This window comes from Astatotilapia calliptera, chromosome 13, assembly GCF_964374335.1.
Source record: "Astatotilapia calliptera chromosome 13, fAstCal68.1, whole genome shotgun sequence".
NCBI lineage: Eukaryota > Metazoa > Chordata > Actinopteri > Cichliformes > Cichlidae > Astatotilapia > Astatotilapia calliptera.
In genome coordinates, this window is record NC_137434.1 from 15,766,083 (window position 1) to 16,054,440 (window position 288,358).

At 40.8% G+C, this 288,358-nt stretch overlaps 14 protein-coding genes across 23 annotated transcripts in view; 8 read left to right on the forward strand and 6 right to left on the reverse strand.

The window, feature by feature from the left end:
• Positions 1-1,560: 1,560 nt before the first annotated feature.
• On the forward strand, positions 1,561-86,091 carry slit1a (slit homolog 1a (Drosophila)). Of its 4 annotated transcripts, none has more exons than XM_026189268.2 (37): positions 1,561-2,199; positions 12,934-13,005; positions 15,229-15,300; positions 16,762-16,833; positions 48,789-48,860; positions 49,673-49,744; positions 50,735-50,806; positions 51,590-51,753; positions 55,544-55,691; positions 59,744-59,815; positions 62,562-62,633; positions 62,721-62,792; positions 63,051-63,194; positions 64,146-64,309; positions 65,331-65,354; positions 68,268-68,412; positions 68,566-68,640; positions 68,742-68,885; positions 68,969-69,112; positions 72,933-73,099; positions 73,795-73,927; positions 75,459-75,527; positions 76,158-76,229; positions 76,335-76,406; positions 79,895-79,966; positions 81,259-81,422; positions 81,523-81,647; positions 81,751-81,848; positions 81,929-82,068; positions 82,209-82,302; positions 82,395-82,532; positions 82,635-82,863; positions 82,965-83,095; positions 83,194-83,387; positions 84,457-84,745; positions 84,832-85,043; positions 85,141-86,091. In XM_026189268.2, exons 1-37 carry the CDS (start codon positions 1,991-1,993, stop codon positions 85,377-85,379), a joined length of 4,647 nt encoding a protein of 1,548 aa, XP_026045053.1. In that variant the 5' UTR covers positions 1,561-1,990; the 3' UTR covers positions 85,380-86,091. The 4 variants fall into 4 exon arrangements, with proteins under 4 accessions (XP_026045053.1, XP_026045055.1, XP_026045054.1 ...); XM_026189270.2 differs by having other exon boundaries at positions 83,194-83,348; XM_026189269.2 differs by lacking the exon at positions 65,331-65,354.
• Positions 86,092-91,671: 5,580 nt separating this feature from the next.
• On the reverse strand, positions 91,672-115,292 carry LOC113034803 (ligand-dependent corepressor). 3 transcript variants are annotated; one of them, XM_026189858.2, is made up of 7 exons: positions 115,157-115,292; positions 106,758-106,823; positions 105,314-105,393; positions 104,884-105,016; positions 104,176-104,496; positions 103,958-104,054; positions 91,672-96,388 (listed from the first exon to the last, which is right to left on the reverse strand). In XM_026189858.2, exons 1-7 carry the CDS (start codon positions 115,251-115,253, stop codon positions 91,819-91,821), a joined length of 5,364 nt encoding a protein of 1,787 aa, XP_026045643.2. In that variant the 5' UTR covers positions 115,254-115,292; the 3' UTR covers positions 91,672-91,818. The 3 variants fall into 3 exon arrangements, with proteins under 3 accessions (XP_026045643.2, XP_026045644.2, XP_026045645.1); XM_026189859.2 differs by having other exon boundaries at positions 115,161-115,255; XM_026189860.2 differs by lacking the exon at positions 91,672-96,388 and adding an exon at positions 101,392-102,577.
• Positions 115,293-119,392: 4,100 nt separating this feature from the next.
• Positions 119,393-124,279, forward strand: morn4 (MORN repeat containing 4). The gene is made up of 5 exons (XM_026190129.2): positions 119,393-119,643; positions 120,600-120,673; positions 122,579-122,693; positions 122,783-122,892; positions 122,988-124,279. Exons 1-5 carry the CDS (start codon positions 119,471-119,473, stop codon positions 123,134-123,136), a joined length of 621 nt encoding a protein of 206 aa, XP_026045914.1. The 5' UTR covers positions 119,393-119,470; the 3' UTR covers positions 123,137-124,279.
• Positions 124,280-126,183: 1,904 nt separating this feature from the next.
• Positions 126,184-129,347, reverse strand: ankrd2 (ankyrin repeat domain 2 (stretch responsive muscle)). Its single transcript, XM_080287878.1, has 8 exons — positions 129,167-129,347; positions 128,560-128,702; positions 128,357-128,464; positions 128,173-128,271; positions 127,909-128,007; positions 127,694-127,792; positions 127,501-127,599; positions 126,184-126,833 (listed from the first exon to the last, which is right to left on the reverse strand). Exons 1-8 carry the CDS (start codon positions 129,234-129,236, stop codon positions 126,708-126,710), a joined length of 843 nt encoding a protein of 280 aa, XP_080144004.1. The 5' UTR covers positions 129,237-129,347; the 3' UTR covers positions 126,184-126,707.
• Positions 129,348-130,248: 901 nt separating this feature from the next.
• st3gal7 (ST3 beta-galactoside alpha-2,3-sialyltransferase 7) lies at positions 130,249-132,785 on the forward strand. The gene is made up of 8 exons (XM_026190181.2): positions 130,249-130,395; positions 130,622-130,787; positions 130,894-131,020; positions 131,109-131,446; positions 131,549-131,735; positions 131,875-132,015; positions 132,165-132,317; positions 132,406-132,785. The coding sequence occupies exons 2-8, from the start codon at positions 130,639-130,641 to the stop codon at positions 132,490-132,492; spliced, it is 1,182 nt and encodes a 393-aa protein (XP_026045966.2). The 5' UTR covers positions 130,249-130,395; positions 130,622-130,638; the 3' UTR covers positions 132,493-132,785.
• A 17-nt stretch (positions 132,786-132,802) lies between these two features.
• Positions 132,803-140,673, reverse strand: hps1 (HPS1 biogenesis of lysosomal organelles complex 3 subunit 1). Of its 2 annotated transcripts, none has more exons than XM_026191021.2 (18): positions 140,504-140,673; positions 138,592-138,783; positions 138,354-138,485; positions 137,787-137,929; positions 137,600-137,708; positions 137,325-137,485; positions 137,069-137,171; positions 136,894-136,978; positions 136,653-136,708; positions 136,404-136,571; positions 135,962-136,132; positions 135,682-135,758; positions 135,456-135,593; positions 135,243-135,308; positions 134,896-135,040; positions 133,737-133,850; positions 133,552-133,634; positions 132,803-133,477 (listed from the first exon to the last, which is right to left on the reverse strand). In XM_026191021.2, exons 2-18 carry the CDS (start codon positions 138,706-138,708, stop codon positions 133,315-133,317), a joined length of 2,031 nt encoding a protein of 676 aa, XP_026046806.2. In that variant the 5' UTR covers positions 138,709-138,783; positions 140,504-140,673; the 3' UTR covers positions 132,803-133,314. The 2 variants fall into 2 exon arrangements, with proteins under 2 accessions (XP_026046806.2, XP_080144377.1); XM_080288251.1 differs by lacking the exon at positions 140,504-140,673 and adding an exon at positions 138,872-138,969.
• Positions 140,674-146,837: 6,164 nt separating this feature from the next.
• Positions 146,838-197,699, reverse strand: hpse2 (heparanase 2). Its single transcript, XM_026189375.2, has 12 exons — positions 197,268-197,699; positions 195,443-195,597; positions 194,200-194,361; positions 170,958-171,131; positions 169,803-169,974; positions 162,864-162,911; positions 156,706-156,799; positions 155,783-155,889; positions 155,522-155,636; positions 152,335-152,480; positions 150,066-150,212; positions 146,838-147,934 (listed from the first exon to the last, which is right to left on the reverse strand). Exons 1-12 carry the CDS (start codon positions 197,651-197,653, stop codon positions 147,772-147,774), a joined length of 1,869 nt encoding a protein of 622 aa, XP_026045160.1. The 5' UTR covers positions 197,654-197,699; the 3' UTR covers positions 146,838-147,771.
• Positions 197,700-201,640: 3,941 nt separating this feature from the next.
• On the forward strand, positions 201,641-217,750 carry cnnm1 (cyclin and CBS domain divalent metal cation transport mediator 1). 2 transcript variants are annotated; one of them, XM_026189373.2, is made up of 10 exons: positions 201,652-203,124; positions 207,586-207,729; positions 208,836-208,976; positions 209,091-209,260; positions 209,470-209,569; positions 211,051-211,196; positions 211,669-211,912; positions 214,156-214,260; positions 215,143-215,244; positions 215,625-217,750. In XM_026189373.2, the coding sequence occupies exons 1-10, from the start codon at positions 201,678-201,680 to the stop codon at positions 215,702-215,704; spliced, it is 2,679 nt and encodes an 892-aa protein (XP_026045158.1). In that variant the 5' UTR covers positions 201,652-201,677; the 3' UTR covers positions 215,705-217,750. The 2 variants fall into 2 exon arrangements, with proteins under 2 accessions (XP_080143677.1, XP_026045158.1); XM_080287551.1 differs by lacking the exon at positions 215,143-215,244 and having other exon boundaries at positions 201,641-203,124.
• Positions 217,751-217,838: 88 nt separating this feature from the next.
• On the reverse strand, positions 217,839-222,915 carry got1 (glutamic-oxaloacetic transaminase 1, soluble). The gene is made up of 9 exons (XM_026189376.2): positions 222,674-222,915; positions 221,137-221,318; positions 220,929-221,052; positions 220,527-220,639; positions 220,330-220,434; positions 220,013-220,163; positions 219,487-219,652; positions 219,236-219,378; positions 217,839-219,041 (listed from the first exon to the last, which is right to left on the reverse strand). Exons 1-9 carry the CDS (start codon positions 222,780-222,782, stop codon positions 218,902-218,904), a joined length of 1,233 nt encoding a protein of 410 aa, XP_026045161.1. The 5' UTR covers positions 222,783-222,915; the 3' UTR covers positions 217,839-218,901.
• An 8,944-nt stretch (positions 222,916-231,859) lies between these two features.
• nkx2.3 (NK2 homeobox 3) lies at positions 231,860-234,290 on the forward strand. Its single transcript, XM_026189377.2, has 2 exons — positions 231,860-232,562; positions 233,327-234,290. The coding sequence occupies exons 1-2, from the start codon at positions 232,172-232,174 to the stop codon at positions 233,968-233,970; spliced, it is 1,035 nt and encodes a 344-aa protein (XP_026045162.1). The 5' UTR covers positions 231,860-232,171; the 3' UTR covers positions 233,971-234,290.
• A 3,172-nt stretch (positions 234,291-237,462) lies between these two features.
• nkx3.3 (NK3 homeobox 3) lies at positions 237,463-239,968 on the forward strand. The gene is made up of 2 exons (XM_026190393.2): positions 237,463-238,024; positions 238,652-239,968. The coding sequence occupies exons 1-2, from the start codon at positions 237,781-237,783 to the stop codon at positions 239,185-239,187; spliced, it is 780 nt and encodes a 259-aa protein (XP_026046178.1). The 5' UTR covers positions 237,463-237,780; the 3' UTR covers positions 239,188-239,968.
• Positions 239,969-258,326: 18,358 nt separating this feature from the next.
• Positions 258,327-264,335, reverse strand: slc25a28 (solute carrier family 25 member 28). Its single transcript, XM_026190320.1, has 4 exons — positions 263,797-264,335; positions 261,351-261,579; positions 260,507-260,563; positions 258,327-260,102 (listed from the first exon to the last, which is right to left on the reverse strand). Exons 1-4 carry the CDS (start codon positions 264,139-264,141, stop codon positions 259,552-259,554), a joined length of 1,182 nt encoding a protein of 393 aa, XP_026046105.1. The 5' UTR covers positions 264,142-264,335; the 3' UTR covers positions 258,327-259,551.
• A 4,298-nt stretch (positions 264,336-268,633) lies between these two features.
• On the forward strand, positions 268,634-281,933 carry pyroxd2 (pyridine nucleotide-disulphide oxidoreductase domain 2). The gene is made up of 16 exons (XM_026190756.2): positions 268,634-268,800; positions 269,135-269,154; positions 269,245-269,338; positions 273,609-273,682; positions 273,790-273,945; positions 274,102-274,255; positions 274,368-274,429; positions 274,507-274,604; positions 274,703-274,844; positions 274,935-275,069; positions 275,149-275,221; positions 278,109-278,262; positions 278,915-279,066; positions 280,580-280,686; positions 281,063-281,183; positions 281,383-281,933. The coding sequence occupies exons 1-16, from the start codon at positions 268,677-268,679 to the stop codon at positions 281,451-281,453; spliced, it is 1,737 nt and encodes a 578-aa protein (XP_026046541.1). The 5' UTR covers positions 268,634-268,676; the 3' UTR covers positions 281,454-281,933.
• Positions 281,934-284,774: 2,841 nt separating this feature from the next.
• The window catches only part of LOC113035387 (uncharacterized), a 7,692-nt gene continuing 4,108 nt past the window's right edge, over positions 284,775-288,358 (forward strand). For all 3 annotated transcript variants that reach the window (XM_080288194.1, XM_026190928.2, XM_026190929.2), the window contains exons 1-2: positions 284,775-285,011; positions 288,349-288,358. The exon at positions 288,349-288,358 is cut by the window's right edge and continues 61 nt beyond it. In XM_080288194.1, coding sequence (XP_080144320.1) covers positions 284,954-285,011; positions 288,349-288,358 — 68 coding nt within the window. In that variant the 5' untranslated portion in view covers positions 284,775-284,953. The remainder of the gene's footprint in view (positions 285,012-288,348) is intronic.

Here is a 288,358-nt window from a genome sequence, read left to right on the forward strand (position 1 = left end):
TCCAAGAGTACATGGATGACTCATCCAGGAGGTTGGAAAAGAACCCAGAACAGCATTAAAGAACGGCAGGGTTCACATGTCTCAGTTAAGGTCAGAGTTCATGATTCAACAATAAGAAAGAGACTGGGCAAAAATGGCATCCATAGGAGAGTTCAAGGAGAAAACCACTGGTGACCAAAAAAAGGCTTGTCTCACATTTTCCAAAAAAGTGTGATGATCTGGGGCTGTTTTGCTACCTCAGGACCTGGAAGACTTGCTGTAGTAAATGGAACCATGATTTCTGCTTTCTACCAAAACAACCTGAAGGAGAATGTTCAGCCATCTGTTTCTGACCTTAAGCAGAAGCGCATTTGGGTTTTGCAGCAGGGCAATGATCCAAAACACATCACCAAGTCCACCTCTGAATGGGTTAAGAAAAACAAAATGAAGACTTTGGATTGGCCAAGTCAAAGTCCTGACCTGAATCCGATTGAAATGCCGTGGCGCAACCTTAAAATGTTTTTGATGATCTGAAACATCTACGTGCAATAAACATGCAAAAAACTAGGACATCGGGAAGGGGGCAAACACTTTCTTACACACACTGTATGCCACATATCGGGTTTTTTTAACGTATTTTTTTCTATTTTAAATACATATATTTTTTTTTAGCTTTGAGTCCAGTGTATGATCCTGGCATTGGGAGACAGATTGTGTGCCAGTTGCTCTGACAAATTTAAAAAACAGAGCAGGTAAGATTGGGATTCTAGTGGTTTGCCTTTGCATTTGCATATATTAGATTATATTCTTTGTTCCCGTGGCTATGCTGTGCTTAAAGTATAGTGTTTGATTTACTTTTTATGGCGGTGGTCTGCCTCCCCTGCAGATTCATGATCTGTGGAGGCAGACTGAATATATGTGTTTTGTTTCTTTTATTCCAGTTCCCTGCTGCTGCTGCTGCTGCTGCTTCTGTCTGTGTGGCCACGCTTGATGTACATGTTAAGACCCACACTAACTGATTATTTATTCTGGCTTTTTGCCTCCCCGGACCGAGGTGTTGATTCCTCTCTTCCCTACTGGATACACACACGCACGCACGCATGCACGCACACACACAGACCACTGTCTCCCCACAGCCTCTCCCTTCAGGCAGGGGTTATGCAGTGTCATGCAGGTTAGGTCTCTCTCTCTCTCTAGGGGTTCGCCTGGAGGCAAACCTGAGAGAAAAGAAGGAGTGGAGTGAGTGAGAAATGAAAAAGAAAGATACTTGGTGTAGATTTGTATTGTGAATAGAGTCAAGGGAATGAAAAGGGGATCTCAGGAATGAGAGTGAGTTCAGGCAGGGTTCTGGAGGGGGTGTTGCATGGGGAGGGAGAGGAGTGGGTGAGGAGAGGAGGGGTAGGGGTGGAGTCGGGGGCTCTGCTATTTGTAGATCCTTGTGATGGATGACTAGTGTGTGTGTGTGTGTGTGTGTGTGTGTGTGTGTGTGTGTGTGTGTGTGTGTGTGTGTGTGTAAGAGAGAGAGAGACTGGCATTTTTTTCTTTCCTCTCTTTGCCTATTCCCTCTCTCTTCAGGCGAGCAGAGCAGAGCGGGACTGAGTGAGCGGAGGACAGAGACGCAGACGTGTGCAGACCAGAGCACACCAACTCCACAAAGACAAGAGAGAGGAGAAGAGTTTGCAAGGAGAACATAAGAAACAACTGCTTATTTTTCTTTTCTTTTCTTTTCTTTTTTCTCTTTTACATCTGCAAACTGTGGTGGATATCAAACCAGCATCAAAAGAATTCTACAAGAAGAAAAAAGGATTTGTATGGCTTTACAGCAGAGAGGAAAATATTAGCATTTCTCACGTGTAAATTTTTTTTTTGTTCATATTCATCAAATATATGAATTTATTCTAGTGGACTTGTAAGGTGTAACAAGACTCTTGGAAGCAGACGTAGAGAGGGGAAGGTGGACACACAGAAGTAAGGGCTTGTTAAAGAAGAGCAGGTTGTCGTTCTGGTGAATATGGCCATTAGAGAAAGCTGGTTTGAGGCAGGCATGGGCAGGTTGGCCAGGCAGCCACTCTGGATGTGGGTGGCAATGCTCTCTGCCCTGATAGTGGGCAATGCCAGTGGCTGCCCAGCCCTGTGTACCTGCAGCGGAACCACAGTAGACTGCCATGGACTGGGTCTCAAAACCATGCCAAGGAATATCCCCCGCAACACTGAAAGACTGTGAGTACGATCTCTGCTTTAGTTACTTCTCTGTGTGGGCGCATGAGTGTGTGTTTTTATAAAAGAAGCTTTAATATCTTCGTTTCTTACTGGTTCCCCTCTATTTCCTTGATACATTGTAGTAGTGCACACGACTTTGCTTAGACTGAAACAGAACAATAGCCCTGCCTGTAAAGCTGCGTGTATGTGTGTGCATGTGTGTGTGTGTGTGTGTGTATGTCAGAGAGAGACTGTGTGTCACTCAGGCAGTCAGTCACTAACTGGCATTCCAGTCAGGTATAAATAGGCATGAGGGACTGGCAAGACCAGAGGCAGATGTGTGCCTTTCACATGTGTCCATAATTTACTTATTTGTTTACACTTGCAGCATGTAGCTTCATTTTTTCCCTCAAGTTTGAAGCTAAAATACATTTAAATCCCCTTTTCTCTTCACTTTTTTCATATAAATGTAGAGTTTAAAAAGTAAAGTCTGACTTGAACTTTAAGAACAAGGTTTGACATCCAGTCTGCGGCACACTGTGTCGCTTTGCCTCTTTTCTTACCTCTATTGCAGTTTTGACTTTTTCTGCCTCTCCCCGTTCTCCCGTCTCCCCTTCTCCAGCTCCTCAACGCGCACTCCGCAAATTGTTAAATCATGGAGAAAATTAAGCAAATCAGCTACTTAGGCGAGTCTTGCACTAGTATCACGTAGCTGTCGTGTCAAACGGTGGGAGGATGGGAGACGGTGGGAGAGATGAGGCGGATGCTGGCTCGCAGAGTGGAGTTTCTCTGTCTTTTCTGACATTCTTCTGAAATATTCATCGGCAAATCAGAAGTGAGGAGTGCAAGGGGAAATAGATTGTTCTATTTCAGCTTTTAGAATATCAGTGCTGAATAAAACATGCTGTGGGAACAGAGGAGAGAAAGCCTGTGTCAGAGGCAGCGTTGGCATAGTGGGAGCCGGCTGCATATTTTATGGTTTTCATATTTAATTTCTAAGAACACCTTTTTTTCCCCCCCTGCTTCACGCTCTGCATGTTACCAGGTTGCATTTGTACATATGCTGGTTTAACAGTGAAGCGGAGAGGAAACATGGTTATTTTGTGGTTTCCTTTTACATGAACGGCCATTCACACTGGAACGAGCCCCTGCCCCTCTGCTCAAGAGTATTTTTGTGTTAAAAGTTGTTTGTTCATTCATAGGTCATGTACAGCAGCACATTTTATCGCCGTAGCATCTCACTCAAGACGTTGCATTTTAAACACAACGTACTTAAAGGTCATGTGTAACTTATTCCTGCGTTGTTGCCTCCCCCCCTGGTTACGTGTGTGCATGTATAAGCTGTGTGTCTAGGTCATGTTGAGCGGTTCTGCTTAACAATAGAGACAATCCTCTGAGGGTTGTTGTAAAGGGTGATTCATCAAGGTGATTGCACAAATCAGCACCAGCCCCACATGATGGTCCCATGTGCATAGCGAGATTTATGTGTATGTATTGGGAAAATGTGTGTTTATCTGAATGAACTTGTGCAGCCACTGCTGGGGTCAAGAATGAGTAATGACTTTGTCAAGTTTATGTAACTGTCCCAGAGGTTTGTTGCCCTCGTCTGTACCAAACGATGCTAACGGACACTTTCTTTTCATCAATTTGAATCATAAAGATTTTAATTGTGTGATGCTCCAGTATATATAACTGCTGAACTTTAATACAAGGGAACGCAGTATTAGTGTTAGGAGGCTAACTGAAAAGGCTAACGTCATACAAAAATCTGCACTTTACCTTGTAAGGCTGGTTTTGTGCTGCATTTGTGTGAATGGGTGTACTTGCTCTCATGTATACAATACTTTAGTGTGTGTTTGTGTGTATGTGTTAGAGGAGGAGGGGGTTGCTTTTGGGAGAAAGTGTTTGTGCGTGTGTATGTAGGCTGTTGAGACAGACAGCAGAATCCCATTTGCACTTGTCACTGTGGGTTTGGATCAGGTCTGACCCCTGCGCTCCTCAGACCGAAGCCTGTAATGAGACTGTGAGCTCCACGTGTTAAAATTACACCCTGGCGTGTATGGGCCGCTGGCCGCTCCCTCCCCCCTCTGCTTTCTCTCTGCATCCATCCTCTCTCGCTGTCTATTTCTTTGCCTCTCCTCCCCTTCTCTCTTGGCCTTTTATCAGGCAACACTGAGAGAAAATCTCCATCTGTAATGCTGATTAAATTGGCTCGCGCACAGTAAAGGATCTTAGTTAAGCTTTTTGTTTGACAGGTATGAAATTAAACTCTTCTCTCTCCTTGTTTTGTCTTCTTAACAGCCCCGCTCTTTAGTTCGAGTGCGTGTCCCATCTGTGAATGAGTTGATTTGGAAAAGGGGAGGAGTTGTGTGTGTTTTTGCGAGTGTGTGTGTGTGTGTGTGTGTGTGTAACTGCAAAACGTCTGTGCACTGATTATGTATTTTCTGTGCCAGAAGATACCTTGTACTGAGATGCGGGGGCATGTTGGAGCCCCTCCAGAGTAGAGGAGTTGGAGGCTGCACACCATATGCGTGTGTTTGTGTGTCTGTTGTGCAAGCCTGGATAAATCTGATGTTCGCTTTAGTTTGTGCATAAACCACAGCATGTGCTTCCATGTGTGTATGTTGCACACAAGCAGAGAATAAGCGATAGCCAGATGAAAACACATGAGGATTAGTAGTGGTTAAAGATGAGCAGCCCGGTCGCTTTGATAACCACATCTATGCATTTTGGGGTTGGAGGTGGTAGGCGTGTGTGCCTGTGCCAGGGAATGCCTGTAGTGTTTCTGGCATCACCACATAGCTGGTACAACTGACAGCTCACTGGCCACCTGATCCATAATTTACCCTGACAAGACTGAACACAGCCTGCCTACTACCTGCCAACACTGGCTGTGTGACTAAAGTGGAGAGCGCAAGATGGAAAAAGACAAAGAAATGGGGGTGAAGGGTGGAGCTGGGGGGTTGGATTGAAAGCACGATAAGAAGCCAAGGCTGGCACAGTAACTAAAGTGGTAATCACTAATGAAAGGATTACTACACCAGAGCAGTTAAGAGAGATGTAATTCAACCACAAAGCTAATGAATGAATAAACTAGATTATGTTATTTACTATACAGGGCAGAATAGGTCTAGCCCTGAGGCAGAATGAATTTCATTCAGGTCTTTTTTACAGTCTAATATATCCATCCTCATAGCTGGTAATCCCATGAGGAGTGATAATGCCTGGAATGAAGATCATTCAGAGAATGTTTATGCACAGCAGAGCATTGTGAAATTACAGGCCTGGGACTCTGTCATTTCAATTTACTGCCTGTGTAACACAGCTGTGGTCTTTCCTCTCGTACTGAACACTGAGGTGGATGTCCTCTCTCTCTCTCTCTCTCTGTCTTGCTCTCTTCATAGCTGCCTTTTGAGCGAGGATTTTGTGAGCTGTAATGTAAATGAGGTTTTGCAAGCTATAGTTCCACTGTGCTCTTTCAGTTTTTGTTCTAATAAACAATAAGTCACCTTTTTACATTTTGCATACATGTGTAGAAAGTGTGAGTACGATGACTGACTCGCAAGCCTCAAAGCCACCAGCTGTGTTACTATACACACCGCAGGCCCACCGGCCCACTCTTCTAATGAGTACAGCTACTCTGTGGAAGTGTTTAATTGAGCCCGCGAGAGCTCGGAAATGACCCTATCGATATAACTTGAGTGCACGTGTCTATCAGGAAAACACACCAAAACCAAGGCATGCACTTTTTCACGAGCCTAACATATACAGTGTACATTACTGATTGCTCTGCATGGCTGTCTACAACGGCTGGTTTCTCAGAAGACCTTGAAAATCAAATTTGGAAAATCCACCTAGATCACCTTTCATCTCTCAGAAGACCATCTTCCCTTTTAACCCTACTGACTAGCCAGTAAGAAGCAGGAAAGTGGAGGGGCGGGTGATGTCTGTTCGTGTGTAAAACACGCATCAGTGAACACTCTGCTGATATTGTGGATATGCCTTCATAATCCACATTTCACGCTGCTCGAGACACTTCTGTTTGAGAGAAGTCTTGTGAGCAAATTATGGACAGTGTTCCACATGAGCTTGACATCTGCACTGGTCTGCACGCTAATTAGATCAATATGGCACAGGACCGCAACATTAGAGCTCGGATATTTATCAAGTTGTTCATTTTATAATTCTCAATAAATAATGCATCTATTAAAAATAAATAAAAAAATGAATCCACACCTTTAGAACTCATATTTTAAGATTAAATATGACACTAAGTTATTTAGAGCTTCAACTCACCGCTGTTTCTTTCTCATTTTATTTGTTATTCCATTTTATTGTCTATCAAATATCAGAGAACTGAAGAAAAATCCTCACATTTGCACAGCTGCAAGCCGTCAGCTTTTGGTAACTGTCTGAAACGAGTAAACGATCAAAATGATGATAGATTTTCTTTTGAAAATATTTAAAATGGCCCTGTTTTTGCAGTGGGGGTTATCCGTTTGTTGATAGGCTAACCTCTGCAAAGAGCTGGAGGAATGCTGATATCAGTGTGCTCTGCGGGGGTGAGAGTCATACGTATGGCAAGTCTTTATTCTTCGAGGCCATCAGATTTAAACACATATGCTGCGTCCATCAAATTACCAGTCAGTGCACATCTGTGAGCCAAACATCTTGTCAGTCTTCTGTTTGGAACAAATGAAACATAATAGATGTGGCTGTGCAGCTGTTTCATCCATAGTTTCTAGTCAAAGTACACATTCGTGTAGCTTAAAAGCCTTCATACGGCATGCAAAGCCACAATAGAACCTCAGAATCTGTCACTGAACAAACTACGGTTACAGTACAAACCATGAAAGACCCTTCAGTCTCTGCTTCTACTACAGCCCCGTGTGTGTTCCTTTTCCAGCCTGTGGCCGTAACACACATTGGAACAGATGTTTAATTGATTCAATTCAGCATGAGAAAGTGCCGTAAGTTATCTATGTTTGATCAGAAGCTTGATCAGACCTGGTCTTTTCCCAGGCTCCTTAATTCCATCTCCCAGTCTTTCTCTCCATCTGTAAAATTTTTGCGTAGAGCAGCAACTGCTCTGAACGCCCACCCCCCCCCAAAAAACAAAAAAAAAACATCATAGTATCTTCTTGCCAGGAGTATTGTTGTTGTCTGAAGGCCCAGAAAAGAGAAGCAAAAGTCAAATGTTTGGGTTTGGGTCCTTGACTTTTACCTGTAGCAAGACAGGATGCAGGAGACTGTACTGTGGTCAAGGCTATGAGAAGGAGCTGTGTGTGTGTTTCTGTGTGTGTATGACGGCAATGCATGTGTGAGATACGCTTGATGTTTAACTTTCCTATCAGTAATCTTGCTCCTGGGGCCTGACTGAGCAGAATGAAAACTGTAAATAGCCCTTGAGGAGCCCAGGAGCCAGGAAAACACACTCAGACGGTCTTTACGCGCTGACTGCACACACAGGCAGACTTACACGATTACTCACACACACACACACACACACACACACCAAAAATGTACAGTTAAAGGCCTTAACTGCTTGTCTGAAAGCCACATTTCAATAGAGGGAATGTTTTGAGTTGAGCAGAAATCTGACCTCTTACTGTGGACAGAAGTGTTCCAGTTGGGTTTAAGAGTGTATTATTTTGGTCATGGTGGTCTTTCTTCCTTTCCTTCTCATTCTCACAGTCTTTCAGTATGAGACTGTTGTGTGCTCAGTCAACTGGTTACGTACCCCGTTTGACCATCTAGTATGTAGGTCACTTTCTTCTTGTAGTCTTCCAGCCATTTAGGCCTCATTTCTCCACTGACATTTCCCAGACAGCCCGTCAGCTCTTCACAGCTCCCATGGCTAACGGCAACCCTCTGCCACACTGCTTCACACCGTCGGTTTTCGACAGCTAACAACGCCGTCAGAGTAGTTTTCTCCTTTTTCTGTCTCACAGTGACTGTCTTTCTTCCCCTGCTGTCTCCACCTGCGTGTTTTACGGCTGTCAAGCCCATATGCTGCCAAGTCTGCGGGAGGAGGAATGCTTTGCTTCTTCACAGCTTCTCAACCTGTTCATTCATTAGGATGTGTGCTCAGCGGTCTGGTCAAAGAGCATCATCAGTGTGTGATTGTGGTTAATGAGCATTCACATTTTAGGCTGTGGGACGTCAAGCTTGTGTTCATCAGATTGTTTCCACAAGAGGAGTTTGGACAGTGCTATGCCACCAATCCTCAATCAGCTGGCTTCTGTCCTCCCTGCCAGGCTAAAGCTGTCCAGGACAAATGGTCCTGTGGCGCTTACAGCAGCGATACAGAATGACTGCAGTTTACATTTGCGGAAATACTTTTGCTAGCCTGCTGCATAATTTTTTGCAGCCTGTTAGTAAAATTTGTGCCTGTAAATATACAACTGTTAAAATGAACCAGCTTCCTCAGACTCTCCTCAGTAAAACCAGGAATGGGACTGAGATTATTATAGTGAACTGAACCGTATTAACAACTAATAGTAGGTGTGAAAAAAGGAAAAACAAATAAAATTATGTAGTTTGAAAAAAACGTAATTAAAATAATAAAAAATAAATAAAGTTTTAATTCAAATAAAAAAATGTGAATGAAAAACCTTCAATTTGGTCAAATTTTTCCTCACAACATGCTTGTCAAGGCTTGATTTAATTTTTTTTTTACTTGGATGTCTGCTGGATGTCTGTGTTAATATTACAATATTTTTTTCTGAATTTAAAAAAAATCCCCACAATATGACTAAAACTAACACTGAAATTGATGAAAACTAAAACAAAATGAGCCGAAGTGTGGCAGTTGGGATTGTCAAACTCAATACCGACTCACAGGAAAATATTAGATACTATTTTTAAAAGGATTGGAGAAAAAAAAATAAGACAAAGCGTCTTATTTTTTTGTCATAAAAACTAAGGGGCTTTTTAAAAAAAAAAAAAATTGAAACAATAAAAACAATAACATCAATGACAACAATATTTCTAAGCTGCCTGATAAAAAAAAATTAAGATTCTCTTAGGTGGTGAAAAAAAGAGAGACTATTTTTAGGCTCTGTGAGGTAGTGCTGGTTTTTCTGGTGACATAAATAATTGTGTTATCTAGCTAAATGAACAGTCTATTAACAATACAGATGGGCAGAACTCATTTGTAAGCTAGCCTCCACATAGTTGCTAGCTGCTAGCTTAATGACGACAGATGGCTAATGTGGCTAATCAGATAATTGCTAATAGTTTAACAGGTAGCATTAACATGGGTACTGGCTAGATTAACATTTATAATAACTTTTAAAAACACGAGAATGTTGTTGGCATGACCTCTGACCTCTTGAAATTTGTCAAAGTGTCAAAGTCATGTGAACAGGTGTTATTGGCAGGAGGGGCTGTGTGCCTGCCATTCTGCAGTACTGTGTGAAGTTGTGTGTCAGCTGGAGGAGGCAAACAAGGCGCTGCTGGTATTAACACTGCTGCAAATGATCGTCTTATCCTTTTCAGTAGTGATTTGTATCTGAGTATTTTTTTTTTAACAACTCTAGTAGCAGTAATATGGTTTCTGAATGGAATGATTAACAAAACCTGTGAGATGTGGGAACTCTAAATTGAGTTGTTTGCCTTATCCTGCTTTGTTTTAAGTAACTGTCTCATCATAATGACTCATTTGCTAGCCAGTGGTTCTATGTTTGTTTTTGATTTGAAAAGTTTCTGGCACAAATCGATTCTGCTGCTGAAAATCTCTGCAGCCAACAGTAGTTTCTCCTGTGACCATTTAGTTGTGATTTGGCTCTGATCTGAACACAATTGCCTGTCCCAGTGGTGCTGTTCATATACACGTCAGTGGGAGTGGTTCAATGCATTCTTTGGTCTCATATATTGAAATTGTAGTTGTATATGTGTGTAAGAAAAAGAGCACATGTGGATCAATCTGTGTGAAAACTTCAGTGAGCCACTGTGCTTGCTTATTCTCTGACTTGGAGTATCATTTCACATAATGTGGTTCAATTTGAAACAGGTCAGAAAAAGGCTCAGAAGAGGGACCCCAGCAGCTGGCAGATATAAACGTAATGAGTTTTTCAGCATTGTAGCAGTGTTTCAAGCTTCTTTGAATTTATAGAGATACAGGGCAATGGAGCATAGCTGCCACATGTCCACCCCAGGGAAGGTGCACCAGGAAATACTCTCAGGCATCAATCTGCTTGGGACAGAAGATGAAGACGGATTAGATTGTGATGTCATAAATCCGGTTTCTCCTCAGGAAGTGTGTCAGCATTGGGAATTCTTACAGAATTTCCAGAGGGTGGAATGGATTTGACTGAGACTGGGAAGTGGAAATCTTTTTACTATAGGAGCTCAGTCTGATACCTAATAATTTTCAGCCTCTAAAGTAATACTGCGGTACTGTAATGTGAAATCCCGCACAAAGTCAGTATCAGAAAACATCTGTATATGGAGGGAGTTAATATGCCTTTGCTGCAGTGCCAAAAGCCATTGCTTAGCTCTCTTTGATTGGAAAACAAAGGAAACAGCAATGACTGATACTGTAGCTAATAAACAGCAGACTTTTGCTTGAACTGGCACTAAATCTGACTTTGGCATACTGTGCCATTATTTAGATGTGGAATAAACACAGAGACAAGCAATGCTGAATCCAGAGGCATGGCTTAATCACGTGTGCAGGGCGTATTCTGCAATCTTTTTGTAGATCTGAACAATGTGACCGTTTGTATACCGCTGTTCTTTATGTGTTTTTCTTTCTTTTACATACCATAGCTACTCCCTCCTTAAACAGAAATGGATGGGAATGCCAGAATTCTTTACATCAACCGGACATCCAAAAATCAGCCACACACACTGCCCAGTACATATATTTTTGAAATTCATGCTTAGGACAATGCAAGAAATATGCAATCTTACAGCTCAGTGTGGCACTGGACTGTCAAGGATTGTGTCAATACGGCATCAATAAGTCATCTGTCCTTGAAGAAGATGAGCTAAGGTGGAAAGATTAATGTCGGGACAACTTTAAAAGACCTGACTGTCATTGGAGCAATTTCAAGGACTTTGTAAAAAATTGCTTGATGTTTTCAAAATGTCAATCATAAAGGTCAGCCTATGTCATAAACAGTATGAATCCATGGATTTATCCTGACTAAACACTATAGCCTGGTGGTGGCATTTGAGCATTGCCTAAATGTCACTGCTTTGCTGAACAGGTGTGTCCTTTAAGATGGCTCTTCCTGCGGGATACTGCAGCATTTGAAGATGTTTCCAGAAAGAGTTAATTTAGTGCAGCCACCCAATATCAAACAATATAAAAAGATTTTGAAATGGTGTTGTATAACAGCTTACATGCAGATATTTGACAGGCTTCTGTTTATATAACAAAACAAAACATCATTGCTAAACGGAAAAAGCATTTGTTTTCCATATATTTGTTCTGTCACCCCTCTCTTTAATAACCCCCAAATCTTTGTCTCTTAGTCTTTCTTTTTTAATGTTGTCAGGGTTTCATCAGCGATGACCACCCTGAAGATAAGACACTGGAAATCCAAAAAGGCATGTGTGTGGGTGTATGCGCGTATCCTCGTAAGCACCTGTAATGAGCTCCACATGTGTGTGTATCAGAGCCCAGGCTAACGAAGCCCAGTCCATTATTTATTTTCCTGTGGTCCTGTCGCTTCGCTTGTCGATGCACCTGTGTATACACGCACACACATCCACCATCTGTCTATAATGACCGTTCTCGTTCGTACCGCATAGCACTACGGTCCCTCGAGTGGTCATTAGACGAGAGAGCGAGAGAGTTGCTGAGGAAGGGAGAGCAGTGGTTTCGGTGTAGATTTGGAACTAGTTTTTTGGTTTTACTTTGCGAAGGAGTGCCTGGGGGTCAGTGTAGGGTGGACACATAATGCTCAGAAAGTTAATAGAACACACAAAGTGTGTGTTTTGATTACTCTCAGTGCCTTCGAGGCTTATATGATTTGCTTTGCCTGCTTTGTTTTTCCCTCTGTCAGGAGAATACAATCTACTATTGAGGTTTAAAGTAAATCTTACATTTACACAAACCAGAGGTCAACAAATCCACCAAACAACCTTGGGTGTCGGAGTCAAGTTCATCTGGTTAGGACTTGAAAACAAACCTAAAATTCAAATCACTTCTTCAATTACTTGATTTCCTGTTTATTTGCAGCAATGGCCAGCTCCCAGCAGGGAACTGCTCCCATTATACCCAAAGCACTTAGCTTTCTGGCCTTGTGGCCCTACCCAAATCCCCTGTGCTGGCTCCTGCTAATCCCCACCGATTGTAGAAGGACATGGCAGACAGAGAGGGAAGGGGTGGGGGGCGGTGTTTGGTTGGAGGAGGCTGGAACAGAAAGACAAACAGGCAGCTCAAATGTGGCTTTAAAGGACGTCTTAATATCTCCCAGTAGAGTTGGAACTTAGCTTGAACTTCCTTTTAGCACCTTGAGCCTCCTTGATTTCCAACAAAAAAACACTAGCTTTTAAAGAAGTTCTCAACATTTATTATACCAGGATTATGTTTTAGCAAAAAACTAAGTGCACTGTGTGTGTGTGTGTGTGTGTGTGTGTGTGTGTGTGTGTGTGTGTGTCACTTTTGTCAGAAGTGTGCAGTTGTTTTAATCCCTCAAGTGTGACAGCCTCTATGCTGCTATGCGCTCATTAAGCTGTTATTGAATAGTTTCAGAGGTAAAATGTAATTATTAATTTTTGTTTGCATCCTTCTCTTTGCAGGGAGCTGAATGGGAATAACCTCACACGAATCACTAAGAGTGACTTTGCTGGACTGAAGTACCTCAGAGTTTTGTAAGTACTCACCTTCTGTTTATGGGCAGTAATGAATTGTTTGTACAGTAGGAGTATCTGTGGAGCATGTTGGTGGCTGAGTTTATCTAGCCATGCATATCTGAATTGTATCTACCCTAGCAGTTTGCAGCTATACTGACTTTCTGCTGATATTAGCATAAACCCACTGAAGTGGCAATGCATTCATCAAGAGTCCTACTCCAAAGTACATTAAGCTCCTGAGTGACTGCAACCACTGATGTAATGGCCTTCTCTTTCACTGTATTCTGCCTGTTGTAGTTGCACTTTACCGTCCCTTAGACACACACATGCTCACTTGCCCTCTGTTCCCTCACATCAGCATGTAATGTGCACACAAGCGCCAGTTCTAAATGGGCTCTCAACACAGCTAACACATTCAGGTGAAGTCATCAATTCCCTCTCCTGTGAAATTAAACAGCACTTGTGACTTCGGGTAATAAAGTAGTTATAAAAGTTTCTCTGTGTGTATGTGCACACAAACTGGTGAGCACTGCTATAGGTGTTAAAAACGCTGCTAAAGGGGAAGCGCTGTAGACCCGAACATGTTTTAAATGTAACATGATCTCAGCATAATTCCTATTACCCTGCAAAGTCTGACTGTTTTCAATCCTCATGGTTACTCACCCATCCCCCCTGCCCATTTTTTCCCTCCTGGTCCCAACGTTTCTCGTCCCTTGTTGTCTTCCTAAGCATGCCCCTTTTTCTGCACCACCTCCTACCCTCATGTGGAGGTTAAATGCCTTCGTGTCGACAGCTTGCTTCTAGCAAGTAAGAAGGAAACAACTTGCAGGGCTACCAAAAACAGAACTTCCCTTGCTGTTAAGCTTGTGATCCACTCTCACTGCCACAGTAAGGCACATATACATACACACACAGACACACACACACAAACACACAGGATTTCCTTCCATATACATGAAGTATGATAAACAAAATGCTGGTACAATGAAAGTTGTAAACTAAAAAACAAGTATCTACATATGTTGGCTTTTTGGGGCAACAGCAGGTTGACCTCTGATCCTGCCCTCAGAAGGAGCAAGAACAGGAGCAGAGGTTTATCTTTACACTGAGCTGCCATCTCTTCTGTCAGTCTAAAATCAACACAGCTGATTTACATCCACCTATCCGAGTGCTTGGCTCTTCAAAATCTGCAGTGTGTCTCTGTTCTGTGATGAAATGCGTACTGAGTAATAAAGGAACAATCAACAAAAAGTAGATAGCAAAAGAGATCAGAGAAATTTAAGGTTATGTTGCCTTAAAAAAAAGAAAAAAAAAGTTTTCTCAATTCAAAAGTACTCATCACAGTTTTTTCCGCTTCCATCTAAATTCATGAGAAAGAGATCTGAGATGAATTGCACGTTTCTCTCCATGTTTATGGAGTGTGAAAAGTGATTAGCATTTATATTCGATGGGGAGGAAGCCCAGATTGCTGAGTTGCAGTGCGCCATGGCCTCACAGGAGACATGAGAGGTTACCTTCAACACAGAACAGTTGTGTATGTAATGAAGGAGAGCGCTTGTTGCTTCTAAAGCTGCTGGACACTTTTCTCTCCTTCCTGATTTTGTGTTATTGTAACACTCCAAAACTATCTAAGCCCCTTTTTTGTGTCTTAGCTTTGGCATTGTACTTGAGGAAGGGATGTGTTGCAACTTGTGTGCATGGATTCTGTGTTTGTGTGCATCCATGTTTGCTTGTTTATGTCTAATAGCCTTGATGTGGTGCCTAAAAACTCTGATATGGTACAGCTATGCTGTTTCACAGGCGCACGCACACACACGCACATCCCACTTTCCCTTGATTCAGTCAGATGTCAAAAACTTGGAGCTCACCTCACACTTTCTGACCCCCTGCCTACTTTTCGTCTCTTCTCCACCCAGCTACTACACTCAGTGGACCACACTAGAGCACCAGACACACACTTTCTGAACCACCTTGGAAACTTTCCTGGCTGCTATCCCTCCTCCTTTTGCCAAGATTCCCAGTGCCCCTCAGTCCACACCACTGCCCTCTGTGTGTTTGTGTGTATGTGGAAGAGAAGTGTTGAATATACTGCACCCTACTTGAATATATAAATACTGTACATACTGCAAAATCCCTTGCCCCCTAAACCCTAAAACCAAGCCCATTACACAATTCTAAAGCCAGAGTGACCCCCTACAGACGTTGACGTGACGTAACTTCTCGTTCCCTTCTTTTCTGCAGGCAGCTGGTGGAGAATCAGATTACTGTGATTGAGCGTGGGGCCTTTGATGACATGAAGGAGCTGGAAAGACTGTGAGTATGACCAATGGTTGTCTTTAGATAGCCTGAACACACTTAAACTTGAAATGAAAATCCCACCCTTATTCTCATGTGTTTTCACTCTCTGTATTTGTTGGGGGTAATGAGACTAACAGGAATGATACATAAAATCTTGCGAAATCAAGTGTGTGGCACTATCTTGGCCTTTCATTGTGGTTGGATGGTGCTAAGAGGGTACGGTGTGGGCTGCGAGTATTTTTATTAGCTCTGCCTGACAGGAATGCCCTCAGTGGGATATGTGGGCTTAAAAGGCCTCCCCCACCGCAGACCCTGGCTCATCTGGACAGCACCAGGACTCCTTGACAGCTTGTAAACTCGCCGGGAAAACACACAGACAAACGCAATCAACCACTCCTTAACCCGCTCATTAGTAAATCAATAGTGCTAGCCACATGGAAACCTGCACAGCAGATGACTTTATGGACCACGCCGTAATGCAGACATAGTGGTTAACTTATAAAAGACTTTCCCCTGATCTGAAACCCACATTAACAGTCTGTGTTACCAAACTTGAGACCACGCACAGCTTGCCTTTCCTCCTCCTCCTCCATATTCAACAGATCCCAAACATTGGGTAGACATTTCCATGTGCCAGACCAATGTGGAAATTGAGTGGCTCGTTTCTTTAATGTTTAAAAGCCACTAACCCACCAGCAGGTACAGTTCAGTGTGAACGAAGCAGCAGCAGACCATTAATGTCCATTATGCACTAAATCTCCCTCTCAGCTGGCCGAACACTCTTCTCAGTGTATACAGTGTGTGGCACAAGTCCTAACATCTGTCTGAATTTGTCTGAAGGCATGGCAGTGGCCTCACATTTGCAGCGTCTCTGTGCCACAGTCCTCTCATTCGCTCCCATGGGCCTCAAATGGGCCATTCAAAAAGGAGAGAGTTGTGGTTTTCAACAGATTAGCAACAGTCTGTTCTCCATTGACTTAATTGTTGTATTTGCATAAAGCCTGCCAGTCTTAGATGTTAGCTGTTTGACGTGGAGTCTCTTGCCAACCACCACTCCTCTCAGTGTGTCCTTGGGCTTGAATAAGCTCATCCATTCCTCTTAATTTTATTTAGAAACATCTTTTTTCCAATAGATCGTCCCGAATAAAATGTTTTAGTGTTCCTATAACTGAATGGATATGATTCACTTTTAAAAAAATTGAAATGTTGCTATTTTGTTGTTCTGGGAAAGTCAACAGAATGCTATTTTGCAAGGCAAAACAAAGTAATTTAACTGTGTAGCGATAATTTACGGCACTGTCTCTGACCAGTTGGATATTTATGTGACATGCAGAGCACACTGAAACACAATAGCCTGTGGCTAAGCCGATTCTACGGCAGCTAGAAGAAATTATTCACAGCCTACACATTCAAGGACACACATGCATAGACACACACGCACAATCACTGGTTGATCATACGTTTTCCTTGCTGCAGGCGGCTGAACCGTAATCAACTGCAGCAGCTTCCTGAGTTGCTGTTTCAGAAGAACCCTGGCCTGTCTCGACTGTAAGTACATTCGCTTTTTTATTAATTTACCTCTTCCTCTCTGTCAGCGCACACTATGCAAACCACCAAAGATGGCTCAGTTAGGCAGGTCTGGTGAATTCTGGCTTTGGTTTGATTAGGTATAAACACAATTAAAGTACAAATATATTTCAGTTGCACTTGGTGAAATACACATCAGAACTCTTTCTTGTTGACCGTAAGGCAAAATGAACTGGGTGAGAAGAATGGACATCTAAACTAGTTGGCTTCATATCTACATTAATGGATTTGTAAGCAGTAATAACTTGCACATTAATTTGCAATTTGTTTGTGACGCAGTTTTGAAATTCCTAATCCGGAAGAACGGTCTTTTGTGGGTCAGCTTCTGCAGCTCACAGCACAGATCCTGCTCTTTTAAATGGCAAAGATAACTTAGCATTCCAAATTAAAGTCACTATGCCGACAATGCTTGCTGCCACAAGTGTAACAGCTCTTTTGCACATATGGAAAAATTCGTGGTTGTACTTTGGCTGTCTCATTGTGTGGGTTTGTCTGAAAAATAACATAAAAGTGTCTGAATGACAGAATGGCACCAGTTTAAGAGCTGGATGAAGCCAGCAATGTTACGTATCCCGTGTCTGAAAAGGGCTTCAGACTGTCTGCAAGAGGATCCAGGGGTGACAGAGATTTGATCAGACTGGAGCTAAGGGACAAATTAGACTGTGAACCTAAGTCCAGGTGAAAGGATGGCTTTGTTACTTAATGAGATTGTTTTATGTCATGCGAGTCCACCAGCATGCTCCACCTTCATCATATGAATGGTGAAGGTGGAGCACACTTTCGTTTGCTTCATGTTAAGACCGGTCCCATTCAGTCACACACCCACACATCCTTCCACTTATGCACCTCATGCAGCGAGACGATCCCACAGTAATGCTTAACTTTTATTCCCATCTACAAAGAGGCTCTATGTTTCTTTTTCTTTCTTTGGTATAATCAGTGTCCCTGTTGCTAACTGATCATTGGAGCCCCTATTATTCGCGTTCAGATTACCTGGAGCATCTGGGAATAATGAAACAGTGGGACATGGAAAAGCCATTTCCCTTCCTTCTATACTCATAGTGATACTACTAACCCATGATCCTAGCCTTAGCCCTCCATCTGTTTATCTTGCGTTTGATGTTTAACACCATCTTGAATCTATCTGTCGCTTCCTTGCAACTATTTCCCCACGTCACCTATCATTATGCCCAAACCAGCCGCTGGGAATTTAAGGCCTCCTCTTTTGGTACAAGGCTGGTTGTCTTGTTGTTTGCTCACACTGAGCAGCACTGAGTTGTGTGTCTAGTAGACTAAGAGCAGACCAAGGCTTCTCAGACCAGCGGATGGCCTTGAACCAGTGTGATTGGTCCATCTGGAGCAGCTGGCGTAGCCAGCAGCCAAATGATTGTGCTAACACATCCAGTCTAACTTCATGGTCATTATTCTAAACCTATCACTGGGTTCTCAGCCATGTTCTGGAGAGTGAGACTTTGTTTAACATTGCTTAATCGATTCGCTATGTGTCTGTGTATACACTCATTTGTTCTTTATCCTTGGTTAGACAGAAGAGAACAGTAATTGACCTTGAGGCTTTTCAGGTGTGAAAGTGCCTGGCATTTTTTAACAGTTAAAACAAATCCAAGGCCAAGGAATCAGCAATAATTCAATCTTTATGGTGCCAGTGCTTGACTGACAGATACTACTTTGTGAAAGACTTGTAGTCCTTGTTAAAAAAAATTTGGGCTAGTAGCGTGGGATCAGGAGCAGCAGTAGAAGACAAAGATATTTTTTTCCTAAGGTGTTTCTCAACTCCTGAGCAGTGTTCCCGACCACACCATGGGTTCTGGTTGCAGTCGGATGCGGTTGGGTTACAGCCTCGTCTCGCTCCCGCCAGCAGCTTTTAATGGACTTAAAAGGTCCTCATCTCCCAGAGGAAGACTTTCACTGCTATGTCATGTGTGCATTTATGTGTGTGTCTGAGGACGACAGAGAAAGAGAGGGAGAGAGCTCAATAGACAAAGAGAGTCTGTGGTTGCGTATGTATTTGTGTGCGAGTCTTTGCACTTGCTCAAAGAGCTCACTGGGGCTTGTTAGGGTCTGCCTTTATGATCCCAACAAAAGAGGTTAATGTGAAAGCCCGCTGCCCTCAGGTGTAGCACAAACCCAGATGGTTTCTCTTCTCTTGGAAGCAGGATTAATTGCTCCCCTTCTGCTTTTTTATACTTTTACGCTCTTGCTGTCTTTTTTGCTCTACTCTTTTTTTTATTATTCTCTTTGCTCATTCTAGAGTGAGGGTTTTAAGGAAAGCTTGTATAACAAAGTGGCCGTTTGTCTTAGACACCCTGCTGAGAGGACAAACAGAACGAAGGGCAAAAGGGGGTAGAGGAGCGAGGGATAGCAGATGAGATTGTCGCTCTCATTAAACTTTAGAGGAAAAGCTACCGGGTTAATAAAAGGGTGTTGGTTAAATGAGCAGTGTAGTGTTGTTTTGTGGGAAGTTTTTAAACACTTGATCCCATGGAGTCATTACGTTAACGGGGTAATGAGTTTGCTCTACAAAGGGAAGATGAATTAATCCAAGTGCTCTTGCTAGAACACATTTTTAAAGAGCTCTAGTAAAGTCTACCGTAAAAGAAAGAAATATTTAGCATTTAGAAATAACTGAATTTTATCTTGTGCTTGAGCGTCAAAGCTAATAGGTTTAAGGTGTATAATGTGTCTTGGTTCATTTAAAAAACAGAAAACTGCACAGGTGGATTTTCAAGAGCTACGTACTTTCTCTTGTGAGAGCCAAACTCTTTATACAGAGCCCTGCTACACTGCCTCCTATCTTTTGCCATGCCTCAGAGATCCTGGAGACACTGATGCATGGGGGAAATAGGAAAGATAATTGGAATTGATTAGAGATGATTAGGGAGAGACGGAGTTAGTTAAAGCTTCCTGTGATGGATGACCCCGACAAGAAGGCATGGGAACAGTGGCTCGGAGGTGAGAGGCGCTGCGCAGAACATCACTGAACAATAACAGTGAAAATAGAGTTGCATTCATCACTGTTAACGACCTGTTGCCCCCCTCTCACCACCCTTGACTACTCCTTATCCCACTTCCACTGCGCTTCAGATCTGTAATCTACTCATCCATGTTTGTAATTAGTGTGCTTTCGCAGTGGGAGAGCAGGAGGAAGGAAGGACCGCAGGATGGAGGGAAAAAAGTGGCATAGGTGAGTAGAGTCGGGGGCGTGTAGAGCAATTGGTCTGATAGCTGGCCCCAGGGAATAGCATCTGGTTTAGGCTGACGATGGGTGACTGGGGGAGGAGGAGACAAAAGGGTATTTTGAGGTTTTTGAGCAAGCGTATTTGCTTGGGACAGCAACACAGGTTTGTTTAGAGGGGGTGTCGCGTTCGATAATGACCAACTTTTTGTATTATGTTGTGGGTTAAGGAGATAATCAGGGAAGGTTTTCTCTTGTATAACTCCCCAGGAAAGATGAGGGAGGTGGGGGGATGTGGGAAGGGTGTGGTAGTACCTGCACTACAGGGGAGCTGAGGAAACCCTGGCAAAGGTTTGAAAAGGGGGTGTGTCTCATCCGTCTTTAAGAAGCTTTTTTACATCCTTCAATTTAACGTTAATGCCTGGCAACGGGTACTCTAATATACACAAACACCAAACGCACACACACACACATTCACTGAGACACACAGGCAAATGTGCACACACAAGAGAAAGAAAACTGAGGGAAAATGTAAATAACACTAATTAGACACAAACACTCAGAGAATAACACTATAATTAGATCTCTGTGTGTGGATGGTATGCATACACAAGGGATTACGTCCTTTCTGTGGCTCTGACTGTAGATAAAAGAGCCGCTTCAGATATGTGTTGATGCAAAGCTGCTTCTTCTGTGTTTGTGTTGGAGAGATGCTGTGTTTTGTGTTTGTTGATTGCTTGATGCTTAGGGAACAGTAGCTCAGAGTGAAAATAAAGAATTATTTAGGGTAGGAAATCTTGAATAAAGTGCACTATCATTAAGCCTATAAATCATCTCTCTGTCACAGTTTTCCCACTTGTTTTGACTTTGTTACCATTCAGCACATATACACTATTTTCCCCTTTTCATTTGCTTCAGATTGATTGGCTTGTAAACTTGCTCCAGTGTTCCAAGACTTCTTGTGCCATAAAGCAAGCAAATTAACTCTTTTGACTTTTGACTTTTTGTGTATGACTGCGTGAAAGACTGAGTTGAATGTGTGTGGGGGGGGGTTTCTCTCCTCGTGACCGTTTGTGTTTGTATAATACTGTGCTGTGTAGGCGTCTTTGCATGCATGCATGCATGTGTGTGTGCATCTGGCAGGCTGTTAATGCTTCAAGCTGGTCTTGTTGTTTCCTTCTCTTTGTCTCTTCTGATGAATGACCTGCCTCAGTGTGCTAGGACTCTCTCTCTTCCTTAGAGGACTGTTTGGGCTCCCGCTTGGCAGCAGTCCCCATGGCAACTCATCTTCATCAGAAGGTTTCTGTGCCATCAGTGGTAGACATCCTGATTTCTTGACTGTGGTTTGTCTGACACTAAGTAAATAATGACAGCACAGACTTCAGTGAAGCTAGCTTCAGACTTCACACTGTGTATCCATTTCGAAACTTCCGTCTAGTACATTGTATACACTATGAAGTTACTTGCACAGTATGTGAATTGTGACAGTATTGTCATTATGGTAGTATGTTTTTATTGAACACACTTAACAAAACTGATTGTAATGTTTGACTATTGTAGCTTCAGCCACACGTTTTATGTGCATCTTGGCCAGCCTCTGACTATGCATGCTATTGAGATCTTCTATGGTGAAAATGACAGTTTAATTTGGACATCCAACTTTTTTTTAAATCTGCTGCTATTGGCTGTTTTGCTAGCATTTGCATCTCTCACTCAATTGCCCAAATGGTCTTTGGGTTTTCTGACAGTGTTTCAAAGCTTGTCTTTGGACATTGGTTCCTTTTTCACTTCATTTTAAGTCCAGTACAGGATGTTATGGCTCATTCAAGCATAGAAAACTTATATCAAGAGACAAGCCAGGGATCCACCATGCAAAACCATCTGAAAAGCATCTGATTGTCAAGGGCTTCATTTTGAACATGAAAACAAAAATCGCACACCTCAGTATTAATGCATCAGTGTGAGAGCATCTTGACAGAGAACAGAACAAAAGGCAGCCAACCTCCAAAGAAGAGTTTTCAATGTCCTTCAAAAAGCCTGGAGAACTATTCCTGGAGAATACTTAAATAAATTAAAAGAAAGCTTGCCCAGTAGAGTTCAGGCTGTGTTGAACAACCCAGCAAATCTGATGAAGATCCTCATCACTTTCTTTAAAACTGCCAGAAAGAGCATTGACCTTGGCAAAGGAAATGCTCTCCAAGGATCCTTTGAGCACTAATAACAAAAGACACATTTTTTCATTATTCCTGGAAGAACTCACCTCCTCAACAAAAACCATCAGAGGTGTTTATCTATATTTATTTTCCTAATTTGAGTGACGCTGGGTGAAATTTTAACTTTAGTGCACGGGTGACATTTATTTATTTATTTTTTAATTAAGCAGTTTGAAATACCTGACTTGGCGACCAAACTGGCCAGACCTTAACTTTTTGCCCCCGTCCCTCTTCCTGCCCCTGTCCTTGTCAGATGGTAAAAGTGGCTTTTATGGCTTGTCACTGTTTTCTTTACGAGTCGGACCGTGTGTGAGAGAGAAATGCAGACCAAACCATGTGAGGAGAGCGGAAGCCAAAAGGGGGTAATTTAGAAACCACTCTGCCATCTGAAATATTCACAACCACAGCACAAGGGGAATGAGAAAGAATGAAAAAGAGGACAAAAAACAGACAGAAGAAAGACAAAGTTAAAGAACAGAGAGAGAGATGGTCAGAGGTGCAAAGGAGAGCAGCAAAGATGTAGCAAAAGCAGGAGAGAAACAGCGGTGTTTATATTTACTAACGATTTTGTGTCCTTCCTCATGAATAATTGAACAGATGGATTGAGGCTTGTTAAATATTCACACTCAAGCACTGGGACATCAGTGGTCTGTGTGTGTGTGTGTATGTCCACTGTCTGGTACACGCTGTTCTACATACACACTCATACCATCTCTGATGCTCTAAATATTCATACAAGCAAACATGTGCGCGCGCACACACACACACACACACACACACACACACACACACACACACACACACACACACACACACACACACACACACATTTACACACATGGGCAAGTTCTTCAGTGGTGACCGTCCAGTCACACACATGCACGTTCTTATGCGTTTGTGATTGCGTGTGCACGCACATCTTCACACTGGGGACTAGGCTGGTCATTATGAATTGATACGGCATGAATAAGACATCACAGTGTGGTCTAGATCCGTCATGAGTATACACACACGGGGATTTCACTCGCAGAGCTGCAGAAAGAGGCCTCCTCCTCCTCCTCTCTGTGCCGTTGCCGGCAGTTTGCCTCTGTGACGGCTGGCTTCGCCTGGTCCAGATTGGAACTGACGCACAGAGGAGAAAAGGCTACCCTCATGCACACACAAACACACATATATGCACTTACTCCCTGGAATCTTAGAGCAGGGGTTTGAGGAAGTCTGCTGTCCCGTTCCAGGAATAACAACCAATGCAGTGCTGGTTGGGTTGTCCTGCTTGCGGTCATGTTGCTTAGTAGTCATGTGTGTGCAAAATTGGCTCATACAGTCAAGCAGTATGGAGTATGAATGTATCTATCAGAATGAGAAATCCAGCTCATTCATCACAGCAGTAATAGAGTGCAATCTCCCTGCAGAGAGTGTTTCCCTCACTCAGTGCATCTGTCCACCTCGTTACGGTTCATTTCAAGATCTGGGGTTTCGATCAACACTATCAGCTCTGGATCATCATGTGGAAGTGTCGTGTGTGAAGTTCTTAGCAGGAAGACTTGAGTATTTGTGTGTAATCTCTAGTTATGAGCTGTTAGGGTCTGGATGCGAGAGTCTGGTGCTCAGTGTTGGACGTATCCCAAGCAGACCCAAACACCGCCTCTGATCCCATGGGTGGGGAGGGGTGAAGGCGTACGAAAACCCTTCCTTACATCCTGCAAAGCAGGAAGAAGCATGGAGCTACCCACACATGTGCATGTTTAGCTTGCGCACACACACACACTGTGGAAACCCACACGCGTACAGTAAATGATTAGTCCAGCCCCATCCTGTGGCCTCAGGCTCAGTCTCTGATTCTGTGATTTTGAAAAGCAGAAACAAACAAACTGCAGGGCAAATTATGCCTTCACACACATACACACCCTCAAATAGAGACACACACAATCACACAAATGCCACTGCACACATACTTTGCCCACCTCCTGCCGATTTGCTGCTGTAGCAACCAATGCTCTGTGGGGCTTGGACTTGGGCTGTTTACCTTTTCTGAGTAAGCGGAAGACACAGAGAAAGAAAGAAGGATTTGGAAGGTGAAATAGTTCAAACAGCGCCTCATATTTTATGATCCAGTTGCTTGGAAAAAGGGTGGTATAATAGATGGAAAGAGATTTTTGGATTTTTAGTTTTGTATGCATATATAATTATAGGCTTTGGACACATCCCTTTATCCTGTGGAAGGAGAGACTTGGTTGAACTCCTTCGTATGCCCTGTGGCTATATTTCTCTGTGTTTGTGAATTGTGGGATCTGTCACTGTGGTGAGCAGGTCCATTCTCAGGGGTTTTATACTTAGCACACACTCTTTTGTTCTTGAGATGCTACAGGCTAATGAGCTGCTGCTGTTGCTACTCCATAAAGAGTATTTCCCTGCATGAAGATGGCTATTTGTGTGCTTTAGGCTTAATGAGGCTAATATGGTGCTAATGGTGATGGATGTAAGCATGAAGCAACAGGTTTTCTGGATTGAATTTGATTAAATTCGATTGAGTCTGATTGGCAGTTGTGCACTTATAGGAAAATCAATACAACCTTCAGATTTATACAGCCTTCATGTTATTAACCAGTTACATCAGGGTCGTTTCTCAAGAAATGTAATGCACTGTACATTATTCATTAATAACTAAAAGCAATGGTGAAAACCAGCTTAAAGAGACTTCATGTTGCCGCTGTGATTTTAATGTGATTCTACTGTAGAAGTAGATGCAGGTATAAACAGAGGTTACAGTGCTACAAGCGTTAATGCTCGTCATTGCCTTTGTTACCTGTTGAAGAACAGGCTCTGGCTGCTGTACTGGGGTCAGCATACACTCAGCTTTAACCTAATTCTGGATTCTTTGCTAGTTTTGTCCTTTCTGTGCAGATGCTTGCAAAAAAAAAAATCAATGTTCTGTTAGCATTGTAATACAGTTACTATCCTGGAGGCAGTCTGCATGCTCTCTATCTTATCCTCTTATTGTTTACTGCGATAAAAAAGAAGTAATGTTTATATTGCCATCATTTTCCTCATCCCTTCACATTAACTGAAAGCAGCGTTTTAAATTGCAAGTGTGCAGGAAGAAAAATACATTTTTGATACATATTTTTTTACTTTCCATCCGCCCAACATGCAGATAATTGAAGAACCTTTGGAATCCCAAGCAATGATGTAATTGTAACTGTAATGTGATTATTGAACTTTACTTTAATGAGTTACAAAGTAATCTATTATACACAACACTGATAAGCATGAACAAAAACAAAATTGACTTGTTTACTTTTGTTTATTATATTTAGAAGGACTCATCTGTTTCATAAGTAAAATCCAACCAGAGCTTTCTGTCGTGTGCCTCTGTACTCTGTACTTTCTCCTCAGCCATTCTGCTTTCTCACTGAACAAAAGACACTTGTCTGCTAGGTACACAGACTGCCTACATTCCATTAAAAAGACATATTGAGCAGTGCAGAGCTGGTGAGCATTGCAAGCAGGAAAATATGAATTCCAGTACAAATGCATATCTGTTTCCAATAGTGGCTCCCTCTCACAGTTCTCTCCTGTTGGTATCGCAGCATGAAGCCGTGATCTCATTAGCCTTGCAGTGCATATGTATGCCTATTGTGGATGTATAAATATGTATATATTTGTGAGAAACAGTATGATATTTTGTGCAGTGGGTGTCTTTCCGTCTTACCTTTCTCTAGTTTAACAAGAAATCGTTGGGGGATGGAATTGATTCCCCTTCCCTGCTGTTTCAGCCAGGAAAATACATGCACATGCACAAACCTGCCCCGCCCAATCAAAGCTTCCAGAAGTGAGTGTTATATCTGAGATGCAGACAGACCTGCGTGTGTTTATTTGTTGTGTAGCCACACCAATTTTACACCTAAGAGGGTGGAGGGAGGAGAAATGCACTGAGTATTGATTGAAGGGGAAAGAGTCACACAGAGATGGAAGTCCCATTTGAAAAGCAGGGAGGATGAAAGAAAGAAGAACAGTGAAGGAGAAAGCACTGTATATATATGCGTTTATATTTTCTTATATTTGATTCATTATTTCTGGAACTCGGAAAGTTGATTGTATTCCAGAGAGAACTTTAAATTGTTTTGGGTTTTTTTGCGGTAGTTTAAAATCCCTTACTCTCAGATCAAGTCCGGTGCAGCAATTGAATCAAGCATAAAGATGGAGAATGCGGTGAGTTGAAAGGGGGTAAAATGAGTTAGAGGGCAATAGAAGGACCTGAAAGTGACGGACAGTGCCTGGGAAGCAATAAATAGTGTGGGGATAGAGTAAGTGGGGTTGGCAGATAATGTGAGAGAAAGAAAAAAAGGCACAGAGAAGAAAGATTGGCCTCATCTGTAGACTTTGAAAGGATTCTCATCTTTTCTCATCTATATGGCTGTGCTGGGAGACAGAGAGCGAGAGGGAACTAAGGGCACCTGCAGTCGAGCATTAGCCAAAAGCCCCATTATCACTTCAAAGCTGGACTTTGCTGAAGGAGGGCTGAGTGACATCAGGGCCCTACAGAGGATGAAACGGTGCACAGAGATAGGAGCAGAAGGCCGCCTTCTCTGTCAGCTTTTTCTTCAATCATCTCCCTGCCCCTTTTGCTGTATCTAACTTCCTCTCTGTCATCTACCATGTCCTAACTTCCTTATCGCTTTCCTTTCCTCTTCCCCTTATTTCCTCCCCCCTGTTATTTCTTCCCACAGTCTTATCTGTATCTTTAACACCTGGCTGCTTGGATGGCAAGCCCTATAAGAGATCTCTTTCTCTCTTCCATTTCCCCTCCTGGCTGCATTTCTCCATCTTCTCTGGCTTATACAAGGCCCGGGAATGGGAGCCCTGATGAGCCCCAGGTTGTGGTAATGAGCTTGCAGCTTTCATGTAGGGATAAAGCCGATGACTGGAGGGGGTGTTGTTGGTACTGGTGTTAGTGAAGTGGATATTACCTCCACGGGATTGTGGCTTGTAGGGTAAAAGAGTAGTGAATCAACTCCAGCCAAGTGTAGACCTGGAGATTCAAACAGTTCCCACGGAGTCAAGACTGTCCAAAGCCAGGCACAGATATAAACACACCACTGTCAAAGAAGGCAGCAAGCCAGGAAAGGCTGTGTAAGTTACAACATTCCAGTATTCCAGTAGTCCAATACATTATTCGAGAGACCTTTACTGATATTTACAGGCCAGAGATGTTCAGATGCCTCATGCAGGACAAAGGCTTAGGCCTGACAGTGGCAAACACACAAATCCTGGAACATTTTCTATTACTGCTCCTTGCTTGATTTCTGAGTGTGTCAACATTTCACGTCTAGAGAAACAAAATTGTGACAAAAGGATAAGTCTGAAGTCTGAAGTTCTTTGATTTGACTTTGCCCAGACGCAACATCACAAGTCCTTAAATCCTTAATGTGCAGCCCTTTAAATCCTTTCAAAATCAATTGTGTGTATGTCTGTGTGTGTGTCAGAGAGAGAGAAAGAGACTGAGCAGTTATGTTTCTATTAATCCGTAATGCCTAGCCACAGGCCATTACCACTCCTTCCCTGTGATACCTTCATTAGGCCCATAGGATGGCCTTACTTCTCTTTTGTAGATTAAGCCTATTTCCTGTCTTCAGCTAGTCATAGTTGCTCTGTATTAAAGTTGCAATTGATAATTGTTTTTATTATTTCTTTATTTAATATGTAGCATGTTGTTCTGTCCTTCAGGAAACAGTAAAGTGTTTCCAGGTCCAATATCCAATTTATAATGGTTTAAAAACAGAGAAAGGAAGCGTTTTTTTAGTTAGTATGAATCAAACATTGTTACTGTGAGAGAGCAGAGGAGCTGTGCCCTGGTTCCACTTCATAAAGATGTTGTAAAAGAGAGAGGATCATTGAAGGTTAACAAAGAGCTTTCACATAAACAAGCTAACAAACTGGCAGCCAAAAGTCCTCTGCACATCCTAAACACTCATTTTACTCCATTTGTTTCCCGTCTGTCATTGCTGGCATGGCTCACTTAAGACTTTTTTAACCATTCATCCAGTAAATTGAAATATCTTTCATTGAAAATGTGTTTCTTTTGGGTTTGTTGATTGATTAAACTGAAATATCAATCCGATGACTGAAAGAGACCTCTTTCAGGAGAAATTTTACTTCCTGAAACTTTGGCTGGAGGTAACGGCAGAAACCCAGTCAAGCACTGATATACGATAAATTACACAGTGAAATCATTACAGCTTTGCGGCCTGCTTTCTGAATTGGTTTAAATCTTTCTCATTCCTTTGGCTTTTTATAGTATAGCTCTAAATAGTTTCTATGGAGACTGGATAGGCAGAGCGTTCCTGTGCTGCAATTTGCCCCCTCGGCAGTCTCACCTTTATTCACCTTCACCTATGTTTCTGAATATAGAAAGCTGGAAAACAGCAGCACATCTGTGCTAGCACCCTCGCTGCTCAAAGGGCTGAAAAACACAGAGAACTGATAAAAAGGTTTATTTACATGGGTAAAGTTAGAATTTTGGAATGTCAGTCAGTTAAAGGACTCTGAGATTTATTATTAGAGTCTAACTGTTATCAGTCCTTCAAAAACACTGTACATATAAAATGGACTTAACGGCAATGGTGTCATCCACTGTGGTTTCTTCCGTTCTGTTTAGTCTTTTGGAAACACTCTCAAGTGCAGTCTCACTTTTGGTTTTAATTTTTAGCCTCAGAGGATGCTGCTGGTCCTAAGTTACCACATGTAAAATAACAAAAATGTTTTTAATGTTTGAAATCAACGCAAGAGTCAGTGATGCACCGTTTCATTTTTTTAGCTTTAGGCCCAGTGTCTCCTCATATTGTGGGTGAATATTGAGCAAAGGTTTGCGTACCAACAAAAGTAAGAGATAGTTGTGAGAGTGAGTTGAGCAGAGTTGAAGGAAGATGTCCAGTGGGGTTAGAGAAGCACTGCCTTGTTTCCCAGGCAGGCACCCTCTTTGTGACATGGTTAAAGATGTGTCCTAACACCATTCCCATCACCCCTAGTCGCCTCCTCTCCCCACCTTGGCTCCCATCCCTCAATCCCACCCTCAGCCCCCGGAGAATAGCTTGCCCTTTGCTCACGCCATTCCGTCTCCTTGGTGCTCATTGTTCCCTGGTTGCTAGGCAATAGCTGGGGCCTCATTTTGTCACCTTGGATACAGGGGGGAGCCTGGGTATTCGTTATAGGGTCAGGGCTGACAGAGGTGACGTGAAGGTGTGTGCGTCTGTGCGCGACTACGTATGCACACGTTGTTGGCCATCAAAGTTTGTGTGTGGGTTCATGTGTGTTTGTGTGTGTGGGTGTGTTTGGTTAAGGGTCAGGCGTGACAGCGCAGATACAATAGGGTGGGGTGTGACCAATCCCTCCTTCACTATTTATTAGCCTATTCAATCACCCACTCCCCTGCTCAGAGCCAGGCTGGGCCAGGAGGCAACCAAGCTGTCCGTCAACAGCAAGGGGGAGGGGCAGCAAGTGGATCCCAGAAAACATAATTAATGTGTAAAACAAGAGCTGCTGCATTGCTCTAAAAGGGAAATTAAGGAAACAAGCAGCCACGGCGACTGCAATTAGGTAGCGCTGAATAGGCCGCTGTCTTTGAGTTGTCAGTACTGCTTCAGGCACTCAAACCTGCTCTCTCTTTCATCTCTCACCCTCTTCCACTCTCTTTCCCCCTCTCTCAGTCTTCCCTCTCTTCTAAACAATGTGTTTCTCCCATTCTGTAAAACACACAAGGAGTGGGAGAGCCTTTTTGTCAGTCGGCCTCCTGAGTGTCGATCCTCAATCGTTGAGCTAGCCGTGGCCGGCTGTCCTTGGAGAGCCCTGGAGTGGCTTTCACGAAGGTCCACTAAACACACACACATGCAAACCTATATTATTGTTGCCGGAGCTTTAGGACTCATCACGAGAGCACGAGTGGTGAAATGAGCAAATCAGGGAGGTGCTTTTTTTTTTTTAAATGAACCCTTATTTAAATTATTCAGCTTTCTACATTTTTATCTTTATAGCGTGTATGACCTCGGAACTAATGGCAAACCTGTTCTTGAATTCATTAGAAAATATCATTAGAAAATCCTAAGCATTTAGATCATCAATCAACAAGTGTTTGGCTCTCAAATTTAGCTTCATTGTGGATGACTCACTCTCCATGTTCCATGTCTGTGAGTCATCTGTGTTTTATTTAACTTTTAGCACTTGCTACAGGCAAGCATTTCCTTTTTTTGTTCGTCTTTTGCATTCCCTTTATCTTTTGCTTTTGCATGAAATTGGATCAGAGCTGTCTGTTGGCAAGAATGTGAGTAGCGACAAACTAGCACCCAGAATGGATTTTGCAATGCACTGCAGAAAAGGTCTGTGGTTGCTGTGCAGAAAAAAAGTATTCCCTCTGGAATCTGTTTTTCTCCTGCTGCGTCTGCATGTGTGTGTTCCAAAACCAACCATGAAGCTAAAATCGTTGCAAATTACTAGCTAAATCGCTGCATTGTGTTCTCGACACTCATAATGAGTCAGAAGGAATGCAATGTCTTCACCTGAGCTGTAACTGATAGCAGGTATAAAGAGGATCTCACATGTCCATGCAGAAAAAATCGAAAGAAAAAGCCTGGCAGTGGAGAGGGCATACCTGCACTGCGAGGCAGGGTGTGTCTGGTCTCTCAGGGTTCACCGCTCCGACTAAACCACAGTGGTAATGCAGCGGAAAATGACTCCAGAACCTGGCATATAAACTTAGGATCACTGTGATATTGAGAGAGTCGCTCGTGCTTTTTCCAAGCCTCGTACAGTTTCCGGAAGACTCATTAAGGAATCATTAAGTGAGGGAGCTGAAAGGTTCATATTCATGAAATTCATCAAAACAAGTTAGTGAAAGCAGCCAATGCATTTATTTAGTCGGCCAGCTGAATTCATCCAATGGGCTGCATTGATGTAGTGTTGACCCCGAACCACAGCGTGCACTGTTGTCAGTATGGCTTTGTTGGTAGTGCGGTGACCTTTCTTTGTGCCCATGTTTGGGCCAGTAACCTTGCTTTGTGTTGCTGTGTGTATCAGGGTGTAGTGTGACTCCCCTTATCCATAAATCACTGTCAGATTCCAATGGTACGAAGCAAAGCCTTCATCTGAAGCTTGGATAATAGGGTTGTTGTGTGTCTGTGTGTGTGAGTGAGTGTGTGTGTGTGTTTGCGTACCCAGACATTCATGTGTGTGAAGCCTGTTGCCCTTCATTTACCAATCAATGCCATGCAGGGTTTATGAAAATTCAGTGAGTGTGAGATGAGCTTTTTTCTTCAGATGAATATTGCACGAAACGCAGCACTGGGTGACAAAACACTCCATCGATTTTAAAGAAGGAAGGAGGCAGTGATTGAGGGAGGGGGGGTGGAGAGACAAGGGTGAGGGAATGAGGTTGATCGCTGGTGCGTGATGGAATAAACTGCAGATTTTCTGTCGCCTCGTGTGCATGTGTGACTGTGTGTGTACGTCCCACACAGGGGTCTAATAAATAAATTATGTCTGAAATCAGAGCAGCTCTCCCTAGACCATCTCCACTTCATGAGAAGTGCTTGTTTACAACTCCACACAGACACAAATACACAATCTCATGCTACATACTGCTCGGCTACTGGAAGGGACCAATATACTGTTGCTCTCTCCAGGAACACGTCTGTCCTGTGAGCCTCTAAGTGTGTGTTCCCGCTCTCAGGCCTTCATCGCATTACTTTCTGAATTCCTTCCATGTTGAGGGTGAAGGGATGGGAAGCATTACTGGGCAGGCCAAAGCAAACACACACACACACACACACACACACACACACACAAACATGCATATAAACACCTACCTTATGAGACGGACTGGAGAGCATTAGTGAGCTCAACAAAGCAAACACGGTGATAAAAGAAGGATTTGGGCAAATTCTGATGAGAGGAAGCGGTGGGGCAGGGAGAGGATTTACCCCCAGTATTCTGCAGGCCGGGGCACGACAGAAGCCCTGAGTTTTGTAACCAAACAGTGTGTGGCACTGACTCATAGTTCCTGTGTTTGCTCTGCGGGATGTCCTAACATATCATTACTTCTCTTAGGAAAAGCAACCTTCTCAAGAGAGACGGCTGCCTACCTTCCAGACAAAACCTGACCTTTAACTTTCTCCCAGCAGTAAATGAACCGATGCTTTTCTAGATGAACTGCGAGTGTAAACGAGAGATGGTGTTGGAGTGCTCGTGGGTGTGAAGGAGAGGGCAGTCGATGCACAGATGATTCCCATGGTTTTATTGTTTTTGGGAGATTTTCATACATTCCCATTTCTAAGCAACTGAAGCAAAGGTCAAAATGGAGGAAGGAAGACGAGAACAACAGACTAGAATGAGATGGAGGGAGAGAGATGTGTTGATGGTAGGGGATACAGCTCTGGAATGCTGCAGTGGTTTTAATTACAGACAAAGGAATGGGCTTTTTAAATATTTAGAGTACAGATGATCTCTCTGGCTGCATATGTTTGTGTGTTTGAGGCTGTGTGTGTGTTTGTGCGCATGTTTATTCGGATATGTGTGTGTGGGGGGCATTACATGTGTGGCGCATGTAAAGATTTTTACACTGGATACCTTACTGACTCCCAGTCCCAAACCCAAACTAGGAGTAGATTAGCTTGTAAACTTCTGAGGATGGGTTTGCGTCTTCTCCCAGTTTTATACCAGCAATAAAGCACACCTAACAGTCTTTAAATGAACAAGCAGGTAGAGAAACATATGCTTTAGCATATAGTGACTAGCCTACCTAGCGTGGGCTTGTAAGTTCTGAAATTTTCCAGTCATAGGAAGTGAGACTGATGCAAATCTCTGTGTCTATGTTACAGCTCTTTATTTTGGCTCGACACAACCAGAAGGAAATAGGCACCACATTGTGGTGCTATTTAAAAGTTTCGCTGTACAACTATTGAGTCAAACTGTCCTGGCAGCAGCCGACTAAGTACGATACCCCGCTGATCACCCGAAACCCCCCCAAAACAACCCCTGATAAAATCATCAGTTAAAAAAAAGAGAGAGAGAGAGAGAGATATCATTCATACATCAAAAAGTTTAACTACCTCAGCTTTTATATACCACTTAAACTAGCAGGCCATAAAAAAGTCCCCCAAAACACTAAAAATAAGCTCAGTGAAAGATAAAACTAAACACACAAGAGAGAGGTGATACCAAAGAAGTGGTTTCAAAGTGCTAAATCTTGACAGTGTGGGTTGTGCTGTTATAGACGAGCCTGAACTGCTCTCACGGATCTAGCTCTCTGGTCGGCTGCATTTGTCTGACTGACATTAGAGTGCTAAAACATACAAGAGCAGTAATCTCCTCATCATTAATTAGAGACCTGCAGGATGTAAAGACATGTGACTGCAGTCTGTGAGCACTAAACCCCATAGGAAGTCGGAACGCTGGAGTTAAATGGAGCTATATCCTCCTTGCTGCTCTTGTTAAATGAGCGCTATCACGAGAGAGCCTTCTCTCCTTTCGTTGGTGTATTATGTGTTTATTCAGAGCGATGCCAAGGCCAGTCTAGACTCCGAATGGTAAATAGGCTGTAATTTTGAGGCAGCGCAGCGTACTGCAGCTTCACATTGATCTGTCATTGACGAAGTTAATAAGCGTGGACATGAGGCACGAAGCCTCATACAAAGACATCAAAGTGTCGGTGCAGTGACTGGCCCGCTGTGAGAATGGCCTTCAGGCAGACACCCGGGGAGCCTCAAGCCCCTGGCTTCCCAGGAGGGGAGAAGAGTGGAGGGAGGGCAAGGAGGTGGTGAGGATCTTGGCACTATGTGTAAAAAGTGTCTATCTCTCTATCTTTTTTTTTTCTCCTGTCTTCCCTCACACATAAGCACATGTTTTTTGGTACGTGTATGCCATGTGTTTGTGCTTCCATATGAGAGTACGGCAACCTTTGAGCAGCAGACAAGATTCTTTAACTCAGTTCTTTCTGCCTCTGCTCACCACCTGCTGCTTGGGAACCTGCTGGCTACTCACACATATGTATACACACACACATGCAAGAGCAAAAGTCTCGCTACTTGGTAACCTCCTGGCTATCTGCCTTTTCATTCATTTCTGTCAACAGCAAGTAAGAGAAGGGGAAAAGGCAAAATCCAAGAACAAATATTAGCCCGTGCAGACAAAGGCATTCCAGACAGGGTTTTCACCCTCATTTGCTCATCCTTAAAGTCCCATCGTCCTTCTTCCCTCCATCTCTCCAGCTCCCTCCCCCCAGCCCCTCCCCTAACGCTGCTCTGTCCTCCTAAGGTCTCTCATTTCAGCTTAGAGTGGGGCATCTTTGCTGTTATTATCAATTTTGCAGAAGTTTAGCAAAGCACAATTGCAAATATAGTGAAAAATAGTGAAATGTGCATGTTTTTCAAAATTGCTCATTGCTTACAATAACACAAATATCCAAAAATTCAACATAAGAATCTAGTAGAGTTGTCATTTAGAATTTGTTGTGGGTATCAAACTTAACCTTCAAGTAAACTTCTCTGCACTAATAACCAAGACAGAACTAAAAGTGTTGTTTTTCATCATGAAATTGTCTCCATTCTTTTTGGGGTTTTTTCTGTGTTTCACTCAAACATGCTTATATGCTTTCCCAGGCACTTTGTTCTGTAAATACAATCACTGAAAGCTGATACAGCCAGCTTAGAAATAGTTAATCCCTTAAAACAAGTCAGACAAAGACTTTGAGTGAGTGATTCATCGACTGCTCAGATTTTGGGGACATCTTCCCCTCACAGGCTATTATTTCCCAGCTTTTTAGTATTCCTCCTTCTCCTGTCCGTCATCGTTTTCCCTCCCCTGCCTCTACGGGTTCAAGATGTCATCCTCATCCTTGTCAGAGAAGTCTAATGGATTGGTCACGCTCAGGGCCCTCCCAGCCTGACTCATAGAGCTGGGCTAAAAGGTCATTGCTAGGGTGAGATAGGAGCTGCGGGATAACGACATCCGCTTGGATGTTCCCAACTTTTTGTGTGTGTGATTTCAACAGTTTTATGTGTGCAACATATTATTTTTTCAGTAATCACCTCTGTACCTTTGTGCTGGGTAGCTGGCAGGACAGTTTGCAATGAAAGCAGTCAAACAAACCAAAGAAAATAAAAAGCAAAAGTCAGGGCAAGCATACAAATATGTTCTTACAGACACTTATGCACACATTCCCTGTGTCTGGCATATTCATCACAGACTCTCTGGGCCTCTAGTTCTTTTTAGAGGTCAGAGGTGAAAATGGCATGGGCGCCTACATAGAAGCAGAGTATACATGTGTGTGATGATCTATTGCCATCTCAAGAAACACAAACCAAATGTATGTCTGGCAGAAATAAAGGTAAGTGAACACGTGATATGTGGTTTTCAAGTTCTAAAGGGTCAGCGTCAATTTTCCTCCAAACAGTTTGTGGTCTTTCTTGTGGTTTTCTCGATAGTTGCGTGATTTTCTTTCAGTCACATCATTATTTTTTCCTGTGTCACATATATCGCGTCGAAGGATTGCAGCAGACATCATTAATGCAGAGCACATTTCCACTCTGCTGTTGCAAATTTCTTTTGTTCCCTCTTTGACCTGGGCGATATTATATTGCCAGCCTATTGTCTCCTGGCCTGCATCTTAATTATCCTTTGTTTGTCCTCTGCCACCTACTCCTCCTCCTCATCCTCGACTTCCTCCCTCTGATTTTTTTCTCCCTCTTTCTTTCCTGGGTGGTGAGTTTTAATTTCATGCCCCCTGCTCTGGCAGTTGGTCCTTTAGTGAGTGCCAGGCTGGCTTTGTAACACACAGCGTCCTCGGGGGCTAACAGTCTCTTTAACACACACACACACACACACACCCACACACACACAAACACACAGCCACAAGTATTCATGCTCTCAGCCCCGGGCTATGTATCGGCATCCATGCAGAACTTATGGCAATAAAATGATCCCGAAGTTGCTTTCAAGAACACACAAAAACACAGGCTGCCAAAGACATGATTACACAAGCAAGCACAGTGGCATGTTAGTTCAGCTAGAGCAAATGGACTTGATTCAGTACTCACACATATGGAACAAAACGCCACTGTATTCCCACTTATCCATCATCACTGTCATTGTTTCAGTAATTTATCTGAAGGTATTGGCCTCATCTGGCTAGTGACAGCTTGCTAACTGTACTGGCATGCCTTCATTACTTCAGCAGATGACTCTCAGCCCTGGGGAGTAATCAGTCTTTATGCTAATGTTTGGGGTTGATGACGGATGTGCTTTAGCCTCCATTGTGTTTGACACTGTAAGAAAAAGGAAAAATTATTGTGGGGTTTTTTGTTTGTTTTTTTGGGGTTTTTTTTTTCATTTTGGAGATATATTTTGTGAGTATGTCTGCGTGCTGGAGTGCACGTTTGGCCCCTGTGGTAATAGCCCATGCCTACAGCTGCACCTCTGCAAAGGTTCATTAATCCTGAAAGCAGAGTCTGGCCTCATCTTTATCTCCTGAGCATTGCAGATCACATCTGCAGCTCCAGGCCGGTCACTCATTAATGAACACACCTCAAGGCCATATGCGATGGTTCGAAAATATTTTAAGAAATCCAAGCAGGGAATATCACATACCAAATGAATAAAAGAGGCAGGTAGGCTGTCAGACAGCAAGAGCGATGTGTTTTTCAGTTACGGTGGTGCTCTGGTCAATCTAAAAACCTCACTTGGAATAACTTTAGATCCACCGAAACGATTCACATTAACATGTGCCATAATTCTTTTGAAAACATGTCGAACAATTCATAGTAAATGATCCTATTCACAAGCTCGAATTGTTGTCTTTGTCTGTCACTGTCTGGTTGCAAAGTTTGCTTCACTCACTCAGTTGTCTACGCTGTATGTGGGCTGTCAGTGTGGGAGGATGAGGGTATTCTGAAGGAGTGTGGAAGACAGGGTAAACATCCAGAGGAGTCTGTGATGTCCATTGTTTAGCTCTTTCTCTCAGGACGACTCCCACCCACTGCAGCACAGCTGGGACCATTTGCATTGTCCGCCCCTTCCACTGCCATCCCCAGCCATGCTCTTACAAGCAGAACACACACACACACACACACACACACACACACACACACACACACACACACACACACACACACACACACTACTCTCAAGGCTTAGTCACAATTCCAGCTGGGTACCTTTTTGTCTCCTAGCAACCAGCACCTCTGCGGTTTCTGGCCTCGCACCTTTAGTTTGGACTGCGAACCCATCCCAACACAAGGATTACAAACACACTCACCAGATGTGGGTTTTGAGTTGCTGCCTGAGCAACATTGAATCTGCAAAGTATTGGGCCGTTAGCTCTTGTGGAATGACTTTCTTTATGCGGTGAAGTTAATGAAGAACACTGATAGAAATGAAAATGAAAGCCCAGAGGCTTTGAGGCACTCTGACTGCAGTTTTAATCCCAGCTTTCCAAAGGGTGTTTGCAAAACCCCTTATGAGCCCAAGAAAAAAAAGGTCAGCATGAATTCAAACGGACATCAAAACAAACTGTTAATTGAACAAAATCACCTCAAGGATCAGTATAATTCAAAAGACACAGTAGAAGCTGTGAAGTTGAAAGCTGAATCAAAAGAGAAAGAAAAAACAACATCACATATATTTTACATTTAGTTTGATAGACTTTGTGCATCTGTGTGTGTGCATTGCTGATTTGTGACTACAGCCATTTGGGGTCCTGACTGCCTCATGTTATATTCATGAAAGATTTCCATAGTCTCAGAGAACCTGCAGTTATTTATTCATACCTCTATGAATACCTCTGCTGACCCCTGACACACACACACACACACACACACACACACACACACACACACACACACACACACACACACACACACACCTTCACCTACACACACACACACACACACACACACGTGTGTCATAGAATGGAAATATCGCCTCCTCAGATCTCTTCATACACACACACATACACAGAAACAGTGCTAGCTGACCAGTGGTTAACCTTTAGCTTTTTACTTATGTAATAAGATATCTGGGACAGGCAGTGCAGTCTGAGCAGAAGGAGATGGAAAGTCCCTGAGTAGCTCTGACCTGAAACTCACCCAGGTGTTATTGTGTTATATGTATCCAGTGTACTTATTCTGGGCATCTGTGCTGTATTACTTCATCGTTAGGGTAAATTAGGAGAATAAGTGTATGCTTTTGCCTCTAGATGTTTGAAAAGTTTTGTTTCTGGGTTTTTTCTAGTCAGAAAAGCAAACAGAAACGATGTCTACACACAGAGTGGGCCTATAGATTGTCTTGAGTAGGCCTTGCCATACCCATTTTACTCCTCAGATATGTAACAAACCATGGCTGCTGCACTGAGAGCTTTTTATTTTTCTCATCCAAATTTCTGATGCTGCTAGAGACTGATGACTGTGGAAACATTAAATAAAAGAAATCCTCAGTTTTTCCTTTTTATTGGCAAACATCTTTCAGTAGTAAGAACTATACTTTAGTAAGAAAACCTTTATCGTGGGCATCTCTGAATGAAGTCATCATTATCAAGATGCAAGCCTGATGTTAGGACATTAGAACGCCTGTAACCAAGAATTCTAACAACAACTCTACACTGGACGAACTTATTACCATGAATATTACCATGCACGACTCTGATTCCACCTTAAATTTGTGAAAATGTGTTGTGTACACTTGGTGATCTTGCCTTTGGCAAACCCCGAGTGCCTATGTTGTGTGCTTTGTGGATTACTCGGTGCAGAAACATCAGGATGAGACCCCTGACTTACTGCTGATTACATTGCTCTCTTGCTGCCTTAGGATATTTTGTGTATGGAAGTCAAAGCACCGTACATGTGTATGCCTTGGAGTGTGTGTTTGTGTGCATGTGAGTGTGTCCTCTTAAAGATAAGGTGATATACAGCATGCCCAGGGAGAACTGTTGACTTGATGTCAGCCACAATGCACCTGTCTCATACATCACGGTGAGCCAGAGTCTGCAGTCTTTATTGTTCCATCACTTCTCCTCTCCTCTGTGTTATGGAACAACCGCCTCCCACTCAGTGCCTGTTGTTCCCCTCAACATCATAATGTGTATTTAACGGCATGGGTTATATTTAAGTCAGTGCACACCTGCGAAATGTAACCATTTAAATAAGTAATACAAATATATTTAAAATGATTAAAAGTTTAGAGAAGTAACTGTGTAGCCATTAAGTAGCGAGATGGGTTAAATGTACAGCGTGCAGGTTTCCATTTTAATGAAGTCTGTTTAGACTCTGCGTCCTTGACTTTGTATATCTAGGCATGTACCTTTGGGCTGTTTTTAAGTTGAGCTTTCAGAGGGATTTGGAGGGAGAACAAGCACAACGTAAAGGTAGCTACTCTGCTCACCTTCCCTCTGGCTTAGTCCTCTCGTCTCCTTTTGCGATACTTTCCATGTGTGATGGCAACTGTAAATGCTTAAAGTAATGACTGGGAGATCTCACTCTCGATTTCAGTCACTCTAGAGAATAGACGAGGGTGTATACAAGTTCTTTAGAAAAATCCAGAGGAAACGAGGAGGTGATTTATGCAGGGGTTCAGTTTGGTCAGCATTCATCAAATCTACTCTCCTCTGGTTCATGCTTTTTTTTTCTATTCTCAGTCTTCCGAAAATGTTATCGTCTTTGCATGGAGTCAATTAGACCTCTCGAAGCTTGCTGTTTTTGTGTTGATTGAAATAGCTCCTGAATGTGTATCTTTGTGACAGTCCTCTGATCTGGTATCAGCTGCCTGTGGTTAGGTGCGGTGGATCTGTCATCACAGTGGCTCAATAACACTGACCTCAGACCAGCGTTTCCAGGAAAAGCTGTCATCCGATCTTCGGGATCAGTTTTCCACTTTCTAGGTAGCCAGCCATCCACAAAGAGGCATCTTTAACTAGTTTAGCAAGACCACACAGTATGTGTGCGCGCACAGGCTTGTGTGTGTGTGATAAAGGGAGAGTGAGACCGGCCAACCGGATTGACTTTGTTGTTTTTCTAAATGGCTGTCTCCTTCCCTTTTTCTCCCACCCTGGCTCTGTGTAAAACATTAGTCCAATCTAGTAAAATGATTTCCAGGCTATTCTGAGAGATGGAGATGATTATTTCTGGCTTGGAGCGAGCCCGCTGGCTAATGCACAGATAGGTAATAGGAGTGATAATGGACCTGTTGAGAGGTGGTTCTACCTCACCCTCCTGGCTTTTCCTCTTTTCTTCTCACATTGTTCTCCAGCAGGTAGACAGCATGATGGATGGAGACAGGGCTTGGCTGTGCCCCTGTGCAAAGCATCGCTATCGTACACCCCGCTGTCTGTTGATAGTGCCTGTAAGCGTTTGTCATGATCGATGCTGCTCAGCCCTGCTCCATCATTCAGCCTGACTGCCAATGAAAGGCTTGGACACACTCAGAAACTCAAGCAGACATAATGGTAGGGGGAAATTAGGGTGAATCTAGAGCTCTGACCAAGTATAGATTTTCTCCCTCGTTCTTGCTATAGAAACCCTTTAACTTGCTTCATGGGTGGCAGCAGAGCACGCAGCCACATGTGTGCGGTCATATGGGACTTTTAAGCCTGCAAATACACACAGACATCATGAATCATTTACAGTGAAAGAAGAGATGTGGATAACAGTTAAACTAGCTCTGTCTTGAGTCTCAGTGTGTGTGTGTCAGCCATCATGTGGACTTGATAAGTTCCACTGACATTGTGTTTTCTCTTGGTGGTTGTTGAGTTTTCCAGTCTGGGAGCGCTGTGTGTTTCTCATTGGTTGGTGAGCTGCAGATGATTAGAGCGGAGTCCATCCATGAAATCCCCTTTAGGTCCCATCGAAAAGAGACAGTTTGAGGAAGTGTGTCTATGTGTGTGTGTTGTGAGAGTGAGGGGAAGGAGAGAGACAGAGCGTGTTAGGCTAGCTCTATTTTTCAGCATCAGAATAAATCATAAACTCTCCCCAGATGCGTCCACAATGGCCTCCCTTTCCCCTCTTTCAGCATGTGCAGAAGTGCAAGACTTTAGAGGGTTAAAGTTATAAACAAGAAGGCTGCTATGACAGTCCAACTGGCCTGCTGGAAATGAGATAATGCTGCTCAATGACATATTTCCTGCAGTCCATATAAATAAATAGAGAAAGTGACACTGCGGAGGAAAGGGGGAAGTGATACGTAGCTCCAATCAATTATTTTCCCTGCCTGTTTGTACTAGTTTTAGTTGACATTAGCTTTCAAAGTAAAACAAAGACAACAAAGACAAACAGATGCCACTGAAATGTGCTGCATTCAGTATTAGTCCAGTATTTGTTTTTCATTGTGATTCTTTGTATGGCCTATATTTAGTCCAAGAAGAGAGAAAAAGAGTAGGGAAGCAAGACTTTCTCTCTTGGGTTTTTGTGTAAGAGTATTCCTAAAGCAGCCTCGTTATTCTTCTCTTTGTAAAAGAAGCGATTTTTCCGTCGCTGCTTACCAGTCCTCCTCCCACTAAGCTCTCTCCTCCTTTCTCCACCACAAAGGGATGAGAGAGGCACCTTACACACCGAGCATGCTAGTGTACCACATCTGTGCGCGTGTGCATGATAATTTGTGTGAGCATGAATGAAAGATTTTAAGACGTTAAGACGGTGTTTTGACCTGCAGATGATAATGGTAATCACGATGATGATGATAGTGGTGGTGTCTGGCTCGCTCGTCCAGATTGCACTTACTCCTTTGCGGAGGCACGAAACACTGAGGTCAGACAGCAGGGAGAAAGTGAAGGGAGGCACGGCTAAGAGGCATGTTTATCATTTATTTTAGCCGGAAGGGAAGCAAGACGTGAAGGTGTGGAGAGAGCAGGATTGGGGGAGGGCGTGAGGGTGAGAAGGAAGGCAGAGACAGTCTTGGCCGCACACAGGAACACTCAGTCACTCTCAGTCACTCTCTCCGGGCCACACAAATTCACATGTTCATGCCTGTGTTTTTGGCGAGGGTCCAAAGGCCTTGCAGACTCGATCTATGTGCTTTCTCACCTCATTGTCTTTATGTTATCCCCCCACACACATACACCTTCACTCATTTTTGTTCTCTTTCAGCTCAACCAAAGGCCTGTCTACACATACAGTACACAAAGCGTGTCAGCACATTAAAGTTTTTGTTTATGTCTTCAACACACAAGGCATGTTTGTTAAGCTCAAAATAGACTCATGACTCTTCAGACTTACCTTTCTTATATTTTGCTTTATTTTTGTGTGTTATGGCCTCTGAGTGCTGATAACTGTCAAAATGTAACCCTTTCAAACTTCAAGGTTCTTTTTCTTTTAATTAAACTTTTTAAAATCATAGTCACCTTTTGTGGCTTGCCTGCCACTTCCTTGTGTTGTTCCTGGGATTTTACCAGGTTAAGTCTCTGGTCCAAAAAAAGAGTATCGACATTAAAGTCACCTGCAAAATTTCCTTTTTGAATCCCAGGCCTTCACTTTGATTGCTAATAAACATTTAGGTAATTATGCCCTTGACAGAGGAATAAATGATATGTAGACATAAACAGTTTGTGTATGTTTGGCTTAGTTTCTCTATCTGAAAGCATTGCTCTCTATTTGCAGTTGTATCTTGACTCATTTGTTGGTACATTTCCACGTGCAATGACTTCTTTTTGAAGGCCCACAGTTTGTTTATGTGGCTGTTTATATGTGTGTCTACTTGTGGGTTTTTACCATGCAGGGAGGAAGAAAGTAGTTAGCATTTAGTGGCAGCACACTGCCATTCTTTTAACAGCTCTCACACACCTCATTAACTCTCTTAATGAGTAAGTAATCAGACACATTCCCCCTCTGTCTTTCTGTCTTTTTCTCCCTCTTTAAATGGTAGAATAAAATTAAGAGCATTTGGCAAGGGTAAACATTTTCTTATCATGTAATCTAGTCGAGCTCTTGAGAAAACAAACACCCGGCCTAAAATAAATGCACTTACACAGGGACCATAGAGGGAAGTCTTTTAGAGAGATACTCTATTTATAATCGCCATAAAATTTAATTAGTAATAAATGGATCAGGAGCTTCTTTTCATTGACTGTGATATTTTTAAAATAGGTTGAAATGTTTTCGTAGCTTGACTGTATAACTCTTTGTAAAAGAACAATGCAGGAAGCGGTGGACTGAAGAGAGAGTGATGAAATAAGGGTGAACGGCTGTGAAGCAGCAACAGGAAATCTTCATCCCTTTCTGCATTACTGAGTTGCTGCCCTGTGAAAAAAAAGATTTCTATCCAGTGCATTTAAGTGATTTTCTTTGCTTTTGAAATTTAAAAGAGCTATCACCCAAACAAATCTCATCTCTTGATGGGAAGTGGTCTACATTTACCCACACTTTCATACATGTGACAGCGTTTCGAAAATAGCTGGTTTTCCCCAAGTTATGCAGCAGTGAAAAGCAAACAAACAAATAAGATGTATTTATTTCATTGCATATTTTTGAGAATATCTCTTTCAAAAACAACCTGAGTTCACCTTGAGAATGTTTAAGAAAAAGTATACAGAAAAGTAAAGTGTTAATAGTGTCCAGCAGCTGTAGAAGGCATCAATGAAGTCGACAGAGTGCACACATCTTCTTAAAAGGCAGTTGAAATTTCTCCTAAGGAAAAGCTTTAAAACTAACATATCATAAATAGGATTTATCCTCCCAGGTATCAAAGCTTTTGACAGCCAAATGTGGAGGCACAAAGTCGGAAACTAAGAAATCTTTCGTGTATGACAGAGGCAGTTATTTGTTTTCACATGTAAGCTCATGTGCAAATATGTCTATGTGTATAAAGGTCATTACGAGATATAAATTACGCCCACACCAAATATCCTGAAGCTTTGCAGGTGTCAGCCACGAAATGTGTATAAAAGCTGGACTGCCTTAAAAGTGAAGCCAATGCAGATGTGCCTTAAACTTGCTTTCTTCCTCATGATCATAAGAGGGAAACTTCAGGGATTTCTGAAAGAGGCTCAACTTAATAGAAGTTTATGAGATATAACACTACTTCGCAATTGATTTAGTGCAACACTCTCTTGGTGAGTTATTGGTTTAAAAAGCTACCTTTAATACAGCATAATGTTCATTTGGGTAATTATGGTCCCCTACAGGGCGGTGCCTCCGTAGTGTAGTGGTTAACGCACTGGCTTAGCAAGCAAAAGGTTTCTGCTTCCATTCCAGACAGAGACACTAATTCCCTTTTGGGTTGTGTCAGCAAGAGCATCCAGTGTAAAACTCTGCCAAATCAAACATGACAAGGGATCAGCTCAAAGAAGCTTTCATGATCCCATATAGAGCAAAATAGATGAAATAAATCCGACTACCTTGTGATCATCAAGTTGCTACCATGTGAACATGTAGCTTCCTTGAGTTTTAGTCAAAAAATTTAAATGCAAAAGCTGAAATGCCTGAAACGTTATACTTTGTTTTTAATTAAGTGGCTGAACTGCTTCAGCATCCCTAGATATTCATTTTGCCGTCACAAACAATGATTAAAGAATTAAAAGGGTCACAGCGTGTCTTTACGCTGGCGTTTTGATCCGTATATTAACATGAAACCATAGTAGGTATGTGTATCATGAAGGTATGTACAGTGTTAGTGTAGTGTACTGAGATAGAGATCAGAGGTTAATGATGTGAATCAGACAGGAACCAGACATTACCTTCAGCGTGGAGCTAATCTTCAGACCAGGCGCCTTGAGCTATGTCTGATAACATAGCTAATTATTTCAGATATAGACTCTGCGGGGATTCTTGTAAACCAGCATATCAGTAGCTACGTTTATTATCAGAGCAATTTACACTGATTAAACAATAAGATTGTTTGAGGTCCTGAATAAGTGAAACCTTAAAAAGCTTGACCGCAGTATATTAGAGACTGTAGTTCAAACAGCGAAGACACACCTGAAAACATGTGTGTTACCGCATCATTACGGCAACAATGGGAATGAACTGTGAGCAACGTCACCCAGAAAGAGCCAGGGGTACATTAATGAACTAACTGCCCACTTGCATGGTATGTAGTGCATTAAGGTAAATGTATACCAGGTCTTGGCTCTTTTGAACACTCACTCTTGTTCACTCAAGCGTTGGATCGCACACCTATGATGAAAAAAAGGCATGCTGCGTGCAGGAAATAAGGAAAGAAAAAGTTGTAGGTCTAACATTATTGCAGCAAGTCCCTCAGCCTTGGAGTAGAGGCTGAGGGACTGCCTCGGGATATTCTTCAACGCATTGTAATGAGTGCATGGAAGGAGTCTGGGCAGTGGCGACTGCTGCAAAGCTCTGGTGGTTTCTTCTACCCCGAACAGAGCTCTGCGAGTGTCATGAAGCCCGGAGGTTATAACCGCTTCTCCTTCGTCTCCTGACTTTATCTGCTCCTGCAATCCACTATCTGACTCTGAGGTTAGATAAGTCTGATGCAGTACACACATTTTAAAACATATGCGCTGGCCAGACACTCAAATCCAAGATGATTTCATGAAGAAACAAGGCACAAAGAAGATGGAAGTGGTTCCTTTGCCAAGATGATTTCTGAACTATCTCTGGGCTGCTGCACAAGTGATGCACTGTCGTGGTATTTGCTAAAAGGCTTTAACATTAGATTTACTGTCGCTAGATTTTGTGTCAAACACCATGGTGACCATTATCTCTATTTGTGGTGACTGTTGTCATATAATCATGTCTGTTTTTGAATGGATCAGTGCTTCCCTGAAATCAGCTCGACTGAAATCAACTAATCAGAGATGTCAAAGTTCTCAGCAGCAACACAGTTGGAGCCAAGCTTAGAAAATACCAGTGAGGGGCAACCACAGACTATGTAAAATACAGTATGGTCTCCCACAGAAATGTCCTGTTTGCCATTTTAGGAATGTGTAAATGCAGAAATGTCGAGTTGCTAAATTTAATATTGTTCTGGCTCCTGTAGGAGTTTAACCCGTCGATAAATCCTTATAGAATACAGAAGACTTCAGACTCCAAACCATGACCACTGTGATTATTGTGTTTGATGTGACAAAGGGAGAGAAAGAAACATGCAAAGGGACAAAAGCAGTATAAGTAAATGAGATTTTCTGGCACTATAGATAGCATCATTTATAGTTGTCATGGGTTTTTTTGAGGGGGGGGTGCACATTGTCCCAGAATAGACTTATATTTTTTAAGTGACCTCCCACGACCTCAGCACCAAATCCAGTCAAACAGCACCATAATTGGTAGTCTATAGATCACTCTAACCAATTGTGTTTTAGCATGCTAGCAGGATTGACGAGTTCACCCTAGAGCTATCATTTTACTACTTACAAAAATGGGATTGTCCTCATATCATCAGAGCTTTCCATCCTTTTCTCATGCCTGTCCCCATATTTATGTCTTTCTTCCTCTCCCAGCACCTACTGCCTCCGGCATTTAATGCCGCCTGAGCACAGCAATTTGTTGAAATTTCCCATTGGAGCCTGGGAGTGAACACACACATACAACCACCACACAGAGAAAAGATATCCTCATATGTCCAGGGGCAAGAAGTCATTAACCAAATGTATGCAGAAGATCACAAAAGAGACATCTTTTGTGTGTTGGTGGTTTTCTTTTGTTGTAGAAAGGTGAAGAGAAGGTGAGGGGACTAATTAGTAATTAGAGTTCAGGTCCAGGTAGACCTCCTTTGATAAGCGGCACCAATTCAGCCCGGGTGCCAGACTGACTCAGCTTTCATTTCTTCACTCATGCTGTTTTGCCAAGAGAACAACAAAGGAGCTGGAGGGAGCACAACCGTTCTGGCTCTCATGTTTGCTAGTTAGGAGACACGAAGCCGGTTTGGTGTTTGGGATATGATCCTGCAAAATATGGCAGACTGACAGAATAGCTAGATTATTGTTGTGTAATTGCCTAAATTGCCTGCTAACTGTGATGCCCTATATCTCAATGAAAGCAGATGTTATGCAGATCTTCCGAGAAAATGTAACTCAGAAACCTCACAGGATAAAATTAGAATGTGCCACTAGATGGAATATTTATGTTCTGTCTGAACGCGAGCCAGCGACGTGTGTGTTTCATTTGCACATCTGTACGTGCTCGTCAGGTTTTTGTGTGTTCAGAATAGCAGCCATATAAAGGGCTGCTTACTTGTTCCCTTATCCGCTAAATAAAAGTGCCCCTAACACGGTCATTCCCATGCAACATCATTGTAATGCCGTCTTTTAATGGAACAAGACTGTAAACACGGGGCAAGACCCTACAAGTCAGAGTAGACTGCCACAATTCAATCTGACCTCAATATTTTATGCCATGGAATCAAACACACAAATTCCATTTTAATTGTGGTGTATTTGCAGTGGCCTGCATAGTACTCTTTTAATTTTTGCTGTACCGTAAAGAAACAACCACCCATTCATTAGATGGATTGAGCAACACAACCGCTGTAATGCGTTTTACTCCCCTCTTTTGTATCCTGCCGAAACAATGTCTGTGCGATATTCATTCCCGGGAACATTCTGGAAAGCATCACCCAGTGGGGACACTATGTGAGACTGTGTGTCTTGGGAACTCATTTTAGCATTACCCCATGGGGGTTTTAGCGTGGATATTTGTTGTGTGCATCAGAGGATTGCATGCTGTGGTGCGCATGAACATTAACTAAGCAGGAGTCATCAAAGTCTGATTCTGGTGTTGTGCCTTAGCCCTTCTGTGGGTGACCATAAGTGCTCTGTTTACATCTGTCCGGGCTGTGGGAGCCTTCCTTGCATGAGGCAGGAGCCTCTCTGGTATCAGCCAAGAGTTTCCCTGAGTAGAGTATGTACAGAAGATGGTTACATGCTTTCTGAGTCAGGTTAGCTCACAATTTAAACAATAGGCAAAATACTGTGACAATTAAAATAGGTCTTGTGCTTCAAATACTGCTTTTCTCTCTGTTCGGGTCGATTATCACACACACACACTCACACACACACCAAATATTATATGGGAAAATAATGCTCTTTGTGCTACTGCGGGAACACCACCAACATCTCATTGGTCGCTGCCCAGCTGTCTGTCTGCCCAACTGTCTGTGAACTGGTGCCTCACACCAGTGCATGGTCAGGGCACAGTGAACAAATTATAGCCTGAGTGAACATTGAATAATACAGCCAACAACAAAAAAAATAACATCTTCATTATGAATGAGTTGGCCATGCAGTATCAGACCTAAGGGTGTTGGCAGAAGGGAAAAAAATGCCCATAGCGTTCCTGTTCTGCACCATTGAGTGTGTTAAAAGAAAGAGCTACACTGAATAGAGTTTGATTCCTGCTGCTAGCAAAGCATGCTTAAACACTAGAAGTGAAAGGTTCACAGAGGAAATTGCTGGAACATGGTAACATTGCTTCCGAAATTGAGTTATATTGGACACACATCCTCTCAAAGTAAAAAAAGACCAAACCAAAGCGATAATCGAGGATGGATTGTCTCTAACCGATGCCTTCTTATTGTGTCCGCAGAGATCTGAGCGAGAACTACATCCAGTCCATTCCCAGAAAAGCTTTCAGGGGAGCTACAGACATCAAAAACCTGTGAGTACCTCACTCTTTCCAGGGTAAATGTGCTCTGCCCTGCAATGTACAGTTATCTTCGTTATTAAATAAGGATTGGTCTATAGAAGCTTTAAAAAAGTTATGAGGTTATGATGAATGCAACCAAAAAGTCTAGCAACATCTGAAAGTAACCACATTTACAAACTGAAAAATACATGGAAACAGTTAAGTGATTAAAAGTCGCTTAAGGAAGTATAAAAATAACTGGTTAATTAGTTATTAACATGATTCTAACATTGCAGTTATGGCAAGTCAATGAAGAGTCAAGCAAGATTATACAGAATAAATTATTATATTACAAGCTACTGTAAATGAACATTTTCCAATATTTATCCAGTCGGGTTAATGGCCTTTGGTAACCGCAAAACATTATGTACATGTCGGTATGTGTAATTCCAGCAGACTGTGCATCACACTGATTAAGTAGACTAACTACCTCACACACGCTCACACACACACACACACACACACACACACACACACACACACACACACACACACACACACACACACAGAGCTCCCCAAAGGCGTCTTGTAGCAACACTGATTTGCATCTTCGCACGGACACATACTGTAGATTTATGAGGTGTATCGATGCAGATAAACAATTAGTGAAGTGCTACTCTTGGGGTTACAAGAGCTGAGATGACTAAACCAGTATTGATTTACCACAATCCATCAGTGTTCTGCTCACTGTACCCATGATTACAAATAGCCTATAGGGAGGCGGAAAGATTGTTTACTGTATGTGCCTCGTGTAACAAAGGCTCTCTCTTGTGTGTGATCTGCAGCCAGCTGGATAAAAACCACATCAGCTGCATAGAGGACGGAGCCTTCAGAGCTCTGAGAGGCTTGGAAGTGCTGTAAGTATCTGAAGTGATGCTATTCATCCAACCCAGCCCTCTATTGTTCCATTAAAGCACTTAGTTAAATTAAGACATTGTTTTGGCCTCGCTAATAAGCATAACTAACAAAGCACAGGCCTGGCTTATACCAAAATACCCCCCTGTGGGCCTCACGAGGGGGGCCAGCATCATGGAGACCAAGCTCCATTAAGTCACAGTTGACAGCAGTGTTCCCTTCGATCACATTAACACCCCCCACCTGCCCACCACTTCACCTCCATCTACACATCACCCACTTCTGGGCAGGCCATCTGACATTTGGGGGTTCCTACCATTTTACAAAAAAAAAAAAAAAAAAGAATCCTATTCAAGTTAGCACTCAATCCTCCATGCATTGGTGACCATGCTTAGCAGTTTTTGAACATTCAATTAATCATCCCTTGTCTAAAGTGTCCAAGCGGTCTCTGTTAGAGCTCTCCACCTGAAACAATTTAGACTTACAGTTCAGGCAGGGGGACGAGGGCACTTTGACAGGCTTGCTATTTTGATAGTGAAAGGCTGTTTTGCATGTGTGTTTGTGTATGAAGGGTTTGAAAAAAGTGACAGCTGCTGTCATGACATGGAGGAAATAGTCGTAGGGTTGTCACAGTGGTACAAGCAGGGATAGGGGGTTGTTTTGATAGGGTCTGTATTTATAGGTTTCGTGGGGGGAGGAGGACAGCTTGCGTTGAAAGGGGGTAGCAGGTTGAAATATTGCAAAGGGTTATTAGGCTGATTGAAATGACCCGATTCTCTTTCTGCAGCTGATGCCCAGAGTTCGATGAAAGTGGTGTGATCATGACTGTGAGCTTGCCTGTGCATATTTGCATGCATGAATGTCTGCATCTGCGAGGAATAAGGTGCTAGATTCCTGATAGGCCACGAGAAGAAAGAGAGACGGGGAGAGTTTCAAAGAGAACTGATTCCAAAAAGTTTACCGATGCTAAAATCTTGTTTTCTTTTTCACAGAACGCTGAACAACAACAACATCAGCAGCATCCCCGTCTCTAGCTTCAACCACATGCCCAAACTACGGACTTTGTAAGTCTCACAAATCCCACCACTTTTCTACTGATCCGGAGATATTTCCCATAAAAATAAAACAATATTCCACACACAAACAGGCAAAGCAGAGAAAGGGCTGAGTCCTGTGTGATTTCAATGGGAGTAGACAGGTTCTGTCATTCCAGTCAATGTTGGGTGGCAGCCATAACCACAGAGTACCACAGAAGGGTCTGTAGCAATGCCAGGGGCCATTATTCCCTCCATCTAAAGACAACAACTGGCCAGATAGACACAAATAGCCCCACAAGTCTATTGTGTATTGTGCATTGTATGTGATTACTAAATCTGAAATTATGCACAAATTAAAACAATTATGCCTGCTGAAACTCTGGACCGTGACTCCACTGCTCTTGCGGTGACATTTTAGGCTCCCAGTGGGGTAGTATTATATGGCTTTTCTGTTTGTGTGCACACCATGCGTCTGCACACATGGATTTGCGAGTTAACACACATGCTCCAGAGGTCCACCTCACCACGGCAAGAGTTATTCTGGACAGGCACAGCACTGCAGGAATGCAGTGTTTGGAGTAGGTTTAGAAAAGACCTCTTTAGTGTTCCTCTTTTTTAGAAAGTGTCATTTATAATCATCCGTGCAGCGTATCATTTGTGTTTTGCCACAGGGATTGGATGTGATGAGTTGTAGGAAAGAATAGACACGTTTTATGCTATTTATGTCTTCAGCTTGTGGTATTTTAGACAGAAAAGGAAAACTTCTTCAATCAATCAACTTTTCTTTTTTTTCCCCCTCTCATTTAACAGCCGTCTCCACTCGAACAATCTGAACTGTGACTGTCACCTGGCGTGGTTGGCCCAGTGGCTCAGGCAGAGGCCTACAATTGGCTTATTCACACAATGCACTGCCCCTCCTGAGCTCAGAGGACTTAATGTGGCAGAAGTACAGAAGCATGAATTCAGCTGCTCAGGTAAGATACATTTACAATAAACTTTTGACCAGCAAACAATGCATTTTATAAAAGTTTTTTTTGTGCAAAAGGCAGCAAACAAAATGGTTCTTTATGACAACGTCTCCCTGTGGAGTAAATCTTTTACGGTCCCCTGGTCACACTGACACAAAAACACAGGAAGTATCCTGTGTTTTTGTTTCAGTGTGTATTCACCTGGCAGCCACATGATAACCTGGCAACCCCATGCTCTCTTCTGGCCTTTGCATGAGTGCCCACCTCTTGAGGAGCTGGCGCTGTTGCAAGGAAAATGCCCAGCGCACAGCTGGAGCGATGGCTGCCCCCATTGACAGTAGACCCTCTCTCCTCAATTTGTCATTATTTATAGCTTCTCACCTTCTAGCACAAGGATAACCGTGGTTTTGAAATCACTATTTCTTTTGCGGTGTGTGCGCATGTGTGTGCGTGCGCGTGCACGTGTGTGTGTGAGAGACAGAGAGAGCATGTGCATGTGGGTGTGTCATGCCGTGCATTGGGGTTATCATATCCGGACAATGGAAAAACAGCATGAGAACCTCCACTCCCCACAAGGCCATCTCACTTGCAACGCCAGCTGCGAGGGGTGTTTGTGTCTACGTTTGTGTGTGTGTGTACCTCTCTCTGTCTCTCTCTCTCCATGGGTTGTGATTTTTACGCAGCCATACGGCGTGACAGCACAGATCATTAACTATTCATCGCCCAGGGAAAGAGACTCAAAGCGTGGGAGTGTAACGATTCCAGATACGAAAGGGGAGCAGGGGGTGTCAGGGAAATTTGGTTTCTGATAGGATACTGATACAGAAAGTTGAGGTTTCGAATGATGGAGAGCTGTAGTTCATGTAGCATACATATAAGCTGCTGTTGTGTAAAAATACCTAAAAAAGTTAGGAGTGTTGTAGACAGACAAACATTGATTTTTTTTTTTTTTTGAGAGTGTCAATAGCTGATCGTTTTTGTCCCTGCTAACACCAGCAGGAAATCTGCCGCTACTATGTATTTGTGTGTGTAAGTACACAGTGATGCACACACACAAACACATACTAACAGTTTCTTCTTGAGAGGATGAGTGACCAGAAGTTGAACTCCCAGTGAAGGACTCATTAGGGACTGGCTCGCTGGCACATGCATATACACACATACTCCTGTTTTTTGGGTTTTTTTTAGTATTTTTGATGTTCAGCACTGTGTGGTTGTGCGTGTATTTAGTGTGAGCTGTGACCAGGCCAGGCCACCTGCGGGGGATTTGGGGCGGGGTGGCGCTGTGTTGGAAGAAAAGAAGATGGAGAAGCGAGGCGTGTTGCTGTTATGAGAGGCAGGAGAAGGAAAACGGGGTACAGTGTGTTATTCATCGATTCGAAATATGATGAAATTCTGCAGCACCCTGTGTTATGACTCACTTTCTTTCAGTCCCAGTTTTAGGCTGGAAAGCACCACTGTATTGTAAATTTTTGCCTGTAATGAGCAGAGTAACACATTTACTGCTTCGCTTTGAGGAAAAATATTTTTCCAGGCAATGATTTATCATCGGTCCCCTTTAAAAATGGGGTCATTCTTTAATAGTTTAAAAAAACATTGCTGTGTGCTGTATACCAATACTTAATGATTTTAAAAAATGGAAAAGCGGATTTAAAAAGTACTAAATCCAGGTGAAAATTGGATTTTAAACAACATTTGCAGAATAAACACTCCTTCTTTAACTTTCTAAATGCTTGAAGGGACTCCTGTGCAAAACCAGTCACTCATTTGCGTTATCTCACAAATTTCTGCAGTGAGATGCATTTTATGTTCTCCAAACAATTTTGTTTCTTTCAAAAAGGTTTTTAGGTTTGAAATCTGGCTGAAAATCTTTTTTCCCCTTAGCTGTAGCCAATTACACAAGCGTCAGTTTCTGCTTTAGGATACAGTTACTCCCGTTTGTCTTAATGGGCTTTTCTGTGTGTTGTTTTATTCAAACCAAACATTACGCATAACTCCCTTGATCGTTTGCAGCAGATCAAACCCAAAGTTAAAAGGTTCTTGTGCCAACATCATGCTCTATATGACAAAAAATGGATGACTAATTCTACCGCATAACTGCTCTCACAATATAATACAAAAGTAAAAATATTGTGTTTGAGATGAATAATTAATAATAAATTGCTTCAGGGTTGAATACAATACAGCTCTTGTAGAAACAGGAATTACCCTATAAAAATGGGAAACTGCAGAGGAGACAAATGGGAAGAGGCCAGCGATGGAGGGGAGTTAAATATCAAGACTTGTGAGCACATGGACAGAAGCTAATGGCTTGCAGTGATAAAGAGGCTGAAAATGAGGATGTTAAAAGGGAGTATGAAAGTACAGGTGGAGCAGGGGAAAACTGCTGGAAGAAGGAAAGCAAATAAAAGAAGGGCAATGGGAAGGTAACTGGGTAGCAGAGAAGGCGAATTGGAGAGATAATGGGGGATAGGCAGGAAAAAAAAAAACAGGGGAGGAGCAAACATCAAACAGCTTCACCTCAAGTGTACCTGTCACAGAGCTGTCATTGTTAAGGGCGCTCCAGCTGTGCTCTGCACTCCCCCTGATCCCAGGCCTGTCAGATATGCCATGTTGGATCAGAAGGGAGTTTTTCTCTGCCCTACACCTGATCCCAGATCTGTCAAACCTCTGCCGTCCTCTGATCACAGTGCCTCATATCGCATGTGCTGAGGGACTGTACCAGTGTCACACTCGCGATGATAATCGCTGACTTGATTCCCAGATGTGTCGAAGCATTCCGTCCCATCAGGTAATTGATTATGATTGACCAGATGTATGAAGTCTGACCTTAAACATGTCTTATTAGCTAAATGGTCCAAACGCTCGCGCCAGTAATTTTATGGTAAACCATAATGATTCTGGAGTTATGCTTTCTCTGTCACCGACTTTCACCATCACTCACTCTGTCTTCCTCTCGCTGAATGTCTACTCCCACTTGGCTCTCTCGCCAACATTTTTCCACACAAGCTGAGCGATAGATAGGAACGCGATCAAATATTCATGGTTTGAAACTTGGATTAGTAATGCTGTGTAAATGAGGCCATTTAAAAGTCTGTTTTATTCATTTTATCTGGGTTAGACTTGCGTACACACATCTTGTACGCACACACCAAACACGCTGTACTGCCAGCGCAAGCGCCTGCTCTTCACCACACTGTTGACAGTGCCATAGCTATTTGAACAGGTATCTAGAGACAGTATGACGGGTTGTGTGCTCTGTATGCAAATTAAAAAGTTGAAGCTTTTTAGAAGTGGAGAGGTGGGGGGTTGTAAAGCTGAATGTGCAGAATGGCATCAGTTCTTCCCAGAGAACGCAGACTCAGGAGGAATATTTGCGAAGAGATCAATGGATGTTATTGGGAGACCTTCAATTGCCACTCCAGCTCATTCAAGCGCTTTCTCTCCCCTACATCTACTTCGGCACTGCTTTGATATATAACCTAGTTTCTTACCCACTGATTCTAAAAGCTATGTAAGTCTTTTTCTTTTATTTGTTTTTCTCATCCCTAGGAATGCGTGTTCATTTGCAATTCAGCTTATAAAACAAAGGCTTGATGACTTGAGCAGCCGCATAAGAGTTTGAGCCTCAATTAGGAGCATGAGGGGCTTTATGTCACCACAGAAAGATCTCCAGCAATTACATCCATTACATCTTGTTATCCTGAAACCAACAAATTCACCTGTGCTCACACACCTGTAGCAGCTCCACATTCCTCTCTTTTATGCATATCCTTCCCTCTGATTGTCTCTTCAGGACACCAGGAGTCTTCAAGCCCGCAGCCTTGCAGCACTGGTGGAGGCTCTTGTCCTGCCATGTGTACCTGCAGTAACAACATCGTGGACTGTAGAGGAAAAGGTCTGACTGCCATCCCAGCAAACCTGCCTGAGAGCATGGCTGAAATGTGAGCGCACTACTTCTTTCTTTATCAAACATGTGACAAAAAAAAGCTTTTACAAAAGAAAAAAAAGTCTTCAAATAAAAACCATCTGTGTCTGAAAAATAATAAGTGCAAAATCTGATACCGCCTGAAAACTTTAGAAATATACATTTTTCATGACTGCTGCACTGCAGCTATCACAAATGTCCATAATTCTTTACAGAGTGTTTTCATGGACGAGTGACTGACATGGAAAAGATTCATTATAAACTCCTCAAAAATTCTTAACATTCTTAATTTAATTCTCTTTGCATCAGTCAACGTTTTCTTTAATTGTAGGGGTTTCACAAGGCCGGGGGAGATATGAGCATGCTTGTTTTATGTACGCATGCTGTTCTGGGTTAGTTTTTTCAGCATGAATCACCTGGCAGGGCATTCATCATTTTGCTGTGCACTGAGAACGACACATACAGTCTTACGGTCGACTGTAGATTGAAACTGCATGCTCTTATCAGCTCAGATGGCTGTGAACCACATGCGAGTGCTTTACTAACATCCCTCCCTCAGTTTATCAGCCCTCCAACATCTGTCTGAGTATTAACTGTTTACGGCCCAGGATACTGTAATTCCTAGGAATGCATGGCTAAACTTTTCAAACGAGTCTTTTTTAGTTCTCTTTATCGGGCTTTCATGCCACTCGCAGAAATCTGCATGAAATGGCACTGCAACTTTGTGATTTATGCATGGTGAGAAAAAAAGGAGGATGAAGGGAGGAAGCCAGCGGTCGCATTGCATGTTCTTCCAAGGAGCATGTGTGTCGTTAGGAGGACACAGCAAGTTTCTAGGTCTCCTCCTCCCCATGGGGTCTGTTTATAAATACCCAGCTACCATGGAAGTCACAGATCCCATGTTCCCCAACAACCCTGACCCATTTCTAGTGCAGTGGCGTTCTGAATTTCCTAATTTGGACATGCTGGTCCACACTTCTTGTTCTTCTCTAATTAAATGACCACCCAAGAAATACAGAGACATTTCTAAAAGCTAGGCTTCAGGCATCTTGCATTTTTACTTTTGGGATATAATTAATTCAGCCTGATCTTTAGTCCTGGTCTACAAACTGTAAAACATGGAAAAATTGAGATGCAGTTTTGCAATGTTTTATGGTTTGTAGACCTCCTCAGCATGCCCTCCAGTTGTAATGTTCCACAAGTGGGATATCATACACACTAATATGATCTATGAGACTAATAACCAGTGAGCTGCACTAATGGGTGACCAGGGAAGCTTCTGAAGGATAGCTCTATCATGCACGTTTTATAGAGAGTGGAGTCTATCTGGATAGCAGATGGGTTAGGCCATGTTAAAACCTTCCCTGCCCTTCACATCTAATTGGTGCTTTACTGTGTTCTGCTAATAAACTCTACTATGCTCTGACTCATCTTTTGCAAGACCACAAAGGTAAATCACTCTGTTATATTATGCCTATTCTGTCCTGCCCACCAGGGCCTTACCTTACAGGTTTAATTCCCACAATTTTCTTTCCTGTACCCGTGTCTCCTCCTCTCTTCATTTTTTTTATCACTACATTTCACTCTGTCCTCCCTCCCTGTCTCCCCCCATTGCCGGATTTCAAGGAAACAAATCAACGCCGAATAACTAAAAAAGAGGGGGTTGAGGCGCTGGTCCGTTCTGTAACTTGGTGCAGCAGGTTTGATCTGTGCTTGAAGTTCATTATAAAATCAGTTGCAATTACAGCAAGGGCGGCTGCTAGATATCAAGGCTAGCCTAATACCTTGTTAATGAGGCCCTCTGTAACTCACGAACACACACGCATGCTGCTCTCATTATGTACAAATCGGAGGATTGCGAACCTCTCTGCCCCGTTTTACCCTAATGAATGCCAGTGTTGTGTTTATGGCTGCCGAGGATGTGAGCTGGTTTCTGGTCCTCTGTCTTGTGAAACCAGGCCCAGTTAGCCTGAACGCTACCACAACAGATTATTATGCGCCATAGTCCCCGTCTGCAATGAGTGAATGCTGCCATAAAATTCTCCCCCCTGCCTTTCATCCACACCGCTATGGCTCTGCCATCTACTTCTTACTCACGCACTCACTGGGTGAATACCCAAAGGCATAATGTGTTTCCCCTTAATGAAAACCATGCCCAGGCCCTAATGAAAAGGATGAAGAACATTGATTAGACTGATACAAACAAGAGAACACACACACACTCAGACACACATACAAATGTTGAGCCTGATAAATTGGATGCAAACCATTGATCGTCGGTCCACTGGCAACTCTGAGAGATTCTATCTTATTTTTTTCCTGTCTGCCAATTGGACGGAGTAGCTCCTGTGTTGATTGCAGGGATTAAGTCGCTTCCACATATTGATCTGGAAGGAGTGACAATGTGAGAGCTTAAAAGTTGTCAGGCAGGCAGTGTGTGTATATCCTTGTCTGGCTCAGAGAAACACACCGGGATACCACAGCATGTAGGCATGCTTATACACAGCAGACGTATACATACACATACAAACATCATGTAGAGTGCCAGACTGGTTTGGACCAGTCAGACAGACTGGTTGATGAGAGAAGGCGCTAAAGCCACTTGGCCCACCACTCTGCCGCATGGTGAGGGCAGAGGAACCACAGTGCTGTCACTCCTCTCTAAATCCACAGACTCGCTGGGACATTCAGACAAAAACAGACAGAGAGAGCATGTCCACCACAGGAATCTGTGGTCTGGAATCACTGCTATCCTGAGAATGTCAGTTGGATTTCTATATCTCTCCTTAAAGGCCACTCCTTTTGAAGGGGAAAGATTCTTGATTACCAAAAAAATAAAAAATAAAAAAAAATGTGGAAACCCCAAACTGTTAACTGTTGTGGCTAATGTCCCAACAAAACATTTACCCCCCATGGATAGAAATAAACATAGTCATGCAGAAGGCCTAAGAGGCATGTAGTAAATCTGAAATGCCTCTAACGGAGTAATTAAATCCTGTGGAAATGGTTGCACGCCAAGAAGTCACATACTTAAGAAGGTGATGGTTAAATCTATCAACAGCCATCCTTTGGCCAAAGAGTTTTGCAGATTTTAAAATATTTCTCATTTCCCTGCGGTGACAAATAGCATCTTAATGATTTTTAGATTCTGCCGTAACCGCCCGCCCACCGCAGGCCCATGCCTCATGGTCTGCAGCCAGTCCCTCTGCTGGGAGGCAGAATGGTAGACCAACCAGACAGGCTTGCAGCTGGCTCCCTCTGGGCCCTGCTAAGCCTTGGTAAGGACAGTTTTAAAAGCTGTGAACTGACCTGCAGATAAACAGCCCTCTGCCAGTTACACAAGGGAATTGGTCTGGGTCCCAAGTAGCAGTTTGAAACGCACATATGCATACCCGCTCTAATGGGATGTCTATTTGCCTGGGCACATCTGAGACTGATTAGAGTCGGTTACTGCTCTGTACTACATGCCCAAGTGTATGTTTGTCTGTGTATTAATTTCATTCTTTGACAGTTGTTTTATGGTAAGATTTTGTTTCCCGAGCGCTTTCCTTGTCAACTTTACTTCAGCAGCTCTTAGGCTCAGAGGAAAAAGTAAACTCAAAGAAGCAATATTTCACCCTGCTGCAAAGGTTTCAGTAGACACTTTGCAGACACCCTGAGGATAACAGCGAATTTAACAAGAACAAGTGAGATCATTATTGATCTCAGGATCTCATATGAGAACATAAGTGCTGGAAACTGTAAATGCTATCTCACAAAGAAATATGACTTTTAGTTTAAAAAAAAAAAAGGCCTTAACACTCTCACACAAACCAAGACCGAGCATTTTCCCCTCCAGTCCTATTCCTCAGCACTTTAGCATTCACACTGTTTATTGGTTCTGATGATGTTATGACTCCAACATGCCTGGACCTATTACAGCTGGGGAATAGATCTCCACTAATATAATCAGGCCAATCACTAAGGGTCAGAGGTGATTACTCAACTCTGTTAACATGGAGAACTCTATTGTTTGTTTAAATAACACTATATCTTCTTCTCCTCTCCTCTCCACTTCTCTCCTCTCAGACGTCTGGAGCAGAATGGGATTAAGTCTGTTCCACCCGGAGCCTTCTCTCCCTACAAGAAACTGCGTAGGATGTAAGTACATCAGTACACTCACCCTCAGGGCTAAATAATACAGATGAGAACGAGAAGTTTAGGGCTGGAAAAAGAAGCGACAATTGGCGGTCTTCTCATTCCACATCCAGGGAGCATGAAGTATTTATTTTGTCTGTGCCTTAAGAACAAATTCTTGTTCTCAGACTAGTGGTGGCATGGAAAGCAAGCACTCACATCCTACATGAGCGTAATAACAGCTCTCATTTTTCAGTGCTATATACTGGTATTCCCCTGGTTAGTGTTGTGTCCAGTCTGAGTGTGTGTGTTGTGTGCCTGCATGGGCAAACTGCAAACCACCGGCTGGGACGATGATGATGAGGGGACAGAGAGTGTGTTGGAATGAGGGCTGAGGCTTCGTTCTCTGAACAGTGACAGGCGGGCAGTTAAACACGGAGTGGTTTTTCACCCGTTGAGCCAGCTGTCCGGCCAACTAGCCAGCACACAACCAGGCAGCCAAACCCATACCTCCAACACCACCAGATCTGACTGACATAGCAGCGGGGAGATGGAGGAAACCGGAGGTCAGGGAGTTTTTCTGTCCTTCTTAAAGGAATTCTCACGGTTTTATCATCCAGCCCCGGGGACAGTTTGAAGTTCAGATGAGGTGAACAGAGAGCAGTAGACAGAGCAAAGCAGCTGCTGTCTTAATGTAGCTCCAAGGTAATCCCCAAAATATTTTATATTTTATACTAAAATTAATTAGTTTTTTTGTTTGAGGCTATACTATATATATTGGAAAAAATGTCAGCAATGACAAACCAGACTATCCGGTGTGTCCAATGTCTATGTTAAACTTGAATAAATCCCTTAAACTAAAAAGGCATTGCATTAACAGTAAGATTAGCAACAAGAAAAGTCATTATGTTTAACTGAATATTGTTACAACCATTTAAAGATATACATAGAAATTAAAGCAGGGGTTTTTGTTGAATTACAAATGCAACAAGTGCATAAAAACTTGAACCTTGTACAGAAATGCAACAAATGAAGCAACTTACATCCTATTCAAGCAACTAATCACTGAAGATTTAATGACAGAGTCATTCTCAAACAAATCAAATGCAGTTCAAAGCGATTCACAAGCACAAGAGACCCTACTCTAAGCTCAGACTTACAGGAAATTAATGGTACTTATATAGTGCTTTTCTACTCATGCACTTTGTACAACATAGCTCATTCAAACAAGCGAATGCGGTATGCATCTCTATAACTATACATTTGTACTCCACTGGACACAGCTTGATCTTCAGTATCTTGCCCAAGGATGCTAAAGATGGGAGAGTGGAGCACCCAACCACCAACCTTGCGATTAGCTGATGACCTGCTCTACCTCCTGAGTTACAGCCATCCCTATTTGTGGCATATTTATCTGATTTTTCTAGAGGTGCCAAACCCAATCTGAACGCCTCAAAAACAGAGACAAAATGTATCTAAATCAGTGGTCTTGATCTGTTCTTCTTAACATACATGACCTGCTACTGCTGCTCATTCTGCTTTTAGCAACAACAATGCATGGTCACGTATCTTTGTTGACCCTAGAGGCTCTATTGATTCAGCTGGCTATATAGTCGTAATGGCTAGGCCAGTCCTATGTCCTACACCCTGAGCACACAGTATGCAGACAGCATCTATACATTATGATGAATGTCTCTTCAGATTCATCATATAATCTTAACCGGGCTTTCTGAAAAATGACTCACTCAGAGAGGTTCAATATTTAATTAAGAGGCAAAATCAGCTGAGTAAAAGTTTTTTAAAGGCTATTGTGCACTTGTCTGAGCGTTTGCTATTCGTGGTTTGTGCACCGCTTGTGCTGACCCTGCATGTCCTTTTCTTCCAGTAAATGTCAACCCCACACATTCTCTCTCACCTTGTCCCAGTTTGAATGACCTACACATGAACCATCCCTTTAGACAGGGATGCAGTAAGCGGCCTCACTCACCGCCACATGCGTAAACACGCTAGTGTCTGAGTTTACAGACACACACCAGTGCACATGTTGGCTCCTTTGCTGCGTTTTCATTTCCAGGAAACCTCAGTCCTTTGCAAAAAGACAAATGGCCACTTATTTAACTGTTACCCCCAAATGAGAAAATATCCCTCTTCTTCACCACATGATGATTTCCCTTCAAAGGTATCCAGTCGACTCGAGTTCAGTCCACATACTCCATTAACTCTGTCTCTCCATCTGTCTTTCTCCCTTTCTGTCCCACTGTTCCTCGTTTACTGTTGCATTTATTCACACAGACATGCACGCACATAAACACATAGACACACGGGCTTAGTGGTTATCCTGTGGGGAGAGGCCTGTGGATCCTATTAGCAACAGCTATGTTCAGAGGCAGTCTACCGTATTTCACTTTGGATTTTGGCCCTGCATCACATTTTTTTAATTTTTCTTTCTCTCACACACACACACACATGCACATGCACACATAGCAACGCAGCAGAAGAATGGTTGTTTGCCACTAATAATTAAAGTAAATGTTTTGATTGGCTCCAAGGCTCCCTTGAAGAGACGCACCATTAAATATGGGAGAAAGCTGGAAGTCATCCTCATCCAGCTCGCAGTACGTTTGCTTATATTTGATGCCAGCGAGAAGCAGGGGCCATGCATCCGCCCCACCTTCAAAGGAGTCAGGCTTTTCATAAAAAGAGGAAACTGGCCTTTTTCCCAAATTCTCAAATTCCTTGACTAATTTTAATGTGTTCTTCTCCAACACAGAGATCTGAGCAACAACCAGATCTCAGAGATAGCTCCTGATGCCTTCCAGGGGCTGCGGTCCCTCAACTCCTTGTAAGTAGCCCCGAGCTGAGCTTGTGCATGAGGAGCCAGTGGGCTGTCATATTCTGACTAAAGCGAGTCTGTGTTGTGATTTTGCAGAGTGCTGTATGGAAATAAGATCACCGACCTGCCTAAGGGGGTGTTTGACGGCCTTTATGCATTACAACTTCTGTAAGTGGATTACAAAGACATACACACACACAGACACACACACACACAAGACACTCTGCGGGCATATATTCAATACCAGGCACCCTGTACTCCTACTCAGTAAAGAAGTCATAACCTTCAAATAAACTTTGTTCCTATGCATAGTTTTCTAGATGGAATGTATAATGAATGAATACATAAAAAAATTCTGACAAGTTGCTTTTTCCTTCTTCCCTCCCTCCTTTTTTTCTACTTTTCTTTTCTTCCCCCTTCTCTCAGGTTGCTGAATGCCAATAAGATTCACTGCGTTCGTGCCAACGCCTTCCAGGACCTGCAGAATCTCTCGCTGCTATCGCTCTATGACAACAAGATCCAAACCCTCGCCAAGGGCACCTTCACTTCACTACGAGCAATACAGACCCTGTGAGTGAAACACACACACACTGAAACACACACACGCTGCTGTACACGCTCTGACATATGCTGATCCGTTACCATAAAACATGAGCCAACACAGGAGTTGTTTACTTGCAAGTCTGTGTAATAACACAGGAATGGAATCACGAGGTAGAGAGGTGAGTAAATCTATCATCGTCACAAACACCCAGACACACACACACACACACACACACACACACACACACACACACACACACACACACACACACACACACACACACACACAGCTTCTCCAGCTAGATAGAGATCAAAAGCAGCACATCTACCACACCCAGTCTTTCCACCACTGTTACGGAGACAACACCAATTCATTGAAATTAATGTCTCCTTTTTTCTGTCCTAAGCAACAAGGCAACACAAACACTGCTATCAATACAGACAGCAGACGGGCATCTAAAATATACAGCATAAGGTTTTCTCATTGTCATAGAAACACCTGTTGAGGTTGATAGTGGTGATGATGATGGTGCTATGGCTTGTCTCACCACACATACACACAAACTTAAAACAGCACTGTATTAAAGTGTCTCAAGCTTGTTTTTACACTTGCATTGAAAATACAGGATGGAAGTGCACAATGAGCGTTTCTACCAGTCTCTGGCATCCCCAGACTGGCTACGTAAGCTGGATGCTGCTCGAAGTTAACAACAAAATCAGCTATAGATTGTTTTTCCCGCTACAAAACACTACTCAGAGAGCGCTATTTAGTTCTATTATATGTCTTCCAAAGTGAACAAATGACACAGAAACGGTCTGGTTGGATAATAAATGTGTTTTTCAAGTCTTAATCTTAAATTATTGCTCAGGTATGTGTTTCTGTGGTTCCAGGTGAGAGTCTGTGCCCACACATGAACATCAGTTTTCATGTATTTATTCCCTTTCTTCTTCTGTCTTTTCCTCTCAACTTTTTTCCAGTCACCTGGCCCAGAACCCATTTATTTGCGACTGTAATCTGAAGTGGCTGGCCGACTACCTGCGCACCAACCCGATCGAGACGAGCGGCGCCCGCTGTGCCAGCCCACGGCGGCTCGCAAACAAACGCATCGGGCAAATAAAGAGCAAGAAGTTCCGCTGCTCTGGTAGGCCGGTGGCTCCGTGTCACTCTGCTGAAATTCATCCCTGCTGGTCTTCTCTATTTCTCAGACAGGCTTTGTTGTTTTTATGCCACTTGTCTCACGCTGCTCCTCGCTGACCTTCTGTCTTTCTCTCTGCTGAGAGTGACTTTTATCCCTCCATGATAGCGCATTCAATGAGCGATCAGTCCCGGCAGAAGGTTTTACTTTGCCTATCATTTGCTGTGCTGCTGCTACTCAATCAATATCTGCCCAGATGAACTTGGGGCCAAGGAGAGAGGGATTGTTTGCTTTTTCTCCACTTTCCCTGCATAATACCACATCGTGAGTCTGGTTTCACATTCAAACCGCAGTGAGCTGAGATCACCAGTCCAGGCTGGTGTTAGGGCTTAGAGTTTCTGCCTGTGCCCACCATTCCCCTGCCCTTTGCCAGTCATAGGCTCCCATCCCTACCAGCCGCTGTCTCCTCTTGCTCTCTTCATTGCTCACTACCCACCGGGCTCATGTTTCCTTCATGGCCCCTTATTCTCTCTCTCCTCTTCATGACACTAGCCAGACTCCATCATTCCCACTCCCTCCACTGTGTGCCCACCATTGTGTGTACACACTTTGCTACGCTGTCTGGCATTCTGACCTGCTGAGGTTTCACACTTCTTTATAGACTCATTTGTTTGACTCGATCTGGTAGAGAAGGGAGTCCATGTGTTTTTTCTCTTTGTTTTTACTTTCTTTTTTTTTTTTCCTTTTTGACTTTTTCCTTCTTTCTCACCGTCTCCTTCTTTCCCCTCATGTCACCCTTCCTTAGCAACAGCCAAATATTTACCACCTTTTTACATTGTTACTAGTGTCTCCATATTGCCACACAGAGATAGTCCTAGGCTTCTCTGTTTAATTGTCATATACCTTAAATCATGTGTCGTCATATATAAACTTTATATATGACTGATATGAAGCATAGCAGTGCCAAAGCTATGCAGACCAGACTGGTCTCACTGACATCCGTCCCTCTTTCTTTTCTCCATCACAGCCAAAGAGCAGTACGTCATCCCAGGTGAGTGGCTTGTAAACCTTCACCCCTATCATTGTCGTTCTCTTTTCTCTAATTTTCCACCTGCAGCCATCTACCAGCATCACTTTTCCATTGCTTACTATTCATTTAAACAAAGTTCTCCACAAATTAAAGGAAAAAAAATTCAGTTTATTACAGCCCAGGCATTACTTTTGTATATTTGCAATCATTTCTAAAAATGCTATAATTGAGTCAGAAAGAACAGCAAGCGTTCAGATGATCATGCTAGATATGAACATGCAGGTTAGCCAAACTCATGTGGAAGTCTTGTAGGAATCAGTGATTTGCCAATTAAAATTATGTAATTAACAGAAAACAATGCCAAATGTTTGGTGTGGGAAATGTCAATTTTTATGAAAAATCTGAATTTGATTTAGCAACATGCTCTGAAATATCAAAATAAGTCAGCACTTATAACTGTGTTGCATCACCTCTTTTGAAAATAGGCAGTAAGCATTTGGCAGTTGGAGACGGCAATCGCTGTCGGTTTAAAAGCAAAACGTTTCCCTCCTCTTTCCCGATCTACTATTTCTGCAGGTTATGGCCTCCTTTGTCATTATTCATAAAGCACATAATGTTTTACTGGTTGATAGATTTGGATAGCAGGGCAGGCAGTGTTGTGCGAAATTTGCTTTGGCATTGTCTTGCTGAAATAAGCAAGGCCTTTCCTTAAGAAGATATTGTCTGGACAACAGTTTTCCCTTCGCTGTTTCAAAAATAACAACCAAAAAAATAAACCTTGGCAATTTTAAAGTGGCAAGTAAAATATGCCGTTTGTTGAGATACTTAAGATAAAAGTGCACACGAGAATACCTAATAGCGCCCAAGAGTTACTGCCCCTATGTGTGAATTTTAATGTGATATATATGTGTGAGAGCATCTGTTTCTTCTCAACTTTGTTTCCCTAACAGTCTCAGCAGATAGTCCAAAGGAAATGTGTCTTTGCTTTGGCATTAGCACAGACAGTCAGTCACAGAGAGGGACAGAAAAGGAGGCAGAGGGAGCGAGACAGAGGGGGAAAGAAAGTGTGTCCTTTCTATCAGTAAAAGCTAAAGAAAATAAAGCCCACCAGAGGACTGAGATTCCTATCGGCGGATGTTTCCGGACCTCTTAACAAGAGCACTTCCAAGAAAATAACCGGGAGGAGCAGTGATGTGTGTCAAAGTCTGCGTGTGTGTATGTGCGTGTGCCTTAGTGGGGTTGCATATGCTTGGGTGATTCATTGTCTACGCTTGTATATCTGTGTGTACGTGTGTGGAAATTAATGTGTCTTTGTGTGCTAAGTTGAGATAAAGCTTGCACTGGCTTAGAGAACAAATGGGAGTCCTATATAAGCAGAAAGAAGATCAAAGCGGAACGTGATTAATAAGAATTTAACCCTCTCCTGACTGATAACAATTAAAGCTTCCACAATGGAAACACACGTCCAAATCACTGATAGCATGGGAATTCAGTAACTTTGATAATGGGGGCCGAGTTGCAGAGATTTATGAGAACTTCTGCAACTCCAGCGATGAGTCACTTTGCACCTCAGAGAGGGAAAAACCTCATCCCTCTGCCCTCTATTTTCTCTGATTTCGTGTAAATCTGCTGACAGTAAAAGTGTCACCACCACGCACTTGTGACGATGACGATGACTCAGGCTCACGAAATCTCCCCTGGCTCCTCTACATCCTCGAGATCAAAGCTCTGTGCTGTATTTTCATTGCTTCCTCCATCGCAGGAAATGCCTTTTCCTGTGTCTGGCCTAGCGAGGGAAAAGTTCCTTAATGACCAGCATTACCGTGTCTGTCTGCACCCTCCGCTCCGCTGAGCCACTGAGAAGTGACACAGCTCCAGAAAAAATGTTTTTTGCACAGGCAACAAGAGGAAGTGGTTTCTGGGAATTTTTTTTTGTCACTGTCCAAAGGTATTCTAATAAAGTCAGCAATGAGGTTTTGGGATTAGGTCTTGTTTGGACAGATTTTTGATATTCAACTGTAGGATTTCGTCCTGGTTGTTTGAGGTTTTCCTGCTCATGACTGTGGTCTGGGTGCCCCGTGCGGTTCCACTGACGTCATCGCTAAACCTCAGGCAGAATGGTGCACTGATGTGAGCATGCAAAAGGGGAATGGGACACAAAACAAAGCTCTAAAACAAATTCCGGCTTTTTCCCTCTAAATGGAACATATACACACATACGCTCTAAATGCACATATAAATGCATACATACACACACACACCGGGGCACAATAGACACTCACAGACAAACACACACTGTTCTAAGTAGCTCCCAGTGCTTTTTCATTATTGAGCAGCCATGATGTAACTTGAAGCACACTTTTTGGCACGTAACATCTATTCATAGACAGAGGAGGTGCAGGAAAACGTCCCACATTCCCCTCGCTGCCTCATTCTCGCTCTATCAGGACAGGCGTCTCTCTGCACGTCCGCCCCTCACCTTTCATTTCTCTTTCGTCTTTCTTCTTTTCCTCCTTTTGCATCTGTTTCCTCTCTCTCCTTTCCTTCAAATCCACCTGTCATTTCCTGTGCCTCTCTCATCCTCCTTTCTTCCTTCATTCTCTGTCCCTTGGGTGATCTGCTTCAAGCTGGCTGTCCAAATCCTCTCTCTTTTCACCCCAATGCTCCATCACCTCTCTCTAAAGTAACTCACCCATTCATCTTCTCCTATCAATGGTAGGAGGGTTGCAGGATGCTCTATAGGGCACCTAAGGTACCCTAAAGTAGGGAAGTCTCCTCTTCGGTCACAACAGGACAAACTGCTGACACACAGCTGCTGAGGGGGCGCATGCGTGACTGCGAACATCATGGGATTGAAGGCACTTGTGCTGGTTTGGAAGAATGACTCGTGTTATATGTTGTGCCGTAACAATGTCTATTTTTTCTCCTTTTCAGGCACAGAGGACAGCCATCTGAACAATGCATGTAACAGTGATCCAGTCTGTCCTCCCAAGTGCCGCTGTGAGTCGAATGTTGTGGACTGCTCCAACCTTAAGCTCACCAAAATCCCAGAGCACATACCTGCATCCACCACCGAACTGTAAGCAAACAAGAAAAAAAAGTATTTGAAGAATCTTTTGTGTGCTGAAGTTGTAGACGAATCAAATTTTAAAACTCACAGTGAATATCTAAAGAGAATTTGAATGGATTTTTCCGTCTGAATGATTAAACCTTTCAATCTTATTCCCACTAGCCGCCTTAACAACAATGAGATTACAACTCTAGAAGCAACTGGAGCTTTTAAGAACCTTTCCCAGCTGAAGAAAATGTAAGTAGAAATCCTCTTACCTTTCAGCAGTCACTCTCTAAAGAGTAAGTGCTGCTTTTAATTCTCCGACATGCTTTCTTTCTCCCCCCACAAACACACAGTAACCTCAGCAACAACAAGATCACAGAGATTGAGGATGGGGCATTTGAAGGCGCGTCCTCTGTCAATGAGCTTCACCTCACAGCCAATCAGATGGACTCGGTTCGAAGTGGGATGTTCCGTGGCCTTGAGGGACTGCGAATGTTGTGAGTCACAACCCCATACTTGTCCATATTTGGAAAAGTTTCTGATGTTTTTTTTTATTAATGTGTATTTCTTTTGTCATCAGGATGTTGAGAAACAACAAGATCAGCTGTATCCACAATGACAGCTTCACAGGGCTTCACAACGTCCGTCTGTTGTCTCTGTATGACAACCAGCTGACCACAATCACACCCGGAGCCTTCGACACCCTCCAGACTCTGTCCACTCTGTAAGATCCTGCCACACTCACACGCCTAGCTTTAATTTTAGGTTTTATTGCTCTCACTGTCAGGGCTCGTGTGCGGAGGCGAGGAAGGGATGACCCACATGCAGGACTCGTGGTGCAGAACGAGGTTTATTGAATATGTAGACAACAGATGATAGGATGGATGGCTGGCTGGCTGGACTTAGCGGACTGGTAGACTGGCTGGTTAACTGACTGACTGGACAGAACACACGACAGAAACAACATCATCAATGACCCGACACTGAATGGGTAGAACAGAGGGCTTAAATACACAGACTGGTGATAATGATGATAATGAGGGACCGGTGAGTACACAGCTGAACATAATGAACTAATGATAATGGGAAGAGGATTGAACATAATACACACAGACCAAGGCTAACACAATAAAACAGGAAGTGGAACAGGCAGTAGATAAACAGTGAGTGTGAACTGAAAACACTGGGTCACCGACCCAGGAACCCTGACAGGACCCCCCCCTTCAAAGGCCGGCACCCAACGGCCAAACGAAAAAGAACCAGAACAGGGCGGGCGGAGGGGGCCCAGGACGGAGGGACGGAGGCCACACAGAGACAGTTCGGGTGGGCGGCCACGTGGCCCGAGGCGAGACTGTTCCGGTGGACCGACCGTGCGGAAGGCAACGGCGGCCAGTCAGGCGAAGGCGGTCCGGAGGCCACCCAGGCGAAGGCGGTCCGGAGGCCGGCCGCGCGGAAGGCAACGGCGGCCACTCAGGCGAAGGCGGTCCGGGGGCCGGCCGCGCGGAAGGCAACGGCGGCCACTCAGGCGAAGGCGGTCCGGGGGCCGGCCGCGCGGAAGGCAACGGCGGCCACTCAGGCGAAGGCGGTCCGGGGACCGGCCGCGCGGAAGGCAACGGCGGCTCTCCAGTTTTAGGCGTGCTGGCCATGGCCCGGTGGGCACAGGACCAGACGAGGCAGGATCAGGCGAAGCACAGGCCGGAGCTGCAGCAGGCGAAATAAAAGCCAAAGTCGAGGCCAGGCCAGACGAGGACGAAGGCTCCGAGGCCGGGCCAGGCGAGGACGAAGGCTCCGAGGCCGGGCCAGGCGAGGACGAAGGCTCCGAGGCCGGGCCAGGCGAGGACGAAGGCTCCGAGGCCGGGCCAGGCGAGGACGAAGGCTCCGAGGCCGGGCCAGGCGAGGCAGAAGCAGGGTCTGAGGCCGGACCAGGCGAGGCAGAAGCAGAGCTAGGTGACAGCGAGGCATGAGGCTGGTGCGGTTCCCCTGAACCCCCAGTTGACGAAGAAGGTTGCCGGACGGGCTCCTCGGGCCCTCCAGCCGACGAGGCATGAGGCTGGTGCGGTTCTCCTGAACCCCCAGCTGACGAGGAAGGTTGCCGGACGGGCTCCTCGGGCCCTCCAGCCGACGAGGCATGAGGCTGGTGCGGTTCTCCTGAACCCCCAGCTGACGAGGAAGGTTGCCGGACGGGCTCCTCGGGCCCTCCAGCCGACGAGGCATGAGGCTGGTGCGGTTCTCCTGAACCCCCAGCTGACGAGGAAGGTTGCCGGACGGGCTCCTCGGGCCCTCCAGCTGACGAGGCATGAGGCTGGTGCGGTTCTCCTGAACCCCCAGCTGACGAGGAAGGTTGCCGGACGGGCTCCTCGGGCCCTCCAGCTGACGAGGCATGAGGCTGGTGCGGTTCTCCTGAACCCCCAGCTGACGAGGAAGGTTGCCGGACGGGCTCCTCGGGCCCTCCAGCGAAAACGGTCTCAGAACCAGTGGGCACTGGAGCCCCTGGCACACACAGGACAGGGCCAGCGGGTGCGGAAACCCCTGGCTGAGGAGCGGCCGGGCCAGCGGGTGCGGAAACCCCTGGCTGAGCAGCAGGGTAGCTCACAGCAGGCTCTGGGTACTGAACAGGTTGGTGGACGGGCGACTGGACTACTGGTGGGTGGACGGGCGACTGGACTACTGGTGGGTGGACGGGCGACTGGACTACTGGTGGGTGGACAGGAGGCGACTGGACTACTGGTGGGTGGACAGGAGGCGACTGGACTACTGGTGGGTGGACAGGAGGCGACTGGACTACTGGTGGGTGGACAGGAGACTGAGCTACGGGTGACTGGACAGGAGACTGAGCTACGGGTGACTGGACAGGAGACTGAGCTACGGGTGACTGGACAGGAGCGGACTGGAGAGCAGGTGAGTGAACTGACGGGGCTGGAAGCTGAACAGCAGGTGAGGCTGACGACGGAGCTGAGGTTGGTGTGGCTAATGGCTGGGCTACAGACTGAGCTAATGAGGGAGATAAAGCTACAGCCTGAGCTAGTAAGGCTGAGCAGGGGACACTTCAGCCAGCCTAACCAGGGATAAAGCTAGTGCGTGAAAGGCTGGGTCAGGAGGTGGATGAAGTGGTGGACTGATTAGCTCTTCCGTGCCTCCAGAGCGTGAGGGCACTGGCTGGAGAGCCTCAGCTGAGTCTCTAGGGGGGGTCAGGCTGGATCCTGGCCGTCCTCAGCCTAGGTGCTGGGACAGGCACGGGAGGTGGCTGGACACCAGTCACCCCCACTCGAGAAACCGAAGCGGGTGTGGCAGTAGACTGGGTCGCAGCTGCCCTCCTCCTGGGAGCTGGCACTGGTGTGGGGGTAGACTGACTGACGGGAGTGGAGATAATGACTGGGTGTGTGATGTTAGCAGGTTTATTGGGGATTGTTCTGGTTTTCCTGCCACCACTATTTACAGTCTTTGGGAGAGCAGAGCAGAACAAATCTTCCCAGTCCACAGAATCTTCCAGGAGGGAAACATCTCACGAATCAGAGATGGGGTTATTGTGCGTTTTGAGTGAATAATCAGATGGTGAGTGCGAAAAACAGTCACTGGAGCTCATCATCGGGAGTGGCTGAAAGTGGTCCGTTTTATGGCGGCGTGTGCGCCGATTTCTCCGGGAGGAGGAAGCGGGCGGGGTACACGTCCGAGCCTCTGGCACGGGAGCCTCTGTTGAGCCGAGGTGGAAGACGGAGCCGCTGTGCCGTGGCGAGGTTGAAGGTCCGGTGAATGAGGCAGGTGATGTGTGAGCGTGGAGCGGAGTGGCGAGAGAGGGAGCGGCCGAAGCGCGGCGTGAAACGTCCACTCTCCGCGGCAGATGCTCCGGTGCAGGTGAGGCAGCAGGTGGGGGAACGCGGCGTCTCCGAGGCCCGCCCAGAGCCAAGCGAGTGCCCTCGAAGACGTGCTCTCGCTCCGCGAAGAGCCGCTGTCTCTCCTTGAGTTTTTCAGCCCACAAGGAGAGCGCTACCTCCTGCCGCTCGTAGAGGTCCGAGTCCGCTGGGTCAAAAGCGTGTCTTCTTGGCACGGGTCGGGTCATTCTGTCAGGGCTCGTGTGCGGAGGCGAGGAAGGGATGACCCACATGCAGGACTCGTGGTGCAGAACGAGGTTTATTGAATATGTAGACAACAGATGATAGGATGGATGGCTGGCTGGACTTGGCTGGACTTGGCTGGACTTGGCTGGACTTGGCTGGACTTGGCTGGACTTGGCTGGCTGGACGGACGGAACACACGACAGAAACAACATCATCAATGACCCGACACTGAATGGGTAGAACAGAGGGCTTAAATACACAGACTGGTGATAATGATGATAATGAGGGACCGGTGAGTACACAGCTGAACATAATGAACTAATGATAATGGGAAGAGGATTGAACATAATACACACAGACCAAGGCTAACACAATAAAACAGGAAGTGGAACAGGCAGTAGATAAACAGTGAGTGTGAACTGAAAACACTAGGTCACCGACCCAGGAACCCTGACACTCACAGTCTGTTTTATTCTCACTCTCTCCCAGTAACTTACTGGCCAACTCCTTCAACTGTGACTGTCGGCTGGCCTGGCTAGGTGATTGGCTGAGGAGCAGGAAGATTGTAACAGGTAACCCTCGCTGCCAGCGTCCTGCCTTCCTGAAGGAGATCCCGCTCCAGGATGTGGCTCTGCCTGACTTCCGCTGTGAGGAAGGTAGGCAGCTTTGAGTGCTTTACTTCACGTTATACCACAGCTCCCGTGTAAGTGGAGTTTTTTCCCTCCTTGAAAAGAGAAAAGCATCTTAAATAGGATATGTTAATCCTTCTCTGTGTTTGAAACTAACCTGGGTGTGACTGATGAAGATTTTAACCCATAGTATGTTATAAAGACGAGCTGTTTAAAGTTTCTGAGATAATCTCAAATAATGGCCACTGCTGTGTGAGTCTTTTGTTTACTGAATAGATTGATACTCAGCAGTTCCTAAGCTGCTGATCAATGAAATGCTGAGTGGAGCTATTGAGCTGTTTGCCTTATTGATCAGTCACCCTGTTTGCACCTGAATGATTGTTAGACCTGTCTTCAGGCTTTAGGCAGCTTCCATTCTTTGCCTTTGCTGGTCAATACTACATTAGCGAGTCTCCTTTCTCTTTCTGTCCTTTAATTTTTGTTTTTGTGCTTTTCACATCTTTTACTTCTTCCTTCTTTATTTTCTCAATGCCTTGTCAGGTTTAATTTATTGTGATGCTGTGCTGTCTTTCGGTTTGCTTTCTATTTTTACTCTATCTAAAGTTTGGGGGTTTTTTGGTCAGAAAAAACAGCTATTTTTTTGGCTTGTTTCCATTTACATCTGCCCTCATGGTCATGTTTTCTTTGTCTTCCTCTCTCATATCTCTCTTCTTTTATCCCAGGCCAAGAGGAGACAAGCTGTGTGCCTCGGCCCCAGTGTCCCAGTGAATGTACATGCTTAGAGACCGTGGTGCGCTGCAGTAACAAGCACCTTCACACACTGCCCAAAGGCATCCCCAGGAATGTGACAGAACTGTGAGTTCTTTGGAATTAATTGCTCCAATTGCATTTATATTTATCAGGTATTATTTTCACCTCATCTTTCCTTAAAAGCAAGGAAGATCATTAAAAAAAACGTAAAGTGGACTTTATGAGCCTCTAAAAAAGATAAGTGTTAACAGCAGGGGCAAAGAAAACACATCGCGTCACTTAGGGAATAGGAAAGGAGTCAATAAACCCTGTAGTTATTCTCTCAGACATTCTTCTTCTATGTTCCTCACAGCCTTCAGGGCTAGCACTGATGTCACTCTCACACTCAGAGCCAAGGATTAGTGTGTGTGTTTGTGTGTGTGCGTGAATATTTGTGTGAGGGCCAAAAGCCTGTCCACAGGAGCATAGGGGAGCAACAGGACATTTTAATGAGCAGTTTTCAATGGAAAGGGGAGGAAATGGAATAGGTCTGGAACTTTCCAATAATGCTTAAAGTGGTTCAGACCAACTCAGGCACACACACACACACACACACACACACACGCTGTGCGAGCCTTAAGGCCTGTCATTGTCCCAGCAGGTGTGACCAGGTGTACCCCTCTGTTCTGGGCTTTCATCTTGTCATCTGGAGAGTTTGCTACTCCATCATTATCCCAAGTGTCCTCAGCACCGTCATTACCTATCATTACCACTGAACCCAAAGGCCTCCTAACTACCCACCTCCCCGCACCCACGCACCTTGTGCGTCCCACCCTGTGTACAGTCAAGAACAATAGCAGGAGCCTGCAGCTCTGCTCAGAAGGACCAGGCCCTAAATCAGCCATTTATCAAAGTGACACACCACTAGTAGGACTTTGTATTGGTAATCAGGAGGGTGGTTGTGTGCCTTGTATACATCACTCACTTGCATAGCCCACATAAACACAAGGGTTTGTACATCACTTTAAAAGTGCTGGGTCACATTTAGGAATTGTTGTTAAACTGGAAAATCAGAAAAAAGCAAATTCACTGAGAGTAACACATTTGTCTTCTTTTCTTAGTCACTCTTTCACAGTAGAAGTGATTCTTAGCCCAGTATCTGTGTGAAATGGGACTACCGTACTTAAACAGCATGACTGTGGAATGCTTGCTATGCTTGACTTCTAGTCTTGACAAGCAACATTGTTTTAAAATCTTGTAAGCAGATATCCATACATGAATATGCAGAATCTGACACCAGAAGCTTTCTGGTTTTCATTTGTAGACTGACTGAAGTTCTAACTTTTTTTAACAATCCTGTTTGAGCAGGCTGTGATGCAGTTAAATAGTGTGTAGAAGAGTAAAACAGGGATTGCACAGTAATCATCAGCTACTGATAATGATTTCTCTTTTATTCATTTTTTCACTATCCCAATATTCTGGTAGCCAACTGGTAGCCAACTGGTTACCAGAGCCATGAGTGGATCAGTTGAATCTTAGATTGAAAATACATTAAGAAACAGTGCTGGTAAATATTTTCAGTCTGCTGTAGCTGTTCTATCTTTCAATGATAGCGCCTGCTGGTTCATTACAAACCTATTTGTGTCTGTCTGTCCAGGTATCTAGATGGAAACCAGTTCAGTGTTGTTCCAAAGGAACTGTCTGCCTTCAAATACCTACAGCTGGTGTAAGTTTTTTGTCTGTGTACATCTTCAATTACAAGGTCTATATCCAGGATGTCAAACTTATATTACACCGTGGGCCACATACAGCTCACTTTGATGTTAAGCCTTTGTGTTTACCTGCACATTTAATCCCTGAGATATATTAATGCAATAAAATGAAGTGCAATTTCAAGTATGTCAGTTTTTCTACAACACAAAGAAATGTTGCTTAAGAATGATTCTTTGAGCCTAAAGTCTAAGAAACAGCTTTATAAAATTACAGCAAAAGATCTGGTAGCTCGTTGCCTAGACTGTTGTGTAATTATAAAACAGAAAGTTCTTGTTAATTCACAGAAAATATCCAGTTTATGTCTTTTTTCACAGAAAGAAAGACCTTTACTGTCATTTAATTGATTATCTATTGCTTAATTACTTTGGTGTAGTATAAAAAGGTGTGTGTGTGTGTGTGTGGGGGGGGGGGGGGGGGTCTTTATCGGTTCTTACAGTCCAAAATTCATGCCAAAATTCTTGTTCCTAAGTCATCCAGTGGGCCAGATTGGAGTCTTTGCCGGGCCAATTCTGGCCTCCGGACCTTATGTTTGACACCCCTGGTGTTGATCAGTACAGTGAATGATTCCTTTTTTACGTTTCAGAGACCTGAGCAACAACAAGATAAACTCTCTGACCAACTCATCCTTCGCTAACATGAGTCAGCTTACCACTCTGTAAGTCTTAACCAGCCTTGACTGTCATTTTAATTTATCTGCAACTAGAAAAGTTTTGTTTTAATTCTACCTAAATGTGACACTTGTGACGATCTTACTTTGCAGAATTCTGAGCTATAACTCGCTGCGCTGTATCCCCAAAATGGCTTTCAGTGGACTGCACTCACTTCGACTGCTGTGAGTTCATTTTCATATTTCAGATGAATTGCATGCAGGTACTATTTGTGTTATATATGTGCTTTTTTTTTCAAATACAGAATGTATACTGCCTGTGCTATGAGAGTGTTTCACTTTTTTCTTCATGAAAAATCAAATGTTTCTTTGGTGTCACATCATTTCAGGACAGTGTTCATTCTGCTCACTGAGAACATTTGAAGTCATTTTGACAGAAGTGTTCTAAAACAAGACAGGACTTACTTTCAGGCTAAATGAGTTATTAAGGAGGATATTTTTACAGCCTGCACTGACTACAGAGATGGTGCAAGCAGATGCTGAGAATGTTTGATTGACTCCAGAGGAATGAAACACAGTCTAAACAGTTATGACAGCTTATGAATACACACACAGACACACACATAAACTCCGACCTATTTTCTCTGTTTAGATGGCAGCTGTGGGGGGAAATAGCAGTGTTATTCCAGCTCCCACTCCTAACCACCTCCTCTTCAGACTTCTGCCCAGTCTGCTTGTTCACCTCCAAGTGCCCCGAGCTCATCACTGCTGCACCATCAGGGCCAAACACATGCTCCCACATCCCACTGTACAAAATCACCCTGACTCTGATTGCCGGAGAATGTTTGCCCCGCTAGCTGTAATGGTTTTGACTTTGCCTGTGGGCTTTTATGAAGTTATGAAGTCTTTGATTGTGCACTCTCAGTGACCATGGGCTCCCTGCGGATGAATTCGTCTGCTAAATAACTGAGATGTAGATCGTAAATGCATTCGACAGATAGATGACGAAATGAAACCAGTCTTTGGAAGCGCACAGCAGCTCCAAGCCTCAAGCTTTAACTCGAATGTACAGTTTACTTTTGCAACAGGAGAAACTGAGACCAGGCCCAGCAGCACTCCTTATGAGATTATGCGCGCACGCCAATGTCTATTTGTGTGTCTGCGTGTGTGTGTCTGTGTGCGCACTGATGCCCGTATATGCATAGTCTAAATGTTTGTCATCTACTGGCTTGGTGCCTGTTAGTATGTGTGTGGGAGTGCAGTTATCAGCTTTCCATGTGTGCTCATAGCAGGCACACTTTTTATTAGTGACAACAAAGCTTCAACAAAGCCTCTTTTTACGGTGGGATTCGACTAAAGCCCCCGATCATTACGAGACACAAAGCGTAAGAGCCCTTTTAGTGTAGAATGAGAGTGAAGCTCGGCCATCATTAGCTGATGCCGCCGTCGCTACGCCAGGCGTAGAGCTTTGATCTCTAATGAAGCTGTGTGTCCGTTATTTCTGCTGTTACTCACTCACGCCACCTTTACTTCTGAAATTCCCCTGAACAAGTATGCTAGACGCCATGTGAGGCCCTCCCTCAGTGCCACCAACACGTACACACACACCACACAGGCTCAGAACTATATACAATAACACACATATATACACACAGACTGTCTGGGCTACCTTATTGTCTTACTCAGACGGCAGTCCAAGTGAAGCAGAAAACTTTGATGTCTTTACTGCCCGTGTGATCAATCATAAGCCTCCCATTAAATGTCAATTGGAGCTGTGGCATTTCTTTCTTTGCTTAGAAATACAGTGGGGGGTGCAGCAAATCTCGAGCGACAATGAGCTCAGTTTAATAGTTTAAACTTTCAGACTCCACAAAAAGTTCAGAGTTCAAAGTTGGAAGCTTCATGGAAACCACAATGAGATGCCAAAAGCGCCGCGCTCATGTGCAGTCGCGCACGCCGAGGTGCCAGAGCCTTTATAAAGCTGCACCTTTGGCTTTACACAGCAGTAAAAGAGGAGAAGAATCATTAACGCTCACTTCTTCAAACAAACCAGGGGTCTGAGGCTGGCATGGATGTGGTGTGATTGCAAGCGGCACTGTGTGAGTGTGCACGCATGTGTGTGTGTGTGTGTGTGTTTGTATGGTGGTTGTGGTTTAAGCTGCAGATTAATACGCTTCTAATTGGCCTGCTGAGTATTAGGTGTGAGGTGAGTGAGCTGAGACAGCGCCAGGGTGTGGCCCGCAGGGGTTTGAGCAGCAACCTGTAAGAAATTAATGTGATATGAAAGAAAAGAGAAGGGAAAAAAACAATGAATGTAAAGCTTTCAACAAAAACAAAACAGACATGTGGCTCACAGAACCAGACTTCCCACACTCTGTGTAGACATAAGCCATCGAATTGTCAATCGGTTTCATTCTGGGAATCGGGCTGCAGATAAGCTGGCATAAGCAACGTGAATTGACAGAATGATATACAGCCGTAGCAAAGAAAAGTCAAAAAGAGAGAATGTTAGCAGGAGCGCAGATCAAGTTTCTTCCTGGAGACTCCATGGCTCCTTTTTTCCCATGAGATCTTTTCCTGACTGGCACACTGCTGCTGGCTTTACGCCCTCGGTATCCTCCAACTACCACAACCCACCTACGCGCTCTACACTAATAAGCATTCTCCATGGCACACAGGCCAATTAGCGTGTTGTCTCAGGCAGGTTACACTGTATATTTTTCCTCTAGTATTTAGTATTCTTACACTGACCAACTTCCCTCTCCGCATCCTTTCCTCTGACTCTTCCACAGTTTCACCGTGATTGACAAGTCCAACAAAGAAGGCAGTTTACTTTCAGAGTCTGTTTATACATCAGTTCTCTTCATCCAGGCATAGAGAGCAGATGTGTCATGTACTGTTATTGTGGACTGAGCTGTGGTAACATTAGCTTGCGGTCAGCTGAGGTTTAGAGGTGGTAATGACCTGACGGATTACAATGACCATCAATCATGTAGCCATTAAGCCATGTAGGCTTGTCAACCTTGGTAGCAGTAGCAGTCTGAGAACAAGGAAAATAACAGTAGATTCAAAATAATGCAAAAACACACCAGGATTAATATTAATGCATGTGCCCAAATATACAAGCACATAATTGTTCCTCGTTGTCTGCACACACACACTTACACTGTCCTGCATGTGGTACAGCTCTCTTTAACCCCCCAACTCTATACCCCTGTTGGCCCTGCCAGCCAGACGCGCATAGAAACTTGACACCAGCCTTTTCCAGACGTACAGAGCCTCGTATCTTTGCCAGCTGCACATGGCTCTACCAGAAACACAAACCACCTCCCGCTCATTTAGAATGCCAAGACAACATTGCGCCATTGTTCCTGATATTTCTGGTTTCGGTTTGTTGGAAAGCAATCAACCCAGCACTGACAATTAATATACTGACTCTTTGGTTTACTTTGAAAAAAATATAGCTTTACCATTTGGACACAGGAGCACCGTTATAAATACTGAAATGGGACCGTTCATTCAAATACTTGTCTTTTAAAAAAAAAAAAAATACTAGTGTGTTTTAACAAATCAAAAACGAGTTGATTTTCTGGCAGTTGACCAATCAGTAAATCTTCTTTTGAACTTTGTTCTAATAGTATGATTTTCTTTCTGTGCTCAGATGTCTTCATGTATTTTCTCTTTTTGTCCTCTCCTTCCCCTTCACCCTTAAGGTCTCTTCATGGCAATGAAATCTCAGAGCTTCCCGATGGCATCTTTAATGACGTGTCCTCACTTTCCCATTTGTAAGTAGTAACACACAACTGTATGGCCATTTCCAGAACCATTACCATCTGCATTTACCATGTTAAGTGTACATACATGTAGCTGCACACAAAAATGCATACACACACACACACAGAGGCACTGTCAGGTACAGGAGCCGTCTGCACACACAGCCAGAGTGTGGCTCACAGCGGGCTGTCTGTTGTCCTCTTTGGTCGGCTCTGCATGAGACGAGCCCTCCCTTAATCAGCCGCAGTCCTGCGGTTCAAGCAACACACAGACCCCTCTGCTCTCTCATCTCCCTGTGTGACATCTTTGAAGCACAAACATTCACTGACTTGCACACACATATCTTTCATGGTCTGTGGACTTCAGTGTTTATTTATTTGTCTGCAATTTTGTGTGAGTTGGGCGTCTGGCTGTGCATGGCTTTTGCCATCCAGCATAAATTGTCACATCATTTCGTGACAGTTGCTGATCAGTAGACATATCTGCCTATTAGATAGATAGACTTATCGTGAATATGGAGCTACCAGGCAGGAGGGGAAGACCACGGAGGAGATAGGATGTAGTGAAGCGGGACATGCAGACGGGTCATGTGACAGAGGAGGAGGACAGGGTGAGATGCTAGATATAGGGTGAGATGCATCAAATGCGGCGACCCCCAAGGGAGCTGCCAAAAAAAGATGATGACGACAGATAGATCTGTCAATCTGTAGGTGTCCTCCAGTTTTGACACTGGAGCTCTGGCAGAAGGAAGCATAGGGAGAACTAAACAAAGACATTTCATGGAGAGCAGAGCAAGAGTCGAGGCTTCATGAAAATGGGGCGAAGTGAGGGATGGAGGGGAGCCATTGATTCACAGTCAAGTGGCTTTCATGTAAGCAGATGTCAGGTGTCAGCTATTGGCTCGGCCTGAAAGATGAGCCTGTGTTCCGCAGTAATGGAACAGCATCGATTCAGGAGTGTTTGTGCATCCAGTGGGAGGACAGAGCGCCATTGATTCCTGACCACCATGACAGAAGCAGTTAAGAGTGCCTTCTGTTCACACCTTTGCCGTAATTGAACAGCCTTCCTCCTGATAATGCATGGCCCAAAGTGGCATTGAGCGTTAAACTTTAGAGCTGTTTTATTCTTAGGGAGGCTCTGATTTTTTTTTTTTGTCTAGGACATCAAGTTGATTTTTAAGTGAGTGTTACTTTATATGAGAATGTAGAGACACCTGCTGGTGACAGAGTGCACTACAGTGGGTAGACTTATACTGAAAGAGCCTAAATCACTGATTACTAATGACTGATCTCTGAATTTTCAGGGCAATCGGTGCCAATCCGCTGTACTGTGACTGTCACCTGCGCTGGCTGTCGGACTGGGTCAAGACTGGATACAAAGAGCCCGGCATCGCCCGCTGTGCTGGTCCTCAGGGCATGGAGGGCAAACTTCTGCTGACTACACCTGCAAAGAAATTTGAATGTTCAGGTGAGTTATTGTGTTCAGCGCAGGAATTTCATCTTAGATTGGTCACTTGTACCTGTAAAAAAAAAAAAAAAAGAAATATAAGCTTTGGCATTTCCTCTAGGTGATGTGGACACGGCAGTGTTGGCCAAGTGTAACCCTTGTCTGTCAAGTCCGTGCCAGAACCATGGCATCTGCCACAGCGACCTGGTGGAGATCTACAGGTGCAGCTGTCCTCCGGGATTCAAGGTAACTACACAGTGCTACCACCTACCTGTGAAGACCAGTTGAGAGGTTACCGACGTGAGTAGCATCATTTTTGGCAGATCCCTTAGTCTGGCCTCTGTTTCAGGGAAAGAACTGCGAGACGGTTCTGAACGCCTGTGTGAGCAGCCCATGTGCCAATGGAGGAACCTGCCGAATGGATGCAAATCAAGAGGGACAGTACAGGTGAGGAAATCAGTGAAGGTAAGGAATGAAATCTTAATCAAAGACAGAACTTGATGAGATGGATTTGTTTGCTTTTACAGTTGCACATGTTCATTGGGCTTCGAGGGCCCGACTTGCGAAACCAATATCGATGACTGCGATGACAACGACTGCGAGAACGGAGCAACCTGCATCGACGGTGTCAACAACTACACCTGTTTTTGTCCCCCCTACTACACAGGTTAGTAGATGCAGCATAGTTAAGATCAAGAAACAGCTGCACAGTAACAAAATATCAGTTAAAAAGAAGGTTTTACGCTATGAAAAATATGATTATGCTCTGCGTTAACCACCTTCTCTAAAACTTTTGCCTTTTTGCAGGTGAAATGTGTGAAGAAATGGAAGATGTGTGTGCCCCCGGTCGGAGCCCCTGCCAACACGAGTCTACCTGCCTCATCACATCCTCTGGACCCAAGTATGTTTTACTCCCAGAAGCACCAGATCAATCAATTCTGAAGCTGTATGTTGGGAAATAGACGATTTATATTTTGTATTTTTGCATTGCAGGTGTGTGTGTTCTCCTGGTTATGTTGGTGATGACTGCAGTGTAGATTATAATGACTGCGAGGAGCATCGCTGTCAGAATGGAGCTCAGTGTGTGGACGAGCTAAATGGATATTCGTGCATCTGTCCTGAAGGATATAGGTGAGGAGAGGACAAGTGTGCCATTATTTTTGGCTTCTTAGTTTCTTCTGCTTTAATCAGATCACACTCCTAAAAATCCCCTCACTGTCTGTCTTCCTTTAGCGGTCAGTTATGCGAGGTTCCCCCATCTCTACTGTCACTGTGCGAGCGGGCCGACTGCCAGAACAACGCCCCATGTGTGGAGCGAGGTGGGCGCGCCCTCTGCCAGTGTCCTCCTGAGTTCGGAGGGCCACGCTGTGAGAAGCTGGTCAGCGTCAACTTCATCGACAGAGACTCCTACCTCTTGCTCTCTGACCTTAAGAACTGGCCTCAAGCTAACATCACACTACAAGTATGTGCAGTCATTTCTACCATTTCAGTGTGCTGCCACTGCCTTTCTGTGCTAAAGCCTGAATAACTCAAACACCCAATCCAAAAATGATCTCTCTGTAGGTATCAACAGCGGAGGACAATGGTATCCTGCTGTACAATGGAGACAATGACCATATGGCAGTGGAGCTCTATCAAGGTCATGTCAAGGTTAGCTATGACCCCGGCAGTCAGCCAGGACATGCCATATACAGGTAAGGTGCCACTGCTCGCTCAGTCCTGATGAGCACGTAGCATTTTGTGTTCACTTTGACTGTACTGTATATCTTCAATCTGTGTTTTCCTTTCCCAGTACTGAGACTATCAACGATGGTCAGTTCCACACAGTGGAACTGGTGACCTTTGACCAGATGGTGAACCTGTCCATTGACGGGGGTCTCCCTACCACAATGGACAGCTTTGGGGCAGTGCGGCCCATCAACGGGGAGGCTCCACTATATGTGGGGGGTAGGGGCCCTCTCCAGAACACACCTCCCTCCTCTGCAGGCACTCTTAACTACTACACTACTGTCAATCACCACCCCTCCCCCTTCGCTTTGTCACCACCCGAATCACTCCTTTCCCTCAATCCTTCAACCCTATCCTCTAGCCACTCCATCCCACCTTTAGTCATGACTGTGTTTGCTAGAAAAAATACAGATAAACCTCCTGAATACTAACACACACACACATTTTTTTTAATCATGAAAAGGAAGCTCATAGAACACAATTCTCAAAAGTAAAGCTACGTTCAGCTTCTTCTGAACCAGGTAGCTCTGCATTTAACAGAGGCTTACACCAGATGCCCTTCAGGCTGAAGTACAACCCGCAACCTTTCCCTTGCAAATGTGTTAACCACCACACAGCTGAAGGAACATCATTCTCAAAAATAATAGATCATAATTTAGAGTAAAAACACAATGCATCTCTCTATAGACTTCGTCCTTCAAGCACTTTTTTATAGTGTGTGAACTACGCCATCTAGTGTTAGAATCATAATCAAACTACCACACACAGTCTCGACTTCAGATTAGTTTTGTATTTGCATGCATTTTTTCCCCATGGTGCACATGGTGTTCATTTGTATAATTTACATGTAATTTAGCCACTCTTGATAGAATCAGACTTTGAAACTGAAAAAATAAACCTTTAATGTTACACCTTAGATTTGTTGCATTTCAGCCCCCATTTGTGGGTTGATATCGGATCAGGAGTGGCTCAGACTTGGTGCTGTTTGTTTTTCCTGCTGTGATGTGCTGTGAAGTGCTGTTCTTCATTCATACAAACTACAGGAGACATTTTTTTCCATACCTCTCTCCCTTTTGTTGTCCCCCATTTCAAGGATGATGTGTCTTATAGTGCAAATGTAAAAAAATCAAAATTAGTTTAAAAAACTCCAACAAAAAACAGTTGTATATACTAATCTGAGAAGTGGTTTACACACTGCTGGGACACACATGCTTGAAAATATCAGTCTCCATTACACTCATACCAGCCCTGTGTTAGATGTCTGTGCGTGTGACTCAGTATGCACGTCCTTGTATATAACCATCCTTTCTCTCGTTCCTTCCTCCAGGCATGCCGGTGGACGTGCACTCGGGCACTTTCCGTCTCTGGCAGATCCAGAATAGCTCCAGTTTCCATGGCTGTATCCAGAACCTGTACATAAACAACGAGCTTCAGGACTTCACCAAGACCCAGATGAAGCCTGGCGTGGTACCGGGCTGCGAGCCCTGCAAGAAGATCTACTGTGTACATGGCATATGCCAACCTGATGGGGTCCAAGGACCCGTTTGCCACTGCCAGCCAGGCTGGAGCGGGGCGCACTGTGACCAGCCTGCTAACAACCCCTGCCAGGGCAGCAAGTATGTCAGCAAATGGAATAGCTTAGTGTGGATCAAGTTTTTAAACTTTATATTTATATTTATTGAGTTTATTGCCTCTTAAATAGGTGTGTCCATGGAAAATGCATCCCTCTGGATTCTCAGTCATACCGCTGTGAGTGTGCAGAGGGTTACCGCGGAGCCCTGTGTAACCAACAAGGGGAGCTGTTTAACCCCTGCCGTCACTTGTCCTGCAAACATGGTCGCTGCCAGATCTCAGACACAGGAGATGCATACTGTCACTGTGAAAGTGGCTATACCGGAGAACTTTGTGATGCAGGTGGGTTTTGTGCATGTTAGTCTGTAGTGATAAAGAAAAAAAAAGACTTTAAAACAAGTCATATTAAAAACTTTTTTCTCCATTGTTTTTTATTTAGAGATTGAGTGCAGAGGGGAACCTGTGCGAGACTTCTACCAGGTCCAGCGGGGATACGCTATCTGCCAGACGACACGCATGGTCTCTTGGGTGGAGTGCACTGGAGCCTGCGACACAGGGGCCTGCTGCGCCAGTCAGAGGATGAAACGTCGGAAATACACCTTCGAATGCAGCGATGGGACCACCTTCAGCGAGGAGGTGGAAAAGACCATCAAGTGCGGTTGCGTGGGCTGCATGTAGCACAGTTCACTCCCGTTCCCTGCTGCTGCTGACGAGCAGAAGATGGAAAGAAAGAAAGGAAGTAAAGAAAGGAAAGAGAAGACAGTAGGAAAGTGAGGGAGAGAAAGAAAGAGAGATATTAAAGAATATATATAAAACCTCTATCTATATATTATGGACAACAGTGTTTGTAAAATAGTATATTTCCTCCCCTTCTAAGGGTGTTTGACCTACAGTAAAACAGAGAAACCAACATCACGGGCAACAACGTAGGTGCGACAACAGCAGCAAACCATTGTTTCAACCCGAGTCACCCAGTGTGAATTCCCCATCCATCTCTGAGGCCTCTGACAGCCCAGCCACCATCTACCATCTTTACTTTGTGGAGGCAGAGAGAACAGTGGGGTCTGGCCTGGGAAAAGCAGAAGGCTAAGAGGAGAGCTGGACAATTTTGACTTGGCAAAGCTGTTTTGAGTTGAGCTTGGCTGGGTTGCCTGGACTGGGCTGGACATGGTTTGAGTTGAGTTGAAGTTGTTGTTGGTTTGGTGTAGCAGTTTCTCTGCCAGGATACAGTCATCCATCCACACACGCACACGTAGAAGTGAACAGCAAGGAAGAAATCGTACGATTAAGAGCGGCGCAGACGCCGTGGCTTCGAGGCTAGGGTGGTCTAGTGTCACAGTTGATTTCTGTGAGGTACCGTAACAGAAACTCCATTAAAAAAAGAAATAAACAAGAGACTGCGCTGACTAGCAGCACTGAAAACAGCAGTCAAGGCACGTCTCTGAAGTACATAATCACACATGCATGGCATACACACATTTTCTGCACAGTCTAAACGCCACACGGGAAGGCTTGTGCCAAACTATTCCAATCAGAGAACCCATCCGGTGCTGACAGTGCCCAGTGCTTATCAGCCCCCAGCATGAATTGCCTCAGGGTTAGGATGATTTGCATAATCCCACCCCCAACCTACTCCACCCCAGTGAGTAGGAGGCCAATCAGTCCTGCTCCTTTTGATGCCTGCAGTATTAAACTTGTGCAAACTGTTGCATGTTTGGAGAAGTTTGCTAACAAATATGTAGAGCTTCTTAATATCCTTATAAATGTACAAAACAAAAACGTTGCAGAATCATGCTCTGTTGTTTTATTTTTTATTTTGTTTTGTTTCATTTCTCATAATTTGTTTTTGTTATATTTTTGTGTCATGATGTAACCTAACTCCTTTAGCTGCCCCATCCCTCCCCTACAACCCTTTATATAGAAATGCCTAACAGATTCTAATATATATATATATTTGTATTTCATTTTGGTATAGTATTTTTCTATGTTAAAGAGTAAGCCTGTTTCCTGAAGCTTTGGGACTGGTGGAAAGGCGTTCATTTGGTTCCCTAGGTGTTTTTTGTTTTTTTTAATTTGTTGTATCTCACATGCTCCAAAAGGTGATTAATTACATTTAATTGGCCAAAAAAAATGCAGCAGCTGGTTGGCCTTTTTGTATAGAAGGCAGTATTGGTCTAGAAATATGTTTAATATTGTATATGTTGTCTTCCATGTGAATATTACATTAATTCATTGAGAGTCTGTGCTTGTTTTTATTTATTTTATCTAATGGCGTTTTCCTGTAGAAAGTGAAGATCAAAAATGTCAAAAAGATTTAAAAAGGTAACTAAAAAAATTAATTATGTAAAAAAACTGTATTTGTAACAACACTTCATAGCAGTGTTTGACCTTCCTCTCTGGCTCAGACATTCCTGGTTTGCTTGCAGGGGCCGGAGAGTTCAGAGCTGAGATTAAGAGATGTCCCCCACCTCAAATTTCCCTTGAAATTAACACATCACACTTAAAAGACTTCTGATTGTTTCCGTGTTCATTTGGATTGAAGTGCTCGAGTTGCATTTCTGTCATTTGAATTTGTGAGCTGGTGGGTTTTGTTTTGTTTGTTTTTTAAATTTTTTTTTTTTTTTTTTTTAAATTAGTCAAGCTCAACTGATCATAAGCTGCTGTCAAGCCAGAAGGAACAGGATGAAGTTGCCTCTGTGGACAATGATCATGTTATCAAGGTGTGTCATCCAAGATTGCTTTGAAAAGGCAACTGTGTGTGAAGCATTACATGCCTACTACTGACAGATAAGTAAACGAGAACGGTCTGGACATTTTCAGTATCTGTCAGTTTTAAGTGGTAATCCATACGAAAAAAAACCAACAAAAAAAAAAGAAAGCAATGGTGCCAATTACAGTGAACGTCATACCTGAATGTATAAATGTGTATAGATAAATACGACCTATGCTTATTCATGAAGTGGTAACTTTTAGCTGTTATTTAGTTTCCAATGTAAGATATAGAAATCACATCCTGTCGAATAAGTGACAGTCCATCGGGATGGCGTTAAGGTGTTGTTCTCTCTGCAGATCGGGATTGTGTTTGATCCGTTTTGCTGATCTAACTGTTAAAGTCTCTTTATAGTGTGAAAGGCTGCAGATCTCAGCTCATACAGCGTTGCATCACGGAGCTCCTATTCATATTGCTACCCATGTTAACTTTGTTTTACATGCTGTCGCTGTGATCCCAGTGGTGTACAAAAACATTAAAGATCCCATAAAGGATACTGATGAACAGTCACTGTAATACTTAGGCTGTGTGCCTCGTAAAGGTGCGCGTTTAGTCAAATGTGACTTTCTTTCCATGTCTCCTTTCCTTCCTCTGCACTAATCTGTACTGGACTGGTGCATTCAACTTCCTGGTAGACATCTTAGTGGTGCTTGTGCTATATTGAGATGTAATTCAGTTACTGGTCACATGACCAGAAACACAGTTTTCTTCCATCCTATGAACTATATACATAAATGTTATTGTGAACAACACAATGTCTCTGTTGTATTGAAATGGTGCAAAAACTAAGAAATATCCCTGTCTGGGTTCTGTCTGTTTGCGTTTATGTTACAGGACTGATGGTGGGATTGAACTGAAAACTCAATAATGCTGAATGTATGTATTGCCACCGACAAAATGTTTACCAAAACTCCACTCTTTTCATTAATTAAACTTAAATGTGTGTGCTTTTAAAAATTGTCTCCATCATTTCCTTCTTTTACTTGGCAAATCTTACAAGTTTGTATTTGAAACAGTGACACTTTAAAAAAAAAAAAAAAAAAAAATCACACACTTTTGCCTCTGTACAACACCACAATTTTCAATTCCAGGTTTTGAAATTGCATTTGGCAGCACTTCACTGGAATTCTCAATATGACTTCCAAAGGGATGTTGATGCAAGAAGGGGGAGACTGTTTTTTTTCCCCCAATGGCAGCAAAAGTATTGTTCTCTCATGGCCAAATCACTAACCTTAACTCAATCAAACACAACATGCTTTCAGTTACTCAAGACATAAGTGAAAGCTGAGAGGTCCCCACGAACAAGCAGAAGCTGATGTGGCTGCAAAAAAGGCCTTTACGGACTATCTCAAGGATGGAAACATTCCTGAAGTCCATGAGTTCCAGACTTCAGGAAGTCACTGACTGCAAAGATTTCCATCAAACTTACATTAAAAATTACATCAGTTTGTCCAAATAATTTTGAGCCTGTGAGAATGGGGGACTAAATAAAAATATAAAAAAAATAATTCCTAAACAGTTAATACTATACTTTCGTTAAACCATTTGAGCTGCAAGCCTGTAGATTCACATCTAATTTGTGTGACTTCAAATCCAGTGTGGTGGTGTACAGGGGCAAAATGATTTGGGTTTTTTTTTTTTTAAATAAAAATACTTCTGGACCTGATGATATAATTCCCAATGACTTGGAAACATATTTTATTTATTTATAACTCATCTGTTGTTTTGGGTTAGCAACCCTAAAGCTGATGAAATGGACAGTGATTTTACTTCAGTGCATTTGCACCACACAAAAGCTATGGCTGATGCCAAAAAGAGAACAGGAAGTTGCCGATTTGATTTTATGCCTTGTTTGCAGGTGTAGGCTCTACTTGGCAGAACTTTGTTTTTTAAAGATTTGGTAGTAACCAATTACTGACTTACTAAGGTGGCGTGTCCTTCAATTGGAAAAGGGACCTAACTGCATATCACCAAAAAGGGTAAATAAATTAACTACTTCGTGTCACACAGGTTATAGTGCCTTCACTGTTTTCTACACTGACAAAGGTCATGGAGGCCAACTGTTTACCAATCGGTCCAACAGCACAGTGGGAGCTTCCTGTGGGCATTGGGGCTATTGCCCTTTGGCCGTATGGCAGGTCCCATTTATGTAAAATGCCATCAATACTGTGTTAACTACAAAGTTGAAAAATTTACCATCAGGGGGAAGCATCCAAGGTCCTAAAGTGCCACAACTGTATTTCAGATTTTCTCACAGCTTTTGAATAATTGCTATTTTTGTTTCAGTGGCTTTCAAGTTGTTATTTTACTTTACTAAAATAATTGTATTTAGTTTAGTTAACTACACTAACCATAACCATACTGTCAAGTTCGCGTGAATATTCAGGATGCTGACTGTGTGATGATTTGTGAATATTTTTAAAATACTGATAATACACAGTTCAGTGCCCCCCCAGCCCCGAAATTCATTTCACTTTCATGTACTTGTGTGAGCACCTCCGTTGAGGCTGTAATAAAGCAACACTGGTACAACAAAAAAACAACATGCATAAAATTCAAACATCTTTATATCAACTCCAGCAAAAATACAAAGTTCTTAACATAAAGATGTATCATTCTTGGGATTACCACAAATAAAGCAGGTATTTCTTTCTAATATACAAAATGAAAATCTTTAAATAGCAACTGTAAAGAATAAACATGTTCAAGTCTGGTATTTGGTGGGCTGTTTTACATTTGCTAAATCCATTAGCCTAAATGGAGTTCTTAAATAACAATAAAAACATGGTAGACCTGTTTTGCATTTACAGATGATTTATCCTCTTAAAGAAAATGATCATAATCATTATTATAATAATAAAACTGTGCTAAAATGGTATTTTTTCCTTTGACAATACACTAATGTAAGTTACTATGACGGAAGTAAACAAACGTCACATTATGAGAACATCTAACTGTCAGTGAAAATAAAACAAAGAAATGGAAAGAAAGAGACCATAAAAAGTAAAACTGCCAAACACCTGGATGCACAACTCAGAAAGGGACTAAAGCAACCCCAAATATTTTAGATCCAGCTTGCGAAACACGATTAATGCAACGGTCCGTTACCGTTTCATACATACTTACCAATAAATACACAAACTGTTCAGGCCTTTGTTTGGAGGAATTTTGACGAATAAGCTAGAATTCCCAAATCATCTCCCATAGTTTACAGCTTTTAGTTAACTCTCAAACGGGATTTAGGGGCATAAATATTAATGGGAGGTTTCATGGCTGCATTGTGAAACGGTCTAAGCATTAACAAGAATAACCACATGCAGACGCAGGTAAAATACTCAAAAGTCACCAGAATGTGCAGGTAACACTGGGTGCAATTGTCAAAAGTGACCGTGGAGGTACATAGTGACGAAACCTCAAAAAACATAAAAATAAAAAAAAAAAGCTACAAACTTTTGTCATGACACATATATAACACGCATGTCTCTTAACAATTCAGATCTCAACATCTAATACAACTATAATAAGAATAATTTTATGTTAATGCTGTGGGAAAATGGGCACAAAATAAATCTCAGGTGGAAGATGAGTACGAAAATCTGAACGCCTAAATCAACGTGAGAATTTGCAGATGAAGTGTGAGGCACATACTGTGCGGAACGGAAACAGTTTGCACACACTGTGTGTAGCAAATTAATGCTGACTGCCTCTCTGGGAACTGAAAGCTGTTACAAGCAGAGGACAGGAGATTTCACATTTAGCAACACATTCTATTACATTACACTTCATAAATAAGGCACCTGGTCACAGCAGTCACATATTCACGCTGTTGTGATTTGAACACAGGCTGGAGATACAAACTGCCAACTTACATAGGAAGCTTAAACGCAGTGCATGCTATCATCTAAAACGATAATTATATACAAAAACAGCAAAGGGGAAAAAAAAAGGGAACAAAAGGACTGTGAACAAATTCTTATGCATCCCAGTTTGATGCTTGTTCTCCTAACTCTGAAAACATTTGTTAGGCTGTTGTCATCTCCAGCCGTGTCAAGAGCGCTGAAACATGAAGCCAAACGGCTACAACTGCCAGACATCACGCTGGACTGGTGTTCAGTCCTAAAAACAAACAGAAATCTGAACAATACGTCACATTTGCATTTTCACACTGACTGATAAACAAATTTCCAAATGTGTTTCTTCTTCACATTTACCTACTGCAAAAGGTATTCTCTGAAGAGTTTGGTGAGTACACAAAATAGACTGGGTTTGGTCCTTCGGAGTATATTCCAGATAAAAGATAATAAAGAGGCAAATCTTCTAAATAAAGATGATCTCTCTGTCTCAATCTTATTTTGAGAGTGATGTCCTTGTGCGCTTCGCTGGGGTGTCTGCAAGCTTCAGAGCCCTCTTGGTTGCCAGTTTTGTTGCACTGCGTGGACTTCTTTTTACCGGAGACTTTAAAGCTCCGCTTCTCGTCAGTGTAGGTTCATCAGTTTTCCTAACTGATCTGGGAGATGCATGCTGTGTTGTCGAGGACTTCGTGGCCCTCTTTGAAACATGACTGGGGCTCCCGCTCGGAGGGAGAGCAGCCTCCATTTTTCTCTGGGATCTTGTTAGCACCTGGTCAGGTGAGGTTGGCACCTTGACATCCGTGCTCTGCTGTGGGGTTTCAGCAGCATTCTCTGCATCTTTGATCTCAGTAGGTGTACTCTGTGACGACTCCTTCGACTGGATTTTTGCAGAACTTGCTTCAGTGTGCCTTTTGTTGTCCGCTTTGCCTTTAGGTGTGTCGACAGGGTTATGTTCGGCTATTTTAGGAGACCCAAGTCTCTGAGAACATCTCTTAGGCAACTCCTTTTTACTTGTATCTCTTGAAGCTCTACCACTGCTCTGAGCCCTCACAGCTTTATATTTTACAGTTTGCTTTGATTTTTTGTTAGCCAATATTTTTCGCCTCTCCATTTTCGCCGATGACTCTTTCATTCGTTTGCTGACAGGTAATGCGGATTTTTGTGCCTTAAGAGACTGCTTCAGATTTGACTTGGAGGACGACTTTGTGGTGGCAAGTCTTTTAATCTTGCTGGTTTTTAATATTTTGGATGCCTTTTTCAGTCTACTAGTAGTTTGCTGAACCTGCATCTTCTCTCTAATATTAGAATATTTCCTCAGGATCCTTGCGCTAGCTGGATTCTTTGATTTTCCAGAGGATTTCTGGGATTCACTTATCTGAGCAGAAGCTTTGGCAGAGGAGTACTTTGTCAAATTCTGAGAACTACTGGAGAGATCTCCTCTCTCTTTCCCTTTGACTGCATTTGCTTCTTGCTCCAGTGCTCTAGCAATCAGCTTCTGACTCCTGGGGTTGCTCTTTACAGGAGAGGCAATGGCAAACTTTTTCAAATGCTTCTTTAAGCGCTCTGCCTGTACGCTTGGAAATACACCCTGAGACGTCCCTGCCGCACTTGACGAGTTGTGGAAGCACAGCTGACTTTCTGACGGAAGACGTGTGGTCACCTTCTTCACGATGACAAGAGATTTTGTTTCCGTTGATTCAAGGAACCAGCGACAAATGTTGGAGAGATTAAAACCTTTCATAAAAAGCATTTGGACTGGCGAGTATTTCTGATGCTCTGCAGATTTTGGTTTTCGTGCCCTGCGCTTACTTTTCCATATAGCTGCCTGCCGGTCTGCTTTGTTTTTGTATTTTGCTGCTGGCTGACCCTCCTTATCCATTTGCACCCAACCTTTTTGCATTTTATCATATTTAATATTCAGATTTGTAATTAGCTGTTGGCTTTCTTCTGCAGTCAAAGTCTCAAAGAATTTGTTAGTCGTTTGTTTTGGGGGCTCATGCCTAGGAGTAATGATAGGGCCGTGTGAACTGTGGGACACGGATGCAACAGACCCAGAGGGGGACCTCACCTGAGCTTTAGTTATTCTTTCTGGCATTATTCTGACAGGAGAAGCTACATCGTTTTGTCTTGGGGCTACAATATAAGCACTAGTAGAGGGGACAGGGATCAGTCTTTGTGATCTTAGTGCTAATTTTTTGTTGTCCACTTGTGGCAACTGAGTAACAGACTGCAAGGCTATTTCACCCTTACTGGTCTCATCACTCCTTAATGGCATTCTTCTTTCTGTTACAGATGAATCATTATCTTCTACTGACCCGTCTTCTAAAGCTGCTACATTTGGCTGCACGGCAACATTGCTTGCTTCTGTGTTCTTTTGAAGAACCCGTTTACTTCTTAATGGCATAATCTGTGTTTGCAATTCGGCCTTTACGGGACTTGATACCTCACCGCTAAGTTGCACTTTCTTACTGTCATCTGCTACAACCTTGGCAGATCTTAGTTTCTGTCTGGCCTGCAGTCTTTGCTCTTCAACATTCGTCTCCATTTCTTCAGATGGAGTTTCTACTGGTTCAGTATTTTCAGTGTTTAATTCCACAGTTTCAGTTACTGTGTTTGGTTGAGACAGTTCAGAGGTTGGAGGATCACAGGACTCGTTTAGAGGAGATGCAGGAACAGCAAGTGGACAAGGAAGAGGGAGGGAAAGAAGCTGCTCAGGGGGTGCTTCTGGAGATGAAATGGGAGTGGCAGGATTTGAAATAGAATTCGATACTGGAGTTTCAGGTGGCTTCTGGTTTGCAGATCTAAGCTGACGTTTGGGCTCAGGGTTTTGAGGATCATCGGTAGGCTGATCATCTTTTAGGACTTTCTTTTGTTTCTGGATTTGTTTAGGCTTTGAATTTGGGCTTGACTGTGTGTCAGGGGGGGGTTCTGTCACCTGCTCAATGACAGCAGTCTCAATTGAGTCTTTAGGTATGCGTGTGTCAGGTAACGGCTTCTTCATATTCTTTTCATTAGCGGTAGAGACAATAGTTACCTCAAAACTATTGTTGGATGTATTCTGACTCGATTTTGCTGCAGCTTTACAAGGTGATGTGGCGTTACCTGGTCTACGACGCAATTTCCTGTCAGAGGCAGATACGGGTCTTCCATTAACATGACCCACTATCACCACTTCTGTCTGCTTCAGCAGCTTTGATACTGGAGGTTTGCTACCTTTTTTCCTACGCCAAGGTGGCAACTCCTTCAAGAGTGTGTCAAGTGACTTTGAGGATACATCATAGTCACTATCATTATCATTTTCTATCTCTAAAGGCGTAACACTTTCAACTACTTCAGGTGTTTCGATTTCTGTCTCTTTCGTCATCATCTCCTCTACTGAAACTGTGGTATTAGCGCTATCTGTCCCTTCGCAGTTCTCATTGTGTATTCGTGTCTCTAGCTGAAGTTCCTGAGGTTGCTCATCTGGCATTATTTCCTTTTTACCTTCGTCAACTTTATTCAATGTGATGCTATTCTGCTGGGGAACGGGTTCACTACTGTGCAGTTCATCTGATGAAATCTGGGACTCTGGTTCTTCTATGGTATTTTTCTCTAATGGCTCAAGGGCTGTTTCTGCCACTGTTTCCTCTGTACTTTCATGCATTTCCTCTTGAGGCTCTGGGTCAGTTTCTTTTATTGCTTCATTTGTAGCGTGATCAACACTTTCATCACTTCCTGTAGTCATACCTACATCTGCAACTGCATCCTGTTCTACTTCTGTGTCTTTAACGGTTTCTTGGCTCTCTGTTGGGGTCCTTAATGGAGATGAAGGACTAGACTGTCCCTTGTTCTGACACTGATCTGTCTGACTAGTTTCAACTATAATATCTACTCTACTGGCTGCTACCTCTATGATATCCTCTGTGCCTGGTATCACACTATCATCTGTCTCCTGTGTAGGCATTTGTTGATTTATTTTCTCCGTGCATGATCCAACAAAAGGCATATCCACAGGTGGCACACCTTCAGGCTTTGAAAGTATTTGCTTTGGAGTGACCAATGGTGTGAGCTTTGGCATTGGATTAGGACAGTTACCCTTTCCAGCCAAAGTACGAACAGTTTTTAACTCCCAGATTTCATCTGGCCCCAACCACAAATGTCCTCTGGTGCTTTTTCTGGCATTTCGACGTGGTACCATGCTGTGCCGCGGCTCCTTAACACACTCTGTAATTGATTTGTCAATAAAAACAATGTCACAGTGGCCAAGATCAGGGTCAACTATTCCTTTAGATGGAGAGTCCTTGGTCCAATGATCAGAGGACGACCTGATGGTCTTCCTGGCCGTCCGCACAGAGTCTGAAGAACTGTTGACGGGAAACAGTTTTGCTGGTGTATCTTTGGGGTGTCCAATAGTTACCCTCTGCCTAGCTTCATGTGTGTGGCTACCCTGATTATGTCTTTTTACAGAAGAGCTCAGTCTGGCAGTCTGAGTCTCTGTTCTGGTGGATGAATCAGAGTTCTGTCTCTCCTCCAAAGTGTCAGAGTGAGTAGAAACAGTGGGACTGAGCACACACAGCTTCTTACCAGCAGCATCATTAGAGGTCATAATTTTGATCTTAAGAGGTGCATGATCACCATGACGGTTCTCTGCATCTACTGGATGAGCAATGGGGGTCACCAAAGCCTGGTTACTCCCTGACCCAGGGCTGCGAAGATCCGAAACAGTGCTAGGGGTTATAGACGATTTCAGCGGCACAGCATTTTCTGGAACATTTTTCATTGCACAACTGCCTGGGACTTCTGGCTTGGAAGTGACTTCACTGGGAAATCTTATCTCGGGGTGTGACTTCTCAGGAGTCACTGCACTGGATTTTGCAGTGGAACAAGAAGTTCCCTTGACACCAGAGGTACAGTTAGAGGCTTTATGTGTACTGGAGGATGCAAGTGCTTTGATCTCCGTCTGTAGAAAACCTATGGCATCTACTATCTGTCTCTGATGGTGGGGGCAGAGCTTGGCCATGAACTGTTCCAGAGTGGAGGTGGACTGCAGGTCTTTAGCCTTTGCGAGATGGCGGTCTGGAGACTCACTGGGAGGAAAAGAAGAAGGAAACATTAAATTCTCCATCAATCTTAGACAACACTGGTTCATTTTTTTGACTGATACGAGCTCTGCAGATAAGTGAGTTTTCATCTTTAGTAGTTAAAAAAACCTGGAAGCAGATTTATGTTTGTGTGAAATAATATACACGTTTATATTTTTTTTATTCATATTTATTTATTAGAAGAATAAGTGATACTGTTTAGAAGCAAATCATTTGTCCAGTGAACTTGACCAATTACAGCCATTATTTTTTTAGTTTTTATATTTTACATTAAGAAAAAAAAATCATACATGCACAAGACATTAAGTAATGGTAGCCCATTTGGTTAAACCATGTCGAAAACATATTAGTTATAATACCAACTACATTAGGGGCAAAAATCAAATATATCAGACTTGTCAAGTTTATATGTCAAGTTTTGTTTTGTTTTAAATGACAAATGCTCAAGTTACCTTTCACAATATAAAACAAACCAATGAAAGAAAAATCAAACATAACTAAAGATATTAAAAAAATACGTTACTCTAATACCAAAATTTTATTTATGCCAATGCAAATCAAAAAATTAATAATTGTGCCAAACGAGTATCGCTCTTTATTTCTAAGTTACATTTATGTAATAGATCTATTACAAAATCCCGATACCTTACTACATTAAGAGCCTTTAAATCATAACATTATGCCAAAAATATATCTGCGACTATGAAAAGTTGTTTTCTTTGCTTAACAAAAAAAAAAAGATCTTTCAGAAGCTGCACTTTGGGTCTTTAAACAAGAAAACATTGCATTCTGCATTCATGAGGTGATATGCTACAAAGCTATGCTGAGCAACAAAAAAAGACCAACAGTTTTGTGGGAGCAGCAGATTCTGCCAAGTAAAAGATCAACAAGTCAGAAATAAATGAAGTTGTGCTAAATTATATTTTGTCTGAAAATAAACTATAAATCATATTTACACACAACTTTAGCTAATACTACATTGCCAAGCAACACTGGACAACATTTTTTCATTTTGACATCACAAACATGAATTTTTCATGTCTTTTGTTCAAGTTGGAACAACTATTGCCACAGCAAGCTAAGGCTGCATAACAAATCAGGTTTGCTATGCCTGTCCTCTGTGTTAGAAGCTACATAAAAAGGAACAAAGTGAAATTTCATGGATCAAACCGGTTATTATATACTAGCAGTAAACTGCACTACAAGCATGAGCAAGACAACATAATGGTGACTTTGTTTTTTTTAATGAATTTCAGCTTTATATCACAAAAGTTTATTGTATACTCTCTAAAATGAGGGTGTGAAGGCTGTAATGAATGTTCAGCAAGCAGAAAGACTATTAGGACGTTTCTGGGCTTATTCTTGAATCCCTGATATTCATTGTGTAGTGTAGTAGTCAAAGATGGAAAGCTGTACTGCAGGATTTTTGGCTCTAACCATGAAGCTATTTGTACAGCATGTCAAATATCTCAAAAGTAAATTTTAGAGCTTTAAAAATACATTTTAGAGATTAAATAAAAATAACCAACTAGAACCTGATGATTTTTTTGCTAAGCTCGTCAACTTCACATCCCTCCCTGCAAAGCCTAAGCAGTAAAGTGGAGTACCTGAATAACTACTGGTGAGAGTTTCATCCCTGAGGGTTTTTCCACTCTGTTTCTCTGATCATTGCTACAAAACCAAGTACTTTTTCTTCAAGTAGTCAATCTAACAAGCACAAGCAAACCAAATTACATACCAGCTCACAATATTTCACAAGCAGAAAATTGTGGATGAGTAAACTCATTCACAAAGTTTACACACTGTATACAATAGGAGGATAAATAATCTCAAAATTACGATCTGCTATACAAGGGCATTTATAACATCCTTAACCACTGACCAGATTTTTAACTGGTCAAGAAATATTTTAGGCTCAAAGAGAATCTACTTCTTACAGTGATTACTTGACATTAAACACACCAACACCCCATTGTTTGTATTCAATAAAACAACCCCAAAAGATAAACTTCACCATACAGAACAAAATCCCCAAATGACAAATATGATTTAGTCCAATCATGCAAAAATACACCCAGTGCCATTCATTTATATGCTATTAAAGTGACATAAAATGTACAAGATCTGTACATATTTGTATGGATAAGGATACTCCGCAATCAGCTGAAGAGTCTCAACATTTAAGCTTGTAGAGCGACTTCAGTCCTCACATGCAAAACTTTGCCCATAATAAATTAGTACAGTCTTGCTCCGCAGCTATCTCTTATAACAGTTAGATAAACCTTTTAAGATATATACACACAGGCTTATTATTATTTTAAGAAGCATTGAGTTTAATTAAAGCTGTTTACATTCTCAATTTAAGTGTTAACGTTACATTTTAATAAAAAAAAAAAAGCTTAATAAATACTAAATCGACAATATAATAAAATTTGGAAGGTATCTAAGAAGAAGTAGGTTCTAACCCATTTTAGCAACATAGTTCCTTCAACGCAGAGGAAATGTATCATGTCACGACCAGAATAAGTTCCCTAAACTGTTCCATACCCAAAAAAAAGTATAGACAGAAATATTTATATATAGTTTAACTTTTATACTTATATCAATATGATTACCACTCTGCTTTAAATCATTTGCCTTTACACAAAGAAATTTACAGTATAGTGTTGTGTGCATGAGATTGCTACATAAAACAGCTTTGAGAACAGTGATAGTGGTGATATCGGCTTTCCAGATGAGGTAGTCAACCACTGGATTTGCTACAACAGAATGTAAGGAGCAATCAATAAATGATCAATAAACCCAAAAGCGCTTTTATGACTTTAGTATATCAACTTAAATGCATTAGACAATAAAGTTTTATATTTCAGCAATGCCTGAGGATTGTCAGTGCAAAAATAATTTTATTACTGAAATCAAATCAGTGATTAGATTTAGTTGTATATGTACATCTGTAATTGAAGCAACTACTGGGTATTATGTTGTAAGCCATGGTAAGCGATTCAGATGTATTACATGTTTGTTTTTTAAATCTGGGGTTAATATCCTTGAACCATAAAAACACTTATTAAATAATAGCTAAAGGTGGAGAATAAACAGAGGATTACTATATTATAATTATAGTTACAGTAGAGTTGTTACAGTGGTATAAATACAAATGTGCAAGGCCCTGAACTACATCTGTGTAGTGTAAGTTTCTGTAATATGACAGCAAATATGATTAAAACCCAGTAAATCTTTAAAAACAAAAAACAAACAAAGACTCATTACCAAACCTTGCTAGACCTGTATGGAAACCTGACAGAAATAATGGGTCATGAGCCCATAATGTTTAGCATCCTGAGCTGTAATCAATAATGCACAAGGAGGTGTCCTGATCAAACTAATGGGCAAGGCTGGGTCAAAAACCAGGCAAAAATTCAATGAAAATAGCAACATGAAAAAGGCATTCTGTAGAGGTTTTTAAATGCAGCCCTTTCCGCATGGTAACAGCACTTTAAGTATTTGTTATTTTTAATGAAATGGCATCATCGTGAATTTTAGTGAAGCAGCTAACAGCTGCTTCTACTGTCAACCCGCTACCCTACATAGTCAGTTTCAAGAAAGGAAAATTGCTGGTGGTTGTAGTTTTGTTGTTGTCCAAATATAAACACATTTTTGGTACACTATCATCTAATCAATTGGGGGAAAAAAAAAAAAAAACCCACACATCCCAGTATGTGTGCACTCATGTGCAAATGTACAGTCTATTCACAGAAGCCATAACGGTAACAAGAAAAAAAGCCTAACCTACCATTTTACATTCAATTAATGAATACAGCCAATCAATGTATTTTTTCATTGAATTTTTGCCATGGCAACTTGAAAACAGGGTAAGCATGGACTGAGGCATGGTTGTAACCACATTAGCCAATCTGGATTGTTTACAACTGTTAACAAGTTACAGTTATGATCCTCACTATAGAATGACAGAAAAAAATATTATTTTATTATCTCTCATGGGTGTATGTGTATATTATAGGTATGCAGTATTTTTATGACAAAAGATAGCAGAAAGGTTTGTATCACATCTCACGATAGAATACCTGAAGTTTGAAGAAAGAGGAAAAAACCAACCAAAAAAAACCCCCAAAACATTGAAAAAAAAAAATCACATAGAAATGTAATGCTCTGCAGGCTTACACTAGCACTGAAATACTACAGATTACTGAAAATAAGGTTAAGACGAGAGAAGGACACACACTCATCAGTATGACATCCTGAATGTTACCATTAAAAAGGCTTATTTGGGTATTCAATCCTTTTCTATTACAGGTGATTTCTTCGGCAATGATTTAGCTGAGGTATGTAGCTGAGGTATAACTGTTTGTCTAGATGTGTGTGTAGTAATGCATTATTTTAAACATAACCTGAGTGTGTAGAAGGCAATGGAAACTATTGCCAACCATATGGCAGAGTAAAATGTACAGAACTAAGTAGAAGTAGTGGAAAAAAACCACTGTGCTTGTGAGGATGAGCGAAATTAGGATGTTTTAAAAGGCAGATAAAGTCCAGAATGACATTATGCTATATTCCATATCTTATACATTTATATAAATAATAGGTTAGTATGCGGCCATACTTCCCGCTGTCTGTTTCCAACGATATCTGTAAACTTTGAGACTTTTAGTCATTCCATGCATTAATTTACTTCATATGTTTTCACCCAAACTACAGGCTCTGCATACTTGGAACTATTTCATTTGAACATGACCAATATTAAGAGAGAACACTATGGGGCGCCACATCCTTGTACAAGCTTCAGTTTGGCTCTGTAAAGAACAGAGCAAGGAGTGAATTTTTAAAGCTTAATTTGAATCAATAACTAAAACTTAATTACCAGCATGCTATTGTATTTCAATAATTCTAAAATAAAAAGCATGCCCTCCAAGCCACAACATACACTACTGGGAGACACTTGTGTGTTTACGCCCTATGCAAACATTTTTAATGTAATAAGTGCTAAATTTAGTGATAAAAATTAAATAAGTTAATAATAAATAGAACTATTAGAGATGCAATAAAGACGGGTATTGCCACGGTCTGGCAAACACAATGATTAAAAAGGACACCGCAGTTAGTATGTTATGGATGCGTCACTCGTTTGATAAGAGGCTGCCGTCACGAAAATCAGTCCCATTCTCTTCAGAAGCACTCTCTTTTTTGTCATAAAGACTGTGCTGGGAATTTTGGAGATCCTTTTGTTTGGGGGACAGTGAAACGCTGGGTTCTTCCACCTGGCTTATCAGCTTCATTTTCTTTTTCGGAGGATTTTTTAAGGTCCCCAGACGTTCTTTAACTTTGTATTCCAGGGTGCTGTGCGGGATGCCATAAATCGATTGTGCTTTAGAAACACTCATTTTCCCACCCATCACCACCACAATGGCCTCTTCTAGCAGGTCTGTGTTGTACTGTCGATATCGCCCTCGTTTCTTCCTAGGCTGCTTGTTACTTAGGTCTGACTCTGAATCCATTGGATAGTTCCCCCCCAAAGCTTGGCAGTCAGAGGTAAAACTCCAGTATTCCTTCTCCGAACCTGAGCTATTTAAACCTCTGTTGCTGCTGGTGGTGGTTTTCTGGATCTGCCTGGGTAGAATGGAACAAAGCTTCTTACCCAGGCCATTCTCATAAAGTGAACCTGAATAGTCAGTGGACACGGAGTCCCATGACGAATCTATTCCTGTAGCCAAAACTCGGACCTGGGGAATCTTTAGGTCAAAGGACGGTGAATGAGACAGAGAAAGGCTTTGGTCTCTGCAGGCCTGCTGGAGGTTTCCTTTCTCACAGGCAAGTGACTTTGTCAAAAGTCCAGCAGCTTCCAACAACCTTGGTATATCTTTAAGGTGCTCACTAGCTTCATTTCTGGTTTTGAGCTTCAGCAGGGCTCCCAAATGAGTTTTGGAATTCCAGGAACCAGAAGCATTTCTGAAAACGTCATTGGGGCTGCAGCTTTGGTTATGGCTGAGGGGTGACTCTGGGTCGCTTTCCAGATCGGGTTCCTCTTTGATGCGCAGTGAGTATGCAAGAGACGAAGAAGGCTTATAACAGGTGGAGTGGCCGAAATTCTCCCTCCTCCTCCCATCCTGTAGGCTCCTCATAAACAGCCCGACATGCCCGTCCGCTCTCAAGGATCGCCTGATTGGATGGAAGGAAATTGGGTGTAAGCAGAGCTTGCACAGTGCCCTTTTCTCTTTACTAAGGGAGGATGGGGTGGGGAGGGGAGGATGTTGGCCACTCCTTTATTATATGACCTTGCTTTGGTAACATCACTCGAACAACTTTGTGAATGTGTGTATGGCTTTTGAAAAACAAAAACAAAAAACAAAAAACAAAACCCCAAAAAGACTCAAGTTAAACTTTTTTTTTTTTTTTTTAAATATGCTTGATGTAATAGCTGTTGTTTTTTTATTTTTTCATAAAACATAAGGGAAAAAAGAAAAAAGAAAGGGCAAAGAAACAATGAAAATAAAAAACAAAGAAGATGCATTTAGTAAAATACACTGAAGACTTGGCATTTCTGTGGCTCAAAAAGCTTGCCCAGGAGAATGGACTATTTGTAACTGCAGTAAGGGAGTCTGATGTAGATGTAGATGTAGATGCAGGGCGCAAGATCTATGACATACAAAGTAACTAATGCACCAAAAACTCTTGACAGTTTATGCGTGACGTTACCACTGAACAAGCACAGCAATAAAAGAGTAAGCCAGCAAAGGGTTCTTGCAATCTATCAAACTCAAGCTCTAGGTTGCAAAAAACAAAACAACTGCAAATTATTATTCTTAATTATTCAATTAATCAAGTTATATTGTTCCCCACCCCCCAAAAAAAGAAATCAGCTGCAGAGCTCTCAGCAGTTTCCACAGCCTGACACTGCTGAGGTGCAAAAACAAAACAAAAAGAGCGGGGGTGGGGTCCTTTGATTTGGAGTTTCACAATTTGTACATCTTAAATGGAAGATAGAGTAAGCCACATCCAAGAATATGTATCAAGTTCATGTACAATATTAAAACAACTCATGTTATAGGTGCTTGGGCAATGCCATAGATAATTATTAAATATTTAAATTACTGATCAATCATTCTCATTTTACTTGACAAAAAGAATTAAGTCCCTGAAATTCTTCTTTAGTTCATCAGTGGGACTTTCCCCTATAAATACTGTTTAGTATAACCTACAACATTCAGTCCGCATTATCTTTTATTCTGAAAAACACAAATAAACAAACAAAAAAAACCCCAAAACAGTTTCATGTGGGTTTACGCATTATGCAATCTGCTACAGTGGTTTATCGCTGTATATAGACGCAAGAATATCAGCAATGCTTCGAGTCATGTAGTAAACTACATTTACCATAAGGCCTGCCTGTATCTTGCCAGAAATTAATTAAAGAAAACCAAGAAAAGTCAAGCTAGTAAATTACTTCTAAACCGCATTTACTCACTACGTAACAAACTGCTGCTGATAAAAGGAACCCGTCTTAGTACCGCAGAAAAGAGAGAAAGAAACTGTTCTTACCCCTTCAGCATGGTTGTGGCCGGAGAAAGACAGGGACTATTGGCAGGCAGGCTGCTGCTATAGCTTTTCTTTTTGATAGATAAATCAAGAACTCCATCTAATTTTAAAAATGGAAAGAAAAGAAATGTAGATTCAATGTTAAGTTCTGACCACAATCCAGCCAGTGCACCAGCTCAGTACTTAATAAACTACTCTGTGGTGGATGTGTTTCACACTACCTTGCTCACTGGGCTCAGCCACGGGCTTCTTGATGGTGAGGTCCAGAGGTGCATCCTGATCAGCCATTAGAAGCTTGCTTAGGACGGGGTTCTGGTTGTGTGCTGGCCCAGTCAGTGTGGCAGCAGGGCTTGTAGCAGGAGGAACTCCTGAGAGCAAAGGTGGGGTCGACAGGCTTTGGTCAGAGTGAGGCTGGGAATCTGAGCAACTGACCTGAGGGGAGCTGGTTTTTGAGGTATATTCAGCAGCAAACTGTCTGATCATTTTCTGAAGAATCTCTCGAGCCACTACTGGAATTTGTGGGTCTGAGAAATTTGGCACATCTAGGAAGAAAAACAGAGATAAATACTTTTCAGTCAGCATTCCTTTAATAAGTCATCAGTCATGGTTAATGAACATGCAACAAACATCCAAACTATGTTCGAAGGATACTGTAACAGTAAGGAAAAAACTCTTATTTATAGCCTTGAAATAAAAAAATAAAAATAAATAAAATAAAATAAAAATAATGATTTAAAAAAAACAGATGTTATAAACTAAGAGCAGAAGCAGTGTGAGTGAACACACACACACATTCACAGAAAAGCCTATTAAGGGATGGATAACGTGCACCACTGTGTTTACAGGCAGGTTCCCTGTGTTATGCTTTTGGTGTAATAACAATGAAAAACACTGATTTACCCACTCAGAACTAAACCTCTGAGACTCACCTTTTCTGCAGAGGACTGCATTGAGAAATTCCTCAGCCTGTTTCTCTAGTCTGCTGATTGTGATTTGATCTTTACCCAGTAGAGGTTTCGATGTATCTTCCAGCCCCTTGTTGTTTAAGTCAATTAAGTGTTCCTGTCAAATTGGAAAACTGTTAAATTGGTGACCTTCAGGCATTCAACAGGATTCGTATAAAGACATTTCTATCCTTCAGATGAGCGTTTACATCAAATTAATTAGCCCAACAACTGTAGGGAAACATGATGGATTACAGATGTGACTAAAACTAAACAAGCCATAGCAGACTACTAACGTTTATCCATCATCTAAGCCAGCGTTTGAAAGAATAAAGGCAACAGATTTAAGTCTGCGTTTATGAAAATCTGGAAATCAAAACGTAAAAGGAAGAAAGAAAGAAAACAGAACTCTTACTTTGACTTTGTCTCTTCTCAGACAGCAAAAGGGACAGTTTTCATCAAATGACCAATCAGACACTGCTACAGGCTCAAAGTCTGCAGGAAAAAAATATCAATAAAAAAAAACAATGACAATCAACACAACATGACAAAAATCATGGTTCTTTCACTTTTCTAACCAACTAAGCAATATAATCTTACCAAGTCAACATTGGACAATATTTGTTTAAAATCCCCCCCACCCTCCATTTTTTTTATATAAATATCTGCAGCGAATAACACTGGTTTGGAGTCTTAAGATTAGCAACCATAATCACAACCATAATTTAACAAAAAAATATACTAAAAAAACTCTAAATTATACACACAGGTTAAAGACAACAAAAGACAACAAAACCTCAGAGGGTTTGATTTAAAGCTAAATAGCAAGTGCAAGGAGGGACAACATGCAACAATGTACAGTCACAGGTTGGGTAACAAACTACAAAAAACTGGGCATGTGCAGCTCAGTCACAACTGCCACTGGTGTTCGTCTCTCCTACTCAACTAAGTAGATGAAAACAGGGGAGTGACTGTGGCAGGAAAGTAATGCCATGACGTTGTTGGGTTTTTTTTTCTTTTTCAAAGAAAGAACAATGCCAAAAAGGGAAATTAAATTTGCAAATAAAAAAGTGTCAGATGCTACGGTTGAGCTTACATATGTGTATTAAATACAATCCAAAAAAAAACTATTATCTGAACCTATCAAAAAACGAATACATACCCAGTGGGAAAAACAAATAATACAGTATTTGGGTTCTGCTCTACCAATGCGATCTAATTTTAAACAAAAGTAACTTAAATACCTACCGGTACATATAAAATATATAGCATTCTGTTTTGCCTGTCGGTATTATTATCAACATTCAGTTATCATTTTCTTTATCCATGAGTAAAGTGCTTCATTAGAAATAGTTCTTTTCAAACCTACAATGTTCCATTTTCATGTTTAAATCTCACATTCATTTGTGCACAACCCAAAAACAAAGCTCTAAACAGAACCGCATGAATAAAATGAAGTAGTGGGCCATCATGAATATGTGCTGATTTGCTTTAGAGAGACTGACAAAAATCAGGAACTCATTTAATCAGTTCAGTTGAATTTTAAGCAGCAACTGCTACTGCACAATGTCTACTCACTACACAACCCAAATAATGCTTATTATTGTCTCACTAACGTCATACACTGTAGGGCACTGGAGACTTTTACACTGGCTACATCCCATCCAAAACACATACTTTGTAAAGACATAAGCCATTTTTTTCCCCCTGCAGGCAGTGACAGTGTCTCGTTTTTAGTGAATGTGTACCAGATGGTACAATGCAGTAGCACTGTCATAATAAGAAGACAACAGATTACACTGAAACCACAAAACTGTTGTTCATACACTTGCATGATTGTGGTCAATAAAGACACTTACCCTTAAATGATTTCAGGTCCTCTACCAGCGCTGAACCAAAAAGACCTTCGAGAATGCTCTCAAAACCTGAAGAAACACATGAAGTTCAATAAATATATTTGTTATCAGCAGTAATAACATGACGTGTGTACAACTTCACTCACAGTAAAGTGTTTGTGCTAAAGTCAAAAACATAGGAAGTTCAAAATGAGTCTTAAAACGATGCAAAAAGGTAAGTTTACCTAAAAATAATAACAACATCAACAACAACAATAATAATAACATAATAATAATGATAAAGTTTGAACCCATTTAATTAATTTACGAGCCAATGTTGATTTTATTTGTAGCTAATGCTGATACAATTGTGATTTTGTTGTTTTTTTCTTTGTTTGGATTTTTTGTCAGTCTCTGTTTGTGTCAAAAATTAAAAACGAAATTTAAAAAAAGAAAACTATATTGCGATAAAATAGACAAATATTAGCAACTGCCATTGACTGATGTTATTTTATGTGAAAGTAGTTTACTGGCACTCAGCAAGCAAAATTTCACATATGAATACAATGGATAAATCAAATTAACAAATGAAGTGTGTCCTAATGAGATGTTATGTTTCTGCCGAATAATAAATGCCTTGATTTTGCTTCTCTTTTCTTTTTCAACTTGACAACTGCTCCGTTTTACTCTCTTCTAACACACATCCTCTTGCCTTGCAGGTTTTTACTTCATCAGTAAATACTAGCCCTCCATCCTGTTGCCAAGCAACTAAGGCACCTACAGAGTTGAGAATGACTGTATGGTGTTAACATCAAAAAGAAACAGCCAGTAACAAGATTGCTAAGTAATTCTGTCAAAGTACCCTATAGATTGATGGAGATGATGAATTCAAACAAAAACTAATCTTCACAGTCCTCTAAATGACTGTTTACAGTTCAGGGACTCGGTGGGATACAGCTATATATGTTGCAAAGACCGTTTCTGAGATCTAATGTGTTATGCTACATAAATCATAAGAGAGCACCAACACAATATGAAATGTCTTCTTACTGCTGCAGGGTCAGATTAACCAATCCAAAACCACTACATGCGTTAAATCAACCACTAAAGAGGTCACACAGAACATCTGTCAGCTGAACTGGATTTTGAATGAGAGTGCACCATTCCAAATGTGCCAGCCACTTTAAGGCCAAAAGTACTGACTCAAACCACTGTGACAAAAACATACATCACATAACACATGGCCACAAAAACATAAATCGGTACCACTGAAAGCCTAAAAATTATTGTGCCTGCATGAAATGAGCATCAATCAAGTTAAATCAGCCAAATTGATTAAACTGATCTGACAACACATCATAGCAAAAGCATACTAACACTTCATCTTCACACATGAGCAGAGAAATTGGTGATAAAATTATCAGCCCTTACCATCCACTCTCTTCCAAATCTCACAGTGAATTGAATAAAAGCTGTCATCTGTTAAAATGCCTTACACTGCTTCCCTGCAAATAACCCACCCACTTTTCAGCAGAGCCAAACATAAAGAGAGGGGAGGATGAAGTAGTGAAGCAAAGCGTTGCCTATAGCTGCAGCATGATTCTGTTTCTGGGTTAGTGCACAGGACTTCAGCTGAAGCTATCCAATCGTATTTCTGAAATATTTCAGAGGCACGAGGAGAAAAGTAGGTCATCCACTTTCGTTTGACAGTGCAGCATGATGACATCAAACTACTTTTTAGGAATACCGTTTAGAGCATTTAAAAATGTGTCACACTCTAAACTATGACTTTGGGGCAATATTATAGTGTTATAGTAGCAAAGCAAACCAGTACAGTAGCTGGTGAAAACACACCCACCCGCAAGCTTCTTTAAAACCAAACCATTTTGGGACCGGCAAGGCAACGTGAGAAGAGCAGGGATAAAATATTGATAAGAGTGCAGAATTGTCATGCAAGCCCTAAAAAATAAATGAGCTTGTAAACATTTAAAAAAAATTGGCTCCAGTTAAAATGCCTAATAAGCAGCAGGAAAACACCAACAAGCCAATGTCTTGTGTAGCCACAGTTAAACTTACCAACATGCAAAAAAAACGAAACAAAAAACCCCCAGAAACTTTATCGTAACCTGCACTTAACTAGTTTGCATTAATGTGAAGGATTTGCTGCATGTGCATTTCCCATCTGAAGGGACATCCACCAATGCAATAACACCAGACAGCCAAGCCCTTATTTATTTGTGCAATCTTCTGTCTCTCCCCCCCCCCCCCTTTTTTTTATTACTGTAAATACATACTGCAGCTTGCCTCAAATAACTAGCTGAGTGAAGGCACCACTTAATTGATTAGATATGCTGCAATGAAAAATGAAATGAGAACAGCAATTTTTAGAATAAAATAAGACTTTGGTTTCTTGACTCTAACATTAAAGACATTGAAAATAGAATAAAAGAAAATTGCACTAAGAAATTAAAACCGTGTAACTATTACCATTATAATGCACATTAAATAGATGTTAAATAGCTGATGTATTAATGTGTAAAAACAAAGCTGTAAATTGCAACCATGCTTTATGGAGTGGTTTAATGAGCTTTATTAAGACGTTCAGTTCAACGCAGCTGTTCCCACATTACTCCAATAACTGGGAATCATTATTAAGACATTTCTTTTTTTAATTGCAGTGAAGTGTATTTCAGATTTTTTTTTAAATAAAGTAAGAATCTTTAACCTGAGCTATGATTATGCATATGCACCTGAAAAACCTTCCATTTACAATGGGGCACCTCTGTAAGTGATTGGCTTTCAAAGACTTTCCATGCAGGAAACCCACAGAAACAAAAAAAAGATATTTCACCTAGCCAATATTACCCACAGAGGTTTACCATGAAACTCTGTAGGTATTTTCGTGGAGCTTATGCAGGCTGACGGTGAGCAGCAACTCTGTTCAATCTGCTTTAGCCTTCTTCTGACCTACATCTGTAGCCAATCAGGGACCAAAAGATTTGGAGTGTGTGACACCATGTCCTTCCCAAAGCATTTAGAAAAAGAAATCCCACAGATTTAGGATCAACTTAACCCTACTAAATCCTAACTTTAACCTGCGGTGTACTTTACTGATGCATGATTTGAAAAAAAGAAAAGAAAAAAAGAAAAGAGGAGTCCTTCCTGCATACCTCAGGCAATTTCCTTTAAGGGGCCTATGCACAAAAGCAGTGAGCAAACCCCTTGTTATTTTTGCACCACACTGTAAGTGCACAACACCACGCATGCTCATAACAATGTAGTTAATTCAGTAATGTAATATACATTAACCTGACGCAAATCTATGAGTCACTTAATACTCAAAAATTCTAGCTTATTATAAACATGTGACCCAAACACAAGTGCATTATGAGAGCATTAAGCATATGCGAGTGCATTAAGCACAAACCACTGCTGCCTAAACCCCTCTGTACTATAAGGCAAAGGGAAAGTGACAGCAGGAAGCTACTACACACAGAACGAGGCTCCATACGTAACTAAACTGTGTATTTGTAGTGAAATCTTGTTTTGTATAATAACCCTAATGTTGTATAGTTCAAGTTAATCTTACAATACTAACATATCTCATGTGAGCTGCTGGTTAAAGATGTTTCAATTTTAATCTTTCAAGAAATACTGTATTTTGATCGATTACGCGACACTGTACAACAGTACAGAACCATTGCTTCCAGTTAGCTACAAAAAATGTGTTAGAGCCTCAAAATCAGTTTAATTCTATTTAGAGTGCTTCTTTAAAGGAAATCCCAACTCAAGATGTTCTACACATTATCTCAGAAGGGGTGTCTCCAAACTCATAGAAGAGGTTCAAATTGTTATGAAGCCAACATAAACCTTGCAAAAGCCATCATTTTTGGCCACAACCTCAGACTACTGATTCACTTTCCAAGAGACATAATCATTCAGGCCCCACACATTTCACTACATCCCCAATTGTATGATAAGGAAAATTCAAGAAACTAATCAGTAGGTGATCATGTTAAAAACAACTTCCTCTATCTAACAAGAACAGCCCATGCAGGTAACATGAATGAAATACTATCAGGAAACAAATGCCCTTTATTGTGTACACTGCAGTGACCTAATATCTCTGGGAGAACAAACAACTGCAATCTTTAAACGTGACGCACTAAGCACTGATGCAGTTGAAAACTTCCATATGCAGCTAATTGGTCTGCAGAAAACAGCCTATCACGATATAATGAAGCACTTGCTATTTGATGAGTTCATGCAGACCACACTTCAGCAGAATTATTGGGATAATACTAAAAGTCTTATCTATCCTTCGTGACTTAAACTTAATCAGCTGCATTACTGATAAATGCTTCAGCTATTATCATTTCATAGAAATAATGTGCTGTTCCTTGATTTTCTTTGGTGTAACCGCTATTAGGCCTGCTATTATAGCTGCAAGACGTTATCTGTAACATGTCTACTACCAGTGCATTTATCAGTAATACAGTTGATGAAGATGACATTTTTTTAGTTGGAATTTATATTTTAAGTGGGAAACATCAGTTTTACTAACAGAAAAAGTTTGGGAATACTACATGATCAACAACTGACTGTCAATCTTTCATCTTTGAACAACTCATATTTTGAGATTACAAGAATCCTCAGATTGATGCTCATGAGAACATAATTTTGCATATGATGATCTGAAACCCAAGTCTGCCCACTACACAGAGGCCGAGCTTTTAATCTAACAAAATCAATGTCACCAAAATATGATTCTGTTCATCTGGACATAGCGTTTTCAGTGGGAGAAACTTTTCGTCACTCACCCAAGTGACTTCTTCAGTATCAGCTGACTGCAGGTTTCCCCAATCTTATAAACAGTATTTGCGCTGGGAGGTCAGTTCCCTCATTATAATTATTTATGATGAAGGAACTGACCTCACAGCCCATTGTTCCTTCAGTGGTGCTAGTTTCAGTCATTATGCAAATGTGCTGTTTATAAGACTGGGGAAACCTGCAGTCAGTGGAGACTGAAGAAGTCACTTGGATGAGAGACGAAACATTTCTCCCACTGAAAACGCTACGTCCAGATGAACAGAATCAACTTTTGGGGGGATTTACTTACCTGGATGATTGAGCAATGCTCAATCTGATGCATGCATCAGAATCAAAGTCATTTACCCTCACTTTGCAACCCACAAAAAAAAGCAGCTCGCTGTAGGTCAACAGATAAGCTTAAAAGTTACAAGGGCATGAGTAAAAGCAGCGTTTGAAACCTGACTTGGCCACTATGGATTTTGTTCATAACAAGCAATATGCTGTAGCTGGATCAGGCAATGAGTTGGCAGCTTTGGACAACTACAGCAAGGGAAAGAAAAAAAAATACTATGAATACTTAATATGATATGATGCAAACTGACATTCAAATGGTGTAATGCTGCACAAAGCATGACTTTGAATAACAAATATGAGATGCACAAATGCCCGAGCACACAGGCAAGCCCACACTCAAAAGGCAGTCACAGAGGCTGTTGGTCATGTCTTGCAAAATGCTACGAAAAATGAGCCAGTTCTTTTTGCAAATTAGGAAGATTTAGGCCAACAGAGTGGGCATGCTAGAGCAGAAAACAGGCCATACCCAAGTTGCACTATAAACAAGACAATATGCCTGATGTCAATATTGATTTGTTTGTTATTTGTTTGAGCAAATCTTTCATCCCACTCACCCAAGTGTCAAAGGCAAACATGAATAACTAACATTCCAGGCATTTTTGAATGTTAGCTGGTGTGGTTGAAGTCCAATTTTCTCCAAATCCAGACAGAACACGCATTTTCAGCCACACAGTTTGCATCTGGAGGCTGATGGACCCATGAACACATATATAGGCAAACATACTGACAATTGTTGCCGCTGTTCTATGGGACAATTGTGCTTGTCTCTGCCCTGCAGTTTTAGTCCTCACATTAAATACACAAAGACAAAATGTCCATTTCAGCAACAGCAGGGTGGTGGCGTGCAGCTCTCTCCACCAAAAAGTCAAACAAAAGTATGTCCTTGTTGTCTTGGACAGAATATGCCATTCTACAGCTAGCAGACTGATGCTGTTGTCATGCACTTGCAGCTTTACTTATAGCCTAAACACAAGGGACATTTGTCAATCATAAAGGAGGGACTGAATAACCAAACAGTCCTGGCTTTGCAGCTAGTCAGAAAGCTACTATTCTCTCTCCAATTTCTTAGCAATGACTAAAACGGCGCTCACCTAGCACTGCAGCTGGAATAAGTTTATTCATTCCACATATTATACATTTTAGTGTTATAACCAATAGTTCATGTTAAGGTTTAGCATTTAAAACAGACAGCATCATATGCCTAAAACAGCTAAACCTTTACAGGTTTTGCTGGTCTGTGATAATAGCTTTTCTTCTCTTCCTAATAATGTAATCAGAATTTAACCAACTGCTAAATAAGCCAACAGCAGAGAATATATGACAATCCAAACTCTAGAATTCCTAAATAACAGGAAAACTTAAAATATTAGCTTTTATGCACACACACACTACTGTGCATGGGTTGCTTAGTCATTATACGTCTCAGCATGATCTATACATAGCAGCCACATAACAAGAAATTAATTTAATGTGACATTTTGAGAACATGAGAAGTAGGGTCCTGAGATTTAAAATAGTCTGTGTATTCTATGTCAAGTCTTTGTTTTCAAATCTGTTTACAATTGTGCCAAAAAGGGAGCTCACAACCTACAGTAATATCTAAGTATGAGTTATAGTATAGTTCTATCCAGCCAAAAACAGCCCGTGCTGTATTCTTGTCAGAATATGCGTAAAACATTTCTAATGTGTCCTTACATGAAGTAAGAAAAAAAAAATACATGTTGATTTGACGATAACAACCAGGTTCACTGAGCAACTCAGTGATTCTCATCTGATCAATCTGTGACAGTGAAATGTCCACACTGGCTGTTGCTATGTTACCGAGTCACATGGATTTAAATGGACTCAAATGGAGTCTCCTTCTTTTACTTCAAGCCACTCGGTCAAACAGTGTAAAACTACTAATAAAAACACCGGCCACCTATCATTATGTGTGGGAAACAATAATTAGATGGTGATGTAGAAAAGGAGGAACCAGGTAACTTCATACTGCCCACAGAGGACTTTAGAACCGGACACCACAGTTAACCCCTGTGCACACCAATCATTTGTCATTTGTACAGAAACTGAAGCATTTTGTTTGGTTGATCTACTCTGGATGTATTTGCACCGTGCTAGGCACATGCCTTGTGCAGCTTTTCAAGTTGCGTCTGTTCTTACAGGCTATTTTATCACTAAGAATGTAGCGTTTATCTGTTTTGTGTGCATTACAAAAAAACCTAGCAAGTATAAAGCCATGAAACCTGATAGAGAGGTTTAAAATGGCTCATTCAGCACCCCTACAGTTTAAATGTAAAGTTTAAATGTACCTGTATGACAAGGATCAGGGTGAAATCCCAGGCTAAGTGAGTTTGTGAAATATTTTGTGTGTGATTGTTTTCTTGTTTGTTTGAGCACAAACACAGTGTTTGGCTGCAGGATATTAGTGACAGGTAACACACTGCACACAGACTAGTGAGGATATGTAGCTGAACTCATGTGCATAGTTTATATACTTCAACTAAGCCGTGGTTGTCTCAACTCCTAACTGAATTAAGGTGCTATGCTTCCATGTTTATCTTAAAGGGGTATAATGTTTACCATGTTCACTACTGGACGGAAAAATCAGGGGTCCCACCCTCCACCCCGGGACGATACACACAATGCAATGGACGCGAAACCTAGAGCCAACAACTGCTTTTGTAATTACCTGTTTTAACGTCAAATGTTGGAGAAGTTTATATCGTCGAAAAGGGAAACAGATTCTGCATTGGGGTCTCCGCCACTTCCTCCATTCACTAATGCGAATCCTCGAGTAGCAATTTGAGAAGCAAGTAGGCTAAATGTTGACTGAAAACATCACCTCAAGGGTATATGTCGCCCTCCCCCATCCAACATACAGTATCAACAACAACGGGAAGACGTATTTTAGAAAACGACTGCTTTTGGCCGACACACAGAGACACTCCCTTTAAGCAGGGCGCCCTTTAAACAAACTAACGTAACGCCACTACATACCTAAAGTCTGCAGTCGACGCATTATGGACGATAAAAACACCAATTGGACCCAACAAGTAATGCAACATTGTCGCAAACTGCGACATTTAACTAACGAGTCCTGCTGGCTGCCGTGTGAAGGAAACAGTTGAGGACAAAAAGTCGCTGGGAGAAGCCCCGAGTGAGTGCGGTAATAGATGGTTATTTACACCGATAAAGGTCAAACAGAAGTGAAATTCAAGCCGTGCAATTGTGTGCCGTGCAACAAGCATTATCCTTACCTACACATTGAATGAGTTTGTGTGGCCACGAGTCAAGTTCCTTCCGAATGCTGTATCTGTCGATTGTGCATTGCTGCCTTTTACACAGGCTCGCCATTTTCTATAAGCCTTCCTTCTGGCGGCAGCACTACGGAAGCAGGAAGGGCTGCGTGAACGCGCACGCACCCTGCGTCAAAGGCGAAATCGCTCTCAGTATGCAAAACTGATAGTCTGATTAAATCAGTCTGTTAATCAGTAACTAACTAAATAAATGCAATTAAGTAATCTATAATATTTGTATTACCCATGTAATGACTTTTTAAAATAGTTTCTATTTTAAAGCGTGCTTTTCCTTGATAGACTACATTTTACATTTTAATTTAAATGCTGCTATTTCTATTTTTTTATTTTTTTTATTTAGCGCTTAAAGCTCAGTAACTATACTAGAATCATGAATTACTTACAAGGCAAAAGGGTGTCAGGTTTAGTAAGCAAGAATGTAAGTAATTGACAAAAAGTTACATTGACATTGAAGCCAACCACCTTTATCAGTTTTTAAGTTTTCCTCTCTCCACCAGAGTCTAACTTAGCTATATTAGAGAAAAATAGCTTCATGGCAATAGTTCATGATTAGCTACAAAATTTCTTATATTGATCATTCTCAAAGAAGGAATCCTAATGACAGCTGTCAGGTTACAAATAAAGAGCATTGCCAGGTGAAATACTGTAGCATTTTTCTGTTGTATTTTATTTTCTATATAGTTTTGTTTTAATAAATTTTTTTATCACTGTTCTCTCGACGTCATTTAATACCATCTTTGACTGGAGTACAGAGCGCTTATAGGGATCATTTTGTGAGGAAGAAGAGTTCATTTATATGAACATGCTCAGAGTCTGAAGCAGAAAGTCTGGGTTTACAAAGAAAGTTGAGAACCATCATTGTGATAGCCCTTATATCTGACTAACTTTCATGATTTTGTCAAGCCACCTAATGCAAAGAAAGCCAAAGTGTGTATAACTGCCTTTACAGTACATGTAAGTACATCCCTGAGGTCTTACAGTTAGGTAAATACAAGTTTAACTTGAACAAAAACACATGGCATTTTAAATTATAGCATTATTTATGTAAACCAAAATGAAATTTGGCTTACATAAATAAGGTATTACATAAATAGGTATTCTGTTTTCTGTGTTCTTGTAGTAGTTCCGGATCTAGCAGCAGATTACAATCAGGTATCAAAACATTTATGCATTTTTTTGCAACCCCTTATTGAATACAATTTGCTTTGGAATTACAGCTGAGCTTTGTTGGTAATGTTAGTAGGATGCAGCTGTACATACAGTGGGATGCAAACGTTTGGGCAACCTTCTTAATAGTTTTCCTGTATAACTCGTTGGTTGTTACAATAAAAAAATGTCAGTTAAATATATCATATAGGAGGCACACACAGCGATATTTGAGATGTGAAATGAAGTTTATTGGATTTACAGAAAATGTGCAATAATTGTTTAAACAAAATCAGGCAGGTGCATAAATTTGGGCACTGTTGTCATTTTGTTGATTCCAAAACCTTTAGAACTAATTATTGGAACTCAAATTGGCTTGGTAAGCTCAGTGACCCCTGACCTACATACACAGGTGAATCCAATAATGAGAAAGAGTATCTAGGGGGGTCAATTGTAAGTTTCCCTCCTCTTTTAATTTTCTCTGAAGAATAGCAACATGGGGGTCTCAAAACAACTCTCAAATGACCTGAAGACAAAGATTGTTCACGATCATGGTTCAGGGGAAGGATACAGAAAGCTGTCTCAGAGAATTAAGCTGTCTGTTTCCACAGTTAGGAACACATTGAGAAAATGGAAGACCACAGGCTCAGTTCGAGTTAAGGCTCGAAGTGGCAGACCAAGAAAAATCTCGGATAGACGGAAGCGATGAATGGTGGGGAACAGTCAGAGTCAACCAGCACCAAAGACCTACAACATCATCTTGCAGCAGATGGAGTCACTGTGCATCTTTCAACCATTCGGCGCACTTTACACAAGGAGATGCTGTATGTGAGAGTGATGCAGAGGAAGCCTTTTCTCCGCCCTCAGCATAAACAGAGTAGCTTGAGGTACGCTAAAGCACATTTGGACAAGCCAGCTTCATTCTGGAATAAGGTGCTGTGGACTTATCAAACTAAAAATTGAGTTATTTGGGCATAACAAGGGGCGTTATGCATGGACGAAAAAGAACACAGCATTCCAAGAAAAACACCTGCGACCTACAGTAAAATATGGTGGTGGTTCCATCATGCTGTGGGGCTGTGTGGCCAGTGCAGGGACTGGGAATCTTGTCAAAGTTGAGGGACACATGGATTCCATTCAGTATCAGCAGATTCTGGAGACCAATGTCCATGAATCAGTGACAAAGCTGAAGCTGCGCCGGGGCTGGATCTTTCAACAAGACAACGACTCGAAACACTGCTCAAAATCCACTAAGGCATTCATGCAGAGGAACAAGTACAACGTTCTGGAATGGCCATCTCAGTCCCCAGACCTGAATATTATTTAAAATCTATGGTGTGAGTTAAATGGAATGGTCCAAAATACCTTCAACCACAATCCAGACTGTCATTGGAACCTACAGAAAGCATTTAGAGGCTGTAACTTCTGCAAAAGGTGAACTACTAAATATTGATTTCATTTCTTTTTTTGTGGTGCCCAAATTTATGCACCTGCCTGATTTTGAAAAAACTTAATTTCACTTCCCAAATATCACTGTCTGTGTCTCCTATATAATATATTTAACTGGCTTTTTTAAATTTATTGTAACAACCAACGATTTATACAGGAAAATGATGACTATTAACAAGGTTGCCCAAACTTTTGCATCCCACTGTATAAAACACGTTTCCCTAGAGGATCTATATGACACTGAATGCTATAAATTTTATAAAAGATGTGAAAAAGTGACACTTCCACATGATTTTTAAACAAAACTTAAGCCACTCCTGAACCAGGTTATATGTTTTGCATAAGTTGCCATGATAATTTAGCCCAGTAAAAAGAGAGAACCACTTTCATGACACTGAAAATTCTGACTTTAAGCTCAACATAGCTCACTAACCCACTGCTTCACAGCAGATGTTTACTATGTCCTGATAAAACCCTTAGAATTGAACAAATGTGTGTTTACTTTTTACCACGACTATATATCAGCTCTCTTATCATAATGGGTTGCCACAGAGGGTAGCTCTGCATTTTTGATGTTTCAGATTTCAATTTGACCAGTGTTTGCATTGGTCACTTTGTCGGGGACACCCATTCAACTGCTTGTTAACACAGATGTCTAATGAGCTAATCACATGGAAGCAACTCAATGCGTTTAAGTATGTAGACATGGTCAAGATGACCTCCTGTAGTTCAAACTGATCAGTGGTGAAGAAAAGTGATTTACTACCCTTAATACCAGTTAAACATTATTTAAACACCACAGCCCACCTCTGTATTGCTCATGACCATATCCACTTCTTTATTGTATTAGTCTTTTGACTGTTGCTTCCAGCAGGATAGTGCACCATGTCACAAAGCTCAAATAATTGCAAACTGGTTCCTTGACAATGAGTCACTGCACTGAGCACAAATGGCTTCTACAGGCACCAGCTCTCAATCCAGAGCGCCCCTGGGATGGCAGATTCACTGCCATAGACTGCCAGATTCATCATAGATGAGCAACCAACAATTCTGCAGTAACTGTGTGAGGTTATCATGTCAATATAGACCCAGGTCTCCAGCACCTTGTTAAATTACGTGCCATGAAGAATTGTTGTGAAGTCAGTTGTGAAGGCAAAAGGGAGTGCAGCCCAGTAGTATTAAATAAAGTGACTAGGTTATTATTAAGAAAACCTCTGCAATATACATCAGTAGGCTACCATGAGCTAGGACAGGGAGTTTGGCCATCTAACTAAAATAAAATCCCGACATCTTAATCAGATTTTTAAAAATAGTAAGAATTTAGTAGTATTAGTAGTAATAGCATGTTTGGTCCTATATAAAACACAGCATTGGCCAACAATAATGACAAAAATAATTAAACAGCTTCAGAAAAATGCCCAGCATCATTCTATGATAAATATGTCTGCCACTGTCTGTAACCTGCAGCACACTATGCCAACGGCGTTGTAATGCTACGTTCACGTGATGCCGGAATTATTAAACCTTAGCGGAAGGGTGGCCACCAACAAAAAGTCGACAACTATAAAACATTTGATAGCAACCAAATAGGGTTTAAAAAATAAAACATGGGAATTTCCCACCTTATAATTCAACGTGCAAACAAATGAATCCAAAAGAATGACGATTTTAGCATTTTTTCCAAAGCGTGTCTGGGACAACTGCTTCGATCAAGCTTACGAGGAGGACCTGAATGCGACAAACGTCTCTCAGCCGGTGTTTTCATATTTTTACGCCCCTCCGCTCTTGCACGGTGGTTTCCATGCTTCAGAGACGACAAACGTAGTCTGCAGGTAAATTATAGCGTTAACGGGTGTGCAGCCTTTCCCCCCTTGTAGATGAGATATAGGTTACATCAGATCTACCTAGGCTTTGTCATTAAAAGCGACAGCCTTTTCAGCAACATGTTATGTAAGTGAAAACTGCACTGCTCAGAACATATTGGCAACCTAAGTTGGATATTTCCAACAACGTTTCAGTGTTGGTGTGATCAATTATTTATTCGTTTGACATCACGGATGAAATTACACCTCACTCTCATTGTACATTGTACACATTATCATTTATTTCTTTTAAAGGAAGAGCGTCATTAACCATTAAATAGCAATCATCTTTGGTGTATGTCTGCATCCATGCTACAGTAACGCTTCCAGGGTCTGAACCTTTGTAAAAGGCGTTCCTCACAACTGGGCATACCCCAGCGTCACCGCTACCAGCATGCACTGTATTATAATCAGAGTTGTGCTTTTGCAGCTATGGGATCAGATGTGACTTGCCTTTGCCTTTTTATAAAGCCTTTTTGATTATTAGCCTTCATTTTGGGGTGCATCAAATAGCTCCCCTCCCCCGTGTGCTATTTAATTATAGGAAGCGTATGAAGTTAAAATAATCCCCTACTATTTAAAGAAATTGGAAAGCTTTCTAAGGCTTTAAGGTCTAGAGGTTGTAATAGAAGCTAGATAATGCATTTATTTATCTTTCTTTACTAAATATGACTGATTAAAGAAAAAGATCATCATAGTAAGGTAATCCTTTAAAGACTATTAGAAGCATTCTGCTTTCATCACGTCTGCTTTATGACTGAGGTCTCCAACCCTACAGTATATATGTGTACCAAAGAGGAAATTACTTTCCTGTTCCATAGACAGAGGGACTAATAATCCCAAAAGGAATTTCTACTCATAAGTACATGTGTGTGCATTTTTAACTCAGTCAAAGAGTGACTCAGAGTGTGTTTGTGTGCTGACAGGAAAACCATGACTCTGACCAGAGGATCTTTCACCTATGCTAGTGGGGAAGAGTACCACGGCGAGTGGAAAGAAGGCAAGACAATCCCACTTTTCAGTTTTAAAGAAAGCTTAAAGGATGTCCAGACATGATTATGTTAATACAAGGGAGACAGGCTGTCACTTGTAGCTATGGTAGTGTGTTTAGAATATGTCTCCAAGGTGTTGTTGCTTTAGCTATCAGCTTTTAAGTTTTTCTGCTGCTTTTTCACTAATCTTTAGTCCAGCTCTGGTAACTGACCATTTTCAGAGGAATGGTCTTTTTTCTTTTTCTTTTTATTAATCCACTGAACAGGTGAAAAAAAAACATTTTAAATTGGATCATTAGGCACTTTATTACTAGCAGCCTGTTACAAAAACGCAATTTCTTCCCATTTCTTTAGTTGAATCTACAAAAAATACCAAAGATATACTTTTTTAATCCACCATGCAGTGCCATCTAGAAAGCATCTGATTGGCAAGGGCTTCATTTTTTAGCATGACAATGATCACAAGCACACTGGAAGTGCAGTAAAAGCATACCTGGATAGAAGAACACACAATGAAGCACTGTTACTTATGGATTTGCCCCCCCCAGAGCTTGTACCTCAACATTATTAAAGCAATGTGGGATAATTTTGACAGAGAACAGAACAAAAGGTAGCCGACCTGGCGACCCCCAAAGAAGAACTTTGAAAGGCCTGGAGAGATATTTTGCTCTCTTAGGAAAGAAAGCTTGTCTAAGAGAGTTCAGGTTGTGTTGGGCACAGCAAATACTAACTTTCAAGCTTTTTAGACCTGTATATTTCCTTGCATGTTTCCAGATATTTCAATAACTTTTAAATAATTTTAGTAAATTATAAAGCATCAGCTAAAGCAGCATCCATTAGATAAGGTAATAAGTAAGCTGCCTCACTGAGCTTGATGTTCACCCATCTGTGCTGGATGTTTAACTTCAGAGTACACATAACAGAGAGCTTTGTAAGTGAGTTGTATTTACATAAATAATGTTATTACAGGGAAATAGCAGGAAAGTACCAAAGGCAGGGTTATCATAAAGCTGTGGGGAAAACATCTTTGTCCAAATTTTCACCTGTCTAAAATATCACAGGATGCTTGCTCTGTTTTAAATCTCTCTAACACACATACAGTGATGCTACATTTAGTGACATGCAAGCTCAAGCTATTTAGTCAAATCCCAATTAGCAAGCACTGGTAACCCAAGACAAGCAGCGACTGAGTTGCTAGCTCTGGCTTTGTCTGGATTAGACTTTGGACCTGTTTTGGAAATCTTAGTGTCCTCTGTCAGCTGCTTCTGAGAAACTAAGCCAATATGCTAGGAATAAGACAATCCCAGAGTAATTTTCTCTTGTCATTTGGTTTGTTAAGATTTTCAGCTGCTTTTACATAAAAACAACACAACTTAACCTATTGTATTCAACAAATTTTGCTCTACCTGCATTTTCAGTGTGGCTTTCGTGGATTAAACCAGTTGCAGGTGTGTGCCCTCTGATGTGATTATAAGCTTCAGTAGTGGATCACAGGCTTCTAGGAGGGGAGTGCAAGTACATTCCTTGACTGTTTTCACAATCTGGATCCCAAAGTAGAAATCCCTGCTAAAAATCTGCTGGATTAGACTGCTGTAATTCTGAGTGCACAGGAGGCAGATGGGACAGTAGTAAACCTTTCTCTGAGCAAGGGTGGAGGGGTATTTAAATCCAGGCACGTACTAACTCATGTGACATGAGAAGCACCTCTACGGTAAAAGTGAATTTAAATCCCTCGGCCACACTGTAAGTTCAAACGGTAGGCTCGGTTTTCCATCAGTATGTTGCAATTTGTTATGTAGGAATAAACCACAACAGACCTGGTGGTTGATTTTAATTAGATTCCTCACAAGTGAATGGTATCTTCTGTTTGAAGTTACTGCCATTGCTCACTTTGATGTTGTGGAACTTTCCAGGTCGGAGACATGGTGATGGCCAGCTCAAGTTTCAGGATGGAACCTGTTACAGCGGTCAGTTTGAGAATGGACTCTTCCATGGTTCTGGTGTACTGCTTTTTACAGATGGATCCAGGTGTGTGAACAAAAAGAGTGGAAACAACAAGAGAACAAATTTTGTACTTGATTAAAAAATAAACTCATGCTTTACTTTCACCATTTCAGATACGAAGGCGAATTTGCACACGGAAAATTTCATGGCACGGGTGTCTTCAGTCGATATGACGGCATGAAGTTTGAAGGGGAATTCAAAGATGGGCGTGTTGAAGGCTATGGTAAGAGTTTTACAGCACTGGAACAGCCTGTCCATCAGGATGTCAGTATTCTCTCTCTGTGATAGCGTCTTAGCGTCCTCTGTCTGTCCCTCCAGGGCTACTGACTTTCCCAGATGGAACTCATGGTGTTCCACGAAATGAAGGCTTGTTTCAAAACCACAAGCTGCTGAAGAGAGAAAAGTGTCCAGGAGTGGTGCAGCGTGCGCAGGCTTCAGCCTCCAATGCTCACAGCCTGGCGCTTTGACAACCCTGAAGGACACAATCGCACTCAAGGTTCCAACACCATCTGAAAGGGCGTCAGGGATTGTACTTGAATATGTTTCCCCAGCTCTTCTCTCAATGTCTTTATCTCTTCTTTTACCATGACTTTTTTTCTTGTTATGCATGATCCTTGCTCTGCTTCAACAGAGGCTTGGAATCCACATGCAAATTGACCAAATAATGACTTTCTGGAAGACTGACATGAAATATGAAGACCATAAAGCACACCTTTAACTTCAAGTTATGAATACAGTGAATGCTGCTGTTCCGGTGTTCTGAACATCGTCTTTTTGTCTTTCCTACAGAATACTTAGCCTTCTTTTATCAAACCATCAAAATTGAGACATCTGGTTCTTTAAAAAGTTTGTAAATTAATTCTATAGGTGGAATTAATTCACCTTAAAAAGGTGCAAGCTATTACAAGAAAGTGAAACCTTTTGAATTTTTAACTAGTGGTGCCACTAGCAGTGCTTTTATAAGTGGGTCCGCTTTTGTTCTTCACATTCACATGCACAAGGACGTGCTTGCATGTGCAAGAGCATGGCAGCAACATGATTCACATTCATGACAGCATGCCCACGAAGCCAGTCACAAAGACCGAGGGCTAAAACAAAGATCTAAACAATGCACCATTTCAAATAGTTTTTAATTGGCTTTGTAAAGGTGTTATGAGCAAGGAAAAGCATTCAACAAGTTTGACGGGTGGAAAAAGACACACACAGCGCGCTGACGAAACCAGGTGAATGTAAATGATTCTGAGAACACTCCAATGGCCAAACCCTCAACTGAAAATCCTGCTGCTAACTTTACAAAAAAAGGGATCCATTTTTCCACTTTCCCCCTTTTGAAAATCAGTATTCACGTTTGCCTTAAAGACATTTTTGTGCAAGAGTGTAGTTCAAGGTTGTCTGATTTAAAAAAACAAAAACAAAAGACGCACAACGCCCTCTCTTTCCCTTCTTGACGCCTTTGCTCCGAGACATATCGCTAAGCTGGTGCTGAGGATTTAGCTCCCATCAACGCGTCACATTTACAGTGGAAATCACAACTAAATGCACTCAATTATGGACCTAAATCTTAAACAAGGCAGCAAATTGAATGATTAATAAATCAGATATCTATTTCACTTTGTAACGTGTGTAGTCCTTTTGTGATATGTATAGATAGTCATCGTCTGTGACTGTGTTTGGTTCGACCTCTGGAATGAATTGTTGGTCAGGTGGAAAATTGTACTACTGCATTATTTAACACAGTGTAGTTAAAGAACGTGTTAAGAATTTATTATTAACCTTTATAGCTGATCACAGCCGACCTGTGACTTCTGATTATTTCCGTGTACTTGAACAGTTAATAGGCCTTAAAAAGCATTTGTTGAGATGGTTTGTCTAGGGTTGCCTACACAGCGCTTCAACCAAAGACAGACAGAAGATACAGCTACTGAACTCCAGAACAGTCAAGTGTCATGTTTTCCTGAACAATAAAGAGCAATCATTAAGAACAAATTGCAGATTAAACAGGGAATTGAAATCAGATTCTGCTTTAAATATGTCTGATGTTTCGAGCATGGTTTAACACATTTACAGGCATTCACTGCTGTTATCGAATATAAAGAAAATCAATTCACAATCTTGCATTGTTGCTTTGAACGCCCCTTTGGAATGGCAGCACGGTGGAAAGTACAATCACAAAGACAGCAGTGCTACATAGTGAATGCATTAGTACCACTTTATAAAACACACTTTAAGGGTTGAACTGTGTGAAAACAGTGTAATATGCTGCAGATCTCGTAGAGGGTTTTCTTTTTCTTTTCCATTAGACACAACACTTCCTCAAGCCTTCTTTGCTTCCACACTTCTGCCTGAGTGAAACTGGATACACTCGAATCACACATCCTTTTCCAAATGGAAACAAATGGTGCTTTAAAAGTGTGCCTGCCCAGATTTTCACTTGCCTGGAAAACATCGTTTCGGTTCTTAGGTTTTTGTTCAGTAACGATTTAATGTTGCTTTGAGTGCTCTCAGAGAAAACTGTTGCACAATATCCTGTAACGTTCCTGGAATAAGTCTCACAGAGGTGGCAACCAGTGGATGTGTTTAATAAAGATCTTTTTGCTGAAAGCGAAACGTGTTTTTCATTGAGTGTCACAGTATTTGAATTGAACAAAGAAACAGGAAACGCTTTAGTTTTTATTTCATAGCTTCTCAGGGATTCTAACGTAGAGGGTAAATTATGGGAGAGATGTTTGCATTTCACTCACAAACAGGTTCCACTGGATTTCGGTTCCACCATAGCAACAACACAGAGGGAAAACCTCCAGCTTCCCCATCCCCCTCTTTCTCGCTGTACATCATTCCAGCCCTAACTCGCAACAAAGCAGCATGCAACTCACAAAGAGCTGAGAACATTAAACCTCAAAAAGTAAAACAATCACTTTTCTAAAACTTTCATTTGATATACACAGATTAGCAAAAGCCGTGCTAAGATTGGGTCGACAAAATAAAACTATAACACTTGCACACGGTGTGAATAACCTTCTATTGTTTGTGGTATGTTTTCCCCAGTGTCCCTGACAGTTACACAGCATTGCTTTTAACAGGAAACGTGTCTGTGTGTGATAGTTTATCTGATGCACTGCCTACAAGAAGCACAGTGATACATGAAAAAACAACATTTTACACCAGCACTGTGAGAAATACAGCAGTACCACAATATTTGTTTAGGAAGCTGTGCTGGCTATTTTTAGAATATGCTACTGTACTTAAAAGACTACAGTATAAGCAGAGCAGCAAATTGTTTCCCCAGCGTGTATGACAAATGTCCCTCAGGAACATTTGAGCCTCTGATGATAGAAGGAAAATATGTTGCTGAGCTCCTGCTGAATCTCTGACTTTAGCGGGAGGCATACCCATCATCTCTGCTGCTGTCAGCTGGCGTCTCAAACACAGGGCTAATGCGTTCTCTGGCCTGGCCCACTGGCTCAATAAAAGAAGGACCTCTAATGTATATTCAAAAACAACTTTTACACAGTCCCCATCTCTGTCAGCTTTATTTAACTTTCAAAAGCATCCCAAATCAGATGTAAAATATTCAGAGTGTTCGTAACAATATTAAGCACTTTTAAACCTCGTTTCAAAATCCCGAGGCTGCCTTTGTTTTTTTCACTTGTGAGTTGTTTTCTTACTGTTTTAAATAAGCAGATACTTTTTAATATTAATGTTAATTCCCAACTGATATTTTCAGACTGATTTAGAGGTTTTACAGTAACGTCCTGGAAACGCAGATGCAAATATCATTTACACAGCACTACATAGAAGTACAGAATATATTTATATAGAGAGAACCTGAGGCAGATGCTCATAGAAAGTGATATAGAAAGAATATACAAAATTAGTCAAGGGTGGATCGTCAACCAGGTGGATTTTAGCTCACTGAGAGCCTCAACAATCCCAGGATATCTGCTGGCTTTAAGTTCAATGCGGCAGAACTGTAACCACTCAGTTGCAATGTAAACTGAGGTGATCCTTGCACAGATGCACAGCTTTGTGCTGCACTGTTCACTCCTCCCCTGAGTTGTTAGAAGGCGACAGTACTCCCACCTTCCTTAGTTTCTCAAGCCTCTGCAGGGTCTCCACGATGTCAAACTGCCATTGTTTTACCTGCTGCACTGCTGTCAGTCCTTCCTGTAATCACACTGTCACTTTGTTACCACTGAGGTATGTAGCATGCAGAGTGTTGAGATGTGAGCAAAAACCATGTTAGCGTTTAATATGCAGGCAGTAAATATGCTTTAAAATAGTGGCAATAAAGTGTAATAACAAATATAATGCTTAGATTTAAAAATCCTAGTGGTTTGTGTGTGTAAGGCAGTGGAGGCCTGGTCCCTTTAGTTTGCAAATTAGCAAAAGTTAAAGAGATGAATAGGTGTGACACTGGCATGAAACTGAACGTGACACTTGTGATTATGTCATATGCACCACAGTGTTAATATCTTAGCATGAAGACAGGAAACTGCAAGTACTGTTCAAAGAAAACAGAAGCACATCTAAAGATCACACCTTACATCTTGCTCATTTAAAAAAACAACTCAACCAAAAAACAATGCACCAGTCTGACAGTTTATGAGGTGCTGCTGAACTACATTTCTTGACTTGGATCAAAACTGCCTTTTGTATGAATCAAAAATCAAACTGTCATCATTGTCTCACTTTATTATGAGATAACCAAACTAGCATTGTATTTGCACATATGGAAATCAAAACCGTCCTGTGAACCAGGTTCTTTACATTTTCACACCCATGCTAACCTGCACACTAATGAGAATTAAAGATGGAAAAAAAAACAACTCACATGATTTTTTATTTTTGTGTCAGCTCCTGCAACTATGAGCAGCTTCACTATCTTGTATCTGTTGAGACGCACTGCATCGTGCAGGGCTGTGTCACCTTCCTAAAACCAGGTTTTAAAAAAAGCATTTTTGTTAATGACTTAAATAAACTGTAGAGGTCATGAAGCACAGAAGTGGAGCGGAGTTGCCACCTACCCTGTCCCTGGAGTTGATTAAGGCCCCACAAGACAGCAGGTATTCCACAATGGAGGTGTGGCCTGTTCTCGTGGCAACATGCAGAGGTGTGCTATGCAACTGCAGTACAGACAATGATATAATCTGAGATTGTGGGAATGTGTGCAAACTCGTGTTCAATTAGAGGCTGACTGTGGTCTGGTGCAAATGCAGAGCCCACTAAAATTCACATTTACCTTATCTCTAACATTAAGATCAGCCCCGTGGCTCTTCAGGACTTCGACAACCGTCAGGTTTCCCCCTCTGCAGGCCCAGTGTATGGCCCTAGAGCCCAGCTGAAACACAGTAGGAGCCACCACCCCCCATCCCACCCCCCCAATCCCATCCCATTAGTAGTGCAGGCATCAGGTCACTAGAACCAGGAGCTTTAGTTTGAGAAGATAATCTCACTCAATCCCATCATCATCTTTACAAACCTACAGCGTGCACACACGTCTTACTTGATCTTTTAAGTTGATATCAGCTCCTTTTCCTAAAAGCATTTGGACAACTGGAGCATGTCCTTCCAGGCAGGCGCGGTGGAGTGCTGTCCTCTTCAGCTGGCAAATGTAAATATATTATTAGCTGAGATTTTAGCATGCTATATTTTATTCATGTTTTACTGTGATGCAGGGAGAGCCCTACCTCATCGTGGGCATTTGGGTTCCCACCATCTTCCAGATACCTGTCTATGATATCCAGTTTGCACTCACTGGCTGCGTTCATGAATTCTGCAGTATCCACAGGTTCTATCTGTCCACACAGACACACACAGAGGAGCAGGAGAGGCAGAGGTTCACTTTATACATCTTTGACATGAAGACACAGCTTCTGAAAATCATTCTCACCACTTGCATTTCCACAGACAGCCTGGGCATGAATGTTTTTTTGGTCTTCTTTTTTCTTTTGCCCAGCTCTGAGTTATCCTGTTCTGCACTCAGGTCCAAACTCTCGCCGCACAGGTCCAACGAGATTCTCCCCGTTCTCTCATCTACCTGCAAAATGACGGGAACAATAACAAACACAGTTTGAAAACCTAGATCAGCGAGGGAATGTTGGCTTTGGAAGCAGCGGTGCCAAGCAAGCTATGGGGTGTTGAGAGCCGGGAATGACAGTGTTAATGTCAAAACAAATTCACAGCATAGTGCAAACCAGGCTTGGCCATAGCAATAGAAACATTTCAGATAAAATGCCTCTCATGTGCTGTTCATAGTCACATTTTTGTATTAGTTATCAGATTTAATGTCAAACAAGCACGACACCTGCAACACTTACTCATATGTTTTTAATTTTTCTCATTAAGAACTTTTTGGAATTTTGATATTGTGATAACAACAGAAAAATATACTATATAGTCTGTGCTGGCAGAGAGAGAAAGGGGGTGTCAAACAATTATCATTTTAGGAGTCAACAGGAGAATGACTGCAAAAGCCACAGCAGGAATAAAGCTTTTACCTACCTGGGTTTTCTCTTCTTGTCCTGTCTCATGGTCCATCACACCGGCCCACTGTGCAACGTTTTCCATCCCTGGGGTAAAATATGCAAAAATGCAATAATAATATAGTAATATCGGACAACTAAATGTTCAATAATCTAAAATATAATAGAATAAAACTGTCAGATCATACAGCTTATAGAGAAGTGCTGTTGGGCACAGTGGCTTGATGGCTTCAGTGACTTCAGTGACTTCATGGTGGGACATTGTGTTACTCCGACAAACAGGTGTGTGTGTACTTTGCCGTGTACTTGCCAGACCTACATTCTCGCTCACTCTCTTCCTCTGTCATGCCCACACACACACAAACACACAACCCCCCAAAACACACACACACACACACACACACACACACACACACACACACACACACACACACACACACACACACACACACACACACACACACACACACACACAAAGAAAAAGACCCTTTAGGCATGTCCTACACAGAGGGTATATTCACTGCATAAGCTCCTGGGTTTACTCCCTCCTGTAGCTGCCACAGTATGCCCTTCTCTTTTACTTCAATATTCCTTTCATAAACATGCTGGTTTGAGGGATTATGCTATTTATAAAGGTTTGATCACTGTCAAGTGATATCTCGATTGGTCACTCAGTCTGTTATTTTGTTTGGTTAATTTTGATAAACTGCATCCAGAATTGCAGGTAGGACCAGTGTGCACTGGGGGAGGGTCTTTAGTTGTTTTCACCTGAGAGAGTCAGGCAGCCGATAGATAAATCAGCAAAGGGCATGGATTTTGTAAATCAACTGCCTTTGTCTGCATACAGTACATGACACAGGGCTGTTTGATAACGGGTTGTGCGGCAGCTACACAAACACTTCTCCTTTTTAGTGCTTAAAACCTTTTAGGTGTACTTCAGTGTTGTATTTACCATGTCTGACACTTCCCCCCTTTCACGTGATGTGTTTGTGCAGATTTTAATTGTATAGACACACACACTCACTTGGTCCCACTCAGTCAGAAATGTTTGCAAATGAGTGACATGTTAATGTTTAACCAGTGACTCTGAAGGAAGTGACAGAGTTCAGACAGATAGGAAGCAGCAGCAGCCATTTTAGCAGAACATAACAATAGATGTTGTTATGTTCTTCTCCTCTCCTCTCACCCATGGAGCTCAGGCAAGGACACAGTTAACAATCAGCTTGTCTTTTATCATCCTGGCTGTGAGTACCGTTGCTTATATTACCCAAATTGATGTTGATCTTGGCTTTTTACTGTGTAAAAACCATTTTAAAAGAGTGTAAGCTCACATTTTTCAGTTAAATTTACTCTAATGTCTATAATTACAGAGGTTTGTATCTGCCATAGAAAGAGTTTAGTTCATGACGTTGCTGTTATAAAGTGGAGATTATGTTCACTGCCGTGAGTTCAGCACTGTGTGTGTTTCAGGTGAAAGTACGAGCACCATGGTAACGCTGAATCGCTTGAGTGTAGCAGACCTGGACGACAGCTCTCAGCAGCTGCCTGAGGCCGCAGAAGCGGCAACCCCAAGACCAGCCTTTCACAGGAAGAAAGTGGTCCCAAAGACTGACTCCAGAGATGTTTTTCTCAACAGGTGCAGCACATCTGTAGTACTGCATTTCCTTTGTGGGATATTATCTGTGCTATTTATAACTAACACTATATTTTATTGCATTAAAAAAAAACAATCTGCTGTAAAGAGAGGAGAACCTTTTCTTTAGCCTGATGCTGCTGATCGGATGTTATTTGGCTATTCTGATTCCTGCTTATCTCCCCGCGGACAAGGTGGCAGCTATCAAAGACGACTATCAACAACCCAAAGATATGGTACAGATGCATCTTTGTACATCTTGGCAAGTATTTGAGATGGTTTCTTTCCCTTTCTTTTAGCTTAAATGTTTTTCCCTCTGTTCAGGCCGTACTAAATCGGTCAGCCTCTCTGCTGGCAGGACCTTGTCTGCCTCGCTGGTGTCTAAACCACCTCAAGCACCTGTCTTGTCCTGTTGGCCTCCAAGACATCCCCGTGTTTGTACAGCAGGAGAGGCGTGAGCCATGGAGTCTGTCTCCTCCTCTTGGGTTTCAGGGCATCGAACAGCATCTCGCTGTAGCGCTCGCCACTCTGCCTCAACCTGGCCTGCCTCCATCATTGAAGAGAGAAGGCAGCTGCACGCGATGCGTGGTGGTGGGTAGTGGAGGGATTCTTCATGGGAGCCATCTTGGATCACATATAGATCAGTATGACATCATTATCAGGTATGCATTCCTGTGTCAAGTGGACACCAAAGACAGACTGTGGCGCCTATTTTTAAACTGTTGTGATGGTCGTCATCTCACAGGCTCCATCTGTGTTACCAGGCTGAATAATGCTCCGGTGCATGGCTTTGAGAGAGATGTTGGTTCGAGGACAACCATCCGCCTGACGTACCCAGAGGGAGCACCTCACTCCTCAAACGAGTACAGAAAGACTAGCATATTTGCTGTGGTGGTCTTTAAGAGCCTCGATTTAGACTGGCTTACTTCTGTGATCACCAAACAACCTCTGGTAAGGCCACATCACAAGATCCTCCACTGCACACGGAAAGGGCATATTGCACACACAAGCATCACAGAAAGTCATGTAGCAATGGCACTATACTATACATATACACCCTATATCTCCTTTTATTTTTATTTTTCAATAGAGCTTCTGGTCCAAAATGTGGTTCTGGAAGGAAGTTGTGGATCATATCCCCCTGACACCAGAGAGCTTCAAGATCGTCCACCCAGAGATTATTCACAAGATGGGCCAAGTTATAGAGAAATATGAACTGAACCAGAGAAATGTGAGTTTCTATGAATGAATAATCTGTGGACATTAATGACTGTGCAAATAACAAAATTACTTTCACTTAAAATCATAAACTCACAGCCGTTAGGAGGGCTTTTGCTATTATGCTGAAACGTCACAGGTCGTTTTTTTTTCCTCCCCAAGAACATATTGCCAACAATTGGTGCTACTGGAGTGGTGATGGCTTTGCAGATGTGCGACCAGGTGAGCCTGGCTGGGTTTGGGTATGACATGCAGCACCCCGAGGCCAGGCTTCATTATTATGAGGCCATACGCATGGACACAATGAAGTCTCAAGTAAGTTTAGCTTAATGATCAAAGCAGTGGCAAGGAGGCGTCTGAGCTTCATGCTTCGACTCATTTTTCTCCCTATGATTATATCCAGGTGGTGCATGATGTAACTGCTGAAAAACTCTTCTTGAAGGACCTGGTGGCTGCAGGAGTAGTGACTGACCTAACAGGAGGGGTATGAGTCAAAGATTGGTGATATACAGAACTGAAGAACCCTACACACTGCAGACTGATTCTAAAATGCTCACAGCATCATGTGGTTAACTGATTGCTGAGCACATTTAACTTCAAGTGACGGTAGAGGCTAATTTTTCTCATTACAATTCAATGAACATGTTAAATCACTGGATCCTGTTCTGTAATTGTGATAGGAGAAGCTAAATTGTGCTACCACACAGAAACGTGATGGTCTGGGTTCACACTGTACTATTTCAACTGAGTTTACAACAATTTAATAAACATAAAACATAAGAATGTGAGACTACTGATTGTTTTTTCTCAAAAATTATTTCTCGTTTATTAAGACAGACAAACCATAATTACTATTACTATGTTTCCTTCATACATCATATTACGCTGCCATTAGTAAAGGCAAAAAAAAGGGACAATAGCTGCATTTCTTAAAAACAAACCAAAAAACAAACCAAAAATCAGCCACAAATTTTAAAAAGAAAAAAAAATCTCAGTAAAATGATACAAATATTTAGATTAATAATAAATAAGAAATAAGTCAAATACATATTTTTAAGAACATATTAAAATACCCAAAAATTAGGAAGTGGAACATGCTTCATAAAAGACGAGGTGTGTACAGCGCACAGTGGGGTTTGATTTATCTAATCAGAAATCAAAGTGCTTTCAATAAATAATTTTGGGTCTTAGGATTTTAAACACAATACAAAAATACACTGACAATGAAACAGATGCAGAACACAACATGTAAAATAAGAGTTGTTTTTTTTGTTCTTGGCTACTCTGACCCACTGTGAGAGTGTGGGTCTGTCTACAGCAGTGGGTTGCGTGAGGGCTCCCATAATTTGCTTGCCAGCTGCCTGCAGTGCTGGAGGATGATCTCAGTGGGGATGACTCCCAGGTGAACTGTTAGGAGCTCGTAGCATTTCACTGTCTCGCCCGGGTGATTCTTACTATAGTACCGCAGCAGCTTCCTGCAACATGCATCGCTTTGTTTAGTCAGGAGAACGAATTAAAGAAAATATTTCTATCACACCAGGCTGGTTACCTGTAGTGATTCTGAGCAAGCATCCCGATAGGGGCGGAGTCATCGGGCATGATGGGTATGTCTTTTGCCTCCAACTTGAAGCCCTGATTGAAGAGGTATACAAATTGAATTATAGGCTTTTTTGCTGTTTCAGGCTGTTAAATTTGTTTTTATGGATAACAGAACAAAGTACAGCAGTGACTTACAGTTTCATTTTCAAACCAGAGAAAGTAGCAGAAGTAGAAATCTCCATCACGTAATGTTAGAGTGGAGTAACCCTTCTGAAGATAGTGCCGTGTTGTGCTGACCAGGCTCCACATCTTCAGTATGGATTAGAAAAAAGAAATGACAAAAATATGCATACTGTGATTATCCACACGCTGTCTTATGCACAGCCCAATGTACGATGAACATGAGGCTACAGACAGCTGGCCTAATTTATCACAACACTAGGAAAGAGTCGACACATAAACTCACCACCACACATGAAACAAAACTATCTGTACATGTTTGACTTCCAAGAAGTCAGACTTTGTCGTTTTTTGAGTAATAGGTCTCCAGGCTTTCTGAAGGTCTTTCAAAGCTTTTCTTTGATATTGCCTGCCTTTTCACCAATTTTCAGTCCAGTCCTTGCACCTGACCATTTGCAGAGTGATATAAAAAAGGCACCTACCACAAAAGAAGAATTAATGTTGTGTCTAGACGTAACAGAAAACTTAGCAAAAGGCTTACTTCAAATTCCTTACTACCTTTGGCACTTTGTTACTAGCAGCCTGTTCCACAAACACACAGTTTGCTGACATTTCTTTAGTTGAGTCTAGGAAAAATGCCAAAGATGACATAGCTTGATAGACATAAAATTGTATTTTTGAACCAACAATGTGATTCCCAAAAAGCTATTAGCTGAAAACTTGTCATATCCTTAAAAATGTAACTGAAAACTGAACAAGTGAAGGCCAAAAAAGAAATGGCAGGCCTAAAACCCAGCAGATGAACAGAAAATGGAAAACATTCCTGCAAAGACCTGACACAGCAACTGAGAAATGCATCTGACCATTAGGTCTACTGTTCATTGAAGAGAGAAATTGACTGAAGTAGGGCAACAGATCTTATCGAGTGAGAAATTCAAATTTGACATTTTTTGTTCAAATAATCATCAATATGTACAGAGATGAGACGAGTAGAACAGTCGAGTGTCTACAGTTAGCTACAGCTACTCTATTTCCATCTATGTTTGGACACATTCCAATAAATCAATTTACCCATTTCCCATTTCCCCAGCAAAATAGAAAGAAATGACGAGGGGGCTATTGACTTCTATACTTTACCCCAAAACAAATAAGATGTAGTTCTAGTTTTAGTGACCTTGTTTTTGATATACTGAGCCACTGGTCCCTTCCCCAGCTCAGACGTGGTCCGCTCTGTGATGCTGAGTGATGGCGCTATCATTTGTCCGCTTGATCGGTCCACACAGATAAAGTGGACGAGGCCTGGGAAATCCTCCAGGTAAGTGAGATTAATCAGTTAAGATTAATACGCTCAGCATAACAATGGGTTTGTTTTTTGGGTTTTTTAAGTGTATGTATGTTGTTAAAAACCATAAAAATACAAAATATTCTTTTACAAATATTACAAATTCTGCTTTGTAGAAAACAATTGCAGAGAAATTAGACAAAACAGGACATCACAGAGTTGCTGCACTGAGAGGATATGAGACCATGGTGATGTTCCTCTTGCTTTTCACTAACAGGAAGTCCTTCCAGTCCATCAGCTGCTCCCTTAGAGAGTGAGACAAAGATAGGAAGACAAAGAGGATACAGACAAAACAATGAAGGACGAGGTTGCACAGTGTCAAAATAAAAAAATGAAGTCAAGTTGGCAAGCCTAAAATATAACAACGAAAATAGTAGCTGACAGACACTCACTGCACCATGGTCTGGGCCCGCTCTCGCAGGCCAGGGGAGAGATGACGAGGAGTGTCGTCTGGTCCAGAGTCAGACAGAAAACACTGTCGGTATATGCCACACAGTTGGGTCTTCATGTTCTTGCACCACAGGATAAGACTGCAACATAAACAGACATTTAAAGCCTCACAGGGTCATCAAACTGTCTTGCTGTCATTTGGCCAGCAGAGGGCAGTAAGAGACTTACTCTCTGCTGAACCCAGGCCCTCCTCTGGAGAAGGCCCGGTTTTTGAATTCGGTCCAGACATTTTGCAACTGTGAGGACTGGTTAGAAGAAGAAAAGACAAAAAAAGAAGAAAAAGATTTGATTGGATCATGTGCAAACATTCTGTGTTTCTGTGATAACAAATGAGGATTAAAGTCAGTTTTTTGACTTGGGTGTTTGTGGCAAAGGCAGACGAGTGCTGAGGAAGTGTAGAAGAATACAGCCACTCAACGCAAAAGCACAACAACACACAAAAACAAACCTGTATCCCATTCAGTGCCAGGGTTTTAAGGAATTTATCCAGCTTGCTGCGCACTTCATGCATAGGCTGGCCTCTTGTGGAACCTCCTTGGCCTTCATTTAAGCGCTTCTCCAGTTTGGCAAAGGCTTCCCAAAATGTATACACAGACATGGCTACTCCACTGTGTGGAAACTGACACAGATGACACAGATAAATATGAAAAAAAATGAACTGTTTAAACAACTGAGCAAAAATATATTTAGATGCTGTGAACACTTCATGGCACAGAGGTTAAATAGATGTATCTCCAAATAAGTCAAAAAGACTCCCCCTACTGGCCACAAACAACAATATGTCTGTGCGCACATACTGTAAACAAGCAAATTACTGCACATATAGACTGTACGCGACTTCATATGGAGTCACTAATACACACATTGTTTGCTTGTTGGTATTCACAAACCTTAGTTAGCAGAACTAGTGTGATGCCAGGCCACAGTTTGAGACAGTACATGGAGTGAGGCATCATGGGATAGAGGCCATCTTTTTGCGAGACCTCTAAGAAGACTTTGTGAGGGGTTGCTGGATCAGGTGGATAAACTTCTAGAGTACTCAAGCTGTCCTCTGCCATCTGAATACAGTGTGTTTCACATTGTGTCAGGGTAACACACAAACAGAAAGCTGTTTACTTTGTTTACAAATGTATTCTCACCTGGATGTCTGGGTCTACAAACTCAAACACAGGAGTGCTTCCCCTCACTGGCTTTTCTGGTGATGTGAAAAATAAAGAAACAAATGACAAAGAACATGCTCTGCACACTTAACATGACTTAATCTGGTCACAGATACAGTTTGAGAAGTAGGAATCTGCATTTTGTATCTACTCGGTTTTATCCTTGTCTGTTAAAATCTGTTTGATGATCTGAACACAAAAGCTCTACTCAACAACCCACCTGAACTGCTTGAGTCTTTGTCTGTAGGTGAGGGCTCTGGGGTGTAAAAACTTTCATGGCCAGAACCAGATGTACTATCAATATCCTTCAGGCAAAGTGCACAGAAAGAGAGAATAAACACTCAGTAACAACATGCTTTGTCGGTGCTGTTTGAGAGGCTGTCACCACTTTGTACCTCTGGACTCGGGTCATCCACATCCACGTTGCTAGGATACATATTCTGTGCCATGATGATGAGGGCCAGGAGGTCTGAGGTGCTGAGTATACTTGCATTGCGACTAGAAAGAAATAGATGGTTGTAGCCATTACCATGTTGAATTGTAAAAAGTAAAAAAGGTAGGTATGAGTATATGAACTGTAAGTACAGGTGATATACGAGGAAGGGTGTAAGCTATAAAAATAATGTGACAGGTTTATAGAAACATCTGTACCTGGAGTAGAAAGCGAGCAGTTTGGTGTGAACCAGGATGAAGGCATGCAGCACCTCCTCTCCTCCTCTCTCTACGCTGCTGTTGATCTGCTGAACCAAACGGCGCTCCAGGAATTCGATGCACTGCTCACACAGTGTGGGGTGGATCAGCCTCTCCACCGCCTAACAGAGTGATGATGGTGATTTTTAAATAAGATTTTAAAGAGATTTTTTTTTTTTTTTAAAAGAAAGAAAAAGTCTATTTTCTAATCTGTACTAAGTGAGAAAGAACCACACCTCCACTAAGAAGCTCTGATCATTCTCTCGGAGGTGGCTGTAGGTCTCCAGCAGACTCTGGAGATGCTTCCACAGTCTCAGCCTTTGCTCCGTGTCCCGGGCGCGCAGTCTGGTGACGAGCAACATATGCTCATACTAAACCTCATGCTGTATTAAAAGCCAATGATAAACAGACAAAATGTCTTACTCTTTCCTGAGGAGGTTCCCACTGAGGGTCACCATGCCAAACAAAACTTCAATCATCTTATTCATCACGTAGATTTTCCTCCTTAGATCCTCCTCCTTTTCCTCGCCGTCTCCATTCACAGCAATGTACAGGCACTCATCAAACTGTAGACACAAAATACCCTAATAAATGTGGTTTTGCCCCAAGCGAATGAATGAGCTGGAAAATAAAGTGAAGGCGGTTGTCTTCTGCTCTTTGATTTCTCTAAGCGATAAAGGGTTTACACAAGAAAGAGCTAAAAGGCTGCTGACGCTGAGTGGACCTGAAACATGTCAAGTGCTTGGACTCGATAGCTGCATCATGCGCGGCAGGAGGATAAAGCCTTAACAAGACTCACATGATAAAACATGCTGCTTCACAGAGACAAAGGCCTGCATTTAGGTGCTGTTGCTGAAGCCTGATTGCTTTACAGATCAGAAATCTTCAAACAAGGTCAAGAGAAATTAGAGTCATAGCACAATTTTTAGATAACTTAGGAACTTGTGCAGGGGGATGAAGACAGTTTTTTCTGTGTATGGCGGGTGCTACCTGGTGTAGTACGTAGATGTGGTTGTTTTCTGTCGTGAAAGATGTGTAGCTGTCAGCCTCTGTCACCATGGTGCTGAAGGAGATGATGATGGGAGCAAACAGAGTGCTGATGCTGTCCTCAAAGGCCGGAAACTGGGAGAGAAAAAAAGCAAACGATCAACTCATTTTAACACGTACAGGAAACAAGTTCAAAAGCACATGCAGAGTGTCTGCTGAATACAGCTTTCTTCAACTTTACCTCGTGGCCTTCCTCTTGAGACGCTCCATACTGTTTCTGGATATTCTGCTGAAATTCCAAGTCAGTCCAGTAGAAGAGCATTTCAGCACTCTCACTTGCTATCAGCAAGCACTTCATCTGGACTACAGATGCGTTCCTGTCCTTTTTTAATGCGGTGTCCTATTTTACTCCAACTTCTCCACACGCATTAGGCTGTAAAAAAAAATAATGTTAAAAGTACTGAGGTGAAAGACATAAAACAGAGTCCGGGGAGGAATTTTGTGAAGCACAAAGGACTGACTTGATACTATTCACACAGCTAAGGCATGCCCAAAAGGAAGATGTTAAAATCTTGAAACACGATTAAACAGTCCTCAGATTTCCATTTTATTGTTCCAGCATTTAGAGCACAAGTTTGAAAAATCTAAAAAAAGGAAAAAAAAGAAAAAGAAAGATCACATCATTTTTTCATAAGTATTGATCTGAAAGCATGTCTGTGTAAGCATGCATTTATATTTGATTAGCTTACAGAAGCAGTTCTCAGTTTGCAGGACTGGCCTCCTGATGGGGCTTAAAGCCACTGCAGGTAGGTGTGGACAACCAGGTGGCAAGAATATAGAGCAGAATGAATGATATATTCTTATATTGTTGATGACTGTAATAGAAAATGTTGGAGAACTAGTGACTTATGAAAAGGTTGCCAAATAGACCCTGACTGATATATTGGTGGGGCCGATATTAGCCATTAGCAAGTATATCGATGTCGGCATTGTAATACCCGAAACACCCTTCAACCATGGTGCGTTTCCCATTACAGAAAACTTGATCAGGTAGTAGCATGTGTGTGAATAAAGAAGGCATTGTCAATGCAAAAGCCATCATCAAGTGAAAAATCTTAGTTAATGGAGCTTCAATACCACAATTCAATGTGGAAATAGTTAAATAAAGAGCAAAGCCTCCGTTTTAACACAGAGGAATATGAAGCTAGTCAGTCTGGGTCATGACGCTTATTTTGAAAAACAGGACTGTTTCATGGGGCTGAAAAAAAATCCACCCATATATCAGATTTTTAAATAAACAAATATTGCTATTTGTATCGACCTAAAAATCCTATATTATTAGGAAATAGGGATACTTGTTTAAAAAAAAATCATTATAGATTATAGGTACAGAAATTAATGACACTTGTATCTCTGTAGCATCTTTGGTATAAAGATCACGACTAGCTCAGTGACACTGAGTCATTGTAACAGTATTATTATTGTGAATACATTTGCCACAGGAGTAACCGAAAGCAAGGAAATAAGCCTTCTCCTAGGCTCTGTTGCTTCCTGGCCTAAAGTAGGTAGACTCTGATAGTATATTAATGACGATATTCAGGCTCAGAGGCAGGAAAAAAGTAAGATCGGGAGCATAAATACCAAAATGTCCACCCTTGTTCACAAAGGTCCTTCTCCTCAACAAAAGATTTAAATAATGTTTGTAATTGTGGTGAGAGCAACACAGTGAGTGTACAGATGGGGTAACGACAGCTTTGAAACAGAAAGGATCCTTAGGGGCTCAGATCTTTGAAACATAACAAACAATCTTTTCTTCTCTTTCTTTTTATGTTTTGGCTGGTTTTTGTACATCTAACGCATATTTAATTAATATCGCATGATAGCCAGTTGGGCAAAAGTTGTGAGAAAGGCAGAAAAATCTGATTTGCAAATCTTTTGCAAACCCATAGACTAAAAATGTGCAGTCAGAAACACCTGATGTAACCATGAGCAGCTTCTCTTTTTTCATGGAGCTCCGATCCGTGCATTCACATCCCGTGTTTTACTAAAAGCCTTCCCTCTTTTACAAAACTTTTAACTTCCTCCATACACAGTCTGCTGATCCACAAACGTAGTGACCAAAGTTACAACTCGTATCACCGCAAATCACTCACACTTTTCTGCGCCGGATAACTCCAGCATCCCAGTCCAGTGTCTCCGTTGTCCTATCAATCAGCCCTCCTCAGTTTTCCGGGCCGTTTGGGGACGTTTTCATAGCGGGTTACAGTTTCAACCCAAGCTGCCTTCTTCCTTCCGCGCTGCAGCGCGACACCAGCGTTCAGTCATGTGACTTCAGGCAGGAAGTTTGCTGGTGTGAAAAGAGCTGGAGCTGTCAAACTATCGAGGAGAAGCGCTCGTCAGACTGCTGCTATTAAGGAGCTCGTGTTAAGTGGAAGCTCCTCGAAGTGGATTACCCCTCGGGGAGCCCGATGATCAGTGAGGCAGGAAAAAGTCATGTGCTGGTGCATAAAGTGGCCCACATGACTAGGAGAGCTATGCTGTATAATAGCTGGTATTTGTGGCATGCAGCTGCATGATTGAGACTGAGATTAGAAGCGTACTCGTGCCCGCTTTCTTGGTTTGACATTTAGTGCAAATCTGTTTGCCTGTTGTAGTAAAGCTTCGGGATTTGTATGGAAGCTACTCAGAAAATGGCAAATCTTTGACGTGTACAGAGGAAAAAATATTGAAATTAATTAATTGGATGTATTATATTGTAGTGGTGGTGGTGGGGGAGTCACAGTGTTTGGCAAATGTATGAAAGTTTATTTATGTGATTAATACTGCAAAAGGCCTGGTGTTCATTCCAAGTCAGACTTTCGCATTTGGGAGCTGTTGCTGTCCACCAAATGGAATCCTAGGAGGAGTGAGTGCAAGAGAAACAGGTAGTTGTACTGCAAGATCAGAACAGTTCCACCAGAGAGCGAGTGGTGCTGAAATCAAAGATGTTTGCTACATTCAGAGGGAAAAAGAAAACACTGAGCAGCATTAAAAACCAACCCCCCCCCCCCCCCCCCCCAAAAAAAAAAAAAAAAACCCTAACCCGTTCTGGACACCCATGCAAGACAACATTGTTGGATGATAGCAGGATGCTTTCCATGGTAAAGAGAAAGGCTTTTACAATATCTACCCAGTTTAAGAACACTCCCCAGCTTCCCTTTCAGTTCATTCACTAGAATGTGCAAATCAGAGATCAGCCTAGAAAAGCCAGATTAGGCTTTTCATACCTAAAAAGCTATTCAACATTTCATCTGGATAGACAGATAAACGTGTACATGTACAAAGCCCTTGTAGAACCAAGTCTTGCCACTTGACAGCCATCCTGAAATATCTAAAAGCACTTATTTAGACACTTATTTTGAAGCGTTGTCACTAAAGTTTTCTTTAATTTAAGTGGTCACTTTGGTGTCACAGTTGCATGTATGAAGTCACCCGTAAAAACATATTTATAAAAAAAAAAAAAAATCTAAAAAGAGTGCTGTTATTGCCCAAAATGTTTTAAGACTTTTCTCCCCTCCTCCGGAAGTTAGACTTCCACCACCTTTGCTGATGATGTTTTCTCTTTAATGATGTGAAGGGGAAAGCACCTGTTAAACACACGGTGTAATAAGTGTTTATTGACAGAAAAGAGAAGCAGCCTGATAAATTCTAAACTTTGTGCTCAGATTTAGTCAAATGCAGCAGTGCGTTAGAGCACAGATCTAAAACAAACAGCGATGGCATCACACGAGTTTTTGAAGGTCAGGAAGTGGAATATTGACCATTTTAAGCTGCATTTTGCTACCTGAAGTCAAAATTAAAGCCCGGAGACCCCAGAAACAAACAACAACTTAAAAAGGCAAAGTCTCATAAAAAACATAGATTCCACAATGCACACAGTCACAAAACGTTTTTATCTAAGTAGCTTTATATTTCATATTATGTTACGAGACTTCAAAGTGTAGGGGTTTGCAACCAAAAGACCCCCAGTTCAATCCCTGGAGGAGACAGAAATAATTTTGGTGTTTTGTCAGGAAGGACAGTCAATATAAAACCTGTCACATGAAAAAATGTGGAGCTTTTTATTTAATATTATATTAATTTGCCAAATTGCTCATGAGTCCCTAAAAACCAGGGACTGGGTATCAAAATTCTGTTCTTCAAAGGTTATTGAGGAAACCTTAAAAACTTTTGAATTAAACCAAAAGTCTGCATTTTTGAATCTCATCCTTCTATAGCGGTAATGTGACATGTTTTGATAAATGGCTAAAATAACAAGCTATATACATGGACCTTACTCTGCATGCTGAGCAAAGATTTTAGGAGGTGGCCTGCTGGCTTGGGTGGCACTCCCACAAAAGCATGTTTCTCAGGTTAATTGGTGATTCTAAATTGGTCATAGGCATGAATATGAGCATGAATGGTTGTTTGTCTCTCTGTGTTAGCCCTGCGATACACAGGTGACTTGTCCAGGGTGTACCCAGCGTCTCACCCAATGACAGCTGGCATAAGTTTGAGGCTCCCTGTGACCTGGAATTGGAGAAGTGGAAGAAAGTGAAGAGAAGGTGGGCATAACTTAAGAGGGAAATGGAATTTAAAAATACAAAGTGCTAGAACAACTTTAAGAACTATGTCAATCTCAATTGCAGGAGTTAAATTATGGAACAGTCTAACAGAAGAAATAAAAGACAGTAAAAACATAAAACAGTTTAAAGTAAAATATAAAAACATAATTTTAAATAAGTATAAGAATGAAGAAAACGGGGTTAACCCAGGACGGTAATGTTGCTGGTAATGGTGTTGTGGTTCTTTTTGGGGGGTTTTTGGTTTTGGTTTGTTTGTTTTTCCATAACTTGTGTATCTGCAAATATACACATTCTGTATTTTTCATATGAAAGAAACTATACTGTGGTGGGGCTTGCTAATTTCTTTCTTTTGATTTATGTATGTTTTGTTTTGTTTTACTTTTGTTTCATATGTTGTTTGTTTAATTTAAGACTAAAAAAAAAATTAAATGAATGAGAGGTAAAACTTGAGGGGGTAGGGACAAATAAGTAAATACTTCTGCCTACTCCTTTTCAAACAAATAATGGAATGATATTTTGTAATGATTGTGAAGGCACATGTTTGAAATAAAAATGAACTGAACTGAAAGTCAATGGAATGATGGATGAACAGATTAATGTTCTAATTGGTCCAAAACTGATTCTGAAGCATGAAAACACAGTGAACATCCACCCATTTATCACAGTAGGCACAAAAAGTCCTGGGACAGACAATTTGTTGTCTTAATCTTTAGATCAGGTTTTCACTCATGCAGGAGCGTCACAGTTACCACAGAATTGACATTTACTAGATCTTAGTGCCAGTGAGAATAAAGACGAATAGACCTATAGCGTGACCGAGTGTTTTTAACAAACATTTTCCAAAAAAGGAAAGGCATCTTTTCTGGACTGAGTTAATTTTACAGGCCACTGGGCCAGTTTGACTTTGGGGCCAATGCCATTGGGTCAGTGTGAGAAACTGTTCTTACAGAGACTGTAGGAACAGCTTAGATCTGCACAAGAACAGTTTCAAGTTCTTGGAGGTGCTTTGAACAACCTGGAAAACCTAGGCTGAATGCAAAGTTGGTTTCACGAAATGTTGACTTGTGTATTCTGTTCGATCCATATTGTACGACCTAAAAAACTAAATGGTTATATTTATGAAAGCATGTTGATTTTTTGGTGCCTAAAACCTTTGCAGTAAACAACATATTACACACATCTTCCATATAAAAACATATTCAACAAATATCATTATGTTTTTCAGAGAAAAGTCTTCAGCAAATCTGTGTTATATCATAATATTCGGCACTGTTTGTATGCTTGGCTGCTGAGTGGAGCAAAGAACCATAGTAGGATAAATATTTATGTTTTATTAACCTTGCTTAGCTCAAAATGGTTCAAAATGCCAAGACTTCAATGTTGCGGGCCAAAATCTAATCTGGTCCATCAGTTTTCTAGGTATCCGGCATCCACAGAAGTCTTACTTAAGCTGTATCCTGTATATACAGAGTAAACATCTAGAAATCCTCAGTGTTTGCTAACAGGGCAAGAGGGCCTTGCATGTCTCAAAATGGATCATGGAGTATAAACAGTGTTAGGTGGGCCTGGGTAGCAGTTACCTCGGCTAAGGAGAGACTGTCACGCAGAAGTGGCTGGACACCATACAGTCCTCCTAAACCACAACAGAATTTGATTTTGTCAGAGGATTTGATGTTCAGCCGTTATTGTCACAAAGCACGGGTTTATATGAACCAGAGTTTGCCAAACAAAACCATTTCAACCCATTCAGGTTGATAAGATCCTGTTCTGAGTCTTAGGAAGTTCACTAAGTTCACTGTTCCCATTGCCTCGGTCAATTATTGCTTAACCATTACTTTCAGGGCAGAGGTACTGCGGGTAGTTAACAAATTCAACATGCTTTTCATCAGAAAGGCATGCAGTTTTATTTTCTGATCCATATCAACAGGTAGCTGATGTAAGAATATTTCTAACCCGCACTGGCAACTGAGATTTAAAGCAATTTTCTGGAGCGTGCTGCCCAATTTAATCGACTTATCTTATTCAACTTTAGTACGTCTGCTCTCTCTCTGACTTTACTTTGAAAATAAAGCATGTTTTTATCTAACCCTGTATATATATGTGTAGCCAACACAGTATAATGAATAAAATTTCCTCTTCAAAGATCCCAGATGAAATGGGCCAGGTGTTAACGAGTCTGGTTTGATTCTTACATGTCAACAATGTCGGGCTGTTTAAAATAAACCACATGTGAAAGGAGGCTGTTCCTGAAGTTCATTTCTCAGACCAAACATTTCTGCTCCTTACATGAAAGCAAGAAGCTATTTCGCATGAATGGCACAAAATCTAATTCAAGGTATATGCTTTGGATCAGGCTCTTGAAGGGGTGCCAGTGGTAACGACTCCGTGTCAGGAAAGATCAAATTTGCTCAGTGGAGTTTTTCTTGTGTAGGAGAACCCGAAGGAACCTAGATGACGGGCATTTAACCATGGTCCTTTATTTCCCTTCTATACGAGTCTACCAAGCAGATTCCAGTTGTCTATGCATCAGCGCACACTGAGCCAAGTCTGGGTCAAGCTGAGGTCTGGACTTTTAGTTCATCCTGGCTTCATGTTTCCCATCAGCAGCTGCCTCATGCAGTGACAAGACAGCACTCTTCCCGCTACAAAGACTTGCTCCAGCTGCTTCCACAACTGGGCCACAGAGTCTAACAGTCTGTGTGTGTGTATAAAGAGCTGATTGAGTGAGTGCACAAACGATGGTAAACTTTAATACCGTGCCTTTGTATTGGGATCACAGTACAAGGGCATTTCTGCTTTGCTTTGTGCTCTTGTGCAAGTATAAATCATATCTTCCGATCTCTTTGTTTCTTTTTTCTATTGGTTACCATGTGCTCCTGCAGATCTCCGTCATGTCCCGAGAACCGCTGTGGAGTCTGGTTTCAGTGCACTTTCACATGATGGGACTTAGCTGTTTGTGCAGACGTAAAACTTCCTCCCAAATCCCCTCGTTAATGCTATAATGAATTTACAGTCAAAGGTTATGGAGTCTGACCTGTAGACAAACTAACATCTGAGTAGGATTACATTCTTTGTTTTAGTGTAGTCTGTGGTGAATTGCTCATTTTTACAAAAGAAAATAAAGAAAGCTTTCAAGATCTTGGGTATTTTTAGGTCTTTATTATTCATGTAAACTTTTTTTTTTTTACCAAAAAATAATATAGGCACACTTTACATATATAAAATAATGCTCTCCAAATGAAATATGAACATCTCCACATTAACTATAAACACATTCAGAGGATAATTATTTTTTATATTTTACATGTTTAGACACTTAACCTGCACTTGCTTATCACTGTTCTTAATGGTGTCAGTTTAAAGCTCAAAAGGCGTCATGACTAGCTCTCTCGAGGGGACATTTTCACTGACCGCGGTCTTACTTTTCAGCATAAGTTAGTCAAAATATTTTGAAGTAAAATGCAGATGACAGTCTGTAAACCATCGCAAGATAGTTGGATTTGTGTGTTGGTTCCCCCCCCCCCCCCCTTTTAATTAGACCCACCACCATGTGTGTGTTTATTTTTTTAAAATCAATGTCAGTTGGTCACCCTGTTACTGAATGAGTACATTCCTACAGGTTCTTTTTTGTTCTTTTGCACAGATTTTGCTTTAAAATTGGGGCATTAGTACAACTCTTATATAATAGAAATATAAAGACAAAGCAATATAAATTAGTTGTATACTGAATATAAGTAAACATATCAAGCTTAAAACACTTTATCACTCTTTTTTATGTACAATACATAATCTAATAATATGACAGTGAACCTGTACAATATGTACTGTAAAATATATATATATATATATATATATATATATATATATATATATATATATATATATATATATATATATATATAGTATATTTAGTACAAAAGAAACCTAGCAGCATTAAAGGATTAAAAACAAAAGATCAAGAAAAGAAAAGAGTAAGAAGTGCTAAAATGTACCTGAAAAAAATCTGTATTTGATTTTTTTTTTAATCTATAGTCTGATTTAGCTGTGGATCCAGGTGATGTGAATGATGGGTTCACATTATCTATCTGCGCATCACAGCAAAACAGCTAGTGACACATCCTGTCTATTATATCCTGCAGTTAAACTGAAGTGCGCACAAAGATCCTCAAAGCATGCACACAAAAAAGAATGAGGGGAAAAAAGAGATTTGCAATTTTCAGCCATTTGATATGGCAGAGGAAAACAAAGTGTGGTTTGAGCGGCACCCTCAACAGACACATCAGTAGCTTTATCAATAAAACACATGCATACACAAACATACACAGACAGCATGGGGTCAAGAAGAAACACACCATGGTATGTTTTCTCTCTGTGAAAAGGATCAAGTCATACTGAAAGTGATTTGTGTAAATCTCCTCATTCTGTAGGTCAAAGATTAGAAATAGAGGCTGTAAATAAAATTTCAAAAGTCTAAACTCTCTAACACATGGTTAAAAAATTTGTGTTTTTTTATTTTATTTCTGCAACTGCAGTCTTGTAGCATTTGAGGAACTGCTGGTAAAAAGCAATTGGAAGTTTTCAGTGCGTGTGTGTCTTGACTTAGAAAGCCTGGGTTTGTTTTTTTAATCTGCTTGATCATTTAAATATATATCAGTGCGGATGGAAGCTTGTTATCCAGAGAATTGTTTTGTCTGTAAGAGTACTTGAGCATTTTGTAAAACTTCTCACAAAGTGGTATTCTAGTCTTTAAAATCTGAGTAAAACTGGTGTTGGTGGTGTGGTATCAGATGACACTTCATGGGGATAAAGGATCAATGTTATCTCCGACAGGCGTAAGCATTAATATTTTTGATAACATAAAAACCTATAGTCATGGGAGGCATAGCTATTGTCCGTCCCGCCCTCAATGTCTTGGGCTTCAGCTCTGGGAATGTCTCATTGTTCATCATGACCAGCTTTTCCCCATTCAACTGGACATGTCTGCAAAGAGAAGAAGAAATACGGTGTGTTAACTCAGTGAGTTACAACATGCTTAAGTCACATAATCAAATTTACCGACCGTCTTATATTCCAAGTCTTCTTCCCCTGCCTTCTGACAAATAAAACTGGTAGGCCATGGTAAGACTTTATCAACAAAAGACTCGGGATCTTCATTATTTCATGGGCCTTGTATCTTGCCTATCATTCTGCCAGCAGGGGGTGCTGTTGTCACATTATTGTAATTAAAACAACTGCAAAGTGTGAAAACTGACATGTTGAGTGGAAAATACCAAGAGCAAACCCAAGTTTATTTCTCTGTTAACATTTTGGGTCATCTGTATTCCCTAATATTTGGCTTTAGCTGCATTTACTGCAGCTGCTCACTGTGATAAAAGTCATAAGGCTACAAAAACCAATATGCTCCTCATATATATGAAACAATTTTCTAAGACACTCTGTTAAAGTGTTATATTGTAATGATTTAGGTTGTCACATTCATCAAAATAACCCCTGCTACATCTTCATCTACTGTAAAACCTATTAATATTTATTTTTTCTTTTTTTAAGACTCCTGACTAGGCATGATCATAGAAATCTACTTACGTGAACAAATCCAATTTTACAAAGTCAAACACCAGTTTCATTAAACCAAATAACAGTCAGTTTGAGTATGACCTTTGCTTTTTTAATTCACAGTGGTTCTCTTTATCCATACAGGACACAATATGCTAATTATTATTAATGTAAATGCAGTCTGTCCACACTATTTTCTATCTACGTTTCCCCTGAGATTGTAATGTTCACAATAATAAAGGAATAAAGGGCAGTGGTTTGAAGACTTTTACATGAACATTGAATTCAAGAAAAGATCAAATAAAATGATGTTCACTAATGAGAAGTTGTAATTCAAACCGGACTGCTCAAAGCCTTTCTTCACATACATGGGTCTGAAAACTTAAAAAGTTCCACTACTCAAACCAATTTATAGACATCTGGTGTTGCTAAATTCATCATAAAAATCTCCCTGCACTCCATGTGGTAAATGAAAGCACTTTAGGCCAGGCACATCGTTAGCTTGCTCTCCTATTAATTGCCTTGCGATCCTGTTCTAACACCTAAAACATCCTCCATCATTACACTGTTATTGAAGGATCATGCTTGAGCTTTCATTAAGGCCGCATATGGGTATCATATAACAAAAAGACAGACACGCACACACACAGTCTTAGGTCATTAGACTGTTATTTCAGGATTTGTGTCTTAAGTCTGAGTCCGAATAACAGGCCAGGGGATTAAGGGAGAGAGTTAAAGACTGAAACCATAAAGTTTTTATTTTAAGAGACATTTTAAGGAAATGGGAATTATATTACCTTGTTACATACAGTGAAATATATTGTAGCTAAATGGAATGTATATAAAATGAAAAATCGATTGCTAAAACATCTGTTGTAGGCTATAAAAACAAACTCAAAAAAGGACATGAAAACACACTAAAACTTTGCAAAGGACTGTGCTCTCTGAAAATTTCCTTCAATAATTAAGGTGGCAAATTAAAGCAGTGCAATGACAATGACCATCTGAACAAACTTAAGTTTTATTTTTCAGTTAGCTTTAATTGTTACACATTATTCTTTATGAGAATACTTGTCTTCACCTAACTCTAATCCAGATAAAGACAGGAAAAGGTAATTGCATTTGAGTGTACATTTGCATGTTTTGCGGTGTGGCACTCACTCAGCATGCTGGCTCCATATAAATTATACACTGTGGTCATAAAAGTAAATTGAGTCACTGCAGCTCTTTGAAGTTTTGATGTTTAACACCCTATTAAGTTTGGAGGCATAAACTTGTTTATAAAATTATAATTTTCCTATTCTCCATTTCAGTGTTTTTCCTGACATTTGCACAAGTAATTCCTTTTACAAACCAAGGTTTACTCAAGCAGTGTACAAATAATCAGCATTTTATTCTTTTCTTTTTGTTTTATATGAGCAATAACTGTCACATTTCTCTTTTTTGAGCGACATAAATAAATAGAAAAGAACTGTTTCACATAGAAAACAATTACCTAAAGCACGTGTGCATGTTTAAGTTTATATCTGCACATGTGTAAGAGACTAGAGATACTAACTTGGCTCGCAGTCCATCATTGCCATAGGGCTGCAGTAGGTACTGATGGACAGTCTTGTTCCGTAACGTTCCAGCCAATTTGATTTTCTTCCTCGATCGATGCAGGTTGATGATGTAGATCGTTATGGATCCTCTGACATAGTTATGACTAGTGTCACAAAGAAAAAGATGGACACTGCCTCATTAATTTTCTTTTACATTTAGAAAAAAAAGATCAGGGCACAACAGAAAACGTCGCCTCTCCACATCTGTTAATGGGGATTCATTATATATTACATTGCCATGTTGAATAAAATTCTCTATAATTAAAGATGACTACAAAGAGAAGAAAGTCTTTGATATTTGCATCCCATATAGTAATGGAATAAAACCACGACTCCTTGATCTAATCTGGATCAAAAGGCTTTCGGAAAATTAATAAAGAAAGATAAAGCCGGCTAAAAAAAGGAAATTCCTTTACATAGCAAGTTACTTTTTATTATAGCCTAAAACCCATCATCTACTGTATATTTAGCATCAACATATTAAACTGCATTTCATTTTTGAAGCCTTTATCATTCCATTAAAGTCTATCTAATACAGAAATCTGCTTCTCTTATACAATATCCAGTATTGAAACCTGCCGCTGTCTGGCCCAGGGTCAAATGAGGGGTGTGAACACAAAGGGCAACACTTCTTGAGTTACACAGACAACAGTCTTTGAGTCCCTCTCCTTAGAGCAAAACACCGGGGACACAATTTGATAGGAATACTGGTCAAAGGTAAATAACTCAGTGAGACAGATAAGACAAACATGATAAAATCTAATAAGAGCCCATATATGAGGACAAAGACAACACAGCTCTAGTGAATACCACATGTCAGCCTTGGTGTTCACCGTCTGGTAGACATCGCTCCCAGTTACCACCTCCTAAATCTCATATCTTCAAAGCAATATTGGATTTTGGTTTTATGTTTACCTTTGTTTTTTGTGCACAGGTTTAGCAATTTCAGTAACCCGGCAGGACTGTTAATGTTTAATATATCTACCAGGAGATATAGTCCCGTACTCCTACTGGGAACACATTATATCTGGCTCTGTGTTAAACTCCTACAGCCTTGTTTCTCAGAAATGTGGACCATGGTTCAGATGGTTAGATGGAGTAGGAGATAATAACCTTTTAGACCTTTAAAATGATGAGGTTCTTAAAGATCCAAACCAGGAACATAAACATGTGTTGATGCTGTTTGATGTTGGAGCATCGCTGGAAAGTGAAAAAAAATGCCATTCAAACCACTAAAAGGGGTAAAAGGGCAGTGGAAGTCATATTTAATCTGCAAAGACTGCTTGGACACATTTATATTCTTTGCTCTCTAATACAATTTAGTCAAACCACCAAGACTACAATGGTTTGCCTACTTAAGGGCTGACTGTGTAAAACCACAAAGTAGCAGAAATAATGGCAACTGAAGTGGCTTTGGATTTGAGACAGACTGCTTTAGTGCTTCACTGTCTGAACATATGAGTCTAGGGCTGATTGGTATCTTGAGTGGAGCTCAGTGACTCCACATGCCGAGGGCATTTCTCTACTCCTAAATTTACAATACATACCAAGAGACTGAGTGAGTACACTTGTTGAAAACTATTTAGAATATCTGCATGAGTGTCACTAGAACTCACGCTTCTGTAGTATTTCTTGCACATTTATCAACCACCTATCTTTGCCGTGCTCCGATATTTTTCTAAGAGATGCTCCACCTGTAAATGAGCACCGTCTAGAGTATGGCCGTAAGTCTACCCTAGTGCTGACAGCCACTGGCCTGGGTTAAATGATAACCTTGAACAGGCCATGGTGGCACTCTTTATCTCCTCGCGGCACAGACTGCCTTATTGTCCCTCCCCCTCAAATATCCCCCTCCAGCCAATCTGACATGGGATAAAGGTCTGTGCACACCTTTCAGCAGCCCTTTGACGACAGGGAGACAGAACCCACACACCTGATAAGTGATACCCGTTAAGTTTTATAGTCTCTGAGCTGTGAATGAGCGGGTGTCTATGGTCTGCTTATTTATGGGAAGCCAAATGGTGGAGTTAGGGATTTTGTTCTTCCTCACCAGACACCAGCCTCAGGTGTTTGTGAGAGGCAAGAGGGGGCGTTCTTTAAACTACAGTCATCTGTTTTCTGTCTGACATTCCTGAAAGTATTGCTAGACTTTACTAAAAGTCTATGAGCATTCAGCAGCAAAACTGGAACAGGTTACAAACTAATCCAAGGTAGTTAAGCACGTACTTTTGATAGCTGGTACAGTGGGCATAGATACGTAGTTTGTCTCGTATGACTCGTCCTGGTTGCGGCTTCCTCTGCAGTCCAGCCACTCGCACAGCTAAAACCTTGGGACCAACCAGACGTCTAAACACCAGAGAAAACCAGTAATCCTGTAAATGAAATATCATCACACACACACACACACACACACACACACACACACACACACACACACACACACACACACACACACACACACACACACACACACACACACACACACACACACACACACACACACACACAAAGAGACAACAATTTGCATTATTTTTATGATTGCATTAGTTAATTGATTCTCATTGTAACTTTTCAAGACAGGGTTCCAGTAGTGACAGTTGAAAGACACCAGTAAAAAGCAATAGGTGTGGAGAAGACGTTTTACATGCAAAATAAAAGAAAACAACATTTCATTTAAAAAAAAAAAAAAAAAAAAAAAAAAAAAAGAGAGAAACTCTGGATTCCCCTCAAACAGAACAGCTCCAAAATCTCTATTGTTTTTAATCGAGACATGAAATGTCCCGGTGATTGTAGAAACAGATTTGGTTTCGCAAGCTGTGAGAGTTAAGTATGTGTCGTAAGTGGCTAACGTGTGTAAAGAGAGATGTGGTGCACAAAAACATCAAGTCTGAATACTGGACTTCTAGTTGGAGCGCACTGTCACATGACACACGTCACATTGTATTTAACAACCGCTGACTCGTTTAGATTTGACACTTCTTAAATATGACATTTTTACAAAATATTATCCTCTATCATGAATTGCTGTATTCATTATGATTGTTGAGTGGCCCACCATACTAAGTTAAACTCTATAGACTATAGGGACTCAACACCTCTTCAAGAGACCCAGAACAACATGTGCTCCTCAGGAAGTTCCCATGCAATCCTGCATATGGCAACATTTAAGGGCTTCTTTTTTCCACTCAGACTTTAACTTAATTTGCTGCCAAGGCATCGAAGAAGCACAGCACAGTATAGAACAGTATAGTGGTGGCCACGGCCAGAGGGACGGATGAATGAATGTATGATCCATGATTATTACACAAAGAATAAGACAAAGAGCAGTGACGAGTCTTGGGTTTCATTTATTCCAAACTTGTTGCTTTGTTTTTAAATTTCAAAAACACATGTAACAAAAAACACCAATAAACCGATAGAATTTAATCTGTGGCTGTGATGACCACAGCAATGATTAGTGATTGTTAATGTGGAATATTTTAGAGAAATATCTGTTGAGGTTCTAGATCTCCAGCTGTGTAACTGTTTCCTTCTTATCCTATTGCTCGCCATCGTCTTTTTCATCCCTTTCCGTGTCTTTTTTAAATTTAATTTTGTATTTTTGCACCTTACTTTCCCCCCTTGGATAGATATACAGACAAACGTCAACTGCTGGAACAACCATTACTTCAAGAACTGGTAACATGCCAATATAAATAAAATAAAAACACCAGACACCAAACAAACTTCAGCTGCTCAGAGGTAACAAAGGATGATAACAATTAAACCTTTATGGTTAGCTAATACGGACAAATTAGATTCAGCCCATTGCATCATCAACCTGCTTTTGAAAATTCTTTCTTCTTTAACGGTGAGCAAAAATCTCCTTACTTAGTGCCAGTCAGACAGAGTTCTGTTTAAAGAATGGATCTCAGACAAAATCAGCCATCTCTTTAATTTAGGTGTTTACTGCTCACTTCTAAAGGGGATGGCTGACACATGTGGAGTCAAAACAACACAAAACAGGAAAGAGAAGCATGATTGGGAAAGAAGAGTATGCTTTAAAAAAAAAAGTAGGAAGGGGAGGGGAGAAAAGTGTGGAAAAAAGATGAGGCAGTTGAGCCATTCAGTGGGCTGGGGGCTTTCACTAGATTCTACCAATGGTGGAGTCATCCTATAGGGGATGGGGCCAGGTCATAAATTTCCCATGCAGTGGACAGGTTGGCGCTGCAGTGAATTCTCTCAGCAGGTAGGCTGGTGCAGCCTTCAGACATCCAGCCATGTTAAAAGCATTGTGATCTTAGCGGGAGATCCCCATTCCCAGAAAAATAATGGAGACAAAGAGGGAGGAAAAAATGAAGCAATCTTTATTGTTTAATATCTTATAGGTGAAGTGAGGTTAAAGTAAGTGCATGCCCGCTAGTGAGATCTAATGAGGGAATTTCTGAAAAATGTTTTGCAGATGTAATTAGTTCATGAGCCCAATAACATTAGCAGCTAATAATGTATTTTGGAGCTCCCAGTACACATTAGACTACCTATTTCTAAGTAAAGCAAAATGAAAAGAAAAAGAATATAAGTCCTAAATAATAACAAATGTTTGATAAATGCCAAGACTCCATCATTTTTTCCTTTATTGTTGGAAGAATGAGTTACTGTCATTAATATAATCTTCTCACCCTACACTGCCTCTGCTTTATATAAACCCATTTTTATTAACTGAATAAATCTTTTTTATGAACTTGACACGTGGTACCATTTTATCACTTCTTGACATTTCAGGATTTTTTTTAACACAATGAGATTAGCTAAAAAGCGAGACAATGCTACAAAGCACCCTTTTAAAAAGAATTTAATTAGAGGGTTTAATAAGAAACAAACATCGGGACTGCAGAGGTATACCTCTTACACGTGTTAATATAATTCCCCCCTCATATTCTAATAATGCACAACCAAGTGACTAACAATGAAACAATAATACGTTTTTTAGGTTTTTTTTATTTTTTAGACCAAACCACCAGGGAACTTGGCATTGGGCAGTCTCATTCCACACAGGTTTGCAGGCTATTTGACTAACATGCCTGTGCATCAGATTCTCAGGTTGCAGATCTCTCACCGGCAGACTGTCCCACACAGAGAAGCACAAAGTTATGATGGGGGTTGAGGGGAGCAGTGACACTGTCCTGTGCTACTGATAAAGGGCTAAGGTTACATGGCATTTTGCCCCCGCGTCTAACTACTCATCACCACTAAACACCTTTCATCTCAGCTAATAGCTCCCACGGGAAAGAGTAAGAGGTGCCATCAACGCACCAAGTCTAATAAGGGAAAACTCTTGCATAGTTGTCCGGTCAGATCTTGGCCATTTTGATTGCAGCACTAAGAAAGTGAACAGACATTTTAATCTTTTTTGAAATAAAATAAAGAAGCTTACAGGTAGAGGGTTAAAATTCTGGTCCACAAGATGTGTGTATCCATAGTCAAAGAATGAGTGACGCAACACAACATCAATGCCATTCAGTGCAGCCATACCCAGTGTGTTCATCCACCTGCAATATGTGAAAAATATGTGATACATGAGAAATAGTCAATATTTTATTAGGAATAAATACTTTAAACTAGAAAATATGAAAGATTTTTTAATTGTGGCTTCCAATGTTTTAAGCAAAGGTAGTATGATGATAACAATACTTACAGAAAGCCAGCAGCATACGTGTCAGAGAGATTGCTGATGCCGCTTGCCCATGCTGGCCCAAGTCCACCAAGCCACACCTTCTTACCCGGAGTATGTGTGTTCACAACCTGCGATGAGTCATTGAAAAGAAAATTATCAACAAATTTGGATTTCACATTTTAGGCTTAAGAATCAGTGCAACCTTTTCCATCTAAAATTATCTGAGGGCCATCCATCCAACTCACGGTTGGGCTCGGCTGGAGATTATGCCAGCTAACATTGAACAAGAGGTGGGATAAGCAGCATCCCTAGTCCATCTGAGGAGCATTACAATCCTAAATTCTTAACTTTATAAACTTTAATGATGAAGAGGAACCTTTGTTTTGTTATGCTAAATGACTGCATTTTACTGTCTCTGTAAACGAGTGCGACGTCGTGAGAGTTTGCAACAAAATACTTCTAGCAATACAAAGAGAACAATAATAAATATAATAATAATAACAACAAATCGGAAAGACATAAACGTGACCTTATTGTTTGAGTGGTGGTACACAGAGGAATCCCACTCCTTTTTCCTGTTAAGTTTTATTTCTTGGTAGTGATTGCTTATTTTCCCTGATCATCTTTCAACTCACCCAGTTTTGATAATATTACGAATTGGCAGCCATAACCATCTTACCCTCAGGGCTTACTTTTGTGGTTTGCACATGTGGCCTCTTCAGCAACCCTGCCCCAAAACTATCTCAGGTCTGGATGATCCAGAATTTTGCAAACTCATTAGAAATGCAAATATATGTCCGGTCATATAGTTTGTATTTACACTACAGGTATAGAACTCCAGAGTTTAAGGAGTCATTACAGGCATCCCCATTTTATCAAGAATACAATATATATGCATATGACTGGGATTATTTATAGTCAAAGTTTAAGTAAAACTTAAGTACCTTGGTCACTTTACTGATCTGCTCTGCAAGTGTGTCCAAAAGTCGAGTTTTTAGGAAGTCCTCTGCTTTGTTTATTCTGCCATCCATGTAATAACTGTAATGAAAATGCAAAACAAACAGAGTGAAAATATATGCAAATTTATATAAATTTGATATCCTTGATTTGATATCCATCCATCCATCCGCTTATGTTCAGTCTAACCTTGCAACGATGAACTTTAGACTGTAAAGGTTTTACAGCAGCTTTGATAAACAGGCACTGACATACTCAATTATATTTCAGTGCAGTGATAATCCAATTTTACTGAGATTGCATAATGGATGGCTTGGAAGCATGGACATTTCAGACAGACTGAATAATAAAGACATCAATCTGCATGTGTGTGAGAAAAGGATAAAAAACAAAAAGACATGAGAGAAAAAGAGCGTTTAGGCAGCATGAAGAGAAGAATTTATTTATTAGAGCCAAAGTCCTGCTGAACAAAACCCTGTGGGAAAACAAAAATCCCCTCCAACATACTCTCTAAACGAGGGAAAGTCAGTGATAATAGCTACACTGTCTAGTGCATATTCAGGTGCCATAAAAAGGCTTTTCCCCCCACTATTTTATTTGATGAGTGAGTTGCAAAGTTAGCGCGGTGAACACGTAAATATGTCTGTTACATTCAACTGTTAAAACGACTTAACACTAAACCAATCTGTGGCAGGTAAACTTCCTTGTATTTTGTTGTTGTCCTAGAGTTTTTAATCTGGTGCCTGTGGCAAGACGCATGACGTTAGGAATGCATTTTATATCAACCAGTAATGACCAGCTAACCAGAAAGCTTAAGACAACAGTAATTGTCATGACAAAGAAGGCTACAGCCTTTATCTCCTCCTGGCACAGCTTCTGTAAGGTCTGGCTTTTCCTTATTGGGAGATGTGTATCATAAAACTACCTTGATCGTGTTTGTGTAATTACTCTCACTGCCAGAGGGGGGAGACAACAGTTGTACACTCAATCAATCAATTAATTAGTCAGTACACTGTGATTGGCTCTCCAAGGTCGAGTTATTTCAGAAACAGCATTTCTATGAACAAAGAACTGCCTTGCTCAGTTATATTGTCAAAAGTATCCCAGAGTCCTATATATTAAAATTTTCCATATTTAGCTTGAGTGTTTCATTATCCAGCCGACTGCTTCAGTAAATAGTTATGATTTATTTTTAAAAGACAGCAGCAAGTGTTCACCTCTTACATGCTATCCTCTGGGTATTGTTATAAATTAAAAATGAAAATATTCAGGGTGATCAATGGTATAATGGTGAAAAGAAATTACAACTATTAAGCCCAGTGATGTCATTAAATATCATCCTTTGCACAAACATCAGAAAACGAAGCATGCATAGCAGGTGGAATAATGTAGATGTGTCCTTTTCTAAATTTTTAAAAGCAGTACATGTTATAAGATATAGCCAAATTTCTAGAAAGATGGAAGTAAAACATATTTTATGTAAAATTGTTTTTTTTTCTTCTCCTCAATCAATTTTTAATAGACACACTTAGGTCTCTTGGAGAATGCTAGTTAGTATATTTCTTAATCAAAATTTCAAAATAAATGGGGACAACATAAGTAAGAATGGTACTGTAAATACTATGAAAGTAGAGTATTAGACCATATAATCATAACAACTAAGGGCTCATAAATTCAAAAACTATGTTAGAACCTCTACTGAACCTTTTTGGAAAGGTCTACAGAAATGACAGATGTGCCAACAAAACTGCTGAGAACAGAGCTGAATTTAGTTTATGTGGGGTGAAGCAGTGTTGCAATCTGAGCTTAACCTTGTTGAAATTTTCCTCATAGCACTGGAGAAGTCCCAAGCTCCTGGCCTCAAACTGTAAACAATGCACGGATTAAGTCATAGCCTTACACAAATTATTTGGCTATCCTGTCATCTTTTCTGAGAGCTTACAATAATTCTTCAGTCTAGATCTAAGGGAAGAAATTCCAGTTCATATATGGAAACAGAATAAGACAGCACAAATTCTATCTACATCTTACACTACAAATTACCATTAGGGTTAATTTTGCTTAGAGTATATACAAGCATCCAGTAAAAAAGCAACACTAGCCTTTAAGATAAACACTCAACTTGGTGGTTCATTAGTGCAGGAACACACACACACACACACACACACACACACACACACACACACACACACACACACACACACACACACACACACACACACACACACACACACACACACACACACACAAAATTATGCAAACAATGCTCAAGTATTTTGACCAAAAACTTTGAATTAGTATTCAGGTCCAAGCTCCTCAAACAAAACCACAAAATTTTCCTTTGTTCATTCAATGTTTGGCATACTACTTTGGGCTAAACGTTCCAAAATTCACTAAAATGCAAAAATTTACAACACAGGAACTGAATGTTTTTAGACAAAGATCTACTTGCTCAGCTTGTTCTCCACCGCTCTCTCCAAGTGCCAGCACCACATCAAAGACAGCTCACTTACAAAAGTATCTAGCACTCCACTAACACCAAAATATGGCACAGCCTAGAGACACAGATGTAATCAGTTCAGACAAGGATGGACAGAAGCAGAGGTGCAACTGCATCAGTACCACAGTTTGAAAACTATTTAGCTGAAATGGTACATTTATTTATTTATTTATAGATAAATCATTTTGATTTGTAATGATCACAGAAGATACTTTTAGAAGACTGTTACTAATTTTTGCACTCGTGGAATTTTTTGCTAATGGTTTTTTAAAAGCCCTAAACTATAAACAATGTAGAACAACTTACTTTTAATAACTGCATGTGAGGCACCGAAAATTGTCCATCTGGTGTAGCAAGAGATTTTGGGAGTAAGCAGAGGGGTAGCAAAATAAGAAAAGGATGTGTTCCTTGAATGTTGACCATCAGGTTATCATTAGATCAATCATAATTACGTAACGGCTGAAGAATATGTAGCATCCCTTAGGATTTCACAAGTAAATTTACAGCCCCTTTGTGATTTTCACCTTTAACATCTATTTCTCCCCCTTTACATAAGCTATAAATAAGAACTGGTACCACTGCCATTCTGACAGGAAACAAGAAACCTCTGGCTGTAACATGTTAGCCTGGCTTGTAAAAAGCAGCACTGCTGAAATAGTGAAACTAACTAACATATATATTTGAAAAAAAAATGTTTCTAATGCACTTTAAGGCCACAATGATTAAATCAAGAAGGGCTCATTTGAAAGGAGAGGTTTGTCAAAGTGCGCCTTTCATTATTAGAGCATTTAACTGAGGGAGCTTGCTTGTTTGCTTCACACCCAGATGTCCACACCACTGGAGCAATTAGTCTCAGATGTGCTTTGCTCAGGGGCAACTAAACAGCAACTTCAAAAATTGTAAATCTGTCTTGTTGACTTTTCTTGGTCAAATTTAAACCTGGCACCATGTCCTCACACACTTTAAACTAATTTAAATCTCTCACCAAGAAGCAGCCCCTGTTGGTAAGGCAGTTCACTATACATAAGGCTGGAGAGCCTTGGTGTAGCAAAGTGATTAAAGTTTGTCGAAAACCACAAATGTCAACCACATGGCATGGCTTGAGGATAAGTCAGGGAATCGGCATTAACATCCATCTTCTCAGGAGTATAAATGTTTCACTGAAATCTATAAAAACCTATCGATAAAATGCAAGTCAGATTTTGACTGAAATACTGATAGATCACAGTTACCTTAAAAACCAATCAACAGGAATTCCCCCAAAAATGTGTTCTGTTAATTTCAGGATAGATGTCAGTGTTATTGTTAATTTAAATGTAATTTGTTTTAAAACAATATATTTATTGAGATGATTTATATGTCTTATTTTAGTTTAGTGTGAGCTCAGTGTGAAGCCCATTCTTTACTCCCTGTTTTATTAAGTGCACATACATTACTGTCCCCCCACTACACACTGACAAGAGGTAAAATTAAGTTAGCAATACTTGAGTTAACAGGTCAACAAGCTCTTTCCACTATCTCACAGATGCACACACAGACATAGAAAAACATACAAATACATCATGAAACATCCACTTTACAAAACACTATATGGACAAAAGCACTGGGCCACCTACACTTTACACCTACATGAGCTGCATGGCCACATAAACCTATGCCATGAAGTTCATGATGCAAAATTGCTCTGCTGGTGTTAATACCAGAGGAGGTTAGGAACTCTTTCGTGCACTATGAGCCTCAGCACTCAATGACCCTGCTCTATAACTTTACGTGGTCTGCCACTTCATGGCTGAGTTGCTGTGGTTCCTAAATGCTTCCACTTTGCAATATTTCCACTTAGTCTTGATGGCAGAAAATGTAGGAGGGAAAGGAGGAAGAGACTTCACAAACTAACTTGTATCAAAGGTGGGGGATTCAGTGTGCTCTTTAGGATGAGGCACTTTTTAAAATATGTTTGTAAAGGCAGATTGCTTGCCTAAGGGCTTGGTTTTATACACCTGTGGCAATTGAACTGAAAACACCTGAATTCAAAGATTACTTTTGTTGATACAGTTCAACACAAAATTCCTAACCTTAGTGTGCACCATCTGGTAGTGTAATATTAACCTACTCCTAATCTAAACTAAGCCTAAAGTAGCTCAAACCTGTCTTTGCTGTAAAATGTAATGATTCGCGAAAATTGACCTAAAGTTATATGTGCCTTGTCAGGCTAAAAAAGGGAGGTGCTTTTAAAAGTGCCCAAGAGAGGAAAAAGCACCATTTTCAGCTTGATTTAAAAAAAAAAAAAATTTCCCAACATCCACAAAACTTGTTAAAGCAACCACTACTGGGATGTTAGGCCCTCAAAACAGGTCCTGACATTTGGATAGGTTTTTTTGTTTAGTGTAGTTCATTTTTATTCACCTCTAATGTATTAATGGAGATGTTTTATCATCACAAACCTTGGATAAAATATATATCTGGTTTTAGGGTTAAAGCACCATGACAGAAAAAAAAAGACATCCAGGCCTCTAAAATGAAAGAAAACTTAATACTGAACTGCAGAAAGAAATGTGAATACAGAGAAGACAGAGACAAAATCAGGGAGTTTAATAGAGAACGACTACACATACTGATCATGTCTTGCTGGTGAATCCAAACATGGATAAGCATTAACTGAGACAAGATGCTGCAAATGTCAAACTACAATGTTGTGAGAAAATGTCATAATATAATGCAAACCACATATCATTGTTTCAAGATTTGGAGGTACACAAATATTTCACATCATAACCAACACGTTTCATCACCACAAGTGCCGACCGGACACCTCCGACTGTAAGCCACAGACAGACGTATACTAACAAATTCACAACACTTTCCAAACAGGTTTAAATCGAGTGCTTTTTTCCTACCAAGCACGTCTGACTCAAAACAACTTGAGACAGCTGCACTAGAGTAAAACCTATGTCGTAGACGTGTTAATGAGTGGTCTCTACTTTTATTAGGTTGGCTTCTTTTGTAGAGGTCAGAGTTTCTGTCACGCAGCCTGGTTAGACTGGAATCTGGACCTCTTGTGTAAAACGGGCTAATTGACAAAGGGAGTGAGCCAGAGCATATGGTTTGATTTTAACAGTGTGGGTGGTGTTTTTCCAAGCCTTACTGACAGCCCTTCCACCTTCTGTTTCATCTAATTTCTCCTAATTAGACCTGACCTTCACCTTAATGACCACTCACTCAGACACAAAGGGTTTGTCTTAGTTTACACTCAATGTGCCTTTTTGTACATATTTTACATGTGGGTGTAAAAAGATACAGATAAAACATTGGGGAAAAAGATCAAACCAGTGATACATTTGTATGCATTCCTACAGTATGTGCAACAGACAAATGGCAGGTGTTACTAATTTAACACACACACTGTCTCTTAGGCTCCTTTTCCTGTTGTTCCACTTGCAGGATAAACACGGTTTGGTGAATCTGCATTAGTCTCTCTTGGTAACTGTGCTGACAAATTTGCAATATTGGTACAAAAACACAGTGTGGCCTCTGCTGTTAGATATATGGTTTTGAATTACTCTCTTTCAGAAGAACGTAGGTTAATTCTGCGTTTTTCTGTAGATGAAATAATAAAAAAGGGTAAAAATGAAAGGGTAAAATACCTACTGTTGCCACGTAACTGCATCTACAACAGAGCCAGCATTCTTCATGAACCTGAAAGAAAACACAAATGTCATTAACTGATTCGTTGTATTTTGTCTTCAATATATGACAACCTATGTCTTCCTTACACAATTACAATATGGCTATATGAATATTACAACATTTTACCCATTTAACTGTTAGTGCTCAGTTTATTTAACAAAAATATTTTTAATTCAAGTGCACATATGTCACCTTCACTTTATCTCAAGAAGAAAACAAAATCTATCTAGGTGACAAAAGCCATAATTCACTAAAACTCTTTGCCAACTGTCATAAAATGTGTTGCAGTGTTCATTCTTTTAGCAGGTAAGCAATTGGTAATTAATTAGACTTCAGGATTAAAGGCAAATTTCTGAAAATCAATCAAGACAAATTATAAATATAAGAAAAGTGTAATTTAACAGCTGAGAGCTCCTTAAAAAGACAGCAAATGGTGTGTATGCATTATGCAGATTTCCTGTCATTTTAAAATATGTGTATGCAGCAGTCTAGATTTCGCTCATAAAAATGAGTTCTTTCAAAGTTATATAGCTTACATAGCATAATTACATGGTTTGACAGTCACTGTTGGGTCCATATATTTTTGTGATGCTTTGCCAAACCCTTGCTGCAGCTGTCTTCAGTTACTGTTCCTTCATGGCTCTTTCTACCTCTGGTTTTGTCTGCAAGTGAAATGCAGCTCTATTGCAATAACAAAGCCAATGTGGAATATTCCACTTCCTGATCTTTCAAAACCTTTTTACAGATTTAGGTAACTCTCCATCTGTACTGTGATGTGCTAAAGAATTACCTTTGGGAATGAGGCTAAACACAGACTGCAATACTTTATACTTCTGACATCATTCATCTGCTTTTGTCACATCACCAGCAAACTACACTGAAAGTCATGCTTGTCCATGCATTACACTGCCTTCACTCTTCACCCAAGAGATGTAGTATGCTTCAGATTAAAGGTAGCTCTTAGTCACATCTGCCTACATAAGACTGAGCTGGTAGTGTAGAACCTCTATTTTCACTTGTCTTGTCAAAAGTCTTTTATTAGGGTAGATTTTTGTAGTGATTTTATTTAATCATGGAAAGGATCCTGTGATCATCTACGACTTATCTTCCACAGTGTCCATGAATTTCTATGTTGTCTAGCTCAACAGTGCACTCTATCCTCCAAATGAACAAAATTGTTGAGCAGGTCAGTTCTAACTATTTATTTTTTTACTGTTTAAGGTTGGTTCCACTTATTTTTCATTTGCAATTTCTGCTCATTTGAAGAGACAATAACAGCCTCCAAGTCCAAAATGGAATGAACACCAGAACTGTTTAGTATACAGGGAGTGCAGAATTATTAGGCAAATGAGTATTTTGTCCACATCCTCTTCATGCATGTTGTCTTACTCCGAGCTGTATAGGCTCGAAAGCCTACTACCAATTAAGCATATTAGGTGATGTGCATCTCTGTAATGAGAAGGGGTGTGGTCTAATGACATCAACACCCTATATAAGGTGTGCATAATTATTAGGCAACGTCCTTTCCTTTGGCAAAATGGGTCAAAAGAAGGACTTGACAGGCTCAGAAAAGTCAAAAATAGTGAGATAGCTTGCAGAGGGATGCAGCAGTCTCAAAATTGCAAAGCTTCTGAAGCGTGATCATCGAACAATCAAGCGTTTCATTCAAAATAGTCAACAGGGTCGCAAGAACCGTGTGGAAAAACCAAGGAGCAAAATAACTGCCCATGAACTGAGAAAAGTCAAGCGTGCAGCTGCCAAGATGCCACTTGCCACCAGTTTGGCCATATTTCAGAGCTGCAACATCACTGGAGTGCCCAAAAGCACAAAGTGTGCAATACTCAGAGACATGGCCAAGGTAAGAAAGGCTGAAAGACTACCACCACTGAACAAGACACACAAGCTGAAACGTCAAGACTGGGCCAAGAAATATCTCAAGACTGGTTTTTCTAAGGTTTTATGGACTGATGAAATGAGAGTGAGTCTTGATGGGCCAGATGGATGGGCCCGTGGCTGGATTGGTAAAGGGCAGAGAGCTCCAGTCCGACTCAGACGCCAGCAAGGTGGAGGTGGAGTACTGGTTTGGGCTGGTATCATCAAAGATGAGCTTGTGGGGCCTTTTCGGGTTGAGGATGGAGTCAAGCTCAACTCCCAGTCCTACTGCCAGTTTCTGGAAGACACCTTCTTCAAGCAGTGGTACAGGAAGAAGTCTGCATCCTTCAAGAAAAACATGATTTTCATGCAGGACAATGCTCCATCACACGCGTCCAAGTACTCCACAGCGTGGCTGGCAAGAAAGGGTATAAAAGAAGAAAAACTAATGACATGGCCTCCTTGTTCACCTGATCTGAACCCCATTGAGAACCTGTGGTCCATCATCAAATGTGAGATTTACAAGGAGGGATAACAGTACACCTCTCTGAACAGTGTCTGGGAGGCTGTGGTTGCTGCTGCACGCAATGTTGATGGTGAGCAGATCAAAACACTGACAGAATCCATGGATGGCAGGCTTTTGAGTGTCCTTGCAAAGAAAGGTGGCTATATTGGTCGCTGATTTGTTTTTGTTTTGTTTTTGAATGTCAGAAATGTATATTTGTGAATGTGGAGATGTTATACTGGTGTCACTGGTAAAAATAAATAATTGAAATGGGTATATATTTGTTTTTTGTTAAGTTGCCTAATAATTATGCACAGTAATAGTCACCTGCACACACAGATATCCCCCTAAAATAGCTACAACTAAAAACAAACTAAAAACTACTTCCAAAAACATTCAGCTTTGATATTAATGAGTTTTTTGGGTTCATTGAGAACATGGTTGTTGTTCAATAATAAAATTATTCCTCAAAAACACAACTTGCCTAATACTTCTGCACTCCCTGTATAAAGATATGCTACACCTATCCATAAGACATATAATAAAATAATTAAATAAGAAGGACAATTAAATTGAACCCTCTGAAAATATTTTGAGTCCCTCAAAAGTGAATGCAATATTTCTGTTCAATCCCTTAAGCACACCCTTTCACGACATATTCAGTCTAACATTGAATTTGAAAATAAACAAATGTAAGTATCATGGCAAATCTGCAAACTACTAGTTTTATTATTATTATTTTTAACTAATTAGAGTTGCTGATTCTATAGCTTGAGGATTTGATTTGTTAATTTTCAGTTTAATTGTTATCAATAAAAGGAAAATCATCTGAGAGCAGAATCATCCTGTACACAAACACCGTGCAAACACAGAGTCGCCTCTTTGCATCTGTGTATGTTTCCTGATCTACCTGACCCAAATCGCTCCATATTTGGCTGTAACAGCTTGTCAGACATGCCAAAATGTGCGTCTCTAAACATCATGTCACAGAAACACAACTTTCACTGGGCTGGCTTGTTTAGTCTGTGCAGCTCAGATATTTGGACTCTTGAGCTGCTCAGCATCTAATTAATCTTATTTCCTGAGAGCAGCAGAGTAGTTGGGCTGTCAAACACATGAGCAACCCCCTCGTAACAGTGTCAAACACACAAGAATCGTCGTGTCGTTAAATGCGACACCCATGACCCATGGGTACTCCGGCTCTCGACTCTTCATCTTCTCAATCGTCCTCCTCTTCTCACTACTCATCTTCTATGTCCTCCCTTTGTTCTGATAACACTGCTCATTAATCAGTCTGACTATTACAGTACACATACACACATGTGAGCAAAAAAATACACCTTTTTGCTTCTGACTAAATCTGAACTGTCAGTGCTCAGTGAGATAAAAGGCAGCTCCTAACGGTTTCACTGATTTAAGTAGTTCAAGTACATAGTGGAGACAGATCCATACCAAATTATTCTTTTTCCATAGTCTTCCAACTACCTGTCAAAATGTGTGCGGCTGCCGAGAGGCTAACATATATTGAGACATTAAACTGTTCCTGTGAATTTAAGTACACATGTGCTTATATACTTGTGCATGTGAAAACATTTTAACACATAAACATATTCAATTTACTTTATAGATGGTATTTTGGTTAAATGACATGCTGACCCCATTTATTCAACAAATTAAAACCAGAACTATATATCCCACCTCCATCACTTCTAATTGTCTTATTAGCTCTGTAATAAATCTCCTAAACCTCTTGTGACAGATTAGTGGACCGCAGAATATAGCTTCCTTTCAGCCACACAAAATAGATGTTAAGTTTTCATGGTTGCTGCGCAGGAGCACGTCTAACATCTGCATTTATTCACCAAAATCTATCAGACATTGCAAAATGTTCCCAACATTGTCATGTTTATGACTGTGTGTATCTGACCAGTTGCTTTTACATATACAAAAGTCTAAGTGGAAGCTAAAAGGGAACAAAGCGTTCTCCATTGCTGCCCCCAGTTTATGGAATAAATGCCTGTGCACTTTAGACAGTCACCTCCACAGCCCATTTTTAAAACACATTTATACTCTCTGGCCTTCGACCGGGCATTATACATTGATCTTACTTGCCTTTGTTTTATTATGGGAGCTTGTTTGTGTTTTTATTCTATTCTAGTTGTTTTTAACGGTCCTGCATTTATTCACTTTTGGTTGCAGCACGTTGTATTTGCTGTTGTCGTTTTTAAATTGCTTTATAAATATTGCACACTGAATGTCTGAATAAAGTAATTAAACTTTAGATTGACTTGATAAGGGCCCCACGTAACATCTTAAAACATGAAGATGTTACGTAAAATATCTGTCAAGTTATCAACATCTAAATGATCATAACAACATTTTTCTATATATTACTAGCTTTTTATACACCACCCTTGTGAGTTTAATATAGAGTCCGACAATTTTATTATTTGGGTGATTTTGGCCTATCATAGATATATATAATGAATATATTATCCCCTGTGCACCACAACGAAGCTTTTCACGTTTTTGCTTGAGGTAACGTACATATGGTGTCGTTTGTTTGTCCACCAGTGCAATTTCAACCTTGTGGTTTACAGTTCTCTCTCAATGTCTGCAACAGAACCATGGCCACTTGGTTTCTTTGTGCTAAACTTCAAACTGGATTGCCAAAAAAACATAGTGGAAAATCTAAAAAAAATAAATACATTTTATATGTATATATTTATTGGTTGGATAGTGTATGCATTTCCAAAATTCCAGTATTAGTCAGGCTAATTTAAAACAATCAATCAAATTATTATATACTGCTCATAAAGTCAAAAACAAAGGGCAAAAAGTAATTTTGATAGTACTAAATTATTTTATTATCCAGTGGAAAAAAAGCAAACATTGCACCATAAGGTCACACTTTATTTGTATTGTCCAACACTGACAGAGTTGTGTATATACCTCCATGTTTGACTTTCACCCTTTGTTTGTTGTACTGGGCCAGTGATGCATTCATTTTAGTCAAGTTTGTTTCCATTTCAACAGACAGAAAAGCTCACAAAGGCGTTACTTTTTTGGAAATAATGATTTTGTTTGAGGAATACTGTCAACTGTTTGGTTGACAGAACTAAGGATAAATTTCTTGTCTAAAATGAATTTCAACAAACTAAGACTTGTAGTAATACCCAAAGAAGCCTACATACCTGTGAGAGGCAATCTGGGGTTCGTTATTTGTAATGCAGCAAGGTCAAATTACGCTTTTAAAAAAGTTTTTGTCTTGGTTAACAATCACTATTGTTATCTATTAGATTATCCAAATTAAAGTTATGCACAAACGTTTCCAAATCATTAGTGAAAAGAGGAGAATGTGTTATTCTCTGATGGCACTGATTTGCTATTTGTATCCAAAGTGCATTTTGTAAATCACCAACTTGATCAACTGCAAGCCTTAAACTAATTTTGAATTAAGATTAGGTTAAGTTGAAGACAGCCAATTACATGCTCACTGCCAGTGGAAAAGTGGTTTGTGGAAGAACAAGATGGGGAGGTTTTTTTTTTGTTTTGTTTTTTTAAATCTTTTGTCATTGAAGTTTTGAATTTCTAAGGATCACAACAAATTATGTTTCTTTTGCCTAAATTCAAGGGTTTGTTTCAGTGAGCCACACTTTGTAAAATATACTTGGACAGACTTCATTGAACTGATGAATTGATAAAGACAATACAAAATGAGTCAGCGCCTTAAAGGAGGTATTACTTTTCCGTTTTGTGCTCCATATTCACATCATGATCTTACGTTGCCCGTGAATTGTTAATGTTCTGATTTTCATCTGCCAGATAATTACAGCTTGTGAATGCAAGATAGATAAACCGTGGGGCTACAATATTGTGTGGCTACAATACAACTTGTCCAAAAACAACACAGTAATTTTCAGTGAAACAGAGTCCGAACAATTTAATCTTGCTTTCAGTCAACTTGAATAAAATTTTGGCCAGCTAAAGAAAGTATGTCTGAAAACCTTTTTGTTTTCCAAAGATTATAGTAATCTGTATCAAATGCTGGTGAATAATACTACACAATGACACTGTGACAATGTCTTGGTTAGTCTTTTGTTGTAAAGGTTTGGCTACCAAGTGTAACAATGCAACCTTTGCAGAGGACAGGCTGCAGTTGAAAGAGGGCGGTTAGATAAGCGACCAGAGTCAATCCAAAGCTGCTGCAGCTTCTGGGTGAGACAAGCAGGTGGGACGTTGCGCCATCACGTTATCAATCAGATGACACTTTATTTATGCTGACATGGTATAACTGAAGCTGAGACCCTAAAACCTGCAGAGTGGGAATCCATAAACACTGAATACAACTACAGAGTGTGAGTGTGTGTGTGTGCGTGCGTAAAACTTTTACTGAGCTTTACTGTGTTTAATGCATAAACTACTGCAGCATACTTTCCGCTACCTTCCCCCTTTCTTTTCCAGCAGGACAGCCTAAGAAGGAGTGTAATCCTGGCCAATCCCTGTTTTACTTGGTGACTCACCCATCCAGCAGCAGAATGGCGTTCTTCCGGGGTCGTCCTGCGTTGGGGCCAAAGAGGTGAGCTCGGTGGTAGAAGCGCACAGACTGCAGCAGGGTACGTAGTTTGGTGTAGTCCTGAGCCAACTGGGTGCTGTTGACCGCACGACCCACCATGCTGCGGTACGCATTGGGCTCTGGAAAGAGAAGACACAGTAGACTGAGGAAGATAAGAGTTTATACAAGCAGCATTGGGAAGATGACAAAGAATGATGTTGTTGTTGTAGTCTGATCCTGCTCTTAGAATATCCAACAGCCAGTAGAAAAAAGGATAATTGGCCAATTCACAGTAATACAGACAGATGGACATTGCTTCAAGGGAATAGCCAAAGCACACAGGGTGGCCTTGCAGAATCAGTAAGCCTAAGAGAGTGAAGCATTTTTACAAAAGGAGAAAGACTGAACTTTTGCAGACTCATTGTTGATTAACAACTTCACTGAAGATTTTTCTGTACCAGGCTGTTTCATCCTAAAAACATAGGCTGCTAACATGTCTGCTTTATTAGTGTATGTTGATATGCTGTTTATGAGAACTATGAAATGATTAACTGCACATTTTAAAAGATAACCTTTAATTCATCATATAAATGTCCTCTATATCTTGTGCTACCTCAGCAATTTACTTGAAATTATTTCCTTTGTTGCAGTCACATATAAAGTTATTAGACATATGCTGCTACTCTTAGGCTTAGGCTGAAAAAAAGGGTGATAATAAGTTTTTAATGTGAGGGTATTTTTAGATTTTCAGAAAATTAAAAGAAAAAAATAGTTTACCCCTATGCGAACCCTTGGATTAACCCTTTAACTGCTACTGAACTTAAAAATCCTTCATTAAATCTGCAACAGTTTACTTTAGTTCTGTAACAAATTTGTATTACAAGTGACAATACAAGCATGAACTGTTATACTGCATTTAGTTTATACTTCGAATTTAATTTACTGCACTCAACCAGAGAGAATAATGATATGATTTTGGCAATAAAAACTATACAGTATGTTACCTTTAAAACGCTTTCTTTTCCTTTTACTCCTCTAAATATTTTAAATAGTATCAAAACTGCAGATATGATTGTAAGTCATGTGTTTTAGTAGACAGTTTGAAGTATGTTGCTGTACTGACCATTGCCCAGCTCCCAGGAGATGTTGTATTTCTTCCCAGCGCTGTACTTCAGGAGGCTGAGGGTGGAGGAGGTGTTCCAGGAGTTGTCTGGATTTCTGTGTAGTGCGTTGAGCCCCAGGATCAGGTGCAGGCCAGCACAGTCGGCAAAGTTGTACAGTTTGTCTAAAGACCTGGCTGGGAAAAACCCACAAAGCAGTTGTAACTTTGATTCTTTTTACGCGTATGGAATCATATGACCACATGAACATGATAGAAAACATGTGTAACTCATGGATTCCCTGATTCACATGCCCTCTGTTTCTATATGTTTATGTATACAGTAGCCCTTAAACCATATCTGTGGTGCTTTCTGCACCACAACTATGTATGTTTGCAACCGGCTACATTTTCTTTTCATTAAAAAAAAAAAAAAGAAGAAGATGGAAAGGTGCTGACATTATGTAACATTATGCACTTTTATTATACTTATTTTAAAGTCAGCTTTATCAAAACATACCTTCAGACTTGGAGGGAAACAAAATTGGAGCAGTATAGGTTTGTGTCACGTGTATACTACTGTATTTACACTGTGAGTACTATGAAACCTGCTTAAAAACTTAAGATAATTAATCAGTTATGATAAAAACAAATCCAAAATGAGAATTCCAATAATTAATTGTTTTTACATTAGCTACTGAACAATATCTAAGCTGGTTCTGCTCAGTTCTTTGTGGATCAACTGATCAGTTTATTCGCATAGTGAAAATAGAAGTAAATCAACCAGAAATAGAGCCCAGCTTTGAGGAATGTTTATCTTGTCTGTGGCGTAGGTAACATTGTTGTGATTAACTGTGTACAAAGTTGCTTCCACCACTTCAGCTTTCAAACTAAACCATTCAAACAACCAAAGAGGACAACATTCCTTAGCCATACTGTGTAAGTACTCTGTAAGATGTACTTGAATAAACTGACTGCACGTGGTGCAGGATATACCTGGAATGTATTCTGCAACCAGTTCTGAATTTCGTGTGTTCATTTTTACACACGACAGCAGAGTTTCTTCCTTCAGCAACATTCAGTGAGAAGAATGCAGACAGACTGATTTTCCCATCATGGACTCCTGTGGTGATGCGCTCCTCAAAGCATCAGGCACAGGATTGTTCTGTTCTGCAGCTGACTGCTCACTCATGTTTATGTCTGCTGTCTTCATTATTCTCCCTATGCAGTAGAGGATAAGGCCAACTGCAGATGTTGGCATACAGTGAGAGTGCCAAAAGTGTTTGTTTATATTTTAATGTGTGACTGTAGGCTGCTCCTGGATATCTTAGGCTCTTGTTTTGAAATTTAATCTGTTTGGATTCATTCCATTAATGTAAATATTACCCTGAACTCTAACCCTTACTTCCTAGGTTCAACAGGGACCAGATGAAGACTGTGCAGGTCTGGTTCCTGCTAGAATTTGCTCTCAGCTCTGGATTTGGCACCACCTGAGTTTGCCAAATGATAGCTTTGTACAAAGTGGAATGAAGACAAATGCAGAGCAGACTCGTGTGCATGTAAAAGGTTTGGATACGTGTCATGCCAATAAAAGGCATAGTATTTAAAAATGGATACAACTAGCTTCAACAGAGGACACATTTAAATAGTGAGTAATGCTTATTAAGTTATATCTGAACTCAAATGTGTTTGTGTATTCAGCATTTACTCCAACCCTTTATTTCTAGTAGAGCACTGGCTATGTATAATCCAAAGAGCAAATAGAGAGAACAGAAAGATTGCTTGTTGCACCTGGCATTAATCTGCTCTCTGCTAATAGCAGGACAAAGCCTGAAAAGCAAAAAATGTTTGCAGCAACAATAGCTTTATTCCACAAAGCTCTTTTGGGGAGTGTATATCTCCTGGGTAAACTCCCCGTTCTCTGTCTCATTAATAACTATCAATAATGTTATTATCATAACTGCTATTATTGTAACTTCTTCCCTTTGTGGTTGGAATCAGAGTGGCGTCTGTTTGCAGCAGCAGAGTTGAGGGCAACTGGACAGAGAAAGTAGGGCCAGATGTGGCTGTCAAGATGAGTGATTCCAGGCCTTTCCTCACCTGATATCTGAGCAGAAGGCAACCAGCCTTACTGCAAGACACAGCTAGCAGGCCTGCAAACACATCATAAAAGCATCATGAGATGTATCAAGCTACTAAAAATACTGTTTCTCTGCTGGCTGATCTAAGAGCAGTGTGTAAAATAAGAGTCTATGTGTGCATGTCAGGCTGGTTACTGCTAAATCTTTATACCGAGTCTAGGTCTTAAGCTTATGAAACACACGTATCTGTTGTCGTATAAGCTGAAGGTGCTAAAAGATATTTTGCACTCAGTAATTTTAAACATAAATTTTGCTTTTCACCTAGACTATTAGATAAATAATTGCATGTTTGACAGCATACTCATCTAACGGATCTATTATACAGACTTTATAAATGCATATTTATTTATATGCATACTATGATTCCAGCTTATCAAATGAAAGGATCTGTCATTTCTCCTGTAAGTTAAATGAACAGGGAAAATAAACATGCCCCCCCCCCCCAAATATCTGAAGAAATCAACTTGGTACCTGCAAAGGTATGACCTCTATCATTATCAGAATTTTTGGACATATTTTTGATTTTGGTTAAATAACTAGTAATCGAAATGATTAGTTGCAGCTCTAGCAGTCTTAGCACTGTATTTATACTTATTGTAAAGAAGAGTTGAAATTAAGGCTGACCTAGACCCATTTTGTGTGTCCGATTATGGGTAAAAAAGAAATATATAAAATATATAAAATTCTGTTGATAAGGTCTCCTTTTTAAAATAAAAGCAATCCCCTGTTAGCCCATTGGTGAGCAGTTGTTGGAGTCTCTTTTTCACACTGACAGCAGCTTGTAAAGAACATACATTACAGCATAGCCCAGCATAGCAAAGCTCTTGCTTATCATCTAGGAGGTGGAGATCATGTGTTTTCTTAAAAGCAGAAACAGGTATATTTGCTATCCTGATGTCAGAAAATCTGCGACTTACTGGGGCAAACTTGACCCCCATACATAAAGCTATGCAGACACTAAAAAGCCTTTAAGATACAAGTCAGTGATCTTGGTCAGACAAAATGAAGGCACTGTAAATTAATCTATTTCATCTGTTATAGCTCACCATCACATCTGTGTGATGCTACAGCACAAATGCTCCAGGATTCAATGAACTCCAGAGACATACTGTGGTTGGAATTCTGAAGGGAATACCAGAACTTACTATTTCTGGATAATCACTCACAAACTTAGACACAGATAATCAATAAAGCAAACATTAAATTGTCTTTTCTGTTCATCCCAATTACATTTAATAATATCTCTGAAGCACTTATCATTATTCAGCTTTCAGTTTTTAAGAAAACTAAATCCTTCAGAAACAGGTCTTACATTGTAATGTGGTTTAAAACAGGTCTCAAAATTCTCAATTACACACAAAACAATGAAAGCCTGTCTAAGAGGTCAGACTTTACTGTACTCAGCTACAATCTTCTCTTTTATCTTACAAACAGTCCAGCCAGAAACAAGCAGAACAAACCCCAGAAAGCCGTGTGTGCACGGGTGTGCATTTGCTTATATGTGTGATTCTGCTGGCGTGCCTTTGTGTGTTTGTGTGTAGCGGAAAGAGTGGAGTCTGGATATTGTCAAGCTGTCTATCTGATAGAAAAGCCGGCTCTGTGAAGCAGAGCGGCCGGCAGCATCAGTCAGCGATATGCCTCATTTCTGCAGTTCTGCATATTCCTTCAAACACTGAGGTACACATATGTCTATTTGCACCAGGCCTCTATGCACTCACACAGTGTTTACTGGTTTACATACCACCCACATGAGCAGACACCCATTTAAAGTTTCCAATGAAATCCCACTCTTTTCTAGCACTGTGCTTTCACTAGGTTACTGTAGCTGACAGGACAGGTGTATTTTTACATGAAAGTTGTTGCTATTACAGCTTGGATTTGTTTCACTTTTGAGCTGCTAGATTCACCTTCGTTATATCACACAGCCTCACTAAAATTTCATAAAAGTTATGAAAAACAGATTGAGACGAGGATCACACAACAGAGCTTAAAAAAGCAAGGGACGGCATAAATATAAAAACCTAAAATTTGAACTTAAAACATGAAGCACCATCAGGATTTCTTTTAAATCACAGAGATACTATATTTAAGACTATATTTTTATTATCAGTGAACAACCACATTTAACTGAGAGTATACATTACACAAAAACATTGCAACCATTCCAGACTACTCTGCAACATATGTTTTTGTGTACTGGGAGGAAAGTGAATGCAGGCTACAGATATGCAGACAGAACAAGTAGCCTTTCCTGCCTAAAATGTGAGGGATCATTTGGAATTTAGTTTCAGTGATTTATGAAAACATTTCTTGCTTTGAGCATCAAAAACAGAGTATATCCATGCATTCTCCACCATTTATGCCTTGGGAGACAAAAATACCAAGCACAGCAGAAATTAGTTTTCTGTTTTCATTAGATATTTAATTCAATACCGAAACAAAGTTGCCAACACAATTTACAACTACTAGTTGAATGGAAATCAGTCTGGAGTGGGTGTGTGCACACATTCACACACACAAATTTCAAACCCAAAATGTAACCATACCCTATTCTTAATGCCTTCACCTTTAAAATGTTATGATTTATGCCATAGGACTTGGCTTTTGTGCTCATTAGGATGACATGTCTGCATAATTTGACTGTGTAAACAGACCTAGGTCCCCACAACATGAGTAATACCCGGACCGCTCACAGAAAAAAAGACTGCAGCTGAGTTCTGGCTTGCTTTAAAAGCCAAATCAAAACTGAATCCTCAAGAGACATGTGCAGACAGGGTAGAAGGCTGTTTAGAGAAATTAATTGTGAGTCTTTTTTCCTGTTTATGGACACAATATGTTTTCCATAGATGCACATGTGGCAGTCAAGTTTCCAGAGTTCTTGAAAAGTGTCCACACTGCTAATGAAGATGATCTAAAATGAATTCTAAAACTTTTTATGTTATTTTTCTTTCCTCTAATGATTTAATAACTTTGTAGATGTAGGTGGAAAAGAGAGTTATGCATGAAATAAAATCACACTGAGCACACTGCCGCCCTGTAGGTGCTTGTAATTTTCTCTGTCAGCTGTAAAAACTCACAGCGCACTGGCTTAAAGTTTGCAGTGAAACGCACACTGTAAACTCAATGGGGAAAAGATGGTGGAAATGGCTATTCTGAAACAATACATCCATCAAATTATTGTTAACATGCTGGAGAAAATTGTTGATGACAGTTTATGAGGCTTTACCAGATGGATTAAAATTAATCTAACATTTATACTTACACACAACACGTGCGGTTACAACATGCAAGATGATGTCATGAAAGATTTGGAATTAAACTGCCCAAATATCCAGGAAAACTCAGTGCTCAGCTCAGTGCATTTATCATCGCCACCTCCATTATGGCTACAATTTCCAGCAGCTCCAGTGGTTCATCTCTGCCTTCTGTTTCTCATTGGTCGGGTCATCCACTAACCAGATCCTCTCGGGCTGCAGAGCAAGACCGTGTGACTGAAGCAAGATCATCTGAAGACTGATATATCCAATTATTTCAACAGCTAGTCAAATGCTCAAGAGCAGCTATCGATCAAACCGCAGTTTGACAATTCATCCATATCGGTGAAACCCAGACCAGTATACTGTTACGGTCGCTGTGCACAAAGATGTTAAAAGAGGTGTTTTGCTATGTTCGCGTGGTATATCTATGACTTACCCTGACGCTAGCTTGACACTGAATGTTATGGTTGCGCAGAGGGAAAATGTGGTTCTAATATACTGCGAGCCTGTGCTGCTCCACCAGCATGTTGCACAGAACCCAACGCCTCCATGTTTACACAAACACACATCTCCACATGGACTCTCCTTTCATACAGGGGGGCTCCACTTCAGCAAAACCATTCAGGTCAAACCACTTTTGTATTTTGGAAGAATGCAAGATATGTGGTGGGCACCTGTTTTCAATTCTGTTAGTAGAGGGGGACTGATATGTGTGTGCGTCCATATGTGTTGAAACCAGAATGTGAGAGAGAGATTATCTCAATCTGTGAATTTGCTCTGACTAGACTTGTGTGTGGCCCCCTTCTGTGAACCCAGTGTAAAGAGATGCAGAGCAGCTCGACAGGACTGCTGAGTAAGATGAGTGGTATGTTAACATACGCTGTTCTTGATGTAAAGTACAACAACTCTGTGCTCCTGTGTGTGTGTGTGTGTGTGTGTGTGTGTGTGCGCGCAAGCACTATTTTCCCTTGTGTTCCAAACAAGGCAAGAGGATGCAGCATATAACAAATGAAAGGCAGTGAAATGGACAAAATGACATCAAGTGTCTTTTATTGGCTTTGGGCCATGTAACTCAAACCACTTGTTGGGGGGAAAGGGTGTGGGTGTGTTTGGGGTGTGAGTGGTTTTCACATCTGTTTGGCAATGGCCGCTGTCTATCACTCCCTAATGGGAAAAGCACGCTTGTTAGATACTAATGACCTCATTGGCTTGTAAAGATACAAGGTGTGCGCAAGGAGTGAATTCCCAGGAGAGAAACATCACCATGTCTGTTGTATTTGTATGTACTGTGGAGCTACCTATAAACCACTACCAAACACAACCAAAGCACGAAGTAATACAGCAGCCATTATCATTAGCCAAAATTGTTGTGAATGATTCTTTTATTACAAACTGACAGACTGTTTAGTAACTTGTGAATCGAACTGAGGGTTCATCGCTGTCTAAGGCAAACAGTTGTCTTCATAACAAGATGATTAAGATGACCAATCTGCAGCTTCTTTGCAATGTGCAACCAATTCTAATATTTGAACACCCAGCATTTACATTCAAAGCGACACCACAAAGGCACGCAATTAGTCAAATTCGATGAAGTTACTCTTCTAATATTATTGTATTACAGACAGGAAGTAATAGAAATAAAAGGGTTTTTTGATAAGCAAAAGAAATGCTTCTTGATGGACAGGCTAGTATTGCCAGTTGGCAGGGCGCTGAGACAAAATATAAACTAACTTGCATAACTGTCTAGGGATGGATAGTATTTTGTTAGCAGTCATACTGAAGAATAAGACCTACACCATGTTTGCTGCAAAACGATCTTCATCAGGTCAAGGTCCAACACAAGACATGTGTTCAGACTTGTAAGCATTAGAAGTTATTAGAGTTATTATGAGATTAATGTGGGGACTTGTTTGGAGTCTGAGACAGAGAAAGGAGGACATTCTGACCCAAAAAAAAAGAAGATTCAATTACATGAAAGTAATATATACATATGGTCTGACACTTTTGTTCTGTTTGCACCATATGTCCGTACACTTCATGTAAAGGAAAAACTTTAAAGCTTTTTACATGAAAATATGTATATTGTTGCTTTTATACTGTAGGATATAAAACTGCATTTTTACCATGTAACATATTTTACACTTCATAAACTGTTTACTTTTTTTGGCCAATGCAGGGCAGTTAAGCAAAGGGTGTGACAGTTTCACTACCAAAGATTAGTAACGCTGTCACCTACATAGAGGGTTGTTGTAAAGCTTCCGCCTCTTATCTGGTTAGCCATCTCGTCTCACACACCTCTGCTGATGCTGTAATTAAGCACTGAATGCTCTGTAGTTGTAGAGAAACAAAACTCCTCCACATACATAGGCTGGAATGAATGAGAGACTAGCCCAGGGCTTTACTGCCCTGAATCATCAAAGAGCTTGAACCTAAAATATTTTCAGGAGTCCTTTAAACACCCCACCTGCTTAGGATTCAGACACAGTGGCTATCTTCACAAGTTTTTAACAAATGCTTCTTTTAACACCTTCACCATCATATTCAAAAATTATACCACTGGCAAAGGGCAACAATGTGTTGGGGCATAATGGACATCTGCTACATTCCAGTTCAAAAAGGGTATCTTTGATCCCAGGCAGTGTGATGAATGAGGGTTATGAAGACCAGATCCCAAGCGGGCAGCAATGCAAACACACAGTATTCCAGACTCCCTTTCACTGCTAGAATAATCACCATAATCACAGCAATCATCTTCCACTCTCAAACTATATCCACACACATTACTTATGCTTCACTTAAACTGGAGGTTCTTCAGCTGAACGTGCAGAGCCAGATTAAACAGTTACTGAATCACCATCTTGCATAACAACTTTTATAGGTAATTATACATTTATAATATCAGATGCTGGGAAAAGACAGAAAATGTTTATAAAAATGCTACTACGTAATGTGCAGACCATACCGACTACATAAGCCATTTGTTATTTTGCAATTCAAATCTAATCACTTATAACTGCACTAATTAAATATAATTGACTGAATGATGGAATAACATTTTAGAAATGTATGTATTATTTTCATAATAATTCTCGGATAATACCTGAACCAATACTTTGCCAGTGAGTTCAAGCCAGAGAAAAAAATCCTACAGGTCTCTTAAGATGATAAAATCATCATATTTTCAGGTTTAAAAAAATGATACATTATGAAATTAGAAGATAAAAATTTGAAGATTAGAAGACAAAAGTGCACAATTGCTAATTTAGCACAGTATAAAATACTAAAAAAAATGTTTCAAGGTTTTAAATTTACATTCAAGGAGACCTTTTATGGGTTTTTTTCATATCTATTATATTCTTCTGGAATGTCATGGAATAACTTTAGTCACAAAAACCAAAACCTATATATGTTATGTTGGCTCTCTACACAGGAACTCAGTTCTTTCTGTCTAAAACAGGCAGTTTTAGCTTTAAATCTTGTGGTCACTACTTAACGTGAAAAGATCTAACACTGCTATTTAGCAAACCTAAAATAAGCCCCTCAAATGTCTGTTTGGTAGATATTGTTCTCAGTGCCTGCTTATTGTGTGACATATAGGTCAAAAGCTGTATATACTTGTGCAACATAGAATGGAATCACTGCAAAGTCCTTTTCTACAGCTTGCACTTGCATGTCTGCAGCTTTAATCATGGACCTCTACCTTCAAAGCAAAGCAAACAGTCCAACTTCTGTGTCAGACTGACTCAAAATCACAATGAGGATCATCAGTGGTGATGAAAGCTGAGGTTTTTTTGACATTCATAGGTTTGTGCACTGAGAATTTGTTACTCACGATCAGCATCTAAGCATGCAGTTGTACTGGTATCTGATGGAAGAGATTTGCTGCAAATCACCTCAACAATGGTGCGTGTTATTGTACAAAACTGTCCTTTACCACAAAATTTTATTTAAGTTGAAGGATCAGAGTTTTAACACCGTGGAGGAGATCCAGCACGTTGCAGATCAACACAGTTCTTGATCTAAAAACAAGCAGCAGTCCTGGAAGCGATCGTTCCATTCACGTGGCCATAATGGAGATAGCAGTGAATTTTATAAAAGGTGAGAGTTTGCTTTTTATGACTAACGTGGATAACATAAACCTTCGATCGCACCTTGTTCGAATAACATTAAATGTCTGGTTTGGAAATGCATGATAAGACGTCAGTTCTACAGCAAGCTTTAAAATGACATCATCATCAGATTTCTCCAGCAAAACAACCTTCAGTCCCATGAGATTTTTACAGCACCTAGTATGACAGAGATGATATTCCTGCCAGATTTTCAAGGAAATAAACACAGAAACATTTTCCAACTAATCACCTTAACAAATCACATCATCAAAAGTCCTCTCAAACCATCCTCTCAACAGTCTTGTGCTCTGGCTAAGTTTCATGATGTTGTCTGCTGAGAACCTAATGCTATAACAAATTGAGCCTATTCTTCATCTGAAAACATTTTTTACTCCATTTGCTTTCCATCTACACAAGGACTTATTGGCAGAGGCTAGAATGCAAGTGAGATTTTGATTTGTTTTATTATTATGTTTTGGTCAATTAGTCTGTTGAGATGTTTGCGGTTTAGAAAAATGACATTCTTCTTTAGTGCTCTAACACTTGTGGCGGTACTTTTAACCGATGCAAAAACCATATTGTATGCTAAAATATTTGAATTCAATCACACATATTTTTCCAGTTTTACAAATAAATACCATTTCATTTACACCCAGTGTAGGAAACCTCAAAAATACATTGCTGTGTCAAAATATTACTGCAAGTTCATCCATCAGAATAAACATTTTTAGCATTAGTGATTTGATTTGCACCATTTACCAGAATATCCTTTAGAAAGCAGTCCAAGTAATGTCTGCTCACCAGTAATGCTGATGTACTGAATTTATTTTAGGATTTACTTTTTCCCCTCAAATCTTGATCCTAGATTATTTAACCATTAGAAACAGTGTATGACATTAACCCCATGAGGGACAAGTGGCAGAGTCATGCTAAGAAGTAGTTAAAACAAATAATTAATACATAATTAGGATTTTATAAGCATTGTTTTTTTGTACCTGCTTACAGTTGACAGTAATGTGCTCTGTACATTTTTCAGATCCTAAACATATTTTTAGTAACATAATTACATTTATATTATAAAACACAAACGGAAATATGACTGAACTATAACTATATAAAATCGAAATCTTTACCAAGTGTGTAGAAGGACTATGCTTGTACATGCCATGCAGTTTAGACAGCTTACAGTGTCTTTTTCAACGTTTCAGTAAAGGTTGCCAGTAAAGAGAAGATGCTCAACATCTGGTGGGACTAAGATGTTTACATTAGAACTTCAAAAATGTTTCATGTTGGGGGATAAGAAAATCAGGAGATTTTAGAAGATAAAAAGGCAATGTGTCTTGTAATATCTTCAGTATTTACTCTTAAACGCTGGAGACAGCTGTCCTTCATTTGCTTAAAACAAAAACAAACATCTAACATCACCTGAATCCGCTGGATCATTTTTAACATAAATATGCACTGAGACGTTGGCTTAAAAGTTTTACCTCTGACACAAGTTAGACTAAAAGCAATCAATTTTTGATATTTCTATAATTGACGTGTACTTATTTTGTATACACATACATATGATGAGTGAAAAATTTAAACTCAAGGCAAATCTAAAAAAGCATCAAAAGATGCCAGTTGCTTAACATTATAGCAGAATCAGCTACGGCTTTGCTTCAGTGTTGAGATTCTAATGTTGCGATGAATGCACAGGAGTCTTGGCTCAGCTCAGTTCCCATGTCTCTTCTAGACCTACAGTAAAGGAGTTTGAAGGCAGCAGACTTCAGCAGGGGTAGCCTAAGTAATGCAGAGCCAGGCTATTAGTGTTGTGAGTAGGGCATGCTGGCTCAATCAAACCCTGGGTTCCCTACTCTGCCAGCGGACAGACCAGGCCAAGCCAAACATCTGCTCCTGGTTAGAGGTGTCGGCTCCTGCCATTCACAGCAAAAGTTCAAAACCTCAGGGAAAGATTTCACTTGGCCTCTTCTTGCCTGGGCCACTGCAAGCAGGCCTGTACTCTCCCTAAGGGAATGCAGGTCTGAGGAACGTACCACGAAAATTCAATTCCAGTTTTCCTTTCCGTGCTTCGCTCCTTTGACCGAGGCAAATTTCATTACACACTTATGGACTTATAAAATTCCTTTAATAACAAAGTGCATTGTCCCACAGACCAGGGTTCCTTTAAAGCCAAATCGCACCAGAGCAAAAGGGCTTTGAGGCCAACCATCTATAAGAACTGAGATGCTTTAATGCATGAAACACACTCTACTCCAATTTTTTTCCCATCCTTTTCTTTCTATTTTCCTTCTATTTCTTTACAACACATAAACAGTTGTATAATATGGTTAAGACATAAAATAAATAAGTTAAGTGGGTTGCACTGCTTAAGTGATGAAAGGCCATAAAATATCTTACATATTTCCTCTGTCATCTTGTAACAATCAATCAGCTGGCATCTAATAAAATCTCCAAATAAAAACCCAAAGCACCAAATTACTGGATACTTAAGCCAATTAACAAAAACAGAAACAAAGAGAGACTCTGGAAAATGAGAAAGAAAACAATTTGGTCACACATCTAACATTATGCCTCTATTACTCTTCTAATGAGCCAAAAAACTTTACGGAGGTGACTGATTTTAAGTTGAAGCCAAACAGCTATCTGTTGTTGGTCTCAGTAAAAGTAGGTTACCATCCTAACATTCAAGCATAAACTGGCTTCCATATGTTCCAAGTTCCTAATGTTTTTTTTTCTTTTTGTTTTTTTAGAGATTTACAAACAAACAAAATACAGGCTCTGATAGTGATGTGGGTTCTGACTTTAAGACTTAGACTCAAGGCTCTATCTGATCAAAACACACAGCCCACCGTGCTTCTCTCACTTCAGTTTACAACATTTTTCAAGTGTAAACAAAAACCCACACTGTAATCCATTACTCCCTAAAGCTGCTCAGTGATCAGAATCTTTCACAATAAACAGAAATGAAAACAAGCAACAAAAAAAAGGAAAAAAGGGGAAAAAATACAAAGAGACGATTCCCCTGTGAAGTCGGTTTCCTTGTAAGACTTTTTAGCAATTTCCTGCAACTCTGGATTATGTTGTTTGAGCACTGGATTTGTTTGTTTTTTTTGGGATAAAGTCTATGAATCGTTGCTGTGGAAGGTAGCTGGGCACCTGCAGTTTTAATCTTTCTAGAGGACACGATACTCAGCTTTTGTCTGGATTTTCATTATAGAGATCTGAAGAAAGGAAACAACTAATGTTGTTTATAGGTAACTATATCGACACAGAGCATGATTTGACATACTTGAGCCACTTTCTTTGTAAGTTAGAGATGTACTTGATGCATACTCATGTTATATATCTACAGACTGTATTTAAAAGATGGATATGTCTCAGGGTCTGAAAAGTGAAGCAAATGTGCTTTAAACCTGCAGCATTACTAAAGGACGTGGCGTGCACTCGCACTGTTAAAAAACGTAAGTCGAATTCATCAGAAGTCCAAGAAAAATGACCCCATTAGTTACTTAGGGCCAGATTTACTGAGGAATTAGTGTATTTCAAATGCAAAAAAAAGACATGCTTTCTTTTACGTTAAATATTAGCAAAATTAGCAGTAAACTGCATGTTGCAAGCATTAATAAATCAGTTTTCAATACTGATTTATTATTTGCATGTTCCCACCTCCTTCATTCAATGTTGTTACTGTGTTATCTTTCTATTTAAAAAAAACAAACCAAAAAACCCCCCCATCAAACCCAGTTTATGCTGGTACAATTTAGTTTAAAGCCTTCTTCTGTACAGCATGATTTTTTTTCTTTTTAATTAGGCCTTTTAGACAAAAATGGGGTCTGATTTGATTAGTGGATGTGCTATAATAGACAAATCTCCATCTTACTGCAAATCCTGGACTTGTCAGTCCATATTTCAAAATGTTCAAGTTGGTGTTTCAGAACAGTATTTTTACCAGCCACCAGGTGAAGTTATCCATATTATACATACAGTTTATGGTTGGTTGCACATCAGAACTTCAAGATAATAGATGTGTGAAAAGATAACTCCCAGACTGAATAATGCATGTATGTCATGCATGTCCTGAGCTTTTTAATGCAGAAATATTGCTTTAAGAACAGCAGGATTTGCATAGTTCAGAGGCAGCTGTTAACAATGAACTGATATGACTCTGTAACAAATCAATGAGTCCCAGTAAAGTAGCAGGTATATTTGAGGATGTTGCCTCAACACAGTAATTCTTTCTTTGAATTCTCACACTGAGGTACAAATTTATAATGGAGGAATTGCATTATACTGCTGTTTGTCATTTGAGTTATGTGTTGGAAAACAACTTACAATTTACTGAGCCAATACTGAAGCCACTTAAAAAAAATCTGGCATCAATCTTCACTTTGTTACATCACTTGAATTATTTATTAAATATATGAGATCATTTTGGGATATGTGGGTCAGTGAGTAGATGGAAGAGGACAATAATATATATTGTTAAGTAATGGGTTTCATAATCAAGAATATTATGCATTTTTTTCATTTGTTTTGTTTTGTTTTTTGTTTTACAAATAACAGGGTCTTCAGACACCACCTCAAAAACAATATATTTACACATAAAAATTTAGGAAGTAGCTTCTTTACACATCCCTCTAAGGCACCTAGATGTCCTCTTTTTATGTCCAGGTCAAAGGTCATGGACAGCCAGCAGCAAGGCCCCTGAAGCAGATAGAACTTGCCCTTTATTTCCTAACCACTTCAACAAGGAGACACATACTTTCTCAATTATGGTGTTTCCCCTCCTTTCTTAGTGATAACAAGTTTTTTTTAATAGTTTTCTAAAGGCAACTGTGATTTCTTTTAAGCTATGAAAATAGAAGTACATCAGAAACAATATAATATGGTATTTTTATAAACATGCCAAAAAAAATCATTATAAAAATTGACTGTCCTGATTTCCATCCATCAGTGGTAACAAGAAATTGACACAAGCTAGTGGGTTGTGAAAGATTTTTGGAAACACCCTAGTTATTAAAGATGTTTTTGGAAGGGTGCTTTGAAGATGTTATTTGTGCTCTGAGGCTGTTGGGAAATCTAACACTTGTGAAGCTACTGATCCCTGAACATTTACAGGTTTGCTCAACCTTGAAGGCACAGTTTACACCACAGGTGTTGGCTTGTGCGATGGATCTTAAGTGCTGGGCCTGGCTGAGATGGTAAAAGATTGTTCTAGAGAAAAACTGGAGGTCTCACATGAGTTGAAATGTTTTATTCATCTTCAAGTTTTGCTCTCTTTTTGCTCTTTATACTTCCGTTTTGATCAGTCTGTTGGTTCACTTCTCACTCTATTCATTCCCCATTTTCCCCCCCTTCTCTCTGCTCTCTTATTCTTCACTCATGCTCTTGTTTTCTCATTTTGAGAGTTGAGGGCTGTGCTGTGAATCTCCAACTCAGCAGGACACCATGGAGTGATAGATGGCCTCTGACAAGGTCCAACACAATCCAACATATGCTCCAAATGAAAAAAAAGGAACAGAATTAAACAGGGTTCACAAGTGGCCAAAGAAAAACATGCCAAACATGTATGAAAGCAACGTTTTTTTGAGGGGGGATGGGGTTTAGTGCACGATGACACAATAAGTTGAATATCCCCAGTGTTAAAGTATGAACACAAAGTATGAACCAAAGAGAGGAAAGAAACAATTTATCCAACAGGAATAATGTGAATGATTATGGTTAGAAAATATTGGGTGCAAATCACATTAAACTAGAGGAAGAACGTCAGTCTGAAAAGGTGGTAAGTAGTCTCATCCATATTCTGCAACTGTGCATATATATTATATATCTAAAGTTACATTTACCACTGCAACTAAGTATTACAGAAACGTTAAGCAGAATGTAGGAGGAAAAAAATAATATTAAAATTATTCAGGTAAAACATATGAAAATATTTTATTTTAATTTCTTAATATAAAAATGTAATATAAAAGAACAGTGTTTATGTACTCATGCTAAAATTGACTCAACTCCTTAGATACGTACTGATGACGGCTCAGCCCCGCAAAACTGTATTCTCTCGCTACAAGAAATAGCAGACACTTTCCTGGAGCACACACACGCATGTAGCAATGTTGCCAACATTTGTGCGATGCTAATGAGTGTGTTAAATTCCAGGGTAAGTAGTTGAGAGAAGAAACATTAGCGTAACATTCTTAAACACCAAGTCAAATCACCTCTCTAAACAGCAGTTACAGCTTTTTAGCCCCTTACCAGACCCTATTTCCAGTGCAAACTGTACACACAATGAATACATATGGACAGGCACACACACAAACACACACACAGGGTAATCTCATAAATAACGGATGACAGCCTAAGAGTCAAATTAAGGAAATAAAATGTGTCTCACTGGTAATGAAGGAGGCATGTTTTCTGCCTCGGGATAACAACTTCATCTGGACCCATACACACACTTACAGTCTGTATAAACACACACACACACGGAGACCTAGACACACATATATTCAAGAGGTACCAGCATTCCAGCAACAGAGCCATCCCACTGGTACAAGCTTGCTCAAAGCAGTCAAGAACACAGTGCCATGATTTGAAATTTGACACAAAACGTATGTTTTCTAGAGCTCTGAAGAAAAATGTGGAGGTTGGATGTCATGCCAAACAATCACGGGAGAGGAAGGACTGCTTTCAAACATTTCCCATGCATCAGGCTATTAAAATGACATTCGTTTGCAGGTTGCTGGCACTTGTCTCGGGGCATATTGCAAACACATGGAATTACATGTTATGTCCATCCATGATTTAAACACTGGGTATTCTTTCGATCAAGGAAAAACAGACACTTCTGGATCTGTGTAGGCCATGTGGAAAGAGTAAGGAAAAAAAGTAGGCTAAATGGCAATCAAACGTTTGTCACGCTGAGATTACATCACTGGTGATAATTGTAAACTGACATGTAAGAATGAGAAAAAAGCACTTTATAAATTCAGCCAAACACACATAAAAAAAAAGGTCACACAAATTCACATGTAGTCATGTTCTGACTGAGCTCCTTTGTCTATAGATAATTCACTACTTTGAGTTATGCTGTAAATGGCTCTGTGTGTGAAACTGGTTGCAGTGACGTGCCGCAGGGTTTAAGTCTGGATCCAAATCTTTTCAGTGTGCACATGAACATGAATAATCTAATGATGCAAGTTATTTAGAGAATGGTTGTTATTACAGATACACTTAAAATGAACATGACTTTAAACACATCTGCGCTAAGATGATACACATGGTGACCGAGAGGACAAATGCAATGAAGTAAATCCCTGAAAGCCACAAAATATATATAAAAAAAACTACAAAGAAGGTTATGGTTCTGAACAAAAACCCAAAAGAAAAGAGCATGTCTTGTTTCAAAAGATATAAAAGCAGATGGGATACATTTTAAGCCAATAGGTAAACTAAAGTGCAGAAAATTTGCTCAAGGTGTGCAAGTAATGAAGACATTAATAATTTTACTACTCACTTTAAATTTATGGTGTGTTTTTTTGACACATGGATCCCTTTTGTAACTATAAATCCTGTTTTTGTTAACTGGTTTTCAGGCAGGTCATTGTCAGAAAAATATTGACTTTTCAAATCAAGTGTGTGCCCAGATTTCAGCGTGTGGATACCAACAGTACTGTCCCCAGTCTGGTTCTAATGCGCTTTCATAAGTGTGTGTATTGCATCTAATGTAATACTGCAAAAAAACAACAAAAAAAACCAAAAAAACCAAACAAAAAAACTACTATGTAAAACCTAAGACCGGAAAACAATTCTGAATTTCAAACAGAATTTAACGCTAATTTGGAAAAGCTTATTTTGGGTATTATCATAATAGGCTTTGTCCAGTTTGCAGTTACTGCTTGAATTGGCAGAACACAAAACAGTCCAATTTAAATATTTCTTCTTTGCAATAAATAAAAAGTTTAAAAATGCAAAATAATTTAATTAAAATTTGTGAAATTACTATTGCAAAACCTCTTCAACACAAACTCCATATAAGACAGCAGTAATTTTGCTTCACCTAAGTGTGAGTGCAGTTTGAAGGCAGAAAAATACTTAAAACTCACACTTCACGTATCTGTGAAAAGAAATGCTATGCTTCTGACTCCCTTAAGCTATTGGCAGGACAACACAGCAGGGTTCTAGCATCGCTTCTTTTAATAGTACAATAAAGTAAACAGTTGGGCAATACGTTGCATGAAAAAATATGCACACAACCTTTAATGTTTTTTCAACTACCTCCACTCTGTCCAAGAACCGCAATAGCTGCTCATATCTAATAATATCATTATGGATATATACAAATCAAAGCAGATTATATTCACTCTCCTGCTGACATGGCAACTGGCTGCACTGTAGTGTTACCGTGTGAAACTTGGCAGGGGAAACTCTCATAAATCTGTATTCAGCAGTGAGCTAAAGATGGTCCGGGTACTGAAGCAGCTGCAACACCAAAAACCAAATCCATTACAGTTCACGCAAAGTGTGAACATACTAACTGAGGCAATTTTAAACAAAAAGATGAGGAAGCCGTTGGAGAAACACTTCTGGTCACTCACGAAAGAGTTTAAAGCATACGATTAAGAAGAGGAGTGATAAAGGTCTGGGAGAAGATGGTGAGCAGAACAAATACAAAGAATAGAGCATGTTTCCCAGTGCTGCGAGAAAATGTGTTTTGATTTTTTAAAAAGAGAAAGTTATAACTAGAGGCTATAGACAGCTGTGCCAGTTTGTTTTGATGAAAACATTTTCAAGCCATTCACAGATGTTCAGTGAATTCCCCGTTCTGTTCCTAATGTTTGCCTTTCCAGATTTTTAACATATTCCTGTATGTTAGTGTCTCATTACGCTTTCTGTCAAGAATTTCATTTCAGTTTTCACAGTTGTACTGCACACAGGATAGGAGTTTTTCGCACAAAAAATCCGATTTGATATCTGAGCTGGGGTGAAATATTTCAATATGTGTTTACACATTTGATGTGCAGTTTTACATCAAGTGTGTACACAAAAGTACAGCTGGTTTCACAAGCTAGAGTGCAGCAGTGTGTACAGTATTAATGAAAACAGTCAAACGTAATAATCAAAGTTTGCATGTCCAGCCCTGTTCATATTTTCTAGCAGGCTTAGAAAGGCTATCCACTAACTCTGTGGAACATTTGAGATATGCATACAGTGAAATTCTCCTCTATTCTCCCATATGTTGCAACTCAGAATCTGAACACTGACTAAGTCACTGAAACATACAGTCGTTGACAAAAAACCCTTCAGTTTTACATGTAGACTTCATGTTTAGGTAGAATTGTACACACGCCAAACAAACTACGTGGCCAAGATTTCATTTAAGCACAATGACCTTTATCAAGTGCACAAGAACATTTGTTGCAAAGAATACATTACATAAACATTAACATATTTCACTTTTCTGTCATTCTTCTCATGTTTCCTGGGGAGCTATGCATCTTTCTGTTAGCGGTTTCTAGCCTTGACTGTGCCAACTTACAGAGAGAGACTCATGGTATTAGTGTCTGATCTACTCTCAGTAATGTTTGCGTATACCTAACAACTGATTAAATCCCATAAACATTCATGTCACTTAATACTGCGAGTGTGAGATCAGACTAAGAAACAGAGAAAGAGTAGAGGCTAAATTGTGACGTCAGGCTCCAAACCATCTGCTAGATCATGAAGCCAACATTTGACTCATCTTACATTAAAATAATATTCTTAAGTGTGTCATCTCAAACCAAAATTTGATCAAGTGAAGTGGTCATCTTTGTCTCACTATACTCAATTAAAATAAATTCATCTCTATGTACCATCACATAATGACTCCTCTTTGCAATAGTTTGTGCAGGGGACACTACTAATTTAAAGTCCTAATAACTTTACTCCTTCTGCAGTGATCTTCATTCTTGGCTTCTCCAACAAGCAACAGCTGGCTTTAGCAAGGACCACAAAACTGCCAGTTATCTTGGAGTTTGACATCTTGCCTTTATGAGGAAATCAACTGCTAATCAACTGCCATATTTCATCAAGATACTTCCTCCCCCAATGATATAACTATTCACGCATGTAAACATAAAATAACCAACCAAATAATACTATTACCTCAGTGTCTGGGTAGGGCTGCATTGAATATGACAAATATTGATTTTATGCAGTTTTTGCAAAAGGTATAAGAAATCATATCATAATATTCATATTCAGTATTGCCTAAAGACAGACTCTGCTTTTTAAATTTTAACAGCAAAGGACAGTGTAGCTTTTTGTATCTCTGTCACCATATATGTGTGTATATATATGTATATATATATATATATATATATATATATATATTAGTGTAGGCACAATGCAGTTTCTTCCCATTGGTGCAGCTGTTTTCAGCTAGAACTATAAAAACACTGATTAGATGAGTTCTTTTTGTATTTAATGTCAAAGAAAACATTTCAAGATCATTGATACTTTTAAAGTAAAGTAGAACACTTTCCATTCACTCTCCTGCAAGCAGCTGCAGACCTCATTACTGACAATGTCCTCCTCTTCACTCTTGCTTCTCAGATTTCTCTGTTTTTGGAAGATTTTCTTCTGGTTCCTATTCACAAATACTGATCTTCCAGTTTTATATGACAAGAATAACACAGTATAGGAATTCCTAAATTGAATTGTGTCTATCCTTTGAGTATTCAATACATGAACGAGGTTTTCAATGTCCCAAGTTGAATGAACTGGTCGCTTCATTCAGTGTAAAACATGCCTATCCTCATGTGAAATCAGAATAGCTAAACTAACAGTAAATATAAGAGAGGTGTTGTGTTATGAAGAAAAGGAAACTGATAGAGTTAGAGAAGAAAAAGTAAAGCAAAAAAAGAGAAAAAGGTCCAGGAAGTGATCCTTGATGGAGGAATATTCTCCTGCAGAGAGACATGAAATGACGCTCGCCATGACCTTGTCTAAGGTCATGGTAATTTCTCAACTTCATACCCCAGCTGAATGTGTCTGCGCATGTAAACTCAGAGTGGCCCCATTACTGATAGCTCTAACAAGCCTAGGCCAAAGGTCAGACAGTGGTGAGTGGAAAAGGATGGAGAGAGACTGTTAAAGGTCTTTAAAACACCACCTGCCTTTACACACACACACACACACACACACACACACCACAAGCACACACACCCACCCACACAAACACACACACACAGATCTTGACTAATTGTTACCAGACCATATTTAAACACATCCTTAGTGCCTCTGAACCCCTGTTTCTCTCCAGCACAGAGATGAAGTTTCTGCACAGATTGGACTTTACACACAAACATGTTCACACTTTCAGGACTTTTTCAGTGTCATCAGCGTGCATTCTGGTGACTTATTTCTCAACTAATGGTTGCTCAGTTCCACATTTTTTGTTTTTGCACCTTTAAAAGAAACCAATAGCCTCACCAATTTCCTTAATAGATTCAAATAATTGCTTTTAGCTTAGCCTGTGTTTGGAAAAATTAGATGTTTTTGTGAAAAGACTTTCGCTAAATTAAGTGCAGTCTGATAAGAAATGTGGCACCTGCGTAAAACTAGCATTACCCTATGGGTCTCCAAACTGAGGTTTTACCATTTAAAAGGACATGATTCTCCATGAGTCCCAAACACTTAAAATGTCTCAAATCTAGGAAAATAACAATTAGTTCATATTCACAAAAGGTTAAATGTATCAATATTTTAAGATTATACTTCATCAACTTGCTTCAGCAAATTTAAAAGCAGTTTGAAAACAGTATTTACAGGATAAAATAACATATCTTTTAGTCATTGAGACAAGCTGTTGCCTCTCCTCTATGCTGCAGCTGCTGCTGCTAACATCCTCTTTGTGACAGGAAGCAGCGGGGTTTATGGGAAATGTGGTCTTAATTTTGAGCAACATTAGCACTATACTACATGTAAGACTGGGACTAGGTGTCCTGATCATGTTTTTTTAAGATTATGGCTATTTCTTTTTCAAGAAACAGCAACTCAGACAATATCAGAATGATAATGCAAATGATGTCAATGCATCACAACAACATTGTGTGTGTAATAAGTATTTGTTGAGATTTGAACTGCAGAACTGGATACTCCAACACTATTTTCTGCTGATCTTACAGTTTCGCACAGTAGTCATGTTATATGCTTTTCTGAAATTATACAAGTTGCATGTCTCAACAAGCTTGGCCATAACATCCACATTACTAGTTGCTCGTACTGTGTCTTTAAATTTGTATTCATATGAGCACCATATGACAACAATGCAAGAAAATATAATTACGTAATTGCTACCAGCATGTTTGATCAACAATAGATCTGGCTGTTAAAAAAAAAGACAAAGAAACAAACCCCCCAAAAAACTTCAAACTCTCATGCACAGTAGATGTCCAAAAATGCTGGAACTCTGTGTAAAATCTTCAGTTCCTACAGTGATACAATGAAATACTGCAAGGCCATGGGGTTTTTTTGCACAGTCAACAGATCAGTATTAATGATAGGGTGCTACAGTAAATAACTCCTGACCTGAACTTGTGAACTGACCCCACACCCGAGCAGGTACAAATTCTTCTTCTGTGTATTTGCCTACTGTGATAAATGCGATATGTCTGTGTTTTCACTGTTGCACTTGAGACTATTTGAAAATATGCAGCTGATGTATGGTCTTCATATCTGCCTCTATCACTCACACAGCAACACACAGAGGGTCTGTCCCAGGGAAGCAGTACAGTCTGAATACATGAAAAATACTCTGTAGACCAACTCATGCAAGGCTTTTTTGTTCTCTGTTATGACCAAAATATTAGTGGCACATTCAACGGGGTTCAATTAACGTATATTTGGATTCTTTACATAATTTATCAATGACTTTAAGATTTGCATGGCCAAATATTTTTAATGTCTCCAGACAGAGAACACGTGGTCATGTACATCACTGTATCTAATGATTCCCTTCAACTCAGGTCCCTGCTAATTCCCAAGTCCAACATTACTTTTCCAAAAGAACTTACAGGTTTTGAAACTCTTTTTTGGGTGGTTCAGATTTTGGTATAAAAATCCCACCAACCCAAAACACAATTCCAACCCACTGACTTTTCAACATGCTAACGAAGATAAAAAGGGCGTGCATAAGACTTAACCTTCCTAGTAATCAACTACAATTTTATTTTGAATCCAAAGTCCTCTGAAACCAAACAAACAGCATGAATTAATTATTGCTGACAGATGCAGCCAATTTATTACCAAGTCCAAGTCTGTGGACTTTTCTGAGCAGTACAATACTTTTAAAACATAAATCCAATATTTTACTTTTGCCTCTGTTACTATCCTCTCCTGCAGCTTCTTATTTCCATCCCAATCAATCACAAAGGAAAACAGATAAGAAATGCAGCCCACCCAACATCAAGACGTCAGAGTTCCTTCTGCGGTCAGGTTGAGTTAACTGTAACCAGCGAAAATGTCAGTGCTCTGTTTACTTGCCTGCTGCTGCACCCCTATATCCATCCTTACATTCCTCCTTTACAAATTACATTTGTCATTCTGAAAGCTGATGGTTTACACTGGTGTGCTTTGAACCTCATGTGAGTGCACATGCATGTGTATGAACAAACTGCAGACAATACGCCAGGATATGAATAAGTGCCAAAAAAGGCCTATTTTGTGCGTGCGTGCGTGCGTGCGTGTGCGTGTGTGTGTGATCTCCTACCTGTTATTGTAATGTTGCTGTAGATGTTAGACAGCTGCTCTTTTAGCAGAACAAGCTGGGTGGTGGCTGCCTTCTCCCTCTGCAGCTCCAGCATTATATCAGGATGGCTGGCCAGTTTGCAGCCCTTCTGCTTGTCCAGTGCAATGTCACTGCGCACAATATCTGAAAACCAGAATGAATGGAAAAAATTATTATTTTATTAATATTTTTGCCATAGAGAAACCTATGTTGCAATTTTTCACCCCAAACTAATTGTACATATCTTTTTTTTATTTTATTTTAAAATTGTAATTTAACACTGAAACCAGAAGGCTGCGGCAGTTTAACACACTGCCAAAGCCAGAACATAAAGTTATATCTGTAACCCAGTCTGTTACTATTCAAAGAAACACACGTGTTTTATTGATATCTAGCAAGACTAAGTATATAGACCACCTCCTTACATCGCCATTTACATCCTCAGTTGTGACTTTTTTTTATAACACACATTTATCTAAAATGAATACAGTCTAGTGCTCTGCCTTTATCATGTGTCTAACATGAAGTGTGCGATCAAACTATTTAAATAAAATTAATCCAAGTTAATTTTTAAAGTGTACACATTAGGGATGCGTTAAACTGTAGTCCACTGGGTTATACTAAGACGTGTTTGTAATATTTTTTCAACACACTTTAGTGAAGCCATATAAAAGTATCTAGCCAAATATCTGCCGTTTTTTAATTTTTATTTATTTATGTTTTTTTTTGTTTTTTATTTATGAAAAACTGAATATTTGGCTCTGCGGACCACGGCGAAAAGCCGCCATTGTGACATGAAATGTTAGGTAAACACAGGTGTTTCCAACAACTTTAATGAAGGTTTTGTGCTTTTAAGGTGTGAATCATAATTAAGATGATAACACCTGTGTTCATGTCATAACGTCCTGCTGTGAAAAAGGCATAACCATACTATAGGATCGATATATTAAAAACAGTTGTAGCGGCTAGTAAAATTATTTGTTTTCTAACTTTTCTTTTAAACTTCTGTTTCTCTCGTCTTCGCTTTCGTTTTAGCTAGGAGTCCTTAAACTGGCAGCGTAGCACAGTTTTATGAAGAAATAGGCAACCCTAGCTTCAGAGGATTTAACATTCCCTCAAAGAAATGGGGACTGACATGAGAGCAAACATTTAATCATCTTCTAAAAGTCGGTCTAAAATAAATACTGGGGCCAGAGAGAGAGGAGAAAATGTCATGTCTAATCACCGTCCTCGTAGTTTTTCAGATAGTAGTCTGGTCCCGGCCCTCTGAACTTGGCGAGGTTCTTCTGGTTGTTGAACTGCAGGAAGTCTGTTCGCTTTCCACCAAAGCGCAGAAACGCGGGCGACAGGCCTCGCGCCAGGGTCACGAGCCGCTTGGAGCTGCGGATATGGGACAAAAAGAAAACACTTCAGCAACTGGGTGGTTTTTACAGACTAGACTCACACGTTAAAACTGCTAACCTGTGTACATTTATAACGAGGGATATATTTGTTAAAGTCAGTAAAAAGTCGTCGTTCTCTGTGATCGTCCTGTCTCCCGTTCTTCAGTTCCGTTTACTTCAGACCATCCAGCTATTAAACAGATTAGCTACAGAAGAAATTGGATTTTCCCGTAACTGCTAATTTGCTGCAGGTCTATCATAAAACTTTTTCCCCTCGTCTGCAGACCCACGACGCATTTGGCAGCCACTACAGCAGGTAGTACAAGGCCATAAGCTGATGAACAAAGGATTAAAACGACACACACACATGCTTTGTGTAGTTGACGAACAATTCTATCCTCAATATTTTAAAAATATTTTTCCCAACTAACTTGCTGTTTCTTTACCTATTTTCTTTCATACACTCAAGCTGCCTTTTACTTATTCATGTTCTTTATTCACGTGAAATAGAGGCCGATCAAAGCTATTCAAGCTAAGTTCATATTTAGTGAGTATGAAGTTTTCATTTTTTTAAAAACTAATTCAAAGTATAGAGAGAGACTTCTACTTTGCTCGATTGTCAGTCTAAACCACATAATCCAGTTCAATTATGAAAAATGCGGAAACGGCCCACGAGTCTTACTGAATTTTTAATTTTGGTTGATCACACATATGAATCCTCGTCATTTCAATGTAAGGGTAACAAACAACAATACGAACTACAATAATAAAAAATATAAAAATCAAAGTTGGAACAGTGGTTAGGTGACACGTAGAAGTGTAACGGCTATGTGAATAAAATATCAAATGTTGTCATATATTTACTGTAAAATAATAACCGAGAATGGGCCACGCGCGGATTAAGATGTGCTCATTCTTTGTCACTGAGTGGTTTCCAGTTTATATAAGAAGCTGTACCGAATAACATTATCTGGCATTACTCAATACATGTCATAGCGGGCCAGAGACTTCTTAGGGTATTGTCAGTGTGTTTAGTTTAAACACACTTTAAAGTTATTATTGAAAGTCTGGGTTTTAATAATGCTGCGCTTCATTAGCCAAAATATTGTGACAGTGGCGCGGGTCGTGGTCTCAGTCTGTGCTTTCCTCCAACTGTTCAGAGAAATACTCAGGGTGAAAAGTCAGCAGTAAATAAATAGTTACCCTTCATTATTAAAAAAAAAAAAATGCAACATAGCTGCCATTGGAACCAGTCGATCTGTTCTTTTAGTTATTTCCAGAAGGTGAAAAGTAGATTGGCTAACTTATGAAAGTGACATTTTGCATTTTAGATTTAGATAGACATTAGATCATTTTTATCAAATCTTGATGCAACAGTGCACACTGTAGACTATAATAGCTGCAACCCTAAATGGACAGTTTTTGAAGGAATCGTCCACTCTCAGTGTAGTCTTTTTTAAAGTTAAACTTTGCGAACCTCAGTCAGAATCAGTATGGAGAACTGGACTGCTTGGTTCCCGGAGTGAGAAGGAAACGTGCTGGATCGATCCATGACAACTCAGACAACGTGGCTGCGTGCGTAATGAATAAAATAACCTCCAAATATTTTAGAGGAGGGCACCCATATAGATCGATGTAGACGACAAGCAGGAAAGGGTTCTTTTGTACCTCAGAAAGTCCAGCCATCCGTCTCTGATGATCGAGGGGTCCAGTTGGAGAGAGAGGAAGTTTTCGTTGAGGACTCTGATTGAACTGCGGGTGTTGACATCCAGGAGAACCAGCGTCCTCTCCAAGAAGCCTTGGCGCTTCCCAGCGACTGCAGGTCTCTGATACGTAGAGGAGGACGAGAGCACCGACTGCACCATCAAAATAAGCAACGATGCCAGCCACAGGGAGGGCCATGGGAATACGCGCGGAGAGGATTTGGGCATCTTCTTGGTTTGGAGAGCAGGGGGATCAGTGTGCGCAAAGAAGCTTAAAGGTGGAAAGAAATCAAGCACTAAACAAACTCTGCTTCCGAGGAGTTCGATGGCGGTTCTATACCTCGGTCTCATCGATCTGGATCTGTCTTCCTGTCTAGCTGTCTCACCCCCTCCGCCCCTGCCCCCCCCCGCCCCTCCGAGTATTTCTGGGAGCTGCACGCAAGAGCGCACGCCCCGAGCCAGCCTTTCCCGTTGTGAGAGCAAGAACTGGTAGGAGGAGAGAAGACAGTACCGCCCCTCTAAGGTTCTCCGAGGTATGAGGACAGACTACTCGAAAGTCTTCCCAGTTCACAAGTATAAGAATTTAGTCTTACGAACTATGATTGCAGTTTTTTTTCCTAAACACCGAATACAGAGGTTATTGTTTTCTGAAGAAACTGACATTAATCGTTGTTTCTTAAAACGCTGTTATAATGGTAAAATCAAATTCAGATTTTGTAGAAAACTCGAGTTCAGTCCAGTAATTAAGGTATACTCAAATACCAACAAGTAAGAAAAGTACACATTTAGAACCGATTAAGTCCTTTGGGCGAGGATAAAAGGCTTTTTTCCTTAAAAATGATAAGCCATGGCGGCTGGTCCTTTCGGAAAGATAATAATCAATCATTTAAAAAAAAAAGCTGAAGAAAAGCAAAACTTGGATTAAATGTATGCAATACTGTCATATGAAAAAAATAATTTTAGAATAACCATATTGATAGCGCAATGGGAGACTGTATAAAGATCTTCCAGAAGTTGTGCTTAGACTCACCTAAATTCAGGCTGACCGTACGCAGGCCTCTAATCGCCTGGCCAAACTGAAAATCTCAGTTGTCCATCATAAGAAATTATTACAGCAGAGACGTTTTACGTCGTATTTCTTAAACTAAACGTTCCAGCAAAAAGTCGAAAATATTAAAAGTAAAAGAATCTCGAGGCTGTTGTTCAAAAAAACAAAAATTCAGCTTCAAAACAAAAACAGATCTTGTCAGCAGCATAACTCATGATCATTGCAAAGGCTCTGCTTTCTTGACAAATAGATTATTGATTGCACATTTTAGAGATGGCACTTGGAGATGCCAGTCTGGATATTTGGCCTCTTTTCAGAAGCATTCAAAACCAGTTTGGGATGTAAGTCTCCGCACATGGAACTTACCTATAAATTCTTTATATGGCTTTAGTCCAGATGTTCTTGGGATACTTGTGAGCAAGCACACACCAACCAAAGTGCAGGCTACTGCGCTTCCCCCCATCCGCTTATTTCTTTTTTTCCAGGGCGCAATGCGCCAAGCTCTCCTCAGGCGATTGTCGTTTAAGGTCACTGCTGTCTCACAGATGAGCAACGAAGTACTTAAGAGAAAAAATGCACAAAGTTAAGCTCAATTTAATCGTTTCTTTCCGGTATACAACACCTACTCACGAATCCACGAAGCCACAACACAGAATCATCCAAGCAGTCAGGCTTTAGGTTTAGGGACACAAAAGTTCTCCACAAAGCAGATTAAAAGATTTTATTTGGTACAAAGTGGGCTGATATTTCTTAGTGTCGCTCACGAGTGTCAGAAACTCTGACGTAACGTTCTCCGTGGGGTGGTAGCCTGTTTTCTCCGGCCTGTTAGAAGAAGCAGACCCACGGTCAACAAGAGCAGCAGAAAAGCACAAAGTCTGATTTTCCGCATTTCTTCATATTGTCAGTTGGCGCAGATAACATCATAATTAACATGCGCTTTCAATTCAACCACAGTTTTAGTTTTCAGTGGAAAAATATTTAACATTTTCATATAATTAGATCTCAAATGCGTTTTGGGACATCTATCTCACCCTTGAGGATATTTTATTCTAAAAGAAGGAAAACGGAACCTTTGGCCTATCGAAACAGCACTATCATATAATATTCTAAGAGGAAATGGCATGGATAATGAGGATGAGTACGCAGGAAATTTTTGTCTATTATATTTTCTCTTTGCTGTTGTTTTAGTGAATGTTAAACTCCTTTACGGCCTACCGATCGACTGTACTGCTGAAATTTGAAAACGGTTTGGTTTGTTGTTTTTGGATTTGAAACTCAAATTTAAACCAAACAAAACAGCACGGTGACTTTTTACACTCTCAGCTTCTCCACGGGCCGGTATAAAAAGAAGTGAAAAATGCACAAGTTATATATAAAGTTATGTTGTTAACTCTAAGCTGTCAGTGGAAGAAGAAAAACTTTCTAGGAAAATATTAAATCAGTTAAACATATTCAGTGAGGGAAAATAGTCTGCTACTATTACAATAGACTAGTTCTTCGATCAAATCTAACCTACTCTAATTTCGTATTTAATAATTTGAAGGGAGAGTTTAATCATGATGTGCGGTAATGTTCTCGTTGCTTCTTTTGAATGTAAACTTTACAATAGTTTGTTCAGGAAATGATTCGCAGCTTTAATTAAACTGAGTATTTTTCTGTCTGTTTTGTGTTTAATGTTAAAGACACTGCTGCTGTATAAAAATCAAGATCTGTTGCTGCAATCATGGGAAATTATTGCTTTGTGAGGGGAAAAAAAATTACTGACCGCAGCAGAAAAGCAGCACGAGTTATATCATTCATCCAGCAGGGTGTTTGAATAAAAGAATAGAGCATAGAGACGTTTAAAAACTTCCTAAGCAGAATTAGGTTTAGACAAATACACTGAATCATCAGAGCATTTTCGGCGACTTTTGTTGGGCGGACTCAATGGTTGGCTTTCTTTAAGATTTATTTTACCGCCTCCAATGCGTTTATTTTGATCGAGCGTGAAAAATATCTCATGTAAAACATATATGGTCGACATATTCATACGTCAGCATAATCCTTAACGATGCGAATTTTTTTATACGCATATATTTTTTGGTTTTGTTTGGCAAACTATTTAATGTGTAATTTTATCAGGAAAATTCTCTGTCATTCTAGGATGACAGTTGGAGTGACAGTTTTATAACTTGTTTTGCTGTTTTTTGTCGTCTGAGTAAAGTGTAGCAATGACTGTTTGCCCTTTGCGCCTTCAGTTTTCTGCATCGTAAATCCCACAAACCGGTCACCGAACTGAGATGCGTTAGATCTGAACCAGCTGATCACTGAACTGTACATAATAATAATAATAATAATAATAATAACAATAATAAAAATAATAATGGTAGTAATAATAATTATAATGATAGTAATAATAATAATGATCTGTGGGACTTGATTGTAATTATTTATTTGCAACTTAGTTTGTTTTTACAAAAAATACCAAACGAACAAACAAGAACAATCCTCTTCATGTCAACATTTAAACGTCATGAAAGTCAGTAAAACGTTGTTCCTTGTCATATAATCTTTAAACAGAGGCTAATATTTCCAAAGCGTATAGAAGTTAAAAGTGATATCTATAATATATACATATATATTTACATATATATGAAATGTGTGAGTGTTCTTTTAAAGTAGATTTAGATACAGCGACACTTTGTTTTAATTTGTTAAGGGATGCGGTTACTGAAACACAAACTATTATAACAGAGATTTTAGAAACACATTACATTTATGTGTTTATCCTGAAAGGCAACAAGTACAGTTTTTCAAACTGTACTGCACCGAAAACAGGTGGCGATGCTGCCATCTAGTGGGGAGTTTAAAATTGTAAATGAAAAAATTACTAAAAATAATAATGAAGTCTGAGCTCTGCACTAACGCACAAACTGGCACACAACACAACGCAGCATTTCTTTCTATTCATTTGCTTACTTGATACACATCCCAGTTTTTCTCATTTAGTTTCTTTTTTGTATTCAGCTTGTATATCTCTACTATTTAGCAAGTAAATATCTTCCTCTGGCGTAGCTGTAGGGGCTCTATCGCATGAATCATAAATGATTGGGCATTTCCTGCTTTCTATTTATAGAAAGCAGCAGAAAGCAAATAAGCGAGGCTTACGTCAGGATTTGTCATTTATATTTAAGGTGCCAGCTCACAAACACACACTTGAATTCCTCTCTCTCTCTCTCTCTCTCTCTCTCTCTCTCTCTCTCTCTCCATGTTACCCAGCTGCTCCATCCATCCCATCCGCAAACCACGTGACCCAGTTCTCCCGTGTCCTTCAGCGGCTCATTCAGCATGATGGCTGCGGATGCTGCGGATGCTCTCTGCAGCATCCTGCATCCGCGCCGGCTCTCCCTCCTCTTTCTTACCGTCACCATCTCCTCCCTGCCGGCCAAGACAACGGCGCTGCTCGGCGTCCGGCCTGAAGACACCCAGAGCGGAGAACTCTCCGTGCAGGACGGGATACTGAGGGCTATCGAGGGGACCCGCTTCATGCTGAGGGTTTACTACTCCGCTTCTCCAGGTACCGAAAATCCCAACAGCCTGAACATCAGCGGCAGACCGGACGCAGCACCTGCCGCCCCGTGGATCGCGTTTATAGAAGAACCAGGTGGGGACAGTGGAGATGCAGAAAGTCCGCTTCTGTCCAGGGGGAATCCATGCGAAGAGGAGAATGCCCGGAGCTCAGACATCGAGCTGCTGGGTTCCTTCAGATCCACCTCAAGTCATAACTCAGTCTTAGTGGAGCTGCTCGCCAAAGACCTGCGCAGAGACGAGGTGATCAAATACTACTCCATGTGCGCGTTCGATGGAGTGAAATGGGAGCACTTGAGCACCAAAGACTTCTGGTTGGCGGTGGTGGAGAGACCTCCAGAGGCAGATGCTTGGCTGCAGGCAGGAGTCTCTGTGCTCTTGTTGGGGCTGTCTGCTCTGTGCAGCGGGCTGAATATTAGCATGCTGTCTCTGGACCCGGTCGAGTTGCGGGTCCTGCAGAACAGCGGCACAGAGAAAGAACAGAAATACGCGCGAAAAATAGAGTCAGTGCGTAAACATGGCAACTACATCCTTTGCACTGTGGTGCTGGGTAACGTGCTTACAAACACGTGTTTTGTGGTGTGGATGTGCCAGATCTTAGGAATGACCGCTCTCTCCACTGCCTCATGCACTTTGGGGATATTTTTTATTGGCGAGATTTTACCTCACTCGGTGGCATCCAGGCACAGTCTCGCCATCGCATCCAAGACCCTGTGCGCGACCCGCCTGTTGATGCTGATATTTTTCCCCATCGCCTACCCGGTCTCCAAGATTCTGGACATTATGCTGCACCAAGAGATCAGCAACTTTTACACGAGGGAGAAACTGGTGGCCATGCTGCGTGTCACAGACCCCTACCACGACCTGGTCAAAGAGGAGCTCAACATTATCCAGGGAGCCCTGGAGCTTAGGACCAAGACCGTAGAGGATGTGCTGACACCGCTGTCAGACTGTTACATGCTGTCCTCAGATGCTGCGCTGGACTTCTGCACCATGTCGGATGTGATGCAGAGCGGTTTCACACGCATCCCTGTTTATGAGAACGAAAGGTCCAACATTGTAGACATCCTTTTTGTCAAAGATTTAGCCTTTGTGGATCCTGACGATTGCACTCCTTTGAAAACAATTACTCAGTTTTACAAGCATCCCATGCACTGCGTCTTCAGTGACACCAAGCTGGACGTGATGCTGGAGGAATTTAAGAGAGGTAACTCACTTCACTTTAAATCATATCAGAGGTTTGGTCTCTGCAGTCTTCATATCTCCCTGTGTGTCCTGTCTAGGACCTCTACACAACTTATGAGTAAGAAGTCAGCTGAGCATGTGAGGCGCCATATGTTTTAAAGCAACCTCCCACCAGTTAGGAGTTAAATGTTCTTTGAAGTGACTGTGCACTTAAGAACTACATTTTCAGTCCAGAAGTCAATGTATACATCAGCCCATTGGCTCAAAGTGGGCCTGCCAGTAAAGCCCTTTGATCCCCAGAGCAGTGAGAGACATATGTGAAATCTGATACTGTGTCACACAGTGTGTTTGGTTCAGCTAGAGTTTAGAGGCTACCATAATAGGGTTATCTTAAGAATTTATGTGATGAGAGAGATTTAAGTCGCCTTCCCATGACAACACTGTGAACTTCATCTGGCCCCAGGCTCGGTACCCATTTCTATGCAAGTATCAGTTATCGGCTCCTCACTTAAAATGCTTGAAATGCTAAACTGTATCAAAAAAGGAATTTTGCACGATTTGCCTACACCAGAATTCATCTTTCTCTCTTCTCTGATAGCCATCTTTGCTGATAAGTGAATTGACAGCATTGCCGCACATGCAGTGATAACATCAGTTTACTATAGAGGAAAAGTGCATTGCCTCTCTTTAGGGACTATGTTCAGTCTTGATAACATTAAATATGATTCAGATTTAGCGCTCAGTAGCAAAAACCTCTGACTCCTCGACTGAAAGTGTCACATTGTAAAATAAAGACACACTGCCACAGCTGTTATGCAAGGAAATCTGTTTTATAGACAAAGAAAGGGCAATACATGTCTGCTGAATGCAGCTGGCCTTGGCAAGATAATGAATTATGTTGCCACTTACAGTTCAGGAGGTCCACTACACTTCACCTTGCCTGGGATTATGAAATATAGCTTTGGTCTGGCACAAGTGATCCATGAGCTCACACTTGACCCACATGTGTGTCAGCATCGCTTGTGTGTCTCTCTTGGGTGTGAAGCCTGGTTTCACCTTTAAATTATTTGTGCACACTTAATTGTCAGCCCACTGTGACTTTGAAGTTCCTTCCACTCTGTAGGTCATCGCCAACCAACCCTGCAGAGCAACCATGAAAAATTCAGCTCCAACCTTTCCCTTCCTCTCTCACCTCCCTCCGACTTTGCTTTCATGGCTAAAAGCCTCCTGCTGGTCAGGAAGCCTGGCTGGAAGCTGTGATGATGTCTCACTGAGATGGTTGGTGGGCAGAGGTGAGGTCTGTGTTAGAGTAAAGAATGGAAATGTCACCAGGAAGATACTATCGTCTGCAAACATACTGTTGAATGGAGAACTTAGCCATGCAGACAGTTAGCATTTTTCAGTTTTTCAGGCCTCATAAACATTCAAGTTGAAATAGAAAGATTCTCCAGTCTCAGCTACAATTATCTTTTTTATTTTTTAAAGTTGTTTGGTAAAAAGGTGGCAGAGCAAGTGAAAAGATAATGCAATCAAACAAGTAAAAATCTATCAGACAAATATGTCTTTCCAAAATCAATAGCAAAGAAGCTGCTTTTCTTGTGGATGTTCATGCTGAAGAAAACCCCCCTTTATGATTGCACAGCAACTCAAAAATGCTTTCTACAGTGTTCTTTAGAGGCATGTTTTTCTTTGTCAGCCATCAACAAAGAGAATACTTAATGACCACAACCTCAGACAATTCAACACGAGATACAAAATTCTGCAAACATCTAAAATAAAAAAGATGGAATGCACTTTACAAAAACATACAAAAGGAAGGCCGGGGGAGTCGTGGAAAGCAAATCCTAAGGATTGTTGAAATAAACATCAGGCTCTATCCAAATGAAAGAGGAAATACCAGAGAATAAAAAGAAACAGTTCATGAGTCAAAGCATACCACCTCATATGTCAAGCATAGTGGTATTGCTCTTATGGCTTGGGTGTGTATGGCTGCCAAATGAACAGGCACGCTGGCTTTTATTTATAACTGTCTATTTATTCATTCTGCTGGTGAAGGGCCAGGATAAGTAGCCTGCTCACTCTGAATCATACGCATCAAAACTCTCAGGGTGAATTTTTATCATGCAACAGGACGGTTATTCTAAACACATGACAACAAAGAAATTTTCAGGGTGAAGAGGTGGGATATCCTTAGCTACCAATAAGCAGAATCAACTGATTCCTGAAGACCAGAATAAAAATAGTAAGACTTCACAATGAGTATGGCTCGTTTGAAGATGGCTGCAGTAAAATCCTGGAAAGCTTTACCATGGCACCTTCTTGTGTTTGTGGGTCAGAGCCTTCAGGCTGCAAAAGATTTTAAATATGACAATTATTATGTTATCGTTCATATTATTTGTGAACATCCAACCCTTGGAAAGTACACTATAAGAGGATTACATTCCCAAACAGTTGCTCGTATATTGATGCAAGCCTGCTCAATGTAAAGCATTTGGCAATCAAATTGACTGAGCTGATGTACGAAACCTGAACAGAGCAGACTTCCATTTATACATTTAGGCTTTTGCAGCCAGTGTTTTATGCTGCTGTAAATATTAGATTTTTATTAGGAAAAGGCAAGGTTATTATTCTTATATTATTCTTAAGTAATAGTAGCAGCACCCCTATAAAAACACTGCATTATAAATTTTACTAGAATGCATTAAAGATAATAGGTTTTTCCTTTTAATATTGCTTTTGGTTGAACTCTAAACAACATTATATAGATTTATAATACATTTATCATGTGTGTGTGTATATATATATATATATACACACACACACACACACACAAAGTAAAGACTTGTATCTAAAAACAGAACCGAATAGATTCAATTACACATATTTTGGAAAATAAGCCACTTTAATACAGCATCATCCCTGCAACGACTCAATAGAGTGAATGTCACAAGAAGTCAACGCCGCAACTACACTACAAAAAATAGGCTCAGACTCAATTAACAAACCACAGAAGGTAGACACAGTTTAAACCAACTGTTTTCATAAGCTGTTTGTGCACCAGTGTAGAGGAAAATTACTGCTCCGGAGACATAAAATGAAATATTTTATTCCAGATCTCATTTTGGCTTTAATGCTGTGGTTAAATAAGCAGATAGAAATAGGTACAAACATGCACAATCTAAAACACAGTTTTCTAACATAGACTGACGGAGCCACAGAAAGTGGTAGAGGAGAAACGTTTTGCAAAAGGGACAACCATGGAGGACCCAGTTTTGCTCCGGGCATGTGTGTCTGCGTGTGTGAGTAAGTGTGCGTCATTCTGCAAGAGTATTATGTAACATATGAATGATGTAATGCGGTGCCCAGGCACATCAGCAGCTGAGAGCAAATCCGTCGCTGACTCACCTGAGCTCTGCAGAGACATAGACCTGAGTGAGTGCAACCTCACCATCTCAGTCAATCCCTCACAACCCAGAGGTTCATGTTTGGATATGACTGCCAGTCAGTCAATCAGATTTTTTTTTTCTCTTGTTGCAGTGGATTAAAGCATTTGATCCATTTTATCCCTTGGCGGTGATCCCCTAAATCGGCCCATCTTATTTGAGCCACAGATTTTATTCAAAGTGAGGCTGGAGACTTTTTCATGTGTCTGTTGGAACCTGTGGTCTAGTGACATCATTTTGGTTAGGTAACTTATTTGGTCACCAGACTAACTCGTGTTGATGAAAGCAGAACAGACTGATGAGTTCAGCATATTTCAACATATCTGATTTTTAAGTGAGTGGAACAGAAAATAATGATAATAAAAAAAAATATCAATATAGAGCAACTTGTTTGTGTTGATAATTTTTTTTTTTTTAACTTTTCTGTCCTTGTATGTTCAAGTTTGGTTGCGGCGTTGACTTCTTGTCACATTCGCTCTATCGAGTTGTTGCAAGGATGATGCTGGCGAGCTACGTCATTGTGTCCGACAGGCTTGTCGCGTTCAGCTAAACACAGTCGCAGTGAGCCCTCGGTTTGCTCATGGATGTGTACAGATGTGCTGTGGGTGTGTGTATGTGTGGGCATGAGTGTTTACCGAGGCGGCAGCAGCATGGGCAGTTTATTCAGCAGATGCAGGCATCCCCAGACTGATTGTGTAATCTCTGTGTTTACGTAAGGAAGCCAAGTCTTCCAACTGTCAAAGTGTCTGGAGACTAATCCCCCAATGTCCACTTTCTTTTTGTCTGAGAACACAAACAAGGGCAAGTCTGGCATTGAAGTCATTTTCAATTTAACCTCTGGGATAGATCCCTCAGGTTTTTAGTTGGTGAATTAATGCTGATTTTCATCTTGACTGCACAGAGCCAGTTGGAGGCTGTTGACTGGAGTTATTTTTATCTGCTTACTTTGCCTCTCAGCACATTGCACGAGCAGTTTTTAGCCCAAGCTCCCATTTTGAAAACATTCTAACCTGTCCTCTTCTCTTTTCTGATGACTGCAGGAAAGTCCCACCTCGCAGTGGTGCAGCGGGTGAACAGCGAAGGCGAGGGAGACCCCTTCTATGAAGTGATGGGCATCGTCACCCTTGAGGACGTTATAGAGGAGATCATCAAGTCTGAGATTGTGGATGAGACAGATCTGTACAGTATGTATAAACATAGTGTTTATGAAGCTCTGCATCAGGGCTATCTTATTGCTTCCAGCTCCCCTACTGAGAAGATTTTCGCTTAATTTATTGCAGCAGCTGTCACATTTTGTTCAGCTTTGTGCTCTCCAGCAGTCACTGGAAAATGCCCAGATAATCAGCATAAATTCCCATACCAGTTATTAGGACTGCAACTAATAATGCTGTAGTATGAATTGTGAATGGGTTGGAATGGAATGGGTTTTTTTGTGGTCCATCTACTTTGCTATTTTCTCATCCCGCTATTGGTTCCACCTTCTCTCCCCTGTTGTTCCCAGCTCCTTCCTAATTCTTAATTAAATAATGTGACTAAATGACCCAGTCTCTTCAGATAATCGCCATAATCCCCTTATTTTTTAATTGGCTGGAAACACTCTCCACGGATTCAAATGAATTCAAATGCAAAGCTCCCTTCATTTCATATCTAGTCCAGTCTGCACCTGCTTTCGCTCACTGAATTTTAGTTTCCTTTGTTATTCTCCTGTACATTTTCACAGCAGTCCCTGCTCTCAGAAGACAGCAAGATATAATATAAGTGTGCTGCAGTTGAAATTATATACAGTGTCTAAAGCAGTTTCTGTGAGTGGTGCACCTGTGTGTCTGCATATAATGTTTGTGTGTTTATATATAGCACGAGGGACCTAATCTCTTCGAGCTTTGTCATACAGTTTTTTCATGAACCCAGCTGTTCTAGAAATAATATTGTAGCAATAATGCATTTAATGAAAAATATATAAATATATATATATATATATAATACTCTGCAGAGGATAAGCCAATTTATCAGTCAGAGGTTACAGCACTGGATAATCTCCAGCTCTGTACAGCTTTAGATGAATATACTAAGCATGCTGGATATAGAAGTGCACCAATTAATTAGTGCCACATCAGAGTAGTTCCTAATTAATTATAGTGCAAACAAAAACAATGACCTCGCTCTGCATATATGGCACATTAAGTAATTAAACCTAATTAATGAGGTAAGAACTCTTTAGCTTCTCTAACCTATCATCAGAGAAAATGCTACATTTTTTTACGCACTTTCTCGGATTTGTTTCTGTTCATAGCTGATAATCGCACAAAAAGGCGCGTGTCCAACCATGAAAGGAAACAGCAGGACTTCTCTATCTTCAAAGTGGCAGAAAATGAGCTGAAGGTGAAGATCTCGGCCCAACTGTTGCTTGCAACACACCGTTTTTTGGCTACAGGTAGCATTTGTGTGTTTGTCTCCATGAGCTGAATGCTAAGCATTTGCAAATAACATGAGAACAAAGGCCAGGGGACGTGGTGTTTCTCCCTTGACTTGTGTTGTTTCACAACAGAGGTGGAGCCCTTCAGGCCGTGTCACCTGTCAGAAAAGATCTTGCTGCGACTGATCAAACATCCCAGCGTTGTGCAGGACCTAAAGTTCGACCCCAAGAACAAGCACGCTCCTCAACACTACCTCTTCCAGAGAAACAAACCTGTTGACTACTTCATCCTGATCCTGCAGGTACTTCTAAACTGATAAAAAAAAAGGGTTTGAATAAGAATTAGGAAGCAAGCAACAATTATCTGTGTGCTCAGCATTGTTCTGGCAGTGAATTTGCATTTGAATGTGCATTTTTCCCTGCGTGGGACGCTCCATTAGATGAGTAATCAATTGACTGTTAGCGCAGTGCTCAAACCTAATCCATGTAAATGGCTGTGTTAATCTTGCAGGGACGGGTGGAGGTGGAGATAGGAAAAGAGGCTCTTCGGTTTGAAAACGGAGCATTTTCCTACTATGGCATGCCAGCGGTCATCCCACCACTGCCTATTGGTAATTCACTGGAAATATGAAGCAATATGGAGGAGGAATTTTGAAGGATCTCGCATGATGAAAACATGCAGTGCATTGGGGGAGGTGAAGTGTATTTCCTGCCTTAATGCCACCCTGTGTCTGTATAGTGTCAGCCTGCTGAGCAGCAGCAGCCGTGGGAAGTAAGTAATTAAAAGAAGAGATTTCAGAGAATTTCCCAGTGGAAGGACATGACCTGCACAGGATTATATGAAATCCAGCTAAGACTGCAGAGCAAGTCTTTTGCTTTCTCTCCCTGGTTTCTTGTGGCGGTAGTGTGTACATTTTTTACGTGTGATGTTCAGGGTGAGTTTAAGCTATTTGCGAGGCCTCATTAAAAATCTGAAAATCCCTACTTAGGACATTTCAGAATTTTCTCTCAAACAGCTGCACAATCATCACATCTCAAAAGAGCAGCTTTTTACAGTTTTTTTTTCTCTCTTTCCGACTCATCGCTCTGCATTGAACTGACAAAAATAGCTTTTCTCGCTATTACACTAGACAGTGCTGAACACAAAAACAGGCAGAAAACAGTGTAGATGAATTAAAAGGACCTGCATGACCTTCCGTAAAGCATGCTCAGTTACTATTCAAATACAATTTTACTGCTCTCTTGTAAAGCAAGAGAGTGAGTCACTTAAAATGCATTTGGGGTTCAAATATGACTTCATTTTCCAAGCATGAGGTAAAAGATGAGGGTGGCCAGTGCAGCATACAGCACCATGGAGGGTCCTGTTGGACCACTTCACCCACTGTGTGAGCAAAAGTTGCAGCACAAGGGCTCAGTTTTTGACTTTTGCCTGTATTTTTAAGTTGTTACACACGAATCACATCATGAGAACGATTGTTGACGCTTTTAATTTTTATCAGTCCTAGAAGTCTTTTTTTAGCCTATTTTTCTGACAAAGACATTACCCGTGGCTGCTGTGCTACACTGAAATAAGATGATTAAGCCAAGGAGCTGAGCCAGTGTGTGTCTTTAATGTAGTGACAGCAGATTGATTAAATGTGGAAGACTGGCATGCACTGTTGAGATCGTGCCTAATTTCTCTTGACAGATTGCTGGTTATTCATCATTTGTTTTGCATATGAATGGCTCATTAAATGAGGACCTTTTTAACACTGAAGGAAAGAGATTAAAAAAAACATTATTATGCAATGGTTTTATTGTATAATAATAATATAATTTATGTTAGCTACAATTAAAGTACCTCAAGAATAACTAAAACTTGAAGGAGAGTTATGAGATTTGCTAAAATGAGCTTAGAAATATAACTCAAGACTTTTTCCTAACTGACAATTGAACATTTTGTTGAGGTATATAGAAGAAAAAGACATTATAACTTGGACTTGTTTGTGTGAACTCTTTATGCTTATTCTGGTTAAGGATTTTGACCTTTACAAATGATGTATGTAGAAAAAAACAGACCTCAAAATATGTTTCCTTCTTCTGCTCTGTTCAGGTCAGAGGTATAGCTCCCGGGCCAGCAGCCTGAACCAGTCGGATTCATTACTGAGCGGAGGCAGTGTGGGTCAGCTCACTGCAGGTGGAGGGGTCTATTTACCAGACTACTCAGTCCGGCAGCTCACAGACCTGCAGATCATCAAGGTTACAGACGGCTGCACACACATAACCCAGAAAAATATGAAGAAAACCACTGTTATTATAGGCTAAATTAAATCTCTAATTTCCTGCGCACTGAAGGAAAAACTTGGGACCACAAAGGAAGAAAATTTTTAAGCTCCCTCCATTTAATCTTAAAATTTCCCAAAAATGCTTCCGCTGCTGCTGGATTTGCCTTTGATATGTCCTGATCCCCGTTTCTGACTGAACACAGACATCCTGTCTCTAACTCTCCCACCACACAGCCTCTTTCCGCTAATCACTGCGGATAATTGAGCTCCTTTTCAAGCATGAATATCTTAACCTTAGATGATACATGTGCCCTCTCACTTCACCTCGCCTCCCTTTTCTTAAACACAGTGCACGTTTCCTCTCGGCCAAATGCGCAACTCTTAACGGTGGCTGCACACACAGATCTAACGCTGATGATAATGGCAGATTTCTTGGCGGCCCACAGATCACCAGAAACCACTACCACAACGCCCTAACGGCCACCAGGATGGACAGCAGCCCACAGACACCAGAAGCGGTGGACACTGATGGCAAAGGGAGGCCTCCGGTCCCAGAGGCCCGCTCACACAGCATCGCCCTCCCCCTCACGCACACACACACTCGACTGGGACTGGCACGCCTTGCACATCTCCATCCCCATGGTGGCCTTCGCAGCACCTCGCAGCTCAATGAAAGAAACCGTATTGTTCGTAAGTAATATAGATGCCTTTATTTAACAAGAAGTCAACTAAAAACTGTAATTTGTTCATGAGGCGACCGTGGCTCAGGGGGTTGGGAAGCGTATCTGTAACCGGAAGGTCGCCGGTTCGATCCCTGGGCTCTCTGTCCTGGTCGTTGTGTCCTTGGGCAAGACACTTTACCCTACTTGCCTACTGGTGCTGGCCAGAGGGGCCGATGGCGCGAAATGGCAGCCTGGCTTCTGTCAGTCTGCCCCAGGGCAGCTGTGGCTACAACCGTAGCTTGCCTCCACCAGTGTATGAATGCGAGAGTGAATGAATAGTGGTATTGTAAAGCGCTTTGGGTGCCTTGAAAAGCGCTATATAAATCCAATCCATTATTATTATGAGATTTTTCTCAGGCAGCACCAGGTTTTTACACCACCTAAACTTGAAGTATGAGGAATTTCCTTGTGTTGGTCAAATTTTCTTTCAAAGAGGAAAACAAGCTTTAAATGCACAAATTGAAGTTTGTGCATCTGAAAGCAGGGATAGAGAATTTTAAAGAAACACCATTGATTCATTTAACTATTTTAAACAAACATACTGATGGCCCGTGATGTGGAAACACAGCTTGATGTTCCCCATGTTGTTATTTGAAGATGAGCTATATAAATAATTATGGCAAAACTAAGAAATTAAATGAAATCAGCTGCTCATAATAATAAAAATTCCATCCTCTAATCGTCCCCTACTTCTTCATAAGTATGCATGTGTGAAATCAGCACATAACTTGGAACAAATAGTTTATTTTATACAGTACAAAGACTTCTGTCCCTGTACACCACTGCAGTGGACTGTAAGTCAACATGTGATTGAACTGCAGACTTTCAACTTCACTTCAAGGGGTTTTACAAAACGTGTGCGCAAACTGTTTAAGAATTGCAGTCATTTTTATACACACTTTCCCAATTTCAGAGGTTCAAAACTAATTGGACATGCTGAAATAAATTTAAAGAGGTTTTTAATACTTGAAAAATGAAAAAACTTGGCTGCCTAGAACACGCCAAACGTTACCAAATGTGTTTGCTCCCTTCAGATTCTCTGCCAGGCCTTTTCTGCAGCTGGTTCTTGCTTGTTTGTGGGTCATTCTGCATTCATCACGCACTGATGAGTTGAGATCAGGTGACTGACTTGGCTGTCGAAGACTATCTAATTTCTTCACCTGGAGAAAGTCTTTGTTGCTTTTGCACATAATGAGCGGATAAACAGTGTGGCATGTTCTGGATCATGAGCCCTTTCTCTCCTTCTCCACATTTTTCTCTTCCCACCATAACCATACAAGTTCATCTTGTTTTCATCTGGTCGAGTGATTTTTTTTTTTCAGCACAGTGCAGGCCCTTTTAGAGGTTTTTTGGCAAAATCTAATCTGATCTTTCTATTCTGGAATGTAAATGATGCTTTGCACCTTGTTGTAAACCCTTGAATTTCCATTCATGAACAAGTCTCTTGATTGTAGGCTTTGACAGTGATACAAAACCTCCTCGAGAGAGTTTTTGACTTGGTTAGATGATGTAAAGTTGTTCTTCAGCTAGGCCTTTTGGTGTTGCTGAGGTTACCAGTGCATTCACTCTTTTTAAGAGTGTATCAGATTGTTGCTTTTACCATCTCTGTGAGGTTTTTACTGTCTCTAATGATGCGAAATGATGGTGTTTTTTTTACTTGCATTAACATTTCATTGGGCCTCATATTTGAAATCAGAGAAAAGCTTTAACACAGAAATTCAACACTTTGAATCGGATTCATTCAACATATTTATGGAGGGCACTGACAGACGTAAAGAATGACTCACAAACGGCAAATATTCAAAATGACTCACTCACAGGAGTCGTTCAAATGTGACATCAACCAATCTGTACTTGTTTCGAAGCTTAAAGGGGTCCCACATACCATCTGTCTTATGCAGTGTGTAGCCCGTCACCCACTTTTGTGTGCTTGTTAGTTCCATTAAGAAATGTCACGGACAGATGGCTCCACTCTGGTTGTCAAAAAAAAAGTGTCTACAGCTTTAAATTACCATGTAAGAATTAAACTTCCTCTGCTAGTTGTAGGTCCTCTTTTTTACTTTTAATCCTACACTGGGTACTATTTTTAATATTCAGCCTCCTCTTGGAGGCCCCCAAAACACTTAAATAATACTAAGCTCTCTAGCTCCCTCTTCAGGTAGAGTTACAAATATGCTGCTTCTCGTTTACTTGTTTAATTTCATTTTACAGGCAGTAAATCCGATGGGCAGAGAAGTCCAAATGATACCGTGTTCCTTCGCATGGATGAGATTCCCTATATCCATGAGGACCGGCCAGAAAGTCATGGAGAGGATGGTGAGTGCCACTCAATACAGCCAACAATCAAACATTTAATTTTTTCATCTTCAAATGAAAAATTTTTTTTTTCCAGAAAACGTTTTTTTCCATAAGTAAAGAGATGCATTCACTGGTCACTTTATTAGATACACCTGTTTCTGTTTAACACAAATATTCTTTCATGTAGCAGTAATTAGGCATGTAGACAATGTCTGGACAACCTGAGCATCAGAATTGGGAAGAGAGGTGACTTGTGTTGCATGGTTGTTGGTGCCAAAAACTGCTGATCCCCTGGAATTTTCCTACATAACCATGAATGATGATCAGAAAAAGAGAAAACATTCAGTGAGTGATGATTCTCTGGGAGAAAATGCCTTGTTGATGTCAGAGTTCAGAGGAGAATGGCCGGTCCCCTTAGTACCAACGTTTATAGGATAATGTGACATGTCACAAATCTCAAATGATGTCAGACTGTTCTACTGAACATGACAGTGAGTTCACTGTACCCAAATGGCCAGCATAGAGCTGAATCCAATAGAGGTCCATTTGGATGTGATGGAATGGGAGATTCATATTGTGGATGTGGAGTCAACAAATCTGCAGCAACTGGGTGGTGTAATCATGATCATTCCATAAAGAATTAAGGCAGTTCTGAAGGCAAGAGGGGGTCCAACATGGTACTAAGTGTACCTAGTAAAGTGGCCAGAGCGTGAATATAGCTCTGTATTTCCTGGTTTTCAAGCTGTGGAGGATGTGTTCATTTTTTTTACTTACGTCACAAGTTAAGGAATCTCAGTTTAAAGCTACTCTACAAAATCTTTTGCAGAACTTGTCACCTAGTGTGGGCCGTGTATCTACGTAGCACCCCCCTCCCTTTCACTCTCGAACTTTCTCCCTCAGATGTGCCTACAGAGTCTCAGCCATCCACCTCTCCCTTCATAAGCTCTTTGTCTCTGTCCAGCTCTGAGGAGAACATTGGCAAGAAGCTATTGCGTAAATTGAGTGAGTAAGCCATTTGTCATGAACACTAATGCGACAGCACTCCCACACATGCTGTCAGATGTGCCCCAACTTTTCTGTCAGACATAGCGATGGTGCCGAGTGTATCTTAGCAACAGGTGATGTGCTACGTCTTTCTCAACAGCCTGCTGCTTCCTGCAAAGCTCATTCTCCAGATGCAACTAAGCCATTCTGGATCACATACAATATAACACAATGACTTTTATCTATTTATTTGAGGCTGTAGTTCTGCTGTACTGTACATCTGATGTTATATTAGTTTGTGACAAGTTTAATTTAAAAGTAGTACAAGTATCATGCTTTTGGTCTTTATAAAAATGAGAGCTGCTGCATTTTCACAACATGTTCTCATCTGTTTCTAGGTAACAAGAGGAGGAAAAAGTCTCGGGATGGAGAAAACAGTTTGGAGGAAGGTTCAGAGCAACAGCCAGTGACAAGCTAGCACAGTGGCATGTAGGAAGAGGGATGACGCACACATCCTCTTCCTCTTTATCATTCACAAGATTAACTACATTAACTACAAACTCTTCGTATACCCCCTTCAACTCTCAGGATACTGAGCCATCTTATCTGCTGTAGCCATCAAAAATACTCAGGTCCCACCCTGGCCCACTTGATGTATAAAGCGTGATTGGACGGATCTAAACAGTAGTATTTGAGTTATCCAGCTTTGCACCAGTGCATCTTTTGTAGTTACTGGTACATCCTTCTTTTATATGTTAGCTCTATCCACAAGGTTAACATTTATTCATAACATTTAAACTGTAACTTGTTTTTGAATTTTGTCACTATAAACCCAACAAGGGCCTTAGATAGTATCTGAGCCAGCTGATACACTGATATTTATTATTGAGTTGTCATGTTAACAAGGCAGTTTCCACATACTGTACTGAAACCACTGTTTGCACAGGGAACTGTCCTAATGTTGCCATAAGGCGGCAAACTACTGCCACACAACCCAACACACACTAACCAGTGGCGGAAATAGAAAGCCAAACAATAAGAGCACAACTTTTTTTTAAGAGAAACATTGTAACTATATACCTATATTTAAAAAAAAAAAAAAGCCACCAATTAATCCTCAGCTTGAAAGACTACTTGTTGTATTCAGTGACTCAGCAACGTAGAAGGTTATAGTCATATACCTGAGTTTTTATATGGAAGTGTGAGGAAAGTAATTTAAAGATAGCAATATAAGTCCTCCTAAATACTGTAAATCGCTTGGACTTATCACTGCACTCCACGTTCATTCATAAAGTTCATAAATGTAGCTGTACAGACACACCTTACGTGTTTCTATCAAGCAACCACCATTCCACCTTTTTTCCTCGGTGTCTTCATATTTTAGATAAACAGTCATTAATCTGTTGTTTGATTGCATTCAGTAGAACACATTGTCTTTTGTGCATTTCATAGGGAGCATAGAAAGTTGTCAATGTACAGTTCATTTCGCACAGGGTCACTCACTAAAGCTGCACACACCAATTAAAAATAAGCTAGGGGTTTATGGCATTTGGATCTTTGGGTTTGGGGATCCAGATGAACATTAGGGGCATTACTGAAGAAGAAGTTGCTACTTGCATGTTTCTCTGTGTTGCTTTTACTATAGAATTACCCCCTGCTTTTCCATATGCATGACTACGATGCATGACTAGGCTGCAGTACATTCTCAGCACTGAGACGCTGTTTGACTTTCCTGAATCCTATGTAGATTTTAAGATGGCTTACACATAGGCAGCAGATTTTGGGTTTTAATTGCTAACGTTGAAAAGAATCAGCAAATGCTGCCAGCTAATGGAGAAGCACAAAACAAGGCTGCAGACTTCATTGAAGGTTCCGCTTTAACAGCTACTAATGATGTACACGGGGATTGGGGAATTCAGAGGAAGCACAAGAAGGCTGCTCAAGAAGGAACATTTTAATAAGAAACAGGAAATAATCTCCTACTGCAATAATAAACGAATTGATTCCATTTAAATTGTGAGTTAGTCCCCCAGTGGACTACGCTGATCTCTTTTCTTGAAATCTTGAACCTGAACAGAGGGAGATTTGCCTGACGAAAGCAATATGACATACACTGACGTCAAGCCACCGCCTCTTTTCAAATGCACACAAAGGTGGTGTTCTGGTACGCTCAGTGATTTAATTCAATCTGCCTGGTAAGGCTAAGTACAAAGGTTATTGCACTGCTAAGCTTTTTATATTTGACCCCGCTGTACCAAACACGCTGGGGGAGTGTGTTTTGATCTGTTGACTCTAAGTGTGAATCTGGAACTTTAAGGGTGAGGCTTTTACAGAATTTGCAGTTGGTTTTCACCTCTTTATATTTGTAAGGATTGATGTAGTGTTTGTTTGGGGTAAACTAACAAAGATACATTTTGTAATGCAAAATTCAGAGGAATATATTAGCAACCCAAAGATATCAAGAAATGGATCAATCATTCTACACAAGGGTAAATTAATTTATTAATAAATCTACTGGAGTATTGCTCTTGTCTGCTTCATTTGTCTTCATCTGCAGGGCCTGCTAAAGGTCGGTGCTTATATGCAAACACTATCACTCAGTTTCACACACATCTGTTTGACAGTTTTTTATTGAAGTAGTTCATTCATTTGATCAGAATGTCTGAGGACATTTTCATTGCTTAACAATACGTCTGTTTCGTAAATGCCCTGCGTAGTAGTGCGACAGCAACCTGGTTGATCATTAGTTTGTTTGTGCTGTGACAAACGAATGTTGCGTAACAGTGCCCGGCTGCTATGAACAGTCAACGTCCACTGGCAGGTACCTGACAGAACCAGAAACATCAAAACCCTTCAGCATGCAGTGACGACCCCAGGTTCACGGCACCTGTTCAGAACGCTCAGTGTCATTTGTGCTCACTGAATGTCAACTGGAAGCAAAAAAAAAGACTCTACAAATACAGATTAAATGTGAGGTCATTAGCATAGAGCTTTGTCATGAATATGATTACATAGTTCAGGCTTAAATCCTCCTTAGAACATTTGTTCACATTTAATCTAGAAATGACAAACACTGCCTCTTTATTCTTCATTCATCGTCGGGGTGGTAAACACAAATATACAGATTAGTCATGTTAATATTCTCTTTTTCTCATTCCCCTTAACAACTCTTACTGCTGTCCACACAAATACTTCTATTTCACACTTTGAATGGATGAGTCATGAACAGTATAACATTTTTAGACTGTAGAGTCAGTGCTGCTGAGGAACCGTAATACAGCCACAGACTTGCTTCTAAATGATGCATAAAACTTGAAATACGAAACACATATTTTGAGCTACAAACAATACATTGGGGACTAAGATAAGGGTGAAAAATGATGAACACAATTACATAAGTACTCCAGAGTTTGGAAAATTGTGGCTCTTAAAAAAGATCCAAACGATCTTTGTGCAGTCTATAGAGAACTTGGTCCCAGCATGCATTTAGCCTAGCATAGCACAAATACTGAAAAAGAATGAGAAACCAGGGGCCTGTGAGCTCTCTGTGCACATGAGAAATTGTATTTGCTCCAGAAAAATCTGGAAACCTGGATGCAAACACATTCCCTGTGATCAGGATGGATCAGGAATGCAGCAGGAAGTGGTGAGAATTGGAGATATGGTGCCGTTCTTCTACTGGACCTTGGTGACGGCCTCGTGGATGGACTCGGCCACGTAGTCGATGTTCTTAGTGGTTAAACCGCACATGTTGATGCGACTGCTCGCCATTAAGTAGATATGTTTCTCCTTCACCAAATATTCCACTTGTTTGGCTGCAGGAAAATCACCAGATACTGGTTTAAGTTTTACTGACTGTGTTTGAATCTTTTAAAGATCTTTTTAAAATCGACCCCCCAAAAACTAAAACAACTTGGATGCCATGAAATTGTTTGTTAAACTGACCAGTGGAATGTGCATTTTTACTGAGCTGTGATTGTGTGCAGAAGGAAGTGATTGCTGTACTCACGGTTGAGGCCTGTGAAGCTAAACATGCCGATCTGGTTTGTGATGTGGTCCCAGGTCCCTGGTGTCCCCAAAGCTTGGAGCTTAGCTTTCAGCTGAGACCTCATCAGCAAGACTCTGTTAGCCATGGTCTTCACATTCTCTTGCCTAAAGTCAGAGAATGAAAACACTCTGCATGTCTGATATCGACTGCTTTTTAATATTGCCTCATGCACAGGTATGAGTCATCGTTTAATGATGCTATTTTACACTTACCATTCACTAAAAAGCTCAGGTGAGGTAAGAGTGATGGTGACAATGCGAGCTCCCTGAGACGGTGGGTTGGACCAGGTGATCCTGACAATCTTCTCCATCTGGGAGAGAACTCGTTTCAGGTTATCTGCATCGCGAGCCACAACGGTCAGGTTGCCCACACGCTCGTCTGATGGGACAAAAACATGTCACAGTTAAACAATACAGCAGCTAATACCTGTTACCTGATGTGTAGGTGCAGTATCTGATAAACAGCTCCTCCTCTGGTGAATCTGAGACTTGCTTAATTTGAATTTTGTGGCTATTCCTTTCAATTTAACAGAGTTTTTGATGTATTCTGTGCACATTATACTCAGCATAATCTGAAAATAAGACCAATGTATATTAAGATGACTGGATGACTGAGAACCTTCACAGACAGATGTATATTAAGGTTACTCTTCCTGCAAAGTTTAATCCCTGCAGTTGATTTAGCTTGGGATTTTCTGTAGATTCATACAAAGCACACTTTACACACAGGATCACTCACTGTAGAGTCCGAAGTTCTTGGAGAACGACTGGGCACAGAACATTTCAAAGCCCGAGGAAACAAAGTAGCGCACCGCCCAGGCATCTTTCTCCAGACTACCTGAGGCGAATCCCTGATAAGCCGAGTCAAAGAACGCAAACAGCTTCCTCCTCTGGGAGAGAACCGGATAAAAGATCAAAGGGTTATCATACTGAGATAAACACTGTGCATGCAAAATAATATCCTGTTTAAAATGACACCTTTTTGCCAGTAGTGGCAGTTCAGACCACAGTACAGACAATTTGTATATGTCTGCATGCACTTTATACGCATGTTACCATCATAACTTCAGCGATTTGTTTCCACTGCTCCTGCGTGGGGTCTGTGCCTGTCGGATTATGAGCACAAGCATGCAGGACAAAGACTGAGTGCTCTGGACAACTCTGTGGGAAACGGAGATATGAAGAAGCAACGTGAAACCCAGAAGACCAAAATGTAGTAATAAGTGAACAGTATGCTGCCACGCAGTACTTACTTCCAAGTCACCAAGGAAGCCAGCCAAATCAAGGCCTCTTTTCTCCGCGTCCCAGTACCTGTACGGACGAACATCCTCAAAGCCAGCGCTGCTGAACACAGCATTGTGATTTTCTGAGAAAAACAGTAAGAAAAACTCTGAGGGCAGCGTTCGATTTTTATCATTGCTTTCATTAGATAAAAGAGTGAATAATGCTTTTTTAAATACTCCTCACATCCGACCTGACAATACAGCCAGGCTCACTGATAACATGCAGCTGTAAACAAGACATTTATCAATAGAACACTTTATCAACAACTACAGTTTAAAGTCTGGGGAAAGTTCACAAAACAACCTGTAAATTAAAGTCCTCTACAGGTGTGTGCTACTTCACTGCATGTTTGTGTGTGTGCTTGAATGTACCCCAGGTAGGTGCAGACACATAGATGGGTGTTTTGGTGTTGTTGCTCCCATTGTAGAACCGCCTTAGAAACTCTGCGCCTATCTTCAGAGCACCCGTACCACCCAGACACTGGACAGCCCCGACCTGGCAGTGACATTCGAACAGTCAGTTTAAATGTAAAAACATTAGAAATTCAAAGAGTGTCGTTTGGCTTTTGACTCCACAAACCCTGTTTTCCTGGATGGCAGGGCTGTTGTCTCCCAGTACTATTTTGGAGGCTGAGGATCTGAACTCAGGCAGGCCCAGGATTGGCAGGTACTCGTGGTTTAGCCTGTCATCATGCACAATGATCTTCTCCACTTTTTTCACCACCGGCAAAACCCAGGGCTGGCCTTCATCTGTCCGATAGGCTGCAAGGAACAATGCGATTTAATGTTACAGAAAAAAGTGAAAGAATGGCTTAATATAGTAGGAAGCGGCCCTTCCCTCCTGCATTGATATGTTGTTTTTTTAGTGAGTTTTAAGCAAAAAGAAACCTCTAAGTAAGATTAAATATAACATTCCTTAAATTGCTCAGTAAACAGATACAGCAGACAGAAGTGGTTAGCTTGCTAGCTGTACCTTGGTAATCCTGATGTTTGTGACTTTATGGGACTCTTGAGTCATAACAGAAGTGCAAAGATCACAGGGTTTTGTGACAGGCGCACTTTCAATATCTGTTGGGTGATTTAGCCAGGCAATGTCGATGATCTACCTTTTTCTCTCTGTTATGTCCACTAGCTGGAAAGGCACTGATTATCTGTAATAATACATCTAAATTAAGATCTAGGGCCGGTACTAAAGTCACGTGTGACTGAAAAGTCACAGAAAAGCAGAAAATCCTTACAGTCAAGGATCTTTTTCAGATCTCTGTGTTTTTTTAGGTAGAGAGAAATGTGTGGCCTACATTTCCCAGCTGCCATGTAGCAGCTGACCATCTGGAGAAAGAAAGGGATTACGAGGCCTCGGCCTCCTCTGCTAATCACAGGACTCAGGTATCCTTGTCCTGCCAAAACAGAGCTAAGCGATCAACGCTTCTCACACTGTTCCTGTGCAATGCAAGCAGCGAAGAAATAACTCCTTGCAGAAAGGTTAGCACAGAAAACAGCTGCTCTCAAGGACGAAATGTGGCAGTGGTTTGTTTCGGAGAGAAGCACGACTGAGCTGTAATAAATTTAAACTCCTGCTTGTTCTTGTGTAATGACAGAACAGTAATCCAATCAGCTGCCTGGTCTGCTGAGTGAGAGGTGCAGGATAGCAGAGGACAGAGATGATTCAGCTCTCAGTGTCACACTAATTGCAGAACAAAGATATATTATCAACAGAGCTGCAATCAGTAGTTGGTGGGTGTGTGATGACTGAGTAGCCTGTAGCGCGGCCAGATTAATCCGAAAATGAATTTAAGCAATAGCAATAATTACAGCACAGGTGAGCCATCACCATTCTGGACTGCCTGGTGTACTAAACTGATTAAAGTTACATCTAGATAGCTTCTGTTTAGATTTTACAGCTCAGATATCAGTCAGCAGGCTGTTTTAACTATTGCTGTGCTTAGTTTGAGGCTAGCAGTCAATTTTGTGTCACTTTCTGATTATAATAACAACAACTTGTTAGAAATTCATATGAGGGCACCATCATACAAACATAGATGAACTCTGTGTAAGACAGGCTGGAGAACCTTTCCCTCTGGGATGCAATGAATGACTGACAACAATGCACAACTTACCTCCTACTCCGAGGTTCACCTTATTTGGAAACTGGTCGTTATTGAAATCCTGCGTCAACTTGAAGACAGCCACAGGGGCAGCCTGGGGGACTTCAGAAAATAGCGACATTTTTTAAAATAAATATATATATATATTTATTTATTTGTTTACTTTTTTTTTTGCACTGTGGGAGGCTGCGGCAGCACGAAGAGACGAGCTGTCACTTGATCAGCTGGCTGAGCGGGATGATGGAAGACTTTCACCTTCAACTTGGATTTGGTCACTGCAAAGTGGGTGTGAGTGGATTTACCAATAGGAATCGCTCTCGGCGTTGATCCCTGTCAGTTCAAAGGTCAATAAAACAAACGCACAGGCGCTGTTGCCCAATGAACGCCGCGGGCAGGGGATTGACAAATCCTCTAGCTAATGTGTGGGGTTGAGGAAGCGTCACTGCGAGTGGGCGGTGCATGAGATTAGCGCATTTAATTTCTACGCCACAAGGTGGTGCTATAAACCTGCTTTAAAGCTCATATCTAGAGCATCTAAACAGAGCTTTAGTTGGCATGACTTGGTACAGAAAGAATTCTTCCATTAATAAATAATAGAACACAAATTAAGGTCAGAGCTCACAGACTGATTGCTGTATCATCGTCACATCATAAATGTAAATACGAACTCCGGCTGATCAGACAGCTATCACGCTTAGGTCACCACGCTCTGCAGACGAATATGTGCAAGTGTCCTAATCTGTTCTGTCCTGAGGGCCTAGGCTGAGCTGTGGTGTAAACACACTGGCTCCTCTGTGCTCTCCCCACAGCTGTCTGCAGGAGCTGAAGTGGTTGATAAATGAAGGCCACTCCAGCCTGCTCTCCGGGACCAGGAGGGCGACTTTGTGGGAAGACAAGACTTAGTTATGTTTTCTGTCTGGTATAATAAGAGTGCAGTTGCACGGCTCGACTTTAGTTTTTGTAGTTCAAAAGTTTCGCATTATGACAAATGATGGGTTATAAAAGTTTATGTGGGGTGAAATTAAATACACATATTTGTCTAGTGCTGAAGTGCTGGCTTTGAGTGTTTTCATGCTACTTACATTTTTTTTAAATAAATTATTTTCTTTTTTCTATTTTGTTTAACTGTAAGCCATTTTTAACATATCAAATTAAAAGATTTAAAACATGAACAATACAATCAGATGTTCCCATGCACTGATGGACTGTTATAGTTTAAAATGCTCATTAGAGTACAAAATACAATTTAGCTCCACTTTCTGCATGGACAACATAAAAATCACACTTACATGTCCCGGATAATAATTTGTAATGTGCAATAATTTGCACAAAACATATTTTAAGGAAATATATTTTTAACATTAATTTCTAGATTAGGAATATTTCTCTTATTCACATTAACAAGTGTGCATTTTAGCCTTTTTTGCAAAGGCATCCATACTATATTTGTAACAAGAAGTAACAAGAAGTATTCTGTGACAAACCAGTTATGTTGGTAATCTTATTGTAAGGAGAAGTTATATGTCATTAATTGCTGTTAATGTCTCTGACAGATAAAATAGAGAACACCACACGGACCAAGCCAATGTACTTAAGACTGTGCTTATTATATTCCTATACTATCATTGGCTCAAATGACACCACCAAATCTGAAGCAGCTCACTTATAAACGCACTGACAACTGTCATCCTGCACTAGTTCTTCGTTTTTCTTTGTTTTGCTCCTGCAGCTTTGCTCTTTTTATTCAGTCCCAGGCCCATCTGCCTTGATTTTAGCTGCAGCAGGATATCTTCACTAAGAGGTTCTTACAGATCTCTTGCAAAATATTTGCCCAGCACTAAACAGAAGACAGACAGAGTTGGCAATGGTTATAATGAAACGTAATTGCTATAGATGATTTTCCCCCTCCCAGTACTTAGTGGAGACCACGAAAACAGAACGGGATTAAATACAAGCAGCAGAAATTTATTGTTATCATTAAATCATGTGATAAATATGTACACAGGTGTAAATAGTCTTAAATATATATTGCTATAAGCTGATAATATACTGATATTATTTTTGAATATTGCTTCTGTTCCTACAGTTAACCAGGAAAAAATGCTTTAAAAAAAGTTTGTGGAATCCATTTATTCAAGGCATTCATGCTTTATGACTCAGAGAAGCACTACTATAGACAACCTTTTAGGTGGAGCAGTGGTTTGCTCTGTCTCCTCACATCGAGAAGGACTCTAGATTTGAACTTGCAGAGGCCTTGCTGTGTTTCAGTTTGCATGCTGTCCTTGTGATTTTGTGGGTACAAGAAGCACTGTGGGTGCTCAAGACAATTCCCAAGTATTTGTCTGGATTCTTGCATCCAGAGAAACTGAATCAACGTTCTGCATCACTGTAAGCATTCCTCCTTATACAAATGCATGGCTGTTATATTAATTAAGTGTGAATATGAAGTAATGCTTTTGGATATAAATTTGTCAAATTTATTTTCACAGTCTTCACCTCCTACCCTACCCCTCCTAATAAAATAAAATAAAATAAAATAAGATAATGATAATAACTAGCAACAAAGTCTAACTTCTGATCTTTCAGCCATGGACAAATCATTATTTAAGCCTTTTTATATCTTTGGTTAAGCCTTATGAACCCCTTACAAAAACATTCCTAGCTAAAGTGCTACAGTTAATCCCACACCTTGCTATCACACAACACCCAGTTACTATTTTCCCCAGTGTTTTGTCCCACATGTTGCTAACTTTCCTCACCACTTGGTCCCACCCCCACTCATCTCCTCACTTCACGCTGACAGTAGATGTTTTCATTCTTTCCAACCAGGTGAGGGTGTCTCGTATGTTAGCTATCACTGTCAGCTCTGCAATTATGGGATTTGAGCTCCCTTAGAGCAAGGCTTGGGGGCCTGGGGCGGGGCTCAGTGTGTGCATACAGAGGAGGCCCAGGGCCACGATCTGGGCTGTGATGTGAAGCGTGAGTCAGAGCAGGGAGTGACAGAAGTAGCCTCTAGCAAGACAGTTTCTCCAAAGAGAGTGTGTCACAGCTAGATCGATCAATTACTCAGCCCAACATTCACCTGCACTTTCTCTGCATTTCCCTGAGAAGGAAACACAGAACATTTGTTTTGGCATCCAGCAGAGTAACACAAATATGACAAAAAAGTCAAAGTGTGAATGGGGTTTTGTTTAATCTGATTTTTTTCTCTCTTTAAAATTTTGCATGCAGGTTATCAGCGCTGCTTATAGGAAGCTGACACTAAAACACACAAAGGCATTCAGGCACAAGACAGTCACATTCCAGCTGCGGTATCACAGAAACACAAACAAGAGCGTGTGCGCACACACCGCTGTGCATTCCTAGGGCAAAGTTTCAGCGCCGTTCACATGTTGCTCTGGCCCCGGTGTCTCTGGGTCAGAGAGCTGTGGTGAGTGACCACCTTTTTAGCTTCCCGCCTTGTTTGTTTTCTAAAGACAGTGTCATCAATTCTCTAACAAGGAACTAGACACAGCAACAACAAAGAGCACAGGACCTCCCTGTTGCTCCCTGAGCAGATCAGTGACTGACGGACCGTGCATGCAGTAATAGATATCAGTAATCTCTGTGTCAGACTACATTCCAACCAGGGTGCATGAGCGTTTGTCTGTGCAAGTTTAGGTTGCAAATGTCTTTTGTGCTCCATTTGATATCATGACATAAAATCTCCTTTTTTTGTGTGCATGCAGATTTCTACCCTGCTGACAAAAGATGACAACCTACAACTGGACTCAGTGAACTACCGTAGTATGAGCCACGAATACATCCAAGTGGAACCTTAGTTGAATTGTACTGGAAGATGCAAAATCTCAGACATCTCATGCCTAATATTGCTTTGACGGGGTCTGTATGTTCCACAAGTTCAAATGTATGGAGCCCACAGTTAACAACATGGAGGCAAAAAGTAAACTCACTGACATAAGGGCTACACACCATTGGAAGAAGCCTGACAATTTAAGACTGCATGTGCCACTCACGCAAAATAAAACAACACCTAAGCACTATAGTGAGCATATTTCAGATCGATATGGTGATATATAGTCCTCTTGCACCTGACAATGCAGAAAAGGGCAAACTGCCAGTAGTTAGCTTAACACAACTGCTAGAAACAGATAATAAGATACAGGAAGTCCTATATTTATTTTACATAACATTCTCCTGAAATTTGTCTTAATTAATCAAACATTTCCAAAAATACTGAGGTAAATTAAAACAAACCATTAAAATGCCTTAGCTGTTTTGCTTGAGTATAAGTTGGTATGTATACATTCACATACAGTGAATAAGAAAGTGTACACACGGCAGTATGCAGTCTTGTGAAACATTCAGAGAAACTGCAGACAAACTAGAAAGCTAAATCTCAGACTCTACAGACGTTAATTAGCATGTTAAATGTTAAAGTTCACGACAGTACAATTATGAAAAGACTGAATGTGTATGGCTTATTTGGAAGAGTTTCCTCTTTCTAAAAAAGGACATGGCAGGATGGCTTAGGTTTACAAAGTTGGAGCTTGCGCTCATTGAGTCGACAGTGAACCCCTCTGAATAGCAAAGTATTGTAGAAACAAATGTGAGGCCATCTGTCTAAAAGATAAAGCTTCGCTAAAACTGAGTCATACAACAAGACAGTGATTCCCGGCACAGCAGCAAATCCACAGCAGAATGGATGAAGAAGAAAAAAATAAATCAAGGCGTTGCAATGGCCCAGTCAAAGTCCTGACTTCAACCTGATTGAAATACTATAAAGGGATGTGCATAAATAAATGCCCACATGAACTGAAGCAATAATGTAAAAAAGAGTGGGCCAAAATTCCTTCTTAGCGATGTGAGAGACTGATAAAGTTAAACAGAAAATTATAACTTCGAGTTACTGCTTCTAAAGGTAGCTACTGAATCATTGGGTGTACTTTTTAACAGGACTGCATTTGGACTTTGAAGGAATATTAAAAATGGTTGTGTCTCATTGTTTTTCGCTGATGTGGCCTTCAAGCTGGGTGGAACCTCAAACACAAGGTCTACGTTGTGTTGTTCCACTTGATTGATTTTGTCTTTTTACCAACTCAGGCACTTTGGCTTTATACAAATATGCACGCTAAGACACAAAGACAGGAAGTGGAAGATGTTTTTTAAAAAATTTTTTAACCCAAAGTACTTGCTTTTTTGTCTGGATTAGGTAAAGAGACACAAATATGATAAGTGACAAAGGAAACAAACTTTATCTTTCATGACTTCTAATTATGTTGTATATTTTGAATCCAGATGGGGAGACCAATTCTCCCTTTTGCTAGGAGGTCAAAGTTCAGGGTCAGCTACAGATCTGGGACTCTGTATCTTCATATATGAGGATGAATGCCTGCCAGCGCTGGAGCTTGTAGCAAAGCTGTCTGATTGAAGGCCTGGTCAGCTTTGATCCTAATGGTTAATCTGAGCATCAGCATTGCCAAAACCCGCTGCGTGCTGAAGCTGCATTGTTAGATATTTTATACAGTTAGTATTTACAAAAATGGGACTTTATTGATAACTAGTCAGATATTTGCCAAAACAGTCTGTCACTTTGATAGAAATACCACCGCGGTTGCTGGACAGATGCTAATATTTTCTCTCAAGGATGTTTACCTCTGGAAGCCAGGATGCACGCATACTTTTATTTTATGGTAACATTGTCCTTCCCAAGAGAGCTGTTACTGATTCAGCAAGTTAGAGAGAGTTCCTCCAGCAGCAAGCTGAACTTGATTCAACCTTTTGATAATTTTTAAAAAAAATTTTCACCAGCTCTAGCCAAGTGGGACAGCGTATACAAGCAACTAGAGGCACCTACATCCTCTCATTTGAAAGCCTGCCTCCCCGCACTGTCTTTATCTACATTGACTGCATGGCAGCAGAGAGGATAAGCATATTTAGGTTGCTTGTTTCCTCCCAAACTACATTCCCAACACCGTAGATCATAGATATTACAACCCTTACATCCCCCTCTGTTCGCACTCATATATACAAACACACACCTGCTGGGGCAAGGCCGTCTGGGAGGGAATTACAGCAGCCTAATTTATGAGGCCCAAGGGAGGGCAAAGGGCAGGGGATCCAGACTGGCCTGACCTCACTTCCTCTTTTCATGGTCTCTAAGTTAGAACTGTGATACACAGAACAAGGTGTCAGCTCTCAAACAAATCACCCTCTCACTGTCTTTCAAACAAGACAGCTAATTAGGGTATCTTTTTTCCTAACCTGGTTAACACAATGAGCCCTGAGGGAGTGTTAACTATTATCATAGGCCTGCCTTTGTGGACTATATGGCTCTATCAGAGTCCAAAGTAAGTGGGTGAGAACAGGGTTTTTGCTGAAAAATCTGGCCCGACGCGGGCTCGCCTTTGGCCTCCTCATTTCCTCCAATGAGAAGGTGCTGTCATCCGTCACTCGGTTCCAGGCAGCGGCACAATAGCACAGTCTGGGTCCTGGCTACTGACACCACCACATGGGTTGCTGATAAGACTCACCTTCCGGGACCCAGAAGAACTGAGACATTACTGCCACACAACAGTTTGGTCCACTGCCATTCTTTCTGTTGACCATGAAATTAAAGGAAAACGGAAAGTTAATTATGAGCTACATGAGGCGGACACACTCTGTATCTGCTCTCACAATCTTTTCAAGTTTTTTTTTTCTGTAATGCACAGCCTCATTATTTACATATTGCATGCCCTATATGCAAGATGATGGGGAAAGCGTCACACCCAGTTAAATAATCCTGTTGGACTTGTTGGACATTGGGGAAAACGCACTTGAGCTAATCTATTTTCCTAAAGTAGCAATCTATTGTTGTTATTGGCTGATTAAGAGCACTTTAAGACAAATGGATAGTCACACTTGAGTTCCTCATCACACATACAGGCTGTTGGTAGAGCCTGTTAATAATCACCTCCATTGTAAAAGGATTGTAAGTGCTCTTCTACACAACTCTGTCAAGTCATAATATCAAACCTTCATTCTCTCATAAATAAACAGCTGTTTGCATCAACCAGTCAGACACAAAACCCAGAAGCAGCGATGATAAATGTTGTTATTTCTTCAAACGTCTGGTCTGTGCTCTGTGCACCCTGTATCTCAGTGGTGTACTGTACACCTGCCCCTGCCCTGCTTCAGTATACGTTAGACTGCCAGAAATATGGAGATAAGGAGGGAAACAAGAAGAGACACGTTAAGCGCTGCTTGGCAAAACACTAACTTTGAAGAATTCACCAGAAAGTGAATTGTGCGGAGTGACTGAAATTTGACTCCCACGGAGGCAGAAAGCTGATCGGGGTTTTTTTTAAAGTTATTTTTCAAAATCCATTTAATTTTTTTTAAGGCTTAGGCCTCTGCAGCCTGTATCCGCTCTGACCTCTGCTGTGGACTCGACCTTACCGAGGCTATCAAGACGATTCAGAAATGAAGATGATGTATTGGGGAGTCGCATTCACCAACGAGTCGCTCCTTGACACTCTCTGGGAGTCTGGGTTTTGTTAAAGGCAGGAAACAGACTCTTCCGCTCCGTAAACACGAGTCTTTACTTGGCCACTTTTGGACTGCCGGTGGCACGCGAAGCCCGTGATGATGGTCAGTGGGGGGCTTTAGAGGCCCTGTGCACTCTAGGTCGAAAGCGTGGTGACTCTGCTCGGACCCGTGTATACAAGTAATTGTTTTAACCGCGTAATCTCTTTTGGGGTATTAATAATTTTCTCCTAAACACTTTAAATAAAACAAAACAAAGCAACCCCCCCCCCCCCACACACACACACACACACACAGCTATTACTCATTTATGTCTATGTTTGGTATTTTTAAATTATTGCACTCATTAAAAAGGAATGAGTAAATATTTGGGAAACAAAATGACCAGATTTACTGCCCTTTGGGTTGCTTTACGAGCTTCTATCACGTAAATTCCACCTAACTCGCGCAAACTTCCACTGTGTGGAAATTACTTTTCCTTATTAGTAAATCTTGATAAATTATTTAATGTTTAAATTTGCGTCCAAGCAGCACTAAGTGACCACTATATTTTTTCAGAGTGCACAGAGAGTTACTGTGGCCTAAAAGCTTTTCTTTTTTTCAGACTCAGTTCAGCTCTTGACTTAAACTACTCCACTTAAACCGGCCTTTTTTGAATAGACGTGTATCTCCATGGGAGGGGGTGACGCTATCCATTTCTAAACAGCGCCTTGTTGATGGTGAGCGGATGAGATTATGTGGACATGCTCTTCTTTTCTTTCCACACGGTTTGAGAGCAATGGGTCCTCAAACCCTGGCGCCTGGACCTGGCCAAAGATAGTCGACCAGAAGAGAGGTGTCTCGTTTCAGCACGTTTATCCCTTAAGCACAAAGGTAAATTAAAATGAAAGCTCATTAATTTACCTATTAATATACAATATAATATAATTGTTAATATAATAATTATTATTTTCTTTCCTTGTAGCGCTTGAAGCTGATCATTTATTTATTTATTCATAAAAGGTTTTTGCTTTCCTTTTACCAGTGTCAAGAGGAACTATTATTGTGGCCACATTTTCGTGGCCAAATCATCCTAAAACTTCCACAAATAAATAAGCCATAAATAATTCACAGACAACAATTTAGCACTGAGCATTCTTTATGCCTCTCACGGTTGCCGGATTCATCTCATTTCCCACACTCTCGTTATATGATATTATCAAGGAATTGCCGAGAGGGGAAAAAAAGATGGGCCTAATCTTAAAAATCGCCAAATCTGCGATGTTGAGGGATCGTCCAAGAAATAAGTGAAATTCTTTAAAAATAATACATAAATAATCGAATAAATAAATATTGGTTCCGCCAAGTTAAGTATTTTTGTGGGCTATTTGCATTAAACTACACAACATAATATGCTTTGCCTAATTATTACAATTGTGTGACAGCGTTGATGCAGAAACATTTAAAGCATGAATTAAGAAGTTCCTTACCTTTCAAAATATTTCCCAGTTTCACTGCAGTCGATGGCATCAATATTATTTCATAAATTAGGGATAACTTCCTGACATATGTAGGCTACACCTAAATAGAACAGAGAGGGAAAGGGGGAGGAAGAGTGCGAGAGAGAGAGGGAGAGAGAGAGAGAGAGAGAGAGAGAGGGAGACCCTACCAATCCCTCCCCCGCTTCAGGACGTCACTGAGAGGGAGAGGACAGCATCTTGGCTGACCCTCTCTCGCTAGATAACTGAATTCAGCCAACCAAACGGGATCGATCTTTCTCTTTCTCTCTCACCCATCCAGCCACAGACGCATATGCAACTAAGAGGGATGTCACAGCTGAGAGAAAATCAGTTGTCTTCGGTGTGTATGCAAAAACAACAGAGCGCGGCCGTTCCTCTGGTTTACGCACGCCTAATTTTCTTCTTTTGCGCGTCCGGAGGCGAATCGGTCCCGTTCTTGGACTGCTGATCGGTATATTTTGCCATCTCTTTCTTGGTGGTAATAATGATTCCTAGTCCGGTCATAGGTTCGTCCTCCACGCCTTTTTCCGTGAAGGACATTCTGAAGTTAGAGCTCCAACAACAGTCTCAGCAGCACCAGCTACAGCTGATCTCCTGCTTCGGTCTCTCTGGTGCGCTCTCACAGCCTGGAGCTCTATCGAACAAATCCTTCCGTTCTCACTCGCCGCCCTCCTGCATGCTGGCGGGCAGAGACACCCCAAGCCCCATCAGCTCCTGCCTGTCGGAGAGCGAGGAGAGGATGGCGTACCTCAACTCACTGAATGTGCAAGACCGACTGACGGACTCCGGTATCCACGTGGAGGTGTTCGGCAACCTGGGGCAAACCCACTCTGCAGACCTCCGGCCGGAGACAGAGCAGGACGAGCATGACGGCAGTGAGTACACAGTCTACTGAAGCGAGTTACTCTGAGGGTGTTAATTGTATAAAAATGCACATGGACGAAAATGCCAAAGGAGAAAATCAAATCATAAAATCTGAATTAAAGTTTCCTACGAGACAAAAAAAAAAGGCTCATCAAATCTGACATTGATACATTTGATGAGCAGTTTCTGGAGAAACGTTTTCCGATTTCTGTTTAAATTATTATAAATTGATCGCCTAACACGGACAACAAGAAAATAGGCCCCTGGTTAATAATATACATAATATATATTTTCATAATAGGACCAAACAATGGACGGCAAAGAACAACAACAACAACAAAAAGATTATTATTTCATACAATTCATTAGCTGCCAGCTAACTGAGTAAGACTGGCAGAGATTAAAGTGTTTACATTTGCAAGCTGCTAATTTATGTTTGCTGAATATATTAAACTGATGATCCAAATTGTCACGCATTTAAAAAGACGTAGACACTTCCAGAAACACAAGACAGAAACTATATTTAGCCTCATCTGATTTGAATGTATCAACATTCACGTTTAGTTAATGTTCGTATATAACATGACGTCATTATTAGTATGCCTCCCTAATTTTATTTTTCAATACATTTTACTAGCAATTTTCAATTAGGCCACTTCCAATACACTTGTACAATAAATAATAAGAATAAGAATTAAATTTGTAATAAATATATACTTGAAAATAATCAAGATGCTAGCTCTGATGTGTAATTGAACATGGTTTCTCCATGCAGAGAGCTGCGGTGTCATGCCGGGTGAGTGTGAGGATCCAGACTCGGAGAAGCCGGCCACCAAGCAGCAGAGGACCAGACGGAAACCTCGCGTCCTCTTTTCCCAGGCTCAGGTGTTTGAGTTGGAGCGGCGCTTCAAGCAGCAGCGTTACCTGTCCGCCCCGGAGAGAGAGCATCTGGCCAGCTCCCTTAAGCTCACCTCTACCCAGGTCAAGATCTGGTTCCAGAACAGGAGGTACAAATGCAAGAGGCAGCGGCAGGACAAGACCCTGGAGATTGCGGGTCATCATCACCACCATCACCACCCACCACCGCCTCCAAGGAGGGTGGCTGTGCCGGTTCTCGTCCGAGACGGGAGGCCTTGTCTCGCTGGATCTCAGAACTATAATCCCCCTTACACAGTCGGAGCTCCCAATCCGTACAGCTACAACGGCTATCCAGCCTACAGCTATAACAACTCGGTGTATAGCAACACTTACTCTTGTACTTATTCTAGTTTCCCTTCTCTCCCGCCCAGCAACGCCTCTGCCAATGCTTTCATGAATATGAATTTGGGGAACATTAGCGGACAGACGCAAAGCCAGGCTCCCCAAGGACCAAGTGTCACACCCTGCCAAGGAGCTCTGCAGGGCATCCGGGCATGGTAGCGCGGTCTTTGCGCACAATCAGAAGCCTGTCTTGATGGATAGACTCGAGCATGTAAACATCTTCAACTAATGCCGTGAAAACCACAATTTCAAATTCCGTAACACATTACAGAGCGCAGGGGTCAGTTTGTTCTAACTCCACAGGCATATGAAGAAAAATTGACTATTATAATTATAAAAAATTTTTCCCCCTCTGAGCCACGTGTTTAGAAAACTTAGTGAAGTTGTTGTGTTATGTTTGACGGATTAGCCAAAACTATCCGTAATGGTTCAAAACTGATGTATTGTGCTTAAAAAATAAAGGAAAATCCCGTGTAAAATTTCGGTTACGCAAAGACCTATAGATTTCATTAAGAAAGTGAAGTCTTTCATGAATTTTATTTGGATGCATAAAGTTGCAAGAAATTAACATGGATCACAAATGCAGGACAATTTAGTATTATTTCTATTAAGATCTCCCCCCTCTTTTTTAAAATTTGTGTGACTTGGGTTTAACCTTAAGGCTTTGTTTTTTCACTCCAAAACTAAGTGAGTGACACTGAAAGCCAATGAACTGATTTAAAAAAAGAGGCGCTCAAATAAGGCTGTTTCTAGGCTCGAGTTAAAAACCACAAAACGATGCAAGTTATCAGCGATCGTGGAATTAAAGAGCATAATAACTGTCATGGCACGACTGATTGAAGTGGAGTGTGCTTTGTGTGTGAATCTGTGCGTGTATCTGTTCTTTTTCTTCTTCTTTTTTAATGATGTTGACTGAGGTCTATTCCAACATTTCTTATCGTCTGAAATCTTTTCTCAAGCCAAGAAAACGTTTTTTTTTCTTGTGTGAGAAAGCTTGCGCTAGACTTCGGCTTGAGACAAGAACCAGAAACAGAGAGAATTTAAAGGCGAGCTAATGTCCGGTCAGGATTCAGAGATGGACATTAACCAGACGGCCAGCATCCCCGGACCCACAGAGCATAAAAACGAGAAGAACATTGGATGATAAATACTCTTACGACTCCTCTTCTTTTGCTAAATAATAATAATAATAATAATAATAATAATAATAATAATAATAATAATAATAATAATAATAATAATAATAGATTACCTAAAGCTGTGTCACATTTATAATTACAATAATGTCATAATTACATAATAAATACTGATCTGCACTCGCTCACAGTGAGGCAAACCCAGACCACATATATACTCTTTCTTCAACTCTCTCTAACACACACACACACACACACACACACACACACACACACACACACACACACACACACACACACACACACACACACACACACACTTCGTTGTTTAGCGATGGACTTAAGCAAAGCCTTTACCCACCAGGCACGCCGAATACCCTGACGCTATTAATGGAGATAAATGGCAAAGTAAACAGCGTGTTTGTCTCCCTTGATAGCTTCACTGGCCACTTCCCTCGGCTACTGCACTGCCGGTAGGACATACCTGGTGTCAGCTCTAAGTGCTGCAGAGTCACTAGTGTAAATAGAGCTGGCGACAGGACGGCGATGCCTGAGGACGCGGCTTGGCCACGGGTTCTCTGACAGACACTGCCGCGATCGCTATCTTCTGCTTCCAAAGATAGCAGCTCAGCGGCTCATCGCTGCGCTGTATAGGCGTGGAGTTTCCTAAAACAAAGTGTCTAGAGGCAGACACGCAAGGAGCTCACAATAGAACCGAGGCCCAAATATAGAGAAGGAAAGAAAGCGGGAATAAAAGCTCTATCATTGGGTTTCATTCTGGCTGCACCCTGTCAGCTGTGCTAGGACATGTTTTCACTATTACCAAGTATACTGGAACCAAGAATACTGGAACGTTAATATTCGGTTTAGCGTAAAACAATAATAAGTCGTCAAAATTCCGCGTGACTTGATTGGCTTTTATCTGATATAGTATTAAATATTAAAAAAGAAAAAAGAAAAAAAGAAAAGGTTTTGACTGAAAAAGCCAGTTGATCACAAGTCCACAAAAGTTCAAACGTTATACTCTTTCTGTGTGAGCACAACAGTAAACTAAATCTTTCCTCACAAACCAAATCTCATCAAAAATATCTCTTTTGGTAGAACATATGCACTTGCAGAATTTCACGCTTAACGCTCCTCACTGGACAAAGGCAAGTAGGGTCGAGGTTTTATTTAGACACGTGTAATGACGTGTGAGACTCCATAATTATAATCAACATGACGCCATTGATTTCAAACCGTTTTTGCAAAATGAATAATAAACTGCATTCCGAAGCTGATTTGCAGGATTCAGATGTTCTATTTTGAAACTGACATGTTGTGGTTTGGACACAGGAAACTGCGCTAAAATTTAAATTTATCCCTCCCAGGCACTTAAAAACACCCTGGAGGGTGATCTGGCTTTGAGGTACAAAGGGAGATTTTACTGCAATTACTAGAAACAAAAAACATGGAGGAAGCAGCTCGCCGCATCTGTCAGTACATCTCCTCACCTGAAAGGTAGATTGTGTAATCCTGGTCTTTATGGGAGTGCGTATGTGCATGTGCGTAGCTGTCGTCTTTTATTTTCACTCACGTGTAACTGCGAAGACCAAGAATCCTGTCCACATGGCGGCGCTAGACACCTGTTCGAGCAACAAGGCAGAACCAGCAGACGTCCATCTTCACACTGGACTTAAGATGTGTTTTATTATAAAATATTTAAACATGCAGGTCTTTAGGATTCAAATTGTGCACAATTTTACCAGTCACATAATTCACAATGATAAAAAATGGACATTTAGTTTAATTAAAACTAAATAATAGATGGAAGAAGCCCTGCGACAGACTGGCGACCTGTCCAGGGTGTACCCTCTCGCCCTATGACAGCTGGGATTGGCTCCAGCCCCCCCCCCCCCCCCCCCCCCCCCCCCTCCGCGATCCTGAAAAGGATAAGCGGTAGCGAATGGATGGATGAATGGATGAATGGATAGATGGAAGATTTTTTTAAAAATCAAACTAGTCCTTTTTGGATTAGTTTAGACTCAAGTGGAAAGTAAACTTGAATTTTCAAAAGAGTTATTTATGGTTTTTAAATGCAAATTCCTGCATTGTGAAATGCTTTAAAACCAAACTCACAGGTGAAAACCAGAACTGAGCAGCATTTTTACGCACGCTTAGTGAACGTAAACCGTTGGGTTTTCACACATGTACATGACATCTGATAGTTGGTAAACCTAAAGGAAGCAGCCTAAAGAAGAAGAAGAAGAAGAAGAAGAAGAGAAAGAAGAGGAGAAGAAGAAGCTGTTAAGCAAACAAAGCAGCTCTGTGCGTAAAAATAACTGAAAACATTTTCCAATGGGTCTGATTCATGTTTAGTATCAGATAGCATGTTAAGAATAACCAGAAGGTTCTACTTATTTTCTTTGGCTCTTACAGATTAAACTAGATTGATTTTACTTTTTTTTAAAAAAAAAATCACAGTACTAATACCGAGAGCTAAAGAAAATAAAACCATGTAGCTTTGGGAATCAATGTCCTTCGTCCTTCACTGACACTGAGCAAAGAGGCCAGCGTTAAAGCTGGGCGGTGCGAAGGAGGGACCAGCAGGCACAGATAACATCCTATCACAACTTAACTGGAGCTGCAGTTGAAATACTGCTTGACAGTCTTGACAGATCCTGATATAGGCTGCTCATTAGCACATTAGACTGTTCGCCGCAATTAAATTACAACGCGCAAAAGAGCGAATCAGTAGTGAGGGCTTGTTTTTGCTTTCCAGTGGCGGATTTCTTGATGCCTCCCAAGAAATCGCGCGCGAGAGTGAGGAAATACCCGTGCTCTTATCTGAATTATGACATTAAGTTTTTCATCCTTTTCCATCAAAGACATCCTCACCGGACTCGATGCCAACGGCAAGCCGGGAACCGCGGGGGAGTTCTGCGAAACAAAGGCGAACAACACACGCACCGGCTATGGTGGCAGGGATGGCAACCAGGTCTACCCGGAGACACTTCCCACACATCCCCGCGTTATAAGCGCCCAATCGGAGGTTTCTACAGAGGAGGACACAGGAGAAGAGTCAGAGCTCATAGAAGGTGGGGTTTTTTTTAACATCTGTAAAGAGTATCGGGAAAAAAATCTTAAACTGGTGTGTAGGCGTTCTCATCTAAATTATATTGCACAAAGCATCATGTTGAAGGAACATAAACATTCATCACAAAACTCGAATGTGTTTCACGCCATAATCACTTTATCGAGTTATTTATTTTGCGTAAGAAACCGTTTTCACAATAGAAAAAAATCCCGTTACCGTGTGTTTAAATTGAAGAACTGTGTATTATTTCCCCCATAAAAATACATCGATGTGTAATTTAACTAACTACAGTGTAATTATTACTGTCTCAAGAATTTGTATCTATTTATTCATGCCCCATGTGACTTTTTTGTGCGTAAAGAGCACATCGCTTGTGGGAAAATAAAAACTATAACGCTGCGTCGTGGAAATCTGTGGGATTTGTTTAAACTTGTTCAAAGTATTTATTCAGGTACATCCCTTAACTTTAATATCATGACAGAAATACAATAGAAAACTGTCATATTGGCCAGCATCAGCACCTTGTTGGAATGACCTATCAGCAAAAAACAGGGGCCTTGTGCTTTATCACCCTGACGTACAGAAGCAGCACATTTACTTGTGTTCACGGATTTATATTTTATTTCAGTCGCTGCAGATGACCAGGAGCAGTGTGAGGAGCAGGGCGAACAGCAGAAAAGACTGCAGTGCGAGAGTGCAGAGGAGGAGGGATGTAACCGCGGCGGGGAGACCTCCAGCTGTTCGCCGGACGCGCAGCAGTGCAGGCCCAGTGCAAAGAAGCGCACCAGGTCGGCCTTCTCTCACGCTCAAGTCCACGAGCTGGAGCGCCGTTTTAGCAATCAAAGGTACCTTTCTGGTCCCGAACGGGCCGATCTGGCAGGAGCCTTGAAGCTTACAGAGACCCAGGTGAAAATCTGGTTCCAGAACCGGAGATATAAAACCAAACGTCGCCAGATGGCGACCGAAATGGTCGTATGCAGCTCCCCAAAGAAAGTGGCTGTAAAAGTTCTGGTGCGGGACGATCAAAAGCAATACCACCAGGGGATTGGAGTACATATCCCCATGACTGTGCCACTGTACCGGGGCTATCAGTACTACCCGTACCTGCACTACTACTACCACCAACCCTGGAACATGGACATGTTTTGTGGAGGGATGCTTTGAGGCTCCGAAGCAAAGAAGCAGAACTGTTTTCAACAAGTGTCGCTTCAAATGCAAGCGTTCTGCTCTTTAGGAGGTTTCTGCTGACTCGATGGATTTTACGATGTAATTGGACATTTTATACAGAAAATCCTCCATTTTTAAATCGGAATAAGTAATGTAGTTTAATATTTTGTCAGTTTCATATTGTGTAACTATTTGCAAGTTAGAAAAAAAAACATTTTAAAGGGAAATACTACTGATTTCTTCAAACCTCTTATGTGACAGGTATATCTTTGGCCAGGATCATGACTTTTAAATATTTCTTTTAACTTTTTAAAAAGTGATTTTATGAATTATATTTCAAAACTTTCAAAAGTAAAAAAAATAATAATATTATTAACTACAATGTTATATTTCAACCTTTTCTTGTGGGATTAATAAAAGAAAAGAAAAGAAATACAACAAAGCAAATCATTTTCATTGTGTTGACGGTGGAAATCATCATGAAAGTTTGAACTTATTCAAATAATATAGGAGAAATTATTTCTCTCACGACCCTAAAAGTTTTCTTTACTCTGAGTTCTTCTTTCTGTTCATAAAAAAAAAACATTATGTTTGCAACAGATTTGTAGATCACCCCTTTCTCCATGATGCACCATCTCAAATACTCCATGTTTTTATATCAAGATTTTTATTCGGGGTTTTTATAATCAAATCAAGGTCACAACAGTGATAAATATAAGAACTGTGTTTTTTAATATCTATATAAGGATATGGATGAAAATAAAATATAAATAATGTAGGTTCTGTTGTCATATTTAACCTCATACCTATACTACGGTGTCAGATGGTGCACAATATCTTAAATGCAATTTAGAAATTTGATGGGGTCATCTCTGCAGTGTCTTAAAATGAAGTGCTGACTGGGTTTCTCACAAGTTCATAGGATGATATATATGTTGTTTTTTTCTTCTTCCCCCATGACTGCCAGCAACAGCTCATTGTGAGCGACCAGACGGAGCAGAAAGGAATCTGGAAGTTATACAAACCCAACAAGAGAAAGTAGCTTATCTTGATGTGTGAGAAGCTTGACCGAGGCCTCTGACACTTTTAGTGGGCATTTATTTTATTTATGGGACACCTTTATTGATCGTGAAACTTAACATTAACACCTGCAAGAAGACATTCTTCTTTTGCACGGTACTAAAGCAACAGATTAGAAAGCAATAAGGCTTCTTCACACGAATGTACTTCTAACATTCTGTATCTCACACGGACAGAGTTTATGCTTTTAAAGTGTCTGTTTGGAAATGGGTGTTCATCTAGTTGGCTGACTTCCTCCTCTAACATTTCAGCATTGCACAAACCTTTACGTGATATTAGGAAGAAGAATCTTTGCTGTTGTTTTATACAAAAATTGTGGGGGGGGGGTTTCTTAATCCTTCTGCATAGGTGTGCTCTCTACTATGTGCTGCACTAGTCAGAGATGGTTAATAGACCGTGGAGATGTTGCACCACGGAGCCAGGCTGCACAAGACAGTGCACATTAATCATGCTTTACTGAAAAGACTACACCCTCATCATCACTCTCAAGGAACGGCACAGTGATCAGACGCCATAGGAAAAAATGTAATTCCTATACAAGGGGACCAGCATTTTAGTTTGGTTTTTAACTGATTGCATTTACCATCCAGAGGGAGTTAACATCTAGGCCTGTGTTTTATCAAAGGAGCTTGCAGATGGTGGAGAAAGGATGGTCAGATAAAATAATTTATCTTCCCCCAGGAATAATATTTAAAAAAGATACAGTTTATGTAACATGTTTACTGATCCCCTTGACACTGCAGGGTTACAAAAGGTTTGCAAGGTCTAAAAAGCACTGCAGTGTCCTGTCTTTATAATCCCAAACAATATTATCATTACAGTACTACAACATTAAAGAGACATCAAAGAACTGGGATGTAACAGTGCTTCAGCTTCCCTTTTCCCAACGCAGGCAGCTTTGGCAGAGATGATCACCTTTTGCTGCACTCTGGCTCCAGCCCAAACCCCATCTATCTCTTGTATCAAAACAGCACTTCAGACTACAGTAAGTGGTTGGCACTGTGCGCAGCAGGTTTCAGGGTGGGAGGAAAAACACATCTTCTTTTCGATGTCTAACCATAATTCACAGATAAATTATTTTCATTTGCGCACACTTGCTTTTAAAGACTTAAAAAAAACAACACTTTTCAGCAGAAAAGGTCAGGGTGTAACACTGTTGCGCCACGGTACGCCACTTTCTATGTGCTCTGATTATTCACATTGTGCTGGTAAATAGTTGGTCTAGTCAGAGCTTTCTACCGTGACAAGATAAGAGTTTTTCTTTTCCTGCACCTATTCTGTGATGCGTCACACTCGTGTAAATTTCCACCCACAGACAACAAAACAGGCACGGTGAAAGGAGACTGCGACAAAGGATAAGTTTAAGGTTTTAACACCAGTTAAAACTCATTCACAGGTGAGCTTCAGCTAAAAGGTCAATTTACCTTACTTTACATTATGACATTGTCTCCATCAAAGACACTGCTGAGCTGCTGGGAGCTGTACCTACCATTCATACAACAAAGTTCAAGGTGCCCCCCCTAAAAAAAAAAAAGGGAAAAAAAGAGCACAAGCAGTCAGACATCACAGAGGTTAGAGAACCAGTCAGGGGTTTATCCACAATATGTAAACTGCCCTATATGATTGCAAAGCTAAAAGTAAACACATGCACCATCTCTATTTGCATTGTAAAAGCAGCATGTAAATGATATACTATATTAAGAAGGTTAGGTCAGTGTTGGGTCAACCTGGTAATGTTATTTGCACCCGATTAACTTTAAAAAAAAAACAAACAATGGAAAAGATCACCAATGGAAATAAAATGCCAATGTTCATGTCCCCTCAGAATGGACTTCAATTACTGGATTGACCTTGGCCCTTACTAGTTTTATCAGGTCAGTTCAGTGGTTCTGTATTTGGTGAGATTACATCCATGCACTGTAGTAATTATCAAAATATCGTTTGTTTGTTTGTTTTTTCATGGAAATGGACTGCCTGAGCTGCATTTCACCATATTTAATCTGTAACCTAAGATGCTTGTCTTTGAATCGTGCCAAGAGGAAAGCCATGCAGGCACAGGGAGAACATGCAAACATGCAAAAAGGTGTGAGAGTGCTAACCACTGCATCACCATGGTGAACATAATTCCGAGCATGGATTTAGCTCGGTGCCATATCATAACAACAATACCAGCATAAATTTTTATGTGGTATAAAAATGCCATGTCATGATATCATTGGTATTGTACTGCCATGTCCTAGTGCACGCAACACTGAGATAAGCCCAGGCATGTCTGAGAGCAGGAGCCGTATGTCACCACCATTAATGATTTATTACCCAAAAAGGAAGCTGCTTCAGCAAATTCTAACAAAGCACAGAATTCTGAAAAGCATAGGAAAAAAAATCTCCTGCTAAAGGTGGACAAAACAAATATGTTTCATCAAAAAACAGGGCTGAGAATGACCAGGCTATGAAAAAGGACAAAATTACTGGTAATGGTTACACCATGGAAAACCAGAGCTTTAAGCAGCTGGTTAAAAAACGTAACCCAAGATACAAGATGCAAGGTAGAAAATATTTTTCGGTTTTATGACAATATTGTGCAGCTCCTGAAGAGTTGCAAGGTTCAGTTGATTTATTATTTAGTTATTGTTAAACTAAAGTGTTGTACGGTTATTTCATACTTTTTACTTCAAATTCCCAGAGAAAACACTTACCTAGGCTAGTTTTGTGCTCACAGTTGACTAATACCGTGTCCCTGGATATAATTCTGTGTTATTATTATTGCACTGCAATGCTGCTTCTGCTGCTGGCACTTATTTCAGCAGATTTGCACTTAACATAGGAAGTGTCATCTGTGACAGTAGCTGTGGTAATGCTAAATGGCATCAGGACTGTGGATGCTTTAACTGGATTTGGAGATCTACAACTGAAGCTGCTCACAGTCTTTGTGATACTTTTGGAGCATTTTAAGGCTTTTACTGCAAACAATGTAGTACATTAAGTTAATTTCTAGTAATATGTTAATTAGTAGTTTTTATGTGAATTAATTTCCAGGTGTCTGAATGTGTGTAGTGACCCATGCAAAAATCTTACCCTGAGCATATTAATAATACTTAAACTACTACTGTAGCTGATTCCCATTTTTATATACAGTCTATTATAGCAACATACATCAGTGTTTTAAACACAAAGCCTTGCTTGAGTGGCGCAACTGGCGTCTCATTTTAGCATTTTTCACATAAAATGCAATGATTTCCTAAAGGACAATCCCACTGCTCTTATTTTGAGTGTTCACTTATTATTAACCAGCTACCCCGAGCCCTCGCTATCTTGTGTTTTTCCTACCAGCCTGTGTGCTATCGAGGAGCTCTTCCATGTCATTCATCTGTTTCTTCAGAGAGGATCTGGTGTCGACTCTGCAGTTGGTGTTGGCAGCTGGTGTCGGTAGTCCTTGTTCTGCTCTGGAGAGGCTTTTCAGTTCATTTGTTTATGTAGCACCAATTCACAACAACAGACACCTCAAAGCCCTTAATGCTGCGAGTTAAAGACCATAAATTATTAGAGCAAAAACCCCAACAGTCTGATGATCCCCTATGAGAAAACACAAGGTGACAGTGGGAAGGTAAAACTCCCGTTTAATAGAAAAAACAAAGAAAACCTTTGGCAGAACAAGACTCCTGTTGACTGAATATTTGCATATTCTGATCTAAACAGATCTATACAGAGGTATATGATGGCAGCCATTGGTAACATCACATTGGTTATCCAATGCAAGCATCCTAGATCTCATAATTGTAATACAATACTGAAACTGGATGAGATGAGCAAGGGCTAGATCTGGCTAAGATACCGAGGAACCCAGTGCACTTACATGGTAGAGACTTGTCAGCAGTTCAAGAGGGAAGAGTTGAAGTTCATCTGTGGGATAAGATAATCACTGGAAAAGCAGCTGGTTACACTGCACGGTTATTTCTTTTAAATTATCTGATGGAGTAAATATAGAGATCTCTGCAAGGATTTTAACCCCCATTCCAGACGATTGTGGCCTAAGTAGCAATTAGTACATGCTTTACTAAGATAACCATAACATAGGCATCGCTTACTCAGTATCACTTTAAACACCGTCATTGACAGAATGTGCAATTGACACCCATGAGTTTACCCAACAGGTAGCATCAAATTAAGAATTTTTTGATCACCGTCAGCTATTGAGCTTCATAACTGTCATTATGGCATCTGTAAAACACAACTCATTACATTAATGACTCCTTTTACTGCTCCACTTCTAAAATTATACACTGGGGAGTTAAAAAAAAAACTTTCTCGGCACTCCTTTGTCATTATCTGATAGCTCCTTGATTCGTAACCATCGTACCAGCTTCACTATTATCACCAAAGTTCAACAATTGTTTAGAAGTGCTTGCCACCGTTTTCTGGGTAGGTCAGATGTTCTGTGGATAAGAAATTCAAACTCGTTCCAGGTACAAAACCGGAAACAACAGCTCTTATCCGTTCTTTATTATCACTGCAGTGAATCACTCTAAGGTCACATCCTTTATCACTTCTTTAAGAGCATTTGTGCCCGGGAATGTGCTCCAGCCAGTAGTCCACTGAGCTATGAAACATTACTCTAAATGCGATGCTTAAGTATATAAACATTTTGAGCTGTGCTTTGTTTTTGTGTCTCCTCGCGAGCACGTCCGGAGACGGCAGAGAGAGAGTGAAAGAAAGGGAAGAGACGACCAGACAGCGGTGCAGAAGAACGTGTTTGTCCGCCTCTTTGAACAATCACTCGCACCAGCTCCCACAACTTAACAGAGTATTAATAGCAGATTTAAATAACACTTAATAATGGCAGTGGAAACAGGTAATTACCTGCTGTCTTTTATGTTGCAGAGGAATGCCTTGAGGGTGGGGCTGCCTCTGTAGTGTGCAACACAGGAATGGCAGTCCTCACATAATCCATGCTAGGCTGCGTTTTTAAGATACAGATCTATTGACAGAGCATTCTCACAAGGCCCCTGAGCAGCAATTATGCATGCATTTCCGATGCGCCTATTGCAATAGGAATTATTTTCTTAAGGGCCTTGTTGATTTAACAATACCACGGTCACATAACGGCTGTTGGCACCGAGACTTCTCGGTGAAATGAACGGATTTAGAGCTCACGCCACACTGAGACTGGGAGAGGCTGCCCTCTCACGAGTGTGCCAGTTGTTGATTGTACTGTCAGAGACACCCAAATGTCTTTTTCTGCTTTGGGAAGAAAATGGAGCAGCAGTGAGGTGCTGTTAATGCGCTGCCCCCCCCCCCCCCCCCCCAAGGAGGCACAGGCCAGGACTCAGGAAAGAGAGGGGTCATGGTTAATCCCCAAGTATAAAGACAGATCTGCTTCCCTTTGACCTGGTCTCTGTCTTTCTCTTCCTCTCTCTTTCTCTCTTACACACACACACACACACACACACACACACACACACACACACACACACACACACACACAGCAAATAATCCCACCCAGAGGACTCCTCAGGCTTGTCCCAGAAACTATTAGCAGATAGCATCAGTGCAAGTAGGAATGTAAACATTTACAGTAAAGCCAAAAGACATCAGCTACCCCAGGGGAAGGCCCATCCATCATAGGGCAACCACATCAGCACTCACAGGCCTCGTGGTTTCAAAAGGAATTAGATATGACACCTTTCTGCACAATTTGAGCAGATTCCACATAATCAGTCCTCATTGTTCCTCTGGCATACTGGTAAATTCGTTATGTTACGTGATCACGCAGCAACGTAAGAAAGTGAGATGTTTTGATGCATGCTCAATCATCCAGGTAAGACAATCCCAAAAACTTGATTCTGTTCGAATCGCTACGTCCAGATGAACAGAATCCACTTTTTGGGAAGAAGGTGGCATGTTTTGTTTTTCTTACCAATGTTTGGCATTTTATGAAAATGTGCTCTCTTTTTTTGTTTCATTTTATCAGGGATATTTTGTGTGTTAGGAAATGTAGTTACCCCACCGCTGTGTTTGTATGAGTGGGGACAGAGGTCATGGCAAGGATTAGAAAGGATACAGAGATGAGCCCACCCAGATCTTATAAAGAGCAGGGCCATATTTAAGGAAGTAGGTCTAGTCTTTATTGTTTGTGTGTGTTTCTACATGTATGTGTGTGTGTGTTTGTGTGTGCTGTGTCCATTAGGAACAGACACAGATAGCTCAGGGATGAGGGTCTGAGAGTTAAGTAGGAGTGCAAAGGTAAAGCTTGTGAGAAAGCAAGTACCATAAATGGATTTGCCCCTCAGCACCTCTCAGTTGCATTTATGTTTCTATGAACAGATTATATATGTATTGTTTAATGTATTTAGATATGAAGTGCTATTACATATGATGAGTAACAAATAATAAAACAGATAAAAATCATTTTGGAATATTAGCCTGAACATGCAGAAACCACAGCTGTCTCTAAATAAGTCTCTGCAGAAACAGCATGTCTGCCAGCTGTTGATAGCGAGTATGTGTTGAGCCCTTCTGTCCATAGATGGACAGGAAGTCTTTCAAGCTGCAACATTTCCTTCCTTTGACTCCTCTCCGCTCTCATGTCTCCCACGCACATGCTCAGACACACAGCAACTCCTCCAGAGCCAGCCAGAAGAATCCAAATGTTTTAATTAGCGGTGATAAGCAGAGACAAGCAAAGCATTGAACAGCTCTGACACACACATACACAGTCGTCTCCTATCAGCGAGTTGATAAAGGAGCTACTCGGGCTCCACTTATGGGCTCTCAAGCTTCCCTCCTCCTCCACTTCCTGGTCTACACCTCCAGGTTGTTAAAGTTTTGAGGGGCCAGGTGTCATCCCTTAGATATCATATGCCTACTTCCCAACAAACACCAACGAATGCAACGTGAATTAGGCAGATCCTGCCTGGAGCTGTTTGCCAGAGAGTGAGAAAAGAAAAAAACATTTTTGGACATGAGCTGAGATAAAATTTATGATTGTCACCTGTCCTGTAACAATATCTTCCAAGTACAACACCACAAATCAAAAAAAGAAAACTATAAAATGACAATAGCTGTCACTGGAGTTGTTTTAGACAAGAGTGTGAATAAAACTTTTGAAATGGTTTGAGAGCTTCCTGTGAATAAATGAATAGCTTGTAGTTTTTGCCAGACCAGTTTGTGCTGACTAGAGCTTGAAGGCATAACAGTTAAGCTTATTTGACAGGAAGCAAAAGCAGCTTTCTTTTCAAGATCAAGTTCAAAGGGCAAGAGCGTTGTTTCTCCCTGTGTCCCTGACTGCACCTGTGTTGCTTACACACACACACACACACACACACACACACACACACACACACACGCACACACACGCATGCACATGCAAGGAATATTGTCCACGTTATTTTCCTTCCGCTGACAGACAAATTCAGTTTTGGTCTAAGTTTGCAAGCATTAGCTGTTGCACATCTGTTGTGCAGCGGAAATTTTTAATTGTGCAGGTGTTTTTCCAAAATGTTTCCGAGATGGTTTTATGACCTCGACTACCTTTTATTCACAGAATTTGTCACAACATTCAAGGCAGAAGGAAGGTCTGAGGAGAAAGAGTGCTGGACACCTGCAGTGATCTGTAACAATGCTGCAGTTCATCAGACCCTGCCAAGGCTTCACTCCCAAAGGCCCAAGGGTTTGCGTGTGCACGTGTGTGTGCATGTGTTTGTGCGTGCATGCGTGCGTGTATGGCCTTTGCTTTGATCATGACAGAAGCATGGCAAAGTAAGTTTTTAATTGGTGGATTCCTCCTGAGGCAAAAAATACATTTCCATCTTTAAACAAAGAACCGTTCCACAGAGCATCGTTAGGTCTTTTATAGGCCATTGAATTCATTTTTTTTAAAATAACACATCTTGGCTTTGTTGCTCATTTTAAAATATCAGCTTCCATGTTGTAGGAGGATTACCCGCCTCTCCTTATTCTGGCCCATTAGCACTGGCATTTTACTATACTGTAAACACTTGGCTTTATCAAGGAGCTTTGTATTCAGTGCAAGTCTTGCATGTTGTTCTTTTATTGCACGACAAGTGAAAAGGATCCCGTTTCAAACTAACACGCACGCCAAAGCCGCCCACAACATCGCCCCATTGCTTGTGTCTTTACATCCCTGAGTATGAATGCTCAGAATCAAAACAGCTGGTGTGTCTTTCTCTCCAACCTTCTCCCACAGAGTTGCAGAGTTACTATGTGTGAGCATGTGTAAGCATTTTATTGCGTTTCACTGATCATCTTGTATCCTTGCAGTGGTGGGAAAATGTTTCCTCCCCTACTTGTTCTCTTAAGTGATGACAGGAGCTGTGTCTCCCCCATATCACAATTCTTCATAGCTCACACACACACACACACACACACACACACACACACACACACACACACACACACACACACACACACACACACACACACACATGCTATGGGAGACATTCAAGTCACAACTGGCACAGCAAGTTGGTGATCTGTGAGCTATTTTAGTTGATATTTTGTTTGTTTGTGCTTCATATTTCACCCCGATTGCCATCTTTGGAGTCATGTCTGAGTTAACAAGAAACAGCCAGAAACCATTTGTCACTTGTCTCTAAAGGTTGAAAGTGGTATGTTTGGAACTTTGTGAGAACATCTAAAAAGAAGCGAGACGAAAAATGTCTGTTCTCATGGATTTATTCCAGGAATGATTTTGTGTTTAAAGAATCCGGGCTTTTTTTCTTCATTGTATTTTCATGTGTAAACACAAAAAAACCCTCAATATTCCAGCTGGAGTTTTCTTGAAGAAATTTGAAAACTGTGGCACAAATCTTATCGAGGTTTCTGAATGCTACTGGTGAATGTGGGTCTTACTAAACAAGACAAAGTTGATCAGACAAATGTGGGAAGCATTTAAGTGTTTTACCATTTTTTTGGAGCACTGAAAATACTGGAGGCCAGCTTAGAGCTGATTTGTAGAGCCTTCTGCATAGGGACTTGTCAGTTTGGAGCTTCATGTGAATGAAAAGACTTTGAATGAAAAGACTGCAGGTCCTGTGACAGACTGGCGACCTGTCCAGGGTGTACCCTGCCTCTTGCCCTAAGACAGATGTGATAGGCGAATGGATGGATAGAGACTGGATGCAGTGACTTCTCTTAACCCTATTTCCGACGCTACCTCTCGTTATCCTTAACCCAAATTAAGCCTCAACCTTACCTTAAAGCATGTCTTGACTGTAAAATGTCGTGATTTATGCAAAGTGAATGTGTCATCCATTGGATTTTGTCCCATAGTGCTGTGTGTGCACAACACAAATGACCAAATACAGAACATGCAAGAACCTCATGGAAAAAATGTATTTTCAGCACTGCAAATCATCTTCCATTCAAAGAAATAAAACACCACCTTGTAATCTGGCATACAAGCAATTTAAAGACAAATGAGTGTGTGCCATATTTTAGTTTAACTGTCTTTAGTAAATTTGTCACATGTCCTTCCTGGATTCCTTTTAGTATTCCTGCTGACTGAGAGCTATCATTGACATTTTGTCTGTTACGCTTACTGTCTTGTCTGTTTATTCTCTTATTATAAGAATAAACAGACACTCAGTACTGCTGTGTTTGTCATTAAGGTGTTACAGTAATTAAAGCCAACACCCTGCAAACCTCACTTCAAAGGTCTGGATTCATCTACAATCCATACCTAACACCAACATGACACCTTTAGGTACAGCCTGCTGTTTGTATCAAAATGCAATTTTGAGTATTTTATGGTAAATGGCCTGTATTTGTATAGCGCTTTACTCAGTCCCTAAGGACCCCAAAGCGCTTTACACTACATTCAGTCATTCACCCATTCACACACACACATTCACACACTGGTGTAGGCAAGCTACATTGTAGCCACAGCCGCCCTGGGGCGCACTGACAGAGGCGAGGCTGCCGGACACTGGCGCCACCGGGCCCTCTGACCACCACCAGTAGGCAACGGGTGAAGTGTCTTGCGCAAGGACACAACGACTGAGACTGTCCGAGCCGGGGCTCAAACAAGACGAACTGCCAACTCTTGAGCCACGATCACCCTTTTAGCTGATATCACAAACGAAGACTTAATATTTTTAATTAATAAGGGTAATAAGGTTTTAAATATCAGAATTTTAAATCACCTGGTCCCTAACAGGTTTCAAAATTATTTCAATACAACCTGATATCAACAACACATGACATACTACACTGCGTCATTATTTGTGTAACAAAAGCAAAACCACAATACAGAATCTGTGTGTGGGAAAACTATGCACACTCCATAATTTAGAAGCAATAACTCAAAGTAACATTGTTGTAAATAGTTTTCTTCATTACATTGTTGTTTCATGTAAATGAGGTTTGCATTTTATTATTATTGTTAATATTTATTCATTTATTTGTTATTTTTTGCACAACTCTGTGAAGGCCCCTTTTCACTCATTGTTTGAGGACTAGTTTGGATTAGTTGCCTCCTTTTTCAGCCATTCTGTTGCTGCTATGTGGGAGATCATTTGGCATACAGAGGAGTTCATTTTAGACTCAATAAGTGTAAGCATGCTCAGGTCCTGTGGTTACAAAACAAACTCAAGTCAGCAGGTGCATAAAACCTTAGGATTAAAAGATGGGGTGCTTTCTTTGTCTTGTGACTATATTTTTACACTCATGTGGATTTAAATTCTGAGACTGAGGGGTGGGGGTTAATGCTTCAGCATCACTTTAGCAAATGAATTAGATTATGAAACTCCGGTTAGCACTCTACTAGAACCGTGGATATAAAAGAAGAGATAACATCTCAGTTCATGGCTGCAAAGTGATTTCAGGTTTTACAGAAAGCCAGTAAATAAAACAATCTAAACAAATTATGCCAGCCATAAATGGATATCATGTGATCTTTTATTCACTAACACCAATTATGTTAGCTCCTTTCTGCTTTACCGGTTTCTCCTCCTCTCTTGGCTCCTTGCCTTCCCTGCAAATCTGCCTAGAGCAGGAGAGACTGCAGCAGCCAAGGGGATTACAGCAACAGCTCCTTTATCCAGCAGCACCCCCAAGGAGCGTGAGATCACAAACTATATGTGTCTGTGTGTATCCCAGCGAATTAGATGAAGAGACCATAATCACACCTCATTTATTATCTGTTGGCAAGTGTGGAAATAAGTGGACATTATGGCATAATCCTGTATCACCCTGTAATTCATGCTGAGTGGTCCAGTTGCGATTTAGCTTAAAATATGGAGAGAGATCTGACAAGAGAAACAACCAAAGAGCAATAGAGGGGGAGAGAAGACTACTAAGCTACTAAGGGAGAAATCTTGTAGGGGACCTGAGTCCTTCAGGCGTTCACACTCCTAATACCCTTGTTGCGTGTTACTGTGTGTGTAAAAACACTGCTCCACAGGTGCTTGCTGTAAGGGGCTTTGACTGCAGGCTTGAGTTTCCAAAACATGGACTTACGCTAATGTGCAAGGGAGGTTATGTATACCAGCCCTTCAGCATTTTGTAATCTTTTTCACCAGTCACTATGGTGAATTATTGTAATAGAAACACAACTGCATGAATGTGTGTGTGTCTGCCTTGTTGTCAAAGCAGTCGTGCAAGATGTCCTTAAAGCAGAGGTAATATTCAGGAGTGAAAGTACTCCAGGTTTGTTTTAGGGCACAGCAGCTACTAAACCACACACTTACACATTATGTGTAACACACACACACGCACACACACACACACACACACACACACGCCCACTGGGTAAACACCTCGGCTTAATTATGACTGAAAGTGTAAAGGGTGTAGCACTGTATCTATATAAAGGGGTAATTGTGAAAGTAATTTGCGCTGTTTGTTGTGTATAACTGCTGTAACAGGTGATAACATATTAATGATCATGTTGGTACACAATATTATCAGAATTACAGTGCTCTATTTAGAGGCTGAGCTTTGTAAACGCTTAAATGTTTGACATTTTAAATAAACTGCCAAACATGAGAATGTCTTTCTAAGTCAGGTTATCCAGCGTTTTGTTTCTCACTTCCATCTTTGACTCAGCAATTTATTAGAGCTCAGTCTCACCATAAAACCAGCCTGTGAATGAAAGTACGAGTCTGACAAGTTTGAACACAACTTTTTATTTTAGGTATTTGCATTATTTTTAATTTCTGCACTGAATAAAATACTGAAAGTGTAAAAAGTAGTTTGAATTACATTCACTGGACACTTCATTGGGTACACCTCTCTAGCACATTGAGCTTTGTTTGCCGTCAGAACTGCTTTAATTCTTCATGGCATAGATTCCACAAGGTGCTGGAAAATTTCCTCAGAGATTTTGGTGTTTATTGAAATGACAGCATCACACCATTACTGCAGATTTGTTGCACATCCATTACGTGAATCTCTTCCTAGAGAGGCTCTGTTTGATTGGTTTGGAGACCATTTGATTGCAAAGGGATGGACACAGTCAACAGAAAAACTCAGGTACTGCATTTAAACAATGCTCAATTGGTTCTAGGGGGCTCAAAGTGCATAAAGAAAATATCCTCCACACCAACTACCACTTCCCTGATCTGTGGGTAGAAGGCAAGATAGATCAATGCCTTCATGTGGTTTACACTAAATTCTGACCTGACCATCTGAATGATGCAGCATAATTGAGATTCATCAGACCAGGCAGACATTTTTTTTCAATATGAAGCTTAAACATAAGTTCAGTAAGGAAGATCTGTATTCACTCATTTCCCTACTCTCCTGGTTGTTCAGGCTGCAAGTCTATATTCTTTATATCATTTCTACATGCCCACGCTGTCAAACTCAATACTGACATCATTACTCATTAGCTGAATCTTCCTTCTGCAATAGAATCAGCCTCTAAACTTCTATTATCCCATTTTGATGAGCCTGTGCAAATTGTAGCCTTAGTTTCCTGTTCTTAGCTGACGAGAGTGACACCTAGTGTGGTCTTCTGCTGCTTCACGGTTCGACATGTTTGTGTTCCAAGATGCTCTTCTGTAACTTCAGTTACTGTTGTCTCACTTTCAACTCAAAGGAGTCCAGCATATAATAGGCAAAAAATGAAAATGATGTGTGTTAATTAGGAACAAACACACTTCATTACCACAACTGTGTTGGAGAAGCTGTGGAGATGTAAATGTGAATCATTCCCATGTGTTCTGGTTCTGTCTCAAGATCGCAAAATTTTGGGAAGATGTTCATTTAGTTATGGGTAATATTCTGGGTTATGCTGTATCTAAGTCTTGTACATTATTATATCTTGGTGTCATTACGGGAAATGTGTTGAAAGAGGATAGATACGTATTGAAAATGATGCTTGCAGCCTGTAAAAAGGCAATCACAAGAAAATGGTACAAGATAGACCCACCATTGCAGGATGAATGGATCAAAATTATAGACAAGATACAAATTATGGAACAACTGACTTATAGAATAAGGACGCAGGAAGATCATCACCATCGAACGTGGGAGAAATGGACTGATTACATAAACTCGACAGGATAAAGACCATCACATTGGACAACTGGACCCTCATACACACAATAATAACATGGCTGAACCACCACTCACAACCACTAGCACTTTATATAGCCTCTGTAGAAATTATCCACATATTTCACTTATCTTAACTGCACTACTGTATAAATCTGCATAAACAAACATTCTGTACAATACGATAAATTTTAATTCTACAACTGTTTATAACTTGCCTAGTTCATATTTCTGTATAGTTTTCATATTTATAGCCTGTACATAGCTTGTACATAGCTTGTACACCACTACAGCCTCTACATACCTATAGTTATAGCATATTCATAACATTCCTTCATACCGTGTACATTATAACATACCCATAATAAACCCATATTTTGTACCCTCATACCTAAAACAGATCCATTTCTGTAATATATTTATATATGTATATTATTGCTAATATATATTTTGTAATATATCTATATCATGGCTAAAGCACTTCTGGGTGGATGCAAACTGCATTTCGTTGCCTGTACTTGTGACATGTGCAATGACAATAAAGTTGAATTCTATTCTATTCTATTCTATTCTATCCTATTCTACATTGATAATGAGAACTGATCAATTGTAGAAACATGTTGACCCAACACGTTCTTTTTTCACCTGTTTTATTTATTTATTTATTTTTATTTTTTCTTCCTTTTTTATTTTTTAATTGAATTGAATTTTATTTTATTTTTATGTTCTGTTTCATTGTTACCCTCTATCTCCCCTGTATAATGTTCAAAGAAAAACAATAAAAAGAAAGTATCCAAAAAAGAAAATGATGTGTGTTTTTCCAAGTAGCCACCTTTTGAGGGTTTTGCACAGACTTGATGTTTTCTCGACCACCTTCATGATGTCATCAACAGGATGCAGTCTTGAATGACTTCACACATACAATGAGCACTTATTTTTCCTGCACACTCATCCCAATCCACCATCAGCTGGGATAAGGTTAGGTGATTGTGGAGGCCAGCAAAACCCATCTCCCTGCCATCCCCTCCTCCTCAATGCTCCATGATGAAAACCACATATGCAGATACCATCAGTTCACCATCCCTTGTGTTTCTTGCTTAAATAAGTCCTCTTTTTCTTATTGGTCTCTTATTAGACTGCTTGCTTTTTGAACTCTAGGAAGCACTGATGGGGTTTCAATCTGAGATGCCATTACCTGCCAATATAAAACTATAATTAACATCCTTGGTACCACAGAGGTAACTATTTTTTTAAGTGATTTTGCACTGATTTGTTTATCTGCTGTTCTTGTCATAACATAGATTAAAATGTGTTTGCACTACCTTGCCATAATACAGTTTACGTATTATGTTTATGTTTAGTGCTGAAATGCTATCTCAAATTCTGACTGATTAGAATGAATAAGTTACTCACAAAATATTAACCTGCTTTCATCTAGTTGGACAGAATTTGCAGATCTATGCAAAACTCTTAAGTCTAAAAACAATTTTTTGCACAATGATTCACTTGCAGTGCCGAACGAGGCGGAGGTTAAACTGCGCAGATGTCATTTCTTAAACCCAACAACTCACAATTGTTTACACTTGTTGCTAAGTTCAAAGTGCTCAGGCTGGAAGGGTGTGTTGAAATTTGAAACCAGCAGTGAATGGAAACAGTCCGAGAGGCAGATGAGGAAGACAAGGAAGAGGAAGAAGTTTCAGAATAGTAATATATGATTACATTTGAGCAAGGGCTGTGGGTAATGTTTTTTGCTATATGTAACGACAGCCCACATGAAAGCAAACTGAAGAAATGTAGAGAATGAGACATGATTTTATTTTAATTAAAATGTCCCCTTTCATATATTTCTTACATAAAATAATGGCTACTTTTAAAATTATAATATGAGACATATACCCTATATGAGATTCACAGTATAGATAATAGTAAACAATAACTACATGTTACATTCTTGAGTAAAACACAGGCTCATACTGTCAAGAGTGGGAAAACAGTGGTTTCTTCTTAGCTCACTTTTTTGTGCTTTACCTTATTTCATTTACTTGAAGAGAAGAGAAGAGAAGAGAAGAGAAGAGAAGAGAAGAGAAGAGAAGAGAAGAGAAGAGAAGAGAAGAGAAGAGAAGAGAAGAGAAGAGAAGAGAAGAGAAGAGAAGAGAAGAGAAGAGAAGAGAAGAGGAGACACTGCAGTCTTCCACATAATATTCAGGCATATAATGGATTAATGTCATATAAATATACATAGTACCATACTCCATTTATCTTCATTGAAGTGCACATATGCACACACACAAATATAGTAAGAAGGAGGCAGACAAATGACCAGACTAAATAGTTTACTCCTCTCAGACTGCTGAGATTTGGAGCAGACATGCTTATTCACACACAGAGAGGGAAGGAGATACAAGCAGACAATTTTAGCAGGATAAGCTATGGCAGACCACACATACTGTGGACTGTACATGCATGCAGACATAGTGGGAGAGCCCAAGCAACAGAAACAGTTCATTAACACTCCCTGTTTGAACAGGTGTCTGCCTGACTAACATGTTTGTGTGTGTGTGTGTGTGTGTGTGTGTGTGTGTGTGTGTGTGTGTGTGTGTGTGTGTGTGTGTGTGTGTGTGTGTGTGTAGAGACTGAGGTGGGGGAGCTGTCACTCATCACCAAGTGCTAAGCCTGCTACTCTAAAACGCATGCATCCAAATGCTGTTTCCTAACTAAAGGATTTTGTTTATCTAGCATTTGTTTCATATCGGTACAAAAGAGCAATAATGGGACCAAGTCAAGCAATTTTACATCAAAAGACTGCTGATCATTAAAAGTCTGCAAATGTAAGCAAAACATCCGTTCACAGCTTCTTCCGGGTGCAGACATGCACCCTCGTCACAGTCTGCAGATTTACAGAACACTGGAGTGCAACTTTGTAACCTGATTGATCAACAACAAAGTTGAAGATGCTAGCTGATTTGATATAGTTCTGATTAAATTCAGCTGATTCTATGTTGTGATGTCAAACTGACACTTTTACAAAAATCTCTTGACAGATATTAAAAGAGCAGTCACAAGTCTGAGTTTCCCATTTGTATTTGTAATGTACATGAATTACTCACAGGAATTACGTACTTATGTAGAATAGAATTTTCATATATGATTTAATCCAAAAGCAAATTAATGAATGGAACAAATATGGAATTTCAGACATTATGATTTATGAGTAACTAATCATATTAATTTCTTTTTTGTTGTTTTCTATGGTTCATGAAAAAAAATAAGAACTGAACTTTATTGTAATTGTCAATATTTTTACTTTCATGACAAAGTTATTAAAACTAGTCCATCAGGATTACAACACTTGAAAATGACAGAATAAACATTCACTGCTTCAGAATGTTTTTTCTAGCTTGTTGCATGAATTGCAGACTTGACACTGAAGATATGAATGTGAATATGATGAATAACTCATGAGTCATGGTGACTGATGTACCTTTGTTGCATTAATACATATACCTGTCTTGAAGCACAGCATGCATGACATACGGTTATTTATTGAGTTTTTTTCCCAACTTTTACGCCGATGTCTTCTGTGTACTTGAGGTAATTAAAGTTTACAGTAAAATGTTGCTTTTTGAAAATATTAATCAAAATCTGATGTTTGTGTCTGCGTCCATCAGATTTTTAAAAACTGACCATTACTTCGACACAGACTTCCGCATAATCAATATGATCCATCTCCGAAGTCTTCACCATTCACCCTTTTATTTATATTTTTTTCTTCCAAATTCCAAACCTTCACTCTTCCAGCAGTTTGAATTCAGCCAGCGTGTTCACAAGTTCAAGTTGCACTTTCAGTTTTGAGGGGGTCAAAGTTGAAATGTGCACCTGTGCTCAAGACAAAACAACTGTACCTGCCCTGGATGAAAAGTAAATACCTGCAAACACACACAAACTTACCATGTGTTTCTGACAGCACAGATGTGGCTGCAGGCTTCGCCTCCCTTTTGATCCACCCCGTTCTATGCTTTCTGTTCTAAAGGGAAACAAACGCTTTGGATCTTTTATACAGAGTAAAACGGCAATTGTTACCTTTTTGACTGGTGAATTTGCAAGAGTGTTTTAAGTCTGGGGTGTCAAATATATCGCCCAAAGGCCAGAAATGGCTCCACCGAAGATCTGGCCCAACAGATGGCTCCGCAAAGTATGTAAACTTCAGAGGAGCATGGCACCAAGCATTGTGTTACAAGTTGTTAAGAATACATTCATGAGAGCTTTCCAGTTACTTATGAGTTCTTACTGATAAGAACATTAGCTATGGGCTTCCATACCACAATAAAAGAAGGTGAATGGAGCCCTACCACCATGTTCTCTCTCAGTTTTTTTTTGTTAATAAATGCCTCATTTATTGGTTTTATGTAAGGACTTCACTGCTCCAACCCACTTAACATAAAAGTGGGCTGTGTGTGGTCCATGAATATGAGCTTCACACCTTTGTATTGAGTTATTCTCTTGCAAAGCGTGCACACACACACGGGGAAAAAAATAAAACATTTAAAGAAAGTTGGGCTCCCCACCTTTTAATAACAGTGAATAGAGCCCGACTGCTGGGTCTTTATTCCACAAGTGCAATTCAGTGCCAGAAACAATCAGACATCAATCAATAAGAATGACAGCTTGCATTAAAGTGTATTCAGTGTGGGTACAGTTGTATAACTAGCCTCTTGAGACTCTTTTGGATACAGCATAATGTACACAACCTTTTCTGTTGAGCACTAACAATGAAGCTCTGTTGTTTACAAGACTGTTAATGCCAGCTAATGCACATAAAGGTCTTCTTCTTCTTTTTTTAAAGCTGTCCTCTGCCAAACAGGTAGACCGTGACTAATTACAGAATTAGGGAAAACAATAATATATGTTCTGGAAATAAAATAAGATTTGAGTTATCAAAATGACCAAAAAACTACTTAAATACACAATTCTGACACCTGGGAGCATCTAAACGTTTGTATTTTTTGCCCAATTAAATCATAAGCAAAAGTGTTAACACTGATATTTGAAAAAACAAAGTAGATTCACTATTTTTTAATTACTTTGCCTGCAAAAAAAGGGGGGCTACCTCAATCTGTAGAAACTAAGATGTTCTTTCCTAATCTGTGGAGTCTCAAGTTAATTTATAGGGGAAAACATACTCTCTCTCAACTTGAGTTGCAGCTTTGGCCAAGTTTGGTTTATTGTCTCAAGGTTTCTGGACAGTGACACTTTTCAGGAAATAAATGTAGATGTTCTTGCTTTAAGTTGATTGCTTAAGATGCTGAATTAAGAACTGAACGCTCTGTCTGTTATGAGGGATCTGGATGACGAGTCAGTTATTTGCAAACTCAAACTCTGGATGGGAAAAATAAAAATCCAGTTCTAGGACAGCAAAGCTACAGAACTACTAGAGGCAACAAAGTAACACTACTGCCCCCTGCTGACTATTCTTTCAGCTTAGAACTCCTTACAGCCTCAGCTTCAAGAATCAAAGGATGCTAGTTTGAAAACTTCTCCAGATCAGCTGGTTCGCTTTTACATCACGGTGTTGTCCTGTGACTTAAACAATATCTATTCTTGAGTGGTAAAGAAATATATCAACTCAAACTGCCTTTGAGGATGTCTTTCTTATCTGCTATGTCTGAATGGGATTGGGACAACTGAAGTGGATTTTAGTGAGATACTATGTGCACATTAATATCTCCTTGTAGAAAGAGCTCAGAGTAGATTACACCACAGAGGTATCTACATCTCAGCTTCCATTTGTTGTGTTCTCCTCTTGTTGTACTGGTGCTTGGTGAGTCCATACTTGAAGAACTCATAGACTGACCAGCTGATGGCTGTTGAGGGCATCTGGTAGATGACTCTCGCTTGGACTCCCTTGAAGAAGCCCCGCAGGCCGCCCAGCCTGTATACTGTCCGGAAGGCATGGGCCAGGCCTGAGATGTGTCTGTGGGCTCCTTTGCCGGAAGACATGGAGCCAAGGGCTAGAGACTCCTGGGTGTTGAGCAGGGTCTTGCAGACATCCAGAGGCGTGGTGGCTGCGGCTGCGATCGCTCCGGCCAAAGCCCCAGACAACATGTGCGATGAGGGATTGTACTGTCTGTGAGGGTTTAACAGCTCCTGAAGGTACTCGTAGGTCATGAAGTGGAGCGCCTGGAAGGGCACGTTCATAGTGAGCTGGGTGGTGTAGCTGCGGTAGAATGCAGTAGGGCCCTCTTTCTGCCACACTGCACGTACACAGTCCAACACGCCGCGATAGGGCGAGTTATACATCTGCATTCGCTGCTTCACAACTGAGGGAAACATGGTGTCCAAAGATGGTAGCGCAAAGGTGGAAAGACAAGGAAAAAGAAACGAAAAATTAGGAAACCATCACCTGCAGTAAAGCTATCCTTAAGAGAATAAACATACAACATATACAAAGACATAGTATGTAATTCCTCAGACAGCTGCAAGCCATCTAACAGCTGCAAATGAGCTCAGACCAGTGTCCTTCTACTGACATGTTTGGGCAGGTGGTCTACAGACAGCTGTGAAAGTGACTATGTGAAGCTACAGGGCTGCGGCCAACATGTGAAGATAGTTGGCCCAGGTGTGGCACCTGTAGGTTTCCTTACTGAAACCCAAAACTGCTGTTTTGAAATAGAAAAAAAATATATATATATACACATCTTAACTCTCAAAATGCTGCCCTTACCTTCAGCTGGGTTCATGACTGCGTCGTGAAGCAGTGTGGCCACACACCCAGCTGTTCCTGAAACAAACACACTTCGGAAGTCACTACACATTCAGATAACTACGGCAAAATAGGAAACTAGAAGAGACTGCAGAAGAGAATTTTCACTTGCAACAGAACCCATCTGACCTCGGCACAGCTTATGCTTTTTTAAAATTCCAGCTCAAAACAGCAACTCACAGCAGAATTTCTGGAAATTTAATAAACTGCTGGTGTAAAAGAACATTTCTGACCATGGTTTGTAAAGCAAAATGTAAGCAAAGAGAGACACCTAGTGGATAAGCCAGCTTATTTCTCATTTGAGGGATTTCAATCAGAAGCCTAAGCTTAATAAAAGATGACTAACAGGGGAAAAAAGGTAGATGAGATGGGAGAAAGAGGACTTACCCAGCCTCCCATTAAACTGAAACAGAAGAAAGAGAGTGTAGGAAGAACAAGGTAATGGCTGACATTTTTTATTTATTTTTTTTTAAGTTGAGATGGCTTAGCTTTACACGATCCACTATTTAACTTTCCTTGAAGCCACTGAGTGGCCGACAGCTGTCCCTGGCTTTTCTTTACAGTATACAACTGTAGCTATGAAAAGCGTTTATCCGATTTGATGTCCTGCCAGGGGTTTTTTGGACTGGTCAGGCAGCACACAGATTAGGCTGAGTCAGCAGCTTCACAGACGAGGGCATTTGGCAACACTCTTTGAGTCGGGAAAGTCCTAAATATCAACCGGTTACAGTGATCTCATGGCTAAGATTGCTATACACGATCTATTAATTTATAACATAAACTGTGTATGGATGTTTTATGGTACCATTAGCCAAATGACTGTTAGCCCCTGGATGAATCACATCACTTAGAGTCTTTTTGAGTTTTTCATAGCTGGCAAAATACAGGGCATGGGCAGGACCCGCCCCAATAGCTGTTGCATTCAAGCCTCTCAATGGCCGCCAGATTCCCTCTGTGGCTACAATCCGGCGAAGAGCATCCATCACATTCCTGTAGCGGGCTGCAGGGTCGGGCTGAAGACTCTGCATTCGTGTCTGCGAAAGAAATGGCATTCTGATGTCAAATAGAAACGTGAGCAGAGTGTGCCACTATCCTGTCCACTATTAACTTAGAATTAAGCGATATGTTTGCGGCGTTTGACCTGATTCTGATCTAAAAATAGGATAGAATGCATAATTGAACTTGTTCCATATGTCTGCCTAAGAAGACAATGAAGACAGCTCTGAATAGAATGCATTGTGAATGACGGGTTAAATGAGGGAAATGAGGTATTTGACATTGTGTGGGGTGTATCTTGGTGTACATGCATAAATGAATACAAGGAAGTATGCAGTTACAAGCTCCAGGGTCACAAAGGGACATAAGCTGACTTCCTCTAAGCTTCTTTTCCCACTGACCCTGAAACACACCTTTCTCTTTTCCTCCTTGCACACGCTCACACACAGGTGGATGATCGATTATATAGACACATTAAAAGACAAGAGCAAACAATTAATGTTTAAATCACCTGGTATGTGATATTTATAGAAGGCTGCATGAGTGGACTAGATGATTGTGTCTGTCTCCAAGGCACCAACAGCAACATAATCTCCTAAATACCAAACTTCCAGCTGAATGGACAAACTTAAACCCCACTGTGTCCATGCACAGCTCTGCAGAGCAATGCTATGAGCATACTGCACACAAAGTCAGTGCACACACTTGTAGTATTAGCAGGGTATTGCAAAGAGGCTGAAATATCCTCAGTCACTCATTGTCGTGACACATACACATGTGTGGAGTCCTCACCAGCTGTAGGTTTGCTTTGTTTATCTATAGCCTGTGGTTATATAACTACAAAGCAATGACCTTTGTAATGCTATGCTGTAACAAGTCCATCCATTCTTTGAGGAAAAAAAACAACAAAGGGTTGTTTTGGGTTTCATTTTTCATTGACTAGAGAGTCAAATACTCTAAAGTGTAGCACACTTCTTCAGAGCCGCAGCAAATTACTGGGATTTACGATACAAGAATGACTAAATGCCAGCCTATTCAGAACTTTATTTACAGTACTTAAGAGAAAGGCTTATGTGCGCGAGGGAAAGATTTTTTTGGTATAGCTACTCTGCAAAAATACAATTCTAATGCTAAATGCATACTAAACACTACTTTTAAAAAAGTTTGATGATTTTACTTCTAATATGTAAACAAATTCATGCTTCTACTAAGGGTGTCCAGTATTTAGTGTGCTGGTACTCCCTGACTGCACTTTGCTGCATTTCAATTAGCCAGATCTCATGTGTGACTTGGTTGGGAAAATGCTGAGCTACACTAGTTCCACAAAAGAAACTATACAAATAAAAAAATAAAAATGCCCTCATCCAGGTTCAGGCCTGTAACTGGCCTAAGTGCGCTACAGGTGAAAGACACGGATGAAGTGAGAGTGGCGATATTCTGCCTGCCAAACACAGCTCAGTGTCCTGAAACCACTTTGTGGCCGCCTTCCTCTTGGCTGTAACAATGACCTCTTTGGGCCAGTGTGGCACAAAATAAAACAAATCTTGGTTCACTGAAGCTGCATGATTCATGCAGTAAAATATCTTTTTTGGGGGGATGAGTGAGGGAGTTGCTCTGCTGCGCCAGGCAGCTTTTTCACTGGGTTTCTGGGAAAGCAGCTGCTCCACTGTGGGGGGAGAAGGGGCAAATTGTCTTCTATCTTGTAATAGTCAAAGCCGGAAGGGCGTAAGTTGCAAGAGAGAACAACTTGTTTTTGTAAACACAGAGTACACATTTCCTCCATTGTTATTTTTGGAATGGCTGACTCATTCTCTTTAACTTAACACCTCTTTATTAAGCAAGTGGTTCCCCGTTTGCTCGCACAAACGTGCAGTTACGTAACATTACATCCGCTGAAACTCTTGACAGCAGACTGATTTGATAATTACGTTAATAGTTACACAAAGCTACTCCTTTTTGACTTGAATGGCGGCTAAACAACTTATTACGTTATTCGCACTCAGGTTGACGCTGTAACAGCATGCTAACAAATAAGCTAATACGGCTGTTAAACGCTAACTGAGCCGACTGACCTTGTCCTCATAGCAGCCAGCTCTGCGGCGTGTTTGGGTTAGCGAGCAAGCTAATGGGCTATGCTAATATGCGTGATGGCTACATGAATGGTAACCCCAGACCACACCAGGGACTACGGAGACGAAGCATTCAACAATCACAGAAAGTTGTGGTTTTGCTGGTTAGCCAGTGAGCCGTGCTACCTTAACACAGTCGATGGGGAACATGAGGCAGTGCTCCATTATCCCGGCCACAGCTCCAGCCAACATGTGGGTGCTAGTGGAAGCTCCCTGTGGCAAACCCTCATAGTCCGGTTCAGAGTCCTCTGACTGTGCATCTTGTGCACTGCGGATCAAATCAATAGTCTGTATTTCAGTTTCCCCTCCGATCCGGGGTGTCAGGCTTCCCACGATACTTTCTGAAACTCCCCAGAATCTGCCCCCAAGCCATCGAACTTCTGCCCCGGCAGAGGCTCCTGCAACCCCGGGATCATTCCCTGTGGTCCCCGCTGTCATCCGACGCCTCCTCACAAATCCATCTGTTTCCATGAGAAACGAGGGGATGTGTTAAGTCTTCTGGCTCGCGTGCACGGCTGGTCGTGGACCTTAAACTTTTACATTCCCTTGGGGAGCTTTCACAGTTACTTCCCTGCTACACCATTCCCTCCCCTCCTCTACCCCTGACAGCAGCGGGAGCCAGGAAAGGGAGGCCGTGACGGCAAACGCACAGCGAGCCCCACCACAGGCCGCGATGAGGAAACAATCTCTGATTGGTTACGATAGCCAAGTACTCCTCACACCATTGGATGATATCCATGCCCCTCATGATTGGATTTTGATGAGCGTTTCAAATCCGGTCATGTGGCGTTTGACTTGAGGTGTTGCTACATGGTAGCTCATCTGTGCAAGCCATCAAAAGACCCGAAGATCACTGTAGGTCAGCCTCAAAATGTTTTAGTGGCTGTGAGCAAACCGAGACACGCGTGATTACAAGATAAATGGGCCAGGGTCACTATTTCACAGTTTTTGTTGTCACTTTTGTTGCTGTCCTAGTGTGATTTGTGGTGTTGTCTAAAATACAAACTGCAATCTGTGTTTCTTCTCTTAAAAAATACTGGAAAACCTTTTGATAGGATACAAGAACATTTAGATCGGTATTATTTGCTAAATTGAAGAGACTGTGTATGTAATAACAGTCGACATAAAGAACTAAATAACAAGAATTGTGTTAAAAGTGCTTAAAAAATGTCCATGTGAGGCTCAGCCCACTAACACACACCAATCATTGATAAGGTTCAGAAGTAATTGATCTTCTCATTACAATGCAGTGTTCTGTTGGAAAACTTTGAGTTCTAGAATCAAAGTGACATGCCACTTAGGTCACTTTGACATTTAACACCTACCCGAATTGTTGGAGACTAGACACATCCCTATGGAAATGATAGTCCTCGGTGGCTGTGGCCATCATGAGAAGCAAGAGCCACAACTCTCCCTGCAAAAACTGCTTGAGGACTACCTCAGAGGGGCTGACCCAGCCTCTAAACACCAGTGTCTGTTGGATGCTTTTGAATAAACCCAAACCACAGAGGCCACATGCTGCAACCTACAGGCTTCCATTCAATCCCATAGTTGACCTACACAATAATCACTATAATAATAATAATATTAATCACTAATTTTGAGAGCACTAATATATATGCAAATACCCTACAAATTATTCTGTAACACATTTCCATGTGCAAAAAAAGATTGTAGTGATAATTATGCTTCTTTTGTAGGCTGGATTATATCAAGCATGGGATGTTTACCAACTATGAAACCATTTTTTGCAAATCTATGCTAATTTTTAATCTTTTTAAGCAATTGTTATAATGTCATATGAAACATAAGGCTGTTAAGAACGTATTGTTTATTATATGATCATATTATGTAGGGCACATATCACTTGATTATGTATATTTTTTGATATCAAAATGTTATGTGTGAAGTTGTCAACTTTGTCTACAGGACTGTATGACTCAGTGATGCAACAGAAAATAGACACATTACATTACCACAATTAATTATTTAAAATACATATTTATCCCATTCTACAGACATTGCTGCGAGCATAGGGATAAATGATGTTACAGATTTGTGGTGTGGAGTTATGTGCAGCATGTAGGCTGTAGTGTCCATAACAGTAAATGATGTGCAAACATCATAATGGTTTTGTGCACATGAATAAGAAGCATTTCAATATGTTTTACTCAATTTTATGTCAGATTTTAAAATAGACAATATTTAAGTACAAATAAATTGATATTCAGTAAACTTTCACTTATATATACTTGCTTTCCATTAAATATTAATGTGGAAATGATCATCTTTTCCATTATTCCAAGATAATATCCAAATTGAGGTTGTGTTACTTAACATTTATTTGTATATCGAAATGAAGACATTTGCCAAAAGTTTACAGTTTACAGGGTTTAACTGCAACATTTAGTAGTTGCAGATTAGTAATCTGTAGTGTCCGTAACACTATTGAATGGTTCACAATTTCTTTATCCCATTTCACAAAATGATAAAGTTGCAAAAACAATTCAAATATTAGCATATAACAGACTTTTTTTTTTGATAAATGTCAGCTTTTGAGCGTTTGACTGGGCAACCTGAGGGAGAACAGCAATTGTTGCATTTTTGCAAGAAAATTATCAATATTTATTTGATTTCATTCATTTAATGTTGTTTGTTTTGTGTTTTTGACATTGTGATTTTCTTATTAGTTTTGTTTCCCTTTAATTCTGGACCATTACGTATGTAATAACAATTGATTGATCGATCGATCAGTTTTTATGTCCAAACTCTAAAATAAGTAAGTTTGATTCTTCTAGCACATTTAAAATTGACTAAAGTGAAAACAGGGCTTTCCTTCTTTGAAAAATTACAAATTGTAAATTATTGACAGGGTAATAAAGAGAATATTTGTTATTGTCATATGACAAAGTTGATTCTGCTTTTCTTGTTCATTAACAGTGAACTTCATCATAAACATTAAAAGCGTCTTTAATTTGATACATCAAGTAAAAGAACGTCATATACTCACTCTCCACCTTCATGGACTGCTTTGAGACAGTAGTTTATGATTAAATTATTGTAAATGCTGAGAGCTCTAACATCTTCACTAGTGAACCACTCTGCCTGGAGGCACATGAATCACTTTTTTTTTCTCCATAAAATGGGCTAATTGTGTTTTGGTGCGGAGCAGTTATAGCATAATTGAATTTTCTCCTTTATTGCCTGGGAGAGCCTCTAAGGGCATCAGTGTTAAATTTCTGCCGACAAAGGGGAATGAAGTGTTAATTTCTGCTTACAAGAAGAAAATCTCTTGCCTTGATCTTCTGATCTAGTTAAGGTTGATTGGATGATTTACCGCAGACGTTCCTTAAAGGAAAACCAAGCAGACAGCATATCTGGATCATTTCTCTTCCATGAAACTAATGCTACTGTAATACACCGGGGGAGAGGCATGTTAGGTCTAGCGGGAAACTCTAGATCACCATAACACATCATTTCATTTCCCCTACCAAGAGAGTGCACAATCTATATAAACCTCAGGAATTATTTTACACTGTCTAAGCAAAACATAGTCAAAAATCAAAATTATATGGAGAAGATGAGAAGATAACTTGCTTATATTCTGCTGTGTTCGGTTGTTTTTGTACCATTTAACACCCTCCCTTCCTTAGATCTCCTTCTCCTGCTCCATTTACTCCCTGGATTGTTTCATAGCATGATGTATGGCCTCTTATCCCATTAATGCAAGGTGAATGAACCACTAGGCCAACATGACATCCTCAACAGCAGCACTAGGAAACTATTCTGTGTTAAGAGCTCATCTTAAAGCTCTTAATGTGAGCCCGTACAGTGAGATAACTCAAATACAGCCACAAACCAGCCAAGACTGATGACACTTCTGGATTATCATACTTTTCATATTGAATTTTTAAATTAAATTAAATTAATCAATTTAATCCTTTCAGCATTTTACATACTAAAAAAAATCTGATTTTTGCAAATTCCCAAGTTCTGCCTGTCAGTATAAGAAAGACTTTATATTTAATATTTTTTATTAAATTGTTTGTTTAACCAGGTTGTAGTTGAGATCAAAATCTATTTTTCAAGAGAGACCTGTTTACAAAGAACCATATAGATAATAGATAATACATGATCACAAATTAAGAAAAAAAACCATTTGCAATAGTAGTTTGAGATAAATGAACATAACCTTTAAAATATCCCAGTGAAATCAAAGAATGTAGCTTCATAGTTTTTGCTTGTTTGTTTGTTTTTAAGCTTATCACATTTATGCCCAGCAAAAACATTCAAAACAAGTGAACCAGTGAATTAGAGGTAATGTTAATGTGTCCTGTGACTTGATATTGAAAGTATGCTACTGTGTTTAAATTGAAGCAGGGAGCAGAGTCAAGATCCTTGTAAATAAAATAAAAAACTATATACAATGCTGCTCTTTTCAATTCGCTAGTGAGTCTCCCCACTTTTGAACTGTACGTACAATACATACAGTGCATATTACCGATGTGCTGACGCGAACTGTGAACCTGATATTAATGGAACAACCCCGCCACCATGTGTTCACTTCCAGAATAACACCAACACGTTTGGTTTTCTTTTTTAAAATTACTTTGTGACTTTAAATCGAATAAATATCCACATTAAAATGTATTTTATGTATCCTAGTATTTCTGCTATGGGCGTAGCCAGTATCAGGGCAGAAGAAGGATGTGTACTAAACTTTAACTGTAACAGCGTAAACTCAAAGTGTATAAAAACTGCCTCATGTGACAGAAATACCACATTAGCTATCTGTGCAAAGTTCATGTGTCATTTCACTCCCTCTCTTATCAATACGTCAGAAGTGAACCATTATACATCATATAACTACTATAGTTTACTTCCATATCTCTGTATCTATTTCCCTAACTGATGAGGTCCATAAAGGGTCGCCTCCAGTATGAAACCCGGATCTACTTCACCACAAAAGAGGGAGGGATTGAAGTGGAAGAGTCCAAACTCCTGCCATGGCTCTAGCAGCGTTGGCTAACCGATGGTGGAGGGCTGTGACCCTTGCGGGTACAGTGACAGGCTCCAGGTCAAGTCACACTGCTTTAAAATCAAACTACGACGCATTGGTCATCGGTGGAGGTGAGATTTGTGGACTGTAGGAAAGAAATGCAGAGAGCGACGTATACTGTAATAACGGGCGATAGATTTTGCAAAAACGATAAATCTGAGTTTGTAGGATTGTAGTATAAATAAGGTAATTTCGTATAGTAAAATAAATATTGCATTCCAAGATAACTGAATTTACTCCGTTTACGGCTGTGCATAGTTTAATCTTAATTATTCAACTTTGAACTCATTACTGCAGGGCACACTGTATACACAAAATATTTTAAAAACCTAATTATGGAACAACTTTTTGAAACTTCATGCATCGGAATCGGTTTTAAATTGCGTATTTTACATCTCTTTGTAGGACACAACGGACTGGTGGCAGTGAGTTTACATAGTTACTTCCTAACACCTGCTTTTGCAGTAAGGTTTCAGTACTGTGGTGAAAGTGATGTGTGCTTTGTATGCCTGTAGGCTACATATCTTCAGAAGGGAGGTCTGCAGGCAGCAGTGCTGGAACGCAGACATGTGCTGGGAGGTGCAGCTGTTTCAGAGGAAATCTTCCCTGGTAGGATTGACTTCTAGCTCAATTAAATATAAAAAAAAGTATATATTTGTTTCTGTTTCTTAAACTTAAAATACATTTGTTAATTTTGGGGTGCAAGAATTTCCTCCACTGAAAAACTAGTCACAGTGACACTGAACAATCACACACTGATTTTTATGGAAACTATCTAATTGTTTGAAGAAATACAGGTTTTCTCTTATTTGGGTGAACTCACCCTTTACTGGTAATTGCTTTATTTAATATTTATTAAATGTGTGTTATGTCACGTACTGTTCTCATTCCTAGCATTTGTTTCGATGTCTCACTATGGGATGTACCTTCCTGTGTATTCCTCAGAAGGAGGAGCATGTATCTTAGTCCACCAATTTGATCGGCACCAACCTTGAAATAGCTTATGTTATTACCAGTGTTGGGCAAGTTACTTTGAAAAAGTAATTAATTATAGTTACTAGTTACTTCTTCAAAAAAGTAACTGAGTTAGTAACTGAGTTACAATATTGTAAAAGTAATTAATTACTTGAAAAGTAACTATTGCGTTACTTTAAAAAAAATGTTTAACCCTCTGGGGTCCAGGGTATAATTGGCCATTTTTTACTACTTTTGATTTTACCTCTACATTTCACCTTTAAAAACTATTTACTTTGCCTTGTTTGGTATCATTCTTTTCAGCACAACCTCACGTGCCTGAATTTACAGTTATGTTTTCATTTTGACATACTGTATTAACACAATTGATTTAAAATCAGACAGAAAACATAAAATCAGAGTAGAAAAAGTTATATTTTTACTGTAACAACCACAAACATGTTTATTGAATCATATTTCATATTTCATAACTTCCATAACTTTAAATGCAATTGTCAATTTTAAAATCCTATGCACAAGTTTTGCAAACAACAAAGTTATTTGTTTTGTTATTTTACCTTTTACCTTTTTTTTAAAATAACCATTTCAAACTAATTACATAACAATCAGCTGTTCTGCATTCAATAAGATGCCACAAATGATTTGGGCGACTCCAAAAACATAATTTCTGTCCACCTTAAAGGAGAACATCACAGCCTGATACCTGCAGGTCTGACAGCAGCAGGTGTATCACTCCTGTTTTTTACCTGGAGACAGCAGTCGCCTCATTTTTCTGACACACAACACAAAACTATCCACAACACTACACACTAACTACACAAGACAACACATTAACCCAAACACGCTAAATGTCACAGATCTCTCACATCTCAAAACTCGCTCTCTCTTTTTCTACAGTCTCTCTCACTCGCCGTCACTCCTAAAACTTCCCCCTCTTCCTAAACAACCAAATGTTATGTTGCCATATTATTTTTGATTGGTCGACATGGTGCATTTTTCCACCAACACAAATGGGCTGTTTTTTTGTTTGGTCATAAGCAGAGAGTGCTTGCTGTCCTTAGATAGTAAACGTGACGAAACTATTCAGGAAAAAACGCTGCGTATATATTGTTTATCATGACTCTGGTATATATCACCTTGTTGCTTTGTCATCTTAAAGTAGTTGTGATTGGCTTAGCACGATTCTTCCTGAGTCAAACAGCAGCACTCATGCGATTGTTTTGCCCCTTAGCTCCAGGTGTTGTGCCAAAAAGTGATCGTCTGCCAGAAAGTGATTGCCGCCGTCGGGGGCGCATGCAGCTGCTTAAAGCTGTAGCGCCCAGATTACTTATGTAGACAGCTACTTCCGTGCAACTGATATAAGATGCGGTAAGCTGAACACAGCTTCAACCATCTGTTTGTTGAAAAATAGCAATGCGACTGCGCTGCATTTTCTTGTTAGTAACGGTAACAGCGTTGTAACGATAGGAATAGTAATTCGTTAGATTACTCGTTACATCACTGGTTACTACATAGACATTATTCACAATCCTCTCCTCATTTCGGCCCAATCTCAACCTTCTAGGGCTAACTAGCTTAACTTTCCACAGACAGGAGTGTTAGCTAATTCCCATAGCTGTTTTCTCCTGAACCCAAATCGTCACCATAGATCGGGTGTCATACCACTGGAAGTGGTCACTGGTGGTGACAAGGAGGGAGTCACGGAAACCGAACCACAGGCTGGGGCTCACAGCTGGGCCTAGCCGCAGTGGTTCTCTGAAGAGAACTCCCAGTCTCCCAGTCTTCCTGGTGCTGCTGGAAGAGGTAACTGCCTCCTGGAGGGCCTCCCGTTCAGCAGCAGAACCGCCATCCAAGGGCCTTCTTCCCTGGATTTTGAGGGCATAGAGAAGCACGGCCTACTCTGTGTGCCCCACATGGAGCCGCTAGTTGCAGGCCACCTCCATTCATGGCTGGCTAAAGCCTCCTCCAGGAGCCCCATACTCCCATCGAAGGCAGACCGCTTTCAGTCCATCATGACCGAGAGGGCCTACAAAGCGGTGGCTTTTAGCTGTAATGGCACTGAATGTTTCCCCCATTTTTGTTTCCTACCAGCCAGTGCTATGTGGGGGCATGGCAACCAGACCTGACCCAAATGTCTGGGAAGAAATTACTGTGATCACACATATTTCACTCAGCATGCAGCACTGCGCAGTCCAAGCCACAAGAAAATCCATGGGGATGATGGCGTTGCACGAGCGAGCCAGATTGGTCAACCTGACAAACCTGTCAGAGAGGGAGGAGGAGGACATTTTAGTCATGCCGATCGTGCTTGATGGGATATTCAGCAGAAATATGAGAGAGAGGATGAGGCATTCAAGCTCTGCCTCCCCCGGAAAACTGAGTCAACACCTGCTCCTGCCCCGAGATAGACCTTCACGCAGGTGTTCGTCTGGCTTCCCACTCAATTTGCTATCTCCAAACGAAGGAAGTCCCAGCTACCACCAGTACCCCCACTCAGGCAGGAGATCAGGGCAGGCCACTGAAGGGCTAACCCACACAGCCTGTCAGTCAGTATGCCGGGAGGAAGAAGAGAATGGCCTGACAGCCTCCTCTGTTACCCCAGGTGGAGAAGCTGAATATTTCCCATTCACCTGCCATGTTCTGGAGTGTGTTGTAAGGGCTCTGCTGCCCCATCGACCCCTCGCTGATATGCGTATGGAGCCCATACACCCAAGCTGCTGAGGAAGGAGACTTTGTTTCAGCAACAACAGGCTCTGTCTCCGTGTTGAACCTTACAAGCACACACTCTTGTTTGATAAAGCATGTTCCACTGCCCACTTGTTCAATTCCATCGACCTGAAGGACACATATTTTCACATTCCCATTTACCCTCCACAAAGGAGGTATCTAAGGTTTGCTCTTCGGGGTGTCTGTTACAAAGTGCTGCCTTTTGGTCTGTCACTGAGCCCCAAAGTGTTTGCTTGTTTCACAGAAGTGGCGATAGCACTGCTGAGACAGGGGGCCATTCATCTGGCAACATATTTAGATGACTGGCTCTTTCTGGCGTGGCTCACCTGGGCTTCATAATAAATAGCAAAAAGATTGTGTTGGCTCCAGTACAACATATAACATTCCCCAGTTTATCTCTGGACTCAATCAAAATGACAGTTTGTCTGTCAGAGGAGAGAGTGAACATGCTCAGAGCATGCCTCGTTCTTTTCCACCTGCACAAATAGTTCTCTTCTTTCAGGGCTTCTTTCAAACTGAACCCCATACTATGCATACTCTCTCTCTCTTCATATGTGTGTGTGTGTGTGTGTGTGTACAACAGCTTTATGTTTTGTCTGTGTGTGTGTGTGTGTGTGTGTGTGTGTGTGTGTGTGTGTGTGTGTGTGTGTGTGTGTGTGTGTGTGTGTGTGTGTGTGTGGGTGGGGGTGGGGGCAGAGGGAGTAGCCAAACAGGCTAGGACCGGCACTGCTTGTGGAGATATATTGCCATGATTGCTTGAAATAAAAGTAGATAACTATTGTCTGGCAATACGGGAGTCTCCATTTCCCATGGTGACACATCGAAACAAATGCTTGAAAAGAGAACGTTAGGTTACTTGCGTAACCCCAGTTCTCAGAGTAGCATGAGTGAGTCGTCTTACCAAGCAACCTTTCGTGCTGGGGCAAAGCAAGAAGAGGTGCTTATCTTAAATAATGACTATCTAATAGCGCAACCTATTTAAAGGTGGGAGGCTATGCCCGACGTGGTCGTTACAATCACCAGCCAATCAGGATTGGTAGAGATACAGAAGAGACATGCTTCATGCAGGGAGGTGCATCCCGTAGTGAGATATCGCACTCATGCTACTCTGGGAACCGTAGGTTATGCAAGTAACCTAAAATTTTACTCCTCTAAGAGAAATTACATTGGTTTGCAGGTTTCCGCTTCTCTAGGTGTTCCTACTTGCTCAGTTTGTTAAGACCGCACATATACAGAGACCTGGAGCTCAAGGTACACAAAACCAGAATCACAAAGAAAGATTCTAGATATCATGAGATAATATCAGTCCTTAGCCTTGCTGCAGTTCATCATTTTTCCCCCTTTTTCTACAAATTCAGAAACATGGGCTGAAGGTGTATATGAGAGACCCCCATGCCTTCACCCCCATGTTGGAGGAAGGGGTGAGAGGTGCTCCTCCACGTTCTCTCACTCTGGGCTCAGATCTGGCCACCAACCAGATGGAGATCGGCAAGTTCTCACAGAAGGATGCTAAGGTGATTTAGGTTTGAAAATAAACATAATAAGTAATTGTTCATTTAGGTTGATCCAAAAAAATGTTCTTTGCTTTGCTGGACCTTTATTTCTATGTGATACAATCCCACACACCTTTGCTTACCTACATCTTCACCTATTCCTCAACATACATACAGGCTTATCCTGAATTTGTTGCACACTTGGAGAGGCTAGCAGATGCTATGAACCCTCTCCTGGATGCTCCACCTGTAGATATTCCAGGTTTCACTTCTGGATCACTGAGACGGAGGGTGGCTGCAGCTAAAACACTGATGCCCATCTTCAGATGTGGTGGGTTGGTTTATTTATTTTTTAAACATTTTTTATTCTCCAAATTTAGCAAGTACTTAATTTGTACACTGCATTAATTTAGTCATTAATATTTCTGGCTCTTAATCCAAAGGTCTAAAACTGGGCAAAAACCTTCCAGACTTCTATGAAATCGTAACTGCTCCAATAATGAAGGTTGGTTAGCGATTAAACAAAGACGTTAGTTCCTCTTATTTTTAGATTGCATAGATAACGTGTATTTTGTGTGAAAGATTCTCACTCAGTGGTTTGATTCTGAGCCACTGAGAGCCACTCTGGCTACTGATGGTGTAATAGGAGCCATGACCAGTCCTAGTAATCCTGGCAGTGGGTGAGACACATTTTACAGCAGCCTATGACAACCAAACTCTCGTAATCTTAGATCTAGCTGGACAGAATTACAAGTGACTTGATGGTTTTGACTTGCAGGTATGTTCTCTTGCACCATGTGATGGGAGAGGTGGAGAAGGAAAAGGGTGCCTGGGGTTATGTAGAAGGAGGCATGGGAGGTGTGTCTCAGGCTATTGCTAGTGCTGCTCGATCTTATGGTGTTGACATCTTTACAGAAAAGGTAATCACCTTGATTTGATGTTGTTTATTTCATGGATTCATGGGAAATTATGTTCTAGCTTCCCTAACTTCTTGCATTTATCTTTGGCAGGATGTAAGCCAGATCCTGGTTGGTTCAGATGGTGATGCTAAGGGTGTGGTGCTAAAGGACGGCACAGAAATCCACAGTAAAGTTGTTTTATCAAATGCTACCCCATATATTACCTTCAAAAACCTGACACCACAGGTAACTCAGAAAACTGAACACCATTTCTAAGCAAAGCTCTGAACAAAGTCCCTTATTCTGACCTCTTGTATCACTACAGTCTGCTCTTTCTTCAGAATTCATCAAAGCAGTAGACCAGATCGACTACACTTCACCTGTTACCAAGATCAACGGTGAGTCTTTCATCAATCAGAACTTAAAGTTAAGACTGGCAATATAATATACTGAGGTAAAAACGTACATCTTTTAGTCATCTTTGGAAAAATGGTTTGTTTTGGTGGGTTTTGTATCAGATGTTTACAGTTTTTTCTGAATGCTTAAACCCTAACTGTGATTCCTGTAGCACAATCTCTAAAACTATTCAGACTTATAGCAAAACCACTCACTGAGTTTGCAAAACTAAAAGCACAAAAACTGCTTTGCACTCAGTTTGCAATTTTGTAACACACACTTTGCAAAACTGTAGGCACAATTCACTGCACAACACTCAATTACCAAATTTCCAACACACTCCTAGCAAAAGTATACACATGTATGGCTATCATTAACACTAATTTGCCAACTGTCTGGCACACTTTCACATGTGAAAACTTTTTTAGATAATTAGTTCACTTTGCAATCAGCCTAAGCACTATAATACAGGTAAGCTGTGTGTGCGGAGTACAATGGAGGGAGCAGGAAGAGTGAGAAGTAGAGGAGGCCGAGGAAGAGGATGTGGAGGTGAAGAAGTAGGATGAAGAGGACGACAAGGACAAGGAGGAGCAAGAGGAAGACGAGAAGGGGGGAGAGGAAGATGAGGAGGGGGGAGAGGAAGGGTAGGAAGAGTAAGAAATAGAATTGCTGATGACATCAGAGCTACAATAGTGGACCATGTAATCAACCGTGGAATGACCCTGAGGGTAGCTGGCCAATGGGTCCAGCCTAACTCGAGCCGCTACACTGTAGCAAGCACCATAAGGACATCTTGAAATGAGAATCGGTTAGTACAGTCACTTCGCACAAAGATTTGTAGCACTGCCATATGCCAATGAGAAACACACCAATACCATTGATGTAAAAATACTGAAATTGTTACTTTACAGAATTGCTAGATGACCAGATGCTGGGGGCAGAGGAAGCATGTTCACTGCAGACCAAGTAACCCATATAGTCATTATGGCGATTGCAAATAATCCTATACTTGGAAATGAACACTTGTGTTTGTTTTGATGTGTTTGAATAAACACCAGTACTTGAAGTTTGGATCCCTCTATGCTTATGGATCTATGACAGAAGTATGAGCTCAAACTGACATAGCCTACCTTGTGCACAGAGAAAGCAAAAGCCAGATGTGTTTTGTATTCATACCATCAGTGTGCAGTTGGCGCATTGTGTGCTTAGTAGATGATGGCTTGTGTGTACTGTTTGATACGGAAACACCATTTTTACGAAGGTGTGAAGAGTTACAGTTTTTTCTGAATGCTTAAACCCTAACTGTGATTCCTGTAGCACAATCTCTAAAACTATTCAGACTTATAGCAAAACCACTCACTGAGTTTGCAAAACTAAAAGCACAAAAACTGCTTTGCACTCAGTTTGCAATTTTGTAACACACACTTTGCAAAACTGTAGGCACAATTCACTGCACAACACTCAATTACCAAATTTCCAACACACTCCTAGCAAAAGTATACACATGTATGGCTATCATTAACACTAATTTGCCAACTGTCTGGCACACTTTCACATGTGAAAACTTTTTTAGATAATTAGTTCACTTTGCAATCAGCCTAAGCACTATAATACAGGTAAGCTGTGTGTGCGGAGTACAATGGAGGGAGCAGAAAGAGTGAGAAGTAGAGGAGGCCGAGGAAGAGGACGTGGAGGTGAAGAAGTAGGATTTAGGATGAAGAGGACGACAAGGAGCAAGAGGAAGACGAGGAGGGGGGAGAGGAAGATGAGGAGGGAGGAGAGGAAGGGTAGGAAGAGTAAGAAACAGAATTGCTGATGACATCAGAGCTACAATAGTGGACCATGTAATCAACCGTGGAATGACCCTGAGGGTAGCTGGCCAACGGGTCCAGCCTAACTCGAGCCGCTACACTGTAGCAAGTACCATGAGGACGTCTTGAAATGAGAATCGGTTAGTACAGTCACTTCGCACAAAGATTTGTAGCACTGCCATATGCCAATGAGAAACACACCAATACCACTGATGTAAAAATACTGAAATTGTTACTTTACAGAATTGCTAGATGACCAGATGCTGGGGGCAGAGGAAGCATGTTCACTGCAGACCAAGTAACCCATATAGTCATTATAGCGATTGCAAATAATCCTATACTTGGAAATAAACACTTGTGTTTGTTTTGATGTGTTTGAATAAACACCAGTACTTGAAGTTTGGATCCCTCTATGCTTATGGATCTATGACAGAAGTATGAGCTCAAACTGACATAGCCTACCTTGTGCACAGAGAAAGCAAAAGCCAGATGTGTTTTGTATTCATACCATCAGTGTGCAGTTGGCGCATTGTGTGCTTAGTAGATGATGGCTTGTGTGTACTGTTTGATACGGAAACACCATTTTTACGAAGGTGTGAAGAGTTAATCTAGCTGTGTTTGCTTTTGCAAGAGAACTACAATGTTTTGATTATTGGGTGACAGGTTTTCTTATTTGTGTGAAGAGTTTTGCAAAATTAGCCAATAGTTACAAAAAATGTGCTTAAGCAATCAGAAAAAACTGTAATCTAGCTGTGTTTGCTTTTGCAAGAGAACTACAATGTTTTGATTATTGGGTGACAGGTTTTCTTATTTGTGTGAAGAGTTTTGCAAAATTAGCCAATAGTTACAAAAATGTGCTTATGCAATCAGAAAAAACTGTAATCCTATGAAGAAACTGGGTCTCAACAGTTACTCAGCTTCCAGTGTCTTCTGCACGCTCGACCAAAATTTGAAGTTTATTAAGAAAATGAAAGAAAATGAAGCACATACACTCATTCCATGTCATTTTACCTGTTGTGATCTCTTTTTTCTTTCTTTCTTTCTTTCTTTCTTTCTTTCTTTCTTTCTTTTTTAACAGTGGCAGTAGACAAGTTGCCAAACTTCTTAGCATCTCCCACACCAGGTGATAAACCTGGATCACACCATCAGTGCTCAATCCATCTGAACTGCGAAAGTGTGGATGTTTTGGAAACAGCATATAAGGAAGCAAAAAATGAACGACCCTCAGCAAGGTGAACATGTCTTCGCATAAGTGTTCTTTTAAAAATGTCAGATTTGTGCATGCCAAATCAAGCTGAAATGTCCCACTGAGGGAAGAATAGAATAGAATAGAATAGAATAGAATAGAATAGAATAAGCCTTTACAAAGGCTTACAAAGGATGTTCTGGGGAAGAAAAGAAAACTAGCTTTAGTTAATGTTCAAGCACAGATTTGTGCAGTGCACATGTACACTTCTTAGTGAACTGGAAAATACAGGGCAAAGTTTTAGGCGCTTGTTACTGAGATAAGGGATTAACTGTGTAGTTGCAAATGGTAGAACGTATTAAAGTGAGTAGTGTGAATGTTTAGCACTTCAACCTTAAAACCTTTGAGATTGTACAATAAAATATACTTTCTCATATAGTTTAATACAATTTTTTTAGGTTATGTATTTTCAACATATATTTTTCCAGGTTACTCACATAAGTAGTCCACGTGCAGTATCCTTATCTCACAGATAACACTTACTTACCCTTGAACTAGTTTACATCCCGCTAAGGATAAAAGAATTCACAGTCAGCACTTACTTGAACATTATCACCCAAATATATCTTTAGAAAATCTTTATCCAACATGTTTGTCAATCCATCATCTGGTTGCATCATGTTCCTCTGGTCTTGTAGGCCTATGGTGGAAATGACCATCCCCTCTGTGCTGGATCCTACTCTGGCTCCCCCTGGCTGCCATGTGGTGTCACTTTTTACCCAATTCACCCCCTATTATATAGAAGGCAGGGAGTGGACAGACCAGGACCGGGAGGCATTTGCAGACACTGGTTAGAAACACAAATGCTCCACTCTCTGGACTTCTTAATGTTTTGAGCGTGCCAAACATGTTTACTGCTGGTAGATTTAGTTCTAGCTTACTATGGCAGTATGTTTGTTTAGATTCACAGTCATCCAGTTCATAGTAGTCTTAAGATCTTAAAGGTGACTGGACTTCTTGAAGTTTTTTGAAGATGTTCCACCTCCCAGCCACATACAACATTTCCAAGCACCTTTTCACCATCTCAGCTGTGCTTGTGGGTAACACCGCATCATATCAAAAACTCTACTGACTTCAAAAGAAAAAGCCTTGAACGTACACTAGATCTACATGAAACCATAGTGTCCTTTGATGTGGTCTTGCTTTTTACTTATATACCTGCAACCAAGGCAGTGGCGACTGTGAGAAACTGATTACAGCAAGACAGCTCCTTACACAACAGAACCAGCCCTACCTCGATCAGATTTGTACACTGTTAGACTTCTACCTCAGCAGCATGTATGTTAAATGCAACTATTGTTTTGGTGTGGGGGGTTGGGTACTGCCATGGACTTCCCATAGCCAACCTTTCCATGAAGGAAGTTAAAAGTAAAGCTCTTTGGCTCTTTCAAATTAATAGCACCTAACCTAGCCACAGTAGATATGTGGATGACACCTGGGTCAAAATCTAAGAAGTAGAAGCCTTCAGTATTCATGTGACCTCAGTGGATAGAAACATAAAGTTTACCAGGGAAAATACAAAGATTAATAGTTTGCTATTTCTGGCTGTGTGCATTTAGGAGGATGGAAGCCTCAAAATTGTAGTTTACTGAAAACACACACACACACCAGTAGCTACTCTTTGACTCCCACCACCTACTGAAATGTGAACTTGGGGTGATCAGGAACCTGCAACACCAGGCAGAAAGTGTTCCCTCTTATCTAGAAAGGGAAACAATGGAACACATGCAAGTAACAAAAACTCCCAAAAAATGTGGTTACTCCAACTGGTCCTTCATCAAATCAGCAAAGATGCACGAAAATAAGGTGAGAAACCAACAAGGGAGAAACAGAATGAGGGAGAAATGGAACCACATTGTCATCACTTATGTAGCAGGTCTATCAGAGGAACTATCAAAGCATGATATTCCAGTGCACCTGAAACCTCTGGTTGTAGTGAGCCACACCTTTTGTCAAACCTTGGCTCATGTATGGGATAAAACCTGCTAGCATTTAAATACCCGAAGAAGCCTCCTGGATGAGACCTTAACCCTCTTTAAAAAACCTAAAGAAGTCCAGTTACCTTCTTTTCAAGCTCTAAAGCCTCACTGTAGCAGGCTTCAATGACACTGAAGGGAACTTTCTTAGACATTTTCTTACAGTTTAAATGGAACAATGAGTCAAGTTTACAAATTGACTGGTGAATCTTAGGAATATATTTTCTCCAAAATTATTAAAATATTCAAATGAATTGGACTCTTTAAATGTCGTGTATGTTGATTAATGTGTTTGAGTGAAAAGCATGTCTGTTTCTGTCTCCTCAGTGTTTGACTGGGTAGAGCAATACGCCCCTGGGTTTAAAAAGTCCGTGGTGGGCAGGGACATCCTGGCCCCTCCTGACCTGGAGAGGATCTTTGGGCTCACTGGAGGGGTAGATACTATGCACTGTGGATGCTGTAGCACTGAGCAACACTTTGAATGTTGACACGCCACTTATTTGTTTGACACAGTCAGCTGTTCACTGGATGAGGAAGTCATTTGCATTATTTTCAGTGTTCAGTCACTAACTGCCTACTTTGGGACGTGGCTGTTGTATAAGCAGTTAATGGTGACAGGCAGCTTTATTACAGCACGAGCCAGAATCAAAGTTCACACACTGTGTGACACTTAATTGCTTAACTGCATTTGCTTCTGCCTCCTTTGTATGAAGAAAACAGTAAATAACCACAAGGGAGGCTATTTTTCTACTTATAGCCCTGGAAGGAAAAACAAAAGGGGAATTTAAACTTTTGGTCTTGTTTTTACAGAATATCTTCCATGGATCAATGTCACTGGACCAGCTCTACTTAACACGACCCTTGCCCTCTCTCGCAGACTACCGCTCACCAATTAAAGGGCTCTATCTGTGTGGCAGTGGCTGTCATCCAGGTTTGCTTTTAATGCTCAGCTGAACGCAGAATTGCAAATAAGGCTGTTTATTATGTTGTACAGTAATAATACAATGTTAGCTGGTCTTAGAGAGCACACTTAATGAACCTTTGATCTTAAGATGTGCCCATGCCTTCACTGCTGATGATAAATGACGGCCAGGATGGCTAATTTTTCCATGTCGATATGTCATTTTTAGGTGGGGGTGTGATGGGTTCCCCTGGCTGGAATGCAGCCCTTACCGTCATCGCTGACTTGAAACGTCGCTGAGGGCATTATCAGATAACATTATCAATGTGTGGTCCGCTTATCTATGCACTACATTTCTTTAGAGTGAATGTGACTAGCTTGAAAAAATCAATGTCATATTACAACAAAAACCAGCCACTTGTTAGATTAACTTATGATTAGATCATTATGATTTAATAGTTAAATGACTGACGTAATAATACAAATGACATGGGATTAAAAATGACAAGTAGAGCGCAATAAAACAGGTCTGGACAGGAAGGCCACGTGAAAGGTTTACCAGTGGAAAAACACAAAATCAACACCAACCTGTGAGCCACCGGAAAATTACTGATGCCACCAAAGCAAACTGAATGCAAACGTATTATTAGAAAAACTAATTCTTGTTTTAATTAAATTAACAAAAACTGTGAAGTGATGATAGTCATGCACAAAGGAACATTTTACTACTCTATTTGAATACTTTTAAATAAACTGAAGCCATGTCTAATTTCCTTTAAACCATGTATGATTGTTTGTTTCTTATGTTGCATTTATTTCACTTGGGGCTGATGTCACAGCTTAGAGTGTCATGATACTAAAACATAGGTGTTTTCCAAAAGAAATAGCTTGAAGCAATTGTATTTTACCCACATTATAATATACAATTCTGTTTTAATAATTTTCTGTTGTGAGACATGCCCTGTCCTGTCCTGAAATTAATGGTGGATAACTCACAAAATGTGACCTAATCGGTTTTAAATTCAATCTTTTACTATGGATCTTTTGTTGGTTATTAAAATCATTTTAACAGCTTAGAAATATCTTAAAACCTTATTAATGCAAATTAAAGTTGATTTTTTATTTTCCACACCCTGAAAGGATATTCTTGGGGGATACAGGAAATACAGGATACAGGAAAAGAAGGCCGTCGCTTCCCTGAGCAAAGACCACAACATCACTGTTTTACCAGCTGATAAGGGGAGATGCACCGTGGTCCTAAACACTACAGATTACCATACAAAGATCACTACTCTCCTCAGTGACAACAATACCTACGAAGCCTTAACGCGAGACCCCACAAGCAGCTACAAAAAGAAAGTTATAGCTTGCCTTCAAGACTTTGAAAAGGACAAAATTATTGACCGCCTTACATATCACCGCCTTTACCCAGGGGATGCCATACCCTGCATCTATGGACTTCCTAAAATCCACAAGGAAGCTGTCCCACTCAGACCCATAGTCAGTAGCATAAACTCAGCCACTTATAACATTGCTAAACACCTTGCTACCATCCTTGCTCCTCTCGTGGGGAACACCCCACACCACATCAAGAACTCCACCGACTTCACCGACAAGGTCCAGAAACTTACCCTGGATCCAGATGAAACCATGGTGTCCTTTGATGTAGTCTCTCTCTTCACTTGCATACCCACCACGGAGGCCGTGGAGACTGTCAGAAAACGACTACAAGAAGACAGCTCCTTGGAGGACAGGACCAACTTCACACCCGATCAGATCTGCACACTGTTAGACCTCTGCCTCACCACTACATATTTCAAATACAACGAAGGCTTTTACAGACAAAAACATGGCTGTGCCATGGGCTCCCCCGTGTCACCTATTGTAGCCAACCTTTACATGGAGGAAGTGGAAAGGAAGGCTCTTGGCTCTTTCAAAGGAAGAGTACCCAGCCACTGGTACAGATATATGGACGACACCTGGGTCAAAATCAAGACACAAGAAGTGGAATCCTTCACTGCGCACATTAACGCTGTGGATAAAAACATCAAGTTCACCAGGGAAGACACAAAGGACAACTGTTTGCCTTTCCTGGACTGCGCTGTGCACATTGAAGAGAACGGCAAACTCAACATCGAAGTTTACCGGAAGCCCACACACACGGACCAGTACCTCCTCTTTGACTCCCATCACCCTTTGGAACACAAACTTGGAGTAATTAGGACCCTACACCACCGGGCAGAACATGTTCCCTCTAAGCCTGAAGGAAAAAAGAAGGAACACACACATGTAAAGGAAGCACTCAAAACGTGCGGCTATCCTAAATGGGCGTTCTTAAAGTCAGCAAAGAGGCACAGAAAAGAAGACCAGACACCAGCGAGGGAGGACAGACGCAACAACATTGTCATCCCCTATGTAGCCGGTGTATCAGAGAAACTCAGGAGAGTTTTCTCCAAGCACGACATCCCAGTGTATTTCAGACCCAGCAACACGCTCAGACAGAAACTGGTTCACCCGAAAGACAAAACGCCAAAACACAAACTTAACAATGTGGTGTATGCTGTACAGTGCAGCGAGGAATGCTCAGACCTCTACATTGGAGAGACCAAACAGCCACTTCACAAGCGCATGGCACAACACAGAAGAGCCACCTCCACAGGACAAGACTCAGCAGTCCATCTGCATCTTAAGGATAAAGGACACTCTTTCGAGGATGCCAATGTTCACATTTTGGATAGAGAGGACAGATGGTTTGAAAGAGGAGTGAAAGAAGCCATCTATGTCCACTGTGAGCGACCATCTTTGAACAGAGGCGGGGGTTTACGACACCAACTCTCTGCCATCTATAATCCAGTTTTGAGATCCCTTCCCAGACGACTTAACGCCCACTCACATCCTGGGCCATCTGACCTCAGGAATTCGCATGATAAGGTGGGGCCAGGTTTCACAATGAACACACCCGAAACTCTGGCTGATTGGGACCCACACCCAGTTTCACACCTTGGCTCAGGCGATTAGAGGAGCATCAGGGGGTGCTTTTGTCCCTCTGTGGGGGGAAACTCCCACTAGGTTTATATCTGGGACTCTCCACCATTTGACCTTAGAACTGAAGAAGCTTCTCGGATGAGAGGTGAAACGTCTTCAAGTAACTTAAAGAAGTCCAGACGCTTTTCTTTGCAAGCTCCTTTGACTACGATGACCTGGATGACTGAGAACCTTCACAGACATCTTGGGGGTTTTCTTCTTCTTTTTTAAAAAATACATCCATTTACACTGAGATTATATTACAGCATGAGTGAGCTATTAACTAATAATTTTTTAAAATAATTAATTTATCACAACTGCCCCAATAAATTAACAATGACATAAAATTAATATTCAACAGGAGTGAAATCAACTTATTAGTTTCGCGTGTGGCTCTTTGGGAAAGTTGTGTTAGTGGATAGTAAATGAGTGTATCTTATAATATTTGCATCTGTTTATAATCATTATAATAATTAAACATGCTATTGCATTAGATATTAAACCTAACGCTGTTAACGTTATTTAAACACGTGGTCCATTGTTAAGCCATTCTCTGATAAGGTCTCAGCCGTTTAGAAATCAATAACAGTGTCATGTGCCTTTAAGACGCCAGTCAGGGTGGACCCAACGTCGGCGTTAGACGCTCAGGAAGTGGATTAAACCACCAAAGATTCCCGCAGATTCGATACCGATTGTCCCAATGTTAGATACGTGTTCGTGCTAACCTGAACGTTTGGCCGAGCACGTTTATGGGCTATTTAGGACGATAATGCTGGATGGTTGCGCTCATGAAAATCACCAGGGATATATGCAGGCTGTTGGGACTCGGGAGCGGTAAGAATTCTCTTCCACTTTTCGAAACTTTCTAAACTGGTTAGATCGATCACGGACGTAATAACGAAACGCGTGTGACACGGCACATTTGGAGGACAGCTAACTCGTGAGTTACATAAACGACGTGATTGTGATATTGCTTCCCATTTGTGTTATCCTAGTGATCAAACTGAGCTCTTGGTCAAACAATGAAACTTCTCTTGGCAGTTACACCCTCGCCTGTACCGCTTCCAAGTTTGCGCAGTAAAAAAAAAAAAAAGGAAAGAGTTCTCAGAAAATCCAAAACGCTCTCTTACACTTTCTCGCTCACGAAGCAAATAGTTATAAAGTTTACAAGCTGAAGTACACCATGTATAAAAGACAGAGATAAAGTAATGTGTGCTATAAAAAAGCAAAACAAAGATAAATGCATTCTTCGGTGCGTGTTAGTGTGATAACAATGTCTTAGATAGGGGCACATGCCCCACAGCACAGAACGAGTTTATACGCAGATTGAAAGTATTGTATGAGCTTAAAACATGTCTTTAAATAACGTGTTATGTTCCCACATGTTCCTCTTCTTCGCTTAACATGTTAACAGGTTGGCTTATGTGTGGCTCCTCTCTACAGCTGCTGATCTACACACCTTCATCGACATTTAAAAACTTTTAGGCATGCCTTGCCAACTTTAGCATTACTTAGTATTTGAGTACACATCTGGTGTGAGTAATCCTATTAGCATTTATGGAAAGCGTGGGAATATTAGATGAGAAATACACACAAACAAAATGGGATGAATAAAGTATGTGTTGTAGCAGGCAGCAGTTTCAAATTATGTTTATTTCTTAATATATGAATGTGGGAATTCCCGAGTTTATCATCCAAAAGTAGGGAAATATCTATTTGCAAAAGAGACTGGTTTGCATTCCTTCATTCTTAGATCCAGATCCATACACCTCTGTGAAGGTGTAATAAAGAGCTTAGATACTACAGAACAGTGAAAGATTTCTAGCATTTTTTTAACAGTGTCAGTTAGTAATCTCACTGATGAAGCAGTTCAGTTAAAGTGCTATAGACTTGGTTTCCTGCCACTCCAACCATTACTGGCTTTGCAGTGGTAGTGTGAGAGTCTGTAGGTGGTGCATATGCTTAATTCTCGTAACTGTTCCCAGAGTGAAGGTGTGGATATATAGCCATACCTGGAGAGGTGAACGAGGGTCATTGTGGTTATAGACTGCTCCGTCAATTTTTCTTTTAGCTGTAATAGTGATTCTGTATTGTTCAGAGCTCTCTGTTAGCATTTTAGAGGAGGTGGCACTCTCCACCTTTTACTTTTTATCTTTTTTGCTAACACTTTTTTTGTGTGCTCACATAACTTTTATGCCAGTACACAGTAGGGTTATGTTGAACCTGCTAATGCAAAGAAAGCTTTGCTGTGTCAAACTGGCTTTGTAGTGTACCTCCCCTGAGATCTTTAATGATTTTTCTTCTGTTGATTTCTGATGTAATGCAGTTGTCTTCACTCAGTCTCACGCAGAACATTTGTGCCTCGCAGCCATGTACTCTGCAAAAAACAAAACGTGTGATTGTTTCTATTTCCTACATTGTTTACATGTTTCTGTGTTTAACTGGTTTACACAACCACTTAAAACCACTGGCATATGATTAAGCAGTGCCTGTTTGAATAATAAGGTCATGCTTTCGTGAAGAAAAGTGTGGACCTGTGCAGTTTATTTTCTTGTTAGTCCTCCAGCCTGTGATGGTACGTGATTATTTAGCATTCCTGTGGAAAGAGCTCACCTTTCAGCTGTACACTAATTTAGGAAATTTCCTTGAAGTGAAGAAACAGAGGCTCTCTTGTTGCTCGTGTCTACCGATCTTGTATCACTTGTGTTTTTGGAGGACATTCCAGTATGGTAAAAATTTTTACCAACGGCCTGGTTCAAATGAGATGGAGTTGTTAACAGTGCTTATTTCTTGACATTTGAGCAGTGAGTCAGGCGCACACAACTGAAATTCCTTGCTGTCACTATGCATCCTTGGAGGCGCATTGTGATGACAGACTGGCTCTTTAACAAAGCCAGTGAGAGACATTTATATGTGAAGACACACCCCCCCCCCCCCCCCCCGGATGTACTTGAATTCACATGGAATTCCAATTCCATACAATTACAGTGACTTTTATTTTCCTATGTTTTTTACATATTGTTTAAAATATGGACAGCACCACTAAAGGACAGGCATACACAGAATCAGGAAGTTGAGTAGCTACTTGGTGTGTCTAGTTTTGTTGTATGAAATTCATAACAGTTGAATGTAAAGTGTAAAACTCTCCTGTCAATGCTTCACAAGTCACAACATGAGTAAGAGACCAAGTATGGGATTTGTCACTCTCTGGAAATCTTTGCTCATCAAATAGAAACATGACACCACATGTATTCCGGCGTAGTCCACTACTTTGCTTCCTTTTGTCTTGTCGTGTGTCTGCTGCAGTTTGACCTAAACGACTACAGTTTTGGCTTGATCAAATAAGCTGCCCCCCCTCCCCCAAGCGTATGTACACAAAATCCCACATTTAGAGCAGTGGCTTTCCTTTTTTCCCCTCTTCTCAGTACTCCAGCTTCTCAGAAAGCAGTACTCAGGGCAGCTGTATGTGTTGTGTGGCGGGCTTGTGGCAGTGCTAAAGATAATTATTACTAAATGCCTCTCAAAGAAACAACCTGATTTGGCGTCTCTGAGCAATTTTCAGTTCTGTTTCCTTTATTTTATTTTACATGCTTTTCCTGGTGGTTCATATAAGAAAGGATTACATAATCCTTCCTGTCTCCACCCAGTGTTGTTTAAAAATTTGGCACATCATCACTGGTCATTGTGGTTAGACCGGAATATAAATGAGACAGGCTAACCTAACACACAGAGGACTCTTTAATATAACACATTAAGGTAACTTGAAAATGTTGGAACAGAGTTTTTGTACTCTCCTTTGCTGCAGGGGATGCCTGCTGCTTGCTTTTAACCTTTTCTTGGTTGATAGAGGCTGAAATGAGTAAAGGAAAGAGAAGCGTGCGGTCATATTAAACGATGGTTCTGCCCATCTCGTCTCATATTACACTATGCATTTTCACAGAAAGTCTTTTCCCTTTTCCCCTGACAGGGAAGGAAATTTTAAATGGCGTGTCAAGCTATGTTGCTGAGTGGGGTGGTGGGGAAGAAAAGTGTGTCCTTATCTAGCTACATTCTGATGATTATTATTTTTTAATACAGTATGGCTCATAGGAACAAGAGTGTAGCTGTTTCTTTTAAAAAAAAAAAAAAAAAAAAAAAAAAAAAAAGATTTCATTTTGTGTATTTCCTGAAGGTCCTGTGGT

Excerpts from the sequence above, each read along its gene's own strand:
- slit1a (XM_026189268.2), top strand. The coding sequence starts at position 1,991 with ATGGCCATTAGAGAAAGCTGGTTTGAGGCAGGCATGGGCAGGTTGGCC. Across the intron at positions 16,834-48,788 it reads AACCCTGGCCTGTCTCGACT|AGATCTGAGCGAGAACTACA; the intron begins GTAAGTACATTC and ends TTGTGTCCGCAG. Across the intron at positions 68,886-68,968 it reads CTTGAGGGACTGCGAATGTT|GATGTTGAGAAACAACAAGA; the intron begins GTGAGTCACAAC and ends TTTTGTCATCAG.
- LOC113034803 (XM_026189858.2), bottom strand. The coding sequence starts at position 115,253 with ATGGCGAGCCTGTGTAAAAGGCAGCAATGCACAATCGACAGATACAGC. Across the intron at positions 104,497-104,883 it reads TGCAGTCCTCTGCAGAAAAG|ATGTGCCAAATTTCTCAGAC; the intron begins GTGAGTCTCAGA and ends TTTTCTTCCTAG. Across the intron at positions 104,055-104,175 it reads GGCTGAGCCCAGTGAGCAAG|ATGGAGTTCTTGATTTATCT; the intron begins GTAGTGTGAAAC and ends TTTTAAAATTAG.
- morn4 (XM_026190129.2), top strand. The coding sequence starts at position 119,471 with ATGACGATTTTAGCATTTTTTCCAAAGCGTGTCTGGGACAACTGCTTC. Across the intron at positions 119,644-120,599 it reads ACGACAAACGTAGTCTGCAG|GAAAACCATGACTCTGACCA; the intron begins GTAAATTATAGC and ends GTGTGCTGACAG. Across the intron at positions 120,674-122,578 it reads CCACGGCGAGTGGAAAGAAG|GTCGGAGACATGGTGATGGC; the intron begins GCAAGACAATCC and ends GGAACTTTCCAG.
- ankrd2 (XM_080287878.1), bottom strand. The coding sequence starts at position 129,236 with ATGGAAAACGTTGCACAGTGGGCCGGTGTGATGGACCATGAGACAGGA. Across the intron at positions 128,465-128,559 it reads TGTCTGTGGAAATGCAAGTG|ATAGAACCTGTGGATACTGC; the intron begins GTGAGAATGATT and ends CTGTGTGGACAG. Across the intron at positions 127,600-127,693 it reads TAATCAACTCCAGGGACAGG|GAAGGTGACACAGCCCTGCA; the intron begins GTAGGTGGCAAC and ends ACCTGGTTTTAG.
- st3gal7 (XM_026190181.2), top strand. The coding sequence starts at position 130,639 with ATGGTAACGCTGAATCGCTTGAGTGTAGCAGACCTGGACGACAGCTCT. Across the intron at positions 131,736-131,874 it reads TGATCACCAAACAACCTCTG|AGCTTCTGGTCCAAAATGTG; the intron begins GTAAGGCCACAT and ends ATTTTTCAATAG. Across the intron at positions 132,016-132,164 it reads ATGAACTGAACCAGAGAAAT|AACATATTGCCAACAATTGG; the intron begins GTGAGTTTCTAT and ends TTCCTCCCCAAG.
- hps1 (XM_026191021.2), bottom strand. The coding sequence starts at position 138,708 with ATGAAGTGCTTGCTGATAGCAAGTGAGAGTGCTGAAATGCTCTTCTAC. Across the intron at positions 138,486-138,591 it reads CTCAAGAGGAAGGCCACGAG|TTTCCGGCCTTTGAGGACAG; the intron begins GTAAAGTTGAAG and ends TTTCTCTCCCAG. Across the intron at positions 136,133-136,403 it reads CACTAGTTCTGCTAACTAAG|TTTCCACACAGTGGAGTAGC; the intron begins GTTTGTGAATAC and ends CATCTGTGTCAG.
- hpse2 (XM_026189375.2), bottom strand. The coding sequence starts at position 197,653 with ATGAGACCGAGGTATAGAACCGCCATCGAACTCCTCGGAAGCAGAGTT. Across the intron at positions 195,598-197,267 it reads GGATGGCTGGACTTTCTGAG|CTCCAAGCGGCTCGTGACCC; the intron begins GTACAAAAGAAC and ends CCATATCCGCAG. Across the intron at positions 155,890-156,705 it reads AGATCAGTAAAGTGACCAAG|GTTGTGAACACACATACTCC; the intron begins GTACTTAAGTTT and ends GACTCATCGCAG.
- cnnm1 (XM_026189373.2), top strand. The coding sequence starts at position 201,678 with ATGATGGCTGCGGATGCTGCGGATGCTCTCTGCAGCATCCTGCATCCG. Across the intron at positions 203,125-207,585 it reads GCTGGAGGAATTTAAGAGAG|GAAAGTCCCACCTCGCAGTG; the intron begins GTAACTCACTTC and ends TGATGACTGCAG. Across the intron at positions 211,913-214,155 it reads TGAAAGAAACCGTATTGTTC|GCAGTAAATCCGATGGGCAG; the intron begins GTAAGTAATATA and ends TTCATTTTACAG.
- got1 (XM_026189376.2), bottom strand. The coding sequence starts at position 222,782 with ATGTCGCTATTTTCTGAAGTCCCCCAGGCTGCCCCTGTGGCTGTCTTC. Across the intron at positions 220,164-220,329 it reads AAATCGCTGAAGTTATGATG|AGGAGGAAGCTGTTTGCGTT; the intron begins GTAACATGCGTA and ends GTTCTCTCCCAG. Across the intron at positions 219,653-220,012 it reads CAAGAACTTCGGACTCTACA|ACGAGCGTGTGGGCAACCTG; the intron begins GTGAGTGATCCT and ends TTGTCCCATCAG.
- nkx2.3 (XM_026189377.2), top strand. The coding sequence starts at position 232,172 with ATGATTCCTAGTCCGGTCATAGGTTCGTCCTCCACGCCTTTTTCCGTG. Across the intron at positions 232,563-233,326 it reads GCAGGACGAGCATGACGGCA|AGAGCTGCGGTGTCATGCCG; the intron begins GTGAGTACACAG and ends TTCTCCATGCAG.
- nkx3.3 (XM_026190393.2), top strand. The coding sequence starts at position 237,781 with ATGACATTAAGTTTTTCATCCTTTTCCATCAAAGACATCCTCACCGGA. Across the intron at positions 238,025-238,651 it reads AGAGTCAGAGCTCATAGAAG|TCGCTGCAGATGACCAGGAG; the intron begins GTGGGGTTTTTT and ends ATTTTATTTCAG.
- slc25a28 (XM_026190320.1), bottom strand. The coding sequence starts at position 264,141 with ATGGAAACAGATGGATTTGTGAGGAGGCGTCGGATGACAGCGGGGACC. Across the intron at positions 260,564-261,350 it reads TAACAGTCATTTGGCTAATG|GAACAGCTGGGTGTGTGGCC; the intron begins GTACCATAAAAC and ends TGTTTGTTTCAG. Across the intron at positions 260,103-260,506 it reads AGTCATGAACCCAGCTGAAG|TTGTGAAGCAGCGAATGCAG; the intron begins GTAAGGGCAGCA and ends TGTTTCCCTCAG.
- pyroxd2 (XM_026190756.2), top strand. The coding sequence starts at position 268,677 with ATGGCTCTAGCAGCGTTGGCTAACCGATGGTGGAGGGCTGTGACCCTT. Across the intron at positions 273,683-273,789 it reads ACAGAGACCTGGAGCTCAAG|AAACATGGGCTGAAGGTGTA; the intron begins GTACACAAAACC and ends CTACAAATTCAG. Across the intron at positions 279,067-280,579 it reads GGAGGCATTTGCAGACACTG|TGTTTGACTGGGTAGAGCAA; the intron begins GTTAGAAACACA and ends CTGTCTCCTCAG.